The sequence below is a fragment of the Prionailurus viverrinus genome, chromosome C2, assembly GCF_022837055.1.
Source record: "Prionailurus viverrinus isolate Anna chromosome C2, UM_Priviv_1.0, whole genome shotgun sequence".
NCBI classification, from domain to species: Eukaryota; Metazoa; Chordata; class Mammalia; order Carnivora; family Felidae; genus Prionailurus; species Prionailurus viverrinus.
In genome coordinates this window covers 87,097,460-87,385,817 of record NC_062569.1, presented here as the reverse complement: position 1 = coordinate 87,385,817, position 288,358 = coordinate 87,097,460, and the positions used below count along the sequence as shown (strand labels likewise).

At 39.8% G+C, this 288,358-nt stretch overlaps 6 protein-coding genes and 4 pseudogenes across 14 annotated transcripts; 6 read left to right on the top strand and 4 right to left on the bottom strand.

Moving 5' to 3' along the window:
• Window positions 1-12,524: 12,524 nt before the first annotated feature.
• WDR53 (WD repeat domain 53) lies at window positions 12,525-25,739 on the bottom strand. Its single transcript, XM_047876157.1, has 3 exons — window positions 25,649-25,739; window positions 19,202-19,697; window positions 12,525-13,146 (listed from the first exon to the last, which is right to left on the bottom strand). Exons 2-3 carry the CDS (start codon window positions 19,679-19,681, stop codon window positions 12,550-12,552), a joined length of 1,077 nt encoding a protein of 358 aa, XP_047732113.1. The 5' UTR covers window positions 19,682-19,697; window positions 25,649-25,739; the 3' UTR covers window positions 12,525-12,549.
• A 57-nt stretch (window positions 25,740-25,796) lies between these two features.
• FBXO45 (F-box protein 45) lies at window positions 25,797-43,401 on the top strand. Its single transcript, XM_047876158.1, has 3 exons — window positions 25,797-26,428; window positions 34,137-34,493; window positions 39,220-43,401. Exons 1-3 carry the CDS (start codon window positions 26,114-26,116, stop codon window positions 39,403-39,405), a joined length of 858 nt encoding a protein of 285 aa, XP_047732114.1. The 5' UTR covers window positions 25,797-26,113; the 3' UTR covers window positions 39,406-43,401.
• A 35,894-nt stretch (window positions 43,402-79,295) lies between these two features.
• LOC125174481 (60S ribosomal protein L7a-like) lies at window positions 79,296-80,345 on the top strand (annotated as a pseudogene).
• Window positions 80,346-84,087: 3,742 nt separating this feature from the next.
• Window positions 84,088-112,223, top strand: NRROS (negative regulator of reactive oxygen species). Of its 2 annotated transcripts, XM_047875658.1 has the most exons (3): window positions 84,088-84,218; window positions 105,777-105,897; window positions 109,998-112,223. In XM_047875658.1, the coding sequence occupies exons 2-3, from the start codon at window positions 105,790-105,792 to the stop codon at window positions 111,966-111,968; spliced, it is 2,079 nt and encodes a 692-aa protein (XP_047731614.1). In that variant the 5' UTR covers window positions 84,088-84,218; window positions 105,777-105,789; the 3' UTR covers window positions 111,969-112,223. The 2 variants fall into 2 exon arrangements, with proteins under 2 accessions (XP_047731614.1, XP_047731615.1); XM_047875659.1 differs by lacking the exon at window positions 84,088-84,218 and having other exon boundaries at window positions 102,261-105,897.
• Window positions 112,224-149,371: 37,148 nt separating this feature from the next.
• On the bottom strand, window positions 149,372-195,252 carry CEP19 (centrosomal protein 19). 8 transcript variants are annotated; one of them, XM_047874493.1, is made up of 3 exons: window positions 195,112-195,252; window positions 151,638-151,837; window positions 149,372-150,803 (listed from the first exon to the last, which is right to left on the bottom strand). In XM_047874493.1, the coding sequence occupies exons 2-3, from the start codon at window positions 151,765-151,767 to the stop codon at window positions 150,442-150,444; spliced, it is 492 nt and encodes a 163-aa protein (XP_047730449.1). In that variant the 5' UTR covers window positions 151,768-151,837; window positions 195,112-195,252; the 3' UTR covers window positions 149,372-150,441. The 8 variants fall into 8 exon arrangements, with proteins under 8 accessions (XP_047730449.1, XP_047730448.1, XP_047730450.1 ...); XM_047874492.1 differs by lacking the exon at window positions 195,112-195,252 and adding an exon at window positions 157,224-157,345; XM_047874494.1 differs by lacking the exon at window positions 195,112-195,252 and adding an exon at window positions 157,224-157,324 and having other exon boundaries at window positions 151,638-151,834.
• Window positions 157,296-190,616, top strand: PIGX (phosphatidylinositol glycan anchor biosynthesis class X). Its single transcript, XM_047874007.1, has 7 exons — window positions 157,296-157,301; window positions 157,578-157,764; window positions 160,390-160,453; window positions 173,778-173,919; window positions 183,023-183,236; window positions 185,903-186,003; window positions 189,352-190,616. Exons 1-7 carry the CDS (start codon window positions 157,296-157,298, stop codon window positions 189,493-189,495), a joined length of 858 nt encoding a protein of 285 aa, XP_047729963.1. The 3' UTR covers window positions 189,496-190,616.
• On the bottom strand, window positions 170,029-171,177 carry LOC125174750 (ras-related protein Rab-5A-like; annotated as a pseudogene).
• PAK2 (p21 (RAC1) activated kinase 2) lies at window positions 194,739-287,089 on the top strand. Its single transcript, XM_047874489.1, has 15 exons — window positions 194,739-195,020; window positions 238,056-238,263; window positions 257,230-257,330; window positions 257,687-257,834; window positions 260,653-260,684; window positions 261,467-261,574; window positions 262,623-262,755; window positions 264,129-264,192; window positions 267,149-267,197; window positions 267,686-267,798; window positions 268,889-269,006; window positions 270,564-270,663; window positions 273,926-274,122; window positions 284,759-284,896; window positions 285,354-287,089. The coding sequence occupies exons 2-15, from the start codon at window positions 238,077-238,079 to the stop codon at window positions 285,438-285,440; spliced, it is 1,575 nt and encodes a 524-aa protein (XP_047730445.1). The 5' UTR covers window positions 194,739-195,020; window positions 238,056-238,076; the 3' UTR covers window positions 285,441-287,089.
• On the bottom strand, window positions 221,514-221,845 carry LOC125174479 (40S ribosomal protein S21-like; annotated as a pseudogene).
• LOC125174752 (NADH dehydrogenase [ubiquinone] 1 alpha subcomplex subunit 5-like) lies at window positions 239,539-240,123 on the top strand (annotated as a pseudogene).
• Window positions 287,090-288,358: the final 1,269 nt, after the last annotated feature.

Sequence of the window (288,358 nt, the reverse complement as noted above, 5' to 3'; positions counted from 1 at the left end):
AGAGAGGGAGACACAGAATCCAAAGCAGGCTCCAGGCTCTGAGCTGTCAGCACAGAGACTGACATAAGGCCGGAACGCACGAACCACGAGATCATGACTTGAGCTGAAATCTGTCCACAAGATCATGACCTGAGCCGATGTCAGACGCTTAACTGACTGAGCTACCAGGCGCCCCTCCTTGACAACATTTATAATAGCTCTTTTAAAAAAAGATTTTAGGGGCCCCTGGCTGGCTCAGTCAGTAGAACATGTGACTCTTGATCTTGGGGTCGTGGGTTTGAGCCCCAAATTGAGGGTAGAGATTACTTAAAAAAAAAAAAGATAAAAATATTTAAATAAATAAGTATAAAAACAGACACTAAATGTCATTTAATTCTATCATATATTTCATATAAACTTCTGTTTCTCCTGACTAATTTTTCTCCTAAATATAGGTCATTTTCTTGATTCTTCAATATCTAGAGGATTTTTTAAAAAGGTCACCCATTTGAAGTGACAATTCAATAGATTTTAGTATATTCACAAAGTTTTGCAACCACCAAATCTAATTTTAGAACATTTTCATTCACCCAGAAGGAAATCCCATGCCATTAGCAGTCACTCTCCAATCCTTTTACCCCCCAGCCCTAGGCAACCACAAATCTACTTCCTATCTCCATAAATTTGCCTATTCTTGCCATTATCTAGTGATTTTGATTGGATTCTGGTCATTATGTCTGTTACATTGTTGAATTTATGGATTTTGTTGTGTTCCTTTTTTTTTTTTTTCAATGTTTATTTATTTTTGGGACAGAGAGAGACAGAGCTGAACGGGGGAGGGGCAGAGAGAGAGGGAGACACAGAGTCGGAAACAGGCTCCAGGCTCCGAGCCATCAGCCCAGAGCCCGACGCGGGGCTCGAACTCACAGAGGGCTCGAACTCACGGACCACGAGATCGTGACCTGGCTGAAGTCGGATGCCCAACCGACTGCGCCATCCAGGCGCCCCTGTTGTGTTCCTTTTAAAATGCTGAGTTTTAGGGGCGCCTGAGTGGCTCAGTTGGTTAAGCATCCAACTTCAGTTCAGATTATGAACTATGGTTCATGAATTCAAGCCCCAAGTCAGGCTCTGTGCTGACGGCTCAGAGCCTGGAGCCTGCCTTGGATTCTGTGTCTCATTCTCTCTGTCCCACCCCAACTCACACTCTGTGTGAGTCTCTCTCTAAAATAAATAAACATTAAAATTTTTTTTTTAAATATTGAATTTTATTTTGGTAGGCTATTTAGTATAAATCAGAATGGTCCTTTCAAGGCTTGTTTTTAAGCTTTCTGGGTTTTGTTGTTTGTTTCGTCTTTTTCTTTTATTTAGTTGTTTATTTATTTATTTAGACAGAGGGCACGAGTAGGGGAGGGGCAGAAAGAGAGGGAGAGAGAATTCCAAGCAGGCTCCACACTGCCTGCACATAGCGCTGATGTGGGCCTCAAATTCACAAAATGTGCGGGGAGCCTGGGTGGCTCAGTCGGTTGGGCGTCCGACTTCAGCCAGGTCACGATCTTGCGGTCCGTGAGTTCGAGCCCCGGGTCCGGCTCTGGGCTGAGCCGGGCTGAGGGCTCAGAACCTGGAGCCTGCTTCCGATTCTGTGTCTCCCTTTCTCTCTGCCCCTTCCCCGTTCATGCTCTGTCTCTCTCTGTCTCAAAAAATAAATAAACGTTAAAAAAAAAAAATTAAAAAAAAAATTTCACAAAATGTGAGAGCATGACCTGAGCTGAAACCAAAAGCCGGTCACTTAACTGAGCCACCCAGGCACCCCTATTTGTAAGCTTTGTGATGATAGCTCTAGAGTAGCCTTTTCTATAGGTCTAACTTAGTCCTACTGAATGCATCAGGTCATCAAAGTCTCTCAACACCAGTCTCCCAACAAGATCTCTTAATACCAAGGTCTCTCTGATGGCTGTTCAGCTTGCAGTTCTCCAGTAGGTTTTCTTTGCTCAGCCTCATAGGGTCCCATTCTACTCTTGTACAGCTTTGTATTTGACCAAAGACAGGGAAACTCCCATGCAGATTTCTGAATCTCATTCTCTGTATCGTTCCCATCTCTCTGGTATTCTGCTTTATAATTTTTTTTTTAACGTTTATTTATTTTTGAGACAGAGAGAGACAGAGCATGAATGGGGGAGGGTCAGAGAGAGGGAGACACAGAATCTGAAACAGGCTCCGGGCTCTGAGCTGTCAGCACAGAGCCCGACACGGGGCTCGAACTCACAGACCGCGAGATCATGACCCGAACTGAAGTTGGCCGCTTAACCGACTGAGCCACCCAGGCGCCCCTGCTATTCTGCTTTATAACTTTTAGCTGTCTCAGTCTCTACAGGCTCTTTTTTCTCTTCAGATCATCAAGTCTGCCATGCCTTGCTTGGGATCCTCCTTCCTATGCTGATATTTGGTAAACAACATCAGGAAGAAAGCTAAGGAAACCGTAGGACTCACTTCATTTTGTTCCCCCTTCTCTCAGTAATGACTGTCCTGTGCTGCCTTGGTCCAATGACTGAGAATAACTATTTCACATTTATGGTACAGTTATCCAGTTGTGTATGACAGGAGGGTTATTCTGGTACCAGTTACTTTGTCATGGCTAGATGTGTGTGTTATTTTTTGACTGGCTCCCTTTTTGCTCAATATTATGTTTGCGGATTCATGCTTATTGTTGAGTGAAATATTTAGCTCACTTCTTATTTCTATATGGTATTATATAACTGAATATATCACAATTTACTTATATATTCTATTGTTGGACATTTGAGTAGTTTCCATTTTGGAGCTATTGTAAATAATGCTGTTATAAATACTCTTATACATGTCTTTTGGTATATGAACTGTTGGGCATATGTCTAGAAATGGAATTGCTGGATAGATTATGCATATAGTCAGGTTTATACATATTGCCAATTAATTTTGTGAAATAGTTGTACCAACTTTCATGCTCATGTACAGTTGTATGTGAGTCCCAGTTACTCCATGCTTCATTAACACTAGGTACTGTCAACTTTTTATTATTATTACATTTATTTATTTTTGAGAGACAGAGAGAGACAGAGCACGAGCAGGGGAGGGGCAGAGAGAGAAGGAGACACAGAATCTGAAGCAGGCTTCAGGCTCCGAGCTGTCAGCACAGAGCCCGATATGGGGCTCGAACTCACAAACTGTGAGATCGTGACCTGAGCCGAAGTCAGACGCTCAACCAACTGAGCCACTCAGGTGCCCCTGTATATTTACCTTTTTATTCAACAACCTTACTAAATCCATTTTTAATTTTAGCAATCCATCTCTAGATTCTTTTGATTTTCTTCATACAGAATCATGTCTATAAATAACTGTTTTACTTCTTACTTTCTAATCTTATGGCTTTAATTTCTTTTTCTTATCATCTTGTACTTTCTAGGACCTCCAGTAGAATGCCAATAGAAATAATGGTGAACATATCCTTCATCTCTTGTGCCCAATATCAGGGAGAAATGTGTCAATATTTGCCATGTTTCCAAATAATCCATGTATCAAAGAATAAATCACAATGAAAATTTAAAATGTTACATTGAAAAAAATGTTACATTGGAAGTTAATGAGTATGGCATATGAAACTAGAAGGATATAGCTAAAGCCATACTTAGAAGAAATTTTATAGCCTTAAATGCATATACACCAAAAAGGAGGAGGGCTAAAAAATCAATGAACTAAGCATCCATCTCAAAGTGTTAGAAAAAGAGAAAATTAAACCTAAAGATAGCAGAATGGAGGAAATACAATTAGGGCAGGAATTAAACAGAAAACAAACAGAAAACAAAGGATTATCAAAGACAAATATTGGTTCTTTGAAAAGGCTATAAATATTAAAAAAAACTCCTGACAAGAACAGTAAAAGAGGATATTATAAACAAATTCATGACAATAAGCTTGAAAATACATGTGAAATCCAGTTTGCTACATGCATCAATAGTTTGTTCCTTTTTATTCTCAGTAGTATTCCACAGTATGGATATGCCGCAGATTGTGTAACCATTTATCTGTGTAAGGAATCTGGGCTAATTCGAGTTTGGGGCTATCATGAATAAAGTTGCTATAAATGTTCGTACACAGGTTTTTACGTGATGGTATGTTTCAATGCCCAGGAGAACAACTGCTGGCTCATATGGTTCTGGCATATTTTGTTTATAGGAAAATGCAAACTGTTTTCCAGAGTATCTGTACCATTTTACATTCCCACCATCAACAGATGAGAGATTAGTTTCTTCACATCCTTACCAGCATTTGGTGTTGTCACCAAATTTTTTATTTTAGCCATTCTTACAGGCATGCAAATCAATTAAAAATATTTCATTCAGATTATTTAGTATATTTTTAATGATATTGTTTTTAAGTAATCTCTTCACCAAACATGGGGTCAGACTCACAACCCTGAGATCAAGAGTCACATGCTCCACTGACTGAGCCAGCCTGGTGTCCCCAAATTATTTAGTAATTTTGGAGGGTGAGTTGACCTGCAACATATTTAACCTTTATAATCAGTGCTGAATTGGGTTTTGTGGGATAGGACCCAGACATCTGGATATTTTAAAAATCTGCATTGGTGAATCTGATTTGCAGTTAAGATTATGAAGACACCTTCATCTCAGAGGACACAAGCTTTGAAGAAAAAGTCATCCTTTGAAGAAACAGCCATATCTAATGATGGGAATATCATAGACAATGAAAATATGTGGTAGGATAGTAGAGCTGAATGACATTTCAGAAATAATAACCAAGGATTCTATAACCATGGAAAATAATGTTTTTTGGAAAATAATTTTTTAAACTTTTGAAAGTTCAAAATATAATTTTAAAGGGGTCTAAGTAGACCAAAAAATAATTTTAAATTTTAAATTGATATCTAAATTAAAAAAATGGTTACTTAGAGCCATGGAGAATTTCTTATTACCAAGAAAGTTCAGGTAGGGATGAATCAAGTTATTTGACTAATTTGAGGCTATCAAAATCTCTGACAACCAGGAAAATTGTGGATTATGTCTCTAGAGGGCGCTGAACCTCTACAGAGCAATGCAGGAAAGGAAAATCTTGAAAATTCTAAGAACCAAACAAAAGTAATGCTTCATGAATAGCAGTAACATCAATTAGAAAATTAGAGTATATTATTAAGAAAGGAGCAAGTCTAAGAGTAAAAGGTTTAAGGGAAACAAAGAGAAAATGTCTGCCTGGTTCCCACTCTGGCTTAAGGAGTCCAGTAAGATTCCAAATCACCCCGACCTCTCCAGTGCAACCAGACTCCTGACTAATAACAACACCTATATGCCATTTTGGAGATGATGGTCATGACACCAGAATGGCAAGGGCCAGTCAGGGCAGATTAGGTAGGTCTAAGTAGTCAAACCTGCCCATCCTCTTGTGCTCACTACCTGAAATTATGGCCGTAGGATCCACCCAGTCACTGAAACCAAAAACTTGGGCTTCATTCTTGACTCTAATACTTCCAACTGATAATATGACTAGTTTTCCTACGTGACTACTTTAGAATTTATTCTGAACAATCTATGCTTCTCCAAAATATCCTCTCCCACAGCAAACTATGGGTTCCACCCTTGCTATTTCCCCACATTCCCCAGCAACATCACTTAGTCCTAGTCTCATATGAAGATGCTAAAGGTCACTCAAGAAGATTTTCAGGATTCTGTCTACAAGTCGATTCCTTTAAGCTTGAGTACTGTAAAGTTTTAAAAGAAAAATTATGAGACTTCTAGGATTGATTAGTAATTACTTGTTATACGGAAATGACGTTTTAGTATAATGTTGCTTAAATATGTCCAAATCCAACATTAGGTATAGACTTCTTATAACTCTTACGTGACTATAAAATCAAAAGAAACCTACATATTGGGTGCCTGGGTGGCTCAGTCAGTTAAGCATCCTACTCTTGGTTTGGGCTCAGGTCATGAACTCACAGTTTGTGAGTTCAAGCCCTGCATCGGGCTCCACGTGGACAGTACAGAGCCTGCTTGGGATTCTCTTTCTCTCTCCCCCTCCCCTGCTCTTGGGCATACACTCTCACTTACTTGCTCTCTCTCTCTCTCTCTCAAAATAAATAAACTCAAAAAAACCCTACATATTAAATACAAACCAAATTATAGCTAATAAAATAAACTGTCAACATTACTTTAATGGCTGATGCTGTTTTGCTGAAACTAAATTACCTCTCACATGAATTTGGCACTAATTGCTTTAGAGGAGGTTCTTTGTATTTGGCATGTTGATGCTACCTTGGGCAGAGCAGTGACTCAATTATAAGACATTTCTCTAATTGAATTACATGCATCACTTGGTTCATGCATTCTCAGTTTATCAATTTTAGATTTGCAGAATTAAAAAAAATGTTTTAATGTTTATTTATTTTTGAGAGAGAGAGAGATAGAGCATGAGTGGGGGAGGGGCAGGGACAGAGAGACAGAATCTAAAACAGGCTCCAGGCTCTGAGCTGTCAGCACAGAGCCTGACGCAGGGCTCGAACCTGGGAACAGTGAGATCATGACATGAGCTAAAGTTGGACGACTGAGCCACCCAGGCGCCCCCCGAGTTCTTTTTTTTAAATATACCTATTTTAAAAGACTTTTAATTAGTTTTTTTAAGCCAAAAATGCCCTATGACATGATACGTTCATCTGTTAACTTCTATTAAACAACATCTGTACCATTCCCCTACTCCACCAACCCCTCATAACCATTTCACTTTCTGCTTTTACAATTTTTTTTTAATTCCACATATAAGAGATAACATACAGTATTTGTCTTTCTCTATTTGACTTATCACATTTAGCATGTTTTTAAGGTCCACCCATGTCGTAGCAAATGGCAGAATTTCTTTTCTCATGGCTGAATAGTATATATTCGTATGTATATAAATGTGTGTGCGTGCACGTGTGTGTACACACACACATATGCCGCCACATCTTCTTTATCCATTCATCCTTTGCTAGACACCCAGGTTGTTTCTGTATCTTGACTATTGTGAATGATGCTACAATAAAAATGGGAGTACATATGTCTCTTCAATAACGTGTTTTCATTTCCTTTGGATACATATCCAGAAGTGGGATAACAAGATCATATGGTAGTGCTACTTTTTTTAAAAAGTTTTTTTGTTTGTTTGTTTGTTTGTTTTAGTGTTTATTTTTGAAAGAGAGAGGGAGACCATGAGCAGGGGAAGAGCAGAGAGAGGGAGACACAGAATTCGAAGCAGACTGTAGGCTCTGAGCTGTCAGCACAGACGTGGGGCTCAAACTCACAGACTGTGAGATCATGACCTAAGCTGAAGTCAGACACTTAACCAACTAAGCCACCCAGGCGCCCCTAGGTCTACCTTTAATTTTGGAGGAATCTCCACGCTGTTCTTCATAGTGGCTGAACCAGTTTACTTACTATTATAATTTGTAATAAAATAATGTTTGCATTTATCTAGCCACACATTGGCTTATAACACAATTAACAATGTTGTACCTCCCAGATGTACTACTTAATGAACCTAATAACTGAACTCCTGGCAGTACAACATATGGTTATTTATGAGTAAATTCAGGTTTGAGCAGTAGATGCAGATTATGTTTAGTCTATGGACTCAGAAGACGTAACAATTCTTACAAACTCTTTCATTGTATTTCATAATCACATATTTGATGGTATACTTTATAGAAATCCTAAGATTAAACCAATTAACTAAATAAACTTTCAAAGATGCACTCAATTTTCAGGCCTACCTGTGACCTGTTGTGTCAATATTTACAAGTCATTGTTTTTACTTGACCACTCCATGCTCTGGATGCTTCTTCAATCATTGCCTAGAATGATTACAGAAAAATTATGCCCAAGTGGAGAGTCACTTCCCCCAAATGTATTTTATGGCTATAGAGGAGGACCTTAAGGAGGCTCTATTAAATATCAGCCCAGACCTTTCCTTCACCAAGAGTACCAGGGTATGACAGACTCTCCTGGTGTTGGGGAGGTGTTCTGAACTTCTTTCACATTCTCTCTTGGGCCTAGATTAAATCCCACTCCTCTGGCTGGCATATGGTCCTAATGGTGGTGGCCATAGCAGAGTACTTTGTTCACTCCAGCAGACTCCTATCTTCACTCTCCCAGTATCCTCTGGTCTGACAGTCTAGTCTCTAAAATGAACTTTAGCCCAGTGGAAGGGGCAATCTTCCTCACTAGGGGCACACCACAGGAAGACGGTTGTATACAAAGGAGACGCCTTTCTGCTCAGACACCAGACTGTACCACAAGGATCCTCTTGCTCCCAGCCTTTCACCTCTATAAGCCCACCCAGGGCTGAGGGGCCCATCTTTTGCACTTCTGGCTGCCACCCTCTCCTACCACCAGACTTTGGCGCAGTAAGAATGGTATTAGTCAAAACTGACTGGCCAAGAGCAAGAATGAAATTGTTACTAAATTTCTTAGACATATTAGGATTATGGTTTTATTGGAAAGTGTCTTTTTTAGGAGACGCGTGCTGATGTATTTTGAGATAAGTGTTATAGTATCTCACTTTCAAATAGTTCAGAGGGAGCCTGGGTGGCTCAGTCAGTTAGGCATCTGACTTTGGCCCAGGTCATGATTTCCCCAGTCCCAAGTTCAAGCCCTGTGTCAGGCTCTGTGCTGATAGCTCAGAGTCTGGAGCCTGTTTCATGTTCTGTGTCTCCCTCTCTCTCTCTCTGCTTCTCCCCCATTCACACTCTATCTAAAAGTAAATAAACATTAAAAATTTTTTTAAATCAAATACTTCAGAAAACCACACACACACACACACACACACACACACACACACACACAGCACTTGCGCAGTATATTAATCTGTTTCCACTAATTATCTGCTTATAAATAGAAAAACTGAGGTCAAGGGAGATCTGTTCATAGGTTAAGGCACCAGGATTATACATGATTCTGCCAAAGGGTGATTGATTAATCCTAAAGGTATTTTTGCTTTTGGCAGGGAGAAGCAACTGGGTGCCACTGCCATCAGCCTCAGCATGGTCTATCTTGGACCACAAACTGATTGTAATATGGATAAGGAACATCAAATATGAAATGAGCATGTCTGGGTGTCTGTAAATTGAGCACTGGTCGGGAGAACCATGTGTAGCCCTGACAGCTGGTCTTAAAAATAACGTGAAACACAAGCAAAGGGTTCAGTCTGGTTGCCAGGCAACCCTGCCACCAGCTCCTTTTCGGTTGACCTTTTTTGTTCTCTATATACTTAATATTTATACTTTCTGGACCTCCTTTGATTCATTTAAGATTTAATGAGTAGTTTGTATAAGTTGAAGGGATCCAGGATAGACCAGACTGAAAGTTCTGAAACAGGGCAGAATTCTTGCCTTCAAGCATCTTACAGTCTAATAAGGGGTCCTGGGTGGCTCAGTCAGTTAAGCATAGGACTCTTGATTTCGGCTCAGGTTATGATCTCATGGTTTATGAGATCGAGCCCTGTGTAGGGCTCCCTGCTGACAGCACAGAGCCTGTTTGGGATTCTCTCTGCCCCTTAGCTGCTTCCACTTGCTCTCTCAAAATAAACTTAAAAAAAAAAAAAAAAAAGCAGGTACACAATTACTATGATTATGTTTAACATAATCCTTTACTACTTGCAACATAATTACATCTGCAAAGATCCTTTTACCAAAGTAACATTTACAAGTTCCAGGGATTAGAACCTGTTACCTTTGGGGGACATTTTCAGCCTACTACAGATGGGGGACTTTGGAAAGCCTACTTTTGGGGCAGGGGGCAGAGGGAGAGAGAATCCCAAGCAGGTTCTACACTCAGTGTGGAGACTGACATAGGGCTCGACCTCACAACTGTGAGATCATGACTTGAACTGACATCAAAAGTTGGATGCTTAATTGACTGAGCCATCCAGGTGCCTCTGGAAAGCCCACTTCTAAGGGGTGACTACTGAAGTTCTTGTTTGTCATCTGAATAGCTGACTGGCAACTAGAGCTAAGCTATATTCAAAATGGTATCCTGATTCTCTGTAAGCCCAGATGGAGGTGCCTTCCTTTGCTTACTTTACCATTATGTTTCCTCAAACTTCCATTAACTAAAGTAACCTGGGTAGGTCTCTTGCTTGCCAATTGAAAGGGTCAAACTGTAACATAATAGCTGACCTAAGAAGGGTTTGTTTTATACATAATTTTCATACAAATATCAATAGTTAGTTGTAGATCTTTGGACTATTAGTTTAGCATACACTCCCCTTCTCTGAGAACTACCTCCCCAACTATGGGAGTGGGCCCTTTTGGATATGTGGATACTATATTACTATGTCATTTAGTAATGACAGTAGCCCCCTAGCCAGAGCTGACTGGATCAAAGGCAGGTGCTTAACTAAGTTGCATCAATCATATTCTCTTCAGGAACTTAGGACACTGCTCACTTGGTTTCTGGAATTGAAATGAATTGTCAATATAGCCCTGAAAGGCTATACTTTTTGCAAGTAAAAACCATCATGTAGAGAGAAGCAGAGGCAAGTGACCATGAGAACTCAAGAAAATGCAGCTGCCTTGATTCCTTTTTTAAATTTAAACTTTAAAAAAAAATTGGGGCACCTGGGTGGCTCAGTTGGTTGGGCATCCGAATTCAGCTAGGTCATGATCTGACAGTCCATGAGTTTGGGACCCACGTACGGCTCTGTGCTGACAGCTCAGAGCCTGGAGCCTGCTTCTGATTCTGTGTCTCTCTCTCTCTGCTCCTCTCCCACTTGTGCTCGCTCTCTCTCTCTCTCTCTCTCTCAAAAATAAAACATTAAAAAAAATAAACTTAAAAAAATCTTTTCTTTAATGTTAACTTATTTTTTTGAGAGAAAAAGCATGAGCAGGGGAGGGGCAGAGAGAGAGAGAGAGAGAGAGGGAGACACAGAACCCAAAGCAGGCACCAGGCTCTGAGCTGTCAGCACAGAGCCTGATGCGGGGCTTGAACTCCCTGACTGCAAGATCAGGACCTGAGCTGAAGTCAGGCAGATGTCAGTCAGTCAGTCAGTTGGTACAAATGCTTAACCGACTGAGCCACCCAAGCGCCCCTAAACTTTTTTTTAAAGCTTATTTAAGAGTGCGTGCGCATGTATGCATGTGATCCGGGGGTAAAGTGAGAGAGAGACAGAGGGAGAGAATCCCAAGCAGGCTCCGTCCTGTTAGCACAGAGCCTGAGGTGGGGCTCTATCTCACAAACCTCCGATCATGACCTGAGCCGAAATCAAGAGTCGGACACTCAACAATCGACTGAGCTACCCAAGCGCTTCTCTTTTTAAAAAAAAAATTTTTTTGGGGGGGCGCCTGGGTGGCGCAGTCGGTTAAGCATCCGACTTCAGCCAGGTCACGATCTCGCGGTCCGTGAGTTCGAGCCCCACGTCGGGCTCTGGGCTGATGGCTCAGAGCCTGGAGCCTGTTTCCGATTCTGTGTCTCCCTCTCTCTCTGCCCCTCCCCCATTCATGCTCTGTCTCTCTCTGTCCCAAAAATAAATAAAAAACGTTGGAAAAAAAAATAAATAAAAAAAATAAAAATTTTTTTTTAATTTTATTTTTTTAAGACAAAGAGACAGGGAGAGAGAGCAAGTGGGGGAGAGGGGCAGAGAGAGAATCCCAGGCAGGCTCCACACTCAGCTCAGAACCTGAAGCCTACTTTAGATTCCATCCTCCTCTGTCTGCCCCTTCCCCACTTGTGCTCTCTCAGGAAAAAAAAAAATTAAAAAAACAAAACATGTAGAGAAGACAGTGATCCCGGCCATGACGAAAAGGAACTTAACTCTTGACATACTATCTTGGTTTCTATTCTCTACCTCTTCTCTCTCGTCTCTACTTTTATCTTCTGCTTAGTCAGAATTTCTGCTTATTCGTAACTTTGGCTTATTCTTGGTTGTATCAGCACCACAGCCTGGATTACTGCATAATATCCTAAACTGATCTGACCCTGAAGCCCTTTTCTTAGAAACAACAGAGAGTGACTGTCAGCAAAGCCTTCTGGGCTTTATAGAGAACAAGTAAGAACAGGTTTCTTCTTCCAACTTGGTAAGGTTCCTCAAGACATCCTAGGATCTGAATTAACCAATGTCATTTGGTTACACTACACTTGGATTAGATCATATGTGGGCTTCCCTGAGGCAGGAGGCTTGACAAGACAACCAAGATCCTTTCCAGGTAAGTAATCATGTCTGCAATTTTCCTAGTTCTTTGTTACTTAATAACTCTGAGTCTGATTACTTCTCCTCCTCCAAATTTTAATGTCATTTACTACATAAAGTATTACCCAATTATCTTTTGCTCAATGTCTTATAATTTATATAATGGAAGGGTATTATTCAAAATATGACAATAGGCGTTGAGGCAGGCACTTGTTGGGATGAGCACTGGGTGTTGTATGTAAGCCAATTTAACAATAAATTATATTAAAAAATATGACAAACATAAAGAATGACAAAAATGAAGAAACAGGATTTTTTTCAACCTATAAAAAGTTCTGCTGCAGTTTTTCAAATTTTTTATTGGATTTAAAATGTTTTTAAGGGATATACAGATACACAGCTAGTTTGATCAGCTACTAATATATTTTGGTATCCCTTTATTTTTGTACTCAACAGCCAGTTCACCTTTTCTCCATGTTCAATACTTAGTTTTGGTAAAATTTTGCCATGTTCTTCTTCATCTGTTACTAGAGCATGAGTATTTCTACCCTGCTTCATATAAGCTGCTTTTTTAGTTTTCTTCCTGTGGGTAGGTTTTGTAGGGCTCTTCTGTTTTTTTTCAACTTCACTGCTTACATCCCACAACATTATCTTCCCATCATTCCCTCCAGTAAGCAGCATATAGGATTCTGGCAGAAAGCAGACCTGGGATACTCCCAAAGTGTGGCCCTTAAATCCCAGTTCTTGTTCACACTTAACTCCCACCACCCTAAAGATTCGAACCTTACCATCTTCTGCACCACAGCTAAAAATATTGCCACATGATGCTACAGACACAGAGTGGGCTAAAGCAGGGTTTAAAAGCTGACCAGGTGATTGTGGGCTTTCCATCTCTTCTGTTTCATCTTCCTGCAAATTTGTAATCCAGAGTGGCCGTGCTTTCTGAAGGTTCCACAGCATCACCTTTAAATAAGAGGAAGTTATGTAGTCAAACAGAGGCCTAGCCATTTTGCTCAACTATCATGCTTATTCCACTTGTAATAAAGTCATCAAAGTAGTCTGATAATAATTAGTATGATACATTTCTAGCAATATTAAATTTTTAAAAATTCAGCTGGCACCACAATGTGCCAGTGGAAAAACTCAGACGCCAATGTACAATAAGGTAGAAAACAAGATCCTGAATAACTTGGGATTAACAAACCCATCAAACTGTATGTAATCCACATTCTTCAGCAGTTGCATTTCTTTAAGTCACTGTACCCTCATCTCTACAAGTAAAATAGAACATTATAAAACTTATTAATTTTAGTCTATGCTGGCTGCAAGTCAGAAAGCCTGTCAACTAAATAAATGAAATCTGGATTATCACTGAAATGATTTGTATCTGGGATGCTTTCTCTTTCCTTTCATACAACCTAAAGTACCCATTTTAGAGGCTTACCTCAAGTTCCTGTCCCTCTAGGAAGGCTTTCCTAAATATTCCAGCCCACTTCTCTCTTGCCTGTATTTAATTTCTATGCTATTAATTAACATATACTATTAGCTTGTCAGTTTCTTGAGACTTAATTCACCTTAAACATTTTTTTGTAAATTTTAAGTAGGCTCCACGCCCAACATGGGGATTGGACTCACAACCCTGAGATCAAGAATCATGTGCTCTACCAACTAAACCAGCCAGGCATCCTGAGATTTAATTCATCTTTGCTTAATACCTGGAAAGAGCAAAAATTCCATACCTATCTGTTGATTAATTTGACATCCTGGCATATGTGGGTTTTTTTGTTGTTCCCTACAATGATTTTGGACCTACTAAATTGATTTAAATGAAATGCTAATTAAAACCTGTTTAAAACAAAAAACTTTGTGAATTGATTTTACTCTATAATCTAGTGATTCATTTTCTTCCCACAGCAACCAATTTGAAAAGGAAAATATTCTTCATACTTTCAGAGAATAGACAGCTTTATTTTACCATCTAGTATTATCCCTTAATTATTACTCACGATTTAAAATAGACACTAGAATAAGCATGGTTCAGCAAAAGCACAGATCTGAACTGACAAGATTACTGCTGATGAATATTAAGGATTTGGTTTTCTATTGAAGGTAACTGCCCTCAACTCAGCCTCTGAAAGAAGTGACCTCTAATACATTCTGCTTCTATCAAGAAAAGCACTGAAAACTCTTTTAGATTGGATTTATAACATTTTACTAAGTGGCCAGCAGTTGCTATTTGGCTGAAGCTAAAATATTAACAAATTAAAATAAATTAAAGTAAAATAAAGAAATACCAGAAAATGTAACAAAGATGTGATATGGACGTGATATGGAAACAAATCCCTTAAAAAAAAATCTGAACACAAGGCAAATGGCACATTCCAGAATCTGCTAACTTAACTGTCTTGGCAGGTATCCCCAAGTCTTTCTTGCACTACTGTGCATGATGCCTAGATTATATTTTCTGCCCTCTTAAGACATGAACTATACTCAAAGTATTTTCAGCAGCTTAAACATTTTTGTATTTACTGAAATCTAAATGTGTTAACAGCCATCCCAGATTCTACCAATCCAAGAATAATTTTCAAGTATTGAAGATTTCCAGACTGTTCCTTTCTGGACATTCTCTATACTACTTTACTCTTCCTAACCGCCAAAGATTCCAAGGTGTTTTACAGTTTCTCAACCACCTGGTTCAAGTGGTGTCACTCAAAGCAGGAAAGCAAGAGATACTAATAGAAAAGAACACAAGAGTCTAGGGGTTATGGTCCTACAAAACGTCAGAGGGGGGAGAAAGTGGACAACTGGCAAATGTTCAGAAGTGAATGCAATCACATCAAAGTGACCCTGCTCACAAATTCCTCCCCCTACAAAAACATTTCTTTCCACAGAAAAGATTCATTTTTAAGGGAAAAAAAAAGCCTTCCTGCCATCCTGATCCTTAAGTATTTGTACTAGTGATCCTTCAAACTCCAGAAAAAACAATAAACCTTTTGAACCATTTATTTTCAGATGTGGAAATGAGGGGCAAAAAATCAATGTGTAGGCCACAGAAATATATGATGGTCTCAAATTTCCAAAGGTCTTTACAAGAGAAAACTGTATCTGAGTGGTGGCTACACATGTATTTAATGTTCTTCTTATACTTTATACATATATTATAAATATTTTGTAGCTATTTAATAAAAAATTAAGCAGTCTAGGAGCTCCTGGGTGGCTCAGTCAGTCGAGTTTCTGACTCTTGATTTTGGCTTAGGTCATGATCCCAAGGTCTTGGGATCCGTGCTGTTTGCATGGAGCCTGCTTAAGATTCTCTCTTTCCCCCTCTGCCACTCTCCTGCATTTGCACTCTCTCTAAAAAAAAAAAAATTAAGCAGTCTCAAATGTCTTAATAAATCAATTTAAGTTCCCTGCCACTCTAAGTGTGCTTTGCCTAATTATTTAAACCGATGTAAATCAAAGAGTATAATTTTTATGATTTCTGTAATAACAAAGATAGGTACATTGAATATATCTCCTGTGTGTGGCAATAATTCAATTCCTGCCTTGAGGTAAAATGTGTTTGTTCAGAGAGAAAGAGCTCTCAAAATTAACCTTATAACAATTCCATTCCACTTTTATGTCTACAATCTTGGACTCCTTCAGATTAGCTATTCTTAAAGTTTAGAATAACATCAGATAACCAGGTTTTAAGAAGTAAAGTGTTAGACACAACTTGAGCGGAAGAAATGCTTAACTGACTGAGCCACTCAGGCACTCCAAGGAAAGTAATTTCTTAAAAGTTCTGTGTGCTGTCTTACCACTGTTAAATCACAACCCAATGCAGAAATTAATCTACAGTGAATATTTAGGTCTTGGCAGTCAAGTCAAATAAGCAATTACCTAAGCCTCCTTTTCACAAAATACTTAGGGTGTTCTATATTGCTCTCTAGCAGTTGCCTGCCACTAGAACTTCTCTCCCAGAACTGACGGCAAAATAAATTCTAGATGCCCATTTCTTATCTAATCTGAGAAGTATATAGGTCATTTTTGCACACCTAATTGTTTACTGCCATGCCTAGTATATTAATGAACCAGAGATTGGAAACTGGTACAGCTTAGGGTTGAAAGAATGACTAGTCAAAGAGACACTGTACAATCTGCCTACTCAACACAGATATCCACCTGGATGTGTAGGTCGTGTGTGTGTGTGTGTGTGTGTGTGTGTGTGTGTGTGTGTGTAGGTCTTTCTGTATAACCAAAATAGGCAGATTATCACCATGAGGGTAGAAAATGTAGGTTTGGGGCGCCTGGGTGGCGCAGTCGGTTAAGCCTCCGACTTCAGCCAGGTCACGATCTCGCGGTCCGTGAGTTTGAGCCCCGCGTCAGGCTCTGGGCTGATGGCTCAGAGCCTGGAGCCTGTTTCCGATTCTGTGTCTCCCTCTCTCTCTGCCCCTCCCCCGTTCATGCTCTGTCTCTCTCTGTCCCAAAAATAAATAAACGTTGAAATAAAAATTAAAAAAAAAAAAAAAAAGAAAAGAAAATGTAGGTTTGTAAGGGCTTGGTCAAGACATAGATGTGGATAAAGAGTTTATAGGTTGTAGGGTCACTGTGCCCCTCAAATGCAGAATGATTCCCAACAGAGGAACTATAGACATTTTTGGTAAGACAATTCTTTATTGTTTAGGGACTGTCCCAGTGCTGCTGGCCATCCACTGATCCTGCCTACTAACTACCAGTAGCTTGGGGGAGGGTAATGGCAGTCATTGTGGAAACAACAAAACCCAGCCTCGTTTATTTCTAACTTATGAGGGGGTGTAGTGGGTAGAGAAGGGAGTGGTAAAGACTGCTGGCCAAAAAGGTAGAAAGATAAAGCCTTTGATGATATTAATGGAATCACAAAGTCTTGGAAGATATTGTACACAGTAAAGAATATAGACTAGGGCACATGGGTGGCTCAGTTGATTAAGTATCCACCTCTTGATCTCAGCTTACGTCACAATCTAATGGTTCGTGGGGTCGAGCTGTGGATAGGGCTCTGTGCAGACACCGTGGAACCTGCTTGGGATTCTCTTTCTCCCTCCCTCTCTGACCCTCCTCCACATACTCTCTTCCGCAAAATAAATAAATAAACATTAAAAAAAAGAATAAACACTTATAACTGTGCAGGACACACGTCATTAATAAACAATGGTTCTTTTTCTAGAAGTCGCCTGTTTGCAAACCAAGAACCTTTTCTAACACATTGCTGATGATCTCCTGCTTGAGATCTCCTGTTTGTGATACCTCTGGTGTCACAGAAAAAAAATACAGCCTTTGGAGCCAGAGAGACTCAAGTCCGAATCTCAATTCAGGCAGCTATATGGATACTTAATTTGAACCTCAGTCTCATTTCTTTTCTTTTTTTAAAAAAATTTTTTTTTTCAACGTTTATTTATTTTTGGGACAGAGAGAGACAGAGCATGAACGGGGGAGGGGCAGAGAGAGAGGGAGACACAGAATCGGAAACAGGCTCCAGGCTCTGAGCCATCAGCCCAGAGCCCGACGCGGGGCTCGAACTCACGGACCGCGAGATCGTGACCTGGCTGAAGTCGGACGCTTAACCGACTGCGCCACCCAGGCGCCCCCTCAGTCTCATTTCTAAAAAAGTAACAGTAATTATCAGGGTATGAGTTGAATGAAAACTAATATGTAAAGCACTGGCAAGTAGTAAGTGCTTATCAAAGAGAAACCATGATTATTCTCACTCCAGTGATACATTTATTTTTAACTAGGCTTCATGCCCAGCATGGAGGCCAACATGGGGCTTAAACTCACAACCCTGAGATCAAGACCTGAGCTGAGATCAAGAGTTGAGTTGGACACTTACCTGACTGAGCCACCCAGGCACCCCTACAAGATTTACTTTTAAGAGGAAGTACATCTGGGGTGTCTGGGTGGCTCAGTTGGTTGAGCATCCGACTTCAGCTCAGGTCATGATCTCGCAGTTTGTGAGTTCGAGCCCCACATTGGGCTCTGTGCTGACATCTCAGAGCCTGGAGCCTCTTCAGATTCTGTGTCTCCTTCTATGCCCCTTCCCCACTCATGCTCTGTCTCTCAAAAATGAATAAACGTTAAAAAAAAAAAATTAAGAGGAAGTACATCTGCTATGGGAAAGTTCAAGCTATCTGAAAGCTTTCTTTTATTAAACCAAACCAAAGTCTGCTTCCCCATGACTTCTATTACCACTAGCACATTCCACTTTTCCCCCTCATGAAAACTAAGAATTAAACAGTTCCATTTCCAGGGCGCATGGATGGCTGAGTCAGTTAAGCATCTGACTCTTGGTTTCAGCTCAGGTCATGATCTCACAGTTCATGGGTTAGAGCCCTGCATTGGGCTCCATGCTGACAGTGTGGAGCCTGCTCGGGATTCTCTCCCCCCTCCCCAGTTCATGCTCTTTCTAATAAATAGATAAATAAAAAAATAAACAAACACTTCCATTTTACCCACATAACGGGGTTTCTTGCTATATCCACTCTTCTGACAGACTTCCTCTGAATTTGGTCTAATTTGTGATGTGATGTTCCTTTTAAAACTTACTCAAGGCAATGCTCTGATCTTGGTCACCAATATACAATAATTCAATTAATACACCACAGAATTTTAAAGTAAGAACAACAAGAGATTCTCTCTCTCTCTCTCTCTCTCTCTCTCTCCTTTTAGAAAAAATAGAATTTGTAGAGAGCGGGCGATAGTCTTCAGCATGCTCCTTTGTTTAAAAAGATGTTTAGAATCAAATATTTGAATTCTCAGGTTTTATGACTGTCTTAAGCACAGAGAAAGGAAGGCTAAAGGATAAATGATTACTTTATGAATAAAATCTACTTGGCTTTGTCAAGTTAGCATTAAACATGCAGAAATAAAGCTCATGCTTTATACACAGATAAGACACGTTAGAGAACAGAAAATGCAAAAATATATTTAGCCTGGTCAGTAATTTGATCGTTACCAAACCCATTAAAAATTACCCAAGTACTCTCTGCAAAATATTCATTACCTGCATATCCAGTCCACATGACACCAGGCTCTGAGGTCTTTGAGGCCGAAAAGCTACAGAAGAACAGATATTGGAATGTCTCTTCAGTGATCTGCTAACTTTCTTATTTTCCAGATCTAGGATTTTGATTGCTCCGGAGTCATCAGCAGAAGCCAGCAGGTTTTCAGTTTCATTCAATGAGAGACAATTGATCTCTTCTTCATTCACATGAAAATGGTCCAAGGAACCTTTGAGTGACCGGACATCCAGTAAGCTAATGGTTTCTCCATGTGAAGCATAGAGCTTAGTGGGGCAGGAGGGAGAGAATAAGACACTGGTAACATCATCAGCCCCTTGGAAGCGTTTATGTCCTAATGGAGTCCCATCTTCACCCCAAACCATAAGATCACCACCCTCTGCTCCAGAAGCGACTAGGCCTTCTTGACTTGCATTCAGGCAGAGAATAGGTGAAGAATGTCCACCAGTCCACTTGACTGCCATTATGGCCCAGAAGACACTGTGGAGAGGGGGAAAAACTATAATCTCTTATTTAAGAACTTGACAGGAGGAGACAAATACAATATGCAGTATTTCACTTAAATATTTAAAAAGACATCTAAAAAACCTTAATTTAAAAAAAGGGCATTTGAAGATCAAGTCTACAAAAGTTTAGTTGCACACAGGATTGGGTACACCTGGCTGGCACATGCCTAAATGGACTTTCTATGCTATCAGGGACCCAGGCAAACCTTTTCCTCTAGCATCTGATATGAGGTTCACATTAGAATATCATATATTTAAATTAGTAAAAATTCTTTTTAAAAGAGAGATGCTTGGGGCACCTGGATGGCTCGGTCGGTTAAGCATCCGATTCTTGATTTCAGCTCAGGTCATGATCTCATGGTTTGTGAGTTTGAGCCCCACATCCGGCTCTGTGCTGACAGTGTGGAGCCTGCTTGGGTTCTCTCTCTCTCCTCCCCCATCTCTGCCCCTCCCCCCCCAAAACAAAACAAACAAACTTTAGGGGCATCTGGGTGGCTCGGTTGAGTGTCCGCCTTCAGCTCAAGTCATGATCTCAGTTTGTGGGTTCAAGGCCCGCATCAGGCTCTGTACCGACAGCTCAGAGCCTTAAGCCTGCTTCAGATTTTGTGTCTCCCTCTCTCTCTCTTCCCCTCCCCCACTCGTGCTCTCTCTCTCTCTCAAAATAAACGTTAAAAATAATTAAAAATAAATAAACTTAAAAAAATAAAAAATAAAAGAGAGCTGTTCAATTATCAAGTTATATCTTTTATATGAATAATGTTTTAGAGAATGAGCTCTGGAGCTAGACTCTCTGAGTTTGAATAGCTCTACTACCTATTATTAGCTGGGTGACTTTGGTCAAGTTACTGAACCTCTCTGTGATTCATTTTCCTTCTCTATAAAACGGGGGTAATAAAAATAACAGCACCATTTCACAGGATCATAGCAAAATAATATGTGTAAAGCACATATAAGTGTCTGGTACATAATGACGGCTCAACAAATACTACCATGATCACTTTTCCTATTAAAAAAAAAATATTTTAATGCAATCTCTACACCCAACATGGGGCTCTAACTCATAAACCCAAGATCAAGAGTCACATGCTCCACTGACTGAACCAGCCAGGCACCCCTCACTTCTCCTATTTTTATTAGGCTGGTCAAAGTGGTATCATGTATCTACATCAATGGTCCTCAAAGTATGGCCTCCGGACCAGCAGCTTCAGCATAAACTAGGAACTTAGAAATATAAATTGCCCAATACTACCCTAGAGAATCAGAAATGCTGGGGTTGGGGCCTAGCCATTTGACAATAGTTTAAAAAAAATTTTTTTAACATTTATTCATTTTTTGAGAGACAGAGTGTGAGCAGGGGAGGGACAGAGAGGGAGACACAGAATCCAAAACAGGTTCCAGGCTCTGAGCTGTCAGTACAAACCCGGAAACAGGGCTTGAACTCAAGAACTGTGAGATCATGACCTAAGCCGAAGTCAGATGCTTGACTGAGCCACTCAGACACCCAACCACTTGTTAACAGTTTTTAACTTGTTAGGATTCTCTGAAAGTACAGAAAATGATGAAAAGCCATAAATAATTCATTATATTCATAAAAGCATTCATTAATGCTTTTAAAGTACTTGGGTATTTTTAAGTTTATTTATTTAAGAAATCTCTACACCCAACATGGGGCTCAAACTCACAACCCTGAGATCAAGAGTCACATGTTCTATTGACTGAGCCAGCCAGATGCCCTGTACTCATGTATTTTTAATTACTTTATCACCCACTTAACACTTAACAGCAGTACTTATGTGCGAAATTGAGATTCCTGATACACTAGGCATCCCAGATTTATATAATGAAACTGTCATATAATACCACCCTGCCTTAACTGCCTGTTGGATAAAGCAAAAAAAGGAAATCAGGGCAATTTATGTAACTCTAAATGGTTAGAGAAAAGAAAGCAAACAAACCTACCGGGAGAATTTATCTAGTGAGAAATTGCCATTGCTGCTTTCATATTTTCAGATATGAAACCTGAATTTAGTCCAATAGCACAGAGATAAATTTCCTAATATTGTTCTGAAAAATGATTTAAAATAATCTGGCAATCTGCCCGAAGTTTCTATTCCTGACACAAAGCTTATTTCCTCCCATTTTTAGACACTCGCACATACACAAAATCATTAACTAGACTGCAAAAAAATCACTAATCTTTTAGTAATCAAAGTAACGGGGGGGGGGGGTAACAGAAACACGGTCACATAAACAGATATAGCAATTTTCATAAAGATGACAAAATAGGAAAGACAAAAAGATTTATTTAAAAAAAACATTTATTTCAGCAGAAGCACTGAATTAGTATACAGACGAAACTAAAGACTGAAGTAAATAAGTTTTAAAGGAGAGGTTTGGAGAGGAAATGACTCAGAAAGAGGTAAAGACAGGGAACTCGGGTAGTTTGATTTTTGCTGACAAGTAATGAAATAGTAGTTAAATAATTTTCTACCATAAAAAAGGCTTTTGCCAAATGTTCCAGATAAAGGAAGAAAAAAGTACACTTAGCACAATTTGAAATAAATGTTATTAACGTTATTTAGGCTTAGGGACTGTCATCTGTGGTGACTGACTTATCACGTTAACATAGATAAAATGCTACCTTAAAATATGAAGTTTGTATTAACCATTGAAAAGACCAGTAGAGTTACAAATAATTTTAACTTTTTTCTTTAGAGAATTGATCGATTATTTCCCACGTTAGTTTTAATTTTTCTACAGTGAATCCACTTTAAAGTCCGGGGAAGTCTGCCCTCTACAGCTTTAGGATTTTGTGTGCATGTGTTTTTGAATTCCTACTGGGATTTTAAGTTTTCTCTAAGACAAGAATGAGGCAAGGTTTCTAGTACTTCTGTTTTCCCATCACATATCTACTCACAGGTGACCTAAGTAAATGCCGACTGGTGAAGTTTTCGCAGGTTTTCTGCCTAATATGATTTTTTTCTGGAAAAGACTCATTAAAGACACACGTGGTTAAGCTCACCCCAAAGTGTGAGAAATTAGGCAATAAATGGATTTTGAGCTTAAAGGAACTATTACAGACAATACAGCTCCTGTAAATTTTTCCATAATGGAACCAGTGTCTATTGATCTCACAAAACCAAGGTCAGCCCTACCTTAACCTCTACGCACCAGTGTAAAATACAAATTAAACTTCTAATCTCTACATCACATGAATAATATTTACTGATCACCAAGCTAGTCAGAAAAATAAAAATAAAGACCTATTATGGAGAATGTTAAGAAAAATAGTTGAAGGGCTCCTGGGTGGCTCAGTCAGCTAAGCATCTAAGTTTGGATCAGGTCATGATCTCAGAGTCATGAGTTCAAGCCCCACATTGGGCTCTCTGTTATCAGCACAGATCCTCTGTCCCTCTCCTCTCTCTGCCCTTCCCCCGCTTGTGTGCTTTCTCTCAAAAATAAGTAAACATTAAAAAAATAAAATTAAAGCAAGAAAAACTGTTGGGAAAGTCCCAGAAATGTACTATACATTGAAGCTTTTCAACTTATGCAGGGTATTGATCACGGGAGTCAACCAGAACCCCTGGGATCACTTGTTTACGTAGTCTACAAAATTAAAATTATTTGTTCTCTTATTTGAAACATACCCAAAGGCCACTATCAAAAAGTATTAAACAACAGGGGTGCCAGTATTAAACATCTGGGCGCAGATGGTTGAGCACCTGACTTTTGATTTCAGCTCAGGTTATGCTATCATGGTTTCTGAATTTGAGCCCCACATTGGGCATTGGGCTCTGTGCTCTCGGTGCGGGGCCTGCTTGGGATTCTCTCTCCTTCTCTCTTTGCTCCTCCCCAACTTGTGCACTCTCTCTCTCTCAAAATAAATAAATAAACTTAAAAAAAAAAAAAACGTATCAAACAACAGATTGCTGTGGTATAAGGCTGTGGCAAAAAAATGTAATTAAATCTGAGTTAAATCAAAACAATCTTTCAGAAATGAGCTGTCAGGCCACTGTTTCTTGTTTTTCCTTACTGGGACAGCAAAGCCTACAAGAAATAGGTAGGAGCCATTATCTCCTTGTTCAGGTTATCAGGTCAACAAGCTTCTCTTCTCATAGGTAATGTCTAAAGCAATTTATCATAGCCTATTGTGCATTACTCTAATTAGATAATAGTTTCTTTTAACAACTAATGAAATCATGGAGTCGGCAAGGAAAGGTGGGGTATCTTGAGAACATTTTTAGAAAGGGTGGAAGGTGAAGATGGAAGTTCTGAACAGTCAGAAGGCAGGACGGTACTAAATATGGGGGAGGGGCAAGGTCAGGAGGATGATTTGTAGAAAGAAAAGGACCCAGTCATAAAATCTTTTCCTACTTTGAAATTCTGCCTGGGGCACTTGAAGGGGTACTTGCCACAAAGTCAGCTCACTGACTGGGCTGTATTAGCACCAGAATTATCTCATCAGATCCTTCAAAGGCGCCACCTCACCTACACTGTGACAGACAGAATAAATGTCAAAGTCTTTAATAACTGAATGATATCTAAATACTGCTCCAGTTATATTTCCATGTGCCCACACGTCCTTTTCAAGTGTCTGTGACTTCAAAGCTGTTGATTCTGCCTGGTTCTTTGTCCCCTTCTCAGATGGACCAAACTCTACTTATCTTTGAAGAATAAAAAAAAAAAAAAAAAATTAAAGTGCCTTCCCAAACAAAACTCTGACCTCCTTGGGAGGGGACATCTTGTATGTCCCATAGATGAAAGTTGAAAAATGAATAATGAATAAAACTCCCTAGTCTGAGATTACACTACCATTCAAACAATATGAGGTAGTCACTATCAGTATAATAAGTATAGGTCAATTTTTTTTCACATGTTTGGGTTTTCCAAAGTTGGTCCTGATGTGGAGAAGCTGGATAGCAACCAAAATGATTGAAAGGCTGTGGCATTAGCACTAGTTAGTAAAGAATCTGGGATGTTAAACTGGGAGGAAAAAAACATTTGGGAAGAAGGGACTAGCAAATAATAAACACCATTTACCAGAGAGTAGAGAAGGTAGTTGCTGTTCGTTTTTAATGGAGAATTAGAAATGTTTTATACACAGAGGGAACTACTGAAAAGATTTCTTACCACATAAAGGCAAGACAGTGGAGTTGACTACTAAGGGAATCTGTGAGTCTTATAATAATTACCCCAGAGTTGTTTTGATAATTATATAAAACTCGAATCAAAGACCTGGCACAATGCCTTGTTCACATGATGGTTATTATTTTCTCTCACTAAGCATTCTTTAAAGGCTGTCAGAAAACTTTTGGCCACCTAGGAAAATGCAATATAACCAAATAATGCTTAAATTCTTTCTCTTCCAAGAAGCCATCTATAATTACAGCCTCCACATCATTCTCCCTATTGGAATGTCTAATTATATAAAAACACGCTGCCTGGATCCGCCTACTAATCGGGTTAGCAGGAAAAACTGGGAAAGGCTACATTTTGTCCAAAGAAAGGAGGACTTAATCAGCGATTACTCGACACTTTCAGGCTATCGAAACATTTGGGCGGGGGTTGGGGGAGGTGGTGCGGGGATTCAAATATGATGACCTTACTTTCCAAATACACGCTAGGACTCAGGTTTTGATAAGTGCCAGTACCAACAAAGGACAAAAGGGCTTGACCAGGAGAAGACGACCTCAGACGCCGAAGGTAAAGAAAGAAGATCCAACTTAAGTAGAAGGTGGCGGAGCTAGGACTCGGCTAGCAAGGAACTGGAAATTTCATGCGTTAGAGTGGAGTCTGAAGCAGGGACCTGACACAGGAAAACCTCACAGGGAAAGGGGCCCAGGAAAGCAGACGCGAGACCACTAGACCAAAAAAAGGAAAAGACACCGAGGAACAGCCACAAAGCCACAGATGCCAGCCTCATACCTGCGCTTCCCGCTTTCCTCCTCGGCGCCTCGTGATGACCTCACCTGTGGGCGCCCAATCCCATCTAGCGCTGGGCGCGGGGCGCCTCAGCCAAACAGTCACATCCGGGGCCGAGAGGAACCGCGAGCGAGCTGGGCGTGCGCCCTTGCTTCGTGCCCTCAACCAGTATGGCGGAGCCACGGGCGCGCCGCGGGGAGGCCGTGCGAGTCGGGCGGTTCCGACGCCCGCGCTGAGGCGGGGAGGAGGGGCGGAGGACGCCCGTGCGGCCGGTGCGTCTGCCCTCAGTGAGGCGGGGCGCGCGGCGGACGCCCCCGGGCAGGGGCGGGAGTGGTGGAGGGCCGGTGGTTGGCTGTGAAAGGGGCGGTGAGCGAGGTGCTTCGGTCTCAAGGCGAGGCTTGGCCTCCCCAGCAGAGACGGGGGGAAGAGGCGGCGGCAGCGGCGGCCCTTGGGCCGGCTGGTGAGGCGATGGCGGCACCAGCCCCGGGGCCTGGCGGAGCCTCTGGTGGCGCTGGCTGTAGCGGCGGCGGCGGCGCGGTCGGCGGCTCGGGATCCGGGTCCGCGGGCGCAGGGGGCCGGCTGCCCAGCCGGGTGCTGGAGTTGGTGTTTTCCTACCTGGAGCTGTCCGAGCTGCGGAGCTGCGCCCTGGTGTGTAAGCACTGGTACCGCTGCCTGCACGGTGATGAGAACAGCGAGGTGTGGCGGAGCCTTTGCGCCCGCCGCCTGGCAGAAGAGGCTCTGCGCACGGACATCCTCTGCAACCTGCCCAGCTACAAGGCCAAGGTGAGGGAGCCCCGGGCCACGCCGCTGCCCCCAGTCCCGCTTCTCTGCGCCGCTCTCAATCTCAGTGCTTCTCATCTGAGCTCTGACTCAGACGCCTCGCCTCACCATCCCGCCTTTGCACGGCTGCAGTCTGTACCTTACTTCACGTCCCCCTCCATGAAGATCCTCTCTTCTCTTTGAAGTTCTGCTCCTTAAACCTACCCCCCTCACTTCCGTGATACACTTTTTAAAGGACCAGATAGTTTCCAGTTACTGGTTTCCATCACTCATTCCACTTTCCACAGACTTCCTCCATAAAGACAGACCACCCCCATTGTTGTGCCATTCAATACTTTCCTATTTTTTATTAGATCATCTTAGCTGCCTTAACACCGGCTGGATTTCTAAGATCTTTGCTTTCACCCCACATTCACCTCACTCTTTTCAAGCTGTGATTTATAACTATTTTATTCTATTTTCGCCTAAGTTCTCTTTCATTCCCTCGATTATGTTTCAGACTTGTGAGTGAGTGTAGTCCTAGACATCCTGCTAACTTTCAAATTACAGGTTTGAATAGAACATCCTCTCCCCTTCCCCGTCAGCACCATTTAACCATCCTAATACTGCCTTGTTCCACTATTGGCTAACTTCCCTGCCAACTTTTTCATACTTCCACCTTGATGGTGTGCCTCTTCTATTCTGTGTGTCGTCTTATGTGCTGATTCTGGTTTTGATGCCTTTTCCCCCTAGATTCTTGTGCACATTCCTGCCTTTTTCATATACAAATAAAAATTTCAAGTAACAGGTTATGGTAGGGCTGAGAAGATTCTTCAGGCAATATAAACAAAGACCTCGAGCTTGAATTCAGTTGGATGGATAACAGCTATTAAGTATAGCAGTCACCAAGAGCATATGTGAGAGAGGATGAAGTCTGTCCTAGAATGTGGTAAACATAAAAAATACATTAATAACTAAAAAAAGGAGATACCCTTTTTAAAGCTAGACTGCCAAAGGGGGAGTCAGAGTAAAGTAAAATTTTTTTCCCTGTGTGAAATAGATGTAAAATTTATTCTTCTGTAATAAAGCAGGTTTTAGTTTAATAAGATAAGGAATGTTGCAAGTAAGTATGTCAACTATCAAATTAGTTTTTTTCTATTAAGTGAAATAGCACATTAATTTTTTTTAAGTTTATTTATTTTGAGAGAGCACGTGCACAAGTGAGTGGGAGGGGGGCAGAGAAAGAGGAAAAGAGAATCCCAAGCAGGCTCTGGGCTATCAGTGCGGAGCTGGACGTGGAGCTCGATCTCACAAAATGAAATGTGAAATCATGACATGAGCTGAAATCAAGAGTCAGTGCTTAACTGACTGACCCACCCAGGTGCCCCAACACATTAGTTTACTAGGACAATATTTGTACATGGTGGATGCTCAGTGGATACTAGTTGTAATTTATGTAGTAGCATGCAGAACATTGCAGTTTTATCAGGCAAAGTAGGCTTTAAGACATTTTTGTAATTGGTCTGTAAAAGATACATTTACATGAGTCAGGATTCATATGACAGTATGTGTTGGTGTGTTCATGTAAGTCAACATGCAAAAGAAGCAATATAGTATATGCAAAATGTCTTGCCTTTTGCCCTTGTCTGCCAGCCACCCAGTTTGCCTTCTTGGAGGCAACCTGTGTTACCTGTATCCTTCCAGAGATATTTTAGGTTTCTTAGGTTTTTAATACTTTATATTGTCTTTCTACCACACCCATGATAGGTATTGTAGATTTCTACTAATCATATGTTCGTTCAGATGTTGCAGGACACAGGAAGAATGTCTTGAGGATAAAAAGATTAATTCAAAAGAAGTCAGAGACCCTAGTAAGGAAGTCCTCAGTCAAGTAGAGAAGAAAAATGTATAGAAATAATTAATACATGATAGATATTGCTCCTGTGACATATATATATATATGTACACACACACACACATATATATATATATATGTACACATATATATATATATAAAACGTATACTCCCAGTATACACACACACACACACACACACACACACACACACACACACACACTTGAATTAGAATTTCAGTGAAAGGAGAGATTTACAAGTTGAGTGGGGGCTTGGAGAGGGTTTGAGGTTAGGATTATATTTGATCTGAATTTTAAAGATAGGGAGGATTTGAACATTTTACTAAGAAGAAATACTCTGAAAAAAGTAGGACAAGAGGAAAGCAAAGGCTTTGCACGGCATATATGTTTACTTTAAAAAGGGTGACCTCCAGGCACTATGCTCACTTTTGCAGATGCAATGATGAATAAAAACAGACACAAAACTCTTAATGGATGCCTTGCTTATGGAGCTTAGAGTCTCGTGGGGGGGAAATAGATATTAATCAAATACACAGTTGTAAAATTGCATCTGTGGTAGGTGCTATGAAGGAGAGAGAGGTGCACAGTGCTCTGAATGTCAGAGATGGAGGATTTGACCTAGGTATGGAGGTCAAGAAAGGCTTTCCTCTGAGGAAATAATTCATGTCCTGAGACCTGAACAATAAAGCCAAGGGGAGAGAGAAGACTTCCGGGGCAGAACTTGATGATTATGAGGGACAGAGAATACATCAGTGTGGCTGAATCAGAGCAAAGGTGAGACAGGTTTGAGAGAAGATGGAAGAGGTGGAGTGAGGCCAAACTACAGGGAAGCCATTTTGGATTAGAAGCAAGAGGGGGTTAGGAGTGTGGGGATTGGTGATGTGATTTTTTTTTTTTTTTTGCATTTTTAAGAGGTTATTTCTGACTTTGGTATGGAGAACAGATTGGAGGGGGACCTTAGAAATATGGATAGATCCGCTAGGAAGTGGGTAGTGGAGGAGATGGGGAGAAACAAGAAAGATTTAGGAAGTAAAACCTACAGGATTTGGTAATAGATTTGAAATAGGGGTGAGAAAGAGGGAGGTGTTAAGAATGACTCCTAGATATCTAGCTTACATAATATGAGAATCACCTGGGCTAGATTTAGGAGAAGTAGCAGTGAGTTCAATTTTGGTAGAGTAGAATTTACAGTGTTTTTGAGACATCTGAGAGATTTCAGATAGGCAGCTGTTACAGTTTGGAGCTTAGAGGAAAGGCTAAAGATTTCTATCTTTATATAGGGTCTAGTGAGATTGAGTTGAAGTAGTGGAAAATACAATTATAAAGGTAAGCTGAAACTCATCATGGATGTCCTTGGCATGTAGCCTTCAGTGTATAGTTTGGGCTTTGTTCTACTATTATAAACCATAGAAGTTTGAACAGGGCAGTGACAGATAAGTACTGTGCTTTAGAAAAACTAGGCCAGGGGCGCCTGGGTGGCGCAGTCAGTTAAGCGTCCGACTTCAGCCAGGTCACGATCTCGCGGTCCGTGAGTTCGAGCCCCGCGTCAGGCTCTGGGCTGATGGCTCAGAGCCTGGAGCCTGTTTCAGATTCTGTGTCTCCCTCTCTCTCTGCCCCTCCCCCGTTCATGCTCTGTCTCTCTCTGTCCCAAAAATAAATTAACGTTGAAAAAAAAAATTTAGAAAAACTAGGCCATAAGATGAATTGGACAGAACGGGGGTTAGTACCTATACCAGAGGTACCTAAGACCTGAACAAGTGTGTAGAGAAGAGGATGGCTGGGAGAGCTATTGCAGAGAACAAATCCATATAGGACAGCTAACTGAGAGTGGGTGAGATGAGGAAGAAGAGTCAGATAGGATTTCCAGGGAGCCTGGGTAACTGGGAGGAGGATGTGGACAGGTGTAGGATAGCATAAAACTGGAAAGTATTTGGAATTGCCGGTCTATTTAGGATTTGTCTTCTTTTTGAAAGTTCATATTTTTCATGTTACCAAGGAACATCAATAATTCCAGTCATACTTAGCATCTAAGTATAATATATTCTCAGATTTTCAGACCTAGATCCTAAAGTAGGTCTTAAAGGTGTTTGTTACAATGTAAAATTTAGGTTGTACATGAGACTGTGGGATAGAAACTATGGATTGTTTTTATTTATTAGTTTGTATATTTATTTTTTCATTTCATCTCAATTTTTCAGTATCCAAATCTAAAAGATAAGCACACTTATTATAATCACAATATCATCACACCTAAAGTGTAAAAAAATTAACAGTAATTCCTTAATATAAACAATGCAGTGTTCAAATTTCCAATTGTTTTATAAATGTCAAATGTTATATTTAAATTTTTCAGTTTATTTAATCAATATCTGTATAAGGTTCTCATGGCAAACTGCTGATATATATCTCTTAAGGCTATTTTAGCCAACAGATTCACCTACTAACTCCCATTCCTGAAACTTATCTGTTGAAAAAACCAGGTTGTTTACCCTGTAGAGTTTCCCTCAGTCTGGATTTTGCAGATTTCATTCCAATAGTGTTCCTTATGCTCTTCTGTCTTAGACTCAGAGAGGTTTGCTCAATTTAGGTGAGATTAGTATTGCTATTGTTTTTGTTCTTGTTGTTTTTCAGTGTATTTTCTATTAGAATCAAGTGGTTGGGTTGGATGCAGACTTAAATGTTGTATGGTGCCAACTGTGGTGGAAAAGAACTTAGGAGAGCAAAATCAGGGAGATTCGGTAGTCGTGGTTAGAATAACTTCATACAAGTGGTAAGACTGATTCAGGTTTTAGAAGATACAGTTTATGTTGGAGGAGGAAAGTAGCTATGATACTACAGATAGGGAGAACAACATGAAGTTAGAAAGGGAAATAGGAGGAACCAGACCTGGAGAGCTTTGAAAACCAGGAAGAATAGTAGTTAGTATGGAACCATCAAAGGTTATTGAACTGAGATGAAATGTGATAAAGGTGCTGTTTTAGAAAAATAGGTCTGGAAAGAATTTAGGTAGAGAGTTAATTATTGAGTGTAGGAGAGTTTTAGGGGGCAGAGGTATGGTGGTCACCAGAAAAGGGTACAGTGAAGAAAGATTAGTCCGGAGTAATAGGAAGAAGTCATAGCAGTTTGGAGAAGAGGCTGGCAACAGTGTCATTGTGACAACGAAGGATAGAGAAAAAGCAATTGACATTTGTAAGAATTAGGGAATAGGCATAGGTAATTATCAGTTAAATATTTTATAATGATTTTATAAAATATTTTATATTTTCTTGTCTTGATAATAATCTGTTGAATTTTTAAATAATATTTGGGGGACATTTTACTCACCCATTTAATCTTATGTTCTGATATTTTATGTGCTTAAAAGTGTGTTATAATAGGAACAGATAGGAAAATATTTAGAAATACTTCAGTATTGGGGTGCCTGGGTGTCTCAGTCATTTAAGACACTGGGTGTCTCAGTCTCAGACCTGAGACTTTGGGTCAGGTCATGATCTCACGGTTCGTGGGTTCGAGCCCCGTCTTGGGCCCTGTGCTGACAGCTCAAAGCTTGGAGCCTGCTTCCGATTCTGCCTCCCTCTCTCTCTCTGCCCCTCCCCTGCTCCTGCTGTGTCTGTCTTTGTCTCTCAAAAATAAATAAAAGTTAAAAAAAAATTTTTTTTAAATACTTCGGTATTACAGCCTCCTGAATCAAGCAGGGTGTTTGTTTGTTTTTTAATGTCTGTGCCCTACAGTGTAATAATGAAGCAGTGAGGTACTGGCAAATAGGAACTGAACACTGGATGAAGGGGCTAGATACAAGACTTCTCTTTGGGACTCTTGCTCTAACTACCTGTTGACTTTTAGGTCTGTGCCCTCATCCCTGTGTTGCAGTAGGTCCCTTTAAAGCCCTTCTTAATGCTGAAATTCTGTGATTCTGGAGTTGGTGGCTCAGATTAACTAAAGCAGTAGATCCCAGCCTTTGGCTGCTTTGGGGTCATTTGAATAAGGGATTTTCTTTAAAAAAATTTTTTTTTAACGTTTATTTATTTTTGAAACAGAGAGAGACAGAGCATGAACGGGGGAGGGTCAGAGAGAGGGAGACACAGAATCTGAAACAGGCTCCAGGCTCTGAGCTGTCAGCACAGAGCCCAACGCGGGGCTCGAACTCACTGACTGTGAGATCATGACCTGAACTGAAGTCGGCCGCTTAACCGACTGAGCCTCCCAGGCGCCCCAAGGGATTTTTAAAAAACATACAAATTAAAAACTTTAAATTATTAAAGCATGAGAAATGTTTACTATTTAGACAGAGTAGCAATTTCCATACTGCCCTTATTTTGGAAGCTTACAAAACTGATTAGTGAAGATCAACTAATCTGTCCTATCTATGGTAGCTGCTCTTAATGACTATCTCTTTATAAATTCTAGTGCTTGAAATTAGATGCTGTCTAAAGGGTTATTTGATTTGGTAAAATGAGAGTAGTGCTGTCTCCATGTATGAGGTAATAACTAGCAAGGAGGCTGAGGATCTAACATAGTTTGTGGTTATTAAAATTTTTCATAAACTTTAGAACTGCTATGACTACGTTCTCTATTAAAATACTTTGGGGAGGTAGGGGCACCTGGGTGGCTCAGTCGGTTAAGCGGCCGACTTCGGCTCAGGTCATGATCTCGCGGTCCGTGAGTTCGAGCCCCGCGTCGGGCTCTGTGCTGACAGCTCAGAGCCTGGAGCCTGTTTCAGATTCTGTGTCTCCCTCTCTCTGAGCCTCCCCCATTCATGCTCTGTCTCTCTCTGTCTCAAAAATAAATAAACGTTAAAAAAAAAATTAAAAAAAATATTTTGGGGAGGTACCTGGGTGGCTCAGTTGGCTAAGCGTCCGACTTTAGCTCAGGTAATGATCTCGTGGTATGTAGGTTCAAGCCCTATGCCAGGCTCTTGTGCTGACAGCATAGAGCCTGGGGCCTGCTTTGGATTCTGTGTCTCCCTCTCTCTGTGCCCCTTCCCTGCATGCTCACGTGTGCACGCGCTCTCCTGCTCTCTAGCAAAATAAACATTAAAAAAATTCTTTTCAATAAAAGTATTTTTTGATGACAGTATTGCCAGCCTGAAAACTGTATATCCCTTAACTTTTTGATATAAAAATACTAAATATAAACTAGAGTAGAGGAAATAGTTTAATGAACCTCCCAAACCTATCACCAAGCTTTACCAATGATTAAATATACAGATAATCTGGTTTTGTGTTTACCCTACCCATTCTCTCACTCCAGCCCTGGATATTTCAGAGCAATTCTGAGATAGCCTCATGTCATCCATAAACATTTCAGTATTATCTCTAAAATATAAGGATTCTTGTGTATATCTTTTGATATTTTAAGAAGTCTATTTGGAGAAATGATACCATAGTTTAGAATTTTGATAAATAATAAAGCATTTGGCAGTCATTTTATTTTTTATTTTCTAATGTTTATTTATTTTTGAAAGAGAGAGAGAGAGAGACAGAGTACGAGCAAGGGAGGGGCAGAGAGAGAGGGAGACATAGAATCCAAAGCAGGCCCCAGGCTCTGAACTGTCAGCACAGAGCCCGATGCAGGGTTCAAAACCACAGACTGCCATATCATGACCTGAGCTGTTGCTGGAGGCTTAACCAACTAAGCCTCCGGCCACCCAGGCACCCCAGCAGTTATTTTAAATGTTGCATGCATCTTTTGTTGGTATTCCATCCTGAAAGTAGCCATTTTTTGGAAATACATACTGTATTATTTAAAAATATATAACTTTATTGTCTAAAACCATGTAGCCTAAAACCATAGATACTTTTTAATGTTTAAGAAAAATCAAATTTCTATTTCTTTGGTCTGCTTTTCGTCTTTTCAGGTGCGTGCTTTCCAACATGCCTTCAGCACTAATGACTGCTCCAGGAATGTCTACATTAAGAAAAATGGTTTTACTTTACATCGAAACCCCATTGCTCAGAGTACTGATGGTGCAAGGACCAAGATTGGTTTCAGTGAGGGCCGCCATGCATGGGAAGTGTGGTGGGAAGGCCCTCTGGGCACTGTGGCAGTGATTGGAATTGCTACAAAACGAGCCCCCATGCAATGCCAAGGGTATGTGGCATTACTGGGCAGTGATGACCAGAGCTGGGGCTGGAATCTGGTGGACAATAATCTACTACATAACGGAGAAGTCAATGGCAGTTTTCCACAGTGCAACAATGCACCAAAATATCAGGTGAGAAACTAGGTATTTTCTCAGTTGTGGTCCTTTGTCAAATCACAAATCATTAATTTGTTTTAAGTTCACAAAATTTTATATAGCAGCTTTGTGTGTCTTTTTGGTAATTTAAAAATAAATAGTGTAACTGGCCTTTCTTTGCTACTTTAATAATCTTTTAGTATTTCTGTATTTGTTTCCTAATACATATTGACCTTTAGCTATCTGTCTTTGCTCTAAATCAGGGGTTGGCAAACTTTTTTCTATGTAGGGCAGGTAATAAATATTTCAAGCCTTGTGGTCCCTATGGTCTCTGTCACAACTATACAACTCTGTTGTTGTAGTACAAAAGCAACCATAGATAATATGTAAATGAGTGTTCATAGCTGTGTTCCAGTAAAACCTTGTTTATGGGCTGCAAGCAAGATTGGTCCAGTGACCATAGTTTGCCAACTCATGCAAGATTGTCCTTTTTCCTGTATCATGTCACATCCAAACCTACTTTTTTCTAGACTTCTCACTCCCAGAAATGTACCTGTGCACATGCACACACATATTCACCCTCTGCTATTCATTAATCTGTTTGTGGATTCAGAGCCTCTGGAGATGTCAGTGATTTCTATAAGACAGGCAAATTTAGGCAAACTACTGAGTTTTTTTTTTTACTCTCTTCATCTTATCTTTTTTTTTTTTCAACATTTATTTATTTTTGGGACAGAGAGAGACAGAGCATGAACGGGGGAGGGGCAGAGAGAGAGGGAGACACAGAATCGGAAACAGGCTCCAGGCTCCCAGCCATCAGCCCAGAGCCCGACGCGGGGCTCGAACTCCCGGACCGCGAGATCGTGACCTGGCTGAAGTCGGACGCTCAACCGACTGCGCCACCCAGGCGCCCCTCTCTTCATCTTATCTTAATGCCATACTCATTTGATTCTAGGGTCAAAATTATAGTTCCTATTTGTAAATGCCATATGATTAGCATAGAGTCAACAGAGTCTAAAACACAATAATCTGATAAGAAATTGGAAATTTTAGGGGTGCCTGTGTGGCTCAGTCGGTTAAGCATCTGACTTTGGCTCAGGTTGTGATCTCGCGGTTCCTGAGTTCAAGTCTGCATCACACTCTATGCTGACAACTCAGAACCTGGAGCCTGCTTCAGATTCTGTGTCTCTCTTTCTCTGCCCCTCCCCTACTTGCACTCTTTCTCTCTCTCTCTCTCTCTCTCAAAAAATGAATAAACATTAAAAAAATTAAAAAGAAATTGGAAATTTTAAAGAATTATAGACTTAAGAATAAGAGATATTAGGAGCACCTGGGTGGCTTAGTTGGTGAACATCTGACTTCAGCCCAGGTCATGATCTTGTGATTCACGAGTTCAAGCCCCACATCAGGCTCTATGCCAGAGCCTGGAGCCTGCTTTGGATGCTGTGTCTCCTCTCTCTGCCCCTCCCCTGCTCATGCTCTGTCTCTCTGTTTCTCTCTCTCTCAAAAGTAAAAAATAATAATAAAAAAGAATAAGGTTATTATTAGAGTCATTTCATAATGATAAAGGAGTTAATCAGATAGAGAGATATAACAATTGTAAATGTATATGCACCTGATAAAACAGCTCTAAAACACATGAGGCAAAAACTTAAAGAACTGAAAGAAGAAATAGTTAAATTAGCAAGTATAGTTGGAGATTTTAGTACTGTCTTTAAGTCTATTTTGTCTGATGTTAATATAGCAACTTCAACCTTCTTATGCTTACTATTGCAAGGTACCTCTTTTTCCCTATTCTTTTACTTTCAGTCTGTCTTTGTTTAAAATGGGTCTCCTAGCTGGCATATAATTGGGTCTCTTAATCTAACCCAATCTCACAATCTCTGCCTTTTGATTTGAGTGTTTAATCCATTTACATTTAATGTAGTTGTTGGACTACAATTGATATTGTCCTGATCTCTCTGCCTCTGAAGTTGTGTTCTTTTTTAAAAATCTTTTTTCTCTTTGTTTTTTGGATCAGGTAATTTCTATTGGTCTATCTTCAAGTTCATAGATTCTATGGCTATTAGGCCAGGGTAGTGAATTTTGTTTATTGTATTTTTCAACTCTGGAATTTTCATTTGGCTCCTTTTTATAGTTTCCATTTTTCCATTGAGATTGTCTGTCCATTCATTAATATTAGATTTTTCTTTAATTCTTTGCACATATTTATCATAACTGCTTTTAAGTCTTTGTCCACCAAATCCAACGTGTAGGCCTACTTGGAATTGGTTTCTATTGACTGCTTTCCCCCCCCCAGAGTATGAGTTGTACTTTCCTGTTTCTTTTCATATCCAGTCATTTTTAAATTGAAAAATGGAAATTATAGATAATATACTAGTAATACTGGAATGTTTTGTTTTTAGGAATCACTTTGTTTTTTCTGAAATGTGTGGGTTTTCTTGTTTTAGTAGGCAGTTAACTTGCCTAGATTCTTCAAATTGTGAACTCTGTCTCCCCCATGGTATATAGCAGCTAATGTCTGTGTTGGTTTTTGTTTTGTTTTGTTTTTGCAGCGGGGGAGGTTTGGCTTCTAGCTGCTATCTTACCAGCCTGGTTTTATTGGGGTTTCCCCTGTGTCTGTGTAAGACAGTGATTATACAGTGATTTGGGCAGAGTTAATTCTTGGATTTAGGGCTCATCCGCTTTATGGTTCCATTACTTCTGGAGTTCCTCCTCTAAATTTCCAGTTGCTCTGCCATCTCCCAAGTTTTGCTCTCTGACACCTAAAGCTAGTAAGACTTTTGCTTTCTGTTCTCTGTGCTGTGTACATGCTGTATGCTCAGTCAAAGGTAAAACAGATATGCAAATTTCACCAGGAGTGATTCTGTCATCTTAGTTTCCATCTTCTGTAAAATAGGGAGAAATCCTAGGATAGATGTGAGGATTAAATGAGATAATACAAATAAACCACAAAATGAATACCCAACAAAATATTACCTTTTCATTTCTATTTGCTGTTGTTTGTTTTGTTGGTGGCAATAGTGGTGATGATAATTAGGATGTTCGTAGGTCCATAAAATGGGGTGTTAGTTAATCTATGAGTTGGGCAAAGAGAAGAAAAAAGTAAATGTTTGTAGTTGTCTATGACAGGAAATACAATGAGGGAAAGTAACAACAGCAGGAGTTATCATAATTGGGAAGTATTAAATTCTGACTTTTGATTGCTAATGTTAGGACTTTCTGCCTCCAAGTATGTAAATAAAACAACCTTTTATAGATGCAAATTATAAAAGTAAAATATCCGTCTGTCCTTGTTTGTCTGCACTTTTCCATGTAGGAAAATAACTGGATGTATTGCGCTTCTGCTTTAGTTTGCTGTTTTTATAACAAACAGGTGTTTCAGAGCAGTGGCCCATAAAATGACTAATAAACCTATTCTGCATCTTTAGAACCTATGGTCAGATTTGGCTCTTCATGACTATATAAGTTCCACACTGTTTGAAGAGCTGTTTTGTCAACTTTAAAGGTTATATGAGTGTTTTTATTATGGTAATTTTTATTGTGATAAAACATACACCTTTATTATTTTAACCATTTGTAAGTATACAGTGCAGTGGCATTAATACATTCACAGTATGTTTATCCATCACCACTATGTATACCTAAGACTTTTTCATCATCCGCAGCACAAACTCTATGCTCATTAAGCAATAACTTCTCATCTCTCCTTTCCTCCATCCTCTGGTAACCTCTATTCTATTTTCTGACTCTATGATTTGAATATTGTAGGTGCTTTATATAAGTAGAATCATACAAATATATATTTTTGTGTCTGGCTTATTTCACATAACATAACATTTTCAAGGATCATCTGTGTTATAGCATATATCAAAGTTGCATTTCTTTTTATGGCTGAATAATATTCCGTTTTATATACATACTGTAATAATTTGAAAAGGTTAGATAGACATTTTTGGTAAGATATACCAAGTTACAGATTTTAGTGGTAAACTTCTAAGAAAAGCCTTTAAACAAAGAGTAAATAAAATCTGGGAACTGTTCAGTAGGAACATTTAAATTTTGGGTATTAAATGCAGATCCCAGGGGCGCCTGGGTGGCACAGTCGGTTAAGCGTCCGACTTCAGCCAGGTCACGATCTCGCGGTCTGTGAGTTCGAGCCCCGCGTCAGGCTCTGGGCTGATGGCTCGGAGCCCGGAGCCTGTTTCCGATGCTGTGTCTCCCTCTCTCTGCCCCTCCCCCGTTCATGCTCTGTCTCTCTCTCTGTCCCAAAAATAAATAAAAAACGTTGAAAAAAAAAATTAAAAAAAAAAAAATGCAGATCCCATCTTAAAAAAAAAAACAACTATTGGGCACCTGGATGGGTCAGTCAGTTAAGTGTTGGACTCTTGATTTTGGCTCGGGTCATGATCTTGTGGTCATGAGACCGAGCCCCACCTAGGGCTCCCGGCTGGGCATGGATCCTGCTTAAGATTTTTCTCTCTCCCTCTCCCTCTGCCCCTCCCCAGCTCACTCACTTGCATGCACACGCGCACTCTCACTCTCTCTAAAAAGAAAAAAAAGAAAAAAATTGGGGCACATGGGTGGCTCAGTCAGTTGAGTGTCCAACTTCGGCTTAGGTCATGATCTCGCTGGTCACAAGTTTGAGCCCCTTGTTAGACTATATATTCTTAATATTTTAACTTATTGATTTGTATCTTATTTCTTCTAGCTATGCCCTTGGTGAGTTTTCTTCTAACCTTCTTTTGGTGTCTATTTTCAGATAGGAGAAAGAATTCGAGTCATTTTGGACATGGAAGATAAGACTTTAGCTTTTGAACGTGGATATGAGTTCCTGGGGGTTGCCTTTAGAGGACTTCCAAAGGCCTGCTTATATCCAGCAGTTTCTGCTGTATATGGCAACACAGAAGTGACTTTGGTTTACCTTGGAAAACCTTTGGATGGATGACAGTGGCTTTCTTGAGATGAAAAACTGAATGGAGAAGATACCTGCTTGTGGAAAGTAGAATCATGAAGTGACAGTGTCATACATGCATGCCCAAGAAACATCCTGAAAAACACATGAAATTGCTAACTGGAGAAGCAACTCTACAGCAGAGATTATCTTAGTGTTTCCTCTTTCTACTGGGCCAGAAAAATCCTCAGGGTTGCAGTTGGTTGAGTGGGCAGTTGACATATGCATGTTGCAACAGATTTTGTCTCTAAGTTAGCAATGTGTTATTTCCAACTTTTAAGGTGAGATTTTAGAGATGCTATAAAAGGGATAAGATAAGGAAATAGCAAGATTTTTAAGTAGTGTGTTTGTGAAGAAAGACTGATCCTGTTTTACAACTGCCTGTTTTTTCTCCAGACCCTTTTTTCCAGCCAGCTTGACTATTAGAAAAGTATGAAACTGGTTGGGTTTTATTTAATATTTTTAATATATTGAGAAGCATGGTCTGCCTGGACTGCACTTCTCTAACAGTGAGATGTAAAATTGTGCAGCTATTTTAAAAGTTGTATATATAATAAGTGTGTAAAAAAACCTGTAAAAACAAAAACAGGACAAAGGGGTTGCTTTGTTCTAGTTCAATTTCTTAAAAACCACTACATGGTACAAAATTAGAATAACATTTAGGGAAAAATAGGTAACTACAAAGAAGAGGATTAAGAGGAGATGTGCTGTATTGGCTCATTTTTAAATTAATTTGGTTTACAGTTTCCATAGCTATTACAGTCTGGTTATTTTTCTTTTAATGATCAAAATTATTGTAAAGATCCCTCAGTCTCTTGAGTTTAAGATTGAGGGAAGGCAAATCTATTTCTAATCATACATGTATCAGTAGTAATAAGAATAATGTGCATCTTATAGTATCTGGTTTTATTTTTTTGGCCTTCTGAGAAAGTATCTCATAACAACACAGAACATTGCCATTTGCTCTTACAGGCCTCAAATATGAAAGCTGTTAGTCACAGACCTAAGGAAGAGAATTAATGGTCCTTTTATTTTGTAATTTCATAATGCTATAGATATTATAATTTTTTTTAAATTTTATATTGTTTACATCATGGCAACAAATCTAAGCCTCAGACTCTTCATTGGGGTTATCAAGAAAATGTTTACTCACCCACCTGAAACAGTGCCAGCCTGAACCCAGGTTAAGAATGTTCTTAATCTCATCATAGATAATTGCCCCCATGGGACTTGAAATAAAATACCTTGTGCTGAAAACTTCAGGTTGGCAATATTTTGAAGGTTTCATTGTAGAAGAGCTTGACATTAGTTTTTGACTAATAAATCTGATTTCACTAATATTCTTGAGTTAATCTAACATACATGAGCAGAGATTTTCTTTTGTTATAAGAGAAACAAACATCCTTCCGTATGAAAGTATAAATGTATGGTTTCAGATGCATCTTTGTGATAAGAATTGACTAAGGCAGATGAAATCTTTGCCTTTTAGGTTATTGCTGTGCGTAATTTTGTTTTAAATCTAATCAAATTAGAGATACCAAGCAGCTGGCTGGGGTTCTTGGGTTGCTCCTTGAGAGTTAAGCTTATCAGTACTCTCATGAAGCAGGGGATTTCAGTCATGAACAAAGATTTATTTTTGCCACCTGACAGGTTTACAAATATTTATTGTGTATTTGGTATGTTGCTTAAAGGTGAAATCCGTTAAAAGTCCTTTTCAATATCCATGTCAAGAAGAAACCTCCTGAAAAACCATATTTAATAGTACAGAGTAAGACTATACGTTAAATGTATTAGAGAATATAGCTGCTACAGAAATTGATTTTTCTTGGTGTAGAACAACTCAATTTAATTGGCAAAGTTTAAAATTTAAAGAAAACTGGTTCAGGATGAAGATTGATAAATGATAAAACAATAAAGTCCCTTATGTGCTTGGTCTTTTTTCAGGGTATGATATAGCCAATTCCAAGAGCGTTTGCGAGAGTTTTGTTTATAAATTCTGTTTTGTCTTATTAGTAAACATTCATTTGTAACAAAGTTTTGAAGGTGCTGAATGGAAAACAGAAACATGGGGTTATTGCACATTGAACCTAGAATCAAATAATTGCCTAAATATTTAACAAAAAGCCATTCTTATCTCAAAACTGAAATTCTCTAATATGCTATTTGCAATTTTATAGAATGGAGGTTCATATTTAGAATGAGCATCAGGGGAATGAAGAACCTTCATTTGTAACTTGGTGAAGTATTTTATTACTGGATACCAATAGCTGTACAGAGAATATTAAACCAAACTATTACAATGTTCAAGGAAAAGGAATCTCTTTTTCATTGGTGCTGAGAGAGCATTCAGGTAGAAGATGTTGCACCTGAAAGTTGAGTGTCAGTCATCTAAACCAGTGGTTCTCAAACTTAGCTGTACTTTGGAGTCATCTACATTTTGAAAAATCTTGATGCTTTTAGGGTCTCATACCCTAAAATTCTGATGTTGTTCTGATGTTGGACATGGTCATAAGGATTTTTTTAAGCTTCCTAGGTGATTTCAATATGCTGCTAAGGTTGAGTTTTAAATTCACCTTAAGTTTTCTCATCTGCAAAATTAAAAAAAAAAAAAAATCCCTGCTCCCTTCACTACCTCACAAGTATATTGAGGGTAAAGGAGAAAATAATGGGAAAGTACTTGTGTGATGGATAAAAAGTGCTATTGAAAGGCAAAGTAGTATTTGTTGTATTTCAACTGAAACTATGACCAGGAAAGAAAAATATGTAATTGAATTTACTTTGTTGACTTGGGAAACCGGGAGCATTCTCTTTGGTTCTTAACTTTAGTGAAGCATGCAGATGTGCAAACACTCAATACTATTACTCTTATTCATACTATGGTCTTCTGTCATACTTGAGATAGGCTGTTTTAATTATCTGGTTCTACATAGGAAAGAAACATTAAGGCTTAAATTCTGTAATGGCCAATGGCTCACAATTCATTAAAACTTTTCATACAAGGAGTTCTGTGGTTAATATATGTAATCATTTCATAGTTGCCATTTTTTTTCATTATCTGACTTGATTATTAAGCCATTTATTTCATCTCCTTCATTCTTACTCATGTAAATTTAGGTATAGATTTTATAAAGCACATAGAGCAAGTAGGTTTTGCCCAGTTGACTAAAGTCATGGCTAAATGATTAGGCATCATCTGCCTTTTAGATATGATTTAACTTGGGAAAGAGAGTTACAAAAATAACAGCCCAAAACCATACAGTAGGTATTATAATTAACTTATAATTTAAGTCCCCAAACTGCTGTTTATATAAACTATAATATTAATATTTTTTGATCTTTAAAAAAAAAAGAACAGTTTTGAAGAGATAGAAATGTAAAGAGTTTTAAAGATTACTTCCTGGAAATCAAGACCATCTCAATTAGGACCACTCTGAAGTCTTTCTGGAAGGAACAGTCCATACCCAGTCCAAATACTATCCTCATAAAGCATTCCTAATTTCTCTAGCTGAATGTAATCTCTCCTTCCTTCAAATTTCCCTATTTTTATATTTATACTTAACTCATGCTATATTACTTTATACCTTGTATAAATTTATTTGTATTTATTATTTGTTGGTGTCTTATCTCCTCTAAACATCTTAGGACAGGATCTCTGATGGACTCATCTTTATGCCCACATCATCTAAGCCCAATAGGCAGGTGCTCACACATTTCCTGAAGGAACAGAGAAAGAATTATGTAGGGACACTAAAGCTGCTCTGAAGTTACAGACTATATTAACAAAAGATAGATGAGAAAGAAATTCTGTATCCTATTTTAAGTGAAGCACGAAGGAAAGGGACGTAAATCTGAGGTTAATAAGGAAGAAATAAGGACTGTGAATGCATTTTAGCCATTCCCCTTTATGCTTAAATATTGATAAACTGGTTTTTAGTTTCGGGTGTAAATTTCATATTTGTTTAGAATTAAAATTAGAATTCTGTATTTTAATTTTTTTGAGATTCTGTCGTTTTGCTTTAGTTTCTTAATAAAAAGTTAAAACAAACATTAACCACCTGTGATTGCTTACATTTAGAACAACTTATATATATATTGGTCGGAAAGGAAAACTGAGATAGCTTAATAGCCAAATGTGATGGAATTTATGTATAAGTTGCATGTCTTTTAATAATGGAATCCACATTCCCCACGTTTAGCATGGAAGGCGAACAGGAAATAGTAATTCACCAGGAACCTGTTCCCCCATTACATCTACCCCAGCTAACAGTTGTTTGATAATGTTTGCCAAGAGTTACAAGAGGCAAGCATGGCTGAACTAATTGCTCCTGTGATCCAAAAGCTTAAAAGAGAATTTAGTTGATCATGTTGCCAAAAGTTGCTTGATGTATTAGTATGTTCAAATTTTACAAAGGGTTTTAATTTCCTAAGAAGAAAAGTAGGTGTAAAATTTCTGTATCTTTTGTTTAGGGAGAGCTTTACTAATCTGTTGTCCTAATTTCTTTTCTTGGATCCTCCCCCGAACCATTTGCTTTTTATTTAATGTATTCATTAAAATATTATTGAGGGCAAATTCTATCCTCTTCAGTATATGGTTCATTAAAAGAAATAGCCTCTCAGAATTTAAAATTGTTGTTAATCAGCTTGTGTATATAGGACTTCATGATAAGTGACTTAGGAAGTAATCATTTAGGGAGTTTTCTTAGGTTACCCTGTTGACAGTCCTTAATTTCTGTTTCTTTTTAGACAAGAAAACAAGAGTTCAGGGAAATCAAGTCCTGTCTGTTGTATGATATTTAGCAAGTCATAGTATTTCTGCTACCTTTTCTCCTCTATAAATAAATGGGTGGGGGGTGAAATTGAGTATTGGGGATAGGTTTTGCGGTCCTGTCTCCCTTGAAACCAGCTCCTTGCAGTAATTTATTAAAATGCTAATATCCAAAGTTAGGTTAATTAAAGGCATATTGTAGTGGAAATAGCCAGATACCTTTGTTTATTTTAGTGTAGCTAACCTGTTGACATTTTCCAACCAGTGTTTAAAAGGTCTTTCAAAAATAAATAAAAGGTCTTTCAGAGGCACTTAGGTGGCTCAGTCGGTTAAGCATCTGACTCTTGATTTCAGCTCACGTCATGGTCTCATGGTTCATGAGTTCAAACCCTGCATTGGACTCCACGCTGATGGTGCAGAGCCTGCTTGGGATTCTGTCTCTCTTTCTCTCTCTGCCCCTTCCACACACAGTCTCTCTCTCCCTCTCAAAATAAGTAAATAAAAAAGAAAAAACTGAGTCTTAGAAGATGAATACGAGTTAGGTTAGATCCACTATTGTAGGTGCACAGAGTAGCATGTATGTGATAGAGAGGCATAAGTGGATCCAGTATGTATGGAAACTGCACACTGGAAGAGTAGTGGGAGAGGATATGGAGCCAGGGGTTTGGGGCCAGACCATAATTGCCATGCTAAGGAGTTTGGGTTTCATCCTATTTTTCATGGGGAAGCCATTCAGAGGCTTTCGAGCAGAGCCATGGCATGATCTGTGGGCTTTAACAATTACTCTTGCTGCAAAAGGCAGTGATAGAAAAATGGCAGATGAGTCAGGAAGTCTAGGCAGGAAGTGACTGTAAAGATGTAGAGGAAAGATGTATTTAAGAGACATTCAGGAAGATAAATGGAGACCATTTGTGTGTAGAGGATGAGGCACTTTTTTTGGTGCGGATGTTTGGGACAATCATGGTACTCTATTAGGATAAGGAATTGAAAAGGAGGAATAGATTGGAGCAGGAGGTGATGCATTCAGTCTTGAACATGTTGAATCTGAGGTAGAAATACACAAAAAGCAGTTAAAACTACTGTCTGGGGGCGCCTGGGTGGCGCAGTCGGTTAAGCGTCCGACTTCAGCCAGGTCACGATCTCGCGGTCCGTGAGTTCGAGCCCCGCGTCGGGCTCTGGGCTGATGGCTCAGAGCCTGGAGCCTGTTTCCGAGTCTGTGTCTCCCTCTCTCTCTGCCCCTCCCCCGTTCATGTTCTGTCTCTCTCTCTGTCCCAAAAATGAATAAACTTTGAAAAAAAAAATTAAAAACAAACAAACAAAACCCCTACTGTCTGGATTAGGGAGAGAGACAGCCAACAGGCTGCTGAATAGGGAGTGAGAGGTGCTGGCACGTTGCTTTCCTCACTGGTTCTACCAGCCCTGCTGGGCCCCACAACCCCGTGGCCAGAGTGAGGGGCGGGGATGCCTGGAGTACCTGAAAAGACAACTACCTGCCCCTCCACCATGGTGGGTTGTTTGTTTTTTGTTTTAGCTCTTGTGTGCCCTACTCCTGTAACAATCCCAGCACTTCAAATGTTTTAATGCCTCTTTTTAAATTTTTAAATTTCCTATCATTTTGGTTTTCAGGCAAGAACACTGGAGTCATAGGTTCTAGGTCCTAAGCAGATTTCTTCCCTTACTAGGGCCGTTTCTTTATCTGAGGTTGACCCAGCTTGATGGTTTTCATTTTGGGATGCCCACTAGAATCACCTGGGGCACTTTTAATTTTTTACACAGCTTGAGTGTAACTGGCATACAATAAGTTATACATATTAAACTGTGCAATTTGGTAAGTTTTGACATCTGTATACATCCATCACAGTCAGGAGACTATATATCTGGGAAGTTTTTAAAAGGTAAGATGCCCAGGCAGATTAAATTAGCATGGGGGATGGACTCAGGCATCAATGTCACGGTTTTTGTGTATGTGTGTGTGTTTTATATGTTTTTATTTTTTTAAAGTTCCCAGATAATTCTCGTTCAAACTAGGGGATCACCATTCAGGACTGACTTTTGAGGAGCCTGAGAGTAGAAGCAAAATCTCTTGTTTTATGACCAGGAAAAGCAGAAAACAAAACACAAACAAACAAACAAACAAAAACCAAAAAAGCAACTGGCCATACACTAAGAACAAGTCAATGTCAGAGCCAGAGCTAGTACTGAAGGCATCTAGTATCTCTTCTATTGGTCCTTCTATGACCCTTCGTGAGCTAGATGTATGTAGTCATTTAAAAGAGGTCAGTGTCCTTATCAGGATTCTTTCAGGGACGGTGGATTTGGTATCCTTCCTGAATAAGGGTAGCAATGAAATTTCAGTGTTAAACCAAAGCTGAGAAGCTGTACCTGTGGTTTGTCACATCTTAGAATCAAACTTTTTACCGCTCTAAAAAAATAGAGATCTAATCATTCAAAATTGCAGCAGGAAAAAATAATAAAACCTTGTGTTATGGGTTGGATTGTGGCTCCCCAAAATTCATATGTTGAAGTCCTAATCCCCAGTACCTCAAAGTATGACCTTATTTGGAAATAGAGTAATTGCTTGTAATTAGTTGAGGTCATACCAGAGTAGGGTGGGCCTCTAAACCAATGTGATTGGTGTCCTTATGAAAAGTGGATATTTGGTTTTTAAAATTTTTTGTTAATGTGTATTTATTCTTTGAGAAAGAAAACGCAAGCAGGGGAGGGGCAGAGAGAGGGAGACACAGAATCTGAAGCAGGCTCCAGGCTCTGAGCTGTCAGCATCGAGCCCCATGCAGGCTTCCAACTCATGAACCGCAAGATCATGACCTGAGTGGAAGTTGGACGCTTAACTGACTGAGCCACTGAGGCACCCCGTTTTGTTTTGTTTTGTCTTGTTTTTTAAGAGAGAGAGAGCACGAGACGGGGAAAGGGGCAGAGGGAGAGAGAGAGAGGAAGAGAGAGAATCTTAAGCAGGCTCCGTAGCTCAGTGCAGAGCCCAACATGGGGCTCAATTCCACAAACCTGGGATCATGATCTGAGCTGAAATCAAGAGTCGGATGCTCAACTGACTGAGCCACCCAGGCACCCCATAAACTGGATATTTGGATACAGACATGCACACAGGGAGAACACCATGTAATGATGAAAGCAGAGATTGGTATAATGAAGCAGAAGCCAAGGAACGCCAAAGATTGTGAGCAAACCCCCAGATGCTAAGAAAGAGGCAAAGAACAGATTCCTCCCTCGCGGCTCTCAGAAGGAACCCACTCTGTCCACACTTTGGTCTCAGGCTTCTAGCCTCCAGAACAGTGAGATGATACATTTTGCTGTGTAAGCCACCCAGTGTGTGGTATTTTTCCCCAGGAAACGAATACACCTGGTAAGTTTTCTCTCCACCAATTCTGCTATTGCTCTCTGGAGACAACTTCAATGCTTTGTTTGGTGATTTGTTGGAATAAGGGCCAGGAACAATTTGAGGGGTGTGACAGATTTGTTGGAAGGTTTTTTGCCAGGTTGCATTAGTAACCTAGGATTTGTAAAATACATAGGATAGGGATTAAAAGCATCCTGAAGTCAACACTGCCTGGATTCAAACCCAGTTCTACCACTTATTAGTTCTGTTACTTTGGGGAGGATATTTGATTTTTCTGTGCCTCAGTTCCCTTTTCTGTAAAATGGGTGGGATAGTACTACCTCCTTTAAAGGATGTTGTGAGGATGAAATGAAAGGCACATTGAGCTGCTTAGAATAGTACCAGAAACCTAGTAAGTATTCAATACATTTCTTCTTATTATTATTCAACTGTTCTATAATAGGTAAATGTCATTAGGAACCAAGAGAAAAGCAATTATTTCTTGTAGGGTGTGTATGTGTGTGTGTGTGTGTGTGAGAGAGAGAGAGAGAGAGAGGGAAACAACTTTTAACTCATTTGGTCCTAAAATTGGGAATAGGAAACACTTTTAAAATATTTGAAGCAACAGAAACTTGAGGTTGTTTAAGCAAAAGGAGTTAATTCTAGAGATACAGGGTATCTCACAGAGGTCAATGACAAGAATGGACTTTACGAGAGACTCGGACAAGACAATAGAAATTCATTGGGAGTCTGGAGTATCACCTCTACCTTGTCCCTGAGACAGCTCTTCATTCTTTTCCTGAACGTTCTCTTCTACACAGTCCACACTGTGGAAAACAGTTGCCAATACCTCTCCTCCTTTCAAGAGATCAAGCCAGGACAAGATTGGACTCTTAGTCTTAATACTGACAGGGATTCCACTTCCCATGCTAGTCCCTCAGCTGCAGTCATGGGGTGGGGAGGAGGTTCACACAGCACCTAGGTAGCTGCTAGAATCCCAGTTCTGAGACCCTAAGGCTGGCAGAGGTAAGGGTGGTCAGTGGGAGGCAGTCACAGGGAAGAGAGGCTGGGTACTCCACACACACAAACGTGCTTTTATTTCAAAGTTTGGCCACGTAAAGAATAGCATTCTTAGGGATGCCAAGAGCAAAAAGGACAAAGGGGCTGAGAGGGAGGGAGAGGACCTGCTTCTTGCTGCCAGACTCAGTTCTGAGAAGCCACAGACTGGGCAGCAGGGGCTGCGTCTTAGCAGGAACGGGTCTGTTGAGTCAAGGGCGAGAATACAGAGCTCAAGTCTTTTGGCTCTTTCAAAAAGAAACTGTTTCTTGCTTCAAGCTGCTGTTCCCTGCTTTAAGAGTGAGAGTAAAGGAGTGTGAGGTTGGAAGTTCAAAGGAAAGCCAGTTCGGTGGTTTGTTCTTTGTTTGGCTGATCTTGGGTCACTAGCAGCCTGCTGCTCATTTTGAGTATTAAAAATGAGGGTAATTGTATTGTTAATAAGTTGCTCCCTCTCTTATGGACACTATGCTTACATACTTCACTGGATTCCTTTCCGAAGAACCCAGAGCTTAACTTAGTTGTTTTAGGGGTTGTGTAGTAAATCGAGGGTCACAGTCTGGAGGGGAGTTTGGTGATGCAGGGAGCTGAGGAAATATTTTAGGGAAAGGACAGTGTCTTAGATAGGGCTCTGATATCAAAATATCATGAACAGTGTAGCTTATGAATGACAGAAGTTTCTTTCTCACAGTTCTGGAGACTCGAAGTCTGAGATCAGGGCACCAGCACGATTGGTTTCTGGTGAGAGCCTCTCTTCAGATTGCAGACTTCAGACTTGTATCCTCTCATGTGGCAGAGAGCAGGGAGAGGAGGCAAGCTCTCTCCTGACTCTTTGAAAGGCACTAATCACATCGTGAAGGCCCCACCCTTGTGTGACATCATCTAATCCTAATCACCTCCCAAAGGCCCCACCTCTAATACCATCATATGGGGAGGAGCTGTAACATGTTAAGGTTACAACACGTGAATTTTGGTGGAAAACATTCAGTCCAAAACAGACAGCAATGGGATTATGTCCAAGCCCTCTAATGCTACAACCAAGTGAAATACTGCCACTTCTCATCCAGTGGAACTTAGATCTACAGGTTTTGAGGTAGAAAAGGAGCTCTTGTAGGAAGATGGAGCCAGGCATCTGCCCAGAAGGGTTCAAGAAGATGTCCCGCACCCTCAGGACTCTCCTCCCTGCCCAAACCCGGATGTGTTCCTTGATTGCATGACCTATTGTGGCCTGCCATCCTTTGGGACCCCATGAGGAGTTCAAGGCTCTTCCCTGCAGGGGCTCCTCTCCTGAGGAAGCACAGGATATGGTAAGTGATAACAGCACCACAAGGCCCTGCTCTGTGTGCATCTCTTGTTAAGCGCCTCATCAGATGTAGCTGGTGGAGAATTATGATTGAGGTTTTCTTATCTCATTTTCCATCAGATCATAACTAACAGTAAGAATAAAATTTAAGAGTCTCTAGTGTAGATAATTAATAAAGAGTCCACCCCCCTCACTTGGATTGTTCATTTATCTCCCCCCCATCTGTTGAGCACCTCTTGCATAGCACATACAGTGCTGTGTTAGAACCAGGTCCCTGCACTCGGGTCCTCAGAGATGTGCTTAATATTTCTTTTTTTTTTTTTTTTTTTCAATGTTTATTTATTTTTGGGACAGAGAGAGACAGAGCATGAACAGGGGAGGGGCAGAGAGAGAGGGAGACACAGAATCGGAAACAGGCTCCAGGCTCTGAGCCATCAGCCCAGAGCCCGACGCGGGGCTCGAACCCACAGACCGCGAGATCGTGACCTGGCTGAAGTCGGACACTTAACCGACTGCGCCACCCAGGCGCCCCAATATTTCTGAGTACCTACTATGTGTTTAACTTACATTATCTCATGTATTTATCACAACGTCTTGATGGTTTTTATTTATTTTTTAATGTTTATTCATTTTTGAAAGACAAGCAGGGGTGGGGCAGAGAGGGGGACAGAGAATCAGAAACAGGCCCCAGGCTCTGAGCTGTCAGCACAGGGCCCAACGTGGGGCTCGAACTCACAAACCACAAGATCGTGACCTGAGCGGAAGTTGGATGGTTTTCATTTTTTACAAGAGAGAAAATGATGTTCTCAGCAGGTAAGTGACCCGCTAATGTCACACGACTTTAAGTTCCAGAAACTGGATTTGAACCCAGATCTCTGACTCAAAAGCATGGTCCCTATCCATTCAAGGGGGAAGCAGACATTTCAGCAGCTAACAAGGTGAGTGCTCTTAAAGAGGCAGACATAAGCAGTGGCAGTGGCTGGCTGCCTGGAGAGACTGGAGACACTGGCAGATGATTTATTCTTCAGGACTGGGAGGCCTATGGGAACAACACCTATTCCCTTCCCTGAAGGCACATTCAGGGTCTGGACTAGCTCCTCTCTGCTTCCCTCCTCACCTCTGTGACCTAGTCCCTCTTAGTCTGCCTATTAATTATAATCAGCAATAACTACATAATCCCTGGCCTATGTCTGGCTTGCCAGACAAAATACAGGATGCCCAATGAAATCCGAGTTTCAGATAAATGAATAATTTTTTACTTTAAGTATGCCCCCAAAGTTGCACGAGATAACAATTATGCTAAACAATTATTCAGTGCTTATCTGAAATTCAAATTTCACTGGGTGCCCTGTATTTTTATTTGCTAAATCTGGTGACTCTAAAAGCCATCCAGAGGCCTCTTATCTCATCCTGTCAGCAGCCTTGTTAACCCTTGACTTTTCTGCACGTTGCATCCTGATAGCAGCCTGGCTGGGCTCCTGGTCCCCATCTAAGCACCCTTCATCTGTTGCCATACACGTCCCAACATGACAGCTGGGTCTACTGCTGCGGCAGAGGAAAGTTTTCATCATATTTTCTTGCTTTGCTTCCTCGGAGAGCACCTCTCGTTGGCACCACCAGTCAGGCTGGCACCACAGGCTGAGCCTGAAGGTAGAAATCGGCAGAAGTTCATCTCAAAGGAAATGGCCCAAGAGGACAAAGTGTTGAAACAGCAGAATTTTGTGGCTTAAACTCAAAACATGGCCGGTTATAAACATCCGTCACTTTGCACGTTGGAAAAGAAACAGATGTTTTTAGTTACTTGATTCTTTCCTCGCTTAGAGTTCTTGGCTTCTCTCCTCTCCCCTGTTCAGATACTTATTAAGGACCTACCATGGGCACCACATTATCAGGCAGGCAGAGAGACAAGTAAAACTTTGCCCTTAGGGATCTCATGGCCCTGAAAGGAAGCCAAGACCTGTCTAAACATCTGTAACATTTGTTAGAAAATAAGGCCCAAGGAAAATGCAGAGAAAATGCTGTGGGACTTCAGAGAAAGAAGAGGGCATTTTGGGGGAAGGGAGGGGTTCAATCCAGGCAGCCTCAAGGAGGAAGTGTCATTTGAGCAAAGGATATTTATCTTTTGTTTTCTTTTTTCTTTTGTTTTAAAGTAGGCTCCACACCCAGCATGGAAACCAACATGGTGCTTAAACTCACAACCCTGAGGTCAAGACCTGAGCTGAGATAAAGAGTTAGCCACTTAACCCACTGAGCCACTCAGACGCCCTGCAAAGGACATTTACCAAAGGATAAATAGTGTTTAAACATCTCTGAATTTGCTAAATATCAAATTGTTGAACACTGGCTCATTAATAGTAACTTATCAATTTGTCAAATGATAAGCGCACTAAAACCTCGTTTCTTTTAAGTATTTGTAGAATCTATAGCAATTTGGTTTTTTTCACCAAGGCTTCCAAATAATGAATTTAGTCTTTTTTTTTTTTTTTTTTTAAATCTCAGGCCATGTTCACATCAAAAATATTGTACAGTTGATTTCTCTCTTCCATCCAATTTAAACTCCATCCTGCTACCTCCCTGGGTTTGTGTGACTGCACTGACTTCATTCCCATTGGTAGCCCCTGCTACTGACACATGCTGGAAACTTTCTCTATCCTGTGACTATTCCTTTGTAATTGTGATATCTTTGAAATAAACACAAGTAAAGAGAATAACAATAAACTTGTGCCCGCTGTTCAGCGGTAACAAATCTTAACATTGTCCCATATTTGCTTCAGGTCATTTTTTCCCCAGAAACAAAAACTACAGATACAACTGAAGCCCCTGTTGGGCCCTTGCCTGTGATTTGATTTCCTTTCCTTTCCCTTCCTCTCCAGAATCTGACAGTTCTCATTCCCATGTTTGTCCTTATTCTTTTCTACATATGCGTGATTCCATAAAGGTTTATTGTTTTGCATCTTTACAAACTATATGTATATAATACTGTTTATATCCTTCTATAACATTATATTCTTGTGACTTATCCATTCTTTTTTTTTTTTAAATGTTTATTTATTTTTGAGACAGAGAGAGACAGAGCATGAATGGGGGAGGGGCAGAGAGAGAGGGAGACACAGAATCGGAAGCAGGCTCCAGGCTCTGAGCCATCAGCCCAGAGCCTGGCGCGGGGCTCGAACTCACGAACCGTGAGATCGTGACCTGAGGTGAAGTCAGACGCTCAACCGACTGAGCCACCCAGGCGCCCCTATCCATTCTTCAACATAGAACTGTTAGTTTATTGTAAGTTACTGAATAGTATTCCATTTTACAAATATACTACGATATATTTATTCTTCTGTTGATGACCATTTAGGTTATTTCTCACTTTGTATTATTAAAAAAATTTTTTTTATTAATGTTTACTTATTTTTGAGAGAGAGAGAGACAGAGCACAAGCAGGGGCAGGCAGAGAGAGAGGGAGACACAGAATCCGAAGCAGGCTCCAGGCTCTGAGCTGTCAGCACATAGCCCAATGCAGGGCTCGAACCCACAAGCAGAATACATTTCTAGGGTTATAGGTTATGTTCAGCTTCACCTTTGTTAGATATTGCCTAACTGTTTATCAAATATTGGAAGCAATTACTCTCATGAGCAATATTTCTGTTTATCAAGCCAGGGGCAAGGGCAACTCCCACAGATAATACCCAATAAAAGCATGTGCCAACTTGCAGGTATAAGGGGATATATATATAGTGCCGCCAATTCTGACCATTTCATGGGCAAGTGCACTCAGGCCAGGCACAGCTGGATACACCATGTACTATTGCCTCACATGTTTGTAAAGGAGTATGGAGGAAATCAGGATCATCTGACCAAGCTGGCTGTGTGATTAAGGGGTCAGCCTTCCTGGCATGAGAAATGTGTTAGAAACAGGGGCGCCTGGGTGGCTCAGTCAGTTAAGTGTCTGACTTTGGCTCAGGTCATGATCTTGTGGTTTGTGAGTTCGAGCCCCGCATCGGGCTCTGTGCTGACAGCTCAGAGCCTGGAGCCTGCTTCGGATCCCGTGTCTCCCTCTCTCTCTGCCCCTCCCATGCTCATGCTCTGTCTCCCTCTGTCTCTCAATAATGAATAAACTTAAAAAAAATTTTTTTTAAAAAGAAAAGAAATGTATTAGAAACAGCCCAAATAATTCAGAGAATTTATAGGCCAGAGGCTTTGCAGCCCACCGCAAAGAGCCAGCTTATTGCTAGGCTGTCTGAGAGAGGCTCACAATGGTTATCCAGTTGAAAACCTGGTTTATCTCTCTGCATTATGCCTCAGCCCTGGGAACTTGTTAAATAGAGGCCTTCCAACCCAAGGTGTTTACTAGTTGATAACATTGTGATGAATTTGCATCATGGGCTGTGAGAGGTATTTTTATAAAAAAGTATTTTGAAGGTTTGTCCTTTCTGTAATACAAAGGGAGAGTGTTTAAACATTTTTAACATAGGTCTTCAATCTATCTAGAACTTACTTGTATTAGGAAGAAAGTAGAAGTTTCATTATTTAAAACAGTGAGATTAACTTTTTATACTGTTTATTGAATGATTTATGCTTTGCTTTATCGACTTGCAATGCCTTCTCTGTCGCTTACCAATTTTCCATATATGCATGGGTCAGTTTCTGGCCGCCTCGTTCTATTCTTCTGGTCTATTTATCTACACATAGGCTAACACCATCCATTCTTAGTTATTCTTACTTTATAATCAGTCCTACAATCATTTTTGAAATAGCAACTCCCTCAAACTTGTAATTAAAAAAAAAACTGTTTTGATTAGGGGTACCTGGCTGGCTTAGTCAGTAGAGCTTGTTGTGAGTTCAAGCTCCATATTGGTTGTGGAGATTACTTAAAAATAAAATCTTTAAAAAAATGTTTTGATTATTCTTTTTTTATTCTTTTTTAATTTTTTTTAAGGTTTATTTATTTTTGAGACAGAGAGAGACAGAGCATGAACACGGGAGGGTCAAAGAGAGGGAGACAGAATCTGAAACAGGCTCCAGGCTCTGAGCTGTCAGCACAGAGCCCGACGTGGGGCTCGAACTCACGGACCGTGAAATCATGACCTGAGCCGAAGTCGGACGCTTAACCGACCGAGCCACCCAGGCACCCCTGATTATTCTTTTTTTAAATGTTTATTTATTTATTTAGAGAGAGAAAGCCTGCGTGCACGTGTGGGGGAGGGGCAGAGAGAATCCCAAGCAGGCTCTGTGCTGTTAGCACACAGCCAACACAGGACCCCATCCCACAAATGGTGAGATCATGACCTGAGCTGAAATCAAGAGTTGATTGCTTAACCAGCTGAGCCACCCAGGCACCCCGGTTTTGATTATTCTTGGCCCTTTTGCTCTTCCCATTTGATCGTTAGATGTAGCTTGCCAAGTTATCCGAAAATTCTGTTACGATTTGTATTGAAAGTAGAAAATATAAATCAATATACATATTAAATTAATAACCTTGGGAAGAACTGATATCTTTATGATAAAGAGTATTCTCATCCATTATCATGGTACATCCCACCATCTTTTATCTCTCTCAGTATTACCTTTGAGTGTACAATAATTAGATAGGATTCCCCACTTAGGTTTGGAACAAATTGAGAAAAAAAAAGGAATAGTACCTGGGAGGCCAGAATTTTACCTTTGCTGCTGATAGAGACCATGTTGGAGGATGTGGCTTTAGGTCAGATAACCAAGTGATTGGTAGATCAAGCCAACAAATATTAGTAAGCATTCAAAAGATTTATGCAAACGATATAATAGACATAGCTATATATAGGACACTGTCAGCAGTTGCTCCCCAAGAAGAAGAAAAACAGAACTGAGCCTGGCATGCCCAGATTATTCTTCCTAAATGTACTATTTAATGTCACCCTGTCCTCCAAGGAGCAGAATGAGTAAAGGGGCAGAGAGACAGAGTGCAACACCAGTATAATTCCTTTCAAATGTATGAAAATCTTACAAGTAGGGAAGAAGTATTCTTCCTGATAGGCACCTAGGGTGCTTGGTTTCATTAAATTAAGAATGGAATTTGTTTCCTGTTACATTTTCTCGTCGGTTACTATCGGCACATAGAAATTCTACTGGTTTATCTATGATGACCTCATTTTCAGCAACCTTAGAACAATTTTATGAGATAATACACCTTTATCATTCCTCTTCTATATGAGGAAGCTGAGGCGATGAAGAGTTTAGGTAACTTGATCAAGGTCACAAGCCTAGAAAGTGGTAGAGACTGGCTCTGGTGTAGGCAGTCTGATTTCAGACTCATCACACTAAATCCCCAAAGTATCCATTGGATGACCCAATGCTTATTTACCCAGTCCCTGCTGGTGGGCATTTAGCTCATTCTGTTTTTCCTTATTAAAGACACACTGCAATAAATAACCTTGTACATGTGTCATTTTAAACACATATGGGATAGATTTTTGGCATAACAAGGTGTCCTAGGTTCATCTTGCACCTTTCTTGCCTGAGACCTGGAGTCAATTGCTTTAGAAAGGAACGCTGGTATCTTTTAGTAGGGAATGGTATTTAGAAAACAAAATCTAGGCATTTGACATATATCTTTTAATGAGACTCTCTTAATTCTTTGTGTAGAAAATGTCTTCATTTTGCCCTCATTCTTGGATAAGTTTGACTAGTGAAACAAATTCTGAGTTAACAGTTCCTTTTCCTTAGCACTTTGAAAATATTACCTTATTATTTTCTGGCATGAATAGCTGGTAATAAGAAGTCTGCTGTCAGTCTAATTATTGTTTCTCTGTAGTTAATCTTTTTTTCTCTGATAGCTATTAAGATATTTTCTTTATCCTAATTATTCCACAATTCCACTTCAGTGTGCCCAGATACAAATTCGTTTTCATTTGTCTTACTTGGTACTCAGCATGTGCTTTTTAAAAAAATTGAATATAGTTCACACACAATATTACATTAGTTCAGGTATACAACATAGTGATTTGAAGAGTTTATTTCACTATAAGTGTAGTTACCATCTGTCCCCATATATGGCTATTACAATGTCACTGGCTCTGGGGTGCCTGGATGGCTCAGTCTGTTAAGCATCTGACTTTGGCTCAGGTTGTGATCTCACACTTTGTGAGTTTGAGCCCCGCATCCTGCTCAAAATAAATAAATACACATTTAAAAAAAAGAATTAAAAAATACTTATAAAAAAACCAATACCACTGACAATATTCCTTATGCTGTGCATTTTATTCCCATGACTTATTTATTCCATAATTAGAAGCCTGTATCTCCCACTCCCCTGCACCCATTTTGCCCAACCTCCCTCCCCACACCTTCTGGCCACCATCAGTTTGTTCTGTGTATGTATAGGTCTGATTCCTCAGCATGGACTTTTTATACGAGACCTTATGTTTTTCTTCAATTCTAGACAATTTTCAACTATTTTTTTAACTTTTTTGAGATATAATTCATATACCGTAAAATTCACCATTGTAAAACACATAATTGATACTTGATTCCTTTTTATGTTGTATAATATTTCGTTGTATGTACATACCGCATTTGTTTATCCATTCATCAGTTGATAGACATTTGGGTTTCCACTTTTTGTTTTGGTTATGAACATTTGTGTACATTTTTTTTAATGTTTTTTTCATTTTTTAGGGAGAGAGTCAGAGCATGAGCAGGAGAAGGGCAGAGAAAGAAGGAGACACAGAATCCAAGGCAGGCTCCAGGCTTCAAGTTGCCAGCATACTTGCCAGCCTGATGCAGGGCTCAAACTCATGAGCCATGATATCATGACCTGAGCCGAAGTCAGACGCCTAACCGGCTTAGCCACCCAGGTGCCCCTTGGGTACTTGTTTTTATGTGAATATATGCACAAACCTATGCTTTCAATTCCCTTGGTTGGAATTCTCCAAAAGTAGAATTGCTGGGCCGTCTGGTAACTCTATGTTTAAATTTTAAGGAATGGCCAGACTATTTTCCATAGTGGCTGCACCATTTTACATTCCCAAGAGCAGTGTATCATGAGGATTCCAATTGCTCCACATCCTTGTCAACATTTGCTTTTTTAATTTTTAAATTCTAGTCATTCTGGTGGGTATGGAGTGGTATCTTGTGGTTTTACATGATGTTGAACATCTTTTTATGCACTTATTGGCATTTGCATATGTTCTTTTTTGAGAAATGTTTATTCAACTCCTTTGTCCATTTTTAAATTGTAAAATTTGTCTTTTTATTGTTGAATTGTAGGAGTTCATTACATACCCTAGAATGATGGTGTCCTTTTGAAGTACAAAAAATTTTAATTTGGTGAAGTCCTATTTATTTGTTTCTTCTTTTATCAGTTGGACATTTGGTGTCATATCTAAGAAACATTTACCTAATCCAAGATCACAAAGATTTACTCCTTTGGTTTTTTTTAAGGGCTTTATAGTTTTAGCTACTACGTTTAGGTCTATGGGAATTTGGAGTTAATTTTTTGTTTATGGTATGAAGTGGGGGTCCAACTTCATTCTTTTACATTCAGATTTACATGTGAACTATTAATTTAAAAAAATTCTTCTTGGGGTGCCTGGGTGGCTTCGTCGATTAAATGTTGAACTTTACCTCAGGTCGTGGTCTCAGCGTTCATGAGTTTGAGCCCTGCATTGGGGCTCTTTGCTGTCAGTGCAGAGCCTGCTTCAGATTCTCTGTCCCCCCCCCTCTCTCTCTCAAAAATAAATTAATATTAAAACATATTTTTTAAAAGGATATATTTAAAAATAAATAAATAATAAAAAATTCTTCACTGTTCTTTCCATTCTTTTCTTCTGAGACTTCTAAAAGAGATTACATTAGACAATCTATTCTTCATGTTACTTTGCTGTTATATGTTTTTACTTAAACAAATCATTATTACTCCTCTGCTATTTTTAAGTTTTTTTTTTTAATGTTTATTTAACTTAGAGACAGAGACAGAGCGTGAGCAGGGGAGGGGCAGAGAGCGAGAAGGAGACATAGAATCCAAAGCAGGCTCCAGGCTCTGAGCTACCAGCACAGAGCCCGACATGGGGCTTGAACTCACAAACTGTGAGATTATGACCTGAGCCGAAGTCGGACCCTTAACTGACTGAGCCACCCAGGAGCTCCTATTTAAGTTTTGTGTGTGTGTGTGTGTGTGTGTGTGTGTGTGTTTTACATTTATTTATTTATTTATTTATTTTGAGAGAGAGAGAGAGAGAGAGAGTACACAAGCGGGAGAGGGGCAGAGAGAGCGGGAGAGACAGAATCCTAAGCAGGCTCCACACTGTCAGAGCAGAGCCCAACGTGGGGCTCAAACTCAGGAACCATGAGATCATGACCTGAGCCAAAATCTAGTCAGATGGTTAACCCACTGAGCTACTCAAGTGTCCTCCTTTGTTATGTTTTAATTCGTATATTTTCTTTTTGTGCTTCTGTCTGCTGTATTTTTTAAAATGTCGAATAAATATTATGTTCCCAAGATTTCTAATCCAATTTTTTCTGATTAAGAAATAAAACATTTAGGGGTGCCTCGGTGGCTCAGTTGGTTGAGCATCCAACTTCGGCTCGGGTCATGGTCTCGCAGTTCATGGGTTCCAGCCCCGCTTCGGGCTCTGTGTTAACAAACAGCTCAGAGTCTGGAGCCTGCTTTGGATTCTGTGTCTCCCTGTCCCTCTCCCCCTCCCTTGCTCATGCTCTGCCTCTCTCTGTCTCTCAAAAATAAATAAATGTTAAAAAAAATTTAAAAAAAAAGAAATCAAACATTTAATTAATTTATTATTATAAAATATAAGCTTATACAAAATTCAAAAGATACAAAATATAATTAAGAGGTTATTGGGTTTTTAAGATATCTATCTACCTGTTCTTGTTTCATTTTTGTCAATTTTTGTTTCATAATTTTGTATCCATATAATGCACGTAAGTCATTGGGCTGTTGGGAGGAAGGAGGAGAGAAGCATTGACACTGAAATGACAGTGGGAAGGAAAGGAGGGGCAGGGAGAGTTTGAGAACCACGAAGGGTTCAGTTAGGAGCACAGCCTGTGGAAAGAAGACCAGTGGGAGGCAGGGGCTGAAAAGGTAGGTGTCGGGGTCAGTCTGTGGACTTTGGAATAAAAAGTGAGAAAAGCATAGGTGAAGATTTTCAACACTATTCTCCTAGCCATGTATGTAGTCTATGAAGATTTTTTCCCCACACAATAAACACTATGCTTTAGGAAAAGCAATATGTTTCAGATATGCCAAAGGGAGAAAATGGGTATTCTAGGCCTCATTAAAAGCCTTTGTCTTGGGGGATCTCTCCTCCTTGCTCTGTCTTGATCTTTTTTAATAGGCCTATGTACTTATCATAAGCCAGATGTTTCAGACACTTTACCCATTCGAGTGTTTCTGTATTTAAAATACTGTGTTTTACTGTCTACTCCTTGGAGTATTTTAAATGCCCCTGATGTGGAAAGGCATTTCCTCTGAAAGCATTCTTCTTCTTCTTCTTCCCCGGGTCCCGCAGGGTTCTCCCAGCAGGGGGCGGCAGTGGCACACTTCAGGTGCTATGGGAAGGGTGGGGTGTTGTGAGGTGCCCTGTGGGGAGGAACTTGTAGGAGGAAACCCATAGAGTGGAAAAAGTTAACTAGTTACTCAGTCCCACCTCAGAGCCAAACCCACACCCTGTGGTGGGTGACGCCACAAACACCATGTTTTCTGTAAAGCTGACAGTCTTTTCCTCTGGAGGGAGGAGAATGCTCTCAAAGGTTTTGGGTATGTAAGCAATGAATCACGGGAATCTACCCCCAAAACCAAGAACACACTGTATACACTGTGTGTTAGCCAACTTGACAATAAATTATGTTAAAATAAATATATAAAAGAAGAAAGAAAAAAATAGGTTTGAGAACCTGACTTTTCGTTCTTTGCTTTTTCCTAACACTATCTTCTGCTTTTGCTCATGAAAGTTCTAGTTCCTCCAGCTTTCTCTCTCCCATTCTTTCATTTCCTCTATTTTCCCACTGCCATGATCATTAACCAATCTACATAATCACCTTACTGACACCCAGTCATTCTGGGAATGGAGATGCAGTGAGAGGGAGGGGCAAAGCCGGCTGCTCCCCTAGCTCTTTACCGCCCCCAGAAGTATCACATTTCTCTTCAGGACTCTAATCACCTCTATCAAAGGCCTTGGACAATCTCTAACACGTCTTCACTCCCTGGATCCTCCACCTAGACGGGATGAGAATGTGGGGACCCACTTGCAATGTGGCCTGTAGCTTCGTGTACTCCTACATGCCATGTGGGGAAGGAATCCTGGGGAGCAGCGCATGTGGGAACCCTGGGGATCAAAGCACAGTAGTGAGGGGTGGTTTTGCAGGGATCCCAAAAGAATGTGACCCTAGGACCTTCTCACTGCTTTCCCCCCAAATCCACATTATCTCTGTCCTGTCATATTGAAATAGAGGCAGTGTGGGGGATAGAAGTAAACACATGGGAGTTTGTCACTCGGGGGGTGTGGTAGGACTCGGCCACAAGCCATACACTGATTTTACTGCTGTTGGTTTTGGGCAAATCACTTACCTGCAAGCCTCAGTTTTCTCATCTGCAAATGGAAGTTAACAATGCCCTCCATAACTACCTCACAGAATTGAGACAAGCATGTAAGATAATGATATGAAAAGGTTTTGTAAACAATAGGATGCTTCCAAAACAACATATATTATGACTATTTGTTTTTCAAGTATTCTTTGGCTCCTGTTTCATGGGCACAGAGTCAGGTATTGGGACAAATTGGATTCTTGAAGGTTCCAGGGCCATTGAGAGGCAAGACAGGACAGAACAGAGTGGGAGTATTTCCAGGGACTTGGCTCCTAGCCTTCTGTGAGAGGAGGGGATTTCTTTTCTTCTTTTTCTTTTTCTTTTTTTTTTTTTTTTTCCTGTGGCAAAGGAGATCTAATAGGGAGATCTACCTCTAGAATTCTGGTGTGGACAAGACCACCAGAGAGTCATCAGTGTTAGACCACTTCCCTGTCCCTCACTTAAGCCTGCGTCTAAATTACACCAGATATGGGGCACCTGGGTGGTTCAGTCAGTTAAGCCTCTGACTCTTGATTTCAGCTCAGGCCATGATCTCACAGTTTGTGAGTTCAAGCCCTTCATCGGGCTCCTTTCTGACAGCACCAGGGCCTGCTTGGGATTCTCTCTCTCTCTCCCTCTTTCTCTCTCTCTCTCAAAATAAGTAAATAAAATTAAAAAAAAAACCCAAATAATAAATAAAATAAACTTAAAAAAGAAAAAAACAACACAACTATACCAGATGGATAAGAAAGAATATGGCAGGTAGTCTGTTTGTTAGGTGTTTCCAGGGAAATTCCATAACCTCTCCTGGTAACTCAGAACAAAGTATATTTTACAGTGAGTCTGTATATTTTATTTTTGCCCTTTGGCTGCAGTTGAAGTTCTGCAGGAACGCTCTGAGGGAAGGAAAGCCTCCATTGATTTTCAGGTCCCATCTAATCCCAGCACAAAATGGCCCTGATGTTGACCTGATCTGTATTGTTCTGACCTCACCAGAGCTAGAAAATATACTGGTCTCCATTCTTGAAATATAGTATTTGCAAAGTTCAAAACAACCTTTGCAATAATTTGGCTTGCTACTTCTCTCCTAACTCTCCCTCCTTTGGGGACCAAGTGAGATACGAGTAGGAACTGGCAGGACTGAACTCCCATTTCTGATCAAGGACAGGCCCCATTATGGCTTGGCTTGGACTCTCCTCCCTTTCCTTATCGCATGAAATCAGTCATTGCAGGAAATTGGCTTCTCCAGATTGTGAGAGACAGGAAGCAACGCTAAGAAGCAGGGTCCAAGAGGGAAGCCAGAGATTTAGCATACGGTCCAGCCCCGTCATTGCCTGGCCCCGTCCCCACTCCTCCTTTCTTGCAGTTCTGTCTTGTTCTTCACCACCTCTGGCCTCACACACCCTTTCCCTGGGGCCTGGCGTGGGAGGCTGAAAAGGACTGTATAAGTCAAGGCCCGCACTCTCAAGTCTTCCAACATGTGCTGGACTCTTCCAGAGATGGGAGTTGTGCTGTTTCCCCAAGAAATCAGCTTCATTTTGCCTTTTATCCAGCTGACAGCTGCCTTTGTAGTCCTTACTGCCCTCTCTTCTCATGGGACAGCTCTTCAGATGCCTTAGTCTCCAGGCTGACCATCCCCCACCTCAGGGAGATCCTGATAAAAGCTTGAGTTTCTCAGAAACCTAAAAACCCAAAGGGAGTCAGAACAGGAACCTAAGTGGGAAGGAAATGCTGAGAACAATGCCCTTAGTGAGCTCTTTCCTTGCTAAGGAGACCTGGGGTTTACGCTGATGTTTACTACAACTTTGACATACTGCCTTTTCCTCTTCCTGTGAGCCCAGTGTCTTCTGGGAAGATATTTTCCCCCCATTCAGCTCACTTTATTAATGTTTGCTAAAATATTTAAAAGTATTTTTAAAGACATCATGGCATTTTGCTCCTAAGTACTGCAGTATATATCTTTAAAACATAAGAGGGGCACCTGGGTGGCTCAATCGGTTGAGCGTCCGACTTCGGCTCACGTCATGATCTCACAGCTCGTGAGTTCGAGCCCAGCGTCGGGCTCTGTGCTGACAGCTCAGAGCCTGGAGCCTGCTTCTGCTTCTGCGTCTCCCTCTCTCTCTGCCCCTAACCCACTCGCATTCTGTCTCTGTCTCTGTCAAAAATAAATAAACATTAAAAAAAAAATTTTTTTTTAAAAAACATAAGAATATTTTCTCGGCAGAGCTGAAACCAAAATTTAATACCTAGCAAAATTAATTACAATGATCTAATACTTAATCTATATTCATTTATTTATTTTTAAATGTTTATTTCTATATTTTGGAGGGAGGCAGAGAAAGAGGGAGAGAGAGAATACCAAGAAGGCTCCCCGCTGTCGGTGCAGAGCCCAACATGGGTCTCGATCTTCACAAACTATGAGATCGTGACCTGAGCCAAAATCAAGAGTCGGAGGCTTAATTGACAGAGCAACCCAGGTGCTCCAATCTATATTTAAAATCAGACCAATGCTTGGATGTCTTCATCTTTGCCTTGCTCTTGAGAGGCTACACAGCCCTCAGCCAGCAAACTTGGCCAGTCATTGCTTTTTTCCTCTGCATGCTATCCCTTCGTGACCCAGACTGGTGTCCCTGAGACTTTGGGTCCCTCAGCTGGTTGCTTCCAGTCACGTGGCCCAGGAACCAAAGCTCCTGCCAAGCTGAGCACCACGCCATACAGTTGTGCTGGGTCACTGCAAAGAGCACCGAGCAGAGGGGAGGAGCGAAGGCTCAAATCTGCCCACTCTTTTACCCGTGGGCTGTGTCTGGCTGGAGGGCATTCCTTGTAACTCACACAGAGACACTGTATGGCAGAAGCCCTGCCCCTGGAGATGTTGGTGGTACTGCCAACCTAGTAGTTAATCCTTTCGCCAGTACTTCATTGTGCAATTTAACCTTCATAGAATCATAGTCTCAGGGCTGAGGGGTTCCAAAGTTCTGAGCACTTAGTCTATCCCCAACACCAATAAGGTGTCCAAATCCCTTCTGAATGAGGCATGGTATTTTGAATTCCCCAACCTCCCCCTCCCTTCAAGCACTTAGATTCTTACATTATGCCTGCAGCAATTCCCCCCCATCTCTTCCTCTCTGTCTCTCTCTCTCCTTCTGACTCATTGCTTGCAATAGCCTCATGAATTCTCAACAAAATATAAACTACCTTCAATCTTTTATCCGGTTCATAATGACTATCACTGACAGACACAATCAACAGAACATGAAACTGACAATTGCTTATAATGAGACATTTAAAAAGTTGTAACTAAATATAGGAAATAAAAATTTTAACAGAATTTGGGCCTGCAAAATTTGAATCAGAAAATTTGGACTTCATAGGGGCGCCTGTCTGGCTCAGTCAGAAGAGCGTCCAACTCTTGATCTTGGGGTGGTGAGTTCAAGCTCCATGCTGGGTGCAGGGATTATTAAAAAAATAATAAACGAATAAATAAATAAACTTTAAAAAAAAGAAAATTTGGACGTTGTATACATAATGGCCATGTAGACAACTCACAGTGGTCATTAAGGCAATTTCAGTTGCAAGGAATAAAAAGTTCAACTGAATGGGCTTAAAAGGGGAGAGCAGAGAGGGGATTTAATGACTGTACAACAACCATAAAACCCATAAAATAGCTCTTTTAGATGTAGTTTGATCACTTTTGTTTCCATGGAGGCCCCTACGTCCTGCCCCTCTCTGTGTGCTGGTTTAGTCCTCAGCCGGTATTTCCTCATGGCAACAAAATGGCTGCAGTGATTCTAGGCTTCACATCTTCACAGCACCCTACGCAGAGGAAGAGAAGGGAACTGCTTTTCTAGAAGCCCCCACCAAAAGTCTTTTTCCAACCTTATTGGTATGAATTAAGTCATGTCCTATGTCCTGCCATAATAACATTCCAGTGCATCAGCCAGGAGTGAAGTTAGCTTTCCTCAAAGTTCCTGGATTGCCTGGTGAAGATATGGTTCCTGGACAAAAGCTGGGGTTGTCACTAGGAATAAGGAAATAGATGTAGGGGTGGGGGGGCAGGGAGTACAGTCACAATGTCACCTAATATGACAGAAACTATTTGATGTAAAATTTGATGTAGATCTGATACAGATAAAGAAACTGAGCAATGAGACAAAACTTAACTTAAAATTTTAAAAGGAGAAGAATTGATCCTGGTGAAAATGTCTCAGCTGACTAAAAATAAAAGCAGATAAAATGGAAATGTGTCAGTATCATAGAAAGATGAACAAAGAATTAAAGTGGCTTAGTGTTTGTTCCGGAAAACACATTCCTGATGAAAATTAATCAATGTTGGTAAAATTCATTTGAAGTGTTTGCATTGAAAAGCTCCTTGGGGACAAGATGGAAAGAATCAAAATGTTCTCTAGCTTCCTACACCAGCTCCTAGTGACCACTGCCCCTTTGAGGTGCCCACGAACCGTCTCATTAATAATCCATTTTGGTTCTGGGGATGGAAATAAACACAATGGCTTGTGGTGTGTAGAACTGAATTTCCTCACTGTTTTGAAAATCGTTTGGGGCACCTGGGTGGCGCAGTCGGTTAAGCGTCCGACTTCAGCCAGGTCACGATCTCGCAGTCCGTGAGTTCGAGCCCCGCGTCGGGCTCTGGGCTGATGGCTCAGAGCCTGGAGCCTGTTTCTGATTCTGTGTCTCCCTCTCTCTCTGCCCCTCCCCTGTTCATGCTGTGTCTCTCTCTGTCCCAAAAATAAATAAATGTTGAAAAAAAAAAATTAAAAAAAAAAAAAAAAGAAAATCGTAATGTGTCTGCCTCCACAGGTCTGTCCCTTAGACAATGCTACAAGGGTAATTCATTTGCAAGTCTTCCCAGACTCTGAAAGATGATTTGTTCTGGTCAGATTCCTGGAATTCATATAAAGTCACTGGGTTTGTCTCTTGCAACTTTTTCTCCCACCTTGGGTTAACTTTTCCTCTGGGTGTTTCTATTCTAAGAACATTCCCTTTGACAGAGAAAACAGAAGCAAAACACAAAGTGAAGAGTTCTGCTTTCTCTTTGTCACCCACTAACATGACAACATTGACCACAAACAGTGTATCCCCTTTTTGCTTTGAATATGACTTTATGAAGCCCTTTATGGGTCTCTATTCATGTGAGGCTTTCACTTTCTCAAAAGTCCATTGGGCATCCGTTCCATGTTTTTGTGTTTATCAGTGGATATGCACCTCTCTGTTCATCTTGGGCTTACTTTCTCGCACAATCAAATCAACAAACATACATGCAACTGTTTGGTTTCTTTAAGCTCCTTTCCCTTTTTCACTGACGTGGGATTTTACAGGCAAAGTGAATGTTCCTAAGAAGTACTGAATTCAGGGTACCTGGGTGGCTCAGTCGTTTAACCGTCTGACTCTTGGTATCGACTCAGGTCATGATCTCACAGTGATGGGACTGAGCCCTGAGTCGGGTTCTGTGCTGACAGCGAGGGGCCTTCTTGGGAGTCTCTCTCTCTCTCCCTCTCTCTCTGCCTCTCCCCTGAGCATGTGTGTGCTCTCTTTCTCTCTCAAAAATGAATAAACAAACTTAAAAAAATAAAATAAAATTGAGGGAACATATCTCAGTGTGTGCTGTCATTGTTCTCACCACCACGGACTTCAAGAAGACACAGTTTCTTTCTTCCAAAGGTTCCTGTCACTTCCACTCTGCCAACCAATTCCTCCTTTTGGCCAAATTTAGGCTCAGAGTGGCAGTTCCCCTTATCACTTCCTCTGCACTCTGGAAGATGAAATTGTCAGCAAGCAATAATAATAGCTAAGGTCTATTGAGTGCTTGCTGGTTAAGGGGCACCATTCCTACGGGGAAGCTGAGGCCCAAAGGAGATAGGTGTCTGCTCAAGTTCATCCTCTTTGGCAGGTGCTAGAGCCTGGACATTAGAGCCAGAGTCTGACTCTAGAGCCCAAGTTCTGTCTCTGGTTAAAAAGCTTATCACACTCGCACTTGGTCTTAGTTGGACAGACTTTTAGCCAGACTGACGATGTAAAGATCTCTTCATCAGCATCTCCCTACTTCTGGGCCATTTTTATGATGTGGAAAGGCTAGCGGTCAGCTTTCTGGATCTCTCCTTTCTCCCTACCCTCAGTCTTCGATCCTTGTGACCTATAACCTGATAGCCTTTCCACTCCTGACATGGGTTCCTTGGTTACTTCCCAGGATGCCTTCATCTCTTCCCCCAACAAGTCAGGCAGAGAGGTTTCTTTAATTTTATTTATTCTTTAAATGTTTATTCATTTTTTGAGAGAGAGAGAGAGAGAGAGAGAGAATGAGCAGGGGAGGGGAAGAGAGAGAGGGAGACACAGAATCTGCAGCTGGCTCCAGGCTCTCAACTGTCAGCACAGAGCTGGACACGGGGCTCAAACCCATGAACCCTGAGATCATGACCTGAGCCAAAATCAGACGCTTAACCCACTGAGCCACCCAGGCCCCCGTAGAGAGAAGCTTTTTTAAATGCCTTTGCTTCCTCCTGCTGACAGATCATCTTGCACTCCTCATAGACGTGGTAGGAGAAAGATAACAGGGCACACCTCTGGGGGCCACTTGAGGTTGTGATTCCAAGTAGTATGGCTATTCCTGTGACTCCTCCTTCTGCTCTTTTGTTTTTGTTTCTAAAGTTAGGTAGGTTGGAGAGTGTTACACCTTTTCGGTTTCTTAAGTAACCCTGTTTCAGTTAAACTGCTGCCCAAGCCTGTTTCCGTTTCCAGTCATCAGGAGTACATCTGACTTTACCCCAAGTAATAAAAAGCCTAATAATCACAATCTGTACGATTGAAGAGATAAGATTGAAAGGAACATTTCATTGAAATGATCTCAGGGGCGGCTGGGTGGCTCAGTTGGGTGTCCGACTTCGGCTCAGGTCATGATCTCACGGTTCATGAGTTCAAGCCCCACGTCTGGCTCTGTGCTGACACCTCAGAGCCTGGAGCCTGCTTTGGATTCTGTGTGTCTGTGTGTGTGTGTGTGTGTGTGTGTGTGTGTGTGTCTGCCGCTCCCCTGCTCACACTCTGTTTCTCTCTCAAAAAATAAAAAAGAAAAAGAAAAAAAAAGAAATGATCTTAATTCAGTATTGTCAAATTTAACCTATAAACCACTATAAACTTAGAATTATTTTCTTGTTGATAGTTGCAATTGTAATAGCTGTGATTACAATTACATAGAATTATAATTTCAGAATAGTTTAAATAGTAATTATATAATAGTATATATTATATGTTATATATATTAATATATAATAATAATAACCCAAATCACAAGAATTTCTATCACATAATCATAAGCCAATCTTCTCAATTCTTAATTTGAGCTGATATTATTTCACCTGTAAAAATTTATTGGTTAGGGGTGCCTGGGTGGCTCAGTGAGCTAAGTGTCCAACTTCAGCTCAGGTCATGATCTCACGGTTTGAGCCCCCCTTGTCTCCCTCTCTCTTTGCCCCTCCCCTGCTCACACTCTATCTCTCTCTGTCTCTCTCTCAAAAATAAATAAACATTAAAAAATTTTAAAAAATATTGTTTATTAACGTTTCCACTAATATCTTCGGCATGTTTTATTTGTGCATTTATTTATTTTTCTCCATATCATTCCAATTTTAGCATATGTGCTACCGAAACGAGCACTGGCATGTTTTAAATATTTCAGGTTTCCTGTATTATTATCAAGTTTTGGCTAACATTTAACTCTTGTTCTTGTATGTGTTTCCAGGCCAGAAGTATACCCCAAAACACTGTTTCAGGATATCAGACACAACTCTCTCTGAAGAGAGCTCTATCACTCATGTAACTCATTTCCTTCTAGGGTGGGGGACTCTAATTTTTGACTGGTGCCAGTTGGATTGCAGTTCTCATTTCCTTGGGGTCCAGCAGCTTTGCTCACAGCTGCACATCATGTGGTCCTATTCTTTTTTATTTTTATTTTTTTTAACGTTTATTTATTTTTGAGACAGAGAGAGACAGAGCATGAACGGTGGAGGGGCAGAGAGAGAGGGAGACACAGAATCAGAAACAGGCTCCAGGCTCTGAGCTGTCAGCACAGAGCCCGACACGGGGCTCGAACTCACCGACCACGAGATCATGACCTGAGCTGAAGTCGGAGGCTTAACCGACTGAGCCACGCAGGCGCCCCTCGTGTGGTCCTATTCTAACAGGAGTTGTTGCCGTCATTGCTTTCTGCTAGTTCCAGGAAAATCCTCATTTTTACCTTTCCAAATCCCAATACCTCCTTCTCGCCACTGCCTCTCCTCTTTCCCCCATCAACTTTTCCAACTTACAGAGGTTTTTTTGTATGCCCCCTCCCCCCCCAACCATTTGGAGGGGTTCTTGAATGCAAGTGTTCCTGACTGCAACCAACAGAAACTAATTGTGCGTCCTTTGGGCAGGGAAGGAATTCTTGGAAGGATAGTAGGTAGGTGTCAATGTGAGGCTGAAGATCTTGGTGAGCAAATGAACAGCACCAAGGGGAGGTGGGCAGCTGTAAGGACAGCCGTGGTCATGCCATGGGGACAGCCTGCTTGGAAGGCTGTGTCACTGTGGCTGCTGAGCACTGCCCCTGGCACTGCTGCCATCATTGCCTCAGACATCAGAGGCTGCCGCTGTCACCTCTGGAACAGTCAGCTTCTTTGCATCGCTTCCTCCAGACCCATGGTTCTAAGCACAGACTCAGATGGTTGAGCCTGGATCATGCAATCATACGCTAATTTCCAAGGCATGGGGCTCTGTTTCCTACCACAGCCGTGCAAAGAAAGACTACATAGTAAGGGGGTTTGGATGCTGACCACTTCTCAAAAACAACCCAGCAAATACTATTATAGATCCAAGTCTTAGGTAAATGGTGTTCTTTTCCCCAAACAGAAGAAGGGAGTCATTTCTGCTCTCAAAGGAATGAATGTCCCTTTCTCTTTCACAAGGAATACCAGCTGCCTGGAGTTTTCTGATATATACTGACATATAATTAATTTTTATAGTTAAACGATATGAATTTGTAAATATTTATATGTTTATTATCTTTATATTACACTTAAAATAATTGGATAATATGTTATATTAATATAGTATAATTAATCTATGTTAATGGTCTCCTTAGCAACCATCTCCAACATAGGATTAGGATAATTGTATTAAAAAAAATTTTTTTTTAACGTTTATTTATTTTTGAGACAGAGAGAGAGCATGAACAGGGGAGGGGCAGAGAGAGAGGGAGACAGAGAATCTGAAACAGGCTCCAGGCTCTGAGCCGTCAGCACAGAGCCCGACGTGGGGCTCGAACTCACGGACTGTGAGATCATGACCTGAACCGAAGTCAGATGCTTAACGGACCAAGCCACCCAGGCGCCCCAAGGATAATTGTATTTTAAATAAGAAATGTACGGCACTCGCTCCAGCAGCCCGTATGCTAAGATTGGAATGATAAATAAGAAATCTATAACTTCAAAATCTCTAAAACGTAACATTTAAAAACATTTAAACAGGGGTGCCTTGGTGGCTCAGTCGGTTAAGTGTCTGACTTTGGCTCAGGGCATGATCTCTCCGTCCGTGAGTTCAAGCCCTGCTTCAGGCTCTGTGCTAACAGCTCAGAGCCTGGAGCCTGCTTCAGATTCTCTCTGCCCCTCCCCCACTAGTGGTCTGTCAATCTCTCAAAAATAAATACGCATTTAAAAAAATGTTTTAAGCCACATTTAAACAGATGTTAAAGGGAGTGTTCAATAGTAGGGAAATATTTTTGCTTTGGAAGGCTAAATGTATGTACTTGAAATACTCCATAGCTACAAAGAGAGACTCTGCACACTTTCAAGGATAGTGTGGTCAAATACTACGTCAGTCTGTCACTTAGCATAAGGTTTTTGAGCATTAAGATGTTGACAGTTGCTCTAATATCTCATCTGCTTTAGAGTGTAATAGTTAGGAAACAAGATGTTTTCCATAAATGTATTTTCCAGGTAACTGGGTATCAACCTCAGCACTGACTTTTTTTCACTCTGATTGTTTAAAATTCTTTTTTTATGTTTATTTATTTGTTTTGAGAGAGAAAGTGTGTGCAGGCATGCTCATACACACAAGCAAGGGAGAGGCACAGAGAGAGGGAAAGAGAGAATCCCAAGCAGCCTCCACACTCAGAGCCGAGCCCACGCGAGACTCAACCTCACAACCACGAGATCATGACCTGAGCTGAAATTAAGAGTCGGTCGCCTAACCCACTGGGCCACTCAGAGAGTTCACAGAGTTGTACACCCATCACCACAATCAATTTTAGAACATTTTCGTCACTTCAGAAAGAAACTCCCTACCCATTAACGCTCTCTCCCCAACACTCTTCAAGCCCCAGACCTACGTAACTGCTAATCTTTCCATTTCTATAGATTTGCCTATTCTGGACATGTCATATAAATCGAATCATGTATGTGGCCTTTTGTGACTGACTTCTTTCACTTAGTATGTTTTCAAGGTTCATCTGTGTTGTAGCATGTATCAGAACTTTATTCTTTTTATGGTCGGATAATATTCCATTGTACAGATATACCACATTTTGTCTTTCTACATATCCTTCAATGGTTGTTTTCGCTGTTTCCACTTTTTGGCTATCGCAAATACTGCTGTTAGGAACATTCGTGCATATATTTTTATATGGCCCAACATTTTCATTTCTTTTGGGTACCTACAAATGGAATGGCTGGGTCATGTGATAACTCCATGTTTAACCCTTTGAGAAACTGCCAGACAATTTTCCAAAGTTTCTGCACCGCTTCACATGCCTGACAGAGACGTGTGTGAGGGTCCCAGTCTCTCCCCATCTTCGCCAGTACTTGTTATCCGTCTTTTTATTTTAGCCGTCCTGGTGGGTGTGAAGTGATATCTCATTGTGGTTTCGAGTTGCATTTTCCTGATGACAAATGATGTTGAGCGTCTCTTCATGTGCTTATTGGTCATTTGCATATCTTCTGGAGAAATGTATGTTCACCTTCTTTGCCCATTTTTTAATTGGTTTATTTGTGTTTTTGTTATTGAGCTGTAAGAATTCTTTATGTAAGTCAGTCTGTTCTTGATGACCTAGAGCCCTGTTACAAGCATCAATGACTGAGGGTCACTGCGCATGGGTTATGGACCCCTGCAGGGCTGTCTGCCCTATTTTAAAGGGCAACATGGCATGGTCAGGAGGAACTAAAAGCAGTTACAAAAGCATGTCCCTGTATATTTATGTTTATCTTTTTTTCTTACTCTCTGCCATCACCCGTTATTCTCAAAGGGGATAAAGAAAGAAATATTTATTATTACTCTAGGTAGAGGCTGAGGATGACTCAGTTTATCCCATGTATGAGGTGCCCGTCTTTGAGACAGCATTCTGCTGTGTTTTGGTTAATGACAGTTGCCAGAAATTTGATTTCTGGAAGAATTAGGTGGCATTTTACATAAGTAGAGGTAAGAAATTGAATACGATGGGATTAATGAGGGCAGGGTTTGGGGGAGGTGACTCTTCAGTGAAATCACTAAGGTAGTGACAATAACCTGGTGGAGAAGAGGAGATCCCTGCAGGAGGGACTTTGCAAGATGTGTATGGGAAATGCATCGTGGGTGCAACAGATCTTGGTAACTATGGTGAGAAGCAATGAAGAGGAAGAATGTCCTTCAGAGTGGTGAAGTTTGCCTGAATTCAGCCTTTGCACTCAGTAGTAATAATTGGTTCTGACAGGTCAATCATCCTCTGTTGTGCTAGTGTGAGAAAAAAAAAAAAAGATCACTCCTCCCTGTTTCCGCTCACCAGCTTCCCCTCCTCTGCGGACCCCACCCTGCCCCCAGCTTGTGGCTAAACTGCCCAACTGCCAATTAAAACCCACACTTCCCAGCATGCCTTGCACAACCCAGAAGCCCCCATCCCCACCATTCATTCTGTTCATCAGCTGAAAGCAGTCGTAGCAAATCAGCTTCCAGATTCAGGGCGCCTACCACAGGGCCTTTCACTCTCTGGGGGCCTCTCCTCACTACCTCCCCTGACTGTGGCTGAACCTGCTACCACTTGATAGCAAACCACACTTGACACAGGAACAGGGAGGAGAATGGGGCCCAATGCTCTACGCCTCTACAAAATCAACAAAGTTGTGCTTCTTCTCCTCCCACAACAGGCTGCTTCTGAGCCTTCCGCCCTTCCTTCCTCTCTCCCAGGGTCTCAGGAGGCCTGGCAGGGCCCCCAGTGGTAGTCTTCTTTTTGACGTGTAGAGCTTCTGGGGGTGGGTGCGTGTAAAATGAATTGGAGAGCTTTTGACTGGTGCTCTGTAGCAGTTTGTATGCGCTTTGCCCCATGCCAAGGCCTCTTGGGTCTCCAGAACCAGCACTTTCTTCTCTCTCTGGTGCTCCCTCCCTTCTGAACCCTCCCTGTTTGAGGAATCCCACCGCCACTTTTTTTTTTTTTTTTTTTTTTTTTTTTTTGGATTCTTTTGCTTCCCTGAGCAGCCAGGACCTTGTCTCATGCTTAGGCCTTTGCTTCTCCTGGCATGCTAGAATGCCCTAGCTGTTGGGAAACATGGGCAGACTGTGGAGCAAGCCAGGCTTCAAATCCTGACACGAGTCCACCATTCTGAAATCTCTGAAAATCAAAGGTGTTTTTGTTTGTTTTGCTTTGTTTGTTTTTGGTGTCTTTTGTTTTGTTTTGTCTTGTTTTGGTGAGTTTGGCACAAACTTACTGGCTTGCAAAACCTGACCTGAACTGACAAAACCCTATTTTGCTCACTTTATCGTTTGCCCACTTAGTATAAATATTCATGTTTGTTGAAAAAATATTAATTTGTTGATTTTGGGGTGTGGTTCTAGACCCTGTTGAAAGAATTAGCTAGCATATGCACTGTGTTACCCTTGTAAATCAAGAAAGATCATGATTTTTTGAGACACTTTTGGCCCCAGAATTTTATGATGGGTTATTTTGGACCTGTACTATAATGCCACACAGAAGAGGACTGGATAATTGTAGACATCCAAGTGAGAGAACACCACAGAGCTAATCAAAATCACAGCCATGAAAACTTAAGGGTATAGGAAGATAATTGCAATGCATTGTTATAAATTATTTATGTAAATTTTTAAAAGAACACATGGAATCTGAACTTTATATTTATTTCTGAGAGAGAGAGAGAGAGAGAGAGAGAAGAGAGCATGCACAAGCGGGGGAGGGGCAGAGAGAGAGGGAGACAAGGAATCCAAAGCAGGCTCCAGGCTATCAGTACAGAGCCCCATGCAGAGCTCAAACCCATGAATTGGGAGATCATGACCTGAGCTGAAGTCAGTTGCTTAACTGAATGAGCCACCAGGTGCCCCTAAACTTTATATTAAAAAAAACCATATTACTTATGCATAGAAGAAGCTTGGAATGCAACATACCATAATGTTAATAGAGAGTTGTCTCTGTATTGTGCCTCCATGGTTGATTTTCTTCTTTTTAGCCTTTCCAGTGTCTGTGTAATGCTGTTATAGTCAGCAATTTTTTTAAAAAAAACCACTAACTGACTAAAAACAAGTTGGTACTAACACTTTTTACTTTGTGGCCTTGGGCAAGACGTGCGACCAACCACATGACCCCAATTTTCTCTTCTGTAATTTAAGACTATTAGTACCTACTTCACAGAGTTGTTGAGGGACAATGTATGTACCTAGGCAGGTGGCCATGATTTTTGGACCTCATGTCAAGGTCTGCTTTATCCTCCACCAGACGTGGGCTGCCCATTGTTTTCTTACAATAGCACAGGGCAAGTTCCCCACACCTTGCCTGCTATGACTCCTTGTAAGCAGGGATGATCAATCAACAGTCCATTCAGGTCTGTCTGTCAGTTGCCTTGCCGTTGTTGTAGTCTTCTTCTTCTTCTTCTTCTTCTTCTTCTTCAAGTTTATTTATTTATTTTGAGTGGAAAAAAAGAGAGCAGGAGAGGGACAGAGAGGGGCCGAGAGAGAGGGAGATGGAATCCCAAGCAGGCCCCATGCTGTCAGCACAGAGCCCAATATGGGGCTTGAACTCACAAACCGTGAGATCATGACCTGAGCTGAACTTGGCTGCTTAACCGACTGAGCCACCCAGGTGCCCCACGTTGCCTTGACTTCTGCCACATGCAGAGGGTTTTCCACTCTGCCAAGTCTTATGCCAGTTGTGGACTCGATCCCATCTCTGCTCATCTCTACCTCATCCCTCTGCCAGGGAAAATAGATATGTTTATATGGCACCGCATGCTTTGCGAGAGATATTCAGCACTGACCCTTCCTTTCTTTCATTACCTTATTTCTTGAAAGAGCAGTTGTCCCTCCCTGTGTTTATTTTCATATGCCTAGGCACTAATTAACCAGCACCCTGGGTCCTGACCCCACCCCTCTACTTAAAAACTGCCGCTTTGAAGATCATTCATTTGCTAGTCCACATACACATACAAGCACCTGATGTGTGTCAGCAGTGAATAAAAGTTCTTTCCTTCAGGGGCACCCAATCTAGTTGGAGAGGCAGACAATTAGTGAGTACATTTATAAGATGTTAGCCAGTGACATGAATTTAAAAATGTTATGAAGAAAAATTAAAGTAAGGGAAAAGAAAGTGATGCAGGGGTGCCCTTTTAGATGCTATGTTCAAGGAAAGCCTCCTTGAGGAGGTGGCATTTGAGCAGAGGCCTAAAGGAAATTAGGGAGTGTGGTGTTTGGCTATCTGGTGGAGGGAGAGGGCATTCCAGGCCTAGGAAAGAGCAAATGGCAAAAGCCCTGAGACAGAAGCCTGCTTGGCTCAAGTGAGGAGCTATCAGGAGGACAATATGCTCTGAGTGGAGCAAATGAGGAGGAAAGTGTTAGGGTATGAAGTCAGAAGGACAGAGAGGGGACCTCTAGGTTCACAGCCCTCCCAGGAGGGTAATCTGAAAGCCCTCCCTCGTGTAATCTGAAACTGGCCCCTGTACTCAGAGGGCAGGGAGAGACCTAAGAAAGGGCAGGCTGCTCAGGGTTGGTAGGTGGCAATGTTAATAATAGGTATGGGAACTTACATACAAGTCCTGTCCTGAGCAGCAGCAGCAAGATGAATGGATCCCTGCACCCACCCTCCAATATGAAAAGTTTATAAGGAGGACCCGACTGGGCACATAGATACCATGCAGGTGTTTTCAACATCACATCACCATTTCAAGGCTCTGTCCTTCGAGGAGACTCTGGGAGTGGGAAAGGAAAGTGGAACCCATATTCCAAAGGACAGGGGGGGGGAAAGAGGAGCCTGTGAGTGCCTAGGTCCAGCTCATGGGTCTGTCAGTGATCATGTCTTTTTTGATCACATTCCCCAACAGAACCAGATCACACAAGGCGTTGAGCCCATGATAAAGACTGAGATTTAATTTATTTTATTATTTTATTTTATTTTATTTTATTTTATTTTATTTTATTATTTATTTTGAGAGAGAGAGAGGGAGAGAGAGAATCCCAAGCAGGCTCCACCCTGTCAGCACAGAGCCCAACGTGGAACTCAATCACGACCCAAGCCAAAATCAAGAGATGCTTAACCAACTGAACCACCCAGTTCCCCCAGTAAGGACTCAGATTTATATTCATCAATTGTGAAAAAGGATTTCTCAATGACCAATAAGTGACTTTTCTTAAATCTTCAACCTCTCCAACTGCTCTAGAGCAAATGACACTTCAACCTTCATTCATTTAAGAAATTTTCTGTTGCTAGAGGCACCTGGGTGGCTCAGTAGGTTGAGCTTCTGACTTCGGCTCAGCTCGTGATCTCACAGTTCTTGAGTTCAAGCCCCATAATGGGCTTGCCGCTGTCACACTGTCAGCACAGAGCCCACATTGGATCCTCTGTCCCCTTCTCTCTGCCCCTCCCCCACTTGTGCTCTTTCCAAAAATAACAATAATAAACATTAAAAAAAATTCTGTTGCTAAAAAACAAAACAAAGAAACAAAGGTTCCCTGGATGGTTCAGCCCATTGGGCATCAGACTCCATTGGGCTGGGGTCATGATCTCACAGTTCATGGGATCGAGCCCTGCATTGGGCTCCATGATGGCAGCGCAGAGCCTGCTTGGAATTCTCTCTCTTTCTCTCTCTCTCTCTCTCTCTCCCTCTCTCCCCCCACCTCTCTCTATGCCCCTCCCCTGCTCTCTCTGTCCCTCTCAAAATAAATAAGCATTCAAACAAACAAACGGAAGCAGACTCATGCAGAAAACAATCTGGTGGTTGTGAGAAGGAAGGGGTGGGGCGATGGGAAAAATAGGAGACGGGGATTTAAAAGGTATAAGATACATCAAGGAGATGTAGTGCACAGCATTAGGGAATATAGTTAACAATATTGTAACAACTTCGTATGGTGACAGGTGGTAGCTAGTCTTCTCACAGTGATCACTTCTTTATGTAGATATTGAATCACTATATTGTACCCCTGAAACTAATACAATATTGTATGTATTGTTCACCAACAACACTTCAATAAAAAGAAAGAAAGAAAGAGAGAAAAACCTTTGCTGGGCACCCACTAGGTGCTAGACCAGGTATTGTTAGGGATGCGTACCAATGTGAACAAACCATAGTCCCTGCCTGCCAGGACCCCCTGCCCCCGGAAAGGCAGAAGTGGAACAAGAACTGCCCGTGTGCAGCACTGGACAGAAGAACCTTGATCAGACTCCTGCAGACGTGCAGAGAGATGCCATCACCTCTCCTACAGTCTCTCCTTGGCATGACTTTATCTCATGCATCACCTTCCTGATCTCTCCTTCGGTCTTTGACCCCACACCCAGTCCCATCTTGTAAGCATGCAGTTCAGATGCTGCCTTTTCCACAAAGCTTCCTTTGGAGTCACCCAATAGTCATGCACCTTTCTCCCATGACTCTACCAGCACCTGTCTTTGCATGATTCATTCCCTCCCAACTCTGCCCTGAACTGAACCATGCCTATCGTGTGTGTCCCTCCCCATCAGTGTCACAGTGCTAGCTGCACCTTGGCACTGCCAGGATACTTCTGTAGGAATCTTGTCATCTTTGCCCCACACGAAATCTTTGATCATATGTTGATACTGTCAGTATTTCTAGAAAAGAAAAAGGCAGGGGCAGGGTCCACAGGGAGGTCAGTTACTGGAATTAGTGGCTGAGTGAGGCCATGGGCTCATTATCCTAGGAGAGCTTTGTGAATTGTGTAAGTCTCCACCTCATGGGCAACAAGGAGCAGGAGTTGCTGACCTGAGGATTTGAGACCCACCCCCTCCCCAAACGGTTACAGCAGAGGAGTAAACAAGCCAAGAAGGACCTTCAGCCAAGCCACCCTCCCTCACCCTCAGTCATTGCATTGAACCCTAAGCTTTTCCAGGACTGGCATCATGAGGGGTTGAGTGGTTCCACTGTGGGCGGTGGCCTCTCCTCTTTCCGTTTTTGACTTTTGGTTCTTAAAAACTACATTCCAAACGAGGGAAATGAAACTACTGAAGACTCTCCCCCAGCAGCCGGCTGATGTGGGGCAAGAGAACAATTCCCAGTTAAGGCCCCAAAGGAAATCCCCTCCCTGTCATGTGCCGAGGCCAGGAAAGTGGGGGAGGCACCAGCTCATTGCTTGGCCAGGCCCAGCTACCAAGGTATAGGGCCAGATGGAAGGGCTGCCCTGTCTGTGGTTGGGGCAGAGAACCCAAGGTGGACTAGAAAACACCACAGGGAGATCTCGGTGGGGAGGCTTTGCAGAGGAGGAGAACCCAAGCAATGCCTTGGGGATGGGGAGGGTTGGGGTAGGCGGAGGAGAGGCCATTGCAAATAAGGGAAGCCTCTGACAGAGGGAATACAGAGTGGGGAACATTTGTTCTGTGTTTAGGGAAATTGTGAGCAGACCAGATTGGATGAACCCACTCTCTTCACTGAAAGGAAAGAAGGCTAAGAGCAAGAAGGTAGTCCCAGCCCCCACTGTCGTCAAAACTCAGGAGGCCAAGAAGGTGCTCAATCTCCTGTTTGAGAAAAGGCCCACAAATTTTGGCATCAGATAGGACATCCAGCCCAAAAGCGACCTCACCTGCTTCTTCAAATGGCCCCACTACATCTGGCTGCAGAGGCAAAGGCCTCTTCTCTAGAAACGTCTAAAAGTGCCTCTCATGGGGGTGCCTGGGTGGTTCAGTCGGTGGAGTGTCTGACTTTGGCTCAGGTCATGATGTCTCGGTTTGTGAGTTCAAACCCCGTGTCAGGCTCTGTGCTGACAGCTCGGATCCTGGAGCCTGCTTTGGATTCTGTGTCTCCGTCTCTCTCTGCCCCTCCCCCACTTGTGCTCTGTCTGTCTGTCTATCAAAAATAAATAAAATGTAACAAAAAAATTTTTTTAAAGTGCCTCTCATGATTAACCAGGTCACCCAGGCCTTGGACCGCCAAATAGCTATTCAACTGCTTAAGCTGGCCCACAAATACAGACCAGAGACAAAGCAAGAGAAGAAGCAGATATTGTTGGCCTGGGATGAGAAGAAAGCTGCCAGCAAAGGGCATGCCCCCCTCGGTGGCCACCTGTCCTTCAAGCTGGGGTTAAAACTGTCACCACCTTAATGGAAAATAAGAAGTCTCTGCTGGTAGTGATTGCACATGATGTGGATCCCATTGAGTCGGTTGTCTTCCTGCCTGCCCTATGTCATAAGATGAGGGTCCCCCACTGCATTATCAAGGTGAAGGCCAGACTAGGGCATCTTGTCTACAGGAAGACCTGCACCAATGTTGCCTTCACACAGGATAACTCGGAAGACAAAGGTGCTCTGGCTAAGCTGATGGAAACCATTAGGACCAATTACAATGACAGAAATGATGACATTCACTGTCACTGAGGAGGTAACGTCCTGGGTCCAAAGTCGATGGCTCACATCGCCAAATTGGAAAAACCAAAGGCTAAAGAACTGGCCACCAAACCGGGCTGAGTGTGTGCTGTTGAATGTTCTGTACATCAAAGTCATAAAGAGTTCTCTTTCAAAAAAAAACAAAAAAGACTGGTTGAAACCCACTTGTAGACACATGTTGAAGTGTGGGAGGTGACAATGACTAGAGGCTGGAGGCAAGACCAGGCTACAGGAGGCACCTGGACTTTCTCCCCCGGTTGACAAGTGTCCAGCTTCTTGCTTTCACCTCACATCTCCTCAGAAACCCTGGTGTCCTGCTTGACACTAAATTTGGCTTTGTTACAGTTGAGCAGGAGATGGGTACAAACTCACATATGGAGCAGGCTCAAAGAAAAAGGCTCAGAGTCCCCCAGACTGTCACCATCCCAAGGAGGGATGTGCTTGGCTAGGGCAGGGCTGGATGCAAGGTTGAACTCCAGAGGAAGTACCCTGATCCCCTCTGTCTCGACTAGCCTGCTTGGGAAGGGGTCCAATCCTGGGCTCTGCAGCCAGGGCTACAGCCTTGCTGGCATGAAAAGTGATCTGTCTTCAGCTGCAAAGCAACATTGGTTTCAACTGGAAGTCTTAGGTCCTTCCAGCTCGCTCTAGAGCTGTTGGCGCAATTTGCCAACAGACTGGCCTGTCTCCACACATCCATGAAGACCATTGGTTTTGTAAACGTTTTTGTTTTTGTTTTTTGAGGGGGTGGCCACTGCCTTTCTTAAGAGAAATTCTGTGAAGAATCTCAAAGCATAAAACATTTAAAAGTAGAATTGTTTGAGATGAGGAGGTAATGAAATGCCCGGAGTCCCACCAAGCAGTCCTTAGGCGCCTCTGAGGAACCCTTAAACTCGTTGAACCTGGTTTTAAGGTAAGAAAGGCAATGGCAAGCCGTGAAAGTGCGTTAAGCAGGGAGTGAGACGATCGGATACACATTTTAGAAAGACGCCTGCGGCAACTGGGTGGAATCTACATCGGAGACAGAGAGCCTTGACAGAGAGACAGGAAGCTACTGAAATGATCCAGACAGGAATTGATGAATCTAGACCCAGGACAGTGGCAGAAAGGATGAAGAGTAAGTTTGGATTCCGAGTTAGAATCAGTACGAATGGGTGGCCAATTGGATGCGAGGGGTAAAGTCTTCCCATGAACAGTGACAGCCAAACAGGGAGAGAAACTGGCTGGGACAAAGGATAAAAATTCAGTTTAGGATATATTGCGTTGCAGCCACTCTGGGAGGAGTTGACTGACCAGCAGACAGTGAAAAACAAAAGTCTGGATCCTATTGGGAAGATCTTGGGAGAGAACGTTGGAGCTGGAGATTGTAATTCAGGAGTTATCAACATACAGGTTGACACAAAAGACACGTGAGTAGAAAATGCATCCCACAAGAAGAAAAAGGCCTGGAAGAGAAACTTCGTTCTCTTCCATTTGACTTTTATTGAGTTTTTTCATTAATGTCATCATTATTACCATTATGAATGAATATTTTACAGCGCAAAGACAATTTTCTGGGTATTTGGAGCAGGAACGACTTACTCTTGTTCTCTTAGGATGGACATTCCAAGAATAATAATGCCATACAGAATCACAAATCAACAGGCTACAAGAGATGTGAGCCAGCCCTCCAGGACACTTTAACCCTCTAGCTCTGATGGGAAAGAACAGAACTGAAGATCCCTTCCCTGACTCCTACTGTGGTTGCCTGCATTTCTCACTTGGGATGCAGCAGACACTATAAATATTTTGCCTTCTCCACTAGATTCAAGTTCCTCGAGAACAGGAGCAATGAGGTAATGCACAGAAAGCTCTTAGCATAGTAGTGCCTGACAGCCGATGGTGGCTATTATTAGCTCAATTATTCTTTTGACCTCTTGGCAAGAGTTGGCAGGGAAATTTGTACATATAAGGAAAAAAACTTAATCCATGCAACCTATGATCAAGAAGTTCATGGCACTTGATGGGGAACCTGGTGGCTCAGTCTTTGGCTCAGGTCATGATCTCACAGTTTATGAGTTCGAGTCTTTGGCTCAGGTCGTGATCTCATGGTTCATGAGTTTGAGTCTCATGCTGGGCTCTGTGCTGAGAGCCTGCTTAGAATTCTGTGTCTCCTTCTCTTTCTCTCTGCCCCTCTCCCTCTCACATTCTGTCTCTCTCTCTCACAAAGTAAATAAATATTAAAAAAAATTTTTTTTAAGTTCATGGTACTCAAAAAGTTCACCACAAAACAATTTCTGTGTCTTTTTCTTTTTTTGATATGTGGGACACATAAAAGGAGATTATTAATAAACTATCTGAGTGGATGACTCTTCCAAAGGTGGACTCTCTCCTGATCAGAAAAAAATGCATATCCTACCCATATCCCAGTCTGCTCCTGCTTGACCCTGGGCTATAACCATGGGGAAGAGTTTCTGGGTCAGCAGAGCTCATAGGAATTGGTTCACCACCCTTCAAAATCTCTAAGGCAAGAGAGTCAAAATGGATTAAAGACCTAAATGTGAGACCTGAAACCATAAAAATCATAGAAGAGAGCACAGGCAGTAGCTTCTCTGACACTGGCCATTTTTCTAGATAGGTCCTTTGACGCAAGGGAAACAAAAGCAAAAATAAACTGTTAGGACTATGTCAAAATAAAAAGCTTCTGCACAGCAAAGGAACCAAGCAACAAAACAAAACTAAAAGACAACCTACTGAATGCAGAAGATATTTGCAAATGACATCTGAAAAAAGGTTAATATCCAAAATATATGAAGAACTTACACACCTCAACCACCCAAATAATCCAATTAAAAATGGGCAGAAGACATGAACAGACATGTTCATCATTACTTACCAGGGAAATGCAAATCAAAACTACAAGGAGATAGCACTCATATCTGTCTGAATGGCTAAAATGAAAAACATAAGAAACAACAAGTGCTGGCGAGGATGTGGAGAAAAAGGAACCTTTGTGCACTGTTAGTGGGAATGCAAACTGGTGCAGCCACTGTGGAAAATAGTATGGAGGTTCCTCAAGAAGTTAAAAATAGAACTACCCTATGAGCCAGCAGAATACTGGGTATTTACGCAAAGAATCCAAAAATACTAATTCAAAGGGATATATGCTTCCTTATGTTTCTAGAAGCAATATTTACAATAGCCAAACTATCGATGCAGCCCAAACGTCCATCAATTGATGAATGGATAAAGATGTGGTATATATACCCAATGGACTATTACTCAGCCATAAAAAAGAATGAAATCTTGCCATTTGTAACCACATGGATTAAGCTACAAAGTATAATGCTAAGCAAAATAAGTCAGAGAAAGACAAATACCATATGACTTCGCTCATGTTAATTTAAGAAACAAAACAAATGAGCAAAGGGGAAAAAAAAAGAGGGAGAGGCAAACCAAGAAAAACACTAACTATAGAGAACAAACTGATGGTTACCAGAGGGGAGGTGGGTGGGGGAATGGGTGAAAATAGGCAATGCGGATTAAGGAGTGCACTTGTGATCACAAGGGTGATTAAAATAAAACTAAAAAAAAAAAAAAAAAAAAAGGCTTTAAGGCAAGAAAGCCTGGGTAACCTTGGTTAGCAGTCCTGGGAGACCCCCCAAAATAACCGGACTCGTGGCTAACGTGCAGGCGGCCCTGCGCGGGGTGGGGGGCCCTGCGCAGCCGCCCTCTCCCATCCCCCTGTCAGCACCGCAGGGCAGTTCCCTCTAAGATGCCTGCTCTTGCGAGTGCTGAGTCGCTGAGCAGCTTGCTCTCCATGTGACTTCAGTTTCCGTCCGTTCCTTCCGCAAGTGCTAAAATAATCTGATGCCCCAGGGAGAGGAGGCAGCCCAGCCCCGCGTTCGGCTGCTCTCGAGGAGTCCGAAGCCCCGGGAGAGGATGCGCCCCGCGGAGCCGCCTGGGCCTGCGGGAGCCGTGAGTATTTCCTGCGGGACGGCCCTGCTGGGGTGGGCGAGCTGGCGCGCGGCTGGGTGGTAGGAGGTCAGCGTCCGTGGCTCGCAGCTCGGGACAGACGGGGAAGTTGTGGCTTGCTGCATCCAAACGCCACCGCTTTTGTGCTCGGTTTGGGGGCCACAGCTCTGGGTAGGTGGAGAAACCTCCCTCTGGGAGCACTTACAGCCCAAAAAGGTGGTGTGGTGCAGTGAAAGCAATGAAAGCTTCGGATTCCTCCTTTGGGGGTTTGAGTCCTGGCTCTCTGGGGAGAACTTCTGAGCCTCAGTTTCTTCATCTGTGAAATGGGAACACTAATGCTCCCTTCCTGGGCTGAGTGACTGGAGGAGGTGATAAGACTCTACTGTGAACACTCAGCATGCTGAGTGCTTGGACGGATCTCCTTTCCTGTCCCACGACATGGATTGAGAATCACCATTTCATAGATGAAGGCACTGAGACTCATTTACAGCGACACATATTTATGGATGTCTTACATGTGTCGGTGCTTTCAAGGTATTGGGGATAGAACTTGAATAAGACAGGCAAAGCCCATTCCCCAGAGTTTTTGTCCTTGGGAAATTCTATAGGGTGTTGTTACTCGGACCCACAGCCAGTAAGTATCAGAGGGAACCTAGACCCCAGGCTTTTCTGGCCCCTTGTCCAGTGCTCTTCTGTAGTAGCCCTGGTGGCCTATCCATGTGGGCCAGATTATAGAGGTTCAGCTTGTATCCCTGTGCACTTAGGAGCTGTCATAAGTAAGGAGCCACTGACCAGGCTTTACCCCAGAGAGAAGGTGGCCACGTGCCCAGCTATGGCTGGAACTATAGGAGGCTGAGCAGGATCTTAAGAATGGAGCCCCTGGAGAGGGCTGGTCCTGAGTGGTGCACTTCCAGGGGACCCCACTGGAGGTTTCTTCCCTGATGGGTGCAGCCTATTGGAGTCTGATGGGAGAAACATTCGGTACATAGAGCCAGCCCTGCGAGCCCCCATTTGTGCCCCCTTCACCTACTGGCTGTGCTGCAGTAGACGCTGATGGTTTGCTGGGTTTTATAGCCCTGAGACTTATTTATTTTTCTTACACACCCCATAGGTTTGTACATGTATGTCTGAGAGTTCCTAGGGGTGATTAGAAAATCGTGGGCCAAGAAAAAAAAATAGAACAAAACAAAACCTTGGTTATTGCCTTTAGGTTAAAAGAAAACAAAACAAAAGTCTGTTTCACAAAGAGGGTGCTTCATCTAGTTGGCGCCCTTATAGGAACTTCATGAAAACCCATATAAACCTGATCCCACATAGTGCTTAAACCATTCATTCAAGAGCAGGGACTTCCCAAACAGAAGGCAGGGCCTGGGGTCTTTGGCCTGAGGCCTTTTTAGGAATGCACTGACCTCTGTCGCTGGCTTGTTTCTTCCTCACAGAAGAGTGATGCCAGTACCCGTTACGATTTTCATTCTGACTGCAGTGTGCATCCACACCAGAAAGTATAAGCTAGACTCCTGGATGGACAACTAGATGTACCTCACGCTATCCTCAGACCCACATTATAACCACAGAAGTTAGGGGACAGTGGGCTTTCAACCATGACTGAAAAACCTTATCTTGCTCAGGACATGCTATATGCTCAGCGATGCTTACTGACATGCCTGGATATTAGTGACGAATCTTTTTTGCCTTTGATAGAACTCCTTTATTATACTCATTTCCCACCCCTCAAACTATTCTTCGCAACATCACTGATAAAATGTCATGTGCTCAATGTGTAGGGGCTTCTGGGCTAGGTGAGGGGATGATCTCTGAAAGCTTGGAGAGGAGAGGAGAGGGAAAAAGGACACTGGCACTTGGATCTTGTCAAGCCTCACAAGCAACTGTAAACCTGAGTTCAGGGGTCTTTTAGTTAGAAATGACAAAAACCCAACTCAGCCTGGCTTCAGGGGAAAAAAAATATTGTTTCAAATAACCAAAAAGCCTGTGTGAAATAGCTTCAGGCATGGGTGGGTCCAAGTGCTCAAACACTGCCAGCTTTGCCTTTTCCTGTTATTAGGCAGGTCCTAAAGTTGGTGGCAAAGATGATCCCATTCCTCCATGAATTCAAAGAACTGCAGCTCCAAGCTTAGTTCCCACAAGTTTGGCATCTGAAGGCAGGAACAGAAAGCCTCTTTCCCAATAGTTCTAACAAGAGTCCTTCTCTTGATTGTCATGGGCTTGTCATCTGTGATGTACCCACTGTAAACCCATCACTGTGGTTAGGGAAATAGGGGGCTCTGATGGGCCTGGTCTGAGGCCTCGTGCATAGGCCCCTCCTTGGAGCCAGGGATTGAGGTCAAACCCAAACAAATGTGGGCTTCTTAAGAAAGGAAGGGGGTTTGTTGCATGACAATGGAAATGTACTTAACACTATTGAGTTTTACGTTTAAAAATGGTTAATGGGGCGCCTGGGTGGCTCAGTCAGTTGAGCGTCCAACTTCAGCTCAGGTCATAATCTCCCAGTTCATGGGTTCGAGCCCCGCATTGGGCTCTGTGCTGATAGCTCAAAGCCTGGAGCCTGCTTCAGAGTCTGTGCCTCCCTCTCTCTGTCCCTCCCCACCCGATGAATAAACATTAAAAAAAATAATAAATAAAAATAAAAATGGTTAAGATGGTAAATTTTAGGCTATGAGTATTTTACAATTAAAAAGCAACAACATAAAAAAGGAAGAAAAAGGAAGAGGTGGTTTCCTCAAAGGGGAATTGAGGAGATGTTACCAGAAGGAGAAATGAGTGTGGGTAGGAAAAACCAACTGATTTCCAGAGCAAATGGAGTCAGGTGCTGACACCAAAGCGCATGTATCTTCTTGCTCTAATGCATGAGTGATTTCAGACCAACAAAGGGAATAAAGGAGGAAGTAGAACCCTGTCGTGTTCTCACCAGCGAGGTAGGCATAAGGAGCAGAGCTAGTGCCTATGATGGGCTGAATGTGGCCACAAAGCCCTGTGAGGACACAGGGATGCCCCACATCCAGCCCCAACCCAGAAGGTCGCTGTAGTCAGGTGCTAGCTGTGTGCCCCAAGAAACTTTCTGCTGCCACCTCCAAGAAAAAAAAAGAATCAGGAGGGGATTTCTCCACAGAAGATAGCACTTGGGGCTCTGTCTTTTTACCTTGACTCTGTCCTTTTACCTTTTTACCTTGGGGCTCTGTCTTCTCAAGCAGGACCTAAATGTCTGAGGCAGCCCAGCACCCACAGTGCCGGCAGGGGCTCATCTTGATGTGCACATCATGTTCTCCAGTAACTTCATGTCACTCCTTTCTAGATGTCAGGCTGGACACTGGTTCCTTCTGGTCCTTCCTGTTGTTACTCCTCATCTAGACCAGCTATGGTCCCTTGGGTCTCTCCTGCCTTTCCAATGTCTCCTTGGGGGTCCTACCAGATGCCAAGGCTGAGCTCTCTCCCTCAGGTCTTTCCTGGGTTGGCCCTGGGTCACCTCCTTCAGCTTTCAGACACGCTAATGGTCTCCTTATCACTGTCTAGGCTGACAGCTGTAGACCTCCTCATGGGACTCTCCTGATGGCCTTTCTCTTATTCTAGGTTCTCCAGACTTTCCCCAGTCCCTGAACTGAAGCTTCCATTATATTTAGTAATACTGGCTTCTTGTTTCCTTCTAAATTCCCAGGTTTTTCCCAGGCTTTGTAGCTCCTTTTGCAAACCTGTAAAGGCCTTCACCTTTGTCATAGTTACACTTCATGGCATTGACAGGTTACCCACAGAAGACCATGGCCCCATGAACACTCAGGGGTACTTACTATTCAGAATATCAAACACTGCATGGCAGAGGCACTGACCAATTGGAATGGACATTGTTATTAGAAGCAGAATCCTGGGGTCCATGTTGGGTCAGGTGTTAACCTCCCTGGCTGCTCGATCATGGTGGGGCCTGGCAGTTCCAAGAGAGGGGCCAGGCTCATGGGATACCTATTTGCCAACAAATACAAACCTGTGCAACCCAGCTGAACATTCACTCAACATATATTTGTCCCAGGCAGGTGCACATCCAGCACCTCCTACCTGGGCCAGAACTTGGGTTTTGGCTTGTTGAACAATTGATTTGGGTCTTTCTGAGCCTTGGACTTCTTATCTATAAAATGGAGATAATAAGCAGGGACTTGAACATAGATTTTCATTCCAGTATTCATAGAAGTCTTATTCACAGTGGCCAAAAGGTGGAAATAACCCAAATGTCCGTTGATGGGTGAATGGATAAACAAAATGTGATCTATACATACAATGGAATATTATTCAGTTATAAAAAGGAATGACAGGGGCGCCTGGGTGGTGCAGTCGGTTAAGCATCCGACTTCAGCCAGGTCACGATCTCGCGGTCCGGGAGTTCGAGCCCCGCGTCGGGCTCTGGGCTGATGGCTCAGAGCCTGGAGCCTGTTTCCGATTCTGTGTCTCCCTCTCTCTCTGCCCATCCCCCGTTCATGCTCTGTCTCTCTCTGTCCCAAAAATAAATAAACGTTGAAAAAAAAAAAAAGGAATGACATTCTCATACATGCTATGACATGGAGGGACTAGAAACCTGATGCTAAATGAAATAAGCCAGGCACAAAAGGGCAGATGTTACATGATTCCACTTACACAAGGTACCTAGGATAGGCAAATGTATAGATAAAGAAAGGACTGTGGGAGTACCTGGGTGGCTCAGTCGGTTAAGCATCTGACTTCGGCTCAGGTCATGATCTCACAGTTTGTGAGTTCAAGCCCCGTGTCTGGTTCTGTGTTGACAGCTCAGAGCCTAGAGCCTCCTTCAGGTTCTGTATCTCCCTCTCTCTCTACTCCTCCTCCACTCATGCTGTCTCTGTCTCTCATAAATAAATACACTTTAAAAATTTAAAAAAAAAGAAAAAGAAAAAAGAAAGAACTGTGGTTACCGAGAACTGAGGGGAGGGGGAATAGAGAGTTCCTGTTAAGTGGGTACTGAGTTTCCATTTGGGATGCTGGATAGGTCTGGAGAAGGATTATGGTGAGATCGCATGGCAAAGTGAATGTATTTAATGCTACTGAATTGTACACTCAAAAAGGTTTAAAATGGTAGCTTATATGGGTATTTTACCACAGTGAAAATGGAGACAGCAACGCCTATTTTATAGAACTGTTGTGAAGTACTAAACGAGATCCAAGGTCGGTAAGAAGACTTTGCAACTTCATGCTGTTATTGCTATTATTATTCAATAGTGTTAAGTTATAATCCAATTGTTTTGGCTTTATCCAAGAATCCCCTAAGAATCATTGGTATCGGGCACCTGGGTTGTTTATTCGGTGAAGCGTCCAGTTCTTGGTTTCGGCTCAGGGCATGATCTCACGGTCAGTGAGTCTGAGCCCTGCATGGGGCTCCACACTGACATTATGGAGCCTGCTTGGGATTCCTTCTCCCTCTCTTTTTGCTCCTCCCCCGCTTGCGGATGCGCTCTTTCTCTCTCAAAATAGATAAACTTGAGAAGAATATTATTTTAAAAATCATTGTTATTTTTGGCGGAGGGGATTTCTTCTCTTAAAATCACATTACTCCCATTCCTCTGTGAATTCAAATAAGTTGTAGTGAAAAAAAAAAAATCAGCCTTAGAACAGGCAACCACCTTGTCAGTGCAATTTGAGGGATTTTGAGAAAGACAAAATCATCTCCCCTACCGTCCTGAACCTACACCATGAAAACTTTATTACATTTCATCATTACCGATATAAAAGAGCCTTGTATTAAAGAGCATATCCGTGTAAAGAGCTGTGAAGTGTAAGATACCCATTAAAGAGCAGTGTATTAAAGGGATATCAGTCATTTACACTGCAGTGTAGACAGCTTTCCTCCTAATTCTGAGGACTCTAAAGCAGTGATTGTCAAATCTTTTTTTTTTTTAACAAGACAAACTTTTCTCCAAATAGCTGACTTTGCAATCTCGATTAAATTAATTAGATTGATCTAGAAGGTTGAACAAGTAGTAGCTTCATTTTTTGTTAAATCACTTGATATGCATTCTAAAGTTTTTAGGGGGAAGTATACTGATGACTGCAATCTATATCTTTTTTAAAAGTTTGTTTATTTATTTATTTATTTACTTATTGAGAGAGCACAGGGGAGGGACAGAGAGAGGAAGAGAGAGGATCCCAAGCAGGCTCTGCACTGTCAGCACAGAGTCAAATGCGGGGCTCGAACTCACAAACCATGACATCATGACCTGAGCCGCAATCAAGAGTTGGACACTTAACCCACTGAGCCACCTAGGCGCCCTGACTGCAGTCCATTTATAAATGCATCAAAAAATGAGACGACTTGAGCTCCTAGGTGGCTCAGTCAGTTAAGCATACGATTCTTGGTTTCAGCTCGGGTCATGATCTCACAACTCGTGAGTGCCAGGGCCATGTCGGGTTCTGTGCTGGCAGTGGGGAGCCTGTTTGGGATTCTCTGTCTCCCTTTCTCTTTGCCTCTCTCTCGCTTGTGCTCTCTTCGTTTCTCTCTCTCTCTCTCTCTGTCTCTCTCTCTCAAAAGTAAAAAAAAAAAGATCTTAAAAAAAATAAGATGGATTGAAGGCTGGATAGAAGGATAGGTAGATCAATAGCTATGTGATAAAAACAAATATAGTAAAATGTTAATAGCACAATCTGTGTGATGGGTATACCAGCAATCACTGTCAAATTCTTTCAACTTTGCTGTGTGTTAAAATTTTTCATAATAAAATATTGGGGAAATGTCAAATTACTCACAATACCTGGTAACTGCTCATTTTGCTTTTAATAAACATAAAAATCAAATAACGAAAATATCAAAAAACTTCAATAAGAGCTGTAACTCTATGATATATTATTATGTTATATGGATCATTGGATCATTGCTCAACTGAACTATTAGAATGAGATGAGAAGGTGACATATGCACTGGGCCTTGAAGGATGAATAGGAGTTTGGCAGCTGGAGAAGACCAGAAAAAGGACCTTTCCAACAAAGGAAACAGGGTGTGAAAATATACAATTTAGTCATGGATAGCAAGTATCCCAGGTGGCTGGGGCTTGTGGCATTGGGTTGAATTTTGCTGGATTCACAGACTAGGTTTGAATCGCAGCTCTGACATTCTCTAACTATATGGCCTGAACCTTTGTGAGCCTCAGTTTACCATGTGTAAAATGAAGATGATAACATTTATCTGCTAGGATTTTGTGAGGATTATTATATGTAAAGCCCTGGCATAGCACTTATCCCAAGGTGAACCCTCAATAAACATTAGCTATCGCAATTGAGAGCCTGGGAAGCAATTTGACAGCTTGAATACCACCCCATTGAGCTGGTCAGTTGTCTGGAATCTACATCATTTCTTTCCTCAGTTGGGCTCTTTTTCAAGGGAACCAAGGTTGGAGGGGCGGAGGCAATATAGTTCCACTCTGGGCCATAAGCCTTGGTTCTCACCTATAACCCCTTCCCTGCCTATAGTCTCCCATAGTCTATAGACTTTGGGTGGTCTCTCCTCTTCCGAACATCTCCAGATCCACACTCCGCAGCTCAGACGGATGGGAGAAGGTACTGCCACTCTTCTGTTTTATTTATATTAGTATGAGCTCCCTGTTTGCACAGAGGAATTCTGCGTTTAATTCTGACATGACCTTGTCTTACTAATGAAGTCTGCAACATTTCCTTATATTGACAAAGTTCTTCACACACATTCTCTCATTCGGTCCTGAAACAACCCTGTGAGGTCAGCATGGCAGGTATTATTGTCACCTATGACCACATTGGAGTGTGAGAGAGAAACCTGTGATATTGAAAGGAAATGACAAGTTTGAAACTAATGCATTGTTGGTAGGGTTCCTGTCCACAGAGATTATGTGGGTCTCTCCTAAACGAAGGTGACAACACATGCCCACTACCACTAGCCATGTAAGAGCAAGGTGTTATGGCCCCAGTGGGAGCATATTTGCATTTAAAACCTGTGGTCATGGAACAGGACAGGGCGAACTGACCTCCATTGGTTCTAAAGGGCTGACCCTGACCACATAGGGAAGCTGGCTGACTCATTTGTAGCCCTGAGGCCACAAAGTCAGGCAGGATAGTGTTTAAGCAGCATTCCCTCCACACCGGCTGCCAGGAATTGGTTATAGGTAGAGCCCAAGAGAAGAAAAGCTGCTGTGGCCTCCAGCCTCCCTCCAGGCAGAGACAAAACCTAAGCCATTCCCAGATGAAGACCCTCCCCAAAGAGTGGGTAAAGCTTGGCTGATCACGCGTGCTAGGCTGTGGTGCAAACAAGAGATCTATCTGTATTTTAAACCAGTGCTTGGAAACCACTGCACGGTGTTCCCTGTGGCACCTTGTCCATATCATCCCATCTCTCTGGCCTGAGTGTTCTCATCTCTAAAATACTGGAGGGTAGTTCCTTCAGAAATGCTACAATTGTCCTGAAGAAAAAAAAAAAAGTCAGTTGCTAGATTTGAACGAACACGCACGTGGCAGAAGAGTCATGTGCAACAGAACTGTCCTTTCTCACATAAATTCTTGGGGCCACACATCCAAGGAGCATTCTAACAAATTCAAATGATACTCCTCGCTTATTTGTGCAGGGGATCACGAGTTCTAGAAGTGGGATCCGAGTTCTGGAAGCAAATGCAAGCGGTATTTGCACGACCAGCTGCTTACAAAGCAGTGGGCTCCCACCTTGGGTGTGTTTAATGCCACAGGCAGGTTGATTACCTGCCAAGGATGACACGTTAAAGATGACAAAGACTATTTTTGAACCTTCTTTTAAAACTTACCTTAATATAGTAGCAACCCTACCACACAGGCATTATGATTCCCATTTTACTGGGGAGGAAATCGAGGCCAAGAAATTGAGTGATGTACTGAAGGCCAGGCTTTGAACCTGTTCCATTTGTCCCCTTAGCCTGGACTCTTTCTTCACCCTTACAGTCACCTTTCTAGAAGTTGGACTAAGAACATGCAGCCCAAAATCTAAATCCCTGAGGCCCTAAAAAAGAAAAAGAATTTCTATAAAACAACTTAGTTATTTTAGTTATTAGTCAATGATATTTTTCCTCCATTAACTCCAAATGTCCCTTTAAGCACACTTACAATAATTTCAATTTTAAGCACCTATAAGAAATTCTCTATTTTTGTGATATTTGTTAGGCTCTGATTATAACATATATTTTAATTTCAATTAATAGTATATCGATTCTATTCTTTTAAATTTTTTTTTTTTTTCAACATTTATTTATTTTTGGGACAGAGAGAGACAGAGCATGAACGGGGGAGGGGCAGAGAGAGAGAGGGAGACACAGAATCGGAAGCAGGCTCCAGGCTCTGAGCCATCAGCCCAGAGCCTGACGCGGGGCTCGAACTCACGGACCGCGAGATCGTGACCTGGCTGAAGTCGGTCGCTTAACCGACTGCGCCACCCAGGCGCCCCGATTCTATTCTTTTAAAACTTGTCTTGGGGCACCTGGGTGGCTCAGTTGGTTAAGTGTCCGACTTTGGCTTATGTCATGATCTTGTGGCTTGTGAGTTCGAGCCCTGCTTTGGGCTCCACGCTGCTTGGGGATTCTCTCTCTCTGCCCCTCCCCTGCTGTCTCTCTCTCTCTCTCAAAATAAATAAATAAACTTAAAAAAAACTTGTCTGGATATAGTAATTGAAGTTGATTGTTGGAAAATTAGAAAACACTAAGAAACAAAAATACAGATGTGGAAAAAGTAAATATTAGGTGCAGTTCTCTCCACTGTTGAGATTCAGCTGTGTACCCTTTCAAGTATTTTCCATGCACATGCACATGAGTGCAGATTCCTTTAGCACACTTGGGATTATACCATACATTCTGTTTTGCATCTTCCTTTTTTTCTTAATATTTTATTATGACCATCTTTCCATGTCGCTAAATATATTGCCACTGAAACATTTTTAATTGTAGCACATTATTCCTATCATATAGTTGTATCATAATGTATTTAGCCAATCCTTTCATTGTTGGACTTACAGATGGTTTCCGCTTTTTAAAATATTATCACTAATATCTCACTGAATATCTCAGTAAAAATATCTTTGCGTACATTATAATTCCTTAGGATAAACCCCTAAGAGGGGAATGATTGAATCAAAAATAATCTATGTTTCAACATCTTTGATAAATTTTGTAAAATTGTCCTTCAGAAAAAGTGTGCCAATTTTCCCTCCCACCTTCAGGGTCTAAGACGATGCTGGGGGTGATGGGGACTCAAAAGCTATTGTGTTGCCTATGTTTTAACAAGTTCATTACTAAGAGAGAAAGCCAGAGAAGCAAATTGTGAGGTCTGAATTCACACATCACAGTTCTAAATGCCATGTTGCCCCAATCCTCAGTATGCAAGTTCTTTTTTAGATGTGTTCACCATCTGAACATTGATTCTATGCAAAATATAGGAATGTACTAATTCAACCAAAGATTACAGCTGGTTCTTCACTTTTATGACTCTTCTTTATTTTCTTTCACATATAATCCAAAACCAAATTTTAAAAATCTTTGGATTTAAAAGTCCACTGTTTGGACATTTATCCAAAGATATAGAAATAAGTCAATAAAGGCATGTGACTGTTCAGCATCATTAGCCATTGGGGAAATGCAAGTCAAAATCACAAAGAGGCCACCTCACACCTACTAGGATGGCCGGAATACAAACGACAGAAAATAACCAGTGTTGATGAGCACGAGAAGGAAATGGAACACTCCTGCCCTGCTGGTGGGAATATAAAGTGTGCAGAAACTGGAAAACATTCTGGCAGTTCTTCAACGTCAAACAGAATTACAGTCTGACCCAGCAATTTCATTCCCAGTATGTATAGGCAAGAGAATTGAAAACATGGCCACACAAAGACTTGTACATGAATGTTCACAGATGCATTATTCATAATAGCCAAACAGTGGTAACAATTCAAATGTTCATCAGCTAATGAATTCATAAACGAATGTGGCAAGTTTGTCCGGACAATGAATATTATTCAGCCATAAAAAGGAAGGAAATACCGATTAATATGTGCTGCAACATGGATGAACTTCGAAAGCATTATTATAAGTGAGAGAAGACAGACACACATTGTATGATTCAATATACATCAAACATCCAGAATGTACAAATGCACAGAAATGGAAAGTAGACTAGTGTTTGCCAAGGGAGGGGGGAAGTGACTGCTAATGAGTACAGGGTCTCATTTTGGGGTGTTGCAAATGTTCTGGAATTAGACAATGGTGATGGTTGCACAACGCTGCGAATATACTAAAAACCATTGGTGAATTACATAGTATGTGAATTATGTCTCAATTTTTAAAGTATATCTGTGGCTTATTTGCAGGAAAAGAGAGCACAGAGTATCTTTAAACCTTTTTTAGACGTGTTTAGTTTGATAGCTAGTTATCAAAGTAATCCAAACTCACTATTCAAAAGTTGAATAGTTTTTATCTTGAATTTATGTGTTTGTTTGTTTGCTTATTTATTTATTTATTTATTTATTCATTAACTTACTTATTGCCTCAATCAGAAGGACTCCCCCCCCCCCCCCCCCCGCCTTCTCATCTTGAATTTAAAGTTTGAATCAATGGGGCACCTGGCTGGCTTAGTCAGTTAGAGCATGCGACTCTTAATCTTGAGGTTGTGAGTTTGAGCCCCACATTGGATGTAGAGATTACTTGAAAATAAAATCTCAAACAAATCAAAACAACAACAAAAAACCAACATAAAGTTTGAGCCAAAATGTCATTCTTGCTTTTTTTCTTTTCTCCTTCCTTCCTTCCTTCCCTTTCTTCTTTCCTTTTCCAGACTACATTTTAAGCAATAAATATATCTTGCTAAACCATTTGCTTGGTGTCAGTACAATTTCTCCAAGCAAAAGTCTTGCAAATCAAGTTAGTTTTATGTGCAGATTCTTATAAAGAAGAAATAATGTCTACAGTCATCTAACATGATGATTTGTCAGTACTCAAAATAAGTCAGTTTTCCTGTAACAAGAATCTAATTAGTTTTGGAGTGCACTTTTAAAAAAATTTATTTTGAAAGAGAGTGGGGGAGGGACAGAGAGAGAGAGAGAATCCCAAGTCAACACCATGCTGTCAGTGCAGAACCCAACTGGAGGCTGGATCCCATTAACTGTGAGATCATGACCTGAGCAGAAATCAAGAGTTGGTCACTCAACTGACTGAGCCACCCAGGTGCCCCTAGAGTGCACTTTTAAAAACCATTTGTGTTTTTATGTGTTAATTTTTCATAACTTTTAGCTTTAAGTTTATTTATTTATTTTGAGAGAGACAAAGAGAGCACACGTGCATGCAGGAGCATGCAAGTGGGGGAGGGGCAGAGAGAGACTCCCAAGCAGGCTCCACACTGTCAGCCGAAATCAGTAGTCAGACGCTTAACCGACCAAGCCACCCAGGTGCCCCCATAACTTTTATCTTTGAAACCGTTTCTAACTTACAGAAAAATTGCAACACAACTAAAAGAATGCCCATAAATTCTTCACCTCTGTTTACCAATTGTTAAACATTTTGTCATATTTGTTTTCTTTTCCTCTCTCTATTTATTAAAAAAAAAAAATATATATATATATATATATATTTCTGAATGATTTGAGAATAATGTTGCAGACATTATGCCCCTTTACTTCTAAATAATATAGTGTATATTTTCTAAGTATAAGGATAGCCTCTTACATAAATGTAATCAAAATCCACACATTTAACTGGATCTCCTCCATAAAACTGTTATTTTCACCTTTGCAAAATTAGTAAGGAATCTGTAGAGAGATAGTTTAAGACTACTGTCTTGTTTCCCAACAAATTTTTGCTCTTCAGTTTTCCTTTTCCTTGATAAGTCTTGTCTATAGATTGCACTTGGAAAAATACATTGCTAGCTTTCAGATTTCAGCCACTGTCTCTAATTTTCAGGTAGCATCATGAACCTTGCATGCATCTATTATCCAGTTTTGTCCTTTGGGTTTAAAACTTATTAAAGAGCAAGTCCTATTTTAGTTGGCTCCTTTTTGTTGGCAAGATGCAACAGTAGGGCCAGCGTTTGAGGGGTGTTGCGGGGTACTATCATGAGAAAACATGGAAGTTGGAAATGGATCTGACCCTGCAGAGAACCATCAGGAACCCTAGAGGCGGCCTCAGAGCCCATTCTCACCACCCAGCCTGGAGGGCCCATCCTCCTGTCATTCTTCCTATCCTCCCTTCTCTGATCTCTGTTGAGACGAATGTTGACTGTTTTCATTCTTTTCTGTTCACACACCTTGTCATCTGACTCATAGCTTCTGCTTCCTCACAGCAAGATCCCTCAAAAATTCAATTCTACCTTCTCTCTGTGGCTTTTAGTTCCAATTTCCACTGCCAATGACCTAATTGTCTCCCTTGTCTCTGCGTTGGGATCACTCATAGCGTGCTGGCTGCATGTAAGGATTGACCTCCTCTGGTCAGATGCTTCCCCAAGATTCTATTAGCTTGTTGGAGGTGGAGGTGGAGGGATACATAGAGATGGTGGTGAGGTCATGTGTCTCCCTTGAAGGCTGCCTCACCAGAGGGACCATAGGTGTGGTGGACAGAGCTATCGACCTGGACAGTGGAAGTTATATTAGTACATCAGGTCAGAACACGTGATCTACTACTCTAGGGCTCTTTTCAGATAAGAGAGAAGCAGCCTGGAAGCTCTCATTTGAATGTCAAATGTTCCAATTTTCAGGATATCTTTAAGGTTGATGTGTATGTGCATTTTTAACTTAACAAATGTTTTCTGAACACCTTTCTGAGAAGAATATTTGAAAAATATATGTTCCAGAAAATGCTGGGACAGAAAATTACCATAATTCCCCCTCTCCCTTTAGAAACCCCAACATTTATTTCATTTTCCCTATTAATTTTTATTTTGAAAAATTTCAAACTCACTGGAGGGTTAAAAGAAAGTATCATGCTAAATTTATCAGTTGGTAATATTTTCTTTAATTTTCTTCCTTCCTCTCTCCCTCCCTTTCTCTCTCTTTCTCTCTCAGGCCATTTGAAAGTAGGTTATATAAGTTGTAGACATCATGAAACTTCACCCCTAAATACTTCAGCGTGCATTTCCCAAGAATAAGAGTACTTTCCTACATGACCAAAAAATCATCACTGCACCTAAGAAAATCAGCAATAATTCGATAGTATCATTTGTACATAATACCATCTGAAAGCACATTATTCAGCACACATATTACCTTAGTTGTCTCAAATTTTTCTTTTAGAGATTTTTAAAAATCCAAAATCCACTCAAGGTACATGCATTACACTTAGTTATTATGGTTCTTTTTTTTTTATGTTTATTTATTTTGAGAGACTGAGAGAGCGTGAGAGGGGGAAGGCAGAGAGAGAGGGAAAGAGAATCCCAAGCAGGTTCCACACTGCCAGCGCAGACCCCGACGTGGGGCTCAGCCTCACGAACTGCAAGATCATGACCTGAGCCGAAATCACGAATGGATGCTTAACCGACTGAGCCACCCAGAAGCCCATTAAGCTTCTTACTCACTTGTAATCAAACCTCCCCCTTTTCTCCTCCGCTGCCTTTTTTTTTTAATTAAAAGAGTTTTTTTAATGTTTATTTATTTTTGAGAGAGAGAGACAGACAGACAGACAGATCACAAGCAGGGGGAGGGGTAGAGAGAGACAGAGACACAGAATCTGAAGCAGGCTCCAGGCTCTGAGCTGTCAGCACAGAGCCCAGTGCGGGGCTTGAACTCACCCACTGTGAGATCATGATCTGAGCTGAAGTCGGATGCCACCCAGGCGCCACACCTCCACTGCCTTTCTTTCTGTTTCAAGACTTTGACTTCTTTGAAGGGCCCAAGCCAGTTGTCTTATAGGATGATGTATAGCCTGGATCTGTCTGATTGTCCCCTCATGACTGGGTCCAGGGCAAACATTTTTGGCAAGCGTACTGCCAAGATGGGGCTTTGTGTTTCCCCGGGTGCCACATCTGGAGGCTCAGAGTGTCAGGTATTCTCACTACGGGAGATGCTAAGTTTGAACATTTGGTGAGGGCTCAAGTCACTTCAATTTTTTGCTACGATCAAAGAGACCAAAGCTGTTTGCCTGGGGCTTTCAAATACTTCTTGGTAGTAGGAATGATTTGAAGTGTTCACAGACTTGTGTTTCTGTTTTTTATTATCCATTCTCTGTGGTGTGTGACCAGCTGCCCTTCCCTCTCTTCCAGGATCCCAGGTGGGATTTGCTCTTTTCTTTTTAAACAAAGGCAGACTCCCTTCCTGTGGAACCCTCTAGCTAGCAACTGTACCTTTCTTCAAGGGTGTCAACGTCACACATTCACACCCCACACTCTGCCTCTAGAGATTTCCTCCCCTCAGGCCAGTCTATAAATATTTGTTTCTGAGACCGGTACCTCTGAGAGTTACCATCTTTCTCCGAAGTCCTCTTTCTTTAAAGCATTTTCAGCTATTTGATTACTTTGAGGAGGAAATTCTCAATGACATGCTAATGTATGTATCACATTCTTAACACTGACTGATCGCGCCTTTAGCAAAGAGCGCGCAGTGTGCAGTCGCAGCTCTGGGGGCAGAGGCTAGAGTAGCAGCGGTGACGGGAGGTGGGGAGGTGAGAGTGTGGGAGTGAGGTGATATTCGGGGTGCCCCTGAATGTTAGAAATCCAGCATCCTTGCCTGAAAATGAAGCGGAGCTCTCCCACATTCATGTCAGGGTTACTCCTTAGCATTCCCAAACTTTTCGTACGAGGAGATCTTTTTATGGACAAAAATACCTGTAGATTAGCCTTTACTTGTGGTTGTATTTCACTCCCAGCTGGTTAAGACGTTACATCATGACAGAAAGCTACTTGAAATTAATAACACTTAAAAAAAAAGTTGTTTTTTTTTTAAAATACAGGAAAATCGACATGCATTTGGAAAACAAGCAGTGTACATATATGTTTAAGTGTTAGGGGGGTCTAATAATACTAAGTGTGCTGCTGCACCCCTGGATGATTTTGATTTTTGTGAGGACAGGGACATGGAAATTTCAGGACTTCCAGAAGCAGAGACCAGTCAAAAGATTTCACTCACCCTCTCCTTCTGTCCTTCGTAAAAGCAAGCAATCTCCCCCACGTCCCCTTGCTGAAGCCATTCTTTGGCCCGCATGCCGCCACCTTCTTCCACGAAAGCCGTCCTGAGCCCAGAACTGATGTGGTCACGGGGATGGATATGGAAAGCGCTCACCCAGCATACAGTCAAGCTGCTGCTGGCAGGATCGGGACACCCTGTCCAAAAGGAGTAAATGTTCCCACCCCTTTCAGCCCACAGGGCCACCTACTCAGTCTTCTTTGACCTTACTTGGCTCAGTGAAGCAGGACCTTTTCCCTCCTACCTTGTGGAAATAGAAAAAGCAAACAAGCACACTTTCTAAAACAAGGAGGAACTTTTACAGCTGATGTGCATTCTTCTTCCTCACTGTTCGTGTTCTCTTGCTGTAGAATACAGTCTCGATTCATGTTGTTTTTGTGAAGTGGATCGGTTTTCACCACTTATTTATGTTCATACTAGGTACGAACAGAGAAAAAATAGACAAAAAGCCATATTGTATTTCTGCCTGAAAAGGAACACTGTGTAGGGTAGCCTGGCTGGCTCAGTCAGCAGAGCACGAGACTCTTGATCTCAGGGTCGTAAGTTTGAGCCCCACATTTGGCACAGAGATTACTTAAAATAAATAAATAAACTTTTTAAAAAAAAAAGAACACTGTATGCACATGGGATTGATGTGGGTTGAATCACAGTTTTCCATGATAACCAATTAGAATGCATAGTCTCAAGACCATTGGTTGCATAGGGGATGCCGTTAAGCATCGGAGGTCCTGATATTTCAAGGACTTCTAAGAGAAGTTTGTGATGACTGCACACAAACAGAATAGTTAGAAGATAAAGAAGAAATGTAAATTCAATACTATGAGGACTTCACTCTAACAGAAGGGTAGGATTTATAATCTCAATATCTCCAACTCAAATGTGTTACAGACACAGTACAGTACTTACGTCCTGCTAGCACCTGAGTCAATAGTGCCTTGTCTTTGAAAGCTTTTCACTTTGATTAGAAGCTGACAATCTCTGGCATTAACCATGATCAGGAAAACCGTGACTGGATAAGACATAGAGAGACCTTATAGAAATTATTAACTGAATAAAAGAATGTAGGATTGTAGATTCTATATAGAAGAGAACAGGACTTACCATTTTTTTGCCTCTACACTTAGAAGGAACTCTTCAATTTTGTTACCTGGCTTAAGAAGATACGAGCTGAGTCTGTTAATGCCATCTGCCTCTCATGTCAGGATCTCAGCTTTCATATAGGGGAGTTTCCCGGTGGTCACCCAGACCAGGAGACGTCATACTTATTCAGACCCTACTTAGGGAATGATTTGCAGTTTCTTATGGCTCCATTTCCTCTGTGGCTCCTCAGTGGTCATAGTCCATGCAATGGAAACCATGAATCCAGGACCTTTTAATTATAGTGAGGGGAGGTTCCAGGTTACCTCATTTAAATTATTCATTTCAAATGGCGCCTGGGTAGCTCAGTTGGTTAAGCTTCTGACTTTGGCTCAGGTTATCATCTCACAGTTCGCGAGTTGGAGCCCCGTGTCGGCCTCTATGCTGACAGCTCAGAGCCTGGAGCCTACTTCGGATTCTGTGTCTCCCTCTCTCTCTGCCCTCCCTCACTTGCGCTCTGTCTCTCTCTCTCTCTCTCTCTCTCTCTCAAAAATAAACATTAAAAATTTTTTTAGGGGCGCCTGGGTGGCTCAGTCGGTTGAGCGTCCGACTTCAGCTCAGGTCACGATCTCGCGGTCCGTGAGTTCGAGCCCCGCGTCGGGCTCTGGGCTGATGGCTCAGAGCCTGGAGCCTGCTTCCATTCTGTGTCTCCCCCTCTCTCTGCCCCTCCCCCGTTCATGCTCTGTCTCTCTCTGTCTCAAAAATAAATAAAACGTTAAAAAAAATTAAAAAAAAATAAATAAAAATTTTTTTAAAGTATTAATGCCACACTCGTGTGTCCTCCATTATAATTATTTTCCTTTCACTTCCCTTTCTCTACCCAAAGTGTAGTTGAGGTGATTTGGCTTAAAAAATGGATGTATTTTCTAGAAGATGCCAGAGAGATTGGAGTGAAGTGGGACAGTTACTTATTTGCCACAAGCTTAGATGCTCTCTTATAGCTCACCCAACTAAGGTTAATTGTGAGGAGGGGAAGCAGTCCTGTGCACACAGCAGAGGCTTCATACGATTTCCAGTGAGATTTGCCATCCAAACTCATCTTGTACTCTTTGCAGCTCCATGGCTCTGAGGAATCCTTCTGCATACTCTTGGAATAGTGTTTCTCAACCTGACTGGTTGAGAGAGAATAAAAAGCCTTTTATTCTTTTCAGGGTCACTATATACCTTTTTTGTTTAGGACTGATCCAAAGCCATTCTCACTTACATCATTGTATCTGCCAGGGTCCAACCAGGAAACAGAAACACCCAGATTATTTGTTAAAGAGAAAATTTAGTGCAGGAAATTGGCTACACATGAAGAGGCTAAGAAGCTAACCAGCAAATAGACAATCAACCCAGAGGTTAGCAATTTTAGGAAGCTATGATCTTCCCTAGTAGGGGAAGGATAAAGTAGGGAAAGGATGGTGTTACTAGAGTCTAGGAGTCACCAATAGAAGCTCAAGGACTTCTCAGTCCAAGGCAGGGAGAGATGGAAAGATTCAGTCCTCCTTCTGCTGTCTAACTTCCCATAGTTCCTCCCATTGACCAAACCAGCTGGAGGCCAGCTGACACCCAGAGCTTGGGAAATAGGCTTCAGAAGTCAGTTCCCTATGATACAGAGCAGGGTAAGGCATCTATCCGAGGACAAACAGCTCTCAACCAGCATAGTCTTCTGTTACTGGAATTAACCTTGTTCTGGAATTTATTAACATAGAATTTTTAATGCAATCTTCCTGCATACCTTTCACACACCAGTTGGTATAATGATATATTCATTCTTACATCCAGATTTTTCATTCTTTTCCCTTCTTTGTGTAACTTGAATTACCTTGGAGATGACACGTAACAGCCACTCAACCAGCTCAATGGTGTTTGAAACTCATAAATAATAATTATGTCATTAACTACTTTCACAGTCAATGAAGCACTTTCACATATACTGGTTGATCTCATAAAAACTCTGAATAGTTATTATTATCCCCATTTTATGGATATCGGAGTCTTGGAGACTTTATATGAATTGCTTGGAGGCTTTATATGAAGTCTGCTTGGAGACTTTATATGAATTGAAAAACAAATCCTGGAGCCAGAATTCAAACCCTGGTCTGTCTGGCTCTAAATCTGATAATTTTTCCATGCTGCCTCATGAAAGAAGGAGTTGCCCAGAGGGAACAACAGTAGTTTTTCTGGGCTGGTTGGCTGATTTTAGGAGGAAGGAGAAAATACATTTTAAATTTGCAAAAATTTTCTCATTGACCCAGAAATTAAAATTATGCTCAGGGCATGACTTCGGGCCTATCTAACATTCCAGTCTAAACAATTATATTCTCCCTGAAGAAATCACAATCTTTCCCTGTACATATCTAGATTTGGCATTTCAGTATAAATTGAAATGGCTGTTCTAGAAGGGTCATTGTCACAGCAGCATCTACCATCCCAAGCCTGACAGTGGGGGTGAGGGAGGAAGGCAGTGGGGAAAGTCCTTGGTTTCCATTTCCCTGTCTGTTTTCAATAAAATATAGGACACCCCGTGAAATTTGAATGTCAGGTAAACAATGAATTTCTTTAGTGTAAGTATGTGCCAAATATTGCATGGGACATATTTGCACTAAAAAGTTATTTATTGTCTATCTTACATTCAAATGGCATCTCGTAATTTGCTAAGTCTGGCAGCCTTATTTCCAGTTGGGCAGTGATCCCAAGGTTGTTTTGTGTGTGTGTGTGTGTGTGTGTGTGTCCTGTGCAGATCCTAAGGACAAAGCCCATATGGCTCTGCTTCTGCCATCTGTGCCCTGTACATGCCATGAGGTAGTACTTCCTGCACAGGTGCAGAAATGGAAGGAGGGCCGGGAAGGGGATTCCCAGTGTCCAGCAAATACTGATGAATTCTCAATTGGAGGTTCCCTTTGTGGTAAGGAGCGCTGACCTGACCTGAAATGAAGGTTAAAGTTGATTTACCTGGTTTTGCTTTGCTTTTCTGTTAGTCTGTTTTCACTGGTGAGTATTAAAATCTGACCATGAAGTTAAAATTAGCCTCAGAGATGTGTAAACTTATTCAAAGAAAGAGGAAGAGGAAGGGGCCCAAGATGGCCTGGGTGTGTGAGGCAGAAAGGTCTGTGGGTCCCATGGAATGGGTGAGGAGGTTCATTTCAGTGCTGGTGCTGCTGGCCTAGGAGAAGCCTAGGGAGCAGGCCCTGTGGTCCCTTCTGGGGAGATGTCAAGGAGAGGATGGAGCAGAAGAAATGCTGGGGCCAGGCACTTGCATCTGTTTGTGAGGAAGCAGAGCTGAGAAAGGAATGTCACTGGGCTATAAGCCCTCCCAATAGGAGGGCAGTCAGTTCAACAGCACCCTCAGGGAGAGAAATTATGCTGGTTACTCATCCTGGAGCTCAGGGAAGGGGACCTCGGTGGGGGCTGCTCTCAGCCCTGCTACTAAGTTGATCTGGAACCTTAAATAAGCCCTTAGTGTCTCTGGGCCTTTGAATGTTCTCCTGTAAAAATGCAATGGCAGAGAATATAATATATTTCCATTATGGTTTTGCTTAGTTCTAAAATTATATTGGTATATGTATAATTTTAAGCCTTCTCATGGTTCCTGTTCTGTGTTCACTGGCCAGGTAAGAGGGCTGGCAACCACACCTCATCAATAATCCTTATTATACCTGAAGATTACTTTTCATTTGCCCCTTAGTTTTTTTCTCTTATTCAGGCAAACTATCAAAGTCCTTTTTTGCAAAAGGTTGTATTCAAATGAGTCAAAACCAACGAGACCTACCCTCCTAAAAGCCTCATGTCAACACAGCAATTAGTAACTCTACAGGACCAGAAGCTACAATTAGTATTTCAGTCCCGGTTCACCATTCTTTTGTTCATTCATTCATTCATTCATGCAGCAAATATTTACTGAGTTCAGGCAATGCATCAGGCAGATTTGAGCTTTGGGAGGAAAACTTCAACAGAACTACAAAATGTGGCAAACTCTGGGTGACCTGAGATCCGGTTCCTCAAGTCCTTTGCCTCTGTCTTCTGTTGGTGGGCTCTTAGAAGTTTCAGTATTCAGCCACCTGTCCATCAAGTGGTAGAGGCAAAACAAAAATAAGTTCTTGTCAACAGTTGTAGTGAAAGGTTGAAAGTATTGGCTAACTTGAGGTATTTGAATGATCTGTGGGTTTCCACCTCCTGATAGCTGTGGGCCTCTAAGACCAGACATAGCTGGGAACTGGCTCCTTCTACCAAGAGTGCAAAGCAGCCCTCTGGGATGTCCTTCTCTTACTCACTTCTTCCTTGCCCTCTGTCCACAGTGCTGCACTTGAGATGGAGTTACTGCCCCTCTGGCTGTGCCTGGGTTTTCACTTCTTGACAGTGGAATGGAGGAATCAAAGTGGAATGGCCACGGCAGCTTCCCAAGGGGGCTGCGAGTTGGTGAGTTTTCCAGGAAACTCTGTCTGTTGGTTTTGTCCTGACAGGGTCTGGTCTATTGGAAGACTGATGTATTGTCAGTCAAAGAGGGCAGGGAATGAAAGAGTCTGAATCACTCTGTAGCTGCCTAGCATGAGGCCATGTGCAAGCTGCTCCTTAACCAAAGGTTCAGATGACACCTGAGAAAGACCAGGCAGTCCCTGCCCATCTTCCTCATACCTGCTGAAGCCAGGAGGCCACAGAGACAGGCACAGGTTAGTCACCTGAAACAAGAGCACCCTGTTAAAAATCTGGATGATTGAGCTCTACTAATGGTACCAGAATCCCTGAGTAGGGCGTAGTAAAATTGGATAAGCCCTGACTCAGAGCTTGTATATGAGCCAATAGCAAATGCTCAAACAGCTGTACTGCAGAGCAACATTCTTGATCACATTCAGGCTGAAGACGATCAAGGGAGTGGATATCTGAGCTTTTACAGTTTACCCTCTCCAGGGCTTTCAGCCTCTATCTGGAAACAGATCTGGCTCATAACAACTGGGCACATTTCTGGAAAATTTCCCCCTTGCCTATAAGTCAAAAGTCTGCTTGAGAAACATATATTTCATAAGCATTCCTTGAGTCCTATTATATACTAGGTACTAGAAAGACAAATTGGATGTCGGGGTTAATACCTACAATCAGAATTGTATTCTTAAAGCTGATAAATTAAAAAAACCCAGTTGGTCATGGTTCTTAACCACCTGTAGTAACCTCTGACCACTATGCTGTAGTATACTCTAGTACAGAGTGGGGGTTATGAGCCAGACCAGGTTTAAATCCCAGCTTGGGGCACCTAGGTGGCTAAGTCGGTTAAGCGTCTGACTTCAGTTCAGGTGGTGATCTCACAGTTTGTGGGTTCGAGCCCCACGATGGGCTCTGCGCTAACGGCTCAGAGCCTGGAGCCTGCTTCAGATTCTGTGTCTCCCTCTCTCTCTGCCCCTCCCCTGCTCGTGCTCTGTCTCTCTGTGTCTCTCTCAAAAGTAAATAAACATTAAAAAAAAATTTATTTTTTTTCAACGTTTATTTATTTTTGGGACAGAGAGAGACAGAGCACGAACAGGGGACGGGCAGAGAGAGAGGGAGACACAGAATCGGAAACAGGCTCCAGGCTCTGAGCCATCAGCCCAGAGCCCAACGCGGGGCTCAAACTCACGGACCGTGAGATCGTGACCTGAGCTGAAGTCGGACGCTTAACCGACTGTGCCACCCAGGCGCCCCTTAAAAAAAAATTTAAATCCCAGCTTGCTAGCTGGTGACATTGGTGGGGGGGGGGGGCACTCTGTGTCTCAGTTTCCTCACCTGTAAAATATAGAATAGTGGCACCAACCAATAATACCATAACACTGCATTGCTATGATGATTAAATGAGTTAGTGTATATAAAGCACTCAGAACAGGGCCTTGTTTGTACTAAGAGCTATGTGTTTTATCTGTCATTATTGTTGTTAGTCTCTGTTACTACAGACTTCCATTAATTCCTTACAGAGGCTATTAAAAATTAACTTCAGGACCGCCTGGGTGGCTCAGCTGGTGAAGCATCTAAATCTTGATTTTTGGCTCAGGTCATGATCTCGTGGTTCATGGGATTGAGCCCCACATCGGGCTCCGTGCGGACAGCTCTCGCTCTCTCTCTCTCTCAAAACAAATAAATAAATATTTAAAAACAACATTTAAAGGTTAACTTCACAGTAGCTAAATCAAGAGGGAATCAGAAAGTATGAGTTCTTTGATAGCCTTTCAGAGTTCAGGCTAGACTGCCTGTCTGACCCTCTCCAGCCTGGTGGGCAAGAGCAGGGGTCAGCTGCCAGGGGGTTCAAAGAGTGGATCACCCATGGCTCTTGGAAGGCTGAGAGTTTGAGGGTCCAGGTATCACCGGTGCCCCGCCTTGCCTAAGCCACATGTTATCATAAAGTGGACATGGTGAGATTTTCTTGGGCTATGACAGCCACGTTGTCCTTTTGCAGCTCTTTGGTGGGGCCACAGGGAATTGCAGAGGTTGACCCCATGCTTACAGCAGCTGTGGTGAGACAGGGTCTCGTGGCTTGAGGAAAGCCCCTCACCACAACATTCTCCAGAGAGTCCCTGTCAGGGGGAGACCAACACTTACACAAATAAAGAAATGCACCTTGTTTCTGCATGGAGGGATTCAATTTTGTAAAGATGTCAGTTATCCCCCAATTAACCCATAATTATAATGTAATCCCTGTCAAAACTCCAAAGACTTTTGAGGGGAGGGGAAGTGTGAAAGGAACTTGGCAAATTCACTCTGACGTTCATCTGGAAATTAAAAACAACTCAAACGTGCAACAACAGAGATTAATTAATCAGATCTTGCTAATCATTATAGCTAACATTTATGAAGCACTTATGTGTCGGGTTGTGTATTAAGTGTTTTACGTAAACAATCACAAGGAAAAAAAAAGTCCCTATGAGAAAATTACAAGTATAATTTCCATGTTACAGGTGGAGTAATGAAGGTCCTGACTGGTCAGGGAACCAGCCCAAAGTCACCCATTTGATAAAAAGCAGAACCAAACTGGACTGACCCTAGAACTCTTGCCTTTAGCCACCGTGCTATTCATGCAACAAACTGATATAGAGTTATGTAACAGGATGTGATCAAATGTATTTTTATTGCCAAGACGCTCTGTCTATACATATTATCAAAGGTGGTAAAAGTAGATCACTGGACAGTTTGGGGAGTATGGGCTCATTAAAAAACTTTTTTTTCGGGGCACCTGGGTGGCGCAGTCGGTTAAGCGTCCGACTTCAGCCAGGTCACGATCTCGCGGTCCGGGAGTTCGAGCCCCGAGTCGGGCTCTGGGCTGATGGCTCAGAGCCTGGAGCCTGTTTCTGATTCTGTGTCTCCCTCTCTCTCTGCCCCTCCCCCGTTCATGCTCTGTCTCTCTCTGTCCCAAAAATAAATAAACGTTGAAAAAAAAATTTTTTTTTAAATAAAAAAAAAAAACAAACAACTTTTTTTTCAACAATCATTGACTTTGTCCTACTGACCAATCCTGGGAAAGGAATGTCATTATTCTCCTATCTGATCACTTAAAACTTTTTTCCTGGACACCTGACACCCTGTGACTGATTGTTTTTGCCAGTCTTGTAGAACATTGGGATGCGTTAAAGCATCCTAAGGCCTGCGTGACCTCTGCCATGAGAACAGGGTCGTCCCATCCATCCTGCCTCCTTATGTTGCACAGCTGTGGTAGAACACATCCAGGAAGAGCACTGACTTGGGCATTAGAAGTTCTGGACTCCTGTCCCTGCAATGCCACGGGCTCTTCGCTTCGCTCCAGACCCCACTTCTCTGTACAATTCAGGGTGATGTTGAGGACTGAAGTCCTTTTAAGCTGTAATATTTATCAACCCAGAATGTAGAGGAGCGTCCCAGGCAAAACTCCTTTGGGTGACATGAAGATGCCACAGCATGTTGGTTGTTTTGTGCTAACCCTGTTGGACACACAGGTGTTAGGGTAATAGCGATAACAATACAATAGCGACCGTTTACATTAATGGTGTTTGCTGTGTGTCAGGCCCTGTGCAGCCTCTCACCTAATCTCACTGCAATCCTCTGGGCTAGCTACTCTCTATCTTCATCTCCGTTTTTTCAGAGGAAATAACAGACTTAGGTTAAGTTACTTGCCCAAGGTCGTGTAGGAAACAAATGGCAGAGGTGGGATTCAAACCCGGATTCAAACCGGCAGACAGCCCTGGTCCTCAGTCCTTCTCACAGTCGAAACCAAACTGCAAGCACAGTTGTCACCACGCAGAACCCACGACACAGGTGCTCAGATTTTCTCTGACATGAGGTGTGTTTTAAGTGAGGCCTGGAACTCAGCTCCTAGCTGACTGTTTCAATGTGAAGGTAAAGAACAAAGAAAAGTTCCCTTTTGTTCCACATTTTCCTAGCCTTTTTTTTTTTTTTTTAAATTATGATCTCTAGAGTCACTCTCAGAAGCTGCGGTAAAAGTCAAGTGGATGAGCCACATTTCTGTACATAAACTTGTCTGCCTCAGAGGCCCTCCTCTCTGCTGACCAGTGTCTGTCTGATCCTAGGTTGATGGAGTAGCCAATTGCCGAGGGCAGAACCTTGCATCAGTGCCCAGCGATCTCCCTCCCTACTCCCAGATGCTCATCCTGGATGCCAACCCGCTTAAGATCCTGTGGAACCGTTCCCTCCAGCACTACCCTCTCCTGGAGAGCCTCAGTCTGCACAGGTGCCACCTGGAGCGCATCGGCCGAGGCGCCTTCCAAGGGCAGGCCCGTCTGCGCAGCCTGGAGCTGCCCGACAACTCCCTCTCAGAGAACTACAAGGAGACAGCGGCTGCCTTCCACCACCTGCAGGCTCTGCAGAGGCTGGACTTGTCAGGGAACTCCCTGACAGAAGACATGGTGGCCCTCATGCTCCAGAACCTCTCTTCGCTGGAGGCTGTGTCCCTGGCGAGGAACACCATCATGAGGCTCGACGACTCTGTCTTTGAGGGCCTGGGGCACCTCAGGGAGCTGGATTTGCAGAGAAACTACATCTTTGAGATTGAGGGTGGCGCTTTCGATGGCTTGACTGAGCTGAGACACCTCAACCTGGCCTATAACAACCTCCCTTGCATCGTGGACTTCAGCCTCACACAGCTACGGTTCCTCAATGTCAGCTACAACGTCCTGGAATGGTTCCTGGCGTCAGGGGGAGAGGCTGCCTTTGAGCTGGAGACGCTGGACCTCTCCCACAATCAGCTGCTCTTTTTCCCACTCTTGCCCCAGTGCAGCAAGTTGCACACGCTCCTGCTGCGGGACAACAACATGGGCTTCTACGGGGACCTGTACAACACCTCTTCGCCTCGGGAGATGGTGGCCCAGTTCCTCCTTGTGGATGGCAATGTGACCAACATCACCACTGTCAACCTCTGGGAAGAGTTTGCGTCCAGTGACCTTGCGGACCTACACTTCCTGGATATGAGCCAGAACCAGTTCCAATACCTGCCTGATGGCTTCCTAAAGAAAATGCCTTCCCTCTCCCACCTGAACCTCAACCAGAATTGCCTGATGACGCTCCACATCCGAGAGCACGAGCCCCCAGGGGCACTCACTGAGCTGGACCTGAGCCAGAACCAGCTGTCAGAGCTGCACTTGGCCCCGGGGCTCCCCGGCTGCCTGAGGAGCCTCCGGTCATTCAACTTGAGCTCCAATCAGCTCATGGGTATCCCCACTGGCCTTTTTGCTGATGCCAGTAACCTCACTACAATTGACATGAGCCACAATCAGATCTCACTTTGTCCCCAGCCGGCTGGCTTGGACCTCCCGGCCCCCCCAAGCTGTGTGGATTTTAGGAACGTGGCGTCTTTGAGGAGCCTCTCTCTCAAGGGCTGCGGGCTGGGGGCATTACAAGACTGCTCGTTCCAGGGGACTGCCCTCACCCACTTAGACCTGTCTGGCAACTGGGGGGTTCTGAATGGGACCGTCGCCCCTCTCCGGGGTATCGCCCCCACGTTACAGGTCCTGTCTCTGAGGAATGTGGGCCTCAGTTCTAGCTTCAGGGAGTTGGACTTCTCTGGGTTTGGGAATCTGAGAGACTTGGATCTGTCAGGGAATTCTTTGACCAGTTTCCCACGGTTCAGGGGCAGCCTGGCCCTGCAGACCCTGGATCTCCGCCGAAACTCGCTCACAGCCCTTCCCCAGGGGGCCGTGTCTGAGCAGCTCACGAGAAGTCTGCGGACCATCTACCTCAGTCAGAATCCGTATGACTGCTGTGGGGTGGAGGGCTGGGGGTCCCTGCAGCGCCTGCACGCCATTGCCGATTCGGCCATGGTCACTTGCAACCTCTCCTCCAAGGTCATTCGCCTGATTGAGCTGCCCGGAGGCGTGCCTCAGGACTGCAAATGGGAGCGGGTGGACATGGGCCTGCTGTACCTCGTGCTCATTCTTCCCAGCTGCCTCACCCTGCTGGTGGCCTGCACCGTCATCTTCCTCACTTTCAAGAAGCCCCTGCTTCAGGTCATCAAGAGCCGCTGCCACTGGTCTTCCATATACTGACCTGGCCACGTGCCGAGATTAGAAATGGGGTCTGTGCGTGGAAGAACCCTTTCTCTGCCAGATTTCCGGATCTGACGCAGAGAACAAATCCAGTGAATTGAGGTTTAAGTGAAAGTTTAAAATGTTTCCAGCCCTTAGTTGCCCCACGTTCTTCTTCCATCGTTGTGAATCATCCTCATCATCCTGGTAAAATATTTATTAAGTGATGTTCTGTGAAAATAAAACACATGTCTCATAAATATTTTTTAAATCAAACTCACCTTGTGTTTTTTCTTTCTTTAATGTTTTTTGGTAGTTTCACTTAGATTACTTCGCAGTGTCCTTCCCTTGGTGACATCCATGGAGCTGGCTAGAAAGGGTGCCAGTTCAGGCAAAAACAACCCCAAGAGCATGTCCTGAGGGTGGCGAGAGACAGTGCCCTGGGGGTTCACCAGTTCACCAAGAACAAGAATTTCAGAGCAGAGCCGGGAGTCTGAGGTGAGAATTCTCACCTCTTGTCTTGGCTTGCACTGTCGCTGCAGCCAGAGCGGTCCTGTCTGAGTGCCCTGGGTTCACACCTGTGGTCTCTGCAGGCAGGCATGACCCTTTCATGGAAAAAAGAGAACAACACCTGGGCCCTGAGTTCATTCGTGTAGTGAACTGAACACCAGGCGCAGCTCTTGTTTGAGGGAAAGTGAAGAGAAATGTAGAAAGGAGCGACTTCTGCTAACTTGTAGGCAGCCCCCACTCTTCACAAAAACCACAGACAGCTACTCAGCCGACTTTGAGTATATGTGCACTCACTACATTCCTAGTTTCCTTCGCCTCCTTCCCTCCGCGAACAGGGAACGATTTCTGTGCTCCTCTGTGGGGAAAAGACAATGAAGACACAGGCCTCGCCCTTTCGGTAGTTTACAATTTATGCTGTCCTTGCACTTTTTATCCCTGTTTATCAAATCATAAGGGGGCTACATGCAGGGGTGGGGGGGAGGGGGGAGGAGGTGGGGAGAGGATGGAAATCCCACGAGTTGATTACTATTACCGTGAAGACTACATGTCAGCAGAAATGTTTAGGCAAATCAGAGAGATAAAAACAGTGGTCTTAATTTGACAAAGCAGAAACTTCCCTTGGCCGCGCTACAAGGGCAGAAAAGGCCGTTCCAGTCAGGCTCCGCACCCAAGCACTGTGTCAGCCTGTGTTAGATGTTGCCCGCACTGCCCCTCCATCTCTCCTGCCGTTGTGTCTCTCTCCAGCCGCACTGTCCCAGCCTCGAGCCTCGTATGTCCCTCAGGTCGCCTTGAAGCCTCCGTCCGGCGCTGTCCTGGGCGAGCCCCGTCACCCCAAGTCCATAAGACCAGCCGCCCCTAATTTCTTCCCGCATCAACACAAACACTTTTTCCCTGGGATTCTGCTGTTTCCCAGGGTGACAACCAGCTAATTAGACAAATGAGTCTATCTGCGGCTTGTACATTTACGGTTCTCTTGAGTTAACGTGTCACCCCTCCTATCAGTTCATGATCTTAGTTTCTTGCAACTGAAGATGACTCTGTCTGATTTAAGCAGCATGGGGGTTCAGTAAAGGGATACTGGGAAGCTCCGGACTCTCTGGGAAGGCTGAGGGACAGAGCTGGGAAATGGGCAGAGACCCGGATGCTACACAGCCGTTCTGACTGCAGCCCAAATCATGCCACAGACAATAAATGTGAAGACATGACTGCGGCCACCCCTTTACTGCTGGGCACCACAGTTTGCCCTGCCGCCACTGACCGCTCTGGACAGGGCCACTGCCACAGCTGTCACCCACTGCCAAAATACGTGGCCTCCCAAATTCTGCTCTCTTGTATCACTAGCTCCTGATGCACGGTCTGGAGCAAGTGGACCTGGTCGGTTGACCTTAGGTCATATGCCCCTGCCCTGGTGGTAGAAAATGGGTTCTGCTTCCTATAAGTACTATACAGGGTGGAGTTCTCAAAACAGGAAGGGAAGTTCAATGTTGAGAAGACGGAAAAAAAAAAAAAAGAAAGAAAGACAAATGTGCACCACACCCTCAAGCAGCATGTACATTTTAGCAGAGGACTTCTTGAAGCAAATTCTTAGCATAAAGGAATGACTCAAGTAACGGAAAGTTCAGGGAGGCCTTCAGGCCAGCAAGGGAGATAGTCTGGGGTCTGGCAGGCCTTCTGAAGCCACTCAATTCACACCGTGTAGCTCACCACCCACTCTACCTGTCCTTAGGGCCTAGTCTTGGAGAATGGCAAATTGCAAGGACGTTAGGACAGAGCTCTACTCCTGCCTGTGGTAGTAACTTCGGAAGGCTGTGGCCTTTTCTAAGTTGATTGGTCCATCGCTAGGGTCCAAAGGTGATTTCCTAGGTTTCTTTCAGTATGGTGAGAGGAAAGACAACAGCAGGTGGATTTCCGCAGCCAGTCCTGAGCTATGATTCACCAGCAAATTCTGTATCTTTATCCTCCTTTGCCCACCCCTCCCTCCACCTGCAGAGAAGAGTACTGTCCACTCTGGGTGGGTGATAGGCACGAGGACCCACAGAGCCTGTTCTGAGTTTCCTGGCGGGACCAGAATGGTATCTGCCTAAGGCCTCCCAGACAGCCAGATTGAGCACCAAGTGGTTCTTCCTCAGTGGATGGGAGGGGGGGGGGGGCACCTCCAGCTGCTACATGCCAGAATAGACAGAATCAAAGATACATAATGTCAGAGATTGGACTATCAACACGAGTAATAGTAATTTGGACTTTGAAAACTCAGTCATAAAAAAAAAGCTTAAGATTTTTCTAGAGGCACAAAATGTTACTAGGAGAGGTCAACTGATTTTTTTTTTTTTTTTGAGGACCCTCATTGCAAAAAATTGGGTAAACTATAACCTTGTTTCATATCACTGGTCATCTTTGGTCATCGTTGATCCATACAGAGCCCGCTTTTGTTTGTTTAATGTGCCAGTTATCTTGCATTTGCCCTTCCAGATCCACTCTCCACCCTTCTCTGTCCTGCCCCAGGAGGTGAACCTAATGGGCTTCCTTGCTCTCTGGTTTCCGATTGTACTTGGCTAAGAAGGAGCCTTGGCAGATCAGAGAGAAGGAAGATAGTGAGGTCAGGGTGTTCACTCTCCTGTCGTTCCCTATGGATTTGTCTCGAACTGGCTACACTCAGAACCAAAGTTCATACTCCTCTGAAGGTGGTCCTTTCTACACAAACCTCTGCCTTGAGGTTCTAGGAGCCACTAGGGACGGGTAACAGGTTTGTCATTACCAGTCCCGTGTCGTTGCATTATGTCTCAGGTTTGCCTTTCCCTGCCTGTCCCTTTGTTTTGTTTTGTAATTTTTTTAATGTTTATTTATTTTTGAGAGAGAGAGAGACAAAATGTGAGTGGGGGAGGGGCAGGGAGAGAGGGAGACACAATGCTAAGCAGGCTCAAGTTGAGCCTGATGTGGGGCTCAAACTCATGAACCACAAGATCGTGACCTGAGCTGAAGTCAGACACTTAACCGACTGAGCCACCCAGGAGCCCCTGTGACGGAAATCCACTGTCCCTTTGTAAGCAGTCTCCTTATAAATCCTCCTTCAGTTACCCTTGTTTGAATATGGTTCCCACATTTACCCATCTGGTTTCTGTTGGAACCCTGAGCAATGCAGTTTGTTATTTTTTTTTTTCAACGTTTTATTTTATTTTTGGGACAGAGAGAGACAGAGCATGAACGGGGGAGGGGCAGAGAGAGAGGGAGACACAGAATCTGAAACAGGCTCCAGGCTCTGAGCCATCAGCCCAGAGCCTGACGCGGGGCTCGAACTCACGGACCGCGAGATCGTGACCTGGCTGAAGTCGGAGGCTTAACCGACTGCACCACCCAGGCGCCCCATGTTATTTTATTTAGTAATACTGAAGTAAAGAAGTCTCAGTACTTGTGTCAGAAACCCACAGAAGGCTAAGGATGCAGCCTGTGGGTATAGAGGCCAATCCTTTGGAGACAGCTGTACTTGTGACCTGTTGTGAGTGGACATGAGGAAGAAGCTGGACATCAGGAAGATGGCATACCTCATCATTTTACAAATAAATTCAGATGTGGCCCAGATTGGAGATGAAGAAGTTTCCAGCCTTGGAGACCTTCTTTTAAAAGTATGAGTAGTGGGGCGCCTGGGTGGCGCAGTCGGTTAAGTGCCCGACTTCAGCCAGGTCACGATCTCGCGGTCCGTGAGTTCGAGCCCCGTGTCGGGCTCTGGGCTGATGGCTCAGAGCCTGGAGCCTGTTTCCGATTCTGTGTCTCCCTCTTTCTCTGCCCCTCCCCCGTTCATGCTCTGTCTCTCTCTGTCCCAAAAATAAATAAACGTTGAAAAAAAAATTAAAAAAAAAAAAAAGTATGAGTAGGAATGCCTGGGTAGTTCAGTTGGTTAAGTGTCCGACTTCAGCTCAGGTCATGATCTCACGGTTCATGAGTTCAAGCCCTGAGTTGGGCTCTGTGCTGACAGCTCAGAGCCTGGAACCTGCCTCAGATTCTGTGTCTCCCTCTCTCTGCTCCTCCCCTGCCCGCTCTCTCTCCCTCCCTCCCTCTCTCCCTCTCAAAAATAAAAAATAAACAATAAAAAAATTTTAATAAATAAGATAAAATAAAATAAAAAGTATGAGTATTGTGATGGCATGGAGCCAAAGAAAACAGACAATGGGACTAGGAGATAAGTGTTATAAAGAAAAGAAAAAGGAAAATACTCCTCACTAACTAGTCATCTTCTATTCCATCGTCACCCACGATTACTAAGTGCTTATTTTGTGCTAAGCTTTTGTAAGGATAATTTCACTTCATTTGGGAAAACCTCAGACTGAGAGCAGTTGAAGTTTTCCCAAGGTCACACTGAACTGTGGAAAGACATTATTAGCATTAAGTTGAAGAAGAGAAAAGAGCTTCGGCAACTTTGTCTTTATCAAGTTCACCGAACTAAGGACAGCACCCCACAGGTGGCTGGTGGCTACTGACCAGCACAGGTTGGCTGATTAAATGGCGGATGTGGGAGGTTCATATGGGACATAGATGAGGAAGTCCACAGTGCTTGAAGCCCTCTGAGTGCTCAGGCACCTCTTGGTCTCAGCGTTCCCATGTGTGGTAGACAAGGGCCCCTGAACCCCAGAAAAGACAAACAGAGGAGAATTGCCACACTCAGGCCTCGACATTCCACATGGAGTCTCTCTCACATGATACTTATCAAGGGCTCTTAAAACATTTAGTGACTATTCCCAAGAGCTGCTTGTGTATTTCACACTTTTAACTGTCCCATCGTCATGTCAGTGCAATGACCATCCTCAGCAGCCTTTTGGGCTGTTCTTGGTCCTGTGGACATTCCTCAGGTGCTCAGTCCTACACTCCTGCCACCTTCAGATCCCTTAATATGCCATATATGGAGGACTAGATTCCAAACTTCTATCCTATTTAAAACTCTTATCCCTTGACAAAACAGTCCCTCCCTTTGCTTATTTCAAGAATGTTTAGCTTATAAAGGGCAGCACATATCATTTTATGTATAAGAACATGCACAGCAATACTGATACCAATTGTGTCTGTATCACAATGATTAATCCCTAGTTACTTTAAGCAACAGTATCTCACATGTTGCTGAAACTGAGAGAAGTTTCTTGCATAATCTCACCATTTTAGGGGAGGTGGCATTAGCAGATCACAGTTTGAAAACAACCTTTCCCACAGATGTCCAAAAAACATTACCTAAGAGGAGGGTTTGGGGAAGGTATACAGCCAGACCAAATTGAAATGGGGATAAAATTGGCTTGAACACTGGACTGGCCTGAAGTGCAACCCCAAAGGGGCCTCTAAGCCTCCAAGGGAGAAGGGGGGCCAACGTGGGGAGGGTGCAGAGGAGCAGGAGGGTCATGCATTCTGGAGGGTGGGTGTGTTTCTTTCTTTTCCGGCTACTGTTATCGATGCGGTAAGCACATCCCTTCAGCTGAATGCCCTGGAGAGGAAGCCCCGAGCTTCCTGTTGTCTTACCAATGCTGCAAAATGCAATGTAGAAATAAAGAAAAATGGGGAAAAGAGGAAGAAATGGGAAGCTCCTCTGGCTAGGTCAGGAATTTCCAGGAGGAAACCTAGCTCCTCTTTTCCTGGAAGGGTAGAGGAAAAGGCACATCCTAGACGTCAGCTGCTTCTCACATCAGTCGGGATCCAGCAAATAATCTCTCCATATAAAAAGGAACTTTATGAGGAACAACAGAATAGACAACAAAGTTGAAGATCTTGAAGGGAAGAATAAAGAAATGTGTATAGGGAGATACTGCCAGAAAAATATACCCATCCCCTGCGTTAATGCCCTTAAAATCCCTCTGTTTGTGAGACTCTACTTCCAAAGTTTTACAGTGTTGGAAAGAATAGTTTTAATATCAGATTCCGTTTTGTTTTGCTGCAACGAGAACCTTAGCTATCTAGGAGATACTTTAGCTGAAATAACACCCAGGAGATACTTTAGCTGAAATAACACCCAGGCCTCCAGGGTGGATTAAACAGGTGGGGACAACGGGTTGTCATATACCTATCTATCTAACCATCTATCTATCATCTATTTACTTATTTATATCATTAAATAACGTATCACTTAGCAAAATAGTCAACCCTTGCCAGTTTTATCCCCATGAAAATCTTTGGCCATGTACCTTCCCCAAGCCCTGCTCTTGGATAATGTTTTTGGGAGATCTGTGGGAAAGGCTGTTTTCAAACTGCGATTGGCTCATGCCACCTCCTCTAAGACTGGGATGATGCGAGAAACTTCTCTTAAACTTTTCAAGCCAACCCTGACTTTCCTGAACTAGATTTCTTTAACAATATTATCTTCCTCTATTGCCTGTGTTTCACATCACAGAACATCCTTCCTCTTAAAGAGATTAAAAACAACAAAAATTCCACTTTGATCAGAACAGTCGATTAGAAAAGGAAACTCCCTCCAGCTTTCTAACTTTTCAAAAATGTCATACTTTCCCCTTGAAATAGGAATAAGTTTTGCATCCCCAACTGCAAGTCCTACAGTTTTCCTAGCAGGCAAGTTAGGTGACACGTGGTGACAGAGGCAAAGGGGCACAGACATCTGCGTTGCTAACATCACGTTACTTTCTTTTTTTGTTACATCCAGTTTTGTTTCTAAAGACAAAGTTTTCCTAGTTCTCTCTACTCTCTTTGACTAGAAGCTCCAACGGTATTTAAATGATCTTCTGGACTGACAGTTCTGAAAGATTATCAGATATTCTGCAATATGAATCACATCCCAGAGAAAAGACCTGATATACGTGTCAAGGGACAACCTGAAGTGCAGAGGGAGGTGCCCAGCTCTCTCAGCTGGTTCTCCTTGGGAGTGGAGAGCATTGCAACAAACACTAAGTTAAGTTTTCCTTTCTTTTTCACTGTTGACACAAAAAACTGTCATGAATTGCAAAAATGGCTACAAATTCTGCTAAAGCATTAATTGAAACAAATACAATGCAAGTGGTTCCTTTTTTTTTTTTTTTTCCAACGTTTATTTATTTTTGGGACAGAGAGAGACAGAGCATGAACGGGGGAGGGGCAGAGAGAGAGGGAGACACAGAATCGGAAACAGGCTCCAGGCTCTGAGCCATCAGCCCAGAGCCTGACGCGGGGCTCGAACTCACGGACCGCGAGATCGTGACCTGGCTGAAGTCCGATGCTTAACCGACTGCGCCACCCAGGCGCCCCACAAGTGGTTCCTTAAGAAAGGAAAGACTGTACAGATACAGGGATTGAAAGCTTCCATGATCATGATGTAGGAAAAAAAAAAAAAAAAAAAGGTGGAGCATCTGGGTGGCTCAGTGGGTTATGCATCTGACTCTTGATATTGGCTCAGGCTGTGGTCTCATGGTTGTGAGATTGAACCCCGCCTTGGGCTCTGCGCTGAGTGTGGAGCCTGATTGGAATTCTCTCTCTTCCTCTCTCTGCCCCTCTCCTGCTTGCACGTGTGCTCTCTCTCTCTCTCAAAATATATAAATAAACATTAAAAAAAAAAGTTTCACATTATGTGGATTGGGTAGTAATGAAAACACAGTGCAACCCATGAGCATGACAAATTTTGAGCAAAATCAGTCTATTTAATGCATCTAGAGAAAGTAGTTGCCCAAGATAAGGCAAAGTCACACAGGCCTTTACCTAAGTTCTGGTTTCACGTGGATTTCAATGCCATTTGGATATGTGTATGAGGATAGACAGATGAAGAAATTGCATGTGAAGAAAAAATAAAAGGGGTGGGAAATGGGCTAGATGGGCATTGAGGAAGGCACTTGTGATGAGCACTGGGTGTTGTATGTAAGTGATGAATCACTGAATTCTATTCCTGAAACCAATATTATACTGTATGTTAACTAACTAGAATTTAAGTTAAAGGATAAAATAATCAAAAAAACAAGCATAAAACAAAAACAAAACAAAAAACAAAAAACAGGAAGGTCCGCAAATAGAAAAAGTGCGAGATCCCCATTTTATAAATACTAAAGGACAAAAGCTTAACAGAACAGTAGAAATTCAAAGTGTACAAAAAATATGAATAGTTCAGTGAAGATATTATCAATGGGACAAATTAATAACAAAAAAAAGATGAAAAAGAGGGAAGAAAGTAAAAATATTCGATTTCATAAAGACAGTTTCGTTCAGAAATGAAGGATGGTTTGCAAAAAGAATGTGTTCACAGGGGTGTCTGACTGGCTCAGTCGAAGGAGTATGGGACTCTTGATCTTGGGGTTGTGAGTTCAAGTCCCACGTAGGGTGTAGATTATTTAAATAAATAAATATATTTTTTTAATCCTAAAAAAAAAAGAAAAAAAAAAAGACCGTGTTCACAAACAAGAAGCTGGTATTTGTGAAGTCACTCCCTGAATAGAATCCTGGAGAAAGGCATTCCTTTCCCCAACGCCCTACCCACTTCCCGTAGGAGGTAGAACAACTTTGTACTTGAGTTTATTCAGACAAATGGTGAAATCTTTTGACAGCTGGATTTTATTTTCTTCTGATAGCTATTAACTTGAGTACTCCCCCTTTTAAGCATTTAAGATCTTGTATTATAGATACAATTCATTTCTCAGTCCTCAAAGGAAGAATATTGCTGATACTTGAATTATTTGAGAAGCTCAGCCTCTAGTCGCTGGCACTGAATTCCATTGGGTCATCACTGAATTTATCATCTTTTCTCTTCCTGATTTATTTAATCTCCCCCGCCCCAAGTTTGTACCTCCTCACTTCCCTTCTTTCACTGTTAGCTCATGACCAAATTTTGTTTCTTTTGGGGGGACTTAACTTTCCAGTGTTGATTTATTTGTCCCATAAATGTAAGTATCTGAACCCTGGAAAAATGTTGGACTTACTGTTTATTTTTGTATTTTGTTTGTAGCTTTAATCACTGAGTCATTTAGGAAGATGTATTTCTGTTGCATGGTTACCAAGATAGTGACTGTCATGGCTCGTTTGTTAAGACTTAACTGATGTCTGAACTTTCATGTCCGTAAAGTTTGTTCATTTTTAGAGGACAATTGAAGTTTGAGTTGGTAGATGAAACTACTAGTTCTCATATTACTGGGTTTCAATATTAAATTCTAGGTCCTGCTTAATTTCTGGTGGCGGATGACAGTGCTTGCTCATCACCTCCTTTGAGATGACTGAGTATAGTCTCTTTTGGGGGCTTATAACAAATGAGGGAGGGTTGCTGTTTGAATGATCCTGCTCCTTTGAGTCCTCAATGACTAACAATTTCTACCTTTCATGGGACGTGGTCTTCTTCCCAATCCCAACCTATTCTCTTCTACATAAATGATTTTTAAACTAATCATCTGATGATAAATTTTTCCACTGTCAGTTCCTGAGCTCTGATAGTAGGAAGGTAGGACAGTCTCAGGTCTGGCTGTTGAATCTACTTTGAGGTTATTCATGATAGAGGAGCAGTACTAGGATAACAGAGGAGTTTTAAACTCGGAGTTATAGCTGAGGTTATAGTCCCAGCGTGGCTTCTAACGCCACGTATCCCCTTAAATCACATATTTCTCTCCCAGACTTCACCTTCACCACCTACAAAATAAGGAGGTTGAACTAGATTGTCTCTATAGTGCCTTGCAAATCTAACATTCCATGGTTCTTAAGGAGCTTTCTGTTGGCCTATGTGAATGAAGCCTGCAACTATTATATTTGTAAATAAAATATGAATTTTTACAATAAAGTTAGAAACAGTGGGGGTCAGCTTAGGTCAGAAATGGAGTGATACAAAGGTGCCTGGTTTGCTAATGGCCCAAAGATGATAATGAAGCAGCCTTAGCTTCTGCTACACACTTTTATCTAATGGCATGTAACTGTGAGCTTCCAGAAGTTTGAGAACACATGGATTTTTTTTTCTTGTTGTCTATGAGCCTTTTGGCCAATTTTGATCCAGTAACACTTTGAGACTGGTGTGTCTCAGGTCTACCTTTCTCCTCAGGGTTCCAGGATCCACCTAAGGGATACTGACCAGAAACTTCCTGCTTAATACCCCTTAAATGGGCCGGAATTCCCCTCTGCACACAAACCAACTGACAGCAACTGAGGAGAACAGGGCAAGAGGAAGGTTAGAAGTTACCAAGCATGACAAGGGGTGCTCTGCTAGAGAACTGCCCACAGGTTTCTTGGTATCAGTCAACTGGAGTTTAAAAAAAAAAAAACAAAAAAAAACAAAAAAACCCCAGCTTCATCACCCCACTGCCACATCCTTAAATTCCTAATTCCTAATAATTCCGAATCAGGGAATTATAGCTCAGTGTCTTCCCTATGATTTCAACATCATGGACCTTTTAGTTTTGCTAACTTTTAAGAATAGTCATTCATTTGCTTGGGGCTTACTTCAAGTTCAAATGCCCAGAGGAAATACCTCACTCCTTGTTCCATGGAAACAAGTGTTTTCTACAGTGTTCTACAGTGTTAGAACAGTGTTCTACAGTGTTCTACAGTGTTCTACAGTGAAAGAATGGGCACAGATCCCCACGGCATTCATTTATTCAGCAAATATTTAGGGAGCCTCTGCTATGTGCCAGGCATTACTTACTTCTTGGGATATATACAAAGCTATTTTTCTTCTCATTGGTTGTCATTTATAAATAATTTTCTTTGGGTGCCTGGGTGGCTCAGTCGGTTGGGCGGCCGGCTTGGGCTCAGGTCCTGATCTCGCGGTCCGTGAGTTCCAGCCCCACGTTGGGCTCTGTGTTGACAACTCAGAGCCTGGAACCTACTTAGGATTCTGTGCCCGCCCCCCTCTGCCCCTTCCCCACTCGTGCTCTGTCTCTCTCTGTCTCTCAAAAATAAATGTTAAAAAAATAAATAAATACTTTTCTTCACTTCCCTCTCTTCAGCCCTCCACTGTTCTTGACTCTCATCAGTATCCATGAGAGCTGAGTCCTGAACTATTCTGGTGAGTACAAGGCTGAGGTACTCCTTGCTATATTTGGGCAGTTACAAAAAGAGAGTATCACAAGTGTAGTATACACTCTTTTCTGTGTCTTCAGTTTTCTTAATTTAATGTGCTCCTGAAAGATGAAAGAGTTTCTGTTCCTGTGCCAGCCATTTATTTGCCACATAATACAAATCTGCACAGTGGCCACTTCTTTACTCTTGATTCTAAAGCTGGGGGACATAGACATTAACCCATCACAGATCCAGTCATCCAAAAGATACTTTAGCCCAGGCTCTGAGACTCAGAATCTCAAAGAAACTAGGAAACAAGTAATATTGGCTTGAGCCCTGGTGCCAGCCAACTGCCTATTTATAGTAGTTTCATATCCATTCTTGACCCTTCCGGGTTTTGCTCTGGATCTATTTGCACTAATATAAAGAAATGATTGAATAAGTGAATGAAGAAGAGGAGATAAGTATTCCCCACGGAAGAATTCTAAATAATGCATGTAGATATACACCACTCCAAAAGGCAAAACTCAGCCCCCTCTCATCCCCCTTGCTTTTGAGTGCGGGCTAGCGTTAGTGACTGGCTTCTAAAGAAGATGGAGAGAGAAAAATAACAACTTTACAGTGGAGAGATGTGGTAGATATTACTTGAACGTGAGATGTGGTAGATATTACTTTAAGGGATCAAAGTTAACATCAACAGGCATGTCGTGTGGATATTATGCCTCCTCTGACATGATGTGATGCAATCGGCACTTCATCTCTGTGGCATTCTTTCCAAAAGCCATAACCTCAGTCTAAACATGAGAAGAACAGAAGACAGCCCAGTTTGAAGAACGTTCTACAAATATCTGACCAGTAGTCTTCAAAACGTCAAGGTCACGAAAAATAAGTAAAAACTAAGAAACTAATAACTAAACACAATGTATTATCCTGGGTTGGATCCTGGAACAAAGGTCATTAATGAAAAAGTCTGGTGAAATATGAGTCTGGAGTTTAGCTAATAGTAACATATCAATGTTGGTTTCTTAGTTTTGACAAGGGGAAACAAATTTGAAGGGATATGGGAACTTTCTGTGCTATCTTCACAACTTTTCTTGCAAATCTAAAATTATTCCAAAACAAAAAGCTTACTTAAAAAGTTTTCTAGAAAGACTGATTAAGAGGAAAAAAGCACAAATTACCAATATTGAGAATGTAAATAAAAATACTGCTACAGATACTACAGCATTCAAAAGATAGTAAGATGAGAAAAGTATCTTTGTGAGAAAAATGAAATGATTTAGGTGAAATCAGCAGTCCTTGAAAAATACAAGTAAATAAAATTGTTACAGAAGAAAGAAAAAATCTGAATAGTCCTATCAATTAAATCTGTCATTAAAATATTCCCACAAAGAAAATTCCATGTCTAGATGGTTTCACCAGTGAGTTACTCAAAATATTTATGAAAGATACAATATAAATATTGTTTAAATACTTTCAGGGGCACCTAGGTGGCTGAGTGCAGGTTCAGCTTATCATTTTGGGGTCACCAATTGTGGGTTTGGCTTTTGGCTTTGTCCAGCAAAGCCCAGGACAACAGAAGGGATTACTCAAGACTCCATGCAAGTCAAGAGAGGTGAGAGGGAGGCTAAGGGAAGTCTCCCTGAGCTGCTCTCAAGCTCCCGTATTTATTAGGCATACACTATAGGGAAAACATTGCACAATGTTTTTGGTGACTACGTGCCAGTATGAATGTATAGAAAGTGTGCAAAACAACAACAACAACAACAAAAACCAAACAAGGTGTTCCCAAGACTACAAAAGAGCAGATACCAAAAGCAGGGTGGAGAGCAAGATAAGATATTCCATAGATAACATGGTCTAAGGAATTCTTGAGCACAGGCAGGACTCAGTCCCTAAATATGCATTAACTAGATACCGGTCAGCTGTTTTCAGCAGAGTCAGAAAGCAGTGTAATAGGTTCCTTATAATCTCCTTAACAAGGATATAGCTATTTGATTTCCCACAGTTCAGTCAGACTCTTGATTTCGACTCAGGCTATGATCTTATGATTCATGAGATGGAGCCCTGCATCTGGCTTTGGGCTGACAGTGCAGAACTTGCTTGGGATCTTCTCTCCCCCTCTTTTTCTGCCCCTCACGCACACTCTCGTGCATGTGCTCTCTCAAAATAAACAAACTTAAAAAAATACTTTCAAAGAGTAAAAGAAAAGGGAATACTTCCCAATCTGTTTTATGATGCTAAGATAATCATGATAGCAAAAAAGGAAAATTACAGTACATTACATAAAAGGAAATTTTTAAACAATAAATATATTTCATGAACCTAGATATAAATAGGCAAACCAAAATGTTCACAAATAAAATCCAGCAATATACAAATAAATTATATCATATCTTAATCAGTAATGCCATGTTTATTTCAGTAATGCAAGATTAGTATAAAAGTTGCAATCAATTGATGTAAATTTTACATTAAAGATTAAAGGAGAATAACCATGTAACCATCTCAATATGCAAAAAAGTATTTGACAGTTAATGATAAAACACTCAGCAAGCCATTAATTGGAAAAAAAAAAACTTTTAATCTAATAAATGGTATCTATCTACACAAAGCCTATGAGTATCATCACTCTTAATGCTGAAATATTGAACACCTTTCCCCCTGACATCAGAGACATGAATGATTCAATATTGTATTGGAGGTTCTAGCAATTACCATAAAACAGAATAACAAAGGCATACAAATGAGAAATAAAGAAATAAAACTGTGATTATTCACAGTTGACATGATAATATACGTAGAAAATCTAAAAGAATCTGCAAATAAACTATTAGAATTCAAAAATGAATTAAGTAAAATTGCTAGATAGAAAAACAATCTGCAAAAACAGTTGTAGTTTTTTGTCTTATTATTTTTTTCTTATTATTTTAGAGACAGCACTGAAGAGGGGAGAGAAAGAGAGAGAGAGAGAGAGAGAGAGAGAGAGAGAGAGAATCTTAAGCAGGCTCCAGGTTCAGCTCAGAGCCTGATGCAGGGCTCAATCAGACAACTGTGAGATCATGATCTGAACTGAAACCAAAAGTTGGATGCTCAACTGACTGAGCCACCCAGGCACCCCCCAGCTGTATTCTTATATGCTTCTACAATCAATTAGAAAGTGAAAATCTTAAAGATGAAACTTATAATAACATAAAAACACCAAACACCTAGAAATAAATATAATGAAGGATGTGCAAAAGCCCTATACTAAAACCTACAAAACATTGTTAAGAGAAACTAAAGACAACATATCAACGGAGAAATATACCATGTTCATGGATCGGAAGACTCACATTGCGAAGATGCTGCATCTCACCAAATTGATCTATAGATTTAGTGCTATCCCAATCAAAATCCCAGCAAGATTTTTTTGTAGAAATTGATGGAAAGATTCCAAAATTTATACAGAAATGCAAAAGACCTAGAAGGGTCAATATATATTCAAAAAGAACGAAGTTGGATGAGTTATACTACCATATTTCAAGATTTAGTATAAATTACAGTTAATCAAGACTGCATTGTATGGGGGTGAAGACAAACAAATTCATTCATAAGAGAGAATAGAGAATTCAGAAATAAACTTAACACATATACTCTCACTTGATGTATAACAAAGGCACCACTAAAATTTAATGGGGGAAAGATGATCTTGTCACTAAATGGGACTAGAGCAACTGGTTATTCTCACAGGAAAAAAAAAAAGATCCTTTAACTCACATCATCTATAAACATTTCATTTGAAATAGATCATAGACCTGAGTATTAAAACTAAAACAATAAAATTTCTAAAAGAAATGAAAGCATATCATTATGACCTTGGGGTAGGCAACGATTTTTTTAGGCAGAACACACAAGGCAACAAACAAAAGAAAAAAATTGATGCTTTAGATTGATTAAAATTAAGACTGTTTATCAAAGAAATGCAATTGAATGAAAATCTACTCTTATACTAGAGAGATTTTCATAATATGTATAGCCAACAAAAGACTCTTTATCAGAATCTAAAAAGAACTTCTACAAATCAATAAGAAAAAAAAACCCAACAATCTAATTTTTTTAATGGGCAAAAGACACAAAATTTTACAAAAGAGGATATCCAAATGAACAATGAACACATAAAAAAGTTGTTCAGATAAGGAAAGTGCAATTAAGTCCACAATAATTTACTAATTGTCATTCACTACAATGGCTCAAATTTTTAAGAGACTGATAATACCAACTATTGATGAGTATATGAAACAACTGAACTCTATCCTAGTGGGAATATAGGAAAACTTTAGGAAATTGTAGAGTAGTATGTACTTATGTTAATTGTATGCCTATCCTACAACCCAGCTATTCCATTCTTAGTATGCATCCAAGGAACATCTCCACCAAAAGACATGTGCAAGAACATTTCTAGCAGTTTTGCTTATAAGGGCTGAATACTGGCAACAAGCTAAAAGTGTATCCATAAAGGGCTGGATAAGCCAATTGTGATATATGCATGCAGTGGAATACCACACAGCAATATAAAAGAAGAATTACATACCACAGTGGATTATTCTCACCACCCTATGTTGAACAAAGAAACCAGATGCCGAAGAGTGCATACTGTCTAATTCAATTATATTTAAGAAAAGATGAAAACCATCTATGGTGGTAGTGGTCAGCGTAGTTGTAATCTTTGAGGGGATTGGGTATTGACAAGGAAGGGGCATAAGAGAGTTTCCTGGGGTTCTGGAGATGTGCTACACCTCCATATTGGTGGTATTACATATGTGTATATATGAAAATATTCACTGAACTGCACATTTAAAATTGATGCACCGTACTAAACTTCAATAAAATAAAAAGAACTATGGAACAACAACAGTAGCCAATCTAGACAATAACAACAATATGGACAAGAGATAATAAAAGTCAGGACCAATGCAATAGATGTGGTGGATGTTTAGGTGGGTGGGGGGCAAGTGTCATACTTTCTGAGTTGACGCTTCAGGATTTAGTAGTATCAACAGTAGCAGCAACTCCTTAGAAAGAAAGAACAGTGTGGAAATAGCCATCTTATAGTGAGTAAATATATTTATTTCCTTCTTCATCGTATTTTGTATTTTAAGGGAGAATATTGCTTTAAATTTTTTTTTTTTTTTTCAAAAAATGAATTGCCAAGTGTTACAACCCAGCTTAGGAAAACTTGCCAAAGGGGGCATGTTAATTACCTAACACACATGCAACTCCCTGTGTGAGAAAACAAAAACAAAAAAGGAGGTGTGGGGATCAGGCTTCTGTATAACAGAGGAGAGAAAGATGTTTCCTCTGGCAAGTGGTGAAAGCATGCCGTTAAGTATGTAGGTGACTGCACTTTTCCCTCTTGCAAAAAGGAAAGAGATGCAGATATATTTGTGGAGGGGATTTTTTTTTTTCCAAAGCAGGGTGTAAACAAGAATATTTTGAACCAACCTAAGGCAATTGGGCTGTTTATCATTATTAGGGTCGCTTTGGTAGATAAGAGATGAGGTTCCTACAATGAAAACGAGTCTCAACCCACAATTGGCCACACACACATAATGTTCATTATCAACCAGGTATAAAAGCAGTCTTAAAATTTGTTTCATGGACTTGATGAAGCCGCGGAGCTGTTCCTTCAAGTACCCCATTTCACTTGAAACATGTCAAATATTATTCTCCTGTGAGGATTCAGCTACCATCTTGTCAAACTCAAAGGGCCAGAACTCTTCTGAATCAGCAGCTGGATCACAGGACCACTTAGCAGACAAGCCCAGAGTGCCATTCTATGGAGTCTGGGCCACCAGCCTGTGACCCTGACCTTGCAATGACAGAGACGCTCTTCAGTATTTCCAGAGAACCCACATCTACTTGGGACACGACTAATTTCAGCAGTGAAACATTTCTTTCTTTCTATTTTTTTTTTAAGTAGGCTTCACACCCAGCATGGAGCCCAGCATGGGGCTTGAACCCACGACCCTGAGGTCAAGACCTGAGCTGAGATTAAGAGTCGGACACATAACTGACTGAGCCACCTAGGTGCCCCAGCAGTGAAATGTTTCTAACATCCATTATGCTAGTTGACAAAACCTCTGGTGTGGTCTGGACACAGAACTATTGGAAGCCTTTGATGACAGGTTTTGGTCACCACCCCCACCAGTGTATGTGTTCTTGTACAGGACATCCAGCCCTTCCTAGCATGTAGTTCAGTTCTAATCCACACACATTTATACCATTCTGCTGAAGTCTCTAAAGTAAATCATAGACAACAGAACAGAAAGGATTTCTTAACTGAGAACAGAAAGGCGAGTTTAGTGGAAGAGAACAAGGCACTCTCTGACATTGGGCACAGGGATGAAAGAATTATGAATGACAAAAATTAGGAATAAGTGAGAGAAAACAGGACACAAGAAGCAGGTATAGAAACATTGTTTAAAGTTTTCTTAATTTACTGCCTTTAATACAAAGGGGTTGTAAACACTGGGGAAAAAAATGTAGAAAACATAGCTACGAACTCAAGTGAATTCTAAAAGAGCCTCCTGGATGAATTACTGAAACTAGTGTTCAAATCCTACCTCTGCCACTCACACGATGCTAGGTTGCCTACTATTTACTTTGCTCTACCTTAGTTCCTTAATCTGGATAATCCAAACAGAAATCCTTCCGGGAGGAAATTCTCTGAAAGTAAATCCAAACCCAGCAGAGTCAAACGTCTGACATTGGCACACTCCTGCCCCCTGGTGGTGATTTTTAAAACTATGTGGCTTGTGGTAAGGGCACAAATAAAATGCAAAAACAAAAATCATGAGATGTCTTCCTTGTAGTGCACACTAGCTTTTTGATTGTTAATTTTCTTGCTCCTTAGCGCTGTTTCGCTCCTAATACTGGTAGTCCAAACACACACTGCAGGAAATTTCCGGAGTCATCCAATTAGCGCAGAGGAATTGTGGTATATTTGTTTTCATTTGTGTATTTGCTTCTCCTCCAGATCACATGGATTTGTGAAGCACAGCCATGTCTTTGTGCCATTAGCATGGCCTTTTTGGGAGGTGTGTTCACAGAATTAAACAAAACCATGGGAGACATACAGAATCCACCTGGAGATCATTTAAATATGTAAAACGGTTGTGGCCCTAGCAGATAGAATATGAAAAAAATTCAAGATTTAATGAATCAATAAATTGATGAATTGAATTTAATTAAGAAGTGAAACAATTGAGTTATGGAACTTCACCCATCCTAATTTGGTGACAAAGTGAAAAGAAGTTCAAAAAATTACCAAGGCTTTTTTTGTTTGTTTGTTTGTTTATTTTGAGAGAGAGCACGAGAGAATGAGTGGGGGAGGGGCAGAGAGAGAGAGAATCCCAAGCAGGCTTCACACTGTCAGTGAGGAGCCCTACACAGGGCTCAAAACAGGGCTCAACGTGGGGTTTGACACAGGGCTCCATCTCAAGAACCATGAGATCATGACCTGAGCCGAAATCAAGAGTCAGATGCTTAACTGACTGAGCCACCAAAGTGCCCCGAATTATCAGGGCTTTTATTGTACTTAAGGGAATGGGATTATAAATCTGACCCCAATGGTAGAGCATATTTCTTTTTATTTATTTATTTTTTTAACATATTTCTTCTTTTTTTTTTTTTAAGTGTATTTATTTATTTTGAGAGAGAGAGAGAGAGAGCACTAGCAGGGGAAGGGCAGAGAGAGAGAGAGAGAGAGAGAATCCCAAGCAGGCTCCACACTGTCAGTGCAGAGCCTGACTCCGGGCTCAAACTCAAAAACTGCGAGATCATGACCTGGGCTGAAATCGAGAATAGGATGCTTAACCACTGAGCCACCCAGGTGCCCTGAAAATTTCTTTTTAAAAATATGTCAGGGCACCTGGGTGGCTCAGTCGGTTAAGCGTACGACTTCAGCTCAGGTCACGATCTCGTGGTCTGTGAGTTCGAGCCCTGCGTCGGGCTCTGGGCTGATGGCTCAGAGCCTGGAGCCTGCTTCAGATTCTGTGTCTCCCTCTCTCTCTGCCCCTCCCCCATTCCTGCTCTGTCTCTCTCTGTCTCAAAAATAAATAAACGTTAAAAAATTTTTTTAAATATGTATTTTCCTGCTTTACATGACTGTGAATGTGAGTTTGGAGTAAGGGGATGCAAAGACAGAAGGGAAAGGAGTAGGAGGAAGGTCTCAGAAATGGGGGTAGTGTGCTGGAAGGGGTGGGAGCAAAGACCTTGGCACTCTGGCCTTCTGGTTGACCAGTACTCCTGTCATCTCACCTGGATATCCCATCCTGGTCAGGACTTCATTGCTACCCTGAACATCTAGAGCCTTTATTGGCTACCACCAGTGCTGATTAAGGCCTAGCCCTGGATAAGATTGTGATGTGGCTGAGGTATCTGGGTGTGATTCAAGAGTCCTGGAAGGAGAATTGAGAGTTTTGGCCTCCAGCTCCAACTTGATGATTTGCCAAACCATAACCTCCTGAAGACTTGATTTCCTTATCCGTAAAATGGGTATATCTTTTTTTCTCTAGCGCATAAGAAGTTGTAAAGATCAAATGTGTAAAATACATGGGCAAGTACTTATAAAAGGCAAGACTCTTATCACTGTAAAGCAGCGGCATTAATAGCTAGTATGTGATAACCTGCTACCTCCAGCCTCCCCATATCAATTTTATGATATTCTCAGATTCTCCTTCCTGCCTGTCTTCCCCCTACCCCTCACACAGCCTGCTCTTTGTACATAATTGCCATCCATACCTAAATAGTATTAAATCAGAGATTTATACTATTAAATCTGAAGTAGTTACATCTTGTCCAGAAATATTTGGATATTAAACCTTATCTTTATTTGAGCAGTAAAAACATTTAGCCCTTGTCCAAGAAATGTTAATCAACAGTTTGTGGTAAGGAAGAGAAACAAGGTTTTCCTGTGCTCTGAAATCACTTATTTTATGCCTGAATTATCCTATCTAAGCTGGAATTCAGATCGAACCTTTGGATCAGTATTTTAAAAGGACAGCTTTAGAGAACCTAGATTCCATTTTTTTCTATGCATATAGTTTTTTTAAAAATTTTTTTTTTAACGTTTATTTATTTTTGAGACAGAGAGAGACAGAGCATGAACGGGGGAGGGTCAGAGAGAGGGAGACACAGAATCCGAAACAGGCTCCAGGCTCTGAGCTGTCAGCACAGAGCCCGACGCGGGGCTCGAACTCACAGACCGCGAGATCATGACCTGAGCCGAAGTCGGCCGCCCAACCGACCGAGCCACCCAGGCGCCCCTATCGTTTGTTTTTTAGTTAGGATATTATTACACATACAGTTAACATGGTCCATTGAGAGATGTCCTGGTAAGAGGGCTTAGTGCACAAATTCTGGAGCCAGGTGACCTCAGTTCATATCCCAGCTCTTCCATTTATTACCTGTGTGGCCTTGGGTAGGCCATTTATTTTTTATTTTATTTTTTAACATTTGTCAGTGTTTTATTTTCGGGGGGTAGAGGTGCAGAGAGAGAGGGAGCCGGCAGACAGGCTGATGCAGGGCTTGACTCACAAACCGTGAGATCATGACCTGAACTGAAGTCGAACGCTTAACTGACTAAGACATTGGGTAGGTCATTTAAATGCTGTGTCTCAGGGGCACCTGGTGGCTCAGTTGGTTGGGCACCTGACTCTTAATTTTGGCTCAGGTCATGATCTGACAGTTTCTGGGATCAAGCCCCACGTTAGGCTCTGCACTGACAGTGCCCAGCCTGTTTGGAATTCTCTCTCTCTGCCCCTGCCCTGCTCTCTCTCTGTCAAAATAAATAAAATAAACATTAAAAAACCCCATAAATTTGTGTCTCAGTTTACTTATCAGTAAAATGGAGGAAATTGATAATACCTACCTCCATAGATTTATTGGGAAGATTACAGAAATCAATAGGTCTAAAATAGTGTCTGACCCTTAGTAAGCATTCGCTAGTATTTATTCTAAGTACATGTAAAATAATTCAAACTATTCAGAAATTCAATTTCAAAAATTAAAAATCGCACTTAGGCTTTCAAGCTCCCCACCTCTGGTGTTAATGTCGCTCCCCTTTACAGGAAACTGTTAACAGTTACCTTATGATCTTCTCTCAAGAGTTTTTACTGATACATTTTTTCAAATCATGGGATTATAATACACTCACTTTGGCAACCTGTTTTTCTCATTTCACTGTATAACCAGGAGATTTTTCCAGGTAACTATGTCCAACTCGACCTCCTTTTTCCTATGTGCTTCACACTATGCCACAGCATGGACTCTAAATTTATTTAACTAGTGTTATGTTATGTGATGCTATGTTATGATTTTTCAGTGCCTGCACAGGGACTTGAATAACCAATGTCTTGTTGAGGGGTGCTTATGGTGTTTCCACTTTTCCACTCTCAGGTTCACTTTTCATATATTCTTTACTTTTTGTAATTCAAAAACATCCAGCCGAAGCCCACGAGGGCTTCCTCATTTCACCATAGTAGCTCATTTCCTATTGAGCAAAACTTCTTCCTCAGGTCAGCTCTTGCCACACCCTGCAGGGGTGGGGGCTTTTCCACCGAAAGGAGAAGTGGAATCATCTATCCTGGGCCTTAGGAGTAAACACCCTCATTCCCTTAGTGGTGATGCCTGGGCCACACAGCAGCCCTGCCCCGGGGTGGGGGCTGCTGAACAGCTTAACGGCCTGATAACAATAAAATCAACGTCACTTCACCTCCAGTGCAGTTGGCTGCACTTAGTAAGTGATAACAGTCCTGGCCATAGACAGGATGCCTTCCCATAACAATGCTGCACCTCTTTGTAGGAGAGACGTGTGTGCCAGGGTGAGCCTGTTTCCTTAGTGTCATCCCAACACATGTTCCTGTTTTCAGGGGTCATTGGCTATTGGTTTCTTGTCGGAAAGGTTCCTTCCTTTCCATTCTAAACAGACAAATCTCCCTCTGAGGATGAACTGAAATCGGACCCTTTTTTGAATATTTCCCAGTTTCTGCAGACTACACTAATCCTTCCCTTCTCTGAATTTCTTCAGCAGGAAGGCCTTCTTGGGCACCTGCATACCTCAGTCGGTTGAGCGTCCTCTGACTCTTGATTTTCGGTCATAATTCATGAGATGGTGCCCCACATCGGGCTCTGAGCTGGCAGTGCGGAGCCTGCTTGAGATCCTCTCTCTTTCTCTCTCTCTGCCCCTCCTCCACTCATGCTCCTGCACGTGCACACTCTCTCTCACTCAAAATAAATAAATAAACTTAAAAAAAGCAACATGAAAACAACTTATCCAGTTAACCTCCCAACCAGTGTCCTTAGACTACTTTTAGGGACAGCTAGATCGTTACTTAACAAAGTCATCCTTCCTATTGCTGGAAGTTTTGATCCTCAGAAAATTCTTCCTTTCATTAAGGTGAGACTTGCTTCTTAAACTTGCACCCACAGTGCCTAGATTTTCCCTCTGGAAACACTGCTACATTTTTCTGTACAAAAATTCTTCAAATAATATGCATTAAGGGGCGCCTGGGTGGCTCAGTAGGTTAAGCCTCCGACTTGGGCTCAGGTCATGATGTCATGGCTCTTGAGTTTGAGCCCCGCATCAGGCTCAATGCTAACAGCTCAAAGCCTGCAGCCCTGCTTCCAGTTCTGTGTCTCCCTCCTTTTCTCTCTACCCCTCCCCTGCTCATTCTCTCTCTCTCTCAAAAATAAACATTAAAATAAATAAATAAACTACATTAAAAACAATCTTCTCTTTTGTAGGCAAAAACTCCATCACGCCTCCCCATAGATTCTCATGTGACATGGTCCAGTTTGTCAATGTCCCTTTTAAAATGAGGCTTCTGGGGGCGCCCGGGTGGCTCAGTCGGTTAAGCGTCCAACTTCTGCTCAGGTCATGATCTCGCGGTCCGTGAGTTCGAGCCCCACGTCGGGCTCTGTGCTGACAGCTCAGAGCCTGGAGCCTGTTTCAGATTCTGTGTCTCCCTCTCTCTGGCCCTTCCCTGTTTATGCTCTGTCTCTCCCTGTCTCAAAAATAAATAAAACGTTAAAAATAAATAAATAAATAAATAAATAAATAAATAAATAAATAAATAAATAAAATGAGGCTCCTGGGGGCACCTGGGTGGCTCAGTCTGTACTTTGGTTCAAGTCATGATCTCACAGTTGGTGAGATCGGCTTCTGTGCTCAGACCCTGGAGAGCCTGCTTCAGATTCTGTGTCTCTCCCTCTCTCTGCCCCTCCCCTGCTCACACTCTGTCTCTCTCTCAAAAATTAATAAACATTAAAAAAGTAAAAATAAAATAAAATGAGGCTCCTGAAAGAGAACGTGGCTCCAGACAGGATTTGGCCAGACAGCATACAACAGGCCATTCCTTCCCTTGATCTGGACATTGAACCTCAATTAGTGCCGCATGGGATTACATTAGCTGCCTTGGCGGCCCACTGCAGTCTGTTCAGACTGAATCCACTGTCAATTAACCCCCCTCTGTTTCATGTTAATTGCTGTTAAGTGAATTCCATCCCAGCCTGTGCTCCTGCAGTTTATTTTTCTTAATGTAAGCTCTGGGCTCTACTTTGATCTCCATAATATTTCATCCTACTGGTATTAGTCCAGTCACTCAAAATATTATAAAATCATGATTCTGTTGCTCGGTGAGTTATTACTGCTCAGCCTCAGTTGCCTTGAATTTTAGTGTTACTTCTGTACATCTGGAAGGCCACCCACATGTATCCACAGCTTAGGAGAGCAGCGGTAGAAGCAAGAGCCTTTTTTTTTTTTCAGTTAAAAAAAATTTTTTTTTAATTGAGGTATAGTTGACACACAAAGTTACATTAGTTTCAGGTGTACAACATAGATATGACACGTCTATGTTATGCTGTGCTCACCACAAGTGTGGCTGTCATCTGTCACCACACCCGCTATTACAATAGCGTTGACTCTATTCCCTAGGCTGTACCTTTTCTTCCTGTGACTTATTCATTCCATTAACTGGAAGCCTGCGTCTCTCACTCCCCTTCACTCATTTTGTCCAACTCTCCACACCCCTCAGCTCTGGCAACCGTCAGTTTGTCTTCTGTATTTATGCGTCTGTTTCCGCTTTTAGTTTTTTTTTGTTCCTTTTGTTTCTTAGATTCCACATATAAGTGAAATCATATGATATTTGTTTTTGTCTGTCTTACTTATTTCACTTAGCGTAATACCCTCTAGGTCTATCCATGCTGTCACAAATGGCAAGATCATTCTTTTTTGTAGCTAATATTCCATTGTATATCATGGCTAATATTCCACATCTTCTTTGTCCATTCATCTGTTGGTGGACACTTGGGTTGCTTCCATATCTTGGCTATTGTAAACAATGCTGCAATAAACAGAGGGGTGCATGTATCTTTTCAAATTCGTGTTTTTGTTTTCTTTGGGTAAATACCTGGTAGTGGAATTACTGGACCATATGGTATTCCTATTTTTAATTTTTTGAGGAAACTCCACACCGTTTTCCATAGTGGCTGCACCAGTTTACATTCCCACCAGCAGTGCATGAGGGCAAGAGATATTTTTTTAAACTTCCATTTATTGAATACTTACTCCTTGCTATATTCTGTACTATGCATACACTATCTTATTTAATCTTCACACTCGTCCAGTGAAAACAGGAATTAACATCTCATTTTACAAATGAGGAAATGGAGGGGAAGGGACAAAGATGAAGGTATTCTGTTCTCTGACGGGTCTTTCTCACCGGTCATCAGTCTGAGAGACAACTAGGCACACAGGTGCTCCAACTTGGCCACACACCACGTCAGCCTCCCCCCAAAAGGAGGCTTGGGTTCAGCCGTGGTTGAAAAGTTTTGGCCACAGAGAGGGAGGGCAGAAAAACGAACTCCTGGCTCCTTTTCCTTAGGGTGACATCTCATTAGCTTTTTGAAGAAGATGAAGTTGCACATAGGAATGGACAAAAATTAGAAACAACTAGGAAAAGACAAAATTGGATTTTTTAAAAAATTTTTTTAATGTTTATTTATTTTTGACAGGGAGAGAGAGACAAAGCATGAGGGGGGAGGGGCAGAGAGAGAAGGAGACACAATCTGAAGCAGGCTCCAGGCTCTGAGCAGTCAGCACAGAGCCCGACATGGGGCTCGAACCCACGGACCGTGAGACCATGACCTGAGCCGAAGTCAGACACTCAACCGACTGAGCCACCCAGGTGCCCCCAAAGTTGGATTTTAAAAACAAAGTCTATTGGGCATATAATGCTATAAAATGTGACGTGATCTTGGAAATTGTATTCATGGCTTTATCAGGCTGACAGAATTTTTTTCCCCTTGTTTTCCTTTCTACACTCTGTAACAGTAACAGTGAATGATGATTAAGGGAAGGATCAACCCCATACAGCCCTACTTTAATTTACTTGCACAGCATTTTTTTTACAGCATTTATGGTCTTAAGATATGTTTCTTATTATTTCTTCCCACTGAAATGTGAGCTCAACGAATGTTCTCCTCTATATCACTATTATCTAGAATCTAAGTATGACATAGAAATCCTACCACTTAAAAAAAGATTATTTGGGGCACCTGGATTTCTCAGTTGGTTAAGTGTCTACTCTTGATTTTGGCTCAGGTCATGATCTCATGGTTTGTGAGTTCGAGCCCTGCATCGGGCTATGCACTGACAATGCAGAGCCTGCCTGGGATTCTCTCTCTCTCTGTCTCTGTCTCTCTCTCTTTCTCAAAATAAATTAATAAACTAAAAAAAAATAAAAAAAGATTATTTAAAAACAATGTAAAGGCTGAGCAAGTTTCACCCCAGCATTCACTCTGCATGTGGGTGTAGGCAAAGTGCTTAAATTTTAAGAAAACATTACTAACATCCTTCCAGCGCTAAGCCAAGCTGCCTTTTGATAGGTAACACACACACACACACACACACACACACACACACACACACTGCCCTCTAATGGTAGTGGGTTTTTTTGTTTTTAATTTTAGCAGCAATAGTTGAATATTCTAGTTCCCTTAAGATGGAAGTATGGCTGTGGGTAATGGCAGAGCCAAAGAGTGGCCTGGGAGGGACTTTAAGATGCACAATGCACTTGCTATATATGTTCAAGACAATTCTCCTGTCTACTACCCTTTCCCCAACCTTTCCAGCCAGATTGCTTCCCCCAGCAGTCTTATTCTGGAGTCCGACAGGTTAACTTGGCAGTGCTCGGGTAGGCCTACCCAGAGGTCGAGTCAGGAAGACAGTGACACAGCTTGCTTGCTAGGGCCAGCTGGGACACAAAGTGGGGTGACACTTCATATGGCAGTTGTCCTTTATTTGTTTGACTTCTCGGTTTGGCCTCTTCATCTTTTGCCTGTTTCCGATTCCCAGCTCCTCTCATAGGTGGAAATGTCAAAAGTTGAAAGTTTAAAATATGTCAGCCCATGATACCAAAAGTTTGTCCCCCAAAGACTACAAAGATGTTAATCTTCTTATCACATGGGCTACCAGGTGTCAAAGTATGATTAAACAAATTTTTAAAAAGGGGGTGCAGTTGGTTAAGTGGCCGACTTCAGCTCAGGTCATGATCTTGCAGTTCGTGAGCTCAAGCCCCGTGTCAGGCTCTGTGCTGACAGCTCAGAGCCTAGAGCCTGCTTCAGATTCTGCGTCTCCCTCACTCTCTGCCCCTCCCCGCTCACTCTCTGTCTCTCAAAAAATGAATAAATGTTAAAAAACATTAAAAAAAATTTTTTTAATGGAGGTGCATGGCTGGCTCTCAGCGGAGCATGCACATCTCAGTCTTGAGGTTGTGAGTTTGAGCCCCACATTGGGTGTAGATATTACCTAAAAATTAAAAAAAAATTATAAATAAATAAATACATAAATAAATATTTTAAAAAATTAAAAACATAATCCTCATAGCAATATAAAATGAACACATGTTGGGGTGCCTGGGTGGCTCAGTCAGTTAAGTGTCCGATTTCAGCTCAGGTCATGATCTCACAGCGTGTGAGTTTGAGCCCCGTGTCAGGCTCTGTGCTAACAGCTCAGAGCCTGGAGCCTGCGTGGGATTCTGTGTCTCCCTCTCTCTCTGCTCCTCCCCTGCTTGGCTCGGTCTCTTTCTTTCTCAAAAATAAATAAACATTTTAAAAAATTTGTTAAATAAAATAAAATGAAATAAATACATGTCTAAGATTTATTAACTTATTGATGAAGGGGACCAATAAGATGGTAAATTAATTCAAAAAGTATTTTGAAGAACTAAGAATTTATAGGCTTCTACAAATTAATGTTAGAATAAGATTGCTAGGTTAACATCCTATAGGCAAATAAACCTATTGATTACCTTCTCTACTGGATGGAATTTTTTCATTTTTCATTTTTATTTTTTAATTTAATTTTAGAGAGAGAGCACAAGCAGGACAGAGGGGCAGATGGAGAGAGAGAGAGAGAGAGAGAGAGAGAGAGAGAGAGAGAGAGAAAGAGGGAGAGAGGGAGAAACCCAAGCAGGCTCCATGGTCAACTCAGAGCCGGATGCTAGATTCAAGGACAAGACCCTGGGATCATGACCTGAGCTGAAATCAAGAGTCAGATGTTCAACTGACTGAGCCACCCAGGCACCCCAGAAATTTTTAATTAACATGTAAGTGTACCATATCTGGGCTTTAACCAAACAGTAAACAGCCAAGTCAAACACAAATACATTATCTTAGAAAATTAAGAATCTTTGGGAAAGCTTTTAAACAAGGCTGGCAGTATAATATCGAAAAAGATGAGTGGCCCTGTCCTTTCCCTTATTTGTAAGTTTTAGATAATTTTTAATGCAAGTTTTTATATTTTTCATATATATGTGTGTATTTTTAATATAAATTTTACATTTTTTATATAAAGTTCTTATATATTTCTCCTGTTTGTCTTTTCCCTGTTTTGGAGTGTGCTAGGACTTCTCATATAGTAAATAGTGGATATGAGAAGGAGAAAACATAAATCTCTCCAAACTTCTCTTGTTGTAAGTTGATAACTCATTTTAGGGAGAGAGTGTTTGTTGTTGAGTGGCAGAGATCAAGTGAGGGAAGAGATGAAAAGTTTTGGGTAAAATGAACTTTGAGGATTACAATAGATTTTAGTGTATCCATTCTATTTTGTAGTTCATGATCAGAAATGATGAATACCTTCGAGCTTCTTGGAAGTGGAGAATGCATTAAATCAAAAATGTGAAAATTATGTAGTTTCAGTATTTAATAACAGGGAAGAAGGACAATGAGATTAACAAACATTCAACAGTGTGATGACAGATGCTTGACTCTGGTTAAAATTTCCTTTTAAGTATCAAAGCATATGGTTAAGGTCAAGAAGGCAGCCCTAATGGAACTTGCTAACCTAAGAGTTCTTACCAGAAACTCAAAGGCTCCTGCACCCATAATCATACATTAGGGTGTCCATATTTAGGTTAGGAACAAGGAGCATTCATTCAAAGAATATCCTGCCTGTGTTGAACATGCACTGCCAATTTTTTGTTTGTTTGCTTCCAGTGGAACAAGCATAAGAACTTTCTGGCTTAAAACAACAACAACGACAACAACAACAACAACAACAACAACAACACCTAATCTTTTATCACCTTTTTCCTCTGTACTTTTTCTCTCCCTCTTTCTATACATCTACTATTCACTCTGTCCTTTTACATTTTCTTCTTTAAATTATTGATGTTGTTGCCCTGAACCATAGTAAGCATTTTATACCTAACCAATGATTTTAGGATCTGCCTAATTTTCTTCTGCCCTCTGCCCCTCATCAGTCTTCCCAGGACCTTTCAACTTGTGAGCTATGGCCCCTCCAACTCTGTAATTTCACAAAAGTCCATAACTCTTTTGATTTTGTGGACTTCCTTCTCTACCTGTTTTGGTCTGGAAAGTTCAAATGCTGGATCTCATCACTGCCAGCACTTGCTAAACTTCTGAGATCTCTTAACTCAGTACTTCACTTCTCTGACCCCATTGCTCTGTTTTCTCCCAAGCTCACCTGTCACTACTTGCCAAACCTGCCCTCTGATGCCACCCATTGTAGTACTTTTCATTGCTCAGCTCCTTTCCATTTGACTCAGTTTCCTTCTGCCTCCACAGGATTTCATCCAGCCTTAGATTCCAAGGTCCATGCTTTGTGTTCCCTTTGCCAGGTTCCTGGCCATAGTCAATCCTTTATGCTTTGCTGTCTGTTGTAGCAATCTCTTCCCAGAGATCTCTGGGCCTATCCTTGAAGTACAGGTGGTCCATATTGGGTCCAGAAATGAAAAAGGCTTGTTCCTGGTTAATGGGAGTTTTTTTTTTTACTGCAAAACCAGAAAAAATCCATTTAAATTGACTTTATTTTTTTAAGTTTATTTACTTAGATTGAGAGAGAGAGAGAGAGAGAGAGAGAGAGAGCACGTGCGCAGAGGAGGGGGAGAGGGGGAGAGAAAATCCCAAGCAGGCTCTGCACTCGCAGCACAGAGCCTGATGCGGGGCTCAAACTCACAAACCATGAGATCATGACCTGAGCTGAAATCAAGAGTTGGACGCTTAATCGACTGAGTCACCCAGGTGCCCCAATTTAAATTGACTTTAAAAAATTATCATTTCAGGGGCGCCTGGGTGGCGCAGTCGGTTAAGCGTCCGACTTCAGCCAGGTCACGATCTCGCGGTCCCGGAGTTCGAGCCCCGCATCAGGCTCTGGGCTGATGGCTCAGAGCCTGGAGCCTGTTTCCGATTCTGTGTTTCCCTCTCTCTGCCCCTCCCCCGTTCATGCTCTGTCTCTCTGTGTCCCAAAAATAAATAAACGTTGAAAAACAAAATTTAAAAAAAAATTATCATTTCATATAATAAAATGTCCAAAGGTAGGGCAGCCTCCAGGGGTAGTATGCCAGGGCTCTGGCCCCCATCTTTCTGTGATTCCCTTTGTTTTGCTCTCATTAAATGGCAAGTGTTATCCTCAGGCTGGCCACAAAAGGACTGCAGTATTTCCAGCTGTCACATCCAGATATAATCATGTCCAGGGAAACAGAGAGGACTTTTCTTTTCTCCAACAGAGAACACCTTTTTCCAAGTCCTCTGGATCCTCTACACATGTTATTGCTATTACTGAGTAACATGCCCATCTCTAAACCAATCACAGACAAAGAAATGGGACCACTGGGATTTATTGAGACCAATCAAAATTTGCTTCTGGATCTGTGACTTATGTGGGAGGAATTATACCTGAACAAATAATATTGGGCCTCCACAGGCAATGAAGAAGGGGAAAAGGATAATGGGTAGGTAATCCACAATATCTGCTATAGTGCGAAATGGTGAACCACTGATAGAAGGACTTTATGGCCATAAAAGCTAAAGTTTTTGAGCTTGAAGATTGATTGTCAATTTAGCCATCAACACGCTCATGGTGCACGTGGGTAGCTCAGTCGGTTAAGCCTCCGACTCTTGATCTCAGCTCAGGTCATAACCTCAGCGTTCTGAGTTCAAGCCCCGCATTGGGCTGTGCACTGGGCATGAAGCCTACTTAAAAAAATAAATAAAAATAAAAACACTTTTGTAAATTTGACCACCAGAAGTAATTTTGTTTGTTTTTAGCAGAGAGGAAGTGGGGATGGGGAACATCATTTTGTAACTCCTAGATCGCAGATTTTTGTTCAACCTCCACATTCTACTTTCTCTATGTTGAACACAACCAACATTACCCTTCCATATGAGCAAAAGTTCTTCTGCTCATTTTCACCCCATCTCCTCAATCTCTCCTCTAGCTCCTCCTCACTATAATCGGATGGCTCTGCCAGGTTCATTTTTTTTTAAATATATGAAATTTATTGTCAAATTGGTTTCCATACAACACCCAGTGCTCATCTCAAAAGATGCCCTCTTCAATACCCATCACCCACCTTCCCTTCCCTCCCACCCCCCATCAGCCCTCAGTTTCTGCCAGGTTCATTAAAGAGAAGACCAAAATCGTAAACCGTAGTCTGCTCCGTATCAGTCTTCTGGACTTCAGATCTTCTCTCTCTCTCTTTTTTTAAGTTTATTTATTTATTTTGAGAGAGACTGAGAACAGGCAGAGAGAGAGGGAGACAGAAAGAGTCCCAAGCAGGCTCCACATTATCAGCGCACAGCCCTACGCAGGGCTTGAACTCACAAACTGTGAAATCATGACCCGAGCTGAAATCAAGAATCAGATGCTTAACTGACTGAGCTACCTGGGTGTCCCTACACACATCTTTAACTCTCTTACTCATTCTTAGAACAAATGATCTGTTGACATTGATTCTACTCTAGTTCCTATTTTTTAAGAGCTTTATTGAGGTAAAACTTACATACCTAAATATATATACACCATAAAATTCACCTGTTTTTAAGAGCACAAATCTGGGGCGCCTGGGTGGCTCAGTCGGTTAAGCGTCTGACTTCGGCTCAGGTCATGATCTCGCGGTTGGTGGGTTCAAGCCCTGCGTCGGGCTCTGTGCTGACAGCTCGAAGCCTGGAGCCTGTTTCAGATTCTGTGTCTCCCTCTCTCTCTCTGACCCTCCCCCGTTCATGCTCTGTCTCTCTCTGTCTCAAAAATAAATAAACGTTAAAAAAAAAAAGAGCACAAATCAATTATTTTTAGTGAATTTTTAGAATTGTGCAAACATCACAAAATCCAGTTTTAGAGTGTTTCCATCACTCCTATCATCCATCCACTGACCCACGTGCCATCAGTTCCCATTCCTCAGCTCTATCCCCAAGCAGCCACTAATCTGCTTTCTGTCTCTATAGATTGCCTTCTTAGCTATTTCATGTAAATGGATCGTATGATATGTAGTCTTTTGTGTCTGGCTTCTTTCATTTAGCATAATGTTTTATTGCTGGACAATATTCTATTGTGTAGATAATACATTTTTGTTTCTCCACTTGCCAAGTGATGGATATTTGGACTGTTTCCCTTTTTTGGCTGTTCTGAACATTCGAGAACAATCTTTGGGTAGACATATGTCTTTATTTCTCTTACGTAGATACCAGGGGTGGAACTTCTGGGTAGTATAGTAAGTTTTTGTGTAACTTTTTAAGAAACTGCCAAACTGTTTTCCAAAATGGTTGTACCATTTTACATTCCTGCCAACAATGTTCTAGTTTTTCTGTATCCTTACTAATGCCTGTAATTATTTGTCTTTTTTGATTATAGACATTCTGGTGGGTATGAAGTAGTATCTCATTAGTTTTAATTTTCATTTCTTTAATGGTTGATGATGTTGAACATCATTTCAAGTGCTTATTAATCATATACATATCTTCTTTGGTAAAATGTCTATGCAGGTCTTTTGTTCATTTTTAAATTGGGTTCTTTCTTTTATTATTGAGTTGTAAGAGTTCTTTTTATATGCTGGATACAAGTCCTTTTTCAGATTATGATCTGCAGAAATTTCCTTCAGTTTGTGGGTTCTTTTTTCATGTTCTCAATTTTTTTTTGAGTATAGTTGAAAATGTTCTCAATATTGTCTTTAGAATACAAAATTTTAAAATGTTGATGAAGTCCAGTGTATCAATTTTTCCCTTTTATAAATCAGGCTTTTGGTGTCAATTATAAGACCTCTTTGCCTAAACCTAGTGTCATGCACTAAATATTTATGTTCTCCCAAAATTCACATATTGAAGCCCCAACCCCCAAAGTGATGGTGTTACAAGGTAGGGCCTTTGGAAAGTAATTACAATTAGATGAAATCATAAGGGTGGAGCCCTTATGAACAGGATTAGTGCTCTTAAAATGAGTCCCAAGAGAGCTATGCTCTGCTCTCCACCATGAAAAGATACTACAAGAAGTGGATAGCTTACAACACAGAGGAGGATTCTTACCAAGAAACAAACCAGGCTGGTACCTGATCTTGGACTTCTAGTCACCAGAACTATGAGAAATAAATTTCTGTTGTTTATAAGCCTCCTGGTTTATGGTATTTTGTTACAATAGCCTAAAGTGAGACAACAAGGTCATAAAGATTCTCTCCTTTGTTTTCTTCTAAAAGCTGTAGTTTTAGCTTTTTCATTTAAGTTTATGATCTTGTGTTTCCTTCATGATATCCTGCAATTTCTATCCTATTCACTCCCTTAAAGTTTCATTCTTTTCTTTTAAGTTTTATTTATTTATTTTGAGAGAGAGAGAGAGAGAGAGAGAGAGAGAGAGAGAGATCAGGGGAGGGCAGAGAGATGGAGAGAGAGAATCCCAAGCAGGCTCTGCACCAGTGAGGATTGATCTCACCAACCATGAGATCATGACCTGAGCTGAAATCAAGAGTCAGACACTTAACTGACTGAGCCACCCAGGTGCTCCCCCCACCGCCCCCCGCCTTTTTGTAAGTGGGCTCCACGGCCAGCATGGAGCCCAATGTGGGGCTTGAACTCACGACCCTGAGATCAAGAACTGAGCTGAGATCAAGAGTCAGAAGGGTAACCACTGAGCCACCCAGGCACCCCTCAAGATTCATTCTTGAATATTAAGAGACCTAGCTACCAAATCCAATGGCCTTTCTTCAATTTTCATCTACTACTTTTGTCAAAATATTCGGTAGGTGATGAAATAATTACAAAAAAAATTACGAGTAAAATAATTGCAAAAGTGCAAGGGAGACAGATCTGGTGAGACTCTCAGGACATGAGGTTTAAGGTGACCACTCGCAGTACCTTGACATACAGGGTGCTTGATAACTCCTTGTTTAATTGTAGATAGAAAAAACCCTTCAGCTTAATTCTTGTGCTGACCCAGGGATCTATATGCAATTTGGGGTTAAGACTACAATACACTAGGGGCACCTGGGTGGCTCAATCAGTTGAGCATCTGACTTCAGCTCAGGTCATGATCTCATGGCTCGTGGGATCGAGCCCCAATCCAGGCTCTGTGCTGACAGCTCAGAGCCTGGAGCCTGCTTCAGATTCTGTGTTTCCCTCTCTCTCTGCCCCTCCCCTGCTCATGCTCTGTCTCTCTCTCTCTCTTAAAATAAATAAACATTAATCAACAACAACAAACTACGGTACATTAAGAGGTCCAAACTGAATTGTATTTCCAGGCTCACATGTGAACAAACCTACACCTGTGAATGAACCAGAGATTCTTAGAATAACCCAGGGCCAAAATGAACTATAAGGGCAGCTCTCAAAGCATGGAGTTTCATAGGCTAAGCATGCATCTCTAGTCTAGTCTAGAATTAGACTACAGCCAGATTTGCTCTAAAGGGTGTGGCAGTGGGGGAAGGGTTCAATTTATCTAACAACTAGATAAGCTATAATCTGGTTAGAAATGGTATTAGGTAAATAAAGACAAGGTGATGCATTTTCTTGTTTTAATATGGCAGGGTCTTGTGCATGTTAACAGACTGCCGAGAATGAACCAGCAGAGAATGAAGCCGAAAATGGGAAAGACAGGGGTAGAGAGTGAGAGAAAGAATACTGGTGAAACAAGGTCACAGAAGATGGGCTCTGGAGCCCTCTAGGGAAGCCAGATTCTCTGCGGAGTGGGAATTGAGTGAAGTTGAGGGGAGAATTTTCCCATTTTACTTTTACACTCTGGTATTTGCCTGTATTTTCAAATAATGGGTGTTGATTATATATTAATTTTCAAATGAGAAAAAAATTTCAGAGCTCAACAGAATTAACTTTGGATAAGATACATAAAGAAAAAAACCCCACAACTGCTCAGCTCACATGATCTCCACCCCCTCCTGCTTTAGATAGGGTCTCTCTAGCTCATATATGCTAGTTTTGTTGCTTTGGCTAAACTATGTTACAATCTCAAAGACAAAAGCTATGGCCCATTTTGCATCTTACTATAGCTCTTAATTTGGTGAATATGAGATGTGCTCAATAAACACCAAAAAACATGGATTGGGGAAGTGTGCTACAGATGACAGTAACATAATCAAAAGAGAAGTGTTTTGATACATATGGGAACTTGCACTTCAAATCACTGGGGTTGAGGTGCCTGGGTGGCTCAGTTGGTTGGGCGTCCAACTTCGGCTTGGGTCATGAGCTCCCGGTTCGTGAGTTCAAGCCCCGTGTCAGACTCTGTGCTGACAGCTCAGAGCCTGGAGCCTGCTTCGGATTCTGTGTCTCCCTCTCTCTCTGTTCCTCCCCTGCTCACACACTCTCTCTCTCTCAAAAATAAATGAAGATTTAAAAAAATTTTTTTAAATCATTGGGGGAAAGATAGGTAATTCAAAATATAGTAGTGTTGGGACAGTGGGATGGGCATCTGAGAAGAAATAAAGTTGGGATTCACATCTTGTGTCTTATATCAAAATAAATTCCTGAGTAGAAAAAAAATCATGGGATTAAAAAAAAACAAACACAAAAAAACCTGGGAGCGAGAAATGCCCGTGTATGTAAGACAAAAATGCAGAAGCACAGAGAAAAATATTGATTGATTTGACTAGAAAAAATCTGCCTGGAAAAAATAGCATAAACAAAGTCAAAAAACAAATGACAAAGGTGAAAATATCTACAATTCATATCACAAACCAAGGACTATTTTCCTTAATAAAGAACTTTTTTTACAAATCAGTAAAAAGACCAGCATCACAGTAGAAAAATGAGCAAATGACATGTTATTTCATAAAAAATCTCCCTCCAGTGTATGAAGATGCTCAGTCTCCCTCGTAATAAAAGAAATGCAAATTAAAACTCCGAGCTACAAAACAAAAACAAAAAACCTGTAAGGCTATGAGACACCATTTTTAAATTATAAAATTGGCAAAGATCAATGACTATCTGTTGAGTCAACACTCAACAGATCTGAGTGATCAACACTATCTGTTGAGAGCAGATATTCTCACGTACTGCTGACAATTTAAGTTGGGATGACCCTCATGTAAGTACTGTGCATTGGTAAAATACACTCCAACCTCTCATCTCTTACCATTTTTCTCTTGTTCAATCCAAATTAGCCACAATTGTGTCCTTGCTCCTCTTCAAATAAGCCAAGCACACTCCAGCCCTAGGTGTCTATGCACCTACCTTTCCCTACTACCCATGAAATGCACATCAATTTTTCCTTACCTCCTTCAGGTCTTTACTCAAATGTCACTTCTACAGGGAGGCATTCTCTGATCATTGTCAAAAAAAGTGGCTCTCAACCCCTCCATCATTCTCTTTTTACCCTGTTTTTAATTCCAGGCACTTAATATATGACATTATTCTACGTATTTATTATTGCTCCTCTCCCATTAGACTGTAAACCTTGTAAAGGCAAGGACTTTGTTGTGCATGCTGCTGTGTACATAGACTCTAGAATAGCACAGGCTCAGCATGTAATAGGTGTTCATTAAGTACACATACTGATTGAATGAATGAATGAATGAGCAAACTTCTTTGAAGGACAACTTAGCAGTATCTACTAAAATTTAGAATAGAAAAAAAATTTAGAGTAGACATACCTAGCATTTCCCCTCTAGGCGTTACATGTAGTTTTACAAAGGCACAAAGTAGAGAATGTACAAGGTTATTTGCTGTGGCATTATTTCTAATAGTGAAAGGATAAACAACCTAAGGGCAACTTTTAAAATAGATCATCTACATCTATACAATGGAATACTATGTAGATATAGAAGAATCTCCGATTCTGAAAATTCTCTTGCTACCTTTGGCAAATATTATACAGATATTACATGACCATCTTAAGCCCCTGGTGATAACATTAAGAATGCTACCTGAAGGGCGTCTGGGTGGCTCAGTTGGTTAAGTGTCTGACTCTTGGTTTCGGCTCAGGTCATGATTTCATGGTTCATGAGTTGGAGCCCCCTATCAGGCTCTGTACTGACAGTGCAGAGCCTGCTTGGGTTCTCTCTCTCCCTCCCTCTCTCTCTCTCTCTCTCTCTCTCTCTCTCTGCTCCTCCCACATGCACACTCCCTCTCAAAATAAATAAACTTAAAAAAAAAAAAAAGGAATGATCCCTTTAATGGAGTTTTTAATGGTAAAGAGGGTAGGGATAGACAGGTAGAAAGAGTGAATTTTTTAGTTTTATTTAATATTAATTTCCTTGCAGGAAACATAGAATATCTGCCAGTTAAACAATATTCTAAAAGAAGAAAGATGTAACTGTACACATATAACCTAGTTCAACAAAGATCTTCTCTTTGTAGATCCAAACTCATAAATAAGCCTAAACTGGCAATGCCTATTGTTCATTTTAGTATGGGTAGATTTCCCATATTACAAACAAACTTCTGTAGTTACGGGAAGAGCTTCAGGTTTTCAGAATGTCTTTAGAATGTATTTCCTGATCCTGGAGGGGCAGAATTCCCCAGCCGTCCATCAGAAGACCTCAACGTGTGGCAGCCGGCGTCCTGCAGGGCTGCTCTTCTCCTCCACAGTTAAACATACATAAAGACATAATGCCTCTGGAATAACCCCCTGTTAACCATTTATGCCCTCCAGTCTTAGCAAACTATAATTTGCTTTCTGCTCCTCAAATAATATATTCTCATCCCTATCTCTTTATCATTAACCTCCTCTTCTTTTTTCTTTCTTCCAGTTTCTCTCATCTGGAATTCTATATAAACTTCTATCCAAATACTACCATTTCAAGGGCCAGGCAAAGTTCCATCTCTCCACTAAAGGGCAGTCTTTCCTGACTATTCTACCCTATGGTAACCTAGGCTCTGGCCCTCTAACCTTTCTCAAGCATTTGGCTCTAATCTGTTTGCTGCCTAATTCTGTTAATTAGCTTTTCACAAGTTTTTTGACTTATCTTCCAATTAGATTGTAAGCTCCTTAAAGGCATATTCCTATATTCTGTTTCTCCTATACTCCTCACGCATCTACATAGTAGATAATCTAAAAGTCTCAGTTTTGAAAAGTAACATGGTCAATCCAAACATGACCCAACATGTACGTTTAGTGCTCTTTACAGATTTTTCTAGAGCCATGTTTATACATTCTTTGTATAATTGTATAAGTGTATAATATTGTATTATACAATTATACAAAGAATGTATAAACATGGTATACAATTATATAAAGAATGTATAAACATGGTTCTTCTACTAGCCCCATAAATTCTTTGAGTTTCTGGTATCAGAACTCGTCAGCTGACTCTGTGTCCCAGCCACAAGACTGAAGTTGTTCATCCTGTGGGAACTCAACCTCGAGGTCATAAACAAAATTTGGATCATCCTTCTTCTTCTGATTTTTCTCAAAAAGTTCATCCATGATGCTCTTTCTTTTGGCAAGTTCCTTGTCATCTAGTTTGTTCAGGTCTTCCTCAGGATCAATCGTTGTTTCCCGCTGAATTTGTTCCATCGTTTCTGCCAAACTTTGTCCCCACAAATGACCTCGTAAAAAACTGAATAACTTCTCTAGTTGCCTCAGGGACACTTGTTCCAGGTAATTCTTGTGTCGTGGATTATTCTTTAACTGTTCAGCAGCTCTGCTGCAATCTAGGAGGAAGAAACAAAACTATATACCACACATAACACATACACCAAAAACTACTGATGTACCACAAACTACTGAAAGCATTATCTGCTATTACAGCCAAGTGGCTTTTTCAGAATGAATTATTTTGCAGAACGATTCCTTTATATTGGGATATGTGGGGGAGGGGGGGAGGAGGGATGCATTTTTTATTTCCTCAATCACTTTGAGGAGATTTTAAATATTTGCAACTGGAGAAAACATCTGAAATGAAAAGGTAGTATTATAGTTTTAGATATTAGTTCTGGTACTAATATCAACACTGCACATAAAAAACACATTTGGAGGGGCGCCTGGGTGGCGCAGTCGGTTAAGCGTCCGACTTCAGCCAGGTCACGATCTCGCGGTCCGTGAGTTCGAGCCCCGCGTCGGGCTCTGGGCTGATGGCTCAGAGCCTGGAGCCTGTTTCCGATTCTGTGTCTCCCTCTCTCTCTGCCCCTCCCCCGTTCATGCTCTGTCTCTCTCTGTCCCAAAAATAAATAAACGTTGAAAAAAAATTAAAAAAAAAACACATTTGGAGGGAGAGAAAAGAGTTAATATTACTGAATAATGCTTCTCATTTAACCCATATCCAATTCTGAATGGGTGGGATTATCAATTTCCTCTTATAGATCAGGAAACTGAAGCTCACTGAGAATAAGTGATTTCGCTGGGTTCACACATCTACCCTGAGAGTCAGGATTTGAACCTAAGACTGTGTAACTCTGAAGACCATGTCACTTCATTATGAGACTCAAATCATTCTTATTAAGTGACTTAGAGAAGATTTAAGATAGGCAAGATAAAACATGAGGTACCTGAAAACTTTGAAAAGTTTCGGATTGGCATGATGCGTTGGCGACTTTTCCCCCTCATTTCATTCTCATAGATTAAGATAATAGCTGGAGGCTGGAACCTAATTCCACATTTTTTGGCAATGCACATCATTTTCACATACACTTCAGGGTAAATCAGAGGAAGTCTGATGACAATGTGTTAGTCACATAATGACTTCCTGCTAAAGGGGAAAAAAACGTAAGTGTTGGATAAACCACACTCCCTAGTACCCCACCTCCCTAGCAGATCTGGCTCTAGTCCACTTCTAGGAGTGCATTCTTGGCCTATCAAGCCCAATACTTTGAGAGCTACTGTGAAAGTTCAGTTTGGCCCTCAGTTATCCGTAGTCTGTTGGGTCCCTGGTTCACTGAGGTGTGTAGGTTTGTTCACACACGAGCCTGGATATGCAGTTCAGTCCGGACCTCTTGGTATACTGCACTCTTAATCAAAGATTGTAAATGAACCCTTGCATCAGCCCAAGAATCAACTCATAGGACCTTTTTTTTTTTTAATTTTTTTTTTTAACATTTATTTATTTTTGAGACAGGGAGAGAGCATGAACAGGGGAGGGTCAGAGAAAGAGGGAGACACAGAATCTGAAACAGGCTCCAGGCTCTGAGCTGTCAGCACGGAGCCCGACGCGGGGCTTGAACCCACAGACCGCGAGATCATGACCTGAGCTGAAGCGAGATCATGACCCTTAACCGACTGAGCCACCCAGGTGCCCCTAGGATCTTTTTTATTTACCAGTTAAACAAGTATGCATAAGTACCCTCTATGGCAAGATAGTAAGATTTTTTAACCTTAAACATTATGTCCTGAGAGGTTCACCCAACCAGATCTGTCTCCTCTGTACTTCCCCAATCATTTTACTCATCAAGCTTTTTATGATTACTTATTTAATCATTTACCTACCCGTCTTTCTTTTTTTCTTTTAAGATTTTATTTTTAAGTAATCTCTATAGCCAACGTGGGGCTCAAACTCACAACTCCAAGATCAAGAGTCACATGCTTGGGGTGCCCGGCTGGCTCAGTCAGGTAAGCGTCTGACTTCCGCTCAGGTCATGATCTCACGGTTCGTGAGTTCAAGCCTCACGTCAAGTTCTGTGCTGACAGCTCAGAACCTGGAGCCTGCTTCAGATTCTGTGTCCTTTTCTCCCTCTGCCCCTCCCCCTCTGTGCTCTCTGTCTCTCAAAACTAAAAATAAACGTTAAAAAAAAAAAAAAAGAGGCACATGCTCTACTGACTGAGCCAGCTAGACATCCCTCTTCTATTCTACATGCTACATGAGGTAAGCAACGTATCGATTATTCACCAGAACATCCCAGCACAATACCTGGAATGTAGTAGGCATTCCATACATACTTGTTTGGTTTAATGTACTAATACAAGACACAGCCTCTGTACATCCTCTAAGTGTTCACAGTCTAGAAGTCTGATAAAAAATGCAGACTTGATGCAGATTCAACCTCTACATATACAAGCAATAAAGTTTTACATGGTTTTTATTTCAACTCATTTGTCTCACTATATGTTTTTTCAGTCACAAGAAGCACAGCTATTTTGCAGTTAATACTTTCTATCCCCTCTTCCTGGTGCCCAGTGCCAAAATACACTTAATGATAGGGACTGCCTTAGATAGGACTATGACATTCTCAAGAAGACTTCAAAATGTCAAGGAACCTAGAGGTAAAGCAGCACAGGGTGACGATATCTCCTATGGAGATGATATCTCCATAAATATTCTGTTAGAGAATCACTTTAGGAAAATAGTACATTGTAGAAAACTGGGGGTTAGGTGGAAGAGGAGGAGGAGGAGGAAACATATAAAATAATTACCATTGATTCTTTCCAGTTTTTTTTCTACACATAGTTTTTTAAAATATAGTATTTTTTATATTAAGCATCTGTCTTCTGCCTTTTAAAGAAGGCTCCATACGGGATAGGCTCAAACTCACGACTCTGAGCTCAAGAGTCTCATGCTCTACAAATTGAGCCAGCCAAGAGCCCCTATGTCCTGCCTTTTAAGTTTAACGACCTATGTGACTTTGTCATTAGATGTTTTACTAAAATGCAAATTTTTATATGATAGCCAAGTGTTTTATCCTATGGACAAACCATAATCTATAACATTCACCCCTTACTGTTGGACATCAGAATTTTAACTCTTAAGAAGTTAATCATAGGGGCGCGTGGGTGGCTCAATCGGTTAAGCGTCCGACTTCGGCTCAGGTCATGATCTCACTGTCCGTGAGTTTGAGCCCTGCATCGGGCTCTGTGCTGACAGCTCAGAGCCTGGAGCCTGCTTTGGATTTTGTGTCTTCCTCTCTCTCTGACCCTCCCCCATTCATGCTCTGTCTCTCTCTGTCTCAAAAATAAATAAACATTAAAAAAATTTAAAAAAAAAAAAAGAAATTAACCATAAAGAACTGCTTTTTCAAATTACTGTGCTCTGCCTCTGATCTGATGTAATAATTTCACCCATCCCCTTCTTAACAAATACTACTCCCAGTTCATCTCACTAAAATCTAGCCTGTTAGTAAGCTTTCTAGGAGATCCCACTGAGCACAATATAAATCCCACACACTCAAGCAAATGCCCGTACTCATAATGACATACGCAATTGATAATAATGTAGGGTTTTTTTTTTAATTTACTACAGAGTCTTTTCAAAATTTAACTTTTATTTGTACTAAAGTAATGTCTCTTTTCTGTTTAAAATGTAAAATAGCGATCTCTATCAAAATAACACCAACAGTCTTCACAGAGCTAGAACAAACAATCCTAAAATTTGTATGGAACCAGAAAAGACCCTGAATAGCCAAAGCAATCCTGAAAAAGAACACAAAGCTGGAGGCATCACAATTCCAGACTTTAAGCTGTGTTACAAAGCTGTAATCATCAAGACAGTGTGGTACTGGCACAATATTACTGGGTGATTAAAAAGAATGAAATCTTGCCATTTGCAACAACGTGGATGGAACTAGAGTGCATTTTGCTACGTGAAGTAAGTCAGAGAAAGATAAATATATGATTTCACTCACAAGTGGAATTTAAGATACGAAACAGATGAATAAAAGGGAAGGCAAGCAAAAATAATATAAAAACAGTGAGGGGGACAAACCATAAGAGACTCTTAAATACAGAGAAGAAACTGAGGGTTGCTGAAGGGGTTTTGGGTGGAGTCTAAATGGGCAAGGGACATTAAGGAGGACACTTGTTGGGGTGAGCACTGGGTGTTATATGTAAGTGATGAATCACTAAATTCTATTCTTGAAATCATTATTGCACTATATGTTAACTAACTTAACTAACTTTACATTTTTAATGTAAATTAAAAATAATAAGAAATAAAAGAGTGGTCAGAGAGAAGAGTAAGATTATGTCAGGACAAACATATTCCTGCTACAGAAACAGAAACAACCCCCTCCAAGTATATATCAAGTTCAGAACTCTGCTTTGAAGAATAAACAGGAGTTAAACATAGGAGGTGGAAGGAATTCCAGTAAAGGGAATAGCATTGGTTATGCCAAATGCATAATTCTATGGCATTCATTATTGTCGTAACTGAAACATGGATAGGCTTGAGATAATAGGTCAGAATCAGGCAGTAGTATTCACACCATTCAGAGCTTTATGGTTTGATCTTACTTGGAAGTTCAAGCTTTACCCTAAAAGTTCTGGGGAACTCTCAAAGGACTGGAATCAGAGCAGTAGAAGTGTGGTTCCAGATTGGAGGAGGATTACACAGAGAGCTGGGTATTGGGAGGGATAGTAGTGACCCCAAGTGAGAAGGCTCTGCACTGAGACTGGCAGGGGGGTTGAAGATTCAATTCCAAAGGTGCTAAGGGGGTAGCGTCTGCTGTCTTGGTGATGTGATTGATTGATTGACTGGCTATGGGGATTGAGAGAGAGAAAAGTATAAAAAAATTCAAAGGTTAAAAAAAATAAATCAATCAGGAGCCTGGGTGGCTCAGTTGGTTAAGCAGCCGACTGGCTCAGGTCATGATCTCACAGTTTGTGGGTTGGAGCCAGGCGTCGGGCTCTGTGCTGACAGCCCAGAGCCTGGAGCCAGCTTCAGATTCTGCATCTCTCTCTCTCTCTCTCTCTCTCTCTCTCTCTCTCTCTTCCCCTCCCCCTCATGCTCTGTCTGTCTCTCTCTTCCTCAAAAATAAATAAACATTAAAAAATAAATAAATAGGGGCACTTGGATGGCTCAGTCGGTTAAGAAGTCGACTTTGGCTCAGGTTATGATCTCATGGTTCATGGGTTGGAGCCCCGCACTGGGCTGTCTGCTGTCAGTGCAGAGCCTACTTGGGATCCTCTGTCTCCCTCTCTCTCTCTGCCCCTCCCCCACTGGCGCTTTGTCTCTGTCTCACAAAAATAAATAAACGTTAAAAAAATCAAAAACAATTAATAAATAAAAGAAATAAAATGTAAGATAATTCTCTGAGGATTATAACAAATAACGGCTGTCCTCTGCCCTTCCTCTCTTTACAGGCAACCAGTTTCAATTCTTTTAAGTGTTTCTTCCAAAATGTATCTCCATATTTCTTTTTTTTTTCAAAAAATTTTTAATGTTTATTTTTGAGAGAGAGAGAGAGAGAGAGAGAGAGAGAGAGACAGAGCATGACCAGAGGAGGGGCAGAGAGAGAGGGAGACACAAAATCTGAAGCAGGCTCCAGACTCTGAGCTGTCAGCACAGAGCCTGATGCGGGGCTCGAACTCACACACTGCAAGATCATGACCTGAGCCTAAGTCAGACGCTCAACTGACTGAGCCACCCAGGCGCCCCTGTATCTCCATATTTCTTTAAAAATTTTCTCTTTTAATGTTTATTTTTTATTTTTTAGAGAGAAAGAGAGCATGAACATGGGAGGGGCAGAGAGAGAGGGATACACACAATCCCAAGGAGGCTCCAGGCTCTGAGTTGTCAGCACAGAGCCCTACCGGGAGGGGGCGGGGCTCGAACTCACCAACACGAGATCATGACCTGAGCCGAAGTCCGATGCTTAACCAACTGAACACCCAGGCGCCCCTCCATATTTCTTAGTAGCATGCTTATACTGCTGTTTTCAGTATTTGACAGAACATTCTGGCATCTTTCCTCTTGCAGACACCTGTCCTAGAAATATCTGTTCTGCTCCAATCTGCATCTAGGCCTACTTGCAGATTCAACTTAATTCATGAAGACAGACGACACATTTACCTAAGTCTTCCTCTTAGGCATTAATACTTTTCTCCCCGGGGATCAGTGACTGCCATGACCTTGCTAAACATCCCCTACAGCACCTAAAAGTGTACGGATTCTGCCAACAAGTAGACGATCCACTCCCTACTCACGTCCCCACCAGGGCAAGGCTGACTTTCTTACCCTTAGAGAAGTACAGAAAGTGCATCTTCTACAGGGGAAGATCTAAAACCGCCGTGAGGGGGTTGTTTCCACCCAACCGCTGTGCACAGAGGAGCACTTAACTCGACTTTGAGTCCGGGCGCTGCAAGAAGAGTCGACAGCCACAGCCCCGCAGGCTTGAATTTCCCTGCAGGAGGCCCGAATCCGCAAGTACCTGCCAGTGCCGGTGGAGACAGGGAGCTCCCGGATCCTGCTGGAAGGAACGCGTCCGGGGTTCGAGGTCTGGATGCAGGCCGAGGCAGGCGTTTCAAAGCAGTAAGACCTGGCACACGTCACGGCGCCTGCGCCGCTCTTCGCCCCGCCCCCGACCAGACGGCGAGGGGCGGGGCGGCGACGGAGTGAGCTAGGCGGTCCGTGTTGCAGCCTTCCGCGACGCCGGAACTTTCGGGGGTCCACTGCTGCGGGAAGCCGGTGAACGGCAGGACCGCAGGCGCGCGTCACTGAGTCTTCCGTCCCGGTCACCAACTCCGTGGCAGCACTCTCTAGGAGCGGCGTGAGGCGTGCGTAGGCTCCTCCGTCCGCTAGCTCCTCTGTCTTCACACCGTCCGCACGCGCTCCTTTGGGGAGCGGGTTCTCCAGCGTCCTGGCTGCCAGGGCCGTGGGCGTCCGGGCGGTGGCCTGGCTGCTTCTCTGGGAGGTGGCTGGATTCACTAGCATAGCAGCCACGGCCTTCTCTGCGGCTCCCACCGACCCTGGTAAAGGGAGGGGCGGGGCTGCGGGAGTGGGGAAGTACAGCCATCAGTGTCTTGGGATGCATGAAGCTTGTGACCACCAAGGGGACCAGCAAGGCCACAGTGCCCTGTGGGGTGTGAGAATCCCAGTCCAGAATACAGAGCCTGCCGGGGGTGGGGGCGTGGGAAGGGGAGGACAACTAGTTTTGTTTTACAAATATGTTTTGTAATAGACTGGATTGGGCTGGGGTTTTTCTTATGACTCCGGGCTGGGCAGACGAGTTGATTTCATTTCTTTGGGCCCGAGTTGGGGGCCGCAGTGCTGTGCTAGGTGCTGTGCAAGGTGCTGTGCAATAGTCATGAGAGGGAAAGTCAGTACAAACCAGGTTAGTTTCTCCATCTGTAAAATGAGGATATTAGGCTAGTGTCAATCACTGCTTTTGTGTCTTCACATATTAGGTTTCCAAGTTTATTTGAAGTATTATGAAGCTAAAATGAAGTTTTAAACAACTGGTCTTGGTGATCTCTAAAGACTCTTCCACCACTGATATTTTATAATTAAAAAGAGGTCAATTTCCAGAGTCAGTTCAGGCAACAATAACCAAATAAAGTAATATTTAAGAGGAAAACTCTTGAAGGTGAATTCACATGCAACAACTTCATTTTGAAAATGTTTTTTTTGCCTTAAAAATCACAAATAATAATAATACTGTCTGTAAATCAGCCTTTCTTCCAACCCAGGTGAATATGATTTACTGTTCTCTAGTGTATATCCCAGTAGAATTTAAGCCGATTAATATGAACTTTTTTTCCTAATTTAATCTATAGGTAGATATAAACGCCTATTCCCCACCCCTATTAAAATTAAACATAATGAAGAAACATCTGAATTTGTACAAGAGATACCCAAAGTTGTTTGTGTGAAACAAACAACAGAATAATTTGTTCCCAGAGCAAATACAGATTTCTTTAAATAGCTAGGAGGGTGGAAATATCTTAGGCTTTAAAAGTCAGGCACATCTTGGTTCTAATCAGTCACTTAGTGGTATGGCCTAGAGTCAGAACTGTTTATTTTTTATTTATTAAGTTTTATTTATTTAAATAATCTCTACACTCACTGTGGGGCTGGAACATATGATCCCGAGATCAAGAATCTCATGCTCTTCAGACTAAGCCAGCCAGGCACACCTAGAATCAGTTTCCTTCTATGTGCAAATGGCAATAATTTTGCCTGCATATTTTGCTGGGTTGTGAAAATTAAAGCACACGAAAGCCCCAAGTAGATCTATGATATGGATATTATTATTATTTTTTAAATTTATTTTTGAGAGAGAGGGAAAGAGTGAGCATGAGCTGGGGAGGAGCAGAGAGAGAGGGAGACAGAGGATCTGAAGCAGGTTCTGTGCTGAAAGCCTGATGTGGGGCTTGAACTCAGGAACCGTGAGATCATGATCTGGGCAGAAGTCGGAAGCTTAACCAACTGAGCCACCCAGGCACCCCTGGATATTATGTAATAAATATTAACCTATACTTTTTTTCAGTCTTTTAATTTTCATAAAATTTTTTCATGTGTCTTTTCAGGAATACATCTAATGGATTTAGCAACACATGATGTTTTATGGTTTTCTTTGTGTTTGTTTTAATGTTCTTCCTACACACTCCCATCTTTTGAAAATGGAGTAAAATTCCATAGCAAGGTGCCTGGCAGAGTTGATGATCGTTAGCAACTGAATTTTTAATTTTATGATGTTAACACCAAGTAATAGTTTTAATATCTGAATTCTGCATGGTGTCAGTACAGTGAGATTTCTGGTTATTCTAGGTTTATAAAGGAACCCTTTGAATCTTTGAAAAGCCTCTACTTTTTGTTTCTCTGTTTTAAACATTCCCAACATCTTCACAGGGCATGAAAGTACCATCTTCTCAGTTTTCCAGGTGCGGATGGTATACAGAAGTTAGCAGTATGTATCAGACACACAGTTTCAGTGAGCTAGGATTAAAACTCAGATCTCCTGGCTCTTTAGCCATTCTGTTCCTTTTGGTGTCCTGGGATCATCTGAATAAAGTAGTATTAATAATAAATGCCTAGGGGCGCCTGGGTGGCTCAGTCGGTTGAGCGTCCCGACTTCTGCTCAGGTCATGATCTCACGGTTTGTGAGTTCAAGCCCCGCGTCGGGCTCTGTGCTCATGGCTCGGACCCCGGAGCCTGCTTCAGATTCTATGTCTCCCTCACTCTATGCCCTTCTGCCGCTCACACTCTGACTCTCTCTCTCTCAAGAATAAATAAACGTTAAAAAAAAATAAGTACCTACATTGAGCTCTGTTGTGGTAAGCCCTGTTGTAATTTATTACGTTTTCATGACAACTAGCAGAGAGAGAAACTGTCTTGTCCAAAGTCACGTAGCTATTAAGTGACAGACTGGGATTTAAAAGTAAGCTATCTAACTCCAAAATCAATATTCTTAACCCCTGTGCTGTACTAGAAGTAGCTTTTTTAGGTAGTTTAAATTGCTTAAGTTTTAAAAGCTTTTGTTTATAGGTTGGTTAGATTTTGCAGGCAAGTGAAACCTATTCAAACAATTACTTTCTAATTATTTAAATTTTCTTTCATAGTATGCTGATTAAAAAAAAATCTTCTGGTTCTTATAGGCATAAGGGCCACTTGTTCTGAAATTATTTTGAGGCAAGAAGTTTTGAAAGATGGTTTCCATAGGTAAGTTGCCCATTGACTTCTACTTAATCAAAATACTGTTTTCATATAATTTAGAGCAAAATCAGTAACTGGAAAATGGATAAACCAAAAATCACTTGCTTTCTTATAAATGACAGATTTGTCATATGTGGTTCACAGTTTGAAATAGTTAAAATAACAGAGAAGAAAACAAATGTTTATTTTTTTACCATACATGTATATTATATATATATATATATATACATATATATATATATATATATATAATGTATAGCTAGAAACTATGTACATAGTATTCATATAACATTCACAATGGTTGTGAGATAGATGATACCTTTCTTGCTTTTCAGATGAGAGAACTAGGGCTCAGAGAATTTAATTTAGTAGAAGTTAGGGTGGTAGAGCTCTGACTCAAATTTATGACTGTCATACTCCAAAGCCATGCTATCAAGTACTAAGATGTTATGTCAACCTAAGTCACTGTTTTTGATTTATAATACTTGGTTCCAAATGACCAAGCTGTTTCCAAAATCAAAATTATTCTCAAAAATGAATATTTGCCAGGATTGAAGATATTTAAAAAATGGTTAAAAAGTTGTAGAAGCTGTTCTTTAAGAAAACTTCCCAAACTTTAAAAGCTTTTCAAGGGGCGCCTGGGTGGCGCAGTCGGTTAAGCGTCCGACTTCAGCCAGGTCACGATCTCGCGGTCCGGGAGTTCGAGCCCCGCGTCGGGCTCTGGGCTGATGGCTCGGAGCCTGGAGCCTGTTTCCGATTCTGTGTCTCCCTCTCTCTCTGCCCCTCCCCCGTTCATGCTCTGTCTCTCTCTGTCCCAAAAATAAATAAATGTTGAAAAAAAAATTTAAAAAAAAAATAAAAGCTTTCCAAGGTAATTAATTTGAAATGATTCTCAAACACTTGATTTACAAGTTCTGATACATTTTTGTACATACATTCAGAACCACTGAATTTTATAAGTCACCTTAAAATGAAACATCTCAGTTTCCACTGTCTTCAAAGTTAGCCTACATATGACTGGCGAGGAGGCATAATGGAAAAAACTTGTTTTTTTGTTTTGTTTTGTTTTTTTGTTTTTTGTTATTTTTTACTTTTTCTATTTTCGACTGAGCAGGGGAGAAGGGCAGAGAGAGAGAGAGAGAGAGAGAGAGAGAGAACCTTAAGCAGGCTCCATGCTGAGCACAGAGCCCAACACAGGACTCAACGTGGGGCTTGATCCCACGACCCTGGGATCATGACCTGAGCCAAAATCAAGAGTTGGATGCTCAACCAACTGAGCTACCCAGGCACCCCTTGTTTTGTTTTTTAACTCAGACAAATTTGGGCTCAGAGTGTAGCTCTATTATTTAGTAACTGTGTGGCCTTAGTCAAGTTTATTGAAATCTTTGCTACCTTAGCAGTAAAATTGGATAATGATAGTATTTCCTCATTAGGGTTGTGAGGATTAAATTTGAGAATATATGGAAAGCCTCTTAATGTAGTGCTTGTCACATAGTACATCCCCAGGAAATGTTAGCTTTGATTATTAATAATGAGATAGGTGGGGGCACCTGGATGGCTCAGTTGGTTAGGATCTGACTCTTGGTTTTGGCTCAGGTCATGATCTCACAATTTTTGAGTTCGAGCCCCACATCAGGCATGCTGCTTTTAGCACAGAGCCTGCTTTGGATAGTCTCTCCCCTTCTCTCTGTTCCTCCACTGCTTGTGCTGTCTCTCAAAAATAAACATTTAGGGGCGCCTGGGTGGCTCAATCAGTTGAGCATCTGAGTTCAGCTCAGGTCACTATCTCACGGTCCTTGAGTTCGAGCCCCGCGTCGGGCTCTGGGCTGATGGCCCAGAGCCTGGAGCCTGCTTCCGATTCTGTGTCTCCCTCTCTGCTCCTCCCCTGTTCATGCTCTGTCTCTCTCTGTCTCAAAAATAAATAAACGTTAAAAAAAAAATAAATAAATAAACATTTAAAATTAAATAAATAAATAAATAATGAGATAAGTGACCGAGGTAGGCAATACAGTTTCTGTAAAAGAAGAGATGTGACTATAAAGTAGTAAAACTGATTTTGGGAGGGAACTCACTCCTAAAAGGCGTTTTTGGCCAAGTTTCAGATATATTTTAGGCAATGTCAGGGTAATTAGGAGGGTGCCTGGGTGGTTCAGTCAATTAAGCCTCTGACTTTGGCTCAGGTTATGATCTCACGATTTTTGAATTCGAGCCCTGCATTGGGCTCTGTGCTGATGGCTCGGAGCCTGGAGCCTGCTTCAGATTCTGTGTCTCCCTCTCTCTCTGCCCCTCCCCCACTCATGCTCTGTCTCTCTGTCTCTGTCTCTCTTTCTCAAAAATAAATAAAAATTTTAAAAAATTTAAAGTAATTGCGATATATTCTCAAAAGGAATGGGAAATACTAAATAACGCTTGACAGTGCAATCATAAATGATTCCAATGAGGAATAAAGAAGTACCTGAAGAGGCTGTTGTGACAGCAAAAGTAACTGTCCAATTAGAAGTGCTGAAAATAAAAACTGGGACATAAAACTAAGGGTGAAGAGTGATAGAACCCACAAGAATAACTTCAGAAACTAGAAATCTCAGAGTTATTTGAGACCTTCAGAAAATTCCATAGATCTTTTTTTTTTTTTAATACTTACTTATTTTGAGGGAGAGGGGACAGAGAGAGAGAATCCCAAGCAGGGTTCAAGCTCAGCCAGGAATTCGATGGGGGGCTCAATCTCATGACCTGAGCTGAAATCAAGAGTCAGATGCTTAACAAACTGAGCCACCCAGGTGCCCCACCAGTAATCATTTTTTTGAAAGGCTTTTTAGTTATTAGAGCAGGTGTAGTCTTGCTGTTAGGGTGGAGGAAGAAACATTAATAGATTATAGAAAGTAAAATTATTTCTGTCCTCTTGTTCAAGAAGAAGTAATTCTGGAGAGGGCCAAGCAAATATTGTTAGTAGGAAACAAGGGCAAAATATGGAAGGGAATTATATAAAAGGACCTTACTATTATAAATGAGTTTAGGGTCTCATGTGATGAACTATATCTTAGTACCATACAAGAATTTTCTTAAATGATTGCTGAACTTCTGTTTGTAATCCTTGGATAATCTGGGACTTAGTTGATGCAGATTCTGGGCAGAATTCTAGCTCTGATTATTAAAAGTATGGTTTGTGAACCCAAAAGAGGAAGTGGTGGTCTCTGGGAACCAGCATGAATTTATTACAAATTTATGTCCTTTATAGAGATCACTAGATAGGTAGATCAGAGAGTCTTTTCTGCAAGACTTTTGATGAAGTTTTACATGTTGTATTTGTGAACAAGATAAGGAACGTGAACTCGAAAATAGAACAGAGAAATGACTTCATAAAGATTAACAAAATGAAAAAAAAAAACCAGATTCATCCAACATGTTCTGATTAATGGATTGAATGTCATCTTGGAGGGAAGTCCTGAAGAGTCTCTGTCTTTTTTTTTTTTTAATTTTTTTTTTTAACGTTTATTTATTTTTGAGACAGAGAGAGACACAGCATGAACGGGGGAGGGGCAGAGAGAGAGGGAAACACAGAATCGGAAGCAGGCTCCAGGCTCTGAGCCATCAGCCCAGAGCCCGACGCGTGGCTCGAACTCGCGGACCGCGAGATCGTGACCTGAGCTGAAGTCGGACGCCTAACCGACTGAGCCACCCAGGCACCCTGAGCCTCTGTCTTTTTAAATACATATATATTTTTCTAATTATAAAATAGTACATATATTCATAATTACATATACATTATCTGGAAGAAAAATTGTAAGTATGTTCTACTTTTATAGAGGTAAAGTGATATAGTGCTAAGAATGTAGGGATTAGAGTATAACTACTGGGGTTTGAATCTTGACTCTTGGATAAATTAGTTTCTTAGTGCTTTGGTTTTCTTTGCTTTTTTTTTTTCTTTTTTTTTTTTTTTTTTTGAAGAGGGAAAGTATTTTTGTTTCCTCCCATGTAAATACAGAACTTTGGGATTTAATTGATTTGCATATTTTATCCTTAGATTTTACATTACTAGAAATGATATTTTTTAATGAAAATAGAATATAACAATACCACAAATATTATTCAGAATTCTTTTAGTGAATACAAATTATTAGGAAAATAAAATGCTATATGTAAAACTACCTCAGGCTATTTGGAAGAATATAAGCAAAGAAACAAAAATCTCTCTATATTTAGCTGCTGTTGATAATCAGTTCTTTATATGCATTTTTTTTAATGTTTATTTATTTTTGAGAGAGAGAAACAGAGTGCAAGCAGGGAAGGGGCAGAGGGAGAGGGAGACACAGAATCCAAAGCAGGCTTCAGGCTCTGAGCTGTCAGCACAGAGCCTGACGCTGTGAGATCATGACCTGAGCTGAAGTTGGATGCTTAACCGACTGAACCACCCAGGTGCCCCTTCTTGTCCATGTTTAAACTGAATGGCTGGTTTGTCATCTTATTATTGGGTTGTAATAATTCTAATTTTGATGGAGTCCAGTTTATCATTTTTTTTTCTCTTGTAGTTCATCGTTTTTGTGTCCTAAGTAAGAAATCCATGCCTATTCCAAGATCATTGAATGTTTGTGTATACTATTAGGTTTTTTTCCTTATGGATATCCAGTTGACCCAGCATCATTTGGTGAAAGGATTATTCTTTCCTCATCAAATTACTTTGACACATTTGTTGAAAATTAATTACCTTATGTGTGAGGATCTATCTGTGCACTCTATGACACACAAACATTTGGCAAACTGGCTCAAGGCCAAATCCTGCACATGGCTTATTTTGTACTGCCCTTGAGCTAAAAATGATTTTTATGTTTTTGAAGGTTGTTGTTTTTTTTTTAAGGCAAAGAAAAATATGTAACAAATTTTGTAAGGCTCACAAAGCCTGAAATATTTACTGTTAGGGTCTTTACAGAAAAAGTTTGCCAACCCCTGGATGTCCATCCATATGCCTCTAATGCACCACCTTGATAACTATAGCTTGACAATATTATGGCTTCAAATCAGAACGTCGGAGTTCTTCAACTTTTTTTTCAAAGTTGTTAACTTTTGGAATTAATTTGTAGATCTCTTCAAAAAAGCTTCATGAACTTTTGATTAGGATTCTGTCAAAACTCTAGATCAATTTTGTAGAGAAGTGATAGGTTACCATTCATGAGTATTCCGGTGCATGAATATGGCATCTTCATTTATTTAGGCTTTATCAGTTATCTTAACAATACTGTGACTTGCAGAGTATAAGTCTTGCATATGTTTTGTTAAATATATCCCTAAGTTTTTTTTTAATGTAAAAAATATTGTTTTAAACTTTTTATTTCTGGTTGGTTTTTGCTGGTAATAAAATACAGTTGACTTTTGTATGTTTACGTTGTACCCTGATTCCTTATTGAAATCATTTATCAATGCCTGTGGCTTTTTCATGGATTCCTTAGGATATTCTACATAGGTGATCATGGGTTTGCAAAAGAAAGACAATCTGTATGATTTTTTTTTTTATTTTTTTCAACGTTTTTATTTATTTTTGGGACAGACAGAGACAGAGCATGAATGGGGGAGGGGCAGAGAGAGAGGGAGACACAGAATCAGAAACAGGCTCCAGGCTCTGAGCCATCAGCCCAGAGCCTGACGTGGGGCTCGAACTCACGGACCGCAAGATCGTGACCTGGCTGAAGTCGGACGCTCAACCGACTGCGCCACCCAGGCGCCCCTGTATGATTTTTTTAAATGTTTATTTATTTTTGAGAGAGTGAGAATGTGCGTGAGTGTGAGTGGAGGAGGGGCAGAGACAGAGGGAGATGGAGAATCCCAAGCAGGCTCCGCGCTGTCAGAGCCTGTCGTGGGGCTCAAACTCATGAACCGTGAGATCATGACCTGAGCTGAAATCAAGAGTTGGACGTTTAACCAACGGAGCCCCCCAAGTGCCCCTGTATGATTTTTATATCCTTACCTTTTTGAATTGGCTAGAAACTCTAATACAATGTTGTTGTTGTTGTTGTTGTTGTTTTAATTTTTGTACTTTTTAATTTATTTTTTCCTAATACAGTATTGAATAAAACATCCTTCCCTTTCCATCCATCCTTGTTTCTCATCTTAAATGGAAGGTATCCAGCCTTTCACCATTAAATATGGTATTTATGTTAGATATTTTTGTAGGTGGCTTTTATCAGTTGAGGATGTTCTTTTATGTTCCTTGTTTCCTGAAAGTTTTTTTCATGATTAATGTTAAGCGTTATTAAAAGCTTTTTTTGCATCTATTATAAGAGAATCATATGATTTTTCTAATTTATTCTGTCAATATGATACAGTACAAATGTTGATAATTGGAATAATAAACTTCCCCCTTGGTCGTGATGTATTATTATCTTCTTGAAATATTACTGGATTCGATATGCTAGTATCTTGTTAAAGATTTTTTACTTCTGGGGCACCTGGGTGGATCAGTCAGGTGGGCGTCCAACTTTGGCTCAGGTCATGATCTCAGAGCTCATGAGTTCGAGCCCCGTGTTGGGCTCTGTGCTAACAGTTCAGAGCCTGGAGCCTGCTTCAGATTCTGTGTCTCCCTCTCTGCCCCTCCCCCACTTGTGCTGTCTCTCTCTCTCTCTCTCTCTCTCTCTCTCAGAAGTAAATAAACATTTTTGAAAAAGGTTAAAAAATTTTAATTTAATTTAAAAAACAAAAAATAACAAAACAAAATAAATAATAATTAAAAGATTAAAAAATAAAAATAAATTTAAAAAAAGGCATTTTTTACTTCTCTGTTCATGAGGAATATTGGTCTATACTTGTCTTTTGTTGTGATGCTTTATTTGGGCTTTGGTGTCAGGCCAGTGCTGTCCTTGTAAAATAAATTGGGAAATAGTTCCTTCTACTTTATTTTCTGATTGTGCAGCATTGGTATTATTTCTTTTAAAAATATTTAATAGAATTAAACAATAAAGCCGTCTAGGGCTGAGGTTTTTCATGCGGGAAGGCTTTAAACTTTTTCTTTTAATTACAGATTCAAGATACAGAGATATTTATTCTATTTTTTCTTTTGTCAGTTTTTGTAATTTTTTCTTTCCAGGAATTTAGCTATTTTAAGTTGTTTAATTGGAGTAAAATTATTCAAGTATTCCCTTATTGTCCTCTTCATATGTAGAGATCGTATAGTAATGTTTCCTCTTTTATTCCTGATATTGGTGATCTGTGCTTTTTCTCTTTCATGATCAGTCTAGAGATTTGTCAATGTTACTGATTTTTGGAAAGAAAAGGTTTCATTGATGTTTCTGTATTGTCTACTTTCTGTTTCATTGATTTCTGCTCTTTATTATTTCTTTCCTTTTTGCTTTAAGTTTAATTTCCTTCTTAGTTTTTTAATGTGGTGGCTTTGGTCATTGATTTTAGAGTTTTTTCCTTAATAAAAGTATCTTTGCATTTAAGGCTGTGTTTCCTTCTATGCAGGACTTTAGCTGTATCCTGTAAGTTTTGACGTGTTTGTTTTCATTTTCATTTAGGTCAGTATATTTTCTAATATCCTTTTTGATTTCTTTTCTTACATCAGTTATTTAGACATATGTTGTTTGATTTTAAGGTTTTGGGGGATTTTCCAGAAATTTTTTACTGATTTTTTTGTCTGTTTTTTTATAGTAACTATTTATTCTAACCTGAGCACCTCAAAATAAACTGAACACTAGTGAAATGTTTTCTTTACCAATTTGGAATTATTATAAATGTACAAGTTCTGCTAGCTGTTCAGCACTCAAATAGGTTAGATCATCCTTGACACATAATGGAAATACCTAAAACAATTAGTGCAATATACTGAAGTGGTCAAAATAAAATGAATTTGGAAAATAAGGCTGCAAGATTATTACCAACATATTGCAGCACTCATATTATAGATTACAGGTATGTTGTTTACGATGGTTCTAGCCATACAGGAACAACTGAAGCCCTCTTCCTTCCAAAGAAGGAGAGAGGAAATAATTAGCTGTTTTAGTAACTGTAAAGTTTGCATACTTTCAAACAACTCTTAATATTGTAGAAAAGTAGTAAACATAATATGGACACTACAGTCCAGTACCTTACTTCCAATACAGTTGAAGATTGAATTTAAAATAAGTTTGGGGTGTCGGGGTGGCTCAGTCAGTTAAGCTCGGACTTTGGCACAGGTCATTATCTCATAGGTCATGAGTTCGAGCCCCGTGTCGGGCTCTGTGCTAACAGCTCAGAGCCTGGAGCCTGCTTCGGATTCTTTTCTCTCTCTGCCCCTCCCCTGCTCACAGTTTGTCTCTCTCTCTCTCTCTCTCTCTCTCTCTCTCTCAAACATAAAGAAACATTAAAAAAATGAAAAAAAAAATAAGTTTGAATGTACATATTGTTAGTGCATCGACTATATTACATCCAAAGGGAACAAAAGCCCCTTTTAGCCCCTAAACGACAAAGCTAGTAGTAATTAAACAGATTCACAGACATCTGGTTTGTTTCATTTTTGTTGAAGAGCCCACATGTTTGCAGGGAGTGCTGTTCATTAAGATGCATTTATCAGTTTCATATTCCTAAATTTAGATGTGGTTGCACTTGATTTTTTTAAGTCTATTTAAAAAATAACAGGACTGGCTATAGTTTAGATGTCATTGATGTTTATTTTTTTCCCCTGAAGATATGGGACTGTTTTCTCATGGCTAATTTGTTAAAATGTGGAATATACACTTTAAATGTAGATTCTACGAGAAATTATCGTTTGTCTGAATTACTGTAGCAAAGTAGAAGTATCTTTAGATCATCCTTTTTAAAAAAGAATGTTCTGGGGTGTGTGGGTGGCTCAGTTTGTTGAATATCTGACTTTTGATCTCGCAGTTCTTGAGATGGAGCCTTGTGGGCTCCGTGCTGATAGCGTGGAACCTGCTTGGGATCCTGTCCCTTTCTCTCTGCCCCTTCCCTGCACACAAGGCCTCTCTCTCAAAATAAGTAAATAAACTTAAAAAAAAATAGAAATAAATAAAAAAGAATGTTTTTGCAAAGCCTAAGTTAATGAGTTACATGCCTTTTTCATAGAACTGTGGTTAACTGTGGGTCCAAATAGTATTTTGTTATATCTCTGGTGATAAGAAATGATTTCTTCTAACCTTCCAATAAAGCAGTGGACAAATCTAGAGATTTGTCAATGTTACTGATCTTTGGAAAGAAAGTATTTCATTGATGTTTCTCTATTATTTGTCTAGTTTCTATTTCATTGATTTCTGCTCTTTATTATTTCATATTCTTCTATTGCTGAACAGAGGGACACGTGTGTTATTAAAAATTAAGTTCAAGGGGCGCCTGGTTGGCGCAGTCAGTTAAGCATCCGACTTCAGCCAGGTCACGATCTCGCGGTCCGGGAGTTCGAGCCACGCGTCGGGCTCTGGGCTGATGATGGCTCGGAGCCTGGAGCCTGCTTCCGATTCTGTGTCTCCCTCTCTCTCTGCCCCTCCCCCGTTCATGCTCTGTCTCTCTCTGTCCCAAAAATAAATAAACGTTGAAACAAAAAAAATTTAAAAAAAAATTAAGTTCAAAACACTTAAAATAATTCTGTATTAGAAACTTGACTCTATCATAAATCTCTTTTTGGAAATCACCTTGGACCTGTTAAGTGTACCAGTTTCAGTGTTATTAACATTTAAGGAAAAAAAAACATTTTAAGAAGCAGAAGAATATTCCAGCTAGCTCAAACTGGAGGTTTAATTACTACGACACTGACTCCTGGTTGGTTGTGTGAGTTCAATAAATTCTGCTGCTCTTCCTCTGGCAGAATTTGCTCCTGGATTTTGTGGTCCATTATTTGGCAGATTTTTTGCTATTACTGTAAATATTTCATTTACATTCATTGATGTTTTAGCTGATGTCTCCATGAATAATAATTTTGTCATCTGCATAGGACTGTGCTTCCTGGAAATCTACAGCTCATTTATTCTAGGTCAGCTTTGTTTCCTGGTAAAGCTATGACAGTGTTAGGACTTGCTTGCCTCTGAAGTTCTTTAACCCAGTTTTTTGCTCTTGCAAAGAACTCCTCATTTGAGATCTCATATTCAAGTCTGGCTACCTGTGCTTCTCTGTGGTACATTGGTGCTAGGCTATAGTATGATTCTTGACCAGCTGTGTCCCCTACTTCAGACTTCACAGTTGTATTATCAAGCTAGCCAATTTGGGTTACAGAAGCAGCCACAGCAGTATTCTCTTGAAATTCATGAAACTGGCCCTTCACAAAAAAAGAACTAGGCTTGATTTGCCAAGGGCAGACTCTTCCAGAAGTACTAGTTTGAACTGGCATATTGTATCTACAGTATTTGGCCTGTTGGGTCTTGTTGCTCCTCCATTAGCCATGTCCACATTTGAAAGAGGCCCTAATTTCAATCTCCTAAATGAATTTCCAGGATGCAGGGTGTCCATTTTTTTCTTTCTGGTGGTAAAGAAACCTGAGACTACCCATGTAACTGTGAAGCCAAAGCTTCCTGGCAGCAGATCCCAGGCAGAGGCAAAGGAGGAGACTGAGCCTGAGGCTGTGGCTTTGGTGAAGGCGGTTTCTCCTCCTCTTTTGATTTCTAACTCAATTCCTTGTGGTTAGAGACTATACTCAACAAGATTTCAGTCCTATGAAAACTTCTAGAGACTTGTTTTATTGCCCAGCATATAGATTTTTCTAGTGCAGTGTGCTCTTGTTTGCTAGAACAGTCTATTAATGTCAGATAAACTTGATTGAAGATTGTGAATGCCTTCTATATCCTTACTGATTTTCTACTAATTCTATCCATTATTGACAGAGGGGTATTAAAATCTCTGGCTGTAATTGCAGATTTGTCTATTTATCCTTGAAGCTTTACCAGTTTTTGCTGTGAAGTAAAATACATGAACATTTTGAAGCACTGTTTTTAGATGTTTTATAGCACATTTAGGATTATTATGTGTTCTGAGGAATTGATCCTTTTATCTTTTTGTAATGTCCTTCTTTATCCCTGACAATATTCCTTGTCCTGAAATCTGCATTTTTGATGTTAATATAGCAATATTTTTATTATTATTATTTCACTATTTTTATTATTAATGTGTGTCTTATAGATAGCATATAATTAATTGTTGCTATTTTATCCAGTCTGTCAATCTCTACATTCTAATTGGAATGATTAGACCATTTACTTTTTTTTTTTTTTTTAATGTTTATTCACTTAGACAGAGACAGAGTGTGAGTGGGGGAGGGGCAGAGAGAGAGGGAGACACAGAATCCGAAGCAGGCTCCAGGCTCTGACCTGTCAGCCCAGAGCCCGACACGGGGCTGGAACTCATGAACTGTGAGATCATGACCTGAGCTGAAGTTGAACACTTAACCAACTGAGCCACTGAGGAGCCCCTAGACCATTTACTTTAAAAAAAAAATCTTAAGTTTATTTTGAGAGGAAGACAGAGAGAGAGTGAGCGCACATGTGTGCTTATGTGAGCAGAGGAGGGACAGAGAGGGAGGGAGAGAGAGAATTCCAAACCGGCTCTGCGCTGACAGCACAGAGCCCAACATGGGACTCAATCCCACAAACCATGAGATCGTGACCTGAGCTGAGGTCAAGAGTCAGAAGCTTAACTGACTGAGCTACCCAGGTGCCCCTGGACCATTTACTTTAATATAAATATTTATTTGCTTGGTTTGGTTTAACCCTATCCATTTTGTTACTTTTTTTATATTTGTCCTAGCTAATCTTTTCTCTCTTTCCTTGCCTTATTTTAGATAAATTGAATATTGTTTAAGCCTTCCATTTTATCTCCATTTTTGGCTTACTAGCTATACCTCTTTCTTTTTCTAATTGGTTGCTTTAGACTTTATAGTGTACAATTTCAGCTTATCATAGCCTACCTTCAAATATTATTCCACACTAAGAATAATGTCTGAATCTTAGAATCGTTCATTTCTTTCTCCTCTTTCTCTTCCTTTTTTTTTTAATGTTTATTTATTTTTGAGAGAGAGTGTGCATGCTTAAGCAGGGGAGGGGCAGAGAGAGAGGGAGAGACACAGAGTCTGAAGCAGGCTCCAGGCTCCAAGCTGTCAGCACAGAGCCTGTCATGGGGCTGGAACTCATGAACCACTAGATCAAGACCTGAGTCAAAGTCAGACACTTAACTGACTCAGCCACCTAGGCATCCTGATATGAGCATTTTTGAGTGTGTGGATTTTATCTTCCTTTGAAGGGCATTGGGCTTATTTTTTCTATTAGCAGTTAAATTAACTTGTGTATCAGCTTGATCCTCTTAACCTTTTTTTGTATAGCTCTAAAATTAAAGTGGCCTTTACTGCAAGGCTAATTTAGCTGCAAAGGCCTTGCCGTATTGGTATCTTTACCAAAAGCTATGGTCTCTGTACTTTGGTTGGTTGGAAATGCAGATTTCTCCCAACTTGTGTGAAATTTTAGAATTTCTGATTTTTCAGTTCCCTGGTTATTCTTTGCCCAGTCTCGTGGAATTACACTTTACTCGTGCTTTTCTTAGTATTCAGAAAAAACTCAAAGGGAGACCAATTCAGATTTATAGAACTCCTACGTAGTACCGTCCTCTCTGGAATTTAGCACCTTATCTTCCAGCTACTTCAGTCTCCCTTAACTTGTTGTTGTTTAAGTTTATTTATTTTGAGAGAGAGAGAGAGAGAGAGAGAAAGAGAGAATTCCAAGTAGGCTATGCACTGGCAGCGCAAAGTCCAACGTGGGGCTCAAACTCACAAACCTTGAGATCATGACCTGAACAGAGATCAAGAGGTGGACGCTTAACGGACTTAGCCACCCAGGCGCCCCTCCCTTTACTTCTATCTCTGTTTTATAATTTAAGCAAAACCACTGTGTTGTGCTTTGGGTTTCCTTCCCCATACTTGGTCCAACATGTGCCTTCAGACAGAAAGCTGGGACAATTATACATTTAGGTTTATAATCTACTTCAAATTAATATTTGTATGTGGTATGAGTTTGAGATCAAGGTTCATTTTTTTTCTGTGTAGATTTCTTGTTTCAGTACTACTTGTTGAAAAGACTCTCCTTTTCCTATCAAATTATATTGGCACCTTTATTGCCTATAAACGTGTGTGTCTGTTTTTGGACTCTATTTCTTTCCATTGATCTTTGTTTTCATACTAATACTGTACTGTGGCTTATGACATAAATTCATGAACGATCTCATGAGTGGTTCTGACATGATATAAATATTTCATTTGACTTTATGATTTTCTGAAAAATGAATTTGAAATGCAGTGTTTTTACTAATTCGAATGTAATGTTATGCTATTTCATTTAACAATTGAATGGAGAGATTTATTTTAAATGTACTTATCTTACAGAGACCTCTTAATAAAAGTGAAATTTGGAGAAAGCCTTGAGGATTTACAGACCTGCCGACTCTTAATTAAACAGTACATTCCATCAGGACTTTTTGTGGATCCATATGAGTTGGCTTCATTACGAGAGAGAAACATAACAGAGGTATAACTATTAGAGAATTTTTTTGAGAGCGAAATTATTTTAGGGATGCTATAATTTGGATTAAGGAAAAATAATAGACAAAGCAACATGGTACTCTTTATTCATTTTGTTAAAGCATATAAAGTAATTTTTAGGTAGGATAGGAATATTCTTTAAAAAATGAGTGATATGTGTCAAACTTGTCAGTAATAAACCAACTGAACTGAACTAGTGAAATGCTTTTTGTCAGATTGGCTCCTAGTTTAGTGACTATTATATGTTTTTGTGAAGATTAATGATTAATAAATACTGCTTCAGCATTTAACAGTATCGTTAGAGTGACATATACCCCAACATCTGTATAATTCGAATGTGGGAGGAAAAGAAGCTGATATTTATTGGATATCTATATGCCAGATATCTTCTTTTTTTTTTTTTTTAAGGAAGCAAGGTATGTTAAGCATTAGAGAAAGATGATGTCCCATACCTTCTGCACAGATCAATCTTTATAAAAACCCTAGAAGTATTATCTTTCCACTTTATAGATAAGGAACCTGAGCCACAAAGAGGCCAAGTAACTTATCCAGGATCACACAGGTAAATGGAAGAGCCAAGAGATAAATCCAGGATTGTCTAATTGCAAAGTTGTTGCTCTTTCCAGAAATGAATCTTATTCCTTAGTTAATGGTTTCCTTAACTTTTGGTAAGAATTACTTGGGGCTGCTCTTTGTGCAGATTATGTCTTTCTGGGAAATCTTAATTCAGTAGATCTAGATTGGACCAAAAATCTGTTTTTAACAACTCAGATGATTCCTATTAAGAAATTTTGGGAAATCTTTGTTCGTAAGATTATAATCTCTATATAAATATAGAAAAGGGGGGCGCCTGGGTGGCGCAGTCGGTTAAGCGTCCGACTTCAGCCAGGTCACGATCTCGCGGTCCGTGAGTTCGAGCCCTGCGTCAGGCTCTGGGCTGATGGCTCAGAGCCTGGAGCCTGTTTCAGATTCTGTGTCTCCCTCTCTCTCTGACCCTCCCCCGTTCATGCTCTGTCTCTCTCTGTCCCAAAAATAAATAAACGTTGAAAAAAAATTTTTTTAAATATAGAAAAGGTAAAATAAATATACTATACTTGGAGTCATATATAATGACATTTTATTTCTAATTGTGGTTTAGGCCAGTTTCTTCATCTGTTTTAATTACTTAAATTTCTTCCTGAATAGGTAATTATATTCTCATGGTTCAATATTCAGCAGGTATGAAAAGGTGTATAATGATGAACTTCCACCTCTCTCAGCCCCCATTCATGAAATTTCTTCTTGTGTTCTGGTTTTTTTGCACATATATAACAGTTTAGATACACATGTTCACATATATGGCAGTGTCAGTACATATACACATGTGGAAAGACCTCATTGCTTTTTTCCTCATCTGTTTCCTTCACTGAGTCATGAATTTTGAATGAGGCTTTTGAAATTTTAATAATAGGTTTCAAATTTAAACTCAGTTCTTGGCTTGTAGTGACATGGATTGGAATCATATTTAAATTTCTGTAATAAAATTGCCTACCATGTTTTAAGAAAATGGAATTATTTTTGCACAGGAGTGCCCAAAAAGAGGTCATATGCACACCCTCTTGGTAGGGATGAAATTGGGGTATGTGCAGATGGTTGTAGCAAGAAACTGGGCAGGAACAGGATGCCACTCTGGATTGATTGACAAGTTTCTCTTTATCTTGATTTTCTGTTTCCTATTTTTTTTTTTTTTTTTTTTTTTTTTGGAGAGAGAGTGAGTGAGCTAGTGGCAGAGAAAGGGAGAGAGAGAGAGAGTCCCAAAGCGGGGCTTGAGCTCACCCCAGGCAGGGCTCGAGCTCACCCAACATGGGGCTCAAGCTTATGAACCATGAGACCATGACCTGGGCCAAAGTCAGATGCTTAGCCAACTGAGCCACCCAGGTGCCCCTTGTTTCCTAATTTTCTAATCCCTAATTATAAGACTTTTAAGTGAATTTACTATTTCATTTGGCAATTTCTAGAAAAATAGATGTCTCATTTGTGACACATAGCTAATTGGAAGTTGATTTCCTGATATATGAGATGTTATTTCCTTCTGCCTAACTGGGTTGAGACTGTGGCACAATTATTTGTGCAGGGAAACTCTGTCACAAGAAGTGGTATTAAATGATGAGTATAACTGGATAGAAGTTAATTTATATGTAGTAAATGATCAATGCTTATATATTTAGATAGAGATCTTGACTGTTCCATGAGATAAAATGTGTGACTGCAGCAAATAGAACAGTGGGTTCAAATTAAATGAGTGATGTGTGGCAACAAAATGTTTTGTAAGGAGTTTGTGATGGTTTATCAGCAATTCGAAAATAAAGACAAGCTTTAAATAGGTACATTGCATAAGGCACATCAAATGAATCCCATTTCATTTTTAGATAGGGCTATTAGATGTACTTAATCAAAATCTCTCACATTCTTTGAAAACAGCATAATATTAGATTGAAACATATGAAATTGCTGTTCTTTAGATCAAAATGGAAATGCTGTGTTTTTGAAATCATAAGTTTTACTCAATCAAAATATGTAGTATTAGGTTCTATGCCCTGACCTATGCCCTGACCAAGTTGGAGGACAGCGACCAGATATACTCTCTCATGTGAAACAACCAAGAAGTAGACAAAATATATGAAATGATGGAAAAGATCATTGACTATCAGACAATGAGGGCAGTGATATGTGAAGTAATTGGGCAATTAATAAGGTGAGCTTTACAACCATCCCAGCTTATTGCTTTGGAGAGTTTTCAGACTACAGTATAGGGAGCAGGAACCCAAGCAGAACCTGGTAGACTTCTTGAATTGAGGAGATGAAGGTGAGATTCTGGGGAGACCGAGGTCAGCAGAATTCACAAGACAGCATGGTAGAGAGGAGAGAATTGCATAGAGACAACTCCAGAGATCCATAAAAGATTCTCCTCAAGTACATAGTTGAGTATTGATTAGTGCATGCATGTGAGGAAACTACTTGCTGCTGGGAAAAGAACCGTATGAAAAAATTAGAGGTTATAGTGTCTGGTACTCACATAAGGCCAGTAGTAGTATCTGCTCCCAGCAACCAGGCTAGGAACAGCCTCCTGATTCACTGGGCATTAGATAGAGTAAATAGAAGAAATTTTACTCAGTAGTGGGAGATACTTAGCCCTAGACTGAACATTATGGCAGTTCTGTTTAATAAATCTTAAAAGCAAGACCTTCAGAAAACCAAACTGTTTGTACATGACTTTACTGCATACAAACAAAACTGAAGAATACTTATAGGAATACAGAAGTATCCAGCACCCAATAAGATCAAAGTCACAATGTCCTGATTCTAATAAAAAAATAGGAGGTATGAAAAGATGGGGGAAAATATGACCTGTAATGAGATAAATGAATCAATCAAAACCAATCTAGAACTGGCCCAGATAGTAGGATTAACAGACAGGACATGAAAACAGTTATTATAACTGTATTCATATGTTCAAAAAGGTACGTAGAGACGTGGAAGATATATAAGAGGGCAACATTGAACTTGTGAAGAAAGTAATGGCATTCAAGGATTGCAGAAAAATTAATAAACTTCAAAACATAGTAATAGAAACCACAAAAAATATAAAACAGATTAAAAAATAGAAATGTAAAAAGTAAATGGAGCAGTAGTGAGTTGTGGGACAACTTCAAATGGCCTACTGTCCCTGTGATTGAACTATCTTGAAGGGAAATCTCTACTCCATATTCCTTGCAGCATTATTTACAGTAGACAAGCTATGGAAACAACCTAAGTGTCCATCAACAGATGAATGGATAAAGAAAATACACACACACACACACACACACACACACACACACACACAATGGAATGTTACCTATAAAAAAGAAGAAAATCCTGCCTTTGCATCAACACACATGAACCTTGAGTGCATCATGCTAAGTGAAATAAGTCAAACAGAGAAAGACAAATCTCACTTATATGTGGAATCTAAAAAAAACTGAACTCAGATTGGTAGACTGGTGGTGGTTGCCAGGAGCAAGAGTGTGGGAGGAATAGGTGAAGGTGGTCAAAGAGTACAAACATCCAGTTATAAGATGAGTAAGTTCTGGGAACTAGTGTAGAGTATGGTGACTGTAGTTAACAATAATGTATATTTGAAAGTTAACAGAAAAGAGTATACTTTAAGATTTTTCATTGGGGGCGCCTGGGCTGGCTCAGTTGGTACAAAATGTGACTTTTAAGTTTATTTATTTTGAGAGAGGAAGAAAGCGTAGGTGGGGGAGGGTCAGGGAGAGGGAGAGAGAGAGAATCCCAAGCAGGCTCTGCACTGTCAGCACGGAGCCCAACTCAGGGTTTGACCTCATGAACCATGAGATCATGACCAGAGCCAAAGTGGGATGCTTAACTGACTGAGCCATTCAGGCACCCAGGAATAGATCATTAAAAAAATGTATGGTTAGAATTAACATCTCAGTGTCAGAAAAGTATTATACCTTTAATTTTTATAAAGTTTTACATTTGTAGATTGTAGAAGTTGTTCAAAGCCACCACTTACTATGCCTTAATTGAGAAGTTTTTTTGAAGAGCTCTAGTTCATGAGAGAAAGATATGGCAAATGGTATTGATATGGCACAATTTCATAGCTTAATTCATTTAACTTAGCTGTAGTGGTTTGTGACATATGTAGTCACATGACAACACTCAACTATTGTCATGAAAGAGTATAGATCCATGTCTGTTAACCAGTGTATACTCCTTTTGGATTAATGTTTGATGTATAATTTCAGTTTTTTGATAATACATTATTGCTATTTTATCTGCAGTGAGAATGGAATAACAAAATATTTTTTGCAGATCAATATATAGTCACTAGGCTTTTGGCGGTTGCACTGATAGTTTAGGCACATATTTGGGAAATCTAGCATCCAGCCATTGTCCAGATTACTTTTGATTGTCAGGTTATGATATCCAAAAATATTTTTCTCTTGTTTTACATCTAAAGTGATATACACACTTCCAGCTGTCTGAGGTTTTGGTTACCTGTCAATGCATGTACCTACTTGTACAATTTTTTCCCCTTCCCTGTTGTAGGTCGGTTTTAAGAAACTCCTAGCCCAAACTCCTAAATCACCTCTAAGACCTCAAGTTGTTGTTTATGGGTTAGCTTGTGTTGATTCTTAATTGATCTTGGTTTAAAATGGATTTAGGTCTTTGTTGAAGTTCATGTAAAAAAAAAAAAAAAGATTCTCATTCTAAGAATTGAGATACAATTCAAATCACAAAATTCACCCTTTTGAAATATACAAGTTAGTAGTTTTTAGTATATTCATAAAATTGTACAACCATCACAACTATTCTAGAATATTTTCATTATTTTCCAAGAAACCCTTAAAAGGCTAACTTTTGAGTTTCAATGCCTAGTGTAAAAGTTTTTGAACCGTTACCAAATAACTCTTCAACCAACAGAGCCCTCTCTGAAGGCCAAATTGTTATTTCTTCCTGCCTCATTTTCATTATATCCCAGTTTCAATGCACGTTTTAAAAATTCTCAATTCGGAGAACTTACCATATATTTATTTATATGGGAAAAATAATAAGTAAAAAAACAATATTTAGAGAAGTTGAAGATCATCGTGCCATCATAAATTCTAAGTATCACAATCAGGAATATACTTTATATCAGTTTTACTTATTATGCTTAATTTTCAGCTACAGGCATATCTCATTTTACTGTGCTTCACTTTATTGTACTTCACAGATACTGTGTTTTGTTACAAATTGAAGGTTTGTGGCAACTCTGTTCAAGCCTATCAACATCATTTTTCTTTTTTTTTTTTTACCTTTTTTTTTTTTAACGTTTATTTATTTTTGAGACGGAGAGAGACAGAGCATGAAAGGGGGAGGGTCAGAGAGAGAGGGAGACACAGAATCTGAAACAGGCTCCAGGCTCTGAGCAGTCGGCACAGAGCCCAACGCGGGGCTTGAACTCACAGACCGCGAGATCGTGATCTGGGCCAAAGTCGGACGCCTAACCGACTGAGCCACCCAGGGACCCCTCAACATCATTTTTCTAACAGCATTTGCTCACTTCATGTCTCAGTATCACATTTTGGTAATAATATTTTTAACTTTTTTATTATTATATTTGTTATGGTGATCTGTGATCAGTGATTATAACTTGCTGAAAGTGTAGATGCTGGTTAGCATTTTTTAGCAATAAAATATCTTTAAGGCATGTACATTGGTTTTTTTTTTTAAGGCATAATGCTATTGCACACTTAATAGATTACAATGTAGTATAAGCATAACTTTTATTTGCATTGGGAAGCCAAAGGATTCATTTGATTTGCTTTATTGTGATGATCAAGAACCAAACCCACAGTATCTCTAAAGAATGGCTGTATTAAATATTAGTTTTTTTGTTTAGTTTAACCTAATTGAATAAGGGAGTCTGTGTGACCTGGCTTTGAGTCTTGGTTCCTCTACTTATTCTTTATATTGTTTATTCACTCAGATACTTTGTTTGCTCATTTATATAATAAGGCTAATAGTTCCTGCCAGATAGGGTTCTTGTGAAAATTAAAGGAGATAATGTATATAAACCACTTAATGAAATACCTGTCAATATAGTAGCTACTCAAAGAAAGATATGTTTATTATTATCATGTCATACATACATAAGATAGATAGAAGGGGTGCCTGGGTGGCTCATCGGTTAAGCATATGACTTTGGCTCAAGTCATGATCTCACAGCTCGTGAGTTCAAGCCCCACGTCAGGCTTCGTGCTGACAACTCAGAGCCTGGAGCCTGCTTCAGATTCTGTGTCTCCCTCTCTCTCTCTCTATCCCTCCCTCACTTGCTCTGTCTCTCTCTCAAAAATAAATAAATACATTTAAAAAAAATTTTTTTAAAGATAGATAGAAAATAAGATGTTCATAAGATAGAAAATTTTGGGCTGTTTTTTTTATTTACACTTAGTTGTATCCAAGGAGAGTTCATTAATAAATTTCTAGCAGGAGGTCTCTAGTAATATTCCTTAGGACTTTGCTCTTGATCCTCCTGGTCAATGTTTTTATCCTTAAGTGAAAATACAGAAGACATAGTTACCAAATTCATAAATGTTACATAAATGTTGGTTGACAGGTTGAATTTCAATTAAATCTCAACATCCTGGAAAAAATAGACTGTAGCCAGGAAGATAAAATTTAATAGAGATAAATCTAGGCCCTTCATTTAGTTAGTAATAAGTCAATTATTTGAAAAAATAGTTTCTTGAATGTTTTTGCAAAATTTTCAAATGAAAGATATAGGGACGAATAGGTGGAACACAGGGTCAGCGAAACTACTTTGTAGGATGCTGTAATGGGAATTTATGTCCTTTTACATCTGTCAAAACACATAGAATCTACAACATAAAGATTGAACCCTAACTTAAATGATGGACTTTAATTTGTCAAAACCGGCTTATCAATTGTAACAAATGTACCATACTAATGTTAATAGTAGAGAAAACTGTAGGGTGGGGGGTGATACATAGAGATGCTGTATTTTCTGCTCTCTTTTCCTGTAAACCTGAAACTGCTCTGAAAAATAGTCTTAATTTTTTTAAAAAGTACATATATCTTCTATATATGGATATATATCTCACTGAAATAAGGCTGCTAAAATAATCTTACAATTTTTGACTGAAAGTAATATTGCTACTATATACCCTGAGTGTTTCTAAAGGTAACTAATATGATGAATGATTCGGAAACCATATCATGAGAAACCAAGAAAGCTATGAATGTTTCTCTGAGGAGGAGAAAATTTAGTGGAAATTTTTGAGGGACCCTTAGTGAAATAGGGAACAGTTTTATTGTAGGTATTGTAAGCAAGGACAGTTGTGAATGTTATATACCAGAGCATCAAATTTCTACGTATAAAAAAGGAATAACCTAAAAAAAAGAAAAGAAAAGAATAACCTTTTAACAGTAGATAAAATGAGATGACTTAAAGCAATAAGCTTCCTTTTAGTCATTGAGAGTATTCAAGCAGTGACTGGATCCTTGAACAATGCTCTCATTGGGACAGTGGTTTAATTTGATCACCTTTAAAGTTCATTATGACTCATAAGATTATATAACTCCCTGGCTTTTGCCAGTGAGTTGTTTTCTCTTATTCCTGTGATAATCAGAGAAGGAAAAACATGTGAAAAAATAAAGTACTTGGTGCTTCCATCAAACAGGAGAATTAGGATGTTTGCCATGATGGGAAGAAGTTAATTCTGGTTTTTTCTCCGAGATGTATCTGGGCTTCATTCACATAGAGAATCTAGAGACAAGTTGTATGTGTGTAGGTCTGTACACACACATACACACACACTCACAGATTATGTATAGAGTGCCTATATATGTGTACATATATGTGCATGTGTATATATGTGTTTATACATAAATGTGTGTGGATGGATATTTAATATATACACACACAAACATTATAATTCAGGACTAATTTCTGCAACATATGCATTTTTACTTTTGGTGTGGAAGATCTATTTTAAATTGTTTTTTACCATATTTTTTTAAAGAAGCATTTACTATTTTTCTATTAACTTTTTATACCAAATATGGAAAGAGTGCTGACCTTTGCTTTGACTTCCTGACCACAGTACTCTGTCTTACTCACTGCCATCTTAACTTCTCTGAAGAACAGGAAATTACCAGAATGATAGCAATCATTTCAACCCAATACTGGGTTAACTGTTTTTGTCATAGTTTTCATATTTATTAAATGCTATATTCCCAGAATTTCTCTTTTTTTGGTACCTGTTTTGTCACCCAGGCAAGGTTGATAAAGAAACTACAAATAAATAATTTTTATTGTGGGGAAAGTTCACACCCTAGAGTATAATTTCCTCAGTTTACTTTTAGTAAACAAACTTTTAGAGCACATCTTGTGTTTTGTGGATGGCATGGAATGGAAATTGTTTATAAGGGGGGGATTAGACATTTCTGTTCATCTGTATAGCAATCTTCTGGTTTTATTTATTGATCTTCCTCATTCATTTCTTCTTCTGGATTAATATTTGCTGTTTTTTTGACAGGCAGTGATGGTTTCAGAAAATTTTAATATAGAAGCTCCCAATTATTTGTCCAAGGAATCTGAAGTTCTAATTTATGCCAGACAAGATTCACAGTGCATCGATTGTTTCCAAGCTTTTTTGCCTGTGCACTACCGCTATCATCGGCCACATAGTAAAGATGGAGAAACCGTTATTGTGGTCAATAACCCTGATTTACTAATGTATTGTGACCAAGGTGAGGGTTGCAAGTCTTTTCTGAAGGTTGAAAATAAAAGTAAAGATGTGGTGGCAAGTCTGAAGTCAAGGGCAAGGATGACAAAAGCATGTTTCTTTTTTCTTTTTAATTTTTTGATTGTAAAATAAACCGTAGATATAGAAAAACTTCACAAATAAATAGTAAATTATTATAAGGCAAATACCCTTGTAATTACCTCCCAGGTCAAGAAATAGAACTTCACCAGTCACCCTAGCAGCAGCTCCGTGTGTCCTGTCTCAATCATTGCTTCCTCCTTTCCTCTAAAACTAACCTACTATCCTGACTTTTAATCACTTCCTTATGTTTCTTTATACTGTTTTTTCACCCAAGTGGGCATTCTTAGAGAATAAAGCTTCATCTTTTCCATTTAAATAAATGTATTACCGTTAAATCTCTTAATTTACAGATTCCTCCTCTTTCCCTTTCTTTTTTTGAAAATTCCCCTTTTGAGGAGCACCTGGCTGGCCCAGTCAGTTGAGCATGAGACTCCTTATCTCAAGGTTGTGAGTTCAAGTCCCATGTTGGGCATGGAGCCTACTTAAAACAATAAAAATAAATAAATAAATAAATAAATAAATAAATAAATAAATAAATAAATAAATAAAAATAAAAGTTAAAATAAAAATTCACCTGTTGAGAAACCTGAATTTCTCATAGTTGGGGTTTTGGTGATTACACATTACATTCATGCTGTTCATCTAGCCTCTATTTCCTGGAAGTTGGCCACTGGCTCCAGATGTATGATCAGATTCAGCTTTGATTGATTTGACAAGAGTATAGGTGGTGGTGTGTTCTTGTATGATTAGGCATATAATGTCTAGTGTATTTCTTTTTTCGGCCATTGATCCTCTGTCCCTTTGCTGCTTTCTGTTTCTTCATGCTGATTTGCAGGACTTGCAGCTATTGGTGTTTTGTATCCACTTGCATGGATTTGTGTATTTGGTGGGGATACTTTATCACCTAGTTTTGTTATAAATGTTGGCCATGACTTTTTGGTTTGGGGAATAATTTTTCTTTCTGTTTTACATTAAAAAATTTTTTTTAAGTTTATTTTATTTTTGAGAGACAGAGCACAACCAGGAGAGGGGCAGAGAGAGAGGGATACACAGAATCCAAAGCAGGCTCCACGCTCTGAGCTGTTAGCATAGAGCCCAGTGCGGGGCTCAAACTCATGAACCGTGAGATCATGAGCTGAGTTGAAGTCAGCTGCTCAACCGACTGAACCACGCAGGCGCACCAGTTCTTTCTGTTTTTATGTGTGATTTGTGTAAATTAAAACTATGCTTTCCCCATTTGCAGTCTTCCTAGAATCAAGACTTTAAGAAGCTCCTTTCAGATTTTGGCTCTTTGTGTCTCCAAATTTGGGTTGATTGGAATATTCACAAATTAGTAGCACTAAAGACTGGGAGATTGAAAGTTTTTAATCCTACTCTGCTGCCATCATATTTTTCATGATGAAAAAATAATAAAGTGTTCAATTCTGCTAAATTTGTTCATCCAGCCTAGCTTGCTTTCTTTTAATTACTCTAAAGTTTGAAAAAGTGCCCTTTTTTAAATTTTTTTTTTCAACGTTTATTTATTTTTTGGGGGACAGAGAGAGACAGAGCATGAACGGGGGAGGGGCAGAGAGAGAGGGAGACACAGAATCTGAAACAGGCTCCAGGCTCTGAGCCATCAACCCAGAGCCTGACGTGGGGCTCGAACTCACGGACCGCGAGATCGTGACCTGGCTGAAGTCGGACGCTTAACCGACTGCGCCACCCAGGCGCCCCAAAAGTGCCCTTTTTAAAAAATATTTATTTATTTTTGAGAGAGAGTATGAGAGTGGGCAAGAGCACATGTATGGGGAAGAGGCAGAGAGAGCATGGACAGAGGATCCAAAGTGGGCTGCATGCTGACAGCAGAGAGCCCAATGTGGGGCTCAAACTCATGAACTGTGAGATCATGACCTGAGCTGAAGTCAGACGCTCAACCAACTGAGCTACCCAGGTGCCCCGAAAAAGTGCCCTCTCTTGAGAGAGCATCTAGGATTCTGGTATTGTTCATTGTTTTTGTTTGTTTGTTTGTTTTTAGTCTGAATGCTCTTTTATATGGGCTTGTTTACTCAATGGAAATTTTTTTGGTTATATGCTTAGGATCTATTCATTTTTCTGAATATATGTTATACTTCAAAAAAATTTTTAATATTTATTTATTTATAAATTTTATTTTAGATTGAATGGAGGAGAGGGGCAGAGGGAGAAAGAGAGAATTCCAAGCAGGTTCCATGCTCAGCACAGAGCCCGTTGTGGGCTTCGATCCCATGACCCTGGGATCATGACCAGAGCCAAATCAAGAGTTGAACGCTCAACCAACTGAGCCACCCAGGTGCCCCTACATTAAATTTTTAAAATGTGGTACCTATGGTAATGGGATTTGTTAAGAAGTCATGCTTAACTTCTGCACAGTCTTAGTAATTTTGTAATTCCTTAGCATCCATGTAGAGCAGGCTGCTAAAATAAAACAGCATGTGATAGATGGATTCAGGTCATGTACATTGTGTATTAAAAGTTTGAATACTGATATCTCGACATGAAAGACTGGCCTCATCTCTATCTAGTCCAGATGCAGGTTTTCTGATATAATGTTCTACCATTTCTTCTCAGAGTTTCCAATTTTGAAATGCTGGGCTCAGTCAGAAGTGGCCGCTCCTTGTGCTTTGAAGAGTAAGGATATCTGCCAATGGAACAATATGAAATATAAACCAGTGAGTTAATAGTTTATATTGTTTTTAGATCATGCTGCCTCATTTAAAACTCATAATGTTTCTGCCACATTTAAAGGATTAGCATTCTATATTCTACCATAGAAAGCTGTGTTTGGTTGTTCTCAATGTTTCTTTGCTACTAATGGCAACAGTGGTTCCTCATTAGGGCCAGAATCATTTAATTTGGGGGCCAGATATTAACGTTAGTTCCATGCTTCATTGCTCCAGAGTTTAAGTATAACTAGTATGCTTTTTTTTTAATGTTTATTTATTTGGAGAGAAAGGGGGGAAGAGGGGGAAGAGAGAGAGAGAGAGAGAGAGAGAGAGACATCAAGTGGGAGAAGGGCAGAGAGAGAGAGAGAGAGACAGAATCCTAAGCAGGCTCTGTGCTCTGTCAGCACAGAACCCAATGTGGCGCTCGAACTCACGAACCGTGAGGTCATGACCTGAGCCAAATCAGGAGTTGGATGCTTAACTGACTGAGCCACCCAGTTGCCCCGCCCTTTTTTAATGTTTATTTTGAGAGAGATGGCGAGAGACCCAAAATTATAAGATTTATTAATTTTTAAACAACAAAATGAGTTAATTTCACTATATTGCACAGAACAAGTGAAAAAAGGAAAGTAAGACTCAAAGTAGTATTTCAACTGTGATAAAGTTTTAGATCATTGTATTGCAATTTGTATATCTAAATCTAGGTCGTTGCTGGCCATTTTTATAGTTTTGACCTCCCAACTTGTTTTCAGCTAATAAATTAGGTTAAGTATTCATACTTCATTAACTTTGGCTTTGTCTAAGGAGTGTACAGTTTTCTATTTACCTTTAGTTAACATGGTCTGCTTCTTTCCTCTCTTCGGAGTAGTTTTATATAATCCATCTCTTTTCTTTCTCTTTTTTTTTTTTTTCTGTCCTTTCCTTCCTCTTTTATGGGCTGCATTTTAACTGATGGTTGTAATAACTGTGTTTCTCTTTGTCTCTAATTCTCTTTAAGGCCTGCTTGCTTTGGTTGAGTAGCACAATCTGTGCCATCGTTCTCACAATTTACTTTTACAAGGAGTCAAATGGATTTGCAACCGAAGTAAAGTAAATTTAAAATATTAGGTAGCCTGTGAGTCAGATAAACATAAAGCAGATTTGTTCATATGTTCAATTGTGGATATTTAAATTTGAAGTATTTTCCTTGGAGTTGTGCTTTGAAGTCTGTCTACCAGCTAGCTGAGAAAATAACTACTTAGAGTGCAGGCTTACTGCAAAGCACTGCTATTTTGTTGTGGAGAACTCTCTTAGAACTGACAGTTGGTAAGATGTATGACTGTGCCAATATCTTTTGCAATGTAGAGTTGCTTTTGAGTAGATTTCCATTACCATATGGAACCCAAATTTTTTTTCAAACTCTAAAATATATCTGGAGCATTACATTTGATTTTTTAAATGTGAATTAAGAGTATAATCAGTGTTTATTTATGATTTATTAATTTAAGGGGCGCCTGGGTGGCTCAGTCAGTTGAGCGCCGGCTTCGGCTCAGGTCATAATCTCACAGTTCATAAGTTCGAGTCTGCATTGGGCTCTGTGTTGACAGCTCAAAGTCTGTAGCTTGCTTTGGATCCTCTGTCTCCCTCCCTCTCTGCCCCTCGCTTGCTCATGCTCTGCCTTTCTCTCTCTCAAAAATAAAATAACATTAAAAAAATTAAAATATTGGTAGTGTGTTGGGAATGCAAGCTGGTGCAGCCACTCTGGAAAACACTATGGAGGTTCCTCAAAAAACTAAAAACAGAACTACCCTACGACCCAGCAATTGCACTACTAGGCATTTATCCAAGGGATTCAGGTGTGCTGTTTTGAAGGGACACATGCACCCCAATAATTTATAGCAGCACTATCAACAATAGCCAAAGTATGGAAAGAGCCCAAATGTCCATTGATGGATGAATGGATAAAGAAGATGTGGTATATATATATACAATGGAGGTATATATATAGTTGGCAATCAAAAAGAATGAAATCTTGCCATTTACAACTACGTGGATGGAACTGGAGGGTATTATGCTAAGTGAAATTAGTCAGAGAAAGACAAAAATCCTATGACTTCACTCATGTGAAGACTTTAAGACACAAAACAGATGAACATAAGGGAAGGGTAACAAAAATAATATAAAAACAGGGAGGGGGACAAAACATAAGAGACTCATAAATATGGAGAACAAACAGAGGATTACTGGAGGGGTTGTGGGAGGGGGGATGGGTTAAATGGGTAAGGGGCATTAAGGAATCTACTCCTGAAATCATTGTTGCACTATATGCTAACTAATTTGGATGTAAATTTAAAAAAATAAATGCAGTTCAAACGTAAAAAAATATTGGTAGTGTGCATTGCTACAAAATAAGTAATTACCTTATTAAAACATTTTGAATTCAGTTCTTTTAGACCATGTAACTTGAAATAAGAGGTCATAATTAAGCCCTTTGAATTTGTGTGTGTGTGTGCGTGTGTGTGTGTTAGTATTGCTTGTTTATATATACCAGAAAAATAGGTGACCATTACTACAGTGGTGATCTATACACTAAGGCTTGTTGGTTTAAGACACCATTTTTTTGGTAAGGTGGCTTTGTTACAGATTATGCTGGTAACTTTTTTTTTATGTGAAATTATAATCCAGATATTTATAAAAAGAAATCAAAAATAAAAGTATTCCCAAGTTACCTAAATTTTAATATTTTAAAAAACTATTTTAAGCTATAAAATTTACTAGAGTTTCTAATTGAACCTCTTTATCTTCAAAACCAAATAGAAAATAGAAACTAAGTTGAACATAGAACTTTTGTATTACGGGTTAGTAGGACAACAGATTTGATGTTGTACCAATAAAAGACCCATTCAATTGTGTAATTTGTGAATAACAGACTTTTAAAAGCTATTTTGGAGGAAGAAACAACAAAACAGGAGTAAATGGATACTTAGCTTTATTGTTTTAATGTTTTTTCTTTAGGGCTTTAACTGTGAGAGAATTCTGTATTCTAATAGGAAACATAGTAAGAGGAAGTAAATGTTTATATTGATTACAGAGGTGATGATGGGAGATAGCATCTGCAGAAAGCAGAAAAAGTCAAAACTAAGGAGAATTTAAGGATTATTGTGGGGATTGAGTCTGATTCTGTTATATGAAATAAAATGTTGGATCCAAAAGAATCACTCAAATAGTAATGTTACATGTAGTGTAGCACTGGCTGGAAGATATTTAAAAGAAACAAATTAAAAAATGAAAGAAATTGTGGTTTCACCTTAAAGTGTGCATTTTAAATATCTCTAACTTCTCTCTCTTTCTTCCTCTCTCTCTCTTTCTCTATAGGTATATAAGAATGTGACTCTACAGGTTCCAGTGGGACTGACTATACATACCTCTTTAGTATGTTCTGTGACTCTGCTCATTACCATCCTGTGTTCTACTTTGATCCTTGTGGCTGTTTTCAAATATGGCCATTTCTCCCTATAAGTTTTACCGAGTTAAGTGCTTTCCATAAACCTAAATAAGACCTATTTACTTGTGACTAGAAGTGTTCTTCTAGAATTATGTCATTATTTTTGTCTTCATTTATGACTAAAATTATGTCTACTAGAGGAAATATTGGATCATTTTCAACTAATTCCAAAATTTAGTGCTCTGTTGTATAGACTTTTGATAATCTTCAAGCTAGTGCCAATAGAGGAAACTTAGTTTCGTTAAATTAATATTTATTTTGTGAGAAGTGATTTTATCTTCATTTCTTTTACAAAAATGGGTACTTTATGTATTAGAGACAAATTATTCTCATTGTGAATAGAAACATTTAAATTTCAGCTAAAAATTGAGAAAATCATTATAAATAAGAATAAAATATATTGGATGAATCAGTTTATTTAAACGTCAATTTTATGAGACTATTAAAGTTACTTATCCAGAGTTTAAAGAAAATAAAGTAGGAGAGCTAAGAAATTACTAATATCATAATTGATTATTCCTTAAAGCATTTCCACACTTCTTTTATATTTTATTATACTCTTCTGAGTATATGAATTTACAAAGGGCTTAATGAAACTACATACTAACATTCAGTACTGAATTTGTCAAGAAGACAATTCAGATTGTCATTTTAAAGAGTATATTTTATTAAGTTGTACATGTACAAAAAATCTTTTTTGCATCTTCAGTGATTTTTTTTAAACAAAAGCTCTTGATGTACTGTTTTTCTTGGGAAAAAAAGTAGAAAATAAAGTAAGTGCCATAAGCTAGTTAAAAAATAAAAGGGCAAGCATGTTCTTCTGTTTATTTAGGGCAGTGCATTTAGGACAAGCATATTCCGAAACAGAAGCCAATAAGCCAGGGTATGTTAGCAATGTTTGTTTTATATAGAGTAATGGAATGATAAACATTTATATATATCACTGCTTAATTTCCTAAAACATTCTGGTGTTTTTATAGGAATAAATCTTTTGTATTTTGACATGTATGACTTGACTAGTCAAAATAGTTCTTTTCAAAGGTGTGTTTAAGAACCTAAATATTGAAAAAAGCAACCAAGTGCCATAAAACAGAAATATTAGAGATCAATAAAATTTCAACCCGGTCTAATTTTATACTTGTTTAATGTTTTCTTATAAGAAAGAATGAAATGCTTTTTACAAGCATTTCTTTCATACTGGGATTTATATAGTGGCATTGAAGTAAAATTATATGTCAGTCAAAATTCAGTAACATCAACAGACAACATTTTGAAATATGGAGAGGGGAACATGGTACCTCTTAAGAGTATATGTGGAGTAGAGGGCAGAATGTACATATATCTTTATTTTCTTTTGCGTATTAGCACCAAGTTTCATCAGTATTTAAACAAGTTTTCAAGTTAATATTTGAGATGGTGGTTTGGAACATGATTCAGCCACTTACGTATTTATACAGGTATTCAGAAGTGTAATAAAAATGTGAAAGTAAGTGAAGAGTACTTTCATATGACTCTTCTTGCCTAATAAGTGGTTGCTAATGACATTACTTTTGATACAGTGCAACATTTCTGGTTTTGAACTCTTTATATTATCTTCTTTGGATGCTTAAAAAATGAATAAGCACTTTATTTTTTGTAATTAAAAATTTTTTTTTAAATTAAGCTCTATTCCCAAGGTGGGGCTTGAACTGAGGTCAAGAGTCACATGCTCTGTCTACTGAGCCAGCTAGGTACCCCTAAGCACTTTATTTTATTTATTTGTTTGTTTGTTTGTTTGTTTTTATTTTTGAGAGAGTGAGTGAGAGTGTAAGAGGAGCAGAGAGAGCGAGAGAGAGAATTGCAAGCAGGCTGTGTGCTGTCAGTGCAGAGTCCAACAGGGGGCTCAATCTCACGACCTGCAAGATCATAACCTGAGCTGAAATCAAGAGTCAGAAGCTTAACCATCAGAGCCACCCAGGAGCCCCTAAGTACTTTACTTTTGTAATCAGTTTTGTAATTCAGTGTATGGTCTTTTTTGTTTAAAGCTAAGAAAATAGGTACTGTCCTATTGGTCATTCTGTTCCAGTATCTGCTCCACTTTTATGGTTTAGTTTTCTTAAAGTAATATGTTCTTTTGGATGAACATAACAGAGACGTGGGTTACCTCATCTAAGGGTGGTGATGGGGCAGAGGTTATTTGAGTGTGTGTGTGTGTGTGTGTGTGTGTGTGTGTGTGTGTGTATCTAAGCCACTCTACCAAGAATTTACATTATTTAGCTAGATCTCAGGGAAGATGGTATATGACTTGGGAACTGGAAAGATCTATGGCAGCTCTTAATGATTTCAGAATCTAATGAGTTTAAGGACTATTCTAGTAAGATATTCTATTTCAAGCTACTCACCTATATTTTTATAATTAGTGCTTATTGGTAAGATAAGATAAATTAGAGTGAGGTGACCAACACCTATCTGCATTATCCTCCAAACTTACAAAATATTCGTTTGGCAGGTTGTTGAATGTAGAGTTGAGAGAATGAAATAATGTGGATTAAGTATGCTCTTCAGGATCATCCTAACCAGTGCTAGGATGAGTAGGTTTAGCTATCTATCTGATTTGCATCTTAGACCTTACTTCTAGAATCCGTTTCCTCCTGAAGTGTATCTTTTTAATGAGTTCCTTTAGTAGGTCCTTGTTGTTGACAACATCTTTTTTTTTTTCTTTTTGGTTGAAGTATAGTTCACACACAATGTTACAGTTAGTTTCAGGTATACAACACAGCTATTCCACAAGTCTATATTTTATGCTATGCTCACAAGTATAGGTACCATTGTCGCAATACAATGCTATTACAATACCAGCAACATTTTTGTTTGATGATATCTGTATTTTACCCTCATATGACCAATAATTTTGCTACACATACACTTTTAAGGTTGGTTATTTTATCTTGGTGTAATATTTTGGTAATCTTGGTAAATATTTTTCCATTGTCAACTGGTACGCATTGTTGCAGTTGAGAAATCTTCAGAAGTTTAATAGTTATTTCTTTGTAGGGTAGGTCTTTTCTTTCTAGTTGCTTTATTTTTGGTATTCTGCAGTTTCGTATTGACATGTTTGAAAAGATGTCTTTTCTTTACCCTGGTTGGGCTTCACTTTGCTTCCTGAATCTGAAGGATCTTGTCTTTATTCAGTTCAGGAAAATTCGTGGCCATTATCTCATTATATACTGCCTCTTTTGTCTTCTCTCAGAGTTCTGGCTAAGCATATGATAGACCTTCACAATCCATCCCCATGTCTCTTGATCTTTCTTTCATATTTCCCTTGTCTCTGGGCTATTCTCCATAATTTCTTTAGATCTATGGTCCAGTTTGGTAATTCTCTCTTCAATATATAATCTGCTATTTAACCGAAACATTGGCTTTGATTTCAATTATTAAATTCTTTATTTTTAGAAGTTCTACTTGGTTACTTCTCAAAATTGCTTGGTCACTTTTAAAAAAATACTCTTGTTTCGGGGCACCTGAGTAGCTCAGTCATTTGAGTGTCTGACTTCAGCTCAGATCATGATCTCATGGTCTGTGAGTTCAAACTCAGCATCGGGCTTGCTGCTGTCAGCGTAGAGCCCACATTGAATCCTCTGTTCCCCTCCCCGTCTTGCATGCTCTCTCTGAAAAATAAACATTAAATAAGTAGTATCTTGTTTCTTGCTCCTGTATTATTTTGTTTAATCAGTTTAATAAACTCATTTTCTATTCTGTAACCAATAATTCGACTCTCTAAAGTTCAGACTTCATTATTTTGTTCACAGTTTCTGCTGATTCATTTATGGTGTCTTATTTTCTCAGATATATTGTAGTTATATTTTGGGTGCTCATATTTAGCTTTTGAAATCCTGTTTATCTTTGGGAATCCTTTAAGTCCTGGGTGAAGAGTGAACTTGTGTGGTGAGGATTTGTATTTGTTTCTTCCAGGCCTCCAAGCACTACCAGCCTGGGACCACTTTCTTGTCCTGAAGACTGTCAGAGGTATTCCTCCTCCTTTCTTGAAAGCTTAGTTATGCCTTCAAAAGGATGTTCTATTTTATCCAGCATTTCGGTGTGTTTAATAATGGGACTGTTTTTCAGGTTATCTAGTAATAGTGTGCCATATTGGTCTTTGATTCCTTTCTCTCTATATCAGTTTGTATTCTACATGTATAGATAAACACAGTCTAGCTACCTTTTTCCAGTTCTGCTTTCTCCTTAGTATGAGTCATGATTACAGCCTTTCTAGTTTATTTCCTTCTATTCTTGCATCCATATACTCCATTCGCCGCACAGCAATCTAGTGATCTGAAAATGTAAGCCAGATAAAATCACTTCCCTGCTTAAAACTCTTTAGTAGCTTCTTGGAATAAATCCAAATTCTTTAGCATGGCATTCAAGATTCTTCTTGACCTGAATCTTGTCCACTCTACTGTTTTATCACAGAACATTACTCTTCTTGCTCTAAGCTCAAGCTACACAGGTCTTCATAACTGACCATAGCAAGTCCTTTTCTTCCTCCTGCCTATAATGCTTTCTCCTAGGGGCTTCTCATGGCTCTCTCCTGTTCTCAGCTTAAATGCCCCCTTCCTTAAAGATGCTTTCTCTGGCCACCGGATCCAAAGTAATCTCCCCAGTTGTCTCCTCATACCAGATATCACTAGTTTAATAATTGTGCTTGCATATTTGTAAGCTGCACAAAGGCAATGTGACTCATGTTCACCCTTGTATCCCTGATAACTAAATGTCTGATACATTTTAGATGCTCAAATGTTTGTAGAGTTACTGAATACACTGATGAACTCCACTGTGGATAAAACACGAAGGCCTTGATTTCAAGGAGATGGGACTTATTTTAGCAGCAAGACATAGTAAGAGTTTGTAAGTAAAACGCAAATGGGTAATGGATGAGTTCCCAGAAACAAATGTTCTGGAGCAGGTTTATGTAACAGCAGTGTCAGTCAAGCATCTTTGGTTGGCACAGACCTGACTGGAGACCATGCTAAGTTAAACGAGGAACTGGCTCTCCTTCTCAGTTTAAAGAATATTCCCTAAACCCCGTCCCCAAAAAAAGAAAGAGAAAGGCGAGAAAAGCAGACTGCACGTCTCCAAACTACGACTCCCAGCAGCCCTGGGCGAGCCCGCCCAGCGGGAGGTGGTGCCGGTCTCCACCCCGTGGAGCTCGGTGCTTGGGCCGGCGAGGGGGCGGAGTTCTGGCCCCGCCCCTACCCGCTCCCCGCCGTCGCCCTCCCCCAGGGTTGTGGCCACGCGCAGCGGCGGCGGTTGTTCCGCTTCCCCTCTGGCCGTCGCCATTGCCGAAGGCTCCCTACCCTCCCCTCCCGGCGCCCGCGGGGCTCGGCTGCCGCTCGGCCTTGCGGTAGCAGCGGCTGCGCTCCAGCGCGGCTCGTCTTCCCGCCCCGCTTCCCCCTCCCTCCCTGCCTCCCCTGCGCCTTGCGCTTGCCCGGGGCGGTTCCAGAGCCCGCCGGGAGCTCGGACCGAGGCGCCTCGCTGGGGCGGGGACCTTCCCTCGCCTGGGGTAAGTGTGCAGGCGGGCCGGGACGCGGGCCGTCGCTCTCTTCCTCCTTTCTCCGCGGCCTGGCCGGCGCCAGCGGCCCGCGGCAGCCTACCTGCTCCGAGCAGCGCCGGGGTAGCCGCCACCTGCGTGCCTGGAGCCGTGGCTCCCGGGGCGGTGGCTCATTGTCTGCTCCCTAGGGCTGTTTTCTTCGGCTTCAGCCCGAAATGGGAAGCTTGCTGGGCTGGCGAAGTCTGACTCTTCCTGGACCCAACCCTGCCCAGGGCCGTGTCGCGCCACAGGCTCTGCCCACTCTCGGTCTCCCTTCCCTAGCCTTTCAGCTTCCTCCTGTTCTCAGTTTACTTTAGTGTTCGACCTAACGACTCAGGTTTTAGTCCTCGATGATTTTTCCTGAGTCCCAGCTCCTCCTTGCTACCTCTCTGGTCATCATAGTTTCATTGCTTAGGCATATATGGTCTCTAGTCCCTTTACTCTTTTCTAAGCTACAATGTGAAATCTCTTCCATATTTCTATTGGTAGAAACATAGTTTTCCGAGAGTTTGAGGGCCTCACCTAACAGCCGAACTTTTGGGTCTTCTCGTGATTCTTGTTTGATCTTCAGCCAGGAGGTGAATATTTGCTTCTTTAGGTAATTTAGGTGAAGGTTGGCTTTTCACCATGTTTGGCTTTCTTTAAATCAAGACACATACGACATTGCTGCAACATCCTCGGTGGACTCAGCCTTTTGAGTATTTCTTTAAAGTCATCCCAGAATTAAAGTATGAAAAGTAATTTCTGTTGTCGGGTGGTGTGGGGCTGTATCCTCCTTGTATCTTCATTTTAATTGGAGTACTCTAGGCAGTTGTGAGCGTGATTTGTTTCCTCTTTGATAAATCATGTACAACTTCCATTGATAGTTATTTCATTTCTCCTTTAAAAGTGATCTATAGTTGTTTTTTTCTTTTTAACCTCTGTAAAAGACAATCAAAATGGTTAGGCCTAAAATTAGACGCCGACGAACTGTGTTTTGGATCAAGGTTGTGCACGTCACGTTTTTTCCCCTGCTCTGTTAGACTCTTCCGCTCTTGTAAGTAGGCAGGATATTGAAATGTACAAGAATTTGCTTGGGGGGGTTTTAGTTTTGTAGAGTTATCCAAAAAAATAACATTAAATAAAATTAGATTGGGTTGAAGGCAGTGAACAGTAATTTTTAAAGCAGGTTACAACTTGTCAACTCTGCCAGAAACTCTGTGGCATTTGTGAAACACACTCATACTAACTTCTAAATGTTTTTTATGTGTGTATATGTATACACACACACATACACATATTATATACACACTTATAAGTGGAAAGCTTTGTTCATGTTCTCCTATTAAGCTATTAAGGGTATTGATTTAAGGCAATTCTTTCGTCCTTGGCTTTTCAATCTTTCTAGCTATTAATTATACAAGAACACTGATGTACATTAGGAAAAATGAACCTTAAAATGTTTTTGAACTGTAATATATGTAGGTATTAAGCCTACTTCCAGGTTTTGTTGAAAGTGGTTGATGTAAATTCAGCGAATTTTGTTTTCATTAAATACTCCATTTTTACCTAAGTGTTAGTACTGAGCCTTAATACTGTCATCATTTGATGTCAGTTGTCCTTAACTTAATTGAGAGGTCTTGTTGCAGGTATAAAAGTGATAGAGTGTATAATTTGGTGTATAATATCAGCTTTTCTGCCAGTTTCTATAAGCAGATAGTTGGTTTTTTTTTTTTTAATATTTATTTATTTTGAGGGGTGGGTGGGCAGAGAGAGAGGGAGACACAGAATCAGAAGCAGGCTCCAGGTTTTGAGCTGTCAGCACAGAGCCTGCTATGGGGCTCAAACTCACGAACGGTGAGATCTGTGAGATCTGTGAGATCTGTGAGATCTGTGAGATCGTGACCTGAGCCAAAGTCCAACGCTCAATTGATTCAGCCACCCAGGTGCCCCTATAAGCAGATAATTTTTACCAAGGAAGAGTTCCTTATTCCTCTTCCCTTAGGGCCTTGATTCCTGGTTTACCATTATTCAAAAGGAGAGTTACTCTTCTCGACTTTGTGACGTTCATTACTAACCTTGCAAACCTAAAATTGTAAAGTAATGGTAAGTTTGTACTTGAAGTATATCTACTAAACAAATGAATTGGGGTTCCTATGGTTCTCTGATCTTTATGATAGGCAGGTTTCCAAGTAGACGTGATTAACAGTGGTGTATATTTCTTTTTTATTATACTTTTTTAAAGAAAAAAACTTAGAACTTGTTCAGGTAACTAAGGATAAACTTTCAGTTTTTTTTTTTTAAAAAGAGAACTTGTTCATATAGACTAAAATAAGTAGGTACTTTTAAATCCTTATGTTTATTCTGTCAATATTGATAATTCTAATATTCAAGTATGTTTCTTTTGATTAAAACTTGAAACTGGACCTTGTTGAAGGCTTTAAGCCTTTGGGATTCTGATGTTTGTTTTCAAAAGCCCTCCCAGTTAGAGAGCTAATTCGAGGCCAGTCAGAGGGCTGGTTAAGTTGCTGACAAACCTCGGTTGTCCCTTGTATCCTTCTGGTACCTTGGTAGAAACTGAAAGAAGAAAAAATAGCCCCCTTGGCTTTGAAGAAGTACTGATTGTTTTCTTCTGTGATCAGAATTTTCACTGCTTCTTCATTTTAGGATCACTAACCTATTTAAGAATAGTCATTCCGAACATTCCTGCAGGATTCAGAGTACTAGCCTATTATTATCTCTGAGGTACATTAGCACTTACCATTTCATGTGTCTCAGACGGTTAGATGCTGGGAGACCTGGGTTTGAATCTTGGCTCTTCTAGTTGACTCTGGGTAACACATGTTCTCTTTTCAAGATTTGGTTTTCTTCATCTGTAAAATGGGGATTGATAGTAATGATCATATAATACAAATTTCATGGGGCTATTTAAAGTAAATGAGATAATGCAGGTAAAGTACTTTGTGAATGTAGTACCTAAGTTCTTTATAGAGGTTAGTTAATATTCCATTCTAAAATAGGCTTTACATTTAATTTCTTCTGTAACAAGCTCCCAAACTTAAGTTTAAGAATGCTTTCTGGAAGAGGTTGGAATCTCAGGACCAAGTTTCTGAAACCATAACTGTTAAAATTATTTTTTGGGAAAAGTTTTGCCACAGATATAAAATATAGGTTTTCTAAGTACATGCTTTTCAGATTTTAAAAAGTATGCATGTTTCTCATAGAAAATTTGGAGAGTAGTGAAGATTGTTAAGAAACAGGACAAAAATCACTTTAGCCTCAAATAACCATCATAACAGACTAGCGCTTTTTCCCTTATTTTTAAATTCCAGAAGTGGTTTTTGCTTTTTATAAAAGGTTCCAGCAACTCTGGGCACCTGGGTGGCTCAGTTGGTTGAGCGTCTGACTTCAGCTCAGGTCATGATCTCGCGGACCCTGAGTTTGAGCAGTGCCTAGAGCCTGCTTCAGATTCAGTGTCTCCCTCTCTGCCCCTCCCCCACTCGCATTCCCTCCCTCCCTCCCTCCCTCCCTCCCTCTCTCCTTCTCTCCTTCTCTCTCTCTTTCTCTCTCTCAAAAACAACTCAATTATTTACAATAAAAAAAAATGAACATTACTCTTTCCTCACTTTCTAGTCCCATTCCCTACAGGTATCCCTGCTAACAATTTTGTTTTCTTTATGAAGTTAGGAATAAGCATTATGTTTGTGGGTTTAACCAATTTTTTTAAAATAAAAGATCTGGTCATTATATAATCTTTTCCATCCCAATACACATAGCTGTACTTCATCTTTTTAACAGTCATGGTGTAGTCTATTGTATGGTTGCACTTTATTCATGGTAATTTATGTTACAGTGGTCCTCCCTTATCCATGGAGGATACGTACCAAGACCTCCAGTGGATTCCCGAAACCAGGGATAGGCTGAACCTTATATATACTATGTTTTTTCCCATGTATACATGTCTGTGGTAAAGTTAGTTTATCATTTAGGCACAGTAAGAGATTAACAACAATAACTGATAATACAGTAGAACAGTTATTACAATATGCTATAATAAAAGTTATGTGAATGTGGTGTATCTCAAAATATCTCATTGGATTCTACTAACATTTCTTGTGATGATGTGATGATAAAATGCCTATATGATGAGATGAAGTGAGGTGAATGGTGTAGGTAGACACTGTGATGTAGTGATAGGCTATTACTGACCTTCTGACCAAACCTCGGTAGTAGGATCCAGGACTGTGGTTAGACTGCTGGCAACTGAAACTGTGGAAAGAGAAACCATGGGTAAGAGAAGACTGCTGTGCAGATCTTCATCAACTTACAATGGGGTTTTGTCTCAATAAACCCACTGAAAGTTGAAAACATTGTGCGCCAAAGCATTATAGCTCAGTCTAGCCTACCTTAAATGAGCTCAGAACACTTAGGTTAGCCTACAGTTGGGTAGACCCCTCTAACACAATGCCTGTTTTATACTAAGGTGTTGAATATCTTATGCACTTTATTGAATAGTATACTGAAAGTGAAAAATAGAATGGTTTTAAGTGTTTCAGTTGTTTATCCTCTTGATCACGTGGCTGACTGGGAGCTGCTGCTTGCAGCTACTGCCCAGTGTCATAAGACAGTGTGGTACTGCATATTGCCAGCCCAGGAAAAGAGCAAAATTCAAAATATGGTTCCTACTGGATGTAGAAACTTCACTTTCATACCATCGTAAAGTCAAAAAACTGTAAGTTGAACCATGAGAAGTCAGGGACAGTCTGTATTCTCAATTTTGAGCAAGTAAAACTGGAGCCTTAGTGAACTTACGATATCTTTGTGCACATGTGTGTATACACAAATATTTCCTTAAATAAGATTTTTAAGTGTGCATTTTAAGTTTCGATTGATGCCAAATTGCCATCCTAAAAGGCTATATCAATCTATACTTCTTTATTGAATTGTCGAAGCTTTTCATACATAATAGATAATAATCTTTTACTTTCTGTTTAAGCACTTTCCCATTGCATGTTTATCAAAAACATTCTTCTTAATTGTTGTATTGGGGTGCCTGGCTGCCTCAGTTGGAGGAGCATGCAACTCTTGATCTTGGGGTCATGAGTTTGAGCCCCATGTTATGTGTAGAGTTTACTTAAATATATAAAACTTTAAAAAAAAAATAATTGTTGTACTATCCTTCTGGAATTAGTGTCTGTGCACAATAGGGGTAAGGAAGAGTTTTAACAATGTAAAATAGCTTGGCTATTGAAGTGAAACACGGGCATAGAAAAAATTTTAGGAGTTTTAGGTTGCTGTGAAAATGGATTATAGAGATTCAGGGTGTAATATTGTAATGGTTTTATTGTAAGCATCACATCTGGAAAGCAAACAAACAAACAACCAAAAAGCCCTTTTATCCCCATCTTTTGTCCTCTACTGATTTCATCCTCATCCTTCAAATTTCCACCTGTGTGTGTAGCTCTCTTTGGCAGTTTTTCTTGAGCTCCACTCTGGTTTAGGTATTCTTATTGTTCTTATATATTTTCTTAACATGTTAATCCATCATCTTTATTTGCAGTGTGGGGAAAGCCTGAGTTATTCATCTAGAAATGAGAGTTATTTCTCAATTTTTGCCAGTTGAAACTAATCAAAGAGGGAGGTGTAAGGAAGAACTCACTAGTGTTGGTTAAAAGTAATACATGTACTGGAGCCCCTGGGTGGCGCAGTGAGTTAAGCAAGCATCTGACTCCTGATCTCAATTCGGGTCATGATATCACAGTTCATGAGTTCACGCCCCCCATCCTCATGGGATTCTGTCTCTTCTTCTCTTTGCCCCTCCCCTGCTTGTGCGCACACTCTCTCTCAAAAATAAATAAACTTAAAAATTCTTTTTTTTTTTTTTTTTTTTTACATTTATTCATCTTTGAGAGACAGAGAGAGACAGAGCACAAGAGGGGGAGGGGCAGAGAGAGAGGGAGACACAGAATCCAAAGCAGGCTCCAGGCTCTGAGCTGTCAGCACAGAGCCCGAGGCCGGCCTTGAACTCCTGAGCCGTGAGATCATGACCTGAGCCGAAGTTGGACGCCTGAGCCGAAGTTGGACGCCTAACCGACTGAGCCACCCAGGTGCCCCCCAAAAAAATTTTTTTAAGTGCTACATGTACATATGCATGCAGAGCACTTTTAGCTTGCACTACTGAGTTCTTCCTCACATCTTTCTGATCAAGCTATTGGTAATGTTTTTTCATGTGAATGTTTAATAGGTTCTGGAAAGCTAGAAGGTTTCATTTTGGCCTTTTATTTCATTAGGACAAGGTGATTTTAAGGTGTATTCTCAGCTTTGAAATTTTTAATTTCTGTTCTTAATTTATAGGCTTGTGAACAAAACAAAATTATTATATAATAAAAATATGAGCAGCAAAAGGTGGGTAAAGCATTTAAAGAAAATTTCAGGTGCTCTAAAGAGTAAATTATTAAAGAAGGGAAAAGTTACATTGGCACATATAATAGTGGAAATAGAACTAAATGTTTGATAAAGTATCTCTATTGTAAATTGTAAATTCTTACTGAACTTTTTTTACCTTCCTGATTAAATACTTGAAAAGAATAAAGTTGCTTTTTTTTAACCCCTTATTCCATTATGTATGGATATCAAAATACTGTTGATATTTTGTTATGCTTTTGTTATGCTTCCTGCCACTATATATGTATGTATACATACACACACAAATATATATACACACATATACATACACACATATATATATACACATGTATACACGTACCTATATATGTGTGAGAACAGTTATATATATATATGTATACACACACATGTATACACGTACATATATATCTGTGTGAGAACAGTTACTTTTATAAAATTGGAATCCTGGTTTTTATAATTTGTTATCTTGCTAAATCTTGAACATTTCCCTTTGTTCTTAAGATCATTTTTTAATGTGGGGCGCCTGGGTGGCTCAGTTGGTTGAGCGTCCGACTTCAGCTCAGGTCATGATTTCGCAGTTCGTGAGTTGGAGCCTGGCGTCGGGCTCTGTGCTGACAGCTCAGAGCCTGGAGCCTCCTTCGGATTCTGTGTCTCCCTCTCTGCCCCTTCCCCGCTCATGCTCTGTCTCTCAAAGATGAATTAACATTTAAAAAAAAAAAAAAAAGATCGTTTTTTAATGTTTGCCTAACATTCCATTGTACAGCTGTGCTGTATTTGTTCTTTTCCTATTGCTGAATGTGTAACTTATTTCCTCTTTCTCTTTCTGCCCCTCCATTGCTGGTGCTCTCTCCCTCTCTCTCTCTCTCAAAATAAATAAACTTAAAAAAATGTTTAAAAATTTTTTTAAAGAAGAGAGGTAATAATTGTCATTCTTAGAATGTCTCTGGTATTTTTACAATTAAGGATGGTGGCAACTGTTGGTTTTAGAGAAATAGTGTTATTTTATTCTGTTCCTACCTTACAACAATAGGAATGGCTTCTGAATTTTAGCAGATGTTTTTATGACACTTTTTAGGTGTTGATAAGGTTTTCCTTCTTTTAACTACAAATAAGTGTACATATCATAAATTTGCTAATAGCCAAAGGTATCCAAAGGGACATGTTATGAGGAACCAAAACCCCACTCATATTAGTCAAATGTGTAGAATTTATTGAAAGAGTAGAAAAGAATCTTAGAAATTTAGTTTAATAGTATACAGGCCAAATGGTAACTTACATAGTTACTTCTGTAGAATCTTGAGGAATCCTTTCTTTTTCATGAGTCAGTTTTGATAATTTGTATTTTCCCATTTTATATTTTTAAGATTTTCAAATTTGTTATATGGATGTATGTAATATGTTATAATTAAAATCTGGTATTTCTACCTTTTTATTAGTGATTTTGTTATTTTTCTTGATTTGATTTCTTTCTATGATTCTTGATTTGATGTTTGTCTACTTAGTTGTTTTTAATAACCAACTTGAGGTGAATTCTTTTGGTTTTCTGATTTCCTGATTTCTACTTTTCTCCTTATTTTGATTTTCTTCTTCTTCTTTTTTTTTTTTTTTTGAGCTTTTTCTACTCAAGTTCTTAGTTCCTCTTTTTTTTTTTTTTTTTAAATAATGAAAGCATTGATGCTCTTAATTTGCTTTTGAGGACTGCTTTGGCTGCACTCTAAAATTTACATGAATCATGTTCTTATATTCATTACTTCCCAAATAGTAGCTCTAGTTTGATTTCCTCTTTGACTCAAGTGATATTTAGGACAGTTCTATTCACTCTGTTTTTATAGTCTTTTAAATTATTTTTTAAGATTTACTGGGGCACCTGGGTGGCTCAGTCGGTTAAGTGTCTAACTCTTGATCTTAGCTCAGGTCTTGATCTCAGGGTCATGAGTTCAAGCCCCATGTTGGACTCTCTGCTGGATGTGAGGCCTACTTTAAAATTTAAAAAAAAATATTTTTTTGATTTACTGAGAGTTTTGTGCATGTGTGTATGATTTAAAGGATAATCCAATTTGGTGAATGTTCTGTGAAACTTAAAAACATTTTCTGTTTGGGTACCTAAGTGGCTCAGTTGGTCTCACAGTTTGTGAGTTTGAGCCCATATCAGGCTCTGCGCTGACAGTGTGGAGCCTGCTTGGGATTCTCTCTCCCTCGCTCTGCCCCTCCCCTGCTCCCTGGCACTCTCTCTTTCAAAGTAAATAAGCTTTAACAAAAAAACCCACTTTCTGTTTTCAGAGTATATATGTAAAACGTTATTCAAATTATCTTACTTGGTTTATTATTCCTTCTTAATAGTTCTTATTAATTATAAAATTTAGTCTTCATTAATTTTTAAATCTTAATATGTCAAAGACTGACAGGGTAGCATTGTTTTTAAGAGCCTTATTTTCACGTTGGGACTTTTACATTTTTGTTTCTTCTGCCTGAATCTTCCCTTCATGCATTACTGTTTTGAAGGGGCCTTACCTGATCAGTCTACTAAAATAGTCCCCACCTAGCCCACTTGGTATCTGTCTTCTTGCCCTTCTGTGTCTTGTTTTGTTTGGTTTGGTTTGGTTTTTAACAGTAGGCTCCATGCCCAATGTGGGGCTTGAGCTCAGGACCCCGAGATTAAGATTCACATACTCTACTGACTGAGCCAGCCAGGCATCCCTTTTTGTCTTTCTTTATAGCACTTTCATCTGAAGTTATTTGGTTTCTTTCTTTTTCTTGTTTCTCTGTTACTTTGCTATTCTACTTAGAACACATGAGCTTGCAGTAAGTACATGTTGGTTGGTTGTCGGTTTCTTTCATTTCTAATGATTTTTTTTTTTCAACGTTTATTTATTTTTTTGGGGACAGAGAGAGACAGAGCATGAACCGGGGAGGGGCAGAGAGAGAGGGAGACACAGAATCGGAAACAGGCTCCAGGCTCTGAGCCATCAGCCCAGAGCCTGACGCGGGGCTCGAACTCACGGGCCGCGAGATCGTGACCTGGCTGAAGTCGGACGCTTAACCGACTGCGCCACCCAGGCGCCCCTCTAATGATTTTTAATATTTAAGTTAATAGATTTTATATATCAATTTTAGGTTCGTGGCAAAATTGAGTAAAGAATACAGAGTTGCCATATACCCTAAGCTCCCCTGTACTGCCAGCACTCCTTCCCCGACAGTCAATATCTTGCCATGTGTGGTATATTTGTTATAATTAATGAACCAACATGGACACATCAAACAAAGTCCATAGTTTACATCAGAGTTCACTCTTGATATTGTACATTCAATGGGTGTGGACAAATGGTGGATAATGAAATGTATCCATCAGAAAAACAGAACAGTTTCCCAACCCTAAAAATCGCCTGTGTTCCACCTATTTATCCCTCCCTTCTCCCTAATTCCTGGCAACCACTGGTGCTTCTACAGTCTCCATAATGTTGCCTTTTCCAGAATATCCTATAATTGGAATCATATAGTACATAACCTTTTCAATTTGGAATATGCATTTAAGTTTCCTTCATATCTTTTCATGGCTTAATAATAGCTCATTCATTTTTAGCACTGAATATTATTCCATTGGATGTACTACAGTTTGTTTATTCATTTACCTGCTGAAGGATATCTCAGTCGCTTTCACATTTGTCATTTATAGAGTTGCTATAAACATCTGTGTGTATTTATTTACTTATTTTGAGAGAGACAGAGCATAAGCAGGGGAGGGACAGGAGAGAGGAAGAATCCCAAGCAGGCTCTGTGCTGTCAATGCAGAACTTGACACTGAGCTTGAACCCAAACTGAGTTGAAACCAAGAGTTGGTCGCTGAACCAACTGAGCCATCCAGGTGCTCCTGTATTTGGTTTTTGTATGGATAGAAGTTTTCAGCTGATTTGAGTAAATACCAGGGAGCACAATTGCTGGATTGTATGGTAAGAGTATATTTATTTTTGTAAGGAGCCTTTAAATTGTTTTTCAAAGTGTCTATACCATGTTGCTTTTCAACCAACAGTAGGTGAGGGTTCCTGTTGCCCAACATCCTCATGAGCATTTGATGTTGTTAGTGTTTTAGACTTTAGCTATTTTAATAGGTGTAGTGGTATCTCATTGTTTTGATTTGCAGTACTCTAATGATTGATGTTGAGCATCTGTTTTCTTTTTTTTTAAGTTTATTTTGAGAGACAGAACGTGAGTTGGGAGAGGGGCAGAGAGAGAGGGAAAAAGGGAGACTCCTAAGCAGGCTTCAAGCTGTCAGAGCAGAGTCTGACCTGGGGCTCAAACTCATGAAACTGTGAGGTCATGACCTGAGCCAAAATCAAGAGTTGGATGCTTTGGGGCACCTGGGTGGTTCAGTCAGTTGAGCATCCGACTTTGGCCCAGGTCATGATCTCATGGTTTGTGAGTTCAAGCCCTACATTGGGTTCTCTGTTGTTAGTGTGGGCCCACTTCCACCCCTCCCCTACTTGCATTTTCTCTCTCTCCCACAAAAAAAAAGTCAGATGCTTAACCGACTGAGCCATCCAGGTGCCCTGAGCATCTTTTTACATGCTGCTTTTCCATCTCTGTATCATTTTTGGTAAAGTACCTCTTCAGATCTTAGGCCCATTTTAAATTGGATTGTTAATTTTTATATTGTTGAGTTTTAAGAGTTCTTTGTATATATTCATTAACTGTCCTTTATATATCAGATGTTTCTTTTGCAGGTATTTTTCTCCAGTCTGTGGCTTGGCTTCTCATTCATTCTCTCAACCCTAATGATTTTTATCATGTATTTTGATGCAGTATTATTTGATGCATGTTAAGTTCTCTACTGCTAAAGATCTTCATTATAGATTACACTTAATCAAAAATAATCACCCTGCTTTCTGAGTCTTGTATTTTACTTAAATTCCTGTCTGTCCTAAATTTCTTTGTTCAATAAATTACCCAGCTTTCTCATTCCATGCCATTTTGTTTTAGTTGTGTCTCCTTTTTTTTTTTCTTTTTCTTTTTTCCTTTAAAGTAGGCTCAAACTCAATGACCCAGAGATCAAAAGTTGGATGCTTCACCAACTGAGCCAACCAGGCACCCCTAGCTGTGTCTCTTTTAAATTACATGTGGTTTTTGTTTTAATTCAAGGTAAATGCTTAGTTTATTGTCATAATGAATTATGTTGGGTGTGTTTCTATTATTTTATTTTTAATGCTTTTGTTTTTAATGATTAATTGCTGCTTTAATTGTTGTAAAATACACATAAGATAAAATTACCGTCTTGACCACTTTATATAAATCTTTGACATTAAGTACATGTACATTTTGTACACCCATCATCACCATTCATCTCATCTTCCCCAACTGAATCTCTTATACTCATTAAACACTAACTCCCCATTCCTCCCTACCCACAATCCTTAGTAACCTATCTGTGATCTACTTTATGTCTTTTATGATTTTGCCTATTCTAGATGATTCATATAAGTGGAATCATACAATATTTGTCCTTTTGTGTCTGGCTTATTTCACATGCCATGTATAGCATGGATTGGTACTTCATTCTGTTCTAAGGCTAATACTCCATTGTATATATATACTTGACCCTCGAACAATACGGGGATTAGAGGTGTCAACCCCCCATACACAGTTTGCATCTCACTTTTGACTCTCCCAAAATTTAACCACTGATGCCCTACTGTTGACCAGAAGCCTTAACCACTAATAATACCCTACTGTTAACTGGAAGCCTTACAAATAACATAAACAATGATTAACACATAATTTACACATTAAATGAATTATATTCTTATATTCTTATATATTCTTATAAAGGAAGATAAAAGAAAATGTTACAAAGGAAATCATAAGGAAAACATATCTATTGTTCTGTACTGTATCAAAAAACTGGCATATAGTGCACAGTTCAAACCTGTGTTGTTCAAGGGCCAGATGTATACCATATTTTGTTTATCCAGTTGTCTGTTGATATTTTCTGTCTTTTGCATTGTAAATTATATTTGGGTTGCTTTTATCTCAGATATTTGGAATTTATACATCCTGTTTTTAAGTCCACTATTTTATAGTTTATATGAATTCAAGTGTAAATCTAGGTTAAAAAAATAAACCTATCTGCTTTTTCAGTCTGAAAAAATTATACTTTGACTCCTTCTATATTAGAAGACTAGCTTCTCAACTCTTTTTTTTTTTTTTCTTTTAGCTTCTCAACTCTTAATCCACTTTCACTTTATCTGTGTTTTCACTCTATGGTGAGCTTGGAACTTCATATAGTTAGTATATTTTTTACCCATTTCATGTTTTTAACTTATCTTTCAAGACTTTTCCCTTGGTAATTACATTGAATGTTAACACAAATTCTTTAAGTTTTATTTAAATGGAGTTGGTGCTCATTGCCAATTTTCTGTATTTTTTTTTCTCTTTTTTTTTTTTTTTTCAACGTTTATTTATTTTTGGGACAGAGAGAGACAGAGCATGAACGGGCGAGGGGCAGAGAGAGAGGGAGACACAGATTCGGAAACAGGCTCCAGGCTCTGAGCCATCTGCCCAGAGCCCGACGCGGGGCTCGAACTCACAGACCGCGAGATCGTGACCTGGCTGAAGTCGGACGCTTAACCGACTGCGCCACCCAGGCGCCCCTGTATTTTTTTTTTTTTAATGTTTACTTTTGAGAGAGAGAGAAGAGGAGAGAGAGAATGCCAAGTGGGCTCTGTGCTGTCAGCGCAGAGTCCCATGTGGGGCTCAGACTCACGAACTGTGAGATCATGACCTGAGCCGAAATCAAGAGTTGGACACTTAACCGACTGAGCCAGCCAGGCACCCCAACAAATTTTCTGTCTTAACATTTAAGTTGATTGATCATGTATGTCAACCAGAATTTTCAGCTAATATTTTTAGTAAGAGTAACTAGAAGACATATTTAATAATTACTAGATCACTAACATCCTCAAGTTCTGTAGGTGTCGTTCTGTGTTGTCTTGCATTAATCATCTTGCTTCAGAGCTTCCTGTGCCTGGTGGTGATAAAGATTTTTCTTTTTACTGAAATGTTTTGACAGATTATATCTTTTATAAATGTTCATTAATATTGCCTGATACGTTAGTGCCTTATAATCTTTGTTCTTCATTCTTTTTTCATTTCCAGAAATGTTTTTGGTTATTTTGATCTAGTTCTGTTTTCTTTCTTGAAAATACTTTTAATAATTAGGCTGGCTTATCATTTCTGTCTTTTCCATGAGCTTCTCAAAACGTTTGTCCTTATCACTCATTTTATTTTCCTTTATCTCTTCCAATGTAGGCTTTATTTCTGCTATTGAAATTTTAGCTTCTTTACATCCTTTAAAAATTTGCCCTACTCCCTTTTCTTCTTACTCTGGTTTTATCATTGTCTTTTCTCTCCATATATGCCTGTTTCATAGAGTTTGCCAAACTGGAAGTTAGTTGTGTCTTGAGGTTATTTACCATCTAAATTAGGCTCTGCTTCTATGTGATGGGTAATTATCTCTTGTGCTACATTATTTTTTGTTGGAACCAACAAAAATTGTTGAATATATTTTCTGCTTCTTCATCTTTGAATTATAACAGTTATATAGTATCTGATATGCATTTGTTAGAAATGTTTGTGAATTATCCTTGCTGTAGTTGACTGGGATTCTGGTTGAAACCTCTTCTTAGGTGTATTGCTGAAAGATAACACAGCTCCTAGTCTGAGTTCCAGTGATTAGTAGCTACTCATCTAATATGATAGTTCTGGTGGGATCTTACCCTACCCTGGTTTCTAATATGCACTGTTAGGGCTCTTTGTGATTCTAGCATTCTACCTACAACACAACACTTTGCTTATATAGGACTATACCTCCCAGGAAGCCATGCGCCAATCCATGTTTCTCTGTACTTACACAGCTCCACCTGAACCTTATATACATACACACAGGCACATAGACACTTCTTGGTTGTTTTCTGGAAGTTGCATGGTAGTTTCCTAAATGCATGTAGAAAGATCAGACAGGAAAATGAATGCTGGCTGCCACGAAACCCACCTCTGTCTGCATAGCAAGAAACAGCTTACTTAACTAGACTGGCTGATTAGTTTGTTTCTTTGAGGCCAACTTTGGGTCTCTAAATAAAAGGTGGCTTGCAGAGAGGACAAGATATCTTCATATTTTCTTTTAGGCAGATGGTTGAACTTTCTTATATGAAGCAGAGCATGGCTGGGTCATGAATCTTTTCTCAGTTAAGATTGACCTTATAGCTAGCGGAAATCCTTCAGAGATCTGATATAAATTGTTTTCATGGAAATTTGGGATAGACTACATGGGTGGCTTCTGATTTGATACCATTTTTATGAGGGTAAGCTGGCTCCAATTTTTGTTTAACTTAGATAACCACCCAAGGAATTGAGTAAAATCGGTCTGCTATTGACCATTTTTCAGTAAAAGGTCTTGTTTTAGATTGATAGATTATCACTTTGATGGTAGGAAATGGTATCTTGTTCCAGTTTGCATCTCTCTTTTCATATATTTATTGCCCTGCTCTTTTTTTTTTTTTTTTTTTTTTTTTGCTATTTGGTGTTTGTGACCAAAACTTTTTTTCCTTTTTAAAGTAGTCTTTGTTGTTCCTTACTTCCCCATTCTCTACCGTACAGGCTTTTTGAAGCATTTTCTGAGTCTTGACCCTTCTTTCATGCTTGGTCATTGTTTCACTTTTTTAGTGTGGTGATTGGGTGAAGGCCCAGGGGAAGACAAAAAGGATCACATTTAGACTACATTTCTTTACATCCTGCTTCCTCTGTGTATAGAGACCTTCCTCTCTTTACTTGCCTGGCAAATTTCTTCTCATCTTTCAAAAGACAAGTCTGATTTCTTGGCCTCATTACTCATATGAATGGGAGCTGTGGGTCCTGTTTTCCATTGCATTCCACTCATCCCTATTGCTCTTACCTTCACAGTAGTCATCTTGTTATTACTTTTCCCACTGACAGCAAGCTCAGAGGGGACACTGAATGGTAGTTATCTTTAATCTCTAGCATTTGACACAATGTAGGCACAAAATAAATATTTGAATGACTTAGGAGAGCCTGAGGGTGTTTTTCCTTTAACTGTGTAATTTCCCTGCTTCTAGTATGAAAATATAAAAAACAGGTCTTTCTGGGAAGTGGAATTTAGATTTTATTCTGGTCTGGGTTTTTTTGTAATGATCATGTACCACTTTTGAGAATAAGAGATGAAAATAAAAAATAATTGTGTTTTTTTTTAACTCATTTTTTATTAAAATTTAAAAAAAAAATTTTTTTTTTAGCATTTATTTATTTTTGAGACAGAGAGAGACAGAGCATGAATGGGGGAGGATCACAGAGAGAGGGAGACACAGAATCTGAAACAGGATCCAGGCTCTGACCTGTCAGCACAGAGCCCGATGCGGGGCTTGAACTCACGGACCGCGAGATCATGACCTGAGCTGAAGTCAGACGCTTAACCGACTGAGCCACCCAGGCGCCCCTGTTAAAATTTTTTTAATGTTTATTTTTTTGAGAGAGAGATAGAGTGTAAGCAGGGGAGGGACAGAGGGAGAGGGAGACACCGAATCTGAAGCAGGCTCCAGGCTCTGAGCTGTCAGCACAGAGCCCGAGCAGGGCTCAAATTCGTAGACTGAGAGATCATGACCTGAGCCGAAGTTGGATGCTTAACTGACTGAGCCACCCAAGTGCCCCTAAACTCATTTTTTTTTTTAAGTTTATTTTGATAGAGTACGCACGTGTGAGCAGGGAAGGGGCAGAGAGAAATGGAGAGAGAGAATCCCAATCAGGCTCACACTGTCAACATGGTGCCCAACGCGGGGATCCATCTCATTGTTCAAGAGATCATGACCTGAGCTGAAATCAAGAGTTAGGTGCTTAATCACCTGAGCCACCCAAGCACCCCAAGAATAAAAAATACTTAAAACCAAATCTCTCAAACTTCTGGTGCTCCCAGTTGCCCAGCACCTGTGACTTTTTGGCCCCATTCAACAGTCTGACCTTTCACTACTTGCTGCCATATGTCCTCTTGTCTCTTTGCTGTCCCATAAATTAGATCATACTTACATGTTCATACTTGTTCCTTTTGCCTGGAATCCTACCTTCTGAGTAGGAATATGATCTGTTGTAAATTGAGGAATTCTTGTAATAGGGATTGAATCGTGAGAATTTAGACTGTTTAATGTCCTGCTGGTCTTATCCTGAATATATATGGTTGTTAAGGTGAGATTCCTAGATCAGTTTTATCAGTTGTGAGGATCAGAATAAATAGAGCGTTTAATTAATTGTCTTAGTTTTCTGGAATAGTGACCTGAAAGAAGACAGAATAGTGACTGTATCTTCAAATTTTGCTGGGTCCCTTCTAGCCTAAAAAGGAAAAAACCTTTACTTGACTCTGATGCCATCATAGATAAAACTTTCATTGGTTTATTTATTCAGCAATTACTCGTGCAAACAGATGAACTGGACACAATTTTAGGTGATGAGGTGGTCAACAAAATAATGGATCCGTGCTTGTGGAGTTTATAACATAGTAAGGGAAGACAGACATTAAAAAGGCAAATCCGGTGTGATGAATGTTAACAAACGAGATAAAATAAGATACATGGGATGGGAGTGAAGAGATGTTAGAAAAGGTTTTCTGAGAAAGTGACCTGTATGCCAATACTCGACAGGCGGAGGTGGTAGACAGAAAATAGGCTGACCAACTCAGTTGCAGTTTGCCACAGGCTTTCTTGGGTTTAGTATTGAAAGTCCCTTGTCCCAGGAAAGCTCCCAGGGAAATTAGGATGACCGTTCAGTGAACAAAAAATCTTCCTGGAAGGTCATTTGTGAAGGCCTGAGATGGCCGTTAGAAAAACTGGAAGAATGGATAAAACTTAAAGCCCGTAGAGGGAAAGACTACAAAGAAATGAGTCTGGAAAGTTAGGGACCTTATCATGCATGTATTGTTGGGCTTTATCTTCAGTATCCCACTTGAAGGCTTTAAGTAGGACACTGAAGTGACAAAATTTAATGTACTTCAGGGTTGCTCCCTGCAGTGTGAAGATTAGACTGGGAGGGGCTGAGAGTGCATTTAGGGATAATAACTGATTAAGTCATGGGCTGCAGTGATTTAGAAGTTTTGAGAGGCATGGATGATTTTGAGAATTAGGGTATTATGATAAGAGTGTGAAAGCCTGAAACAAATGATTTTCAAAATTGTTTTCCTCCGAGAACATTAATTTCTTAAAGGAAAAACTGAACATTTTTACTTCCATATTTTTATGTCACCTGATAGAAATTTTACTAGCAGAACACATAATCCAGACAGCTGTTATTTTTCGGTGTTTTTGTTGTTGTTGTTGTTTTGTTACATGATAACTATCAGTCTTTTTCTCACATATGAAGAACAGTAGCATAGAATGTAGGAGGAATGGCTTTGAAGTTACGATGATTCATTTTCTGAACACAGCAAGAAGTGTGACTTTAAATCGTTTTGTCTCCTGGAAAGCTGTCCCATTGAAAGGCTGTATGATCATTCCAGTGATGTTTCTATTCTTCAAATCATTTGTTTAGAAATCTTTTTTTTTTTTAAATTACTCTAGGAGGCTGCAGCAATTTCTTCAGAGTAGCTTCTTTACCAGAAGTAAACCCTCCATTTCTGCCTCTGTTTCTGTTATTCCCTTTCTGCATCTATATGGCTTCTTTTCCTTTAAATTAAAAAAAAATGAAATATAACTCATCTATGATAAAATCCACCCTTTAAAGGGTATACATTTAAGTGGGGGTTTTTGTGTGTTATATATTTTAACTGTATTCATAAGATTACCTAACCATCACTACTTTTTAATGTTTGCATTACCGCAAATAGAAATCTTGCACCCGATAGCAGTCACTTGTTTTACCCCAACTGCTCCCCCCTTGTCCCAGGCAACCACCAATATGTTTTCTGTTTCTATAAATTTGTTCTGGATATGTAAGTAGATTCATGGAAAATGTCTTATGTGGTTGGTTTGTTTCATTTTAGCACAGTGTTTTCAAGGTCGATTTATATTGTAGTGTGTATGGATACTTCCATTTCTTTTTATGGCTAAATAATATTCCATTGTATGGGTACACCACATTTTATTTATCTACTCATCTGTTAATGGAAATAGGGCTGCTTTCACTTTTTGACTGTTAGACAAATAGTGCTTCTGTGAACATTTGTGTATAGGTTTTTGTGTGGACATACTTTCATTTCTTTTGAGTATATACATAGGAATGGAATTGCTGAGTCATAGGGTAACTCCATGTTTAACCTTTTGAGGAGCTAACAGGCTGTTTTCCAAAGCGACTGTACCCTTTTGCAATCCTGCCAGCAGTGTGTGAGAGTTCCAATTTCTCCACATCCTCACTAACACCTGTTATTTTCTTTTTGATAGTAGCCATCCTAATGGGTGTGAAATGGTATCTTGTGGTTTTAATTTGCATTTCTGTGATGGCTAATGACATTGAGTATCTTCCAATGTGCTTATTGGCCGTTTTTATATCTTTTGAGAAATATGTATTCAGATCTTTTGGGAAAATATCTTGTGTTCAGCGTTGAGTGGTTTAGAACAGTGCCTCTCAGAATCTTTTGGTACTGGACTAACAACTTTTGTAAAATACTATACAATGGAAATGAAAGAAAAATTAGACATACAAAATACAGTCCCTTTTTGTTGTTGTTAGTGTCAATAGCAAATTACTGTGAGAGTTTCTAAATTGAGTTTCTCTCAATTTTTGTATTTCATTGAGTACTGGTAGAAAACAGTTAGTGTAACTCTTTTTGAGTGGTACTGTTTTACATTACTAAAAGGCATTTGAAAAGTCACACAACTTTTTCTGTGTTTGAACTCAAGGCAATTGCATGTTTCTTATATTTTCTGTACTTCCAGCTATGACTCCCAATTCTAACTTGCTACTGAGGTAATCCCACAGAGGGCTGGTTTTGAGGCTTGAGGAAAACACGCATTTCATACAGATTTTACACAAGCTGGTTACATTTTACTGGGATAAGCTAGAGTGTACCGTTTCAGCAAAGATCAGGCAAATTAAGTTTGGGGCCAGTGAGGATAGCTTTCTGACCCTTTCCCACTTTCCCTCATAGGACATACTCTCAGTGTTGATGATACTGTGCTTGTTAGAGGGGGGTTTCTGCCAGGTTTCCAAAAGCACAGAAGGCAGCTTTACCATAAAACCTCGTGCTCCTTTATTTTACATCCAACCTTATCACCCTGAAATTCCAGTGTAGTTATGTTACTTGTTTGTAAATAACTTGTCACTTGGCTGTTTAACATCCTTGTTCTGAGCATAATTTTTTACCTTATTGTTTCACATTTATACAAAAATAAGCATTATTCATCCTCAGCCTCTTTCTGACCCTGTAGCCATGAATAGTCTGTGAGCATGAGCAGTTCATATCTCCTATCTTCCTGGGCCTAGGAGGTCTAAGCATGTTGGCTGTTCCAGTCTCTGAAACCTTGTAGTCTAGGGACACCAAGGAGTACATTCTAATGCTATCCTGATTATTTATGGTTTGGTTGGTGAAATTCTGAAACCATTGCAGATCATTAAAAAGTGTTTTATTTGTTTATAGCGGTCTTAAACTAATGAGGGTGTATAGAGTATTTATGAATCATGTGAAGTGAGTTTAAACATTTGTTAGTCCCTCTGTATTAAAAGAATTATATTGGACAGCATCAGATTGATGCAGCAAATTAAGAAAAATGTTCCTTGCCAGCCATGAGTTTAAAATCTTATAGAGGGGCACCTGGGTGGTACAGTCAGTTAAATGTCCAGCTTTTGATCTCGGCTCAGGTCATGATCTCACAGTTCATGAGTTCGAGTCCCACATTGGGCTCTGTGCTGATGGTGCAGAGCCTGCCTGGGATTCTGTCTCTTCTTCTCTCTGCCCCTCCCCTGCTTTTGCAGTCTCCCTCTCTCTCAAAATAAGTAAATAAACTTAAAAAAAAAATCTTACAGAAAGAGAGAAGAAAAGTTAGATGCCGGGTGATTGAAGTTCAAAGAAGTGTGTAAGTGTAAAACTTACAGATGGGATTCTATCATTCTGGGTCCAATCAGAAGAGAAACCACAGAATCATTTGAACGTGGAACGAATTATTGATTATAACAAGAGGGTAGAATAATGACGCGTGAGCTAGTAAGAAGTAAATACAAGTCTGAAGAATATAGTAATAGCAGATATAAGGAACAGCTGCTACCTAGGGCTCATAGCTCACTCGGCACCTAGGAAGGAACCCTCCTTCCCCCAGAGCTGAGATCTAGACCTTGTTGGAGACAGCATGCCTATGGATACCTAAATAGCAGTGGTGCTGTGTGGGCAGAACTTGTTGAACATCTGTTCTCTAGGGTACCAGAGAAAGCTGTTGACAGGGAGGTGTTAGTTAACTCCACTACAAAAGCTCCCAAGAAGAGAGTAGGGGGAACCTGGTGGCTGCTGGGTATGCTGCTGGTCACCTTGCCGAATACAAGTCTGATGCTGGAGGAGTCTGGTGAGCAAACACACCAGAACCGGGAAGCAAAACTTTTCTCCTACAATGTCTCTCCTGCGCCCTCTACTGGTAAAGCTTAACATCGTGCCCGCTGGCCAAGGAAAAACTTTAAAAGTCCCAGGTCTATTTTCAGAATAGACAGACTGGATGAACTTGGAATTGAGAGGCACTAACTCAGTAACCAGCAAGGGAATGGTATTAGTGCTGTCAGAGCTCATAGGAGTAGAACTTCTATGAGATTATGACAGTTGAAGAAGTAGTAGTATATGAGCAGGGCGCCTGGGTGGCTCAGTCAGTCAATCCTCTGACTCTTGATTTTGGCTCAGGTCATGATCTCACGGTTTGTAGGATGAGTCCCACATCAGGCTCTGTGCTGACAGCTTGGAGCCTGCTTGGGATGCCCTTTCTCCCTCTTTTTCTCTGCCCCTCCCCCATTCTCACTGTTTCTCTTAAATTAAAAAAAAAAAGTAGTAGTATATGAAGCTCTTGTAAGATCAATAGGGTTTTTTTTTAATTCAGCTATGATTGACATACAATGTTATATTGGTTTCAGGTGTACAGTATAGTGATTTGACAATTCTGTATATTACAAAATGCTCACCACAATAAGTGTGGTTACCATCTGTCACCATACAGTGTTATTATTACAATCTTATTGACTATATTCCCTATACTGTACTTTTCATCCCTATGACTTATTTATTTTATAACTGGATGTTTGTACCTCTTAATCCCCTTTACCTTCACCTATTTCACCTAAAGTTTTTATTTTTTTTAATTGAAGATGACAGCTATTATTCCTCATTACAAAAACAGTACATGTGCATTTATAAAAATTAGAATATAGAAAAGTATTTTTCTCCTTGTGTATTGTAGAAACATGGGAAAAACATTCAGGTCTATTACCCTTAAAAAGAATCAATGTTAATCATTTGATCAAATATGGCTAGGTAGAGGAGATAGTTGGGAGGGAAAGCTTTCTGTGGTGGTGCTTGCTGCTGCTTTTGTATATTTGTTTACAGAAGAAATTGGCTTTGAAATATAATAATGCAAAATGATATATACTAGCATTTGGAGGAACTTTATCTTTGGTGTTTATGCAAAATTTATTTATGTAAGTACTTTAAAATTTTTTATTATATTTTTTGTATTATTATTTTTAATTCCAGTACAATTAACATGCAGAGTTATATTAGTTTCAGGTGTACAGTATAGTGGTTCAACAATTCGATGTATTACTCAGTGCTCATCACAGTAATCCCTTTCACCTACTTTACCCATCCCCCCCTGCCCTACCTCCCTTCTGTTGACCATCAATTTGTTCTCTGTGTTTAAGAGTCTGGCTTTTTGTCTGTCTCTTTTTTGTTGTTTGTCTGTTTTGTTACTTAATTTCCATGCATGAGTGCAGTCATAAGGTATTTGTCTTGTCTGACTTAGTGTACTTAGCATTATATCCTCTGGATCCATCCACGTTGTTGCAGATGGCAAGGTTTCATTCTTTTTTGGGGGGGTAATATTCCATTATATTTATATACCACATCTTTATTCATCTGTGTAAAAAAATTTTTTTTTAATGTTCATTCTTTTTTTTTTTTTTTAATTTTTTAATGTTTATTTATTTTTGAGAGAGAGACAGAGCATGAGCCGGGTAGGAGCAGAGAGAGAGAGGGAGACACAGAATCAGAAGCAGGCTCCAGGCTCTATGCTGTCAGCACAGAGCCTGATGCGGGGCTTGAACTCACAAACTGTGAGATCATGACCTGAGCCGAGGCCGGACGCTCAGCCGACTGAGCCACCCAGGTGCCCCAATGTTCATTCATTTTTGAGAGACAGAGTGTGAGCAGGGAAGGGGCAGAGAGAGGGAGATACAGAATCCGAAGCAGGCTCCAGGCTCTGAGCTGTCAGCACAGAGGCTGATGTGGTGCTCAAACCCACAAACCGTGAGATCATGTGCCTGAGCCAAAGTTGGACGCGTAACTAACTAGGCACCCCATTCATCTATTGATAGACACTTAGATTGCTTCCATATTTTGCTATTGTAAATAATGCTGCAATAAACTTAGGGGTGCATAATCTTTTTGAATTAGCATTTTTTTATATTCTCTGGGTAAATACACAGTAGTAGAATTGCTGGATCATATGGTAATTCTACTTTAATTTTTTGAGGAATCTCCATACTGTTTTCTGTAGTGGCTCACCCAGTTTGCATTCCCACCAGCAGTGTACAAGGGTTCCTTTTTCTCCATTCTGACCGGTGTGAGATGGTATCTCATTGTGGTTTTGATTTGCGTTTCCCTAATGAATAATGATGTTGAACATCTTCATGTACATCTTCATGTGTTCTTTTGTTCATGTCTTCTGCCCATTTTTTAAATTGGATTATTTGGGGTTTTTTGGGTGTTGACTTACATAAGTTCTTGATATATTTTGGATACTAACCCTTTATCAGTTATGTCATTTGCAAATATCTTCTCCCATTCTGTAGGTCATCTTTGTTGTCTTTTAGTTTTGTTGTTTCCTTTGCTATGCAGAAGCTTTTTATTTTGATGTAGTATTTTTGTAACTTTTTATAGAAGCTTGTCAAATAGACAATCTCTAGACATTACTTTGGTGTTCTTTAAATGACCATCAGGGGGCGCCTGGGTGGCGCAGTCGGTTAAGCGTCCGACTTCAGCCAGGTCACGATCTCGCGGTCCGTGAGTTCGAGCCCCGCGTCAGGCTCTGGGCTGATGGCTCAGAGCCTGGAGCCTGTTTCCGATTCTGTGTCTCCCTCTCTCTCTGCCCCTCCCCCGTTCATGCTCTGTCTCTCTCTGTCCCAAAAATAAATAAACGTAGAAAAAAAATTTTTTTTAAATGACCATCAGGATGTTAATCACATTGTAGTTGCAGTGTAATCGCATTGATGGAATGTTGCATCTTAGAAGTCCATCATGCTTTTCTCCTCTTTGCTCAAAGATTTTCATATGAATGCGCTTCTTAGTAAACAGGGTTCTGGCAGACTTAATCTGGGAAAACAAATTGAAAACTGAATTTTGCCCTTGTTGAGGTATAGGAAGTAATCTTTGCCTAGATGTCAAAGACTGAAGGATTCTCATGAAAGAAAGCCTTTGTAATTCCATATCACTGTTTATTGGCATTTACACTTTAAAAGTCGGACAGTAATTCTAAAGAATGAAAGCAAAGTTCTTGGGTGTTAATTCACAACTGGGCTTATATAAATAAGTGACCAGGATATATAATGTTAGGCCCATTTTCAGAGATATATTCTATACTACTAAATCTAGACTGGTTCTTGTTGACTTGTCAGCTTTTTAACCAAGTTGGTACAGAAGTGAATTGTTTGCTTTCCATTTTTGATAAACTTAAGGAAAACATTAAAACTTTATACTAAAGTTTAGTTTTTAAACCTTTTCGGTATAATCTTGACTTAGAAATATCTAATATTAAAATAACCACTCTTCCTCTGACTGTATATGAGTGGTTGTATAGAAGGATTTAGAATAGTGCTGTTCAACTTGAACTTGTTGCCATGATGTAGATGTTCTATATCTCTGCTGCCCAATGTGGCAGCCACTAGCCACATGTAACCACCGAGCATTTGAAATATGGCTAGTATGACTAAGTATCTGAATTTTATTTCATTTTAATTAAATTTAAATACCCATATATGTCCAGTATATCCACCCATATTAAATAGCGCAGTTTACAGAATGGTATGTTCATACTGAAACAAGTTTTATTTACTTTTTGTAAAGATTTTATTATTTTTTTAAGTTTATGTATTTATTTTTGGGAGAGAGAGAGTGGGGGAGAGGGACAGAGAGAGTCCTAAACAGGCTCTGTGCTGTCAGTGTAAAGCCCCATGAGGGGCTAAAACTCACAAACTGTGAGATCATGACCCTAGCCAAAATCAAGAGTTGGCTGCTTAACCAACTGAGCCACCCAGGCGCACCAAAGGAAAACTTTTCTAAGTATTTAGTTGTTGTTGTTGTTGTTCTTTTTCTTTGTTTTTAAGTAGGATCCACATGCAACATGGAGATTAATTTCACAACCCTAAGATTAGAGTCATGTGCTCTATGGACTAAGCCAGCTAGGTGCCCCTTGAGTGTTCAGTTTTTTAAACCTCTGTATGTAATTTGATACTGCTTAGGAATATATATGTAATATATATATTATATATATCTCCATCATTTTCCAAAAAACATTTAAAAAATTATTTTTTTTAATGTTTATTTTTGAGAAAGAGAGAGAGAGACAAAGTGTGAGCAGGGGAGAAGCAGAGAGAGAAGGAGACAAAGAATCTGAAGCAGGCTCCAGGCTCCAAGCTGTCATCATAGAGCCAGGCAGGGGGCTTGAACCCACGAACCGTGAGATCATGACCTGAGCCGAAGTCGGACATTTAACCTACTGAGCCACCCAGGAGCCCCAAAAAACATTTTTCTTAAAGCAAGGAGATATTTTTTTTTTGTCTGTCTTTGCTGGATTATTTTATTTCATACCCTCCCAGAAGTGGAATGCAGCCTCAGAATTCTAATCACAGCCTACAGGAAGATGTGGCAGCCAGCCTCTCAGGATCATTCACAGTCAGTCTGTGAGGTGAAGCGTGTTCACTGCAATCTATAGGTAGTACTGGAGTATCCTTCCCCCATTTTTTATCTGTGGAAACTATCTTTTATGTCATTTATCAAGTCAAAGTCATGCACTTTCACAAATCATTTTGAGATGGTAAAAATGATCTCTTATTCCTCTGTACTCATGCATTCATTCAACAGATATTTATGGATTGCCTTGAATGTGGCAGGTTTTGTTGAACCATGAGTAAGGTATGTCACTTGTGGACTGAGACAGTTAAAAGCCCACATGCTCCCTTAGTCTCTCTCTTCCATTTTGGTGACAACTTGTTAAGATAGTAAACTTTAGAATCACAGCAGCCTAGATCCATAAATTATCTTAAGGAAAAATAACTTCCTCAAGCTTAGTGTCCACTAGAAATAAACCTTCTTTGTGTTAAAACATTAAGATTTTGCAATGTTTGTTATCAGCACACAGCCTGGCATATAAAGGGTTGTTTTTGGTCTTTTATTGGTATGACAGTACTACTATAAATATTCTTACAATTTGTATATGTGCAAGAGTTTCTTGGATTTATATCCAGGAATAAAACTGCTAAGTTGCAGAATGTAAAGGCAAACAACTTTACAAGCTAATACCAAATTGTTCTCTGAAGTAGTTTTGCTACTTTGCACTCCTGCCAGCAGTTATAAAAGTTCTCTTTGCATCTTGGTAGCATTTGATTTTGGTCAGCCTTCTTAATCGAGAAGATGTAAAATGGTATCTACTAATGGCCTTAACTTACATTTCCGTATCTACTACTGGCCTTAACATTTCCATGATTTTTTATGAGGTTGGGCATGTTCTCATGTATTTTATTCACTTGTCATCTTCCATGAAATGCCCATTCATGTCATTTGCCCATTATTTATTGGGTTGTTTGTCTTTTACTTATTTCTTTTTTGGGGGGGGGTGCTATTTATTCATGACAAGTATCTCACATCCATGATCTTCTTTGGTCAGAAGTTCTTTGAAACGATGCCATCGGCCTTGACCAGAGTGGAGTCGTTTCTCTCACCCATCCTGTGAATGGCGCCACAGATAGCGTAGGTTTTAAACTGGCCAACCTGCCCGTCACCTTGTCAGCTTCACCCACTTTCATGTGAATGGATGCGTGGTCCTTGGTGCCGATGATGCGGTTGCTAGAGGAGCATTTTCACAGCACATATAGGTCACGAACTCGCTGGCATCATTTTGCCTGCCAAGGGTGCACCTGCTGCCACTGCCACTAGCGCGAGTACAGAACATATTTCTTTATAAGAATTCTTTCTATATTCTGGATACAATTTTTGTCAACTTACTTCTGTTGCAGATATCTCCTGGTTTATGGCATGTCTTTTTATAGTATAGAATGTAGTCATATTTATCATTCTTTTCCTTTACAGTCATAAAAGGTATTCTTCTACATAAAGATATCCTCCTATATAATTTTCTAAAAATGAGAATTTTACGGGGCGCCTGGGTGGCTCAGTCAGTTGAGCATCTGACTTTGGCTCAGGTCATGAACTCGCTTTCATGAGTTCAAGCCCTGCATCAGGCTCTGTGCTGACAGCTCAGAGCCTGGAGCCTGCTTTAGAATCTGCATCTCCCTCTCTGCTCCTCCCCTTTTCATGCTGTCTCTCTCAAAAATAAATACAGATTAAAATAATAATAATAATAATAAAAATGAGAATTTTCCTTTCACGTTAAATCTTTAATCCATATAAAATTTTATTTGATATGACATAAGGCAGGGAATCTTTCTTCGCCTGGATTCACCAGAAGGCAGAGCTTGCAGCAGAAGGCTTATGTATCTTTTCATTATTAGGAAGAATATATCCCAGGGAGCAGAAATAATGGGAAAGAGGGAGTGGAGCATACGTAGGGTGGTAGCCCATATGGAAGTGTAACTGATTGCTCAATCCCATTGTACTGTCCTCCAGGAAGTTATAGAAAGTTTGTCACAGGATCATCCAACACAGGATAGAAAAAGGATCTGTCTAATGAGATGGGATGTCTTCTCATCACGGATAGTTATAGGTTCACCTCTGCACTACCAGATTGCACGTGGGTGGGTGGCAATGTACGCAGCTCAGGAATGAAGTGAGGCATTGTTATGTTGTGTATGCATTTAAAAAATGGCTATGTCCATTCCTCAAAAACCTAAAAATAGAACTACCCTACAATCCAGCAATTGCACTACTAGGCATTTATCCACGGGATACAGGTGTGCTGTTTCGAAGGGACACATGCATCCCCATGTGTATAGCAGCACTATCAACAATAGCCAAAGTATGGAAAGAGCCCAAGTGTCCATTGATGGATGAATGGATAAAGAAGATGTGGTATTTATATACAATGGAGTATTACTTGGCAATCAAAAAGAATGAAATCTTGCCATTTGCTACTACGCGGATGGAACTAGAGGGTAATATGCGAAGCAAAATTAGTTAGAGAAAGACAAAAATCCTATGACTTCACTCATATGAGGACTTTAAGAGACAAAACAGATGAACATAAGGGAAGGGGAAAAAATAATATAAAAACAGGGAGGGGGACAAAACAGAAGAGACTCATAAATATGGAGAACAAACTGAGGGTTACTGGAGGGATTGTGGGAGGGGGGATGGGCTAAATGGGTAAGGGGCACTAAGGAATCTACTCCTGAAATCATTGTTGCACTATATGCTAACTAATTTGGATGTAAATTTTAAAAAATAAATAAAATTTTAAAAACGATAAAAAAAGAAAAAAAATGGCCACATCCAGCATAGAGCTGGTTGCTGGAGTAGCAGCTTGAATAAGAGACAGGTGAGGCTAAAAGGATTGGCAAAGATGCGTAAGTGGTGTGGTATCTGGTACAGGATCCAATTTCTTAGATAAAAAATGTTCATAGCAGGGCAAGTCTCTCCACATGATTCTATTTTGGGAGTGTCTTTGCTACTCCTGAGCCTTTGTTCTTCTGTATAGATTTTGGAATTAGCTGTCTAGTTTTTCATAAAACCCATTTGGGATTTTGATTAAGATTACTTTGGTATTTTTTGTTTTGTTTTGTTCTTAAATTAATTTATTTTAGAGTGAGTGCATAAGCAGGGGAGAGGAGGGGGGAGAAAGAATGAATGAATGAATGAATGAATGAATATCCCATTCAGCATGGAGCCCCACACAGGGCTCAATCCCACAACCCTGGGATCACAACCTGAGCTGAAATCAAGAGTCAGACGTTCAACTGACTGAGTCATCCAGGTACCCCTGATTAAGATTACTTTGAATCTGTAGATTAATTTGAGGAAATTTGGCATCTGTACAGTTTTGAGTGTTAAAATTCATAAACATTAGTATCTCTCTCCATTTATTAGTTCTACTTAATATCTTTGAGTATATTTCCCCTCTGTGTAAACGTTCTAATTACATGGTTCCCAAACTGATATCCCACTGAGCTCAGAGTCACCATGGGATTTTAAATATTAGAGGGTATCGGTGATTGACATCTGTTGAGCACTGTGTGGACTTTGAGCTCTTGGGAGTTCACAGTTTCAACATTAAGTTGTGATACATTTGATAATGTCTGTCTTTATGAAGCAATTGCCGAGATTAAAAGTACAAAGATCAGCATGGAGCAGGAAATGAGTGTGGGCAGTGTCTGAGGTCTTGAGTTGTGCAGTGCCCATCAGGTGCATGTTTCCCAAAGTTGTTTGGACCTAACTACTAAAGAAATGAAACCATTTGGAATTTCTTTTGTCATTGTTGAATAATTACTGGGAATAACAAGGGCACCGTGAGTTGAGAAGATTTGGGAACCTCTGTTCTAGGAACTTGGTATTTTTTTATTATGTTATAAATGGTATCTTTTCCCTTTCCCTTTTCACTTTGGGAAATGCAGTTGAGTTTTGTATATTCCTCTTTATCTTGGCAAAATTTCTGTTTACCTTAATAATTTATCATAGTTTTGTTGGCATTTTGTAGACAATCTTTTTAGTTGCAATTAATAACACTTGTTTCTTCTACCATAGCAAAACCATTGGAGGAAAAGAACTAAATGGTAATAAACCCAGATAAAAAAATTTTCAAAGCATTTTTCACATCCTGCAGTCTCCTGTCCCCAGTCACTTCAAAAATAGTAATTCAGGTATTAATACATTTTATAGGTAATTGAATTGAAGGACTAGAGAGGTAAGTGAATTGTCTTTCAGTAGTCAACTTGATTAGTTGCAGTAGTTTACTTGCCTAAACTGGCTAACATTGTTTATGTAGGTGAAAAACACATTTTGGTATTCTACGATGTTGATGTATACGTATATAACACTTTGCCAGGTGCTGTTGGGGAGTAAAGAGAGAGATAAAATTAGTACCTTCTCGCAAAGGGAGTTTGGTAGAGGAAATATGATACATCATAATAGCTCATAATAGAAGCAGTGTCATAACCTGGTTAATGAGTATTTGCTAAATGTGTAACACATAGTGAAGTTCCCATTGTAGATGTTGTAACCCCGAAAGATGTAAGAACAGAAGAAAATGGGAATTTTTAACCTCTGCCAAATTGCATTTAATTTTGTACAGTGGTCTTTGTTTCACTTAATAGTAAAGCTAAATAAGTTTCACGTATTGTCTGTGAAGTGAAAAATGCGAGGACATTTTTAGCAGCCAATGGATTATTAGATTGGGTCTCTGTGGTATCTTATTTATTTCAAGTAGTGGTATTCATTCTACTTTTGTTGGTAATTTATTGAGGGGGAGAGAGAGAGAGAGAGAGAGAGAGAGAGAGAGAGAGAGAGAGAGAATCCCAACCAGGTTCTGTGCTGTCAACTGTGAGATCATGACCCAAGGCAAAATCAAGAATCTGCGCTTAACTGACGGAGCCACCCAGGTGCCCCAGTCCCCCCCTCCCCATTTTGTTCCCTTCCTCCCCCCCACAGTAACCAATCAAAGGCTTATCCTTCGATTAAAAAGATAATAAGCATGTGTTAGTGCATATGTGCATGTCTATGTGTTGACATGCCTTTTCTTTCCCCTTAGATAAATGGTAGCATATGATACTTCTATTTTTCTCCCATCTTTGATTTTCATTAGTAGCGTACCCTGAGATCACTCCATGGGGTAGAGTGATTTTCTCATTCATTTTCACATATAATACTTTAGTGGGTGATACATATAGCTAATTAAACCAGTCTCCTATTTATTACTATTTGAGATGCTTCCAGTCTTTTGCTGTTACAGGTAATACAACCCATTATTTATATATAATAATGTATATTTATATTTTTTTATATTTGTTTATTATATTCATTATAAGAAATAAAAGGAAAACTATAATACACATTTGTAAATAACTTGATCACAACTACTCAAAAAATCAGCATGAAGTACCTGTATCTATCTGTTCATAGGCTTGACCTAATGCAATCTCATGTAGATGTACTGCCATTGATTATTCATCCAGCATGAGCATGTTGCTTTAAGTGATATGATATTACAGATGGTGAATAAACATCTCAGTAAAAGTGAACTGAGCAAAATGAAGGTCAAGGTCCTCTTGGTTTCATAGTGGTTGCATGACTGGAAAATTCAGTGAGAGTTAAAACTGTAAAAAATATATTTTAGGGACACCTGGGTGGCTCAGTCAGTTTAAGCATCTGACTTGGTTTGTGGGTACGAGCCCCACATCGGGCTCTGTGCTGACAGCTCAGAGCCTAGAGCCTGCTTCCAATTCTGTGTCTCCCTCTCTCTCTCTCTGCCCCTCCCCTGCTCACGTTCTGTCTCTCTCTGTCTAAAATGAATAAACGTTAAAAACATTTCTTAAAAAATATATTTTATATGTAAAAGAGAACTATGCTCTAGGTTTATACACACACACACACACACACACACACACACACACACACACCTATATATTTTTATATATAACTAAACCATTGCACGGTGGGACATTCAAGAGGTATGAGGACTTGCTGGCCCATTGTGAAATACTGGTTATCTGTGATCTCTGCTAACTACCAGTAGAACTCCTTTTAATTCCTATGAGTGTTTATAAAGTAAAACTTCAGAACTCTAAGTGTCCTTAAGTGCTTTAATCACATCCGGCAAGTGTGTGTGTGTGTGTGTGTGTGTGTGTGTGTGTGTGTGTGTGTGGTAAAATATACATAACGTAAAACTTAACATTTTCAAAACTTTTCTTATCCCAGACAGAAACTCTGTACTCATTAAACAATAAGTGCTCATTTCACTCTACCGTCAGGCCCTGGTGATCTCTATTCTTTCTGTCTCTATGAATTTGACTACTCCAAATGCCTCATGGAAGTGAAATTACACACTATTTGGCCTTTTGTGTCTGGCTCATTCTACTTAATGTTTTCAAAGTTGATGCTCAGTAGAGCACATATCAAATTTCACTTCTTTTTTATAGATGAACATACTCTACAGTAGGTATATACCACATTTTGTTTATCCAATCCTCTAACTTTTGGTACGTAGCTTTGTCACTCTCATTCAGTTCTGAGTATTTTCTAATTTCCATTATATCATTTCTTAACTGTAAGTTTTTAGAGATGTTTTAAAATTTCCAAAACTTAAGGTATATTTTTCTGGTTTTCTTTTTGTTCTTGATTTCCAACTGGACTGATTTTGGTTAAGAGAATAGTGGAATTCTAATCTTTTGAAAATTTTCTTTGTCTCAAATTATTTTTATTTTGTCCTCATTCTCAAAAGAGTTTTGTTGAATCTGAAGTACGTTGGCACCTTCTCTCTGGACATTGAGAATGCTCCAGTGTTTTTTGGCTGTTGTTGCTATCAGGAAGTAAGCTAAAGTCCAATTGCCCTTTTTTCTACTTTGGCTGATTTTTGGAACTCTTTGCTCTTTGATCTTAATTTCACTCTGATGTGTCTTTACTTTGGTGTGTGTAAATTACTTTTATCCTGCTTTTGATTTATTAAGTTTCTTCATCTTATGGATTTTGTGTCCTTTATCACTTCTAGAAATTTCTCAGCTACTAATTTATCTGGTAAACCATTCCTTCATTCATTATGTCCTTTCTTCTGAAACTCCAAATAGTTATATCTTAGGTCATCCAACCTACTCATCTTACTTTTCTTTCATATTTTCTCTTTGTGTCTATGCAGCATTCTAGTTACTTTCTAAAGAGACCTACCTCACCCAGTTCACTAATTCTTCCTTCCACTAAGTCTGCACTCCTTTTTACTTCAAATGTCAAATTCAAATATTCAGGTGTTATGGGTTTTTTTTTTAAGTTTTTAAATTTGAGATTGAGAGAAACAGAATGGGGGGGGGGTGAGCGGGGAGGGGCGGGGGGGGGGGGGGGAGAGAGAATCCCAAGCAGGCTCTGCACCGACAGTGCCTGTTGAAGGACTCAAACTCCCGAATCATGAGTTCATGGCCTGAGCCAAAGTTGGACATTTAACTGACTGAATCATTCAGGTGCCCCTTTCCAAAAGTTTTGTATGGTGGTTTTTCATATTTGCTTTTTTTCAAACTTCTGATACATATTCTGTGTCAAATCATTCTACATCTATTTCACCGGTTCGTTTTGGCTAGTTCTGTCATGGTGCTTTGTTTCGTTTTCTGAATTTTCACTATGAGATGTTCCTTTTCCTTAGAATTTTATCTTTGGGTATTATTTGAGATCTGAGTAGTACCCAAAAAGATCTAAAGTTCTTGTCATTTGATTTTACCATTCACTAGCATGACCATATTTAATTAAACCTATTTGGGAATTTGGGGGACCTCAGAGGTGGGATGAATTCATACCAAAAAACGTACATTTTGTTGTTAGGATTCCTCAGAGAACCTCACCCCCAGCCCCCACTCCACAGTATCACTGGACTCAAAATACTGAAGGTTTTCTTGTTCCGTTTGGCCCAGAGGGATTCATTCCTGATTTACTCTTGAACAGATTATACTTTTTAGGTCCTGGTCTTGTGTGGAAGGGGCTTCTATTAGATTTTTCAATTCAGGCAGACTTGGCTTTATCACCTGTCCCCTGTGACAGCCATCAAAGTGGAAATTTAAGGTCTCCAAGAGTTAGTCAAAAATCCTTCAAGAATAAATGGATTGGTAACTTGCTTACTCTTTGTTCTTGGTTTCACTTTGCTTTGGGCTCTATGGAAACATCCTTTTCATCTTAACTAGCCTATCCTTACATTTTTATAGATTTGATATATTATCCACTCCTTCATTTATTTGCGTTTGAATCAGAGTTTCTTTACACTACTTTATTCTTTTCCAGTGCCCCAGTTGTCTTCTGTATCTCTTCCCCACTTTCCTTTTCCTTTCTGGCTTTGCTACTAACAGACCTTATGTTATGGCCATTGCCACCAAATAAAAACACTCCTTTCCTTTTAATTTGTGAACTTGCCTTCCATAGCGTGTGTTGTACATTTGAGGTGATTAGTGATATTTTTAATCAACACTTTCTCTCTCAAAAGCTTCTGAAGCTTTTGTGAGGTGGGAAGGGAGGAGAGGCCAGTGTTTTGGGAGCTCTTATACCTTATTGAGAGATTGCTAGAAGTCTATCAAATAGTGTTAGATTTCATTTTTAAGGTACTGAAAACTTAAGATTCATTTGTTATTTATATAAAATGTAAGTAAAAAATATAAAGCAAGTTGTGCTTTTCAAATCATTTTTTAGTAGTGTATGGTTTGTACATTAAGTACCATAGTTGATCCAAGTTAGATTATAAAAAATGTAACGATTTTTACTAGTTAAGACTAACTAGTTCCAGACACCACTCCTTTTTTTCATTTCTGTCGTATATTTAGCTTCCCCTGGTCTCCTTCAGTAGACAATTGAGGAATTGTTTGTTTTTGAGTCGTGTCACAATTAAACAATGGGCCTGTTAGAAGAGTACAGTGTGTTTTGGGGCTTTTTGTTTCGCCTACTTGTTTTTCACTGAAAAGTAGCAAAAAGTGAACAGATTTAGAGAGAGGCATTATTATCATTTTTTTTTTTAAGAAAACATTTTTGGGTAATGATGGAGCAAAACACTGGTAAATCAGAATTTTATCATGAATTGTTTTTATATTGTTTCTGGCTAAAATATAAGATGTAAAGAACCTTATCACATCGTCACTTAGCACTTTTTAGGCATTTGACACCATCAGTAGAAGCAACACACAGAAAAAAATAACATTGTTTTATGGAAAAGGATTAAAGACTAATGCCATGAATTAGCTATTAGAGGAAAAGTGTAAATCTTTCCAAAGATATTTTTGTTAATATAGGGTAGTTTATATGTTGTGTAGTGAAATGCTTTTTGATAGAGAACTAATAAATTTGGGAAGAATATTTCCTCTGGTGACAGAGTATATAGTACCTTAAATCAGTAACTATTACTGTCTTAATACATGCAAGGATCTTTGTTAAACATTAATGCCTTAATACATGCAAGGATCTGTGTTAAACATTAAAGGAGACAGTACAATATATAATAATAATAGTGGTGGTGGTGCCTTTCAATTGCTTGAAGTCTTGAGCAGGAAAGATACCTAAAATAATAATTAAGGATGCACAGTTGTAACTCATTGCCAGAGTCCTTTAAAGGTTTTGTTTTTAAGTAATCTCTAGGGGTGCTTGGCTGACTTGGTGGAACTTGTGACTCTTGATTTCGTGATTGTGAGTTCAAGCCCCACGTTGGGTGTAGAGATGACATAAAAAAATCATAAAGTCTTAAAAAAAATCTTCACACCCAACGTGGGGCTCAAATTTGCAACCTGGAGATCAAAAGTCCTATGCTCCACTGACTTAGCCAGCCAGATACCCGAGAGTGATCCAATATATTAACATGATTAAGAAAAAAACAACAACATGAAATTGAGTTGTTACTGACCTTGAATTCTGGTCTTAGTTTGTTAGTAATTAAATTCAGCCTACTTATTTTGGGGGGTGTTGGTCCTTCGCATATAAAATAAGAAAGAGGGGCGCCTGGGTGGCTCAGTCCGTTAAGCGTCCAACTTCGGCTCAGGTCATGATCTCGCACTCTGTGAGTTCGAGCCCCGCATCAGGCTCTGTGCTGACAGCTCAGAGCCTGGAGCCTGCTTCGGATTGTGTGTCTCCCTCTCTCTCTGGCTCTCCCCCCATTCATGCTCTGTCTCTCTCTGTCTCAAAAATAAATAAATGTTAAAATAGAAAGAGAGAGAGAGAGAGAGAGAGAGAGAGAGAGAGAGAAAGAGAGAAAGAAAGATAGAAAGATAGATAGAAAGATGGACCAGGTAAATTCTAATCCAGCTTTATTACTCTCTGAATTAGTTTTCCTGTGTAACTTGTATTCAGAGGATGTGAGGGGCCTGTGTGGAGGTGGGGGGCAGGGGTCAGTCTTGTTCAGAGGATTTGAAGGATCATTTTGAACAAGGATAGACAGGAATGATCTTACATAGGAAATAATTCTTGCTGAACATTGAAAGATTTGGTTAGATACAGAAAATACTGAAGAAAGTTTAAGAATGGAGAAAGTTATACACAAAGATGAGTTAGGCCAGAAAATTCTTTGGTGTATTTGGGTAAAATGAGGCATATGATTTATGTGGTGCGTTCATGATATCAGATCAATTCAGTAGTAAATGTCCCTAAATATCAGAGTTTAGTCCTCAGTCTGTTGCTTATGGGTAGCTCTAAGTAAAACCTGAATGCATGGAAACTCTTTAGGAAGCTGGTTAAAGCTTCTAACCTCTCCCTCTGAGCAGCAGTTGAAGACATAGATACTGCTTAGAGAAATCTTGAGATGAAGTGATGAAGTCCTCAGCTAAGCTGATGTCATAGTATCAAGGATTGTCATGCTTGTATTTACTAAGATCTAATCACTTATGAGGCATATTACTTAGAATTGTTGCTGTCTTATTTGTCATCTTGAGTAATTTCATTAAGGATATCTGTGACCCATACGTTTAATGTTAAATTTGGGGGTTTATTTAGACATGTGTTGCCTGTAAGGTAATAATATCATGTTAATTGGGATTTCCTTGAGATAGCTAATTCAACTTTACCTGTAATGTATAATCACCAAGAAGAATGTTGTGAAACAAATAATCTATTAGCTCCTCTTTAGTTCTATTGGACTGAATGTATGCAGCAAATTAAAAAGCTACTGTGCAGTATATTAAAATAGAGCAGTAAAGAAAAGTTTTTGGGTGAACAAAGTACTGTATATGGAAAGGCTGTGTTTTGAAAGAATGAATAAATATGTGTCTTTTGCCACCTCAGTAAAACAATAATTGGCGTATGAGGGTGAAGTGTAGAGCTGGGATATACTTTAAAGCAGCAGTTCTCAGTGTGGTGTGTGGTACCACTGTGGTTTATGAAGTCAAAACCTGTTTTCATAATAATACTAAGATACTCTTTGCCTTTCATACTGTTGACACTTGCAGCGCTGGCAGGTAAAACAGCCTATATTTTGGCACAAATCGAGGCAGTGGCCATACACTTGGAGGGTTTTGTTTTGTTTTGTTTTTTCTTTAAAACCAGTTTCACTTAAGAATGTACTTCGCATTTGCAACTACGTAAGATGAACTGGAGGGTATTATGCTAAGTGAAATTAGAGAAAGACAAATATATGACTTCACTCGTGTGGAATTTAAGATACAAAACAGATGAACATAAGGGAAGGGTAGCAAAAATAATATAAAAACAGGGAGGGCGACAAAACATAGGAGACTCTTAAATAGAGAACAAACAGGGTTGCTGGAAGGGTTGTGGGTGGGGGGATGGGCTAAATGGGTAAGGGGCATTAAGGAGGACACTTGTTGGGATGAGCACTGGCTGTTATACACAGGGGATGAATCACTAGAATCTACTCCTGAAATCATTATTGCGCACTACATGCTAACTAACTTCGATGTAAACTTATAGATAGATAAAATTTTTAAAAAATGTACTTCATGAAATCAATAAAATGTTTAATTTTGTTGTATCTCATTTTTTATTTTTTTAAAAAGTTTTTTTAACTTTTATTCATTTTTGAGAGACAGAGACAGAGCATGAGTTGGGGAGGGGCAGAGAGAGAGAGAGAGGCACAGCATCCAAAGCAGGCTCCAGGCTCCAAGTGTCAGCACAGTGTCCAATACGGGTCTCAAACCCACAAACCGCGAGATCATGACCTGAGCTGAAGTCGGCGCTTAACCGACTGAGCCACCCAGGTGCCCCTCTCTTATTTTATTTTTGTTTTTGTTTTTGTTTTTATCTGGGGAAGGGGGGCAGGAATCTCAAGCAGGCCCCACGCTCAGCATGGAGCCCGCCCCATGGGCTTGATCTCATGACCGTGAGATCAGGACCTGAGCTGAAATCAAGAGTCAGAGACTTAACTGAGCCACCCAAGCACCCCTGTATCTTTAATTTTAAGTTCACTTTTAAAGTATTTTATGTAGCGGGGTGCCTGGGTGGCTCAGTAGGTTAAGCGTCTGACTTTGGCTCAGGTCATGATTTCATGATTCTTGAGTTCAAGCCCCGCATCGGAATCTGTCTCCCTCTCTCTCTGCTCCTCCCCCACTCGTGCTCTATCTCTCAAAAATAAATCGTTAAAAAAAATTTTTTTTTAATTTGAGATAGATATTCACATAGCTGAAACTTACCATTTTAAACTGTACAATTAAGTGGTTTTAAGATATTAAAAAGGTTGTGCAATGTCTGATGTCTAATTCCAGAACATTTTCATGAAATGGCATTCAGAAAGAAACGCCATACCCATTAGTAGTCACATCCCATTCCGTTCACCTCTTAGTGACCCCTAATCACCTGCTGTCTTTGTGGAAATATTTGCATGTTCTTGACATTTCATATAAATGGTATCATACAGTATGTGGTCTTCTTGTGTCTTTCTTTTTCCACTTATGTTTTAAAGGTCCAGCCACATTGTAGCCGGTATTAGTACTTCACTCCTTTCCGTGGCCAAATATTCCATTGTATAGATATGCTACATTCTATCTGTCCATTTGTTGATGGATATTTTGGGTGTTTTTTTTTTTAATCTTTTGGCTATTATGAATAATGCTATGAACATTCATATGCAACTTATTTGTGGACATATGTTTTCAGTTCTCTTAGGTATATACTGGGAGTGGAATTGCTAGGTCATATTGTAGATAATTCTATAACTTTTAAAGGAACTTATTACATAATTCATTTTGAAATAGACTTTTTATTGTGGAATAATTTCAGATTTGCAGAGATAGTAGATTTCCTGTATAGCTATCACCTGTCTTCTAATGTTAACACAAACCCTAAAATGTCTGTCAAAGCAAAGAAGCCAACATTGGTACATTACTGTTAACTAAATTCTAGGTTTTATTGGTATTTCACCAGTTTTTCCACTAATGTCCTTTTTTTGTTACAGAATATAACATTGTCATGTCTTTTTAGACTCCTCTGCTCTGTGAACAATTTCTCAGTTTTTCTTTGTTTTTCATGTCTTTGATAGTTTTTTTTTAATTTTTATTTTTTTAATGTTTATAATGAGACGGGGCGCCTGGGTGGCTCAGTCAGTTTGAGCGGCCGACTTCGGCTCAGGTCATGATCTCGCGGTCCGTGAGTTCGAGCCCCGCGTCGGGCTCTGTGCTGACAGCTCAGAGCCTGGAGCCTGTTTCAGATTCTGTGTCTCCCTCTCTCTGACCCTCCCCCGTTCATGCTCTGTCTCTCTCTGTCTCAAAAATAAATAAACGTTAATGTTTATAATGAGAGAGAGAGAGAGAGAGAGAGAGAGACAGAGTACAAGCAGGGGTGGGGCAGAGAGAGAGGGAGACACAGAGAATCTGAAGCAGGTTCCAGGTTCCAAGCTGTCACCACAGAGCCTGACGTGGGGCTGGAACCACAAACCACGAGATCATGACCTATGCCAAAGTTGGATGCTTAACCAACTGAGCCACCCTGGTGCCCCTTTAAGGAGTATTGGTCAGGAATTTTTGTAGAATGTCCCTCAGTTTGGGTTTATCTGATGTTTTTGCCATAGTTAGACTGGGGTTATGGAATTTGAGGAAGAATACCATAGAGGTAAAGTAGGTTTCTCATCACATTCAATCAGGTGGTGAGTGACGTCAGCGTAACTTATTACTGGAGATGTTAACCTTGATCACTTGGTTAATGCAGTGTTTGCCACATTTTTCCACCATGAAGTTATTTTTCCCTTTCCATACTCTTGGAAATGAGTCACTAGATCCAGCATATATTCAAGTGGGGAAGGAAGTTAAGTTCCAACTCCTAGGAGGGGATGTAGCTACAATTATTATTTGGAATTCTTTGATAAGGAAGATTTGGCACCCCACCATTTTATTTATTCATTTGTACTGATATGAACTGTATATATTTATTTTTTACTTTGGGTTAAATATAATGCTACTTTATTTTTCTGCTCCATTCATTCCAGTATTGGCTTTTGGGAACTCTTTCCTGTGTCCTTATCCTTTTTAAGTACTTCTTTACCTTCTGACAATATAAGATACTCTAGGCTCATCCTTATTTTCCCTGTCCCAGGCCTAGAACCAGCCATTTCTTCAAGGATCCCTGACTACAGTTAAGTAATTTAATTTGCCCAAGGTCACACACTTAAATAAATGGTGAAACCAGGATTCTGACTGAGGGAATCTGATTCCTCAACCCATGCTTTTTTTTAAAAAAATTTTTTTTTTTTCATTTTTTATTTATTTTTGGGACAGAGAGAGACAGAGCATGAACGGGGGAGGGGCAGAGAGAGAGGGAGACACAGAATCGGAAACAGGCTCCAGGCTCTGAGCCATCAGCCCAGAGCCTGACGCGGGGCTCGAACTCACGGACCGCGAGATCGTGACCCGGCCGAAGTCGGACGCTTAACCGACTGCGCCACCCAGGCGCCCCAACCCATGCTGTTAATCATAACTTTGGACAGCATGCAGCTGAAGGTGCACTGGCAGTTTCTAGTTAGTCATGGTCCATCTGTGAACCAGTCTTTTTTTTTTTTTTTAAGGTTTTTTTTTAGTTGTTTTTTTTTTTTTAATTTTACTCATTTTTGAGAGAGCATAAGCAAGGGTGGGACAGAGAGAGAGGGAGACACAGAATCTAAAGCAGGCTCCAGGCTAAGCAGGCTCCAGGCTCTGAGCTGTCAGCACAGAGCCCGATGCCGGGCTCAAACTCATGAATCATGACCTGATGAGATCATGACCTGAGCTGAAGTCGGACACTTACTTAATCGACTGAACCACCCAGGCCCCCCAAGTCTGTGAGCCAGTCTTAAGGATACAGTTGATAGTCATCTCACCCTAAATAATTATTAAGCCCTGTTTTATATTGATTTTTTTTTTAACCACAGCTGTGATGGTTGTAATCAAGCTAAAAATTACTTGTTAGGCACAATTAACTACTGTTAATATTTTGGTACATTTCTTTCTTTAAATGCATGCAAATGTATTTTGAGATTTTGTTATATTATCCTAATTTTTAAATATGCACAAATATGAAGCATTTGCAGTGTAACCAGAATCTGAATGTGCCATGTCTGTTTTAAGTGGTGATTAAGATGAAAGTGAGCTGCTATAGAGTCATTCTGTTATGCCTTGATGTTATGGTCACATAAGAGATAAACATCTGTCTTGATTTATCAGGTTCTCAAGTAATCCTCCAAGTGTTGTTCCTAAGCCTTATCTTTCTTCCATTTCTAGCAACAGATAAGTCCTCTCTTGTGATGCACACCTGACAGTCCATGCTTAACAGCCAGTTGCATCTCACTCCAAAGCAGAACAAACCCCACATGTTGTGATCACTTGGTTTGGAAGAATCATCTGACTAGGTCATCTGCGTGACATTCTTAGATTCCACCCCCATTTCTTCTTTTGACCACCAATATTAATTTCAATTCAGGAAGTCTTTCTCACACACACAGATCTTTTTTTACTCTATTCTCCCTGCCATTCTCTAGCTAGTTATCCCCAGAAAAGTTTATTTTCCCCCTTTACAGTCTCTCCTTCTTCCTCTTTTGTAGGCTGAAAAGTAATTGTCATTATGGAAGACAAAATACACAGTGGTTTTGGGGATGCCTGGGTGTCTCAGTCGGTTAAGCGTCCAGACTCTTGATTTCCACTCAGGTCATGATCTCACAGTGTCTTGAGTTTGAACCCTACATTGCGTTCTGTGCTGACTCTGCAAAGCCTGCTTGGGATTCCCTCTCTCTCCCTCTCCCTCCCTCCCTCTCTCTCTCTCTCTCTCTCTCTCTCTCTCTCTCGCCCCCCCTCCCCTGCTCACGCTCTCTCTCTCAAAATAAATACACTTAAAAAAATTATTTATTCTCTCTCTCTCTCTCTCTCTCTCTCTCTCTGCCTGCCCCTCTACTCCACTTGTGTGTGTGCTCTCTCTCTCAAATAAAAGAAATTTTTTATTCATTTTTAATTTTATCTAACTATAGTTGGTATTCTTTACATTGTATATATACAAAATTTTATTCACTTAAATGCAATAAGTAGCTATAATAAAATCAGGATCTAATTACCAATTGAAATCTTGTTTAGTGAGGAGATGTGTTGTTTCCTAATATATACTTTTGTATCAGACCTCATCTGGAAGTTAGGCATACCCTCCCCTTTACTGCTGACTTTAAATGTGTATAATCTACTTTTTGTAAAAGGACTAAAATATATAAATATATATGTAAATATGTATGTAAATAAGGTTTATGTGATATTAATGTTTATATATATAAACAAGGTTGACGTTTTCTACTGAATTAGTCATGTGGATTAAGAGGGGTTACTTGACTGCCTGGACAGGGCATCACATGACAGAAACTTGAGATTTGGCCATACTCTGGTTTTGAACCAAAATCTAGATTTACTTTTGAACTAGATCAAGTTCTATGGAACTGTCTGCAAAGCTTGCAAGAGACTAACACATGTAGTTAGAACGTCACATTTTCAAAGAAACCATATATTACATCAGTGGCACATTCTCATCCTTTAGGAGAGTTTATATGAAGGCTAAGTTGTAATCACAAGGCTGGGGAAGCATGGACTCAGATTCTTTGTAAGGAGTGGTGTTGGTTGATATATTTAATAGCAAGCATTCTATCTTTGCTACAGAAATGGACCTGTCAGGCACCTATCCTTTGGCTGGTTAGAACATAATCTTCCTCTTTGGAATTCTCTTTTTTTAAGACTCCATGTTGTCTGTCTTTTCATTGGAATATTTACTCTTAGAATCAACTGATTAGGTGAATATCTTTTGATACGTTATTATCATCATGCTTTCCCAAAACTTACCCTAGTCCTCTTAACTGGACATGGCTTTTCAAACATTCTCTCAGCTAACCATTTACCACCTTTGTTACGGGAGATTACCTATATTATAATAACCAGTTTCGTCTCTTATTCATTGAATTTTATAAATTTTGCAAACTTCTCTCTAAATGGATAACATTTTCTAATTCACAGTTGAAAAGAGGACAATTATTACTGTTTCTGCTTGTCTGTACTATTTTTTACTTTGTTATTGACTGTATGATTTTTGCCTATCTATTTCAGGCCACATCATAATTCCGAATCATGTCTGATAACGGAGAACTGGAAGACAAGCCTCCAGCACCTCCTGTGCGAATGAGCAGTACCATTTTTAGCAGTGGAGGCAAAGACCCTTTGTCAGCCAATCACAGTTTGAAACCTTTGCCCTCTGTTCCAGAGGAAAAAAAGCCCAGGAATAAAATCATCTCTATATTCTCAGGCACAGAGAAAGGTAAATAGCTATTGTGGCTTCAAGAGTCTCGGTTATTGTTATTATTTTTTTTTAATGTTTATTTTTGAGAGAGAGAGAGAGAGAGAGAAAGAGTGTTGGGGGATTAGGCAGAGAGAGAGAGGGAAACAGAGAATCCAAAGCAGGCTCTGAGCCCAACATGGTGCTTAAACCCATGAACTGTGAGATCCTGACCTGAGCTGACATCAGATGCTCAACCAACTAAGCCACCCAGGTGCCCCATGAGTCTCAGTTGTATTTTATGTTACCAATTTTGATATTTTTTCTCAATTATGATCTCTTTTTAATTAAATTATAATAATAAGTTGATATTTTATGGTGAGAACAATAACAGATCTAAGAAAACAATTGATGGTGGTATATAGGCACTATTAGAAAGGCTAGTTTCTCTTAACCTCTGATAATAAAGAATAAAACTAAGTTTTTACTCATATACTTGGTATATCAAATGAATTTCTCTAATCCTCTCCTTCATTTTCTAAGACATGAGCTTCCCAACGTGAATGAGATTTGGAGATTTGAGAAAGAACTCATTGAGAGAGTTTGTGATTTTTCAGTAGTAGTAATACTTAGTACTATTTTTTAATCTTGTATTCTGTTAATGCCCTCCAAGGCAGCACTCCGTGATTAGTAGATTAAAGTGTCTTCTGCAAACATGAGTCTGGTCCAAGGTTTGTCAATCTCAGTAAGATTGACATTTGGGGGCCAAATAACTTTGATGCAGGGATTGATCTTGTGCATTATAGAACATCCTATAAGCCATTCCTAGCTTTTACCACCTAGATGTCAGTAGCACCTCCCACCCAGCTATGACAACTAAAAATGTCTCCAGACATTGCTACATATCCTCTGTGGAGCAAAATCACCTCCAGTTAACAACCACTGGCCTAGTCACACAAGCTGGGATAAAAACTATAAATAGTCATCTCCTATAAATTGAAGTCACTAAATTTGTTTTGGTGCCAAGCCTCAGGAAAGAACTTGTGGTTTTCAGAGCTTTTTGGATTTTAGAATTAGATAGGCATTATGGACTGGTAATGGGTTTTAGAGTAAGAATTAGGGATTAGTTTATTTAATTACATTAAGCATGGCTATATGGCTCTGATAGCTAATAATAGATATAAGTGTAGATAAGGATATATTTCCACTCATAGATAGCCAAGTTAACATGGTGAAGGAAACCCAAATGGAAGAGGAGTAGTGCTTTATATATAATAATAAATATATAATAAATATACAGGGCCTGTTGGCGTGGCCATGGCAGGTTTGCTGAAGAAGACCACTGGCCTTGTGGTTTTGGCTTTGTGTAAGTCCACACAAGAGGCTAAGAATATTGTACACAACGATTCTTGATGTTCTTGAGCAAATTCCTAAAAATGCAGCAATAGAAAGTATACAGAACAGATTACAAATGAGAAGTTGAGTATGGTTAAAGTGTAACCAGATGTTAAGAAATTAGAAGACCAACTTCAGGGTGGCCAACCAGAAGAGGTGATTCTTCAGGCTGAAAATGAACTAAGTCTGGCAAGAAAAATGATACAGTGGAAACTATGGGAGCTTTTAGTGGAAGAGCCTCCTGCCAACCAATGGAAATGGCCAATATAATCACCATTAAATGACTGTTGTGTTGATGGGGAGCTAATACAATTAAATTTTCTGTTATATTAATGTTTCCATATTATTGACATCTTAAAATCAAGAAAACATACAGGACATATTTAGGAGACTTGTTAAAATTGATGACTATGGTAATAGGGATTTGTGACTCCATTTTTTATGTAAAGGATTCACTTGAGTTATTTCAAAGATGTTTTTGGAGGGGGGTTGTTATTTATTTTTTTAACAGGTTAACAGATTTGAAAGTTAATTGGAAAAATTCCTATAGATTTTCAATGCAGAGGTCATAATCAAAATGTGAAGTCATTTTAGTGTTTTTATATCATTTAATGTTTTTTATCCTGAAAAAAACAGGAAAGGAATTTAATTATTATTTTTTAGACAGATTTATAGGTCACTGAAGTGAAGTAGTAAGAGTAAAAACCATCAAATGATAAGGTGAAGAAATTGATTTGGTATTTCAAAGAAAAATTTTCTTATTTGCAGTGGTAATTGGAAAAACTTTTCCTTTTGTCTCATTTAAAGAAGTTAGCTTTCTGTTCCTTAGCCTTTAGCTTTCTTGATCAACCAAAGTACATCAGGATAGAGATTGAATTTATGTAAAAGAAGAGACAGCAAAAGTTTAAAATTTATCTGATATGGTGGATAGGCTTATATTCAGAACATCTTTGTCATAGGGTTGTAACTTCAAAGTAGAATGACTGGTAGTTTTCACTAAGTTTCGAGTATGAGTGCAGTTGGGTATAAAACCGAAGATAAATACTATTCAAGGAAAGAAACAGTTGGCGTAAATTACTTTTCATGTGTCCTCACCCTTCCTTCCTAGACCCTGTCATTTCTAAATACTTAAACTTGATATTTTTTAACTTCAAAGATAGTACTTTTGTGTGTGTTTGTATGCATGTGTGTGTGTGTTGCTATCCCTTATTGCAAAGCAAAATCCAGAATTTTCAGAATGAGAGAACTGTGTTTTTTTTCAATATATTTCTCCCCTTACAGAGCTGTAAATTGAATGGTAACTGAATATTAAATGAAAAAATAATATACATTTTACTTGAGAGTTAAGAATACATAATCAATGAAAATTTACATAGATTGAAATGTACAGAAATTAACTGTACAGTTTGACCAGTGGGTACACCTGTGAAAGCCATAATTGTTACATCACCATATCACATTATACACCATTTTTATCTCCCCAGCCTAGAACTTTACATAACCCAGCCTAGAATTTTATCAGTACCTCTGAAGCCCCCATCTGCCACACCCAATCTCTCTTTTCTCCACCTCCCACCAATATCTACCATCTTGAATTATGCAGTTTTTTTCCCTTGCTTTTTATTATAGTTTTACAACATAATATCTCCAAACAACGTATGGTTTAAGCTTGCCTATTTGGGAATATTTTATAAATGGAATCATAATGTATGCATTTTTCCAGGACTTACATTTTACATTTTTCACTCAACTTTATGCTTTTGAGATGCATTTTGGTATACATAGCTATAGTTCATTTTCACTGCTGATGTTGTTATATGCAGCTGTGTTTTGTTCATTTTCACAGATGTATACTAGTACACTGTATAAATATATGGCAATTTAGTTAGCTGGTCTCCTATCAAAAGACATCTGGGTTGTTTTCATGAACAGTGCTGCTCTATGGGTAATCTTGAGGGCATGTGCAAGTATTTCTCTATGGCAGTGGTTATTAAACATCAGGTGACCCATTAGTTTAGTTCTTGATTCTCATTGCTTATTAGAATCTCTTTTTTGGGGGGGAGGGACTTAAAAAAATAAATCTATGTCCAAGCTCCATCTCAGACCAATTGAATCAGTCTTCAGGGGCTTACCTGGGCATCAGTTTTGTTCTTGTTTTTAATTTTTTAAATACCTCTGGTGAATCTAATGTGTATCCAATGTCAAGAACCACTGCATTAGTGTCTTGTGAAATCTATATAGTAGGAATAATGTTAAATGAAATAGAAATAATCAGAGTATGTCACTGTGCAAGAGTTGTGTCATGGGGGCATCTGGGTGGCTCAGTCAGTTGAGTGTCTCTCTCTCTCTTTTTTTTTTTTTTTTTTTTTTTTAGTATTTATTTTCGAGAGAGAGAGTGACAGAGCATGAGCAGGGCTGGATCAGAGAAAGAGGGAGACACAGAATCTGAAGCAGGCTCCAGGCTCTGAGCTGTTAGCACAGAGCCCAACCTGGGGCTTGAACTCATGAACCATGAGGTCGTGACCTGATGAAGTCAGAGGCTTAACCAACTGAGCTGCTCAGCTGCCCCTAGCATCTTACTCTTGATTTAGGCTCAAGACATGACCCTAGGGTCATGGGATGAAGTCCCAAATTGGGCTCCGTGCTGGATGTGGAAACTGCCTGGGATATTCTCTTTTTCTCCCTCTCTCAAAAAGAAAAAAGAAAAAAAAAATGTTTCTTTCATGAATTCATGGAACTTTTGTTTCAGTTATGTGTGTATTAGGTCAGAATGTAAACGTATTGATGTGGGTCTTGGCCAAAGATTTAAAAGTTGCTCTGAGATGTATACTTGGGAGTAAAATTGTAGGGTTACAGGGTATTCCCATGTTTGTCTTGAGTAGGTTTGTCAGATTGTTTTCTGAAGTCTTTTTAGTGTTCATTCTTACCCACAGAACATGTACGTTTGCTGAACATCCTTGCAAATTCCTGTTTTACAGGACTTGAATTTTTGCCACCTTGGGAAGTATGAGATAATATCTCATTGTGGGTTTAATTTCCATTTCCCTGAAGACTTGGGAAATTATTTTTTCATATGTTAATTTACCAGTTATTTGTGTTTTCTGTTCCATCTATTCCTCATTCCATTTTTCTGTGGAGTTGCTTTTTCCTTCTTTATTAATAAACATTTCTTATTGTCTATATACTAATCCTTTGTCAGCTAAATGTTATTAAATATAGTTTTCCAAGTGGTGATTTGCCTTTTCACCCTCTCAGTGATATCTTTTGTTGAATAGAAGTTACTAATTTTGGTGTAGTTAAATCGATCAATCCCTTTATCAAATATGAGCTTTTTGTGTTTTAAGATTTAAATCTTTGCCAAACTATGGGTCAAAGATGTTTTCTTATATTTTTCTAAAGGTTTAACAGTATGCCTTTTATAATTTAAACCTTTGAACTGTCTGGATTTGGTTTTTGTGTATGTATAAAGAGAGATCCATTTTCACTTTTTTTGAACCAGTGTTCCCAACCTTTCATTGAAACTTTTGTCATTTCCCCACTGACCTGCCATACTAGCCCTTATCTGTCAGGTTTCCCAGTAAGCCAGGGTCTGTTTCTCTATTGTCTACTTTATTGCATTGGCTTATTTGTACCTGAGCTAATAATGTACTGTCTTAATCATTATAGCTTATAATTCTTAATACCTGAGAGAGCAAACCTGCTACCAGGTTCTTCTTTATGATCTTTTGTCCTTTTGCTCTTCTCTTTAAATTTTAGAATTTGTTTATCACATACTTTTAAAAAAAAAAGAACAAAACAACCAGGGGCGCCTGGGTGGCTCCATCGGTTGAGCGTCTGACTTTGGCTCAGGTCATGATCTCACTGCTTATGGGTTCGAGCCCTGCGTCAGGTTCTGTGCTGACAGCTCAGAGCCTGGAGCCTGCTTCGGATTCTGTGTCCCAGTCTCTCTCTCTGTGCCCCTCCCTCGCTCATGCTCTGTCTCTCTCTCACGAATAAATAAAACATTAAAAAAATTTTTTTTTAAAAACAACCTGCTGATGTTTTCATTAGATTTGCATTGAATTTGTAGAGTGAGATGGGAAGAATTGCATTCAGCTTTATTGTTAAGTAAGAGTAGAGCTCCTGCAGTCTCTGTGTAGCCTAGTTGTAGAGAGAGAAGGAGAAAGAAAGATGGAATGTTTGGAGGGTAGGGTGCTCCTTAATTCTTCTCATTCTCTGGGGTTCTTCCCTCCCTTTCCAACCCAGCCTCCCTGCACTTTTGTTTCTTCCTAGAAGTTGTCACCTCCCACATTAGTGTGACCTGAAACTTTGAGGGTTAGGAAGAAGGGAGAACCCTGTGTGTGTGTGTGTGTGTGTGTGTGTGTGTGTGTGTGTGTGTGCGTGTGCGCGTGCACGCACATGCGCACGCATAATCATGCTTCTATGAACACAGAGATCTTACCTGCTTAACTAATCCCGACATTTCTGAACTGGCATTCTCCTGCCTACATCCTGAGTGGCTGTTTCTCTCCCATAGTTTTATCTGAATTGCTTTTCATCTTTAGGCATTCCTCACTGATTTTGTTCCATGATAAATAAAGAGATTTGACCAGGAAGGGGAGGGCTACAGTATGTGGTTAGTCTTGAAAACAGAGTCTAGAAGGGAAAAATTGTATTTTTATTTTAAAAAATCATAATTACTGTAAGATTTTTGCCATCTCTAATGTCCTAATCTAGAAGTACTCATTTTATTCATTTACATCCCTCATTGGTGTCCTTACTAACAGGCAGCTAATGTTTTCATTAAAAAAAAACAAAACAAAACCCTGGCCTGTTCTCAGTGATTCATTATTGGTTAATCAGTGTCACTGGAAGAGTTAAGAAAATTAGAAATTCTACTTTTTGCTACTTTTTTTTTTTCTAAAATGTTTACTCCTTTTTGAGAGGGGGAGAGCCCATGTAAGTGGAGGAGGGTGGGGAACAGAGGATCTGAAGCGACAGCAGCAAGCCCAGTGTGGGACTCGAACTCACGAACTGTGAGATCATGACCTGATCTGAAGTCAGATGCTCAACTGACTGAGCCACCCGGCACCCTTAGAAATTATACTTTTTATGACAACCTGATTGAACAGATCTCTTCACATTTTGATACATACATATCATATGTACCCTGTGAGTCATCAGAGATAGTGATAAGCAAAGCAGATGGTATCCCTGCTCATGACATAGCAAAAACTATAACATGAAGTTACAAACTATGAAAGTGGTAATAGGATTAGTATAAGACATCTGTCCTCTCCGGGAAGGCTTCCTAAAGAAGTGACAATAGACCTGAAGAAGACTAAAGAATGAATAAGTGAAAATAATTAGGAAGATGTTGATAGTTAAATGTGTGTTCTGTGCCTAGAAAAGAGTTTCAGACGGATCATAGCATATTCATGGAGCTGAGTACAATGCAGTGTGACTCTAAAGCAAAGAGAAGGAAAGAATTCTAGTATGATGTATGGAAGAAACTACAGACAGCAGAAGCAGCTGAAGAGGTGGGCAGGGAACAGGTCATAAAGGGCCTTATATTCCATGCTATAGAGCTCAGATTTTATCCTGTTTCCTAGGGAACCATTACAGAATTTTAAACATGGGAAAGACATGGACACATTTCTGTCTTAAATAGGAGAGACTAGTAGCTGTATAGAAAATAAGTTTTGTTGGAGGCCTAAGACTGAAGTTGGAAGCTAGTTAGGATTTTGCAGTAGTCCAGGTGAACAATGGCTTAACAAGTCTGGTAGTTTTGTTAATAAAAATGGCAATGAGCCACTGTCTTGGCTTATTTTTAAAAGCTCTATTCAGTTAGTTAGTGTTGAATGGTATGGTATTTATTAACCAAGGCAATTTTCTACTTATTCAGTCTGTATGCACCTTTACTTCTGGACAGTGAGGAAGATGATAGAACTGTGAATATCCCTTCTGGTTCAAAAATTGAATTCTAACTTTAACAAGAGTCGCCCATACCCGTCTTCCTATTTGCTAGAGAATACTCTTCTTTGTCATGAAATAAAGTTGGTTTCACTAATTTGAAGTTGTTCTGGGTCAAAGGAACAAAAGGGTAATCACTGATTCAGTTAGAGTAGAAATAGAAGAGTCTCCCTTTTAAGGAGATGGGGGGTGGGGCGGTGTCCAGCCTTATATTCTAGCTCAAATGTAGCCTAAAAGGTGGTGGCCTTAAAGAATGTGGCAGTGACATACTTATGACTCTTTTTAAGTACATTCTGTGTAACACATGACTCAGGGGCCCCACCTTTTGGCCAAAAGTTGCTGCTGGCCTGCTTGTTTTGTTCTATAATGACGAAGTTGTGGGTTTTATTTCTGAGAGAAAAGAGTTTCTTTCCCTGATCCATTACTTCCAATCTAGTGATTCAGTTGCTTGGTGGATATCTGTAGATAGAAGATGGTGGGGGGTTTTGGTGGTGGTGGTGGTCCTTGTAGTTCTTGGTTTCCAGAGTTATAAAGGAATGATTCTGTTTATGTAACAATATCCTTCTAGCACATTGTTTGATTTGAAACATGCTTCGCTATCTTTTTTTTTCTTAGATATTTTTTTAAGTCTCTCCTTTCCTGAGACAACTAAAATACAGGAAATACATGTATGTATGTATGTGTGTTATATAAAAACAAATGGAATTAAGCAGATTTTTAGGGTATTGAGTCATTTCTTTTATAGTGGATTAATGTATGTAAATGTCTTAAGTTCTGCTTGTTTTTATTTCTTTAACTTTTTATTCTGTACTCCTAATACATATGAAACTTTCTTTAATATGTGTCTCTAAACTCAACATTCTCGGGGCGCCTGGGTGGCTCAGTCGGTTGAGCGTCCGACTTCAGCTCAGGTCACGATCTCACGGTCTGTGAGTTCGAGCCCCGCGTCGGGCTCTGGGCTGATGGCTCAGAGCCTGGAGCCTGCTTCCGATTCTGTGTCTCCCTCTCTCTCTGACCCTCCCCCATTCATGCTCTGTCTCTCTCTGTCTCAAAAATAAATAAACGTTAAAAAAATAATAATAATAAACTCAACATTCTCAAATTAAAAAATATGGCTGGGTCTTAGGCACAAATGGAACCAGCAGTCCTCTTCCTACATGTCTTTCTTTATTTTGTTTTAGAGAGAGAGTCCAAGCTAGGGAGAGGGGCAGAGGGAGAGAGGGTTTTAAGCAGGCTCCACACATAGCACGGAACCCAATATGAGGCTCAATCCCACAACCCTAGGATCGTGACCTGAGCCAAAATCAAGAGTCAGGCGCTTCACTGACTGAGCTACTCAGGCACCAGATTTTTTTTTCTTAAATTTTTTTTTAGTTTATTTATTTATTTTTTGAGAGAGAGAGAGAGAGAGAGAAAGAAAGAAAGAGGGGAGGAGGAACGAGCAGGAGAGGGGCAGAGAGAGGGGGGGAGAGTGAGAATCCAGGCAGGCTCCTTACTGTCAGCGCAAAACTTGACATGGGACTCAATCTCAACAATTCTGAGATCATGACCTGGACGCCTAACCGACTTGGATGCCTGACCAACTGAGCCACCCACTTGACCCTCTAAGCAGATTTTTTTAAAAGAAGAGGAGGGGCACTTGACTGGCTCATTCAGAAGAGCGTGCAACTCTTGATCTTGGGATTATGAGATAAAGCCCCATATTGATTGTAGAGATTACTTAAAATCTTTTTTTAAAAAGGAAGTTTTAAAAGGAGAAGAAACAAGTACTTTGTAGTACGTGAAATTATGTATTTTGCTGTCATCAATTCAGAGTCATATAAAAAGTAAACTTGGTTTATAGTTGGTGAATAAATATTTCTTCTGTATTCAGGAGACTTAGTTAGAAATCTAGGGACTTCTGAAGAGTCTTCTAAAGAGAAATAGAGGGCATAACCTCAGAATACTCATAGTGTAGTGGAAGATGAGAGGTTTTTGGTTTTGGGGGTTTTGGGGTTTTTTCTTTTTTTTTTTTTAACGTTTATTTTTTTTGAAGGAGAGACAGAACGTGAGCGGTGGCGGGGCAGAGAGAGAGGGAGACACGGAATCCAAATCAGGCTACAAGCTCTGAGCCATCAGCACAGAGGCCAATGCAAGCCTCGAACCCACGAACTGTGAGATCATGACCTGGGCCAAAGTCAGACGCTTAACCGACTGAGCCACCTGGGCGCTCCAGGGTTTTTCTTTTTAAGTTTATTTATTTTGAAAGAGACAGAGCATGGTGGGGAGGGACAGAGAGAGGGAGAGAGAGAATCCCAAGCAGGCTCCATGTTGTCATTACAGCCCAATGCGGGGCTCCATCTCACAAGTTGCAAGATCATGACCTGAGCCAAAATCAGGATTTGAACACTTAACCAAATGCTTAACTGACTGAGCCAGCCGGAACAACCAAGAGGTTGTTTATGATAGATGGGGTTGTGCATTTCAGTAAGGAGAGCAAAATTTATACTCGGCTTTAACAGTTCCATTTCCCTCTGCTCCTTGCCACATCTAATGTGCCCTGCCCTCTTAATATAGTAAGATCTCAGGCACCTGGGTGGCTCAGTCAGTTAAATATAGTCAGATCTCTTGTAAATAAGTATTCTATATGTCAAGGAGACCTAGAAAGGAGATGGACATTTGAACACAAATCTGTCATCACTAGTCAAAAAAATATATGTATTTCCTTCTGATGCTAGGTCAGTAGCGTCTTGTAAACAAAGAATAGTATATAGTAACATTCCAATTGTAGATATGCAGACCTATCAGACAACACAACTTTTAACTCTTTTATACTAGAATTTTCTGGTTAACAAAGCAAATTGACCACATCTTGCTGTCCCTCCCCAGACCCAAGTAAAGTGATAGTTAAAAAAATTTTTTTAATATCATAAGGGCAAAATGAATAGGAGACAGTAGTGTACAAAAGATTTCAATACATATTTGGAAGATGAAAGGGTGGAAAAATGGCAGCTGAGTAAACTGAACAGATGAAGACCTATCCTAAGCATTTGCAGAGGGAACGTCTATGAGAAGTGAACCAGTTTTCGTGTAAAAATCTCAGAGGCTTAGAATTTAGAGGCACACATCATGTGTGTGGTGGGGTGGGAGAGCTATAATATACAAGTTGAAAATGGGTGGGGGGGAATTAGTGGAAAATCTATGTAGGAGGTATCAGGCCCCTTAGGACTCCTTCTTTATCCCATTCAGCCAATGAAATGCTGTAAGTCCCATCTTCTGGTAGAACAAAAGAACAAACTGATGCTGATATGTATTCAAGGAGAAATTAAACCTCAGAGGCCCCTCATTCTTGTTGGAGGAGTCAGTGAAAGATGTAGCACTAAAATAAGAAAAGCAGATTCAGTGTAACTTAATATAATAAACTTCTTTTCTCTACCCTGCCTTCAGAATACTTAGAGCTTGACTCAAAGCCCTCAGACTAGAGATTAGAAGATTTTTCAAAGTGTAGGTACCCCCCGTCCCCATCTTTAATGAAAAGGCTGACTTATTTCCCAGTTAACTTTTTAATACTTTGCTATATGAAGAAAACCAGCCTATACACACAAATGAACTATATATAATCTTCAAGAAGAAGATAAGTGGCATCCATGAAACAAGGAAAGTATTCTCAGAGAAAGATCAGATCAGAGAACAATGAGAAACAATTCTTGGAAAATCAACATTTAAGATTACCAAAACAAACAAAAGATATCAGTAGGTGGAAGATTGGAAGATAGTCAAGAAAATTTTCCCAGATTATTAAAAATGCAGAGATGAGAAAAATATAACAGTTACAAGATCAGACCAAGATGTACTGATGTAACTAATAATGAACAAAGAAAATAAAGTGAAATAATCCAAGAAATAATAGAAAAGTTTTCCCAGATCTGAAGAATATAATTTCCAGATAGAAAGGATGCACCGAGTACCCAGCCCAAGGAAAGAATAAAGACCACCTCAAATCATATCATCCTGAAATTTCATAATAACATAGCTAAGACAGCAAAACCTGTTGTATACACAGTCCAGATGGAGTAACAGTGACCAGATTTACCCCTCCACCTGAAAGAACTGAAATAGAACTGGGGGGGAAATATGCAAAACAGCGGTTTTCATGATATTGTCCATCAAATAATGAAGAAAAGCAATCCCTAAGAGATAGGAAATGATTGAGGTGAGCCCTACAATTGATCCAGCTTACTTCCTGGCAAGAGTTCCCAGGCTGCAGCACAGGGAGGGACAATTAGGTGGTCTCCTAGAGCTAAGAAACAGAGCTGGGAGCTGGGAGATGTCAAGGCAGCTAGTTTGTATACACACACCAGAGAGGGCGAAAGATCTGTAGAGATCCCCCTTGAGTCTTCAGTAGCACATGCATGTGAGATAAGTACCCGGAGGTGGAAAAAGCAGCCACTGGAAATGATGAGAGGAAGCTGTTCTCAGTGCTCACACAGGGCCCAGAATATTTCCTAGTCCCACCATTCAGAATAAGAAACATAGAGAGGTCTTGCCTCAGTAATGGGACAGAATTAACTCTAGATTTAATGTTGCTCCAATTTTGCCTAACAAAACTTTAATTCCTAAAAGGATCAACTCTTTCTAAATTTGTTTCTTTCCTATGTAAGTAAACAGCTTAGAATCACCTATGTGTGTCTCAAAACAAAGCTCACCAATATTGATAGGAATACAAAAATATCAGGCACCTACCACGGAAAATTTTTGATGTCTGCCATCCAGTCAATATTTTCCAGGCATGCAAAGACCCATAATGAGTAAAATCAATCCAGAAATGACACAGATGATAGAATTAGTAGGCAAGGACATGGAAATAATTATATTCTATATGTTCAAGAACCCAAAAGAAAGATTCAGCATATTTAGAAGTAGCGATGGAAGATAAAAAAATTTTAGAGATGGAAAATAGAAGGGATAAGAATCATAGATTAGGCTTGCAGAAGAAAAGATTAGTGAATTTGAAGACCATGGCAATAGAAACCATCTACAACGATATTTTAGAGAGGGGCACCTGGGTGGCCCAGTATGTTAATAAGCATCTGACTCTTGATTTCAGCTCAGGTCATGATCTCACAGTTCGTGGGTTCAGGCCCCATATCGGGCTCTCTGCTGAGGTTCTCTCTGTCTCCTCTCTATCTGCCCCTCCCCTGTTCATGTGCACGACTGTGCATGCATGCTATCTCCCAAAATAAATATTTTTTTTAATAAAATAAAATGAAAGAGGAGAAATCTGAAACAAAAGTGAATAGCTGTGGGATAACTTCATGCAGACCTGATAAAAGTGTAATTGAAGTCTCCAAAGAATGGGAGGGGGAAACAAAAAAAAAAAGTACTTTTTAAAAAGTGGCTGAAAACTTTACAAATTTAATGAAAATTATAAACCCATAGATTCAAGAAGATAGTGAATTCCAGGCACAAAAAATATGATGAAAACTACACCCTGGCACATAATCAAATTGTTTAAAACCAATAATAAAGAGAAAATCTTAAAAGCTTTCTGACCTTGGCTCAATTTTCTATGAACCTAAAACTTCTCTAAAAAATTAAGTCTGTTAAAAAACAAAAAAGCTTACTGTTGTAAGCCGAAAAAATAGCTGCCAGAAAGAAAAGACACACATGTATAGGAACAAAAAATGACAGCGGACTTTATGGAAGTAATGGTGCATCCCAGAAGACATGGGGCAGTGTCTTTAAAGTACTGAAAGAAAAAAGTCTGTTAACTTGGAATTCTCTGTCTTGTCAACGTATCTTTCAAAAGTGAAGGGGAAACAGGCTTTTTTAAATGTGTAAAGGCTGAAAGAATTGATCACCAGCAGGCCTGCACTGTAAGAAATGTTAAACCAAATCATTCAGGCAGAAGGAAGATGTTGTCAGATGGAAATGTGGATCTGCATAAAGGAATGAAAATCACTGAAAATGTTTTTTCTTGTCTAAATCTCTGAAAAAATAATCAAGTGTTTAAGAAACGAAGTACTGATACATTCTATCACAGATCAGCCTCAGAAACTAAGTAAAAGCCATTTACACACATGTTGTGTGGTCCTTTTTCTTTTTTTAAGTTTGTTTCTTTTGAGAGTGACAGAGACAGCACAAGTAGGGGAAGGGCAGAGAGGGAGACAGAATCCTAGGCAGGCTCCATACTATCAGTGCAGAGCCCATCACAGGGCTCGAACTCAGGAAACTGCTAGTTCATGACCTAAGCTGAGCCAAGAGTCAGACGCTTAACCAACTGAGCCACCCAGGTGCCCCCATGTGGTCCTATTTATATGAAATGGCCAGAATAGGCAAATGTTTGGTGACCAAGATTAGTGGTTGTGTAGAGCTTGGTAGGGGGAGAGGGATTAATGGGTAGTGATTGCTGATGAGTACAAGGTTTCTTTTAGGGATGATGAAAATGTTCCACGGTTGGATTGCAGTGATGGTTGCACAACTCTATATATAAATAAAACCCAGATTAACTTTATGGCATATAAAGAGTTACCACTTAAAAAACCAACAAAGGAGGGGCTCTGGGTGGCTCAGTCGGTTAAAGTGCCCGGCTCTTGATCTCAGCTCAGGTCTTGACCTCAGCGTTGTGCGTTCAAGCCCCATGATGGGCTCTGCACTGGGTATGAAGCCTATTTAAACAACACAACAACAACAAAGGAGATAAAAGGGAATTATAAAAAATACTTAGTTAATCCAAAAGAAGAAAAAGAGGAAAATGTAAACAAAGAATAGAGACCATTAGAAAACAAATAATAGAATAGTGGGTTTAAACTCAGCTGTATAAATAATCACATTAATTGTAACTGGTCTAGACACCCCAATTTAAAAGCAGAGTTTGTTAGGGGCACCTGGGTAGCAGTTAAGCATCCAGCTTCAGCTTAGGTCATGATCTCACGGTTCACAAGTTCAAGCCCTGCATCGGGCTCTGTGCTTACAGACAGCTCAGAGCCTGGAGCCTGCTTTGGATTTTTAAAGTATGCTAACGGTGAAAAGAAAACCTGTACTGACTGATGTTAGATAAGGTAGACTATAGAGCAAAAAATACTGCTCTAAATATTTAAGGGATAAGGATAAGAAATAGGTTATTTTATAATGGTATAATGTCAGTTCGTCAAGAGGATATAATAGATGTAAACATTTATGCACTTAATAATAGGACTTTGAAATATATGAGGCAAAAACAGATAGAATTTTAAGGAGAAATAGATAAGTACACTTACAGTTGGAGATTCCAGGATACTTTTATCAATAATTGATAGAGCAAATAGATAGAAAAGTGCTAAAACTATCAATCACCTTGACCAGCTGACATTTATAGAACACTCCACCCAGCAGAATACATATTCTTTTCTAAGTGAACACAGAACACATCCTGAGATCATATTCTAGGGAGATTTTTAAAACCTAACAATTCAGAAGAATTTAAATCACATGAAGTATATTCTGTGCCCACAATATAATTAAATTAAAAATCAGTAACAGAGAAATTTCTGGAAATATTTCAAAAGTAAAATAAGAACAAAAAAACCCACTTCTAAATAAAGAACTCAAAAGATATTTAGGAAGTATATTAAACAGAATGAAAATTCAAAGCATCAGTATCTGTATGATACTGCTAAGATAATACTTACAGGAAAATTTATGCCAGTAAACACCCATATGAGAAAAGAAAAAGATTTCAAATCAACGACTTAAGCAAAGCTGTCTTAATAAACTAGAAGGGAAGAGTGAGTGAGATCCAAAGTAGTAGAAGAAAAGAAGTAACAAAAATTAAAGTGGAGATCAATAAAATAGAAAAATCAGTGAAACCACAAGCTGACTTATTGAGAATATCAATTAAATGAATAAACCTCTAGGCAGACATAGTGGTGAGTAGGGTGGGGAGAGAAGACACAAATTACCAACACTGAGAAAGAAACAGGTGGCATTTAAAAACAATTTTTTTAATGTTTATTTACTCAGAGAGCAAGTAGGGGGGAAGGGCAGAGAGAGAGAATCCCAAGTAGGTTCTGCACTGTCGGTGCAGAGCTGGATGCAGGGTTCGATCCCATGAACCATGAGATCATGACCTGGGTTGAGACCAAGAGTCAGATGCTCAACCGACTGAGTTACCCAGGAGCCCTAAGAGGTGGCATTTTTACAGATACTAAAAATGATAGGTAACAAATTCAACATGTTAGATAAAGTGGGTAAATTTCTTGAAAAACACAAATTTTCAAAATTCATTCAAGAAGAAATGGGTAACCTAAAAACACTATCTCTTAGGAAAATTTAGTTTGTAGTTATTAACTGTCCACAAAGAAAATGTCAGACCCAGATGGCTCCATTGTTGAATTCTACCAAACAGTAGGAGGAAATGTCAACATTTCTACATAATCTTCCAGAAAATTGAATGAGAAGGAATACTTCCCAACTTATTTTATGAGACCAGCGTTACTCCGATGCCCCAACCAAAGATATCACAAAAAAGAAAGCGACATACCAATGTTTCTCATTAACATAGATGGAAAATCTTAGCAAGATTTTAGCAATTAGAATCTCACAGTATATGAAAAGCGTAATAGTACATACTGTCCAGGTGGATATCATTTCAGTAATGCAGGGTTGGTGCAACATTTGGGAATCAGTCCATGTAATTTATTATATTAACAAAATAAGAAAGATAAAACATGCTCATCTCAGTAGTTACAGAAGAAGCATTTGACAGAATATAATATTTGTTTCTGATAAAAACATTCAGCAAACTTGGAATAGAAGGAAATGCCCTTAACCTGATAAAAAGAGCATCTTTGAAAAACTTACACTAGTGTCAAACTTAATTGTGAAAAAAAAAAAGAATGTTTTCCCTTTAAGACCAACAGTGTACTAGAGGTTGTAGCCAGTGGGGTAAGATAAGAAAAAGAGATGAAAGGATGTCAGAATGAGAAAGAAGTAAACCTTTATTCACCAAAAACATGATTGAATTTTAATATGAAATCCTGTAATAGCTACAAAGCTGTCACTGGAACTAAAAAGTAGACATTTTAAAGTTCCAGGTATAAGCTCTATATCAGGGTTTCTCTGTGCTGTCAATGAACAGTTGAAAACCAAATTTAAAAAGCTGTACCATTTGTGGGGTACCTGGCTGGCTCAGTCACTAGAACATGTGACTCTTGATCTTGGGGTCACAAGTTTGAGCCCCATGTTGGGGATAGAGTTTACTTTTTAAAAAAATGTGACCTCTGACTAAGTGCTTTTACATAAAGGTGCCTTGGCAGGAGAGAAAGAGTATTTTTCACTGGTAAAACATACTATCACAGTTAACCAGAAAACCTTTTCAAAGTTCAGTAAGTGCTAGTATCTTGCATTGTAAGAACACTCCTTCACTAACTGGCTTTGCCATTAAAGCCACCAATGCCTGGAGTTATATAATAAATAAATAAAAAGTTGTACTATTGCAATTGCAACAGAAATTTTTAAATACTGAGGCAGAAATCTGACAGAAGCAGTGACATCTATACACTGGTAACTGAAATATTGCTGAGAGAAGTTAAAGAAGTCCTAAATGGATGGAGAGATTTGCTGTTTTTCATCAATTAAAAGATTCAATATTGTTAAGAAATCAGTTCTCCCTGAATTGATCTGTAGATTCAGTGCAATTCCAATCAAAATCTGAGGAGGATTTTCTGTAGAAATTATCAGGCTCGTCCTAAAATTTGCATGCAGGAATGCCTAGGTGGCTCAGATGGTTAAGCCTCTGGCTCTTGATTTTGTCTCCGGTCATGATGCCATGGTTTTGAGATCAGGCTCTGTGTCAGGCTCTGGCTGATAGCTGGGAACCTGCTTGGGATTCTCTCTCTCCCTTTCTGTCTGCCCCTACCCCACTCACACGCATGTGCACTGTGCTCTCTCTCAAAAATAAAAAATAAATAGGGGCGCCTGGGTGGCTCAGTTGGTTGAGTGTCCCACTTGACTTAGGGCGTGATCTCACGGTTGGTGAGTTTGAGCCCCACATTGGGCTCTATGCTGTCAGCACGGAGCCCACTCCAGATCCTCTGTCTCCCTCTATCTCTGCATCTCCCCTGCTTGCTCTCTCTCTCTCAAAAATAAAATAAAACATTTTTTAAAAATGATTATTCTATTATTTTTGAGAGAGAGACAGAGTGCGAGCATGGGGGAGGGGTAGAGGGAGAGGAAGACAGAATTTAGAGCAGGCTCCAGTCTCCAAGCTGTCAACACAGAACCTGACGCAGGGCTCAAACTCACAGACTATGAGTTCATGACCTGAGCCGAAGTTGGACGCTCAACCGACTGAGCCACCCAGGCGCCCCTAAAATAAAACATTTTTAAAAATTTTTAAATAGACATTTAAAAACTTAAGTAAAATTTGCATGGAATTGCAAAGGACCTAGAATAGCCAAACAACTTTGAAAAAGGAAAAAGTGGCAAGGCTTATACTATGTAGTTTCAAGTGTTTATTTTTAAACTACAGTAGTCAAGACAGGCTGGTATTGGCATAAAGGTAAAGAGATCATTGCAACAGAGTTGCACATCTAGAAATAGACTCAGGCATATTTGGATAGTTGATTTTCCACAGTGGTTCAGAATGGCATTGGCCTTCTAAATAGCAACGCTGGAAATTAGAAGAAATTCCAAGGGGGGGGGGAACATTTTCAACCTAAATATATATAGTCAAAAATTATCAAGGGGTAAACTAAGAAGAAGGAAACAGAATAATCCAGAAAATAGATTCTAGCACAGGGTAGAAGTTTAGGAATGTCCTAGGACAATAGCTAGTCCAGAAGCCTAGGCATAAACTGCAGATTAAAGCAGGATATGAGAGCAAGGCAGGTGGGAGGTGGGGGGGCAGGGGTAGGGAGGAACAGATGTGTTTAAATTATAGAGAATATTATTTTTTTTAACGTTTATTCATTTTTGAGAGAGCATGAGTGGGGGAGGGGCAGAGAGAGAGGGAGACACAGAATCCAACGCAGGTTCCAGGCTCTGAGCTGTCAGCACAGAGCCTGACACGAGGCTTGAACCACGAACCATGAAATCATGACATGAGCCAAAGTCTGACACTTAACCACCTGAGCCACCAAGCGCCCTAAATTACAGAGAATATTACTGATGTGTGTCAGAAATGTAGCAAAAATAATTGGTACAACCACAGAAACACTGGAAAGTGTTAAGATGTAACAGTTATTAACCTTATAAAAAGGAAGGGTTAGTGTTGCACAAGAGGCATGCGCATAGACTCTTTGTCTATACCATCATAATAATGTTAAGTTCTTTTGGGATGAAGATAGCCTGATGGAAATAGACATTGTTTTCTAGTTTGCTCAGTGAACTGAAGTGTAGGCTTTTATGAGAACCAGTGTTCTAAAGGGCTGTGTCTTCTGCCCTGTGCTCTTTTATTCAGGCCCAGTGCTGGGTCAGTCTTTGTACGTCTTTAATCAGGCCATTGTCTGGTTGTCCCCACCTCTGCTTGATGACAGAATAGGTTACTTTACTTCTTTTATCAGTTTTCTATCAGCCAGTGTCTTTAGGGGAAGTCTCTTCTAGAATAACTTTGTTCCTAATCTGGTTTGGGGGAAAACCTGATTATGAGTACCTTTATTAATCTTGTTTAAATAGACTGATTCTTTTTTTAATGCCCTCTAGGAAGTAAGAAGAAAGAAAAGGAACGGCCAGAAATTTCTCCTCCATCTGATTTTGAGCACACCATTCATGTTGGCTTTGATGCAGTTACTGGAGAATTCACTGTAAGTTTACCAGATTGGGACTCGTTTATGTACCTGCTCTTAAACCTTTCCTTGCATCATTTATGTTTCAAGTTAACTTTTCTGTCCACATGTTAACTGTGAACTTTTAGTGCTTTTCTCTTATGAAAGTGTTTATGGTTGGATGTGTCTTTCTTCTAGGGAGCTGAGCTCATTAGTTAAAATTATGCAAAATAGATTTAGAAAAATTGACCTTTAGAAAAATAAGACCTACAATTTAGTCAGGCCTGCAGTTATGTAGATTGACTTGTTTTTTATGTATCTTGTCATTTTCCTCTGGAAGTTGATTTTATTAGAGCAACTCAAAACCACTAATTTCTTAATATCTTTTTTGTTAGGGCATGCCAGAACAGTGGGCTCGATTATTACAGACCTCCAATATCACCAAACTAGAGCAAAAGAAGAATCCTCAGGCCGTGCTGGATGTCTTAAAGTTCTATGACTCCAACACGGTGAAGCAGAAATATCTGAGCTTTACTCCTCCTGGTAAGATGTCCAGCAATGGTAAAAGGCTGATTCAAATGGGATTGCAGAATTTTGAAGCACACCTAGATAAAAAGATTGCTTCTGGAAAAATAAAAACCTAAGCTATGGTTCTTGTCTCTACTTTTTCCCCTGCTCTAGATCTGCCTTTTGTAAACTGATTGGAGCAGCTCTCATGCATAATTTGGAGTCTGGGGAGTATGCTATTCTCTTAGTTTTGCCAAAAGTGGATGTTTTGGCCTATTGTTTGTTTTTTCTTGTCACTGCTTTTGAATGACTCCCAGCAATAGAAGAGAAAGATGCTGATTTATAGGCATGTTCATACTAGAAATATATTTATTGTCAGTGGGACAGGAGGAGGGTTGTTTTCCTATATTAAACACACAGACTGTGAAGTAAAAAAATGTTTAAGTCATTCAAAAATTTGAAATTGGTTCAAAAATATATGAATATAAAATAAGCATTAGAACTTAAAGATTTTATACCTTGGAATTAAAATCATTTGGTAAGAATTGGAGTATAGTGGATTTTTAAAAATAGTTTATTTGTTCAAATCAGGATCAGAATAAAGTCCATACATCACTGTATCTTTTGAATCTCTTTCGATATTTAGGCTTCTTCACACTTATTCTTAGATTCTCTTTTCCTTGCATTTTATTTGTTGAAGAAACAGGATCATGGGTCCTATTTCCTCCAATGGATTTTGCTAATTACATCCCCAGGGAGTCATTTAATAGGTTTCTCTGACCCCTAAAGTCATACATGTACTTTTTAAAATTTTTTTAATTTAAAAAAAATTTTTTTAATGTTTTATTTATTTTTGAGAGAGACAGACAGAATGCAAATGGGGGAGGGGCCGAGAGAGAGGGAGACACAGAATCTGAAGCGCAGAGTCCAGGCTCTGAGCTGTCGTCTCAGCACAGAGCCCGACGCAGGGCTTAAACTCACAAACCGAGAGATTATGACCTGAGACAAAGTCAGACGCTTAGCTGACTGAGCCACCCAGGCACCTCCATACATGTACTTTTTAAAAACATGATTGAGCTAAAATTCACCCATGTAGTTTTAATTAATTGTACTTAATTTGATTGCATTTTCACAGAAATAAGGGCTATGTTCAAGGAAGAAATAGAGACCACTTGGCCAAATGATATTGACTTTTTTACCTAGATCTCGACCTTTTTATCCTTAGCAAAAGGTCAGACTTGTCCCTGGAACTTTTGTGTCAGCTACTAAGTCTCTGTAAATTAGTATTTTTTTAAATCAGTGTTTGACCAGAAAATGGTATATTCTTTTCACCCTATATATATCTTTAATATATATGTTAAAGTCACGTTAAATATATACCTTTAATATAATCACATTTATAAGTTACACTTATTTATATAATATATAAGTATGTTTTGTATATTATGTTAATTTATAATGGTAATATATTAATATATGTTAAATAACATGTTAATATATGCATAATGTGTTCACATATTATTATATATTATTAAATATGCATATGTATAAAAAATGTAAATTTCCCTGGGCCTTTTGAAAAGTAAAACAAAACAAAACTTGCTTTTCTAAACTCCAGAATGAATATTTTGACATTTAATGTTAATGAACTGTGTTTTGCCTTCAGGAATATGCTTTCTCATTTTTGTTTAAATTTTTTTTTAATGTTTATTTATATTTGAGAGAGAGAGAGAGAGAGAGAGAGAAACCATGCATGAGCGGGGGAGAGGCAGAGAGAGATGGAGACAGAATCAGAAGCAGTTTCCAGGCTCTGAGCTGTTAGCACAGATCAACACATGAGCCGTGAGATCATGACCTGAGCTGAAGTCAGAGGTTTAACCAACTAAGCCACCCAGGCGCCCCAAAGGAAAATTCTTGACATAAATTTTGATCAAAAAGAAAGCATATTCCTGGGGCACCTGGGTGGCTCAGTCGGTTAAGCGTCTAACTTCGGCTCAGGTCATGATCTTGGAGTTGGTGAGTTCAAGCCCCCGAGTGGGGCTCTGTGCTGACAGCTCAGAGCCTGAAGCCTGCTTTGAATCTTTGTCTCCCTGTCTTTCTGCCCCTCCCCTGCTCATTCTGTCTCTCTCCCTCTGTCTCAAAAATAAATAAACATTAAAAAAAGAATTTTCCTTGGGGTGCCTGGGTGGCTCAGTTGGTTGAGCCTCCAACTTCGGCTCAGGTCTTGATCTCGTGGTTTGTGGGTTCGAGCCCCGCGTTGGCTCTGTGCTTGCAGCTCAGAGCCTGGAGCAGTTTCAGATTCTGTGTCTCTGTCCCACTCTGCCCCTCCCCCACTCGTGCTCTGTCTCTGTCTCTCTCTCTCTCTCTCTCTCTCTCTCTCTCTCTCTCTCTCAAGAATAGTAAAAAAACATTAAAAAAAAAATTTCCCTTTGTACAACTGCCATTGTTGGAATAGTAGCTTTAAGTTTCTCGATAGTTTACTGAGGAAAGTATTGCTATGAATAAATTTGTTTTATTTTAATTACACTTTGACAAGTTTAGTTTCAGATATGTTTTTAATAACTTTATTAAAATCATAGTTCACATGCTATAAAATTCACCCATTTGAAGTATATACATCAGTGATTTTTAGTAAATTTACAGTTCCATTAAGATTTGAGATTTTTTTAGCACAATCTTGTGTAAATTCTTATTTGAATATTGATACTGTCATTTTTCTGAAGACTTAATTCAACTTGAAATCAGTCTAAGAACATTTTACTTGCTCTGCTTTGTATTTTCTTCCTTTATTATATAGAAGTTGTTTTATTTTTTGAGTTTGTTGACTTAGCATTATTTTCTGTTCCACATTCAGAGAAAGATGGCTTCCCTTCTGGAACACCAGGAGTAAGTTAATACGTTACTTCTTGTAACTCTTTTTCTAACTTAAGTTACCAAAAACAAATCTCAGTTTTTATTTTGCTTTCTAAAATAAATTACAGCTACCAGAAAAAAAAGAACTACTTAACATGTCTTATTTATTTATTTATTTATTTATTTATTTATTTATTTATTTATTTATTTTAAATATGTTTTAAGCTAGATGCTTGATTAAGCAAATAAGGAAGCCATATTAAGTAAATAGAATTTCCTCAATTGGGAAGAAACAGTCTCCTAGAGTTATGAAGACTAAATGAGGTAATATGTAAAGTACCTACTTAGCACATATCTGGCATATAATAATAAACTCTGTATAAAGGTTATCGTCTTCCTTTATTTGATTAGCCACCATTTTTTATGGTGATAATCTGGCTGTTTAAAATGACCAAAAATGACTCTGACTTATGTAAAGCCTAGAGGAGCTTTGTTTTTGGTCTTAACAAATAAAGTGATTATTTCCTTTTAGGACTTGTTTAAAGGGTGTAAAATTCTTCATATAAAAGGTATAAATTTTCTTTTAAGAAAACTTGATATTTACTGTAAACATTTATTTCATAAACTCAATTTCTGTAAGTTATAGAATTGCCTTTACTCTTTAAGTGATTATATTAGAACCAGTGAGGTTTTATCATTTTGAAATGAGGTATTAAAGAAATACATTTTTTCAAGTATGTTAAAAAGAGAGTCCTATTTTAACATATTGTTGTATTTGATGTATCTTCCTTACTTTGCTCATGTGATGAATACAGCTGAATACCAAGGGGTCAGAAACATCAGCAGTAGTAACAGAGGAAGATGATGATGATGAAGAGGCTGCCCCTCCTGTTATTGCCCCACGACCGGATCATACAAAATCAGTGCGTGTCTGATTATTAATTGGACTGTGGGTGTCTGGGCATGTGTGTTTAAAAAAAAAAAAAAAAAAAAAGGCAGTCTGTATTTGATTTCCAGTGATGAATTTTCAAAAGCCGTCAGTATGGGGAAATTTGACTAGGAGATCTTTACCTAAAATCCACTCATCAAAAAACTAATTTTTTATTGAAAACTTAAATTGAATGACTTCCTTAAAATTAGTTAAAATACTCATTGTTTTTTCTTTCTATATTACACCTTCTCTTCCAGAGAATTCATCTATTTCCCTTTCTCTGTTTATTTCAATGCAGATAACTACTGTATCTAAAACCTAACTCTTAACTTCTTACCCAGATTGTGTACATTATCTCCCATTTTACATTTCTCTCAAGGTCTTGATGTCATTCAGGAGGCTGCTGTGAGTGAAATTCCCTACCGGATATGGGAGAATTTAATGACCTCAGATAGAGGCAGAAAGAGTCCTTTGCCTCCCCCTGTACTAGCACAAGGGAAAGTGTGGGGAAGGTGCCGTGTTGTGGAACGCTGGCACACTTGGCAGGAAGGACTCTGAGGACTGCCACTGGATCCTGATCTAATGAGAGAGGCCTCTGATTTCTTTGTTGACCTCCTAGAATTGGCTGCTTAAAATGAAATAGTAGAAATCATCTTTGGGTAAAAGTTTTTGTGAGAATTAGTAGCTACTAAGACAAATCTGAAAATATTCTCATTGTTTAGAACAACTGGAGAAAATTAGTTTTGGTTAGAAATCAAAGAATTGAGGGGCACCTGGGTGGCTCAGTCGGCTGAGCAACCGACTGGATTTTGGCTCAGGTTACGATCTTGCATTGGGCTCCATGCTGGAGCCTGCTTAAGGTTGTCTCTCCCCCTGCCCCTCTCCCTTGCTTGCTTGTGAATGCTTTCTCACTCTCTCTAAAATGAAAATAAAATAAAAACAAACAAAAAATGTATCTTAAGTCAAAGAAGTGAATAGCGTGCCAGTAAGAATACCTAAAAGTATTTTCCTCAGATCTCCGTTATTGATTCTCTCTGCAGATTTATACACGGTCTGTAATTGACCCTATTCCTGCACCAGTTGGTGATTCTAATGTTGATAGTGGTGCCAAGTCTTCTGACAAACAGAAAAAGAAGACCAAAATGACAGATGAAGAGATTATGGAGAAATTAAGTATGTTACCTACATTTTACATTATTCTTAAATTGCTAATAGTTCTTGAAACATTTGGCTCAGATGGGTTTTAATTTATACCTTATATTTTGGCTTAAGACATAAAAAATAGTTTTCTTCTAGGAACAGTAGCTTTAATTAAAATCTCCTGAAGCCAATCATACTCTAATTTGCTTGTTTATTATGTGTTGACTACTGAGTAATGTCTTTGCAATGGTCAGTACCTTTGGGAGCAGTACTTTTTCCCAAAGGGCCAAATCTAAGGCTCATGATTAGAGACCTTATTGAAAGAAATTTGTCTATGTTTATGCATACTTCTAGCTTCTCAGTATGAAAATACAAAATGTTCCCAAATAACTAAACAATATGGCATTCCTGTATAGATATATGTGTAAACATTAAATATATTTTTTTCTCTTCTCCCTTTAAATCCATCAGCTGCCATTGGCCTGAATCAACCATTGGAAATAATGTACACAGTGCCAGGGAGAGGGTAGCAGTAATGTCTGGTCGGAAGTCTACAACAGCTGTAGTTATAAAGAGCACTTTATATAGAGAGGGATCAAGGAAAAATACTACAGCTATAGTAGCTCTAGACCTAAGATTGGGTCCCTATATAAAATTGGATTATTTGTGTGAGTTTCCTTGATATGATCCTATCTCCTTTTACCTTAAGCAAGTGAAGACTTTGTGTGGTTTTCTCATGTTTTGACTTAATGATAGTAAGAATATAAATTATAGTTTTATATCCAAATCCTGATTTTAAAACTGTTCATTAGTTGTGACTTTGTGAACCTTCCTAAAACAGATATATGATTAGTTCATACTAAAGTAATCTTTATAGTAATAAGTGGCTTTCTAAATATATTGGAAGGTAGAAGATATATGGGAAGAGTCAGAAAAGCCATTTAGGTTTATTCACTTGGATATCACTTATGTATTATTTCTGATAGTAAGTAGTTTCATAACTTATCATTAGTTTAATACATTTCAGTGTATTAAAGGATACTCATCCTTACCTAAGAATTTTCCAATTAAGACTGAATCTCCCACATCCTGAAAACCTCTTACATTCTTAGGCAGACTAACACAGTTGGTCATTTTAAAGTGTGTTTATTTTTGAGAAAGTGATAGGATAATTAAGACATTGGTTAGGAGGTCCAACCTAATGTAAATAATATGTTCTTGCTTCTGATAAGTTTCATTAGTGTTTTGCTTTTGAAACATACATTATTTTTAAAATTTAGTGTTATGTTTGAAAGCTAATGTTCTAAAATCAGTAGAGTTTATTAGGAATAATGATGGAATTAGTTTACAAATTTAAAATACTTGACTGAGTTTCCAGTGTTTTGTTTGTTTTTTGTCTAAAATAGGAACTATTGTGAGCATAGGTGACCCTAAGAAAAAATACACAAGATATGAAAAAATTGGGCAAGGGTAAGTATTCATGAATATATTATACAATATTTAATAATTCTTGGGTATACAGTATGATACCTCTTTCTTTTTGCCTGCTGACATTGAACACTTACAGTATTCTGTGAGTGGTATTCTTGTAAGTAATGCATTTATTTCTACATGCTACTAAAAACTTGTGCCGTTTAGCAATAATCTTACATTGCTTTTTCTTGAATGTTATTTCCCATTGGTTGTTAAGAGATTAGATGGGGAAATTGCCCTGCCCATCAAATACATTTAAAAGATAATAAGAACATTTACTACAAGATTATAAGCAATAAAAGCATGTATTTAATCACATCACTGAATGTTGGTTTTTGAGTCTGATACCCTGATTTTGTCCAGTAATTTGTCATTTTTACATTTTTTTTAATGTTTATTTTTGAAAGAGAGCATAAGCGGGGGAGAGGCAGAGGGAGAGGAAGACAGAATCCGAAGCAGGCTCCAGGCTCTGAGCTGTCAGCACAGAGCCCAATGCCAGGCTCAAACCCACAAACTGTGAGATCATGACCTGAGCTGAAGGCTGGCGCTTAACTGGCTGAGCCACCCAGCCGCCCCCAGTAATTTGTATTTTTAAACTATACTTGGGACTCCTCAGTCGGTTGAGCACCGACTTTGGCTCGGTTCATCATGATCTTGCGGTCCGTGGGTTCCAGCCCTGCATCGGGCTGTGTGCTGACAGCTCAGAGCCTTGGAGCTGTTTTGGATTCTGTATCTCCCTCTCTCTCCCTGCCCCTCCCCCACTTGCTCACAGTCTCTCTCAAAAATAAATGCCAAAAAAAATTTTGTTTAAACCACACTTTTTTTCTGTTGCTTGGGAGCAAATGACCATCTTAAATTTTTAATTTTTTTTAATGTTTATTTTTTGAGAGAGAGAGTGCATGTGCATGAGTGGGGGAAGGGCAGAGAGAGAGGGAGACACAAAATCTGAAGCAGGCTCCAGGCTCTGAGCTGTCAGCACAGAGCCCAATATGGGGCTCAAACTCACGAACTATGAGGTCATGACCTGAGTGGAAGTCAGATGCTTAACCAACTGAGCTACCCAGGTGCCCCAACCATCTTCAATTTTTAATGTTATTAATCACTGGAAAAGTATTCTGTGAATTTAGAAAGAGAACTTAAGTCTTTTTTGAAAACTTACTTATGAATCTGTTTGTATATATGAATTTCTTTTTAAAAGTTAAATTTAAGTGGTGCCTGGGTGGTTCAGTTGGTTGAGTGAGTGACTTGATGTTAGCTCGGGTCATGATCTCAGGGTTTGTGGGTTCCAGCCCTTCATGGGGCTCTGCACCGATAGCTGGAAGCCTGCTTGGGATTCTCTCTCTCCTTCTTTCTCTTCCCCTTCCCCTCCCCCACTTGTGTGCACACATTCTCTCTCTCTCTCTCTCTCTCTCTCTCTCTCTCTCTCTCTGTCTCTCTCTCAGAATAAATAAACTTTAAAAAAAAAAAAAAGCTAAATTTAGGGGCATGATCCCAGAGTAGTGGGATCAAGCCCCATGTCGGGCTCTTCACTAAACGTGGAGCCTACTTAAGATTCGCTCTCTCCTTCTGCCCTTCTCCCCTGCTTATACTCTCTGTCTAAATTATTTTAACAAACACAACTGAATTTAGTTGCATCACTGGTTTAATAACAAAAATTGAAAATCATCTTAATATTCTTGAGCATGATAATGGATAAATTATATTGAATAATATAAATAATTATTATGAATGAATAACACCTATCCCAAATCCAATGTTGAATTAACGTTAAATCACATGGGGCACCATGGGGGCTCAGTTGGTTAAGCGTCCAATTTCAGCTTACATTATGATCTCACAGTTTGTGAGTTTGAGCTCCCCATCAGGCAACTCTGCTATTAGCTAGTGCAGAGCCTGCTCTGGATCCTCTCCCTCCCTCTCTCTCTGTCCCTCCCCTGCTCATGCTCTTACTCTCCCTCAAAAATAAACATTTAAAAATTTTTTTAAAAATTGCAGAAAAATCTATAAAATGAAACCCTTAATAAGAAATTTAAAAACTATGTTAAATGTATTTTATAGTGATACACACCTATGTCCTTTATAATTAAAGTGTAGGAATGTGCTTGGAAATGGTGCACATCAAATACAGACTACTTTTGGGAGAAAGGAGGATGCCTTTGTAAAGTGCACACAAGGACATTACAAATTTATTTGTAGTTTTTTTGTTTCGTAAGCAGGGAAATGGATCCATGAGTATCTATCACTTTTATCTTTCTTTTTATGACAAATTTCTAACATAAGTTTTGGCCACAGGGATTACCTTTTTCTTATTTTTCCCCCTTTTGTTTTGCTTTTACTCCTGTTTAAACATGTTAAGTCTAGGGGCGCCTGGGTGGCTCAGTGGGTTAAGCGTCCGACTTTGGCTCAGGTCACGATCTCGCGGTCTGTGAATTCGAGCCCCGCGTCGGGCTCTGTGCGGACTGCTCAGAGCTTGGAGCCTGTTTCAGATTCTGTGTCTCCCTCTCTCTCTGACCCTCCCCCGTTCATGCTCTGTCTCTCTCTGTCTCAAAAATAAACGTTAAAAAAAATTTTTTTTAAATAAATAAATAAATAATAAACATGTTAAATCTTGGGGTGCATGGGTGGCTCAGTTGGTTAAACATCCTACTCTTGATTTCAGCTCAGGTCATGATCTTATGGTCATGGGGTTGAGCCTGGTCGGGCTCTTCACTGACAGCACGGAGCCTGCTTGGGATCCTCTCTCTCTCCCCCTCTGCCCCTCCCCTGCTCGTGCTCACTTATGTTGGTGTGTGTGCGCTCTCTCCCTCTCTCAAAATAAACAGATAAATAAAAGATGTTTAAGTCTTAAGTGTACTTTAATCCTTTTGTAATTGTTCTGAGTATAAAGTTTTTAGATATATAAATGACAGTGATTTAGAAACCTTAAATCTGGTTGTGTCTTTTTTCCCCCTAGGGCTTCTGGTACAGTTTTCACTGCTACTGATGTGGCATTGGGACAGGAGGTAGTTTCTTTTTCATACTTTGGGTGTTACCATTAGCTTTTAGTGTAGGAAGAAACTAGACACATCTGTGAATAATCAGTAGGAATCTTTTTTTCAGTTGAATATATTGGAAGAATTACTTATGTAATTTTGTAGCACTTTTCTTAATAGGGAAAAAAAGAAGGAATTATGCATTGAGTTTCATAAAGGAGCAAATATTTTAAAAATTATTTTCCCAGCTTGGAAAGAAAAGAGGATTCATTCCTGGCATTGGTATGACCTTGGGCTGATTAATCAGGTTTAGAGAAAATACAAAAGTAGTTAGGTTCTGTGTATTACAGAGCATTGTGCATTGCCAGTGTGGAAGTAAAAGTACTACCTGTTGAGTAAGCTCACTGATAATATCATAGATACACAGTAAATTAAATTATTACCTGATTGGTGTTTGTAATTTTCTAAGAGAATTAGAAAACTTGTTCTGATTTTTCTTGTTTCTCTTTCCATCATAGGTTGCTATTAAACAGATTAATTTACAGAAACAGCCAAAGAAGGAATTAATCATTAATGAAATTCTAGTGATGAAAGAATTGAAGAATCCCAACATAGTTAATTTCTTAGACAGGTAAATATGAGTATTTCAAGTCTCCTGGTGTTGGGGGCTAGCCCCTTGAGTTAAGACTGAGTAGAATGTCAGTGTTGAAAAGTAAGCTTGAAGGAGGAGGAGAGGTAAAAAATAACACATTGTAGTTTAGCAGGCCTTTTTCTACATATATCTCACTTGGCAAGTTAGAGAAAGCAGTTAAATGAAGGACATTGCTGCTGGTGCTTGTATTAATTATAAATGATCACAAGCAGCAACATTAATGGAATGAGTTGTGATTAATGTGTTGACTAACAGGGGTGCCTGACTACATGGTTTCTAAACTTACATCAGTTTTTATTTTAAATGCTGTCTTTCATGGGCAGATAGTGTGTCAAAACCTCATTTGATTTTGGAGTTGATGTTACATAGCAGAACAGAAAGCAGAATAGAAAATTATATATTGTACCATTATGCAATTACATATATGTGAATGAAAGAAGAATAATAGAAAAATAAACAAAAATTAAAATAGTGATTATATTGGAGATAGAGGATTATAGATGACTTTCTTAGTGCCATATTGAAGTTTGTTTAGACTGGGGAAAAGATAACACATTTTTAGATTTCAGCCCTAGTAATAGGGGACATGTTCATAAAAATCCACTTCTCAGGTATATTTCCCTGCTTTTGGAAATACTGTTTCAAGTCAGTCTAGCATGGCAGGTAAGATAAGCCATAAGGTTTGGAATTAGTTACACTTGGCTTCAGATTCTAGTTCTGTCACCTACCAGCTATGTGAACTTAGATAAGTAGCTTCTCCAAGCCTCCATCTCTTCATCTGTAAAACAGGACTAATAATTACTGCCAAACAGTGTCATTTTAATTGGAATGATCTATGTATACACTCAGGTCACAATTGGGGGCAAACTTTCAAGTCACTCAGGAAAATCATAATGACCCTCAGTTAATTTTCTGTGCTGTTTTCTCAGCTTGCCAGTTTTCTCCCTGGCTCTCAAAACTTCCAACTTTCTAGTTTTGTTATTAGGGTGCCTGGCATTTGAATTCTTCAGCACAGAGTGGTGGTGAAATAAAAATGTGAGTGTATTTTGTGTGTTCATAATAATTTTAGCTACCTGATGGGAGATGAATTGTTTGTGGTAATGGAGTACCTTGCTGGGGGTTCACTTACTGATGTCGTGACGGAAACCTGCATGGATGAAGCACAGATTGCGGCTGTATGCAGAGAGGTGAGTGTGTCCCCTTTTGGATAAGTTACAGCAATGTGTGGTTAAGCAGGAGGTAAAAAAAAGGGGGGGGGGCAGGAGCTTTTTGCACAGGTAATTTTTACTATGTGAAATACTCACTCCATGTACATTATTCTTTGCAAGCGGCAAGCGTCTCCATACCATTTTATCCTACATGAGAGTTTAAACCCTTTCTTATGTATAAGATAATTCTGAAATGGAGCATGGTTTTTTGAAGAGCCCAGCTCACAGGTAAATTTCAGCAGGGTGATCATTAAAATTTAGCATCCAAACAGGGTACTTTTAAGAGTGCAAGGGAGGGCCAGTCAACAGTAGAAACATGGACTGTCTCAGGCAAAGCAAGACACATGTTTACCTTAAGTGTTAAGTTTGCTTCTGGCTTTATAAATTTCATCGAAGGTGAAAAACTGGTTGTTTCTTGATATTCATTAATGAATTTTTAGACATACTGTTGCTTCAGCCAATAGAATTCTGCCAAATTGCCCAATAAGTCCAAGCCTTTGGTTGTTTCAGGAGGAAAGGAAATAACTCTTTAATAAGAACTCTATAATATAAATATTATATTTCAATAATATGATATCTCTAACAAAGAATGTTTGATCACTTAAAAGCTAATAAAAAGAATTTATCTATTTATGGGGCACCTGGATGGCTCGGTTGAACATCTGACTTTTGATTTCAGCTCGGGTCATGATCCTAGGGTAGATTCAAGCCCTGAGTTGGGATTCTATTTATTCCTCTCTCTCTGACCTTACCCCACTCATACTCTCTCTCTCAAAATAAATAAATAAACTTAAAAAAAAAAGAATTTGCCTATTTATATATAATGTGTTTCTCTAATTTCTTTTCATAATTGTTTTAAAAATTATTTTAGGGGTCCCTCTAATTGGCAACTTAGAGAAAGCAGTTAAATGAAGGACAAATTTGTTTCTATTCATTTGTACCAGTGTTATGGGGAGGATTTATTCTTTTCAAGAATCTGCTTAAATGCTTGGTAAATGTAATACAGTATTACACAATTTATCTGTTTTTCCTTGAATGAATAGTAGAATATTTTGAATGAGATTTTTAGTTGTTATTCATAATGTACATCCTGTATTTGTTGTTTTCCTCTTTTGGGGTAAGAAATAAAAACAGCTTTTTCCATGTTTATAATTTATACTCAGTTTATATTCAAAAACATAGGGGCAAGCAGATTTTAAAACTCTAATGTTCCTGTATTTAAGGAAGGAGTAAGTTTTTCCTCACTTCTGACTCCATGCTTTCTGAAACATAGCATAAGAGGAAAGTTATTCTTTTATCATTGGTGTCTAGGTTGTGGATATAGCTTTATGTAAAATCCACTGTAAAAGAAATGGGAGAAAACATCTTACATCACATCAGTGAGCAGCTGGATGGAACTAGACCTCCCAGGATCTTACCTACTTTTCAGTGGCTAGATTAGACTTCTGAAGTCATGCTCAGGCCATAAGTACTGTGTGTGAACTTCCTTTGGACTTTTCAGGGACTGTTTCATTGATACGTGTTTTTCTTGTTTAGTGTTTACAGGCATTGGAGTTTTTACATGCTAATCAAGTGATCCACAGAGACATCAAAAGTGACAATGTGCTTTTGGGGATGGAAGGATCAGTTAAACTTAGTGAGTAACAAATGAAGAAATAACATTTATTTGTTATACTTCTGCCTTTTGTTTAAGTAAAAAAACCAAAAAACCTAGTGGGGCACCTGGGTAGCTCAGGTGGCTGAGTGTCCAACTCTTGATTTTGGCTCCTTCACAATCTCACAGTTCGTGGGTTCAAGCCCCACATTGGGCTCCGTGCTGTTAGTGAGGAGCCTGCTTGGGATTCTCTCTCTCCCTTTCTCTGCCCCTCCCCCACTCACTCACTCACACTCTCAAAGTAAACTTTAAAAAATTAACCTATTAATATTTTTATGACTTAATATATGGAGGAGGACAAGGGAAAGAATGGTAAAGAATATGAGCTCTCAACTGGACAGCTTGGGTTTAAATAGCAGATAAGCTACTAGTTGCTGACTAATTTGGGGTGAGTTACTTAATCTCTTTGTGTTTATTTTCTCAATTATATGATAAGGAAAATAAGATTAAGTATCTGAGAATTTTTCTGAGGATTAAAAATGTAAAGCACTGAAGAAAAGTGCCTGGGACTGTTGTAATGTTGGTGCTGCCTTCCAAAGATAAACTAAAATTTTCTCTGTTGTCTGTTAGGGTAGATCTTTCTCATTAATGCTGTTCAGCTTTCTTTGGATTTGGTAAAGCATGGCCTAATTGAGGGAGGGCTGGCTATATGACCCTGACCTGAGAGATGACAAGGGAAAAAAAACTCTTATAAACCTCTTTTCCTAATTATCTTCTGTATCAGACATGATAGAGTCATGGAGGAAAAAAATCCTAGACTTCCTTTTCCTCTGTTGGCTATAATCTGTCAGTTTCATCCAGGCCCTCTGGAGGATTCAGGAACAACTTCTATTGAGTTTCCTGCAACTATGCAAAATTCAAGGCATTTCTTGGATCAAGAAATCAAAGTTTTCCTTCTGTTCTGCTAGAATGTTTGGCTCCTTTTTCAACATCTCTTTTTTTTTTTTCTTTTTAATTTTTTTTTCAACGTTTATTTATTTTTGGGACAGAGAGAGACAGAGCATGAACGGGGGAGGGGCAGAGAGAGAGGGAGACACAGAATCAGAAACAGGCTCCAGGCTCTGAGCCATCAGCCCAGAGCCTGACGCGGGGCTCGAACTCCCAGACCGCGAGGTCGTGACCTGGCTGAAGTCGGACGCTTAACCGACTGCGCCACCCAGGCGCCCCTTCAACATCTCTTTTTAAAGATACTTCCTCCAGGGGCGCCTGGGTGCCTCGGTCGGTTGAGCGGCCGACTTCAGCTCAGGTCGTGATCTCGCGGTCAGTGAGTTTGAGCCCCGCGTCGGGCTCTGTGTTGACAGCTCAGAGCCTGGAGCCTGTTTCAGATTCTGTGTCTCCCTCTCTCTGACCCTCCCCCATTCATGCTCTGTCTCTCCCTATCTCAAAAATAAATAAAACGTTAAAAAAAAAAAAAATTTTTTTTTAAATAAATAAATAAAAAATAAAGATACTTCCTCCAGAGAGTATTCAACCACAAGAAAGAGGGTTCTGTTAGATGGTCAAAAATATAAGATTACTAATCTTAATCAGCAGGCAAATTACAAATGGACATTCTCCTACTGTTTTGGTGGATACACATGTAAACTGAATTAGACTTTTTTGGATAATATTTTATCCTGGCTCTTCCACATACTAGATGAATGATCTTGAGCAAGTTACCTAAAAATATGTATGCCTTACCCAATTTGTAAAATGAGAATAATATTAATAAATATGCCTATCTCATAGAGTTATCATAAGGATTAGGTATGTTAATTCTTATAAGATACTTGGAACAGTCCCTGGTTGTTAGAAGTACTCATTTTAGCTATAAATATTACGATTTGATGGAACAATTGCTTTTAGGATTCTTTTCTATAGGTTTACTGAACATAAGCACAACAATAAACACAAAGTTGTTCTCTGCAACACTGTAAAAAAAAAAAAACCTTAAATGTCAAGGAGCATAGGAATGATAAAATAAATTATAAGCCTTTTTATTTTGTAATATTGCATATTTACAGTAATGAGGTAGATCAGTGTACAACTATGGAAAAATCTCTCAAAATAAATTTTAAGAAACAATATACTGGAGCACCTGGCTGGTTCAGTTGGTGGGGCCTGTGACTCTTGATCTCAGGTTTGTGAGTTAGAGCCCCACATTGGGGGTAGAGATTACTTTAAAAAAATAATAAAAAGCACTTTACAAAGTATCCTAACTTAGATAAAATAAACCAGGCAGTTCATGGTAATTTTTGTACCTATGTAAATTCATAGCAAAAAGTCTAAAGCTTAAGAACTTAAATGTTAATAGTTACTTTTTAAATAGAATGGGTCTGTAGAAGGGAGGAGAAAATTCTAGATTCTCATCTTGATATTCCCACTAAATAAACACTGAGTGCTAACCTAGGCTTTCTGCTCCTGTTATAAAATAAGGTGGTTGGAGTGGAGTGATGCTGGCAAGGACTTTGTTAGGTATGGCTGTAGTTAAAGCTGTTCCTTTTCTAGAAGTCTGCTAAGTCCGATATGTAGTAATTCTACCTTCTGTTTATTTTCTTCAAAATTAGTTCCCACCTCCTGACCTTTACCTGTTTTATAGAATTTAGTTTTGTTCACCTTTGATACCTTTTCCTTTTAGACCTTTTTCAACTTCTTTAAAATTTTTAGGATAAAAGACCTGATAATTTGTCCTTTGCTTGTGGGAAGTAAAAGTAAACAAGTGAAGAGTATGTAACATCATCAAAATATTTGTAAACCCATTCTGGTTTAGTTGTTGTTTTTTGTTTGTTTGTTTGTTTGTTTGTTTGTTTGTTTTAATGTGAGCTCTGTGCCCAATGCGAGGCTTGAACTCACAACCCCAAGATCAAGAGTCATATGCACTACTGACTGAGCCAGCCAGGTGCCCCTGGTTTACTTTTTTTAATACAGTCTTTAAAAAAAAGAACAACAAAAACTGGGGTGCCTGGGTGGCCCAGTCAGTTAAGCAGCCAACTTCAACTCAAGTCATGATCTCACAGTTCGTGGGTTCAAGTCCCATCTGTGCTGACAGCTCAGAGCCTGGAGCCTGGAGGGAGATTCTATGTCTCCCTCGTTCTCTGCCCCTCCCCCACTCGCACTCTGTCTCAAAAATAAATAAACATTAAAAAAAAAAAAAGAGGCTGAACAGTCCATTGTAATTGTCATCTATCATGACCTCTTAGGTGGAACTATCCATGACACCATTAACTCTAGATACGGTTTTTTGTGTTTTTTTTTTTTTTTATAGCTGACTTCGGTTTCTGTGCCCAGATCACCCCTGAGCAGAGCAAGCGAAGTACCATGGTTGGAACGCCATACTGGATGGCACCAGAGGTGGTTACACGGAAAGCTTATGGCCCTAAAGTGGACATATGGTCTCTGGGTATCATGGCTATTGAGATGGTAGAAGGAGAGCCTCCATACCTCAATGAAAATCCCTTGAGGGTAAGACCAATTAAACACCAGCCTTATTTTTAGGAAAATACATTTCTTTAGAACATTTATTTAGAATCTGATTGTGCCAGGCACTCGCCAAAAATTTAAGATACAAAGTTGATATAACCTGGTCTCTGCCCTCTGTATCTAAAAATTATTTGCTTCTGGGTTATTGAGTTGAATGTGTGAGGTAAAGAGTTTGTAGAGTTTTAGTAAGCTGTATGGTTTTAAAGTTTGCACATAAGAATTTGCTCACTTTTGTACAAGTGTCCCTAGATGTACCCTTCAGATTGTCAACTTTGAACCTTGGCTTCTGTACCAAGTGCACAGGAGAGGAAAGCAAGATTGCGTCTGTGAGAAAACTGTGTAGATGGTGATGTTAAAGGTCACATTCAAACAAAAGAGTTAGGGTCCTGAGTTAGAGATGGGGTCAGTAGACTTTAAACAATTAGATATTCCAGTAGCTGAGGTGAAGAGTTTTGGAGTTTGTTTTTTCCTTCTTTCCCCCTCTCTGTCTGTCTCTCTCAGGTGAAGAGTTTAGGAGTTTGTTCTTTCTTTCTTTCTTTCTTTCTTTCTTTCTTTCTTTCTTTCTTTCTTTGTTTCTTTCTTTCTTCTACTTGTAAATTACCATATATGGCTCAATATCATTAGTTATTAAAGAAATGCATATCAAAACCCAAACAAGATACCACTTCACACCTTCAAGAATGACTATAATCAGGGCTCCTGGGTAGCTCAGTCAGTCAGGCACCCAACTTGTTTTTATCCACATAAAATCTTGTACACAAATGTTCATAGCAGCATTATTCATAATAGTCAAAAGTAGGAAAAACCCATATGCCTATCACCTGATGAATGAATGAACAAAAGTGGTATCCCACTACAATGGAATATTATTTAGTCATAATAAAAGTAGTGAAGTACAGGTATACGCAACATTAAACATGAAAGCATTTTGCTAAATGAAAGTCATACACAAAAGGTCATATATTGTAGGGTTCCATTTGCCATCGATTTTTGTTATTCAGGTTTTGCAAAGCCGCAAACACTGAATTAACAAATTCTGAACTGTTGTTTTTAGGGGAGATACAGGGTTGGGTTCTTGCAAGCCTTTGGTCACATTTCTGTCAACAGATCAATACATAACCTTGCTTTTTGTGTGTTTCTGTTTAAAGCCATTTAAAAAAAAATTTTTTTTTGAGAGGGAGTGAGTGAGAGCCACAAGCGCATGCACACAGAGATGGGGCAGAGGGAGGAGAGAGAGAATCTTACGCAGGCTCCATAGCCAGCACAGAGCCCGACTCAAGGCTTGATCCCATCCATGACCCTGGAATCGTAACATAACCAAAAATCCAGAATCCTTAACTGACTGAGCCACCCAGGTGCCCCATGAATTGTACACTTTAAAAGAGTGATTTTTGAGGCACCTGGGTGGTTCAGTCGGTTAAGGATCTGACTTTGGCTCAGGTCGATCTCATAGTCCCTGGGTTCGAGCCCTATGTAGGACTCTGTGCTGACCCCTCAGAGCCTGGAGTCTGCTTTAGATTCAGTGTCTCCCTCTCTGTCTACCCGCCCCCCCCCCCCCCCCCCCCGCTTGCACTCTGTCTGTCTCTCTCTCTCAAAACTAAACATTAAAAAGAAAATAAAGATGATTTTTATAGTATGTGGATTGTATCTCAATGAAGCAATTTTTAAAGTTTTTAAGTTACCATATGAGTATAGGCTTATTGCCAGAAATTGTTCTTTTCTAATTTTTTTCCAAATAAGTTGGACTTGTTATAAAATGGACTCGAGAGGCCAAGGTAATGGGTATTTGTAGGAGGGGCCCTGTCTGGGTGGCTTTGGATTTTGACGTTCTTTTTTCCTGAATGCTTTTGCAACGATTCCAGTTCAAGCAAGCAATTACAGTACTTTAATAGAAGTGATTAATTTTAGAACACTTTGGAACAATTTTTAAAATCCTCTAATTTCATTCATTTGTTTAACAAATATTGATTCGAGTACCTGCTCTGCAGTAGGCACTATACAAGGTGCTGTCTACCGACAAAAATTCCTGCCTTCATAGAAGGTAGAGAGAAACAATAAAATAAGTAAGAATAGTATGTAATATATTAAATGATAGAGTCTAAGTGCCCTGACTGGTAGGAGGGATTCAGGATTGTTTGATTTCACAAGAGTGCTTGAGAGGGCTTCACTGAGGTGACATTTGAACACAGGAGATAAGAAACATAGGAGGTACCTAAGGGAAGAACATTCTAGTCAGAAAGAACAGTACATGCAAAGGCTGTGAAGCCGAAGTATTCGTGGTATATTCAAAGACCATTTAAGATTCCTCCATAGCTAGTGTGCAGGGAGCACACAGTAGGAGAAAAAAGATAGGTGAAGAAATGGGACCAGACTGTATAGTGCTTTATTAGGCTTTTATAAGAATTTTGGTGGCACTTGGGTGGATCAGTCAATTGAGTATCCAACTCTTGATTTTGGCTCAAGTCATAACCTCATGGTTCATAAGTCTGAGCCTCGTGTTGGACTCTGCACTGACAACCTGCTTGGAATTCTCTCTCCCTCTCTCTCTGTCCCTCCCTGACTTGTGCATGTATGCATGCACTCCCTCAAATAAACGTTAAAAAAAAAAAGAATCCTGGCTTCTTCATAAGTGAGACAGGCAAACCATTGTAGAGTTTTGAGCAGAGATGTGAAATGGTCTTACTGACATCTTAACAAGATCACTCTGGTTACTTTATTGAGAAAAGATTTTCAAGTGAGGTAAAGATAGACACAAGAAGACCAGTTAGAAGGCTATTGCAATAATCCAGGCAAGACATGATGGTATACTAGACCAGAATGGTATCAGTAGAGGTGGGGGAAAGTAATTGGATTCTGGATGTATTTGGAAAGGAGAGCCTATGGCGGGGGGGATATGACCCAAGAATTTGGCCTAAACAACTGGAATGGTGAAATTCAAGTTCACCTTAACTGAAATGGGGAAGACTACAGGTAGAGTGGCATGTGGGGTGGCAGGTGGGAGATCAGGAGGTAACATTTTAACATATTTTAGATATGTTCTATTAAGACATCCAAGTGGATATGTTGAATAGGCTGTTGGGTATGCCAGTCTAGGATTAGGCCAGAGGTGTAAAATTGAGACTTAGCTATAGAAATTATTTAAAGCTATGCAGCTAGATAAGATCACCAGGTCAAGTGGGCATAGACAGACAATAGAAAATTTTCAGCTTGCATCCTGAGGCATTTGTTCCATAGTTAACAGTTGATGTGGCAGACCAGCAAGGAATGGCTGGAGAGGTACATAAAACCAAAATAAACACATGCCCTTGAATCTTCACGCAAAAAGTGGGGGAGGCATCAGCTTATCAGAAACTACAGTTACGTCAAGTAAGATGAAGACTAAGACTTGATCATTCAAGTTGGCAATGTGAATGTAATTGATGGAAACTTGGCAAGCAGGAACTTCTCCTGTCAACATGGAATAGCAGGTACCAGATTAACCACCCTTGCCAAAAGGAACGACAACAAAAAAATGAGAATATATGAAACGATGGTTTGCAAGACCCTGGACATCAAATAATGAAGAACAGTGATCTCCAAAAGTGGGAAAGGCTTGAGGTGAGCCCTGTGACTGCCTCCAGCTTAATGTCTTAAGAGAATTTCTAGGCCATGTACAGGGAGGAAGGGCCCAGGTGGAGCCCAGTGGTCTGGGGAGAATAAGGCAGCTGGAGTTTACAAGACAGAGAATGGGAGAAGAGAAAGCTTCATAGAAGATTCTGGAGATCCGTGAAGTCCCCTTTGAGCATTCAGTAGAGATTGGTGCATCTGTGTGAAGAGTCTACCCAAGGTCAGGGGACCCATCTGGTAAGATTGGAGTAAACAGTTGCTTGGTGCTCACACAGAGGCTGGGAATAGTTCCTGCTTTTGTCAGCCACAGTGGAAAACCTTGTAATTCACAGGATATGGAATGGAAGACTCAAAAGAGTCCTGCATCAGTGATGGGAAATAATTACCCCTAGACTAAATGCTGCTATGGTCCCACCTAACAAATCTTGAAAACAAGACCCAAAGAGATCTTGTTCCCAAGTAACTGCGTTGCAGAGCAAAACTCGAATATTTATAGGAATACAGAAATATCCAGCACCCAACAAATGCTTAAATATCCAGTCAGAGTTCATCAGAGAGGCAGAAGAGCAGGAAGGTACAACCCATAATGAGAAAAATCAATCCATTGCAACAGACCAGAACTGACACAGATAAAAGAGTACATAAAAGCATTAAAGCAGTTTTTAAGAGCAGAGGCATTTTAAAAGAATATTTTTTCAAAACCCAAATTGAAGTTATAGATAGAAACTACAGTGTAGTTCGAAGGTTTATAGTTTGAGATTGAATTAATAGCAAGTGATACATTGCAGAAAAAAATGATTAATGATAATCATAGACCAAGTAATAAAAAGCTATCCAAAATAGAAATAAATTTTTTTAAGAAATGAAATAGCAATAGTGAGCTGTGAGATAACTTTAAGTGTTCTAATATATGTGAAATAAGTTTTGGGGAAAAATCAGACAATCAGGAATTCAGCCAATGAATATCTTTTTAAAATTAAGGCAAAATAAGGATTTTTCTCAAACATAGACACTGAAAGAATTTATCACCAGCAGATCTACACTACAAGAAATAGTAGAAGAAATCTTTCAAGCAGAAAGAAAATGGTAATATGACTCCACACAAAGAAATGAGTATTAGAAATAGTAACTGTGAGTAAATAAATCCAATTTTTTTTTTCTTATGTAAATATCTTTAAAAGATAAAACTGTTGGGACACCTGGGTGGCTAGTTGGTTAAGCATCTGACTTCAGCTCAGGTCATGATCTTGAGGTTCGTTTGTGAGTTCGAGCCCTGCATCAGGCTCTGTGCTGACAGCTCAAAGCCTGGAGCTTCAGATTCTGTCTCCATCTTTCTCTGCTCCTCCCTCACTCACACACTGTCTCTCAAATATAAAACATTTAAGTAAGTAAATAAATGTTAAAACTGTTTACATCAAAATAATAATGGGAAGGGGAAGAAAAAAAACGTATGTACAGGTAAAATGACAACAAAAGAATAAGGCTGAGGAGGAGAACCATAAGATTGTCGTAGTCTGGTGTAATATTGTGATGATTGTGAAATTGAAAGTTGTATGCCCCTTACCTCTTAAGCAAACCCTAAAATACTGAAAGAATTACACCTAATAAAATTCAGCTAAGGAGATAAAACAGAATTATAAATAATTCTGAGTTAAAGAGAAGACTCCACATGGATCGGTTTGTCAAAGGGGTAAGGTGCCAATGAAAAGAGCTCCAGTGGCCAAAGATGCAACAATTTGAACAAAATAAAGTTGTAGGGGATAATAATCCAAAGTATAAGATAATATTTATGTGTCCTTGCTGGTATAAGTAAGTAATTGAATAAATAAATCGGCAGGAGAGACAACTCTTATGCAGAAAATTTTCAAATAATTTGTGTGGATGTTCCACCCTAAGGGCAATGGAGCATAACTCCGTACTCCTTAAGTATAGACTGCACATAATGATAAGAGCACAGTAAGAAAAGAGAGGAAAACAGTAACTTTGCAGTAGAAAAACCTGACAGGCACTGCCTTAGCCAGCTGAAAAGGTCAACATCAACAGGCATAAATTATGTTGATAGTATGTGGCACTCTAGATAGAAAGTGGCACTCTAACTGTGATGTTGCTTCCCAAAGCACATATTCTCATTCTAATCATGAAGAAAACATAAAATTCCAGTAGAAGGCATTCTGTGAAATTAAACCTGACCAATACTCCAAACTGTCAAAGTCATCAAAAGCAAAGGAAAGTCTGAGAAATTTTCACTGCCAAGAGGAGCCCACAGAGACATGACAACACGATGTAATGTATAATGAGTGTCCTGAGACAGAAACTAGGGTGGGAGGAGGGGTGAAATAGGGAAATCTATAGTACGAATGCTGGAAGCACTAAGGGCCTCTATGAGGTTAATGATGCCAGTCCACAGGGATCTATTTCTTCTGCTGTCCTTAGCTGTGGAGGTACAAGCAAAGAGCAGGCAAAGTTTGATATGTAGCAAAGTGATTGCTATGAAGTGCAAGAGGGTCGAAGTGATTATATGGAAGGAATGATGAACAACTGGAAGAACAATGGGATTTATTTAAGTTTAGTGGAGTCAAAGGATCGCCGTGTTGGGGGTGTTCACAATGCAGAAGGTAGGAGGTGGACAGCAATAGTGATTTCAGAGTTGCAGTCATGGGTACTGATGAGGCACAGGCTGTGACCATGAGCTTGTGTGACCAAGGGAGGCCAAAGCACAAAAGCATGGGAGAAGAGGAGGTCAAGGAACTGTTACTGGCATCTCTGTAGCTACTGAAATCGCTCTGAATTATGAGCAGTGTTAGAGATGATAACAGTGTTTGGTAGATACTTGAAACAAAGTAAAGTAGATGTGAGTTTGAAAGCCTGGGACTTCCAGAAGAGGGAGGTAGATATCTCCGGCAATGAGGAACCACCAGGACACTCCTTCTCTAGGTACAGTGGTACAAAGGGCTAAGAGGGACTGGCCTACTCCTAGAGAGCACTGTGGATGAGGCAGTTCATCAGGGGAGAACGGTTCATAAACGGAGGGGCAGTGGTGGATGAAGAAGTAAAGGTGGAAAGGGGAGCATGCAGAGCCAAATGGGCATGAGAGTACAGAAGCTGCAGGAACAAGCAGTCCCGGTCTCCTTGTAATCACTAGCATAAATGCAGATACAGAGGGTAATAAGAGTTATTTCAAGGTAGAAAAATGGCTGTTAAGCGTTTGGAGAGAAGGCATACTTGACAGGAGTGCTTGTTTTTATGGGCTTCCCTCTTAACCCCTTCTGATGGAGTATGGGGCTTAGCAGTCTGAGGATCTTCACTTGAATTGCTATCTCAAGTAATTTCTTAGCATGGCATTTGTAAATGAAAATTTTATCACATAAAGAGAAGTGAGCTCAGGTGGCAAAGAAATGGGCACACTCATGTCCTGATTTTTTGAGTGTCAGTATCCTTTTTTATGGCATTTTGGTGATACAGCAGAAACGTGAAATAATTCAGGAAAAAATTTAGGTGACCTTGGGTTTGGCAGTGTTTTTAGATAAAACATCAAAAAGCATGATCCATAAAAGAATAAATTGGACTTTATTAAAGTTAAATCATCCTTTCTGACAAAAACACTATTAAGAGAATGAAAAGATAAGTCACTCGCTGGGAGAAATAATTTCCAGACCACCCATTAGATGATCAAATGTTGTCCAAAATATATAAAGAACTCTTCAAACTTCAACAATGAGAAAATAAACAACCTAATGCAAAAATGGACAAAACATCTCCACAGACAGCTAAAGAAGATACACAGTTGGCAAATAAGCATTTAATAAGATGTTCAACATCGTGTTTATTAGGGAACTGCAAAATTAAAACAACACAAATATATATACCTATTAGAATGGCCTTAAATTTTTTTTTTTAATGATGATACCAAATGCTGATGAGAATGTGGAGCAGTAACTTTCTTTTGTTGCTGGTGGGAATTGAAAATGATACAACCACTTTAGAAGACATGATTTCATCTATAGAGTTAAAAAGATCAGTGGTTGCCAGGTGTTTGCAGAGATGGGATGGGGAAGAAGAATGGGTGGAGCACAAGAGATTTTTAGGACAGTGAAATTTTTCTGTAGGATACTATAATGTCAGAAACATGACCATGTGCATTTGTCAAAATCCATACAACTATACACTGCAAAGAGTGGCCCCAGTGTAAGTCATAGACTTTCATTTAGTGAAAATATATCAGTAGTGGTTCTTCACTTGTAACAAGTGTATTAATGTAATTAATTAATTACTTTGTTGAGTGATTGATGTAATTAATTGATTGTATTAATGTAAGGAACCATCCCCATTATCAACATCCCTCACCAGAGGGTACATTCCACAATCCATGAACCTACATTAGCACCTCATTATCACCCAGAGTCCATAACATTAGGGTGCACACTTGGTGTGCAATTTTATGGGCTTGGACAGATGTATAATGAAATAGTAACATATGTCCATCACCAACATAGTATTTTCACTGCCCTAAAAATCGTCTATATTCTGCCTGTTTCAATAGCTTTATAGATACAGCTGGTTTAAAAAAAAAGTTTTCAGACTTCAACCTATATTACAAAGGTGTAATCATCAAGACAGTATGGTACTGGAACAAAAACAGACACTCAGATCAATGGAATAGAATAGAGAACCCAGAAATGGACCCACAAACGTGTGGCCAACTAATCTTTGACAAAGGAAAGAATATCCAATGGAATAAAGACAGTCTCTTCAGCAAGTGGTGCTGGGAAAACTGGACAGCGACATGCTGAAAAATGAACCTGGACCACTTTCTTACACCAGACACAAAAATAAATTCAAAATGGATGAAAGACTTAAATGTAAGACAGGAAGCCATCAAAATCCTCGAGGAGAAAGCAGACAAAAGCCTCTTTGACCTTGGCCTCAGCAACTTCTTACTCAACATGTCTCCGGAGGCAAGGGGAACAAAAGCGAAAATGAACTATTGCAACCTCATCAAAATAAGCTTCTGCACAGTGAAGGAAACAATCAGCAAAACTGAAAGACAACCTACCAAATGGGAGAAGATATTTTCAAATGACATATCAGATAAAGGGTTAGTATCCAAAATCTATCAAACTCAACCTGCAAACAACAAATAATCCAGTGAAGAAATGGGCAAAAGACACGAACAGACACTTCTCCAAAGAAGACATCCAGATGGCCAACTGACACATGAAAAGATGCTCAACATCACTCATCATCAGGGAAATACAAATCAAAACCACAATGAGATTATCACCTCACCCCTGTCAGAATGGCTAACATTAACAACTCAGGCAAAAACAGATGTTGGCAAGGATGTAGAGAAAGAGGATCTCTTTTGCACTGTTCGTGGGAATGCAATTGGTGCAGCCACTCTGGAACAGTATGGAGGTTCCTCAGAAAATTCAAAATAGAACTACCCTATGACCCAGCAATTGCACTACTAGGTATTTATCCAAGGGATACAGGTAGACTGTTTCAAAGGGGCACATGCACCCCCATGTTTATAGCAGCACTATCAACAATAGCCAAAGTATGGAAAGAGCCCAAATGTCCATCGATGGATGAATGGATAAAGAAGATGGGGGGGGGGGGTGTACAATGGAGTATTACTCAGCAATCAAAAAGAATAAAATCTTGCCATTTGCAACTGTGTGGATGGAACTAGAGGGTATTATGCTAAGAGAAATTAGAGAAAGACAGTATCATATGACTTCATATGAGGACTTTAAGATACAAAACAGGTGAACATAAGGGAAGTAAAAATAATATAAAAACAGGGAGGGGGACAAAATATAAGAGACTCTTAAATATGGAGAACAAACAGGATTACTGGAGGGGTTTGGGAGAGGGGATGGGCTAAACGGGTAAGGGGTATTAAGGAATCTACTCCTGAAATCATTGTTGCACTATATGCTAACTAACTTGGATGTAAATTTTAAAAAATAAGTAAAAATAATAAATAAATAAATAATAAACTGAAACAAAGTTTCAAGAAATCCTGTTTTGAAATCTGATGTGACTTGAGGAAAAAAAGCTTGAGAAAGGTAAATGGATGCTATATGTTGATATTGGAATTGTGCTCATTTTTCTTTCTACCCTTATGTATTATAGTTCTTTTATCAATATGTATTACATTTAGTATAACTCCTCTCCAAAAAGATGAAGCTAATTTTTGAAAAAGAAATTAGGAGGGACACTGGAGTGGCTCAGTCACTTAAGCATCCAACTTCGGCTCAGGTCATGATCTCACAGTTCGTGAGTTCAAGCCCCACATTGGGCTCTGTGCCAGCCCAGAGTCTGGAGCCTGCTTTGGATTCTGTGTCTCATTCTCTCTCTTCCCCTCCCCCACTTGTGCTCTGTCTCTCAAAAATAAATAAACTTTTTTTAAAAATGTGAAAAAGAAATGAGAATACAACATCTAAAAATAAAGGGAAGGGGCGCCTGCATGGCTCAATTGGTTTAGCGTCTCATATGAGATCAAGCACCTTGTCAGACTCTGCACAGGGTGTGGAGCCTGCATGGGATTCTCTCTCTTTCTCGGCTGCTCCCCGTGTGTGCTCTGTCAAAATAAATAAATAGGCATTTAAAAATAATAAAAGCTAAGGGAGAATATATGAAACAAATAGGCAGAAATAATACTAAACCTTAATTTAGTGTTTCTGGTCATTGTCTTCCCCCCACCCCCGCCCCAAGAGACCACACAGGGGAGGGTCAGAGAGAGAGAGAGAGAAAACAGAATTCCTAGCAGGGTCCCAGCTGTCAACACAGAGCCAGCCCTACATGGGGCTTGAATTCACGAGCCCTGAAATTATGACCTGAGCCAAAATCAAGAGTCAGACGCTCAACTGCCTGAGCCACCCAGGCACCCCAATAAATAAATCTTTAAAAAAAAAAAATTAAGCAAAAGATCCATAAACTTTTATAAAGTGGCGTCTCACTTTGTTGCGCTACCTTAAGTATGTCAAAAATGTTCTTCTGTTTTTAGGCCTTGTACCTGATAGCAACTAATGGAACCCCAGAACTTCAGAATCCAGAGAAACTTTCCCCAATATTTCGGGATTTCTTAAACCGTTGTTTGGAAATGGATGTGGAGAAAAGGGGTTCGGCCAAAGAATTGTTACAGGTGAATTTGGAAATAATACTATTTTTGGATAAAGTTGACTTTTTTGAGTAAGCAACAGAAAGTTTACATAGGGTTAATAATTACCATTTTGCTCTTCATTTATCACCAGCAACATTGTAGCTGCTGCAGTTTAGGATTGTATCTGCTAGGAATAAAATAGCTATAACACTAAAATTAGGTATATGAGTTTTTGCATGCTGTCAGTTGTCAGACAAGTCCATTGCTGGTGTGGGTATCTGGGTCATTTAGGTGAGCTTTTATAATATTAAATAGACTAAAAAGACTGATTTCAACTATAAAAGTGATATATTGATTATGTTGACTTTATACACATACTGAAATATGTGTTTGTTAAATAAATTTTAATCCATAAAATAGTCTTTGGGGTTTAATTGAAAGGAAATTTTTAGCTTCTAAACTAGTGACATTCATGCATCTTTCCCCCTCTTTCTGGCAGCATCCCTTCCTGAAACTGGCCAAACCATTGTCCAGCTTGACGCCACTGATCATGGCAGCTAAAGAAGCAATGAAGAGTAACCGTTAGCATCATTGCCGTGGCCTCATATTCTTTCTTCCATTTTCTAAAAGAAATCTTTTAATATATGAAAATTATTACTCTTTGGGGCTTAAAGAAATGGTCTGTATAACATGGAGGAAAAAGCAAACTACTGCTTCCTGAAGACAACCAAGAGAAAATTACAAAACGGAATGAAAACTTTCCATTGAATCCCTTCTTTATAGGGTCCAAAAGGAATTATGGACTGAATCACTAGCCATCTTTCAGCAGACAGCCCATCAGGGCCATTTATCATGCTTGAGATTTGCATTTAATTTTGCTGATTTCACTGTAATGGATCCCATTCATTGTCCCTTTTGGGGGGGGAGGGTATTTTCAATACTTGAATGGCAGATTCGAGTTTTTCAAGAGTATTTGTTTCATCTGCTAGTCTTTTCTCTCCATAGCCTTTTTTCCCCCTTGACATGCTCTTTTTGAGTTGCTTTGAGAAATTTTTCTCAAGCCTAAATTTGAGGCAAATGTAATAAAATTATGTAGTTCCTTATATTGGCAAAGGGGCTCAAAATCGTTTAGCTTTGTATAGAAGTTAGGGCCAGCTATTATTACACGTAGTGTTTCAGTTCATAATTTGAACTGAAGGAAGGGAAGAAAAATATGTGATTTTTACCTTTTTTAATAATGTGAAAGTCAATTTTAGAAATTTCATGGTAGTGAGTTGTTTGGCATTTGTTACATGTATAATAGAGAGACTAATAATCTATATTTATAACTAAATCATTGAGACAGAAAAAGAATCCCATTGACTATACAACCTTACAATTTAATTTCCTTTCTAAGTGTATCCTCTTCAGATTGGGCTTTAGGAACCAAAGTTATTTGCTCTTTCTTGTTCCAACTTGGGCTTTGTGACTGGTTGGTATTGCTACTTTGCCCTTCCCCCTTTTTTCCCTTCATTTTGGAAATAAGTTTCTGTATATGTTGTAATTTTAGTTAGTTTGTTTTTTAATTAACCCTCGCACCCTACTCCACCCCTGTCCCTTTGGTAAATAATATAATAACCATTGAATTTTCAGAATTTAAAAGTTAATTTTTTTCCCATTTAAAGAAGAAAAATACTCGGAGCTAGCAGAAACAAAGCGAGAGACTAGAACTCTAAAATAATTAGGTAAGATTATATTCATGTAAGAGAAATGACGGTTACATAGAGATGCGGCTTCTGACCAGTAAACTGTGGAGATCTGTTATAAACATTGTTCCCAACCAACATTTCACTAGCAATGAGAACTTAACATGACAAAGTTCTTGATAAATTCATTGATTATTTGAGATGTTGAGTTACTCTAGATTTTTTTCAAAAAAAATAATGTGTAAAAAAAAAAAAACTAGAGAAAGGAAGAAAAATGAAATATCCTTGTTGATAGCAATACTTTTTTTATTTTAAAAATTTTAAGAAGGTCTGTGACCTGTAGCATTAATTATGAGAGTGCCCTCTCTTCTCCCCTCCCCGTTCTCTCCTTGTTTTTTATTTTCTTATGGAAGCAGTGTCGTCCTTCAAGCCACATTAAAGAAAACAATCTGGTTTGGTTCAGGCATTTTGTTCCCACCACCACTCTTAATTAACTTCACACCTACTTGCCGTCAGTAGTACAAATCATGAATAAAAATAATTTTGAGTACATTAAGGGAACTAATAGAATTTTATGTCCTATAATTTTCATCACATCTATGTTAAGATATGAGGATAGAATGGCTGTTTTTTATTGATAACGCAAGGTTTTCACAAAATGTGTAAAATAATTAGTGGAACTTTTACGTAGAGCACTTAATGATTTCTGTTTTAATGATTTCTGTTTTCAGTTTGATTTTTTTTAATTAAGTTTTTTTTTAATGTTTATTTTTGAGAGAGAGACAGACAGAGTGAGCAGGGGAGGGGCAGACAGAGAGAGGGAGACACAGAATCTGAAGCAGGCTCCAGGGTCTGAGCTGTCAGCACAGGGCCTGATGTGGGGCTTGAACTCAAAAATGTGAGATCATGACCTGAGCCGAAGTCGGGCACTTAGACCGACTGAGCCACCCGGGCGCCCCCCAGTTTGATTCCTGATTTCATTTTTCTTTGGATTATATTGACCACCTACAGCTATTACTAAATTACCTTACAGAAACAAGCTGGTTTATTTCTGATGAAAATCTACAGTGTCTCTTCAGTTTCAGATTCGAACATTCTGTGTAAATAGTTGTTTGGATGGATTACGATAAAGAAGATGCTACCAATGAAATAGAAAACCAACTAGATGTTAAGACTGTGATCCTCATGACCACTCTAGAAGGCCCTTCCATACATATGTCATAAAGACCATATTCCTTCAATTTAGTGCCAATGCCCCATTTTTATGCCTGTGACTCAACAAAGGTCTTTTCAATTTATAGAAGCAGTCTGGGATTTGTATTTACAACTTCTTTGAGGGTTACCTGCATGTCCATTGCTGGCAACGGACTTTGTCATTAAAACCTGACTCCTAGGTTAAGGGAGCTACACTGTGGTTTATTCTTTACTTACTTGGATAAACTAACTTGTAATAGAAATATACTTTGGTTAATTCTGAAATGTGTCATTTTTAAACAACGTAATCCTAAAAGCAATATGGAATTGTGATTTATTAGTTAATTTTAAATTAAAATGTTCAGATCTTGTTGAAAGAAAAATTATATCTGAATCAGTTCATGTTTTTTTAATAACTACCTTTTATAGTCACCCTTTTTGTCCTCACTTTAGAATGAAGATTCCCATTTAAATCTAAAAGTTACCTTAGTTGTCCTCTTGTGTTATTAAAACAATATTACTATAGTACTTATTTATTATATTTCAGATTTTCTGGTGGTCTTAAAGTTTCCTTCTCCTCTTGTTCCTTTTGCTGCTTTAAAGGGACAGTTAAAACCGGGAAACC

Bases quoted from the DNA above. Each gene is read 5' to 3' on its own strand.
- NRROS (XM_047875658.1), top strand. From the start codon at position 105,790: ATGGAGTTACTGCCCCTCTGGCTGTGCCTGGGTTTTCACTTCTTGACA. The intron at 105,898-109,997 runs GTGAGTTTTCCA...GTCTGATCCTAG, and splicing joins CCCAAGGGGGCTGCGAGTTG to GTTGATGGAGTAGCCAATTG.
- WDR53 (XM_047876157.1), bottom strand. From the start codon at position 19,681: ATGGCAGTCAAGTGGACTGGTGGACATTCTTCACCTATTCTCTGCCTG. The intron at 13,147-19,201 runs GTAATGAATATT...TCTTATTTAAAG, and splicing joins CATGTGGACTGGATATGCAG to GTGATGCTGTGGAACCTTCA.
- FBXO45 (XM_047876158.1), top strand. From the start codon at position 26,114: ATGGCGGCACCAGCCCCGGGGCCTGGCGGAGCCTCTGGTGGCGCTGGC. The intron at 26,429-34,136 runs GTGAGGGAGCCC...TCGTCTTTTCAG, and splicing joins TGCCCAGCTACAAGGCCAAG to GTGCGTGCTTTCCAACATGC. The intron at 34,494-39,219 runs GTGAGAAACTAG...GTCTATTTTCAG, and splicing joins ACAATGCACCAAAATATCAG to ATAGGAGAAAGAATTCGAGT.
- PIGX (XM_047874007.1), top strand. The intron at 183,237-185,902 runs GTGAGGGTTGCA...ATTTCTTCTCAG, and splicing joins ACTAATGTATTGTGACCAAG to AGTTTCCAATTTTGAAATGC. The intron at 186,004-189,351 runs GTGAGTTAATAG...CTTTCTCTATAG, and splicing joins ACAATATGAAATATAAACCA to GTATATAAGAATGTGACTCT.
- PAK2 (XM_047874489.1), top strand. From the start codon at position 238,077: ATGTCTGATAACGGAGAACTGGAAGACAAGCCTCCAGCACCTCCTGTG. The intron at 264,193-267,148 runs GTAAGTATTCAT...TTTTCCCCCTAG, and splicing joins TATGAAAAAATTGGGCAAGG to GGCTTCTGGTACAGTTTTCA. The intron at 269,007-270,563 runs GTGAGTGTGTCC...TTTCTTGTTTAG, and splicing joins TTGCGGCTGTATGCAGAGAG to TGTTTACAGGCATTGGAGTT.
- CEP19 (XM_047874493.1), bottom strand. From the start codon at position 151,767: ATGATGTGCATTGCCAAAAAATGTGGAATTAGGTTCCAGCCTCCAGCT. The intron at 150,804-151,637 runs GTACCTCATGTT...TCTTCCTCCTAG, and splicing joins AAACTTTTCAAAGTTTTCAG to ATTGCAGCAGAGCTGCTGAA.